We start from the raw sequence: 210,000 nt of genomic DNA, 5'->3' as shown, positions 1-210,000 counted from the left end.
TTTTGAATGTGGTGAGTGTGGAGGAGTCTCTAACGGTTTGGGGTAGTGAGTTCCATAGGGTGGGAGCAGCGATGGAGAAAGCCCTGTCCCCCCAGGATCTGAGTTTGGTCCGGATGTGGGGGGATAGGAGATTGGCAGCGGCAGAGCGGAGGGTGCAGGTGGGAGTGTGCCTGTGGAGGCTGGAAGACTAATTGTTGAAAGACTGGAGCGACTGGGCTTGTATACACTGGAATTTAAAAGGATGAGAGGAGATCTCATCGAAACATATAAGATTATTAAGGGGTTGGACACCTTAGAGGCAGGAAACATGTTCCCAATGTTGGGGAGTCCAGAACCAGGGGGTCACGGTTTAAGAATAAGGTGTAGGCCATTTAGAACTGAGATGAGGAAAAACTTTTTCAGTCAGAGAGTTGTGAATCTGTGAATTCTCTGCCTCAGAAGGCAGTGGAGGCCAATTCTCTGAATGCATTCAAGAGAGAGCTAGATAGAGCTCTTAAGGATAGCGGAGTCAGGGGGTATGGGAGAAGGCAGGAATGGGGTACTGATTGTGGATGATCAGCCATGATCACAGTGAATGGCGGTGCTGGCTCGAAGGGCCGAATGGCCTCCTCCTGCACCTATTGTCTATTGTCTATTGTCTATTGTCTAATTACCTGGAGACACAACAAACTGCAGACTAAATGTGCAGGAAGGAACAGCAGATGCTGGTTTATACTGAAGACGGACACAAAGTGCTGGAGTAACTCGGAGGGTCAGGCAGCATCTCTGGAGAAAAACTAAGATGGACATTTCGGGTCGGGACCCTTCTTCACGCCGATGCTGGTTTACAAGTGAAAGGCACAATGTGCTGAAGCAGCTCAGCGGGTCAAGCAGCATCTCTGGAGAACACGGTTAGAATTCAGTTGGCATTGGATGCCAAGGCATTGGGTATTTCTAAAGCAGAGATTGATAGATCATTGATTAGTAAGGACGTCAAAGGTTTTGGGGAGAAGGCAGGAGAATGGGGTCGAGAAGGAAAAACAGATCAATGGCGGAGTAGACTCGAGTCATAGAGTCATAGAGTCATAGAGTGATATATAGTGTAGAAATAGGTCCTTTGGCCCAACTTGCCCACACCGGCCAACAATGTCCCAACTACACTAGTCCCCACCTGGTATGGTCCATATCCCTCCAAACCTCTCCTATCAATGTACCTGTATGCCTGCACAGTATGGGAGCGTTCAGCTCATGCAGGGAAGATTGATCCTGTGCTAAACACAAGCTGTCGCTACATCAGTGGATGCGTGTAGCCAACCAAGACTGACAACATCTACCTACTCTCTGGCATTGCACCTCCTGGACTCAGAAGAACTGTAGCCAGTCAAAAAGAACGCCTCAGACAACCAGAGGATGAAATACACCCCCCTACATGACCACCCCTTTGCCACCTCAGCGTTTGAAATCACGCAGACGTTTCCTCTCTTCCGTCCATCCCCTGGACCGCAGTGCATCGTCCACAAGGCTCAAACTCTGGGAAGAGAGAGTGGAGAAATCTCCGGAAGACACTCACACGGCAATCGATCCCTCTGAGAAACTCCCACCAGGTTCCGACCAACCGTGGATAACCTGGCGCCGTCTCAACAGACTGCGGACAGGCACGGGGAGGGGCAGATCGAACGTGCTGAAGTGGGGGTACACTGAAGATGTGGCAGACTGCGAGTGGGGACGGGGCAGCATCTCAGGAGAGAAGAAATGGGTGACGTTTCGGGTCGAGACCCTTCCTCAGACTGATGTCAGGGGGGCGGGACAAAGGAAGGATATAGGTGGAGACAGGAAGATAGAGGGAGATCTGGGAAGGGGGAGGGGAAGAGAGGGACAGAGGAACTATCTAAAGTTGGAGAAGTCGATGTTCATACCACTGGGCTGCAAGCTGCCCAGGCGAAATATGAGGTGCTGTTCCTCCAATTTCCGGTGGGCCTCACTATGGCACTGGAGGAGGCCCAGGACAGAAAGGTCAGACTGGGAATGGGAGGGGGAGTTGAAGTGCTCAGCCACCAGGAGATCAGATTGGTTAACGCGGACCGAGCGGAGGTGTTGAGCGAAGCGATCTCCGAGCCTGCGTTTGGTTTCGCCGATGTAAATAAGTTGTCATCTAGAGCAGCGGATGCAATAGATGAGGTTGGAGGAGGTGCAGGTGAACCTCTGTCTCACCTGGAAAGACTGTTTGGGTCCTTGGATGGAGTTGAGGGGGGAGGTAAAGGGACAGGTGTTGCATCTCGTGCGGTTGCAGGGGAAAGTGCCCGGGGATGGGGGTGGTCATACCACAGCCTAGTAACCGGCAGTCGCCTTAAAATCGCCTAAGTGGGACAGGCCCTATAGATAAGTACATAAATAAGTAAGGCACAGAAACATGTGGAGCTAGTACAGACAAATGGGATTAGTGCAGATTGGCAAAAAAGACTGGCATGGATGTGTACATTTATCTAGATGAACAAATGACATCGTGCTTCAGTACTAAATAGCCAAAGACTGATGGTGAGACCTTGACTCAAATCAAGCGAAATATCTTAGTACAGTCAGACTGAAGAAGGTACCTGACCCAAAAGATTATTTATCCATGTTCTCCAGAGATAATAGACAATAAACAATAGGTGCAGGAGTAGGCCATTTGGCCCTCCGAGCCAGCACCACCATTCAATGTGATCATGGCTGATCATTCACAATCAGTACCCCGTTCCTGCCCTCTCCCCATACCCCCTGACTCCGCTATCATTAAGAGCTCTATCTAACTCTCTCTTGAAAGCATCCAGAGAATTGGCCTCCACTGCCTTCTGAGGCAGAGAATTCCACAGATTTACAACTCTCTGACTGAAAAAGGTTCCAGACTCCCCCAACATTGGGAACATGTTTCCTGCCTCTAGGGTGTCCAATCCATTAATAATCTTATATGTTTCAATAAGATCCCCTCTCGTCCTTCTAAATTCCAGTGTATACAAGCCCAGTCGCTCCAGTCTTTCAACGTACGAGAGTCCCACCATTCCGGGAATTAACCTAGTGAACTTAAACTGCACGCCCTCAATAGCAAGAACGTCCTTCCTCAAATTTGGAGACCAAAACTGCACACCGTACTCCAGGTGTGGTCTCACTCGGGCCCTGTACAACTGCAACCTCTTTGCTCCTATACTCAACTCCTCTTGTTATGAAGGCCATAACTTGTTATGATGGCTTTCTTCACTGCCTGCTGTACCTGCATGCTTCCTTTCAGTGACTGATGCATTAGGACACCCAGATCTCGTTGTACATCCCCATTTCCTAACTTGACACCATTCAGATAATAATCTGCCTTCCTGTTCTTACCACCAAAGTGGATAACCTCACATTTATCCAGCATTAAACTGCATCTGCCATGCATCCGCCCACTCACACAACCTGTCCAAGTCACCCTGCAACCTCATAGCATCTTCCTCACAGTTCACACTGCCACCCAGCTTTGTGTCATCTGCAAATTTGCTAATGTTACTTTTAATCCCTTCATCTAAGTCATTAATGTGTATTGTAATGTATGCTGTCTGACCTGCTACGTTACTCCTGCACTTTGTATCCTTTTTTTAAACTATTAATTACCCGCTGTTTAGCAGCGATCAGTTTTACCCTCAGTTTCATTTCTGGTCTGTTCCATTTTTCAATGGTGCATTGAAAATTAATTAATGCACCATTAATGGTGCATTAACTCCTCCTAATTGAGTATCACTCTGCAGTAAACAACCTTTTATTGTTCTTCACACCTCCAATGTGCATTTGTGCAAATCAACGCATGGCATTGCTCCGCAACATCAAGATTCATTGCCGCACTCCTGATAAATTCTCCATGGTACTGGCATAAAACAGAAATTGGAAGTCAAATTTGTCATAATTAACAAAACTCATTGGCTGATTTCGACAACAGCGTTATGCGAACCACATACTTGGTCGACTAAAATGATTTTGTCAAAACCATTAGTGTGAGCAAGAACCATCACAGCCTTGGTCTCCCCCAGTGTCAGAGTGAGGCCCAGCGCAAATCGGAGGAAGAGCATCTCATATTTCGCTTGGTGCAGCTTACACCCCAGCGGTATGAACATTGACTTCTCCAACTTCAGATAGTTCCTCTGTCCCTCTCTATCCCCTCCCCCTTCCCAGTTCTCCCACCAGTCTTCCTGTCTCCTACTACATCCTATCTTTGTCCCGCCCCTCCCCTGACATCAGCCTGAAAGAAGGGTCTTGACCCGAAACGTCACCCATTCCTTCTCTCCCCAGATGCTGCCTGACCCGCTGAGTTACTCCAGCGTTTTGTGTCCACCTTCGATTTAAACCAGCATCATCAGCATTTTTCTCCCTACAGAGCCATGCATTGATTCCTTTCGTAATCTCTGATTTACTTCATTGCAGTGTGAAGCTCTTGGGTGTCTTAAATATCCAAGAACATATTTCACAGGTAACGTCCAATTTCGGAAATCACCTGGATGCACTGTGAAAGGCGATCTCTCTTTGAAGATCCTCACGTTCTTCAACACCTACCTCCGTAAGCCTAACAAAAGTATGATTTTCTTACGGTTCTCATAATTCCTCCAATATTCTCTGTTCGCACCATTTACTAACTGCTATGTTTCTGCAGGTTTCTACCTACTAAAATGGCGCCGTGACCTACTACGGTTTTAGGGTCCAGTGGTCTATCTTGTTCCTCTAGTATCTTCGCACCTGCCCGTATCCCTCAAAACCTTTCCTATCCGTGTACCTGTTCAAATGTCTTTCAAATATCGTTTTCGTACCTGCCTTATCTCCCGCCTCTGGCAGCTTGTTCCATTTCTTCACCACCCTCTGTGTGAAAAAGATGCCCCTCGGGTTCCTATTCCACCAACCCCCTCGCAACTTAGACCTACGTCTGGTTATTGATTTCCTGCTCTTGGTAAGAGACTCTGTGCATTCACCCTATCTAGTCCCCTCATGGTTTCACGCGGGGAGATCATCCCTCAGCCTCTGCAAGGTCACTCCTCAGCTTCCTGTGCTCCAAGGAATGAAATCCTAGCCCTCCCAACCTTTCCCTATCGAGCATCAAATCCGAGCATCGTCCTCGTAAATCTTCTATCTTCTCTGCACTCTTTCCAGCTTTAACAGCATCCTTCCTGTAAAGGGCTGGCCAAAACCAAACACATACATTCAGCCTGAAGAAGGGTCTCAACCCGAAACGTCACCCATTCCTTCAATATCATATCATATCATATCATATATATACAGCGCGGAAACAGGCCTTTTCGGCCCACCAAGTCCGCGCCGCCCAGCGATCCCCGTACATTAACACTATCCTACACCCACTAGGGACAATTTTTTTTTTTTACATTTACCCAGTCAATTAACCTACATACTTGTACATCTTTGGAGTGTGGGAGGAAACCGAAGATCTCGGAGAAAACCCACGCAGGTCACGGGGAGAACGTACAAACTCCTTACAGTGCAGCACCCGTAGTCAGGGTCGAACCTGAGTCTCCGGCGCTGCATTCGCTGTAAAGCAGCAACTCTACCGCTACGCTACCGTACCATGCACAATACAATACAATACAATACAATACAATACAATACAATACAATAGTACAATACAATACAATACAATACAATACAGTACAATACAATACAATAGTACAATACAATACAACACAATACAATACAATACAATACAATACAATACAGTACAATAGTACAATACAATACAACACAATACAATATATCTTTATTGTCATTGTACAGGGGTACAATGAGATTGGGAATGCGCCTCCCATACGATGCAATAAATTAATTCGCTAATCAGTATTAATTTAAACAACCCAGTGAAACAAAATTAGAAACAGATTTAAAACAGAATAAAGTGCAAGTAGATCTGTGCCAGTTCACTGTGCGATGTGACCATCCGGCTCAGCAGGACCGGTTCATAGCAGCTATGGCCCTGGGGATGAAGCTGTTCCTGAGTCTGGAGGTGCGGGCGTAGAAGGCCTTGTATCGTCTGCCCGATGGTAGAAGTTCGAACAGACTGTTGCAGGGGTGTGAGGAGTCTTTGTGGATGCTGGTGGCTTTTCTGAGACATCTTGTGTTGTAGATGCCCTCCAAAGCTGGTAGCTGTGTTCCGATAGTTTTCTGAGCTCTAACCAGAGATGCTGCCTCTTCCGCTGAGCTCCTCCAGCATTTTGTGTCTACCTTCGGTTTAAACCAGCATCATCTGCAGTTCTTTCCTACACAATCCTCCAAATGTGACTAATGCTTTTCGATGTTCGAAAAGACAAGGGTATTAATGCAGGGCAATGAAATGGACAGTGCCAAAGGTAGACACAAAAATCTGGAGCAACTCAACGGGTCCAGGCAGCAACTCTGGAGAAAAGGAATAGGTGATGTTTCGGGTCGAGACCCTTCTTCAGCAGTAGAAGCAGAGATCGTTCAGAAGAGGTAACGCAAATGAACAATGCGTCAGTGCATGGAAAGATAGTGACAATTCAAACTGATTTCCCTTTAACTTGATGCACAGCATCCTGTGGAATTCTCTGCCTCAGAAGGCAGTGGAGGCCAATTCCCTGGATGTTTTCAAGAGAAAGCTAGATGGAGCTCTTAATGATAGCGGAGTCAGGGGGTATGGGGAGAAGGCAGGAACGGGGTACTGATTGTGGATGATCAGCCATGACCACATTGAATGGTGGTTTTCTAAATTTTGACAATGAGCATCAGAGAGCTTTGGTAAGAGTCGTCTATGGAGTTTCAGCCAGCAGTGGTAATGCAAAATTAGGAAATTAGAGAGTTATGTAGCAAAATGGATCAGAATGATTTTTTCTCGACCCGAAACGTCGCCCATTCCTTCTCTCCAGAGATGCTGCCCGTCCCACCGAGTATACTCCAGCATCTTGTATCTGTCTTCGGAATAATTATGGGGGTCTCTGGCCCATGACTGCCCAGAGTCGTGTAAGGAGACTTGGGCTGGCATTAATGACTTGGATGAAGGGATTAAAAGTACCATTAGCAAATTTGCAGATGACACAAAGCTGGGTGGCAGTGTAAACTGTGAGGAAGATGGCGGCACGGTAGTGCAGCGGTAGAGTTGCTGCTTTACAGCGAATGCAGCGCCGGAGACACAGGTTCGATCCTGACTACGGGTGCTGCACTGTAAGGAGTTTGTACGTTCTCCCCGTGACCTGCATGGGTTTTCTCCGAGATCTTCGGTTTCCTCCCACACTCCAAAGACGTACAGGTATGTAGGTTAATTGGCTGGGTAAATGTAAAAATTGTCCCTAGTGGGTGTAGGATAGTGTTAATGTACGGGGATCACTGGGCGGCACGGACTTAGAGGGCTGAAAAGGCCTGTTTCCGGCTGTAGATATATGATGATATGATGATGATGCTATGAGGTTGCAGGGTGACTTGGACAGGTTGTGTGAGTGGGCGGATGCATGGCAGATGCAGTTTAATGTGGATAAGTGTGAGGTTATCCACTTTGGTGGTAAGAATAAGAAGGCAGATTATTATCTGAATGGTGTCAAGTTAGGAAAAGGGGACATACAACGAGATGTGGGTGTCCTAGTGCATCAGTCACTGAAAGGAAGCATGCAGGTACAGCAGGCAGTGAAGAAAGCCAATGGAATGTTGGCCTTCATAACAAGAGGAGTTGAGTATAGGAGCAAAGAGGTCCTTCTGCAGTTGTTCAGGGCCCTAGTGAGACCGCACCTGGAGTACTGTGTGCAGTTTTGGTCTCCAAATTTGAGGAAGGATATTCTTGCTATTGAGGGCGTGCAGCGTAGGTTTACTAGGTTAATTCCCGGAATGGTGGGACTGTCATATGTTGAAAGACTGGAGCGACTAGGCCTGTATACACTGCTATTTAGAATGATGAGAGGAGATCTTATCGAAACGTATGATTATTAAGGGGTTGGACACGTTCGAGGCAGGAAACATGTTCCCAATGTTGGGGGAGTCTAGAACAAGGGGCCACAGTTTAAAAATAAGGGCTAGGCCATTTAGAACTGAGATGAGGAAAAACTTTTTCAGTCAGAGAGTTGTGAATCTGTGGAATTCTCTGCGTCAGAAGGCAGTGGAGGCCAATTCTCTGAATTCATTCAAGAGAGAGCTAGATAGAGCTCTTAAGGATAGCGGAGTCAGGGGGTATGGGGAGAAGGCAGGAACGGGGTACTGATTGAGAATGATCAGCCATGATCACATTGAATGGTGGTGCTGGCTCGAAGGGCCAAATGGCCTCCTCCTGCACCTATTGTCTATTGACCCAAAACGTCGCCCATTCCTTCTCTCCAGAGATGCTGCCTGTACTGCTGAGTACACTCCAGCATCTCGTGTCTGTCTTCGGAATAATTATGGGAGTCTCTGGCCCATGACTGCTCAGAGTCGTGTAAGGAGACTTGGGCTGGCGTCCATGTTCTGGGACCCATTGTTGGGAATGCATGGAGGGCCAGTGTCAATGAGGGGCAAGTCACACTGTGCACCAAACAACCCACCTCAATGTCCATTTCAATGTCTTCAATCACTCTCTGGGTCTCCATTGAAGACTTCACGCTACAGCTGAAAGTTAGTTGGTGCACTGACCAGAAAGTGACTGGGCCATCCAATATTACAACATTTAAAAGAGACACTTGGACAGGTGGGTGCATGAATAGGAAAGGTTTAGAGGGATATGGACCAAATGTGGGCAAAAGGGTCCAGCTTACTTACATGGGGCATCTTGGTCAGCTTGGGCCAAAGGATGTGTTCGATTTAGATTTAGTTAGAGCTAGATTTAGCTCTTCGGGCTAAAGGAATCAAGGGATATGGAGAAAAAGCAGGGACGGGGTACTGATTTTGGATGATCAGCCATGACCATATTGAATGGCGGTGCCGGCTCGAAGGGCCGAATGGCCTACTCCTGCACTTATTTTCTATGTTTATGTGTTTCTACGAAGGGCCTGTTTGCAAGCTGAATGACTCTATGACTCACATGTAGACTGGAACAAATCAACTTATCAGCAACTCAGTTGAGGACAAACTCATGGATAATATTAGTTGGGGGGGGGGGGGGTGGGAGGTGGGGGGGGGGGGGGGGGGGGGATGTGGTGGGGGGCGGTTCCAGATCAGTGCATTGGAGAATTGATGAGGAAACAATGAGTATCTACTTCCGATAAGGTAAGGTGTTGATTAGTAGACGTGCAGTTAAGGGGAAGAGTGATCGGAATTTAGAATTTGTTCTTTTAAGTTAGAATTGATATTGATTTAAATCCATCCGAAACCAGTGTCTAAAGTATAAACAAAACAAATTACGAAGCTTTCAGTTGACGAAGGTGAGAATCTATGCTATTAGCTGATATAGTTAATTAGAGATATTGATATTTTGTTGTAGATAGTTGAGATGGTTTCTTATGTTGGTGTTTTAGCTAATATAAAATGGATGCTTATTTTCAGTAGAAAGCAGTAAGATGGATGCTTGTGGCAGAAATGTTATCATTGGGATGGAATGTGTTTGTCCCTCTCGGAGTGATAGGGAGTAGACAGAGGAGTATAGGGGTTCCTTGTTCTTAAATTACTCCCTTGTCTGACTGTGTATTAAAACAGTTAAGAAGCAAGGTCGTGCATTGCTCGTGTCTAAGAGATAAAGAAAGTTTCTTTCTCAATAACAACTCCTTATATGGGTGCGTGTGAAAGTAGGAAATATTTGAATCCACTCTAGGTAAATTGATGCGTTTTTCCGAAACCATGTGACTTGGATTAATGGTTTGGTTTCTGAGCATGTGAAACTGTATTAATGGTCTTGTATTCTCTGTAACCGTGGGAATTGTATTAGATTTGTAATTGGTCATTGATTCCTTTACTTTCCCACCCCTATTTCCTTTCTGTAGTATTGGAGCAAAGAGGTCCTTCTGCAGTTGTACAGGGCCCTAGTGAGACCGCACTTGGAGTACTGTGTGCAGTTTTGGTCTCCAAATTTGAGGAAGGATATTCTTGCTATTAAGGGCGTGCAGCAAAGATTTACTAGGTTAATTCCCAGAATGGCGGGACTGTCATATGTTGAAAGACCGGAGCGACTAGGCTTGTATAGCCGAATGGGCTCCTCCTGCCCCTATTGTCTATTGTTTATTGTCTAACTTGAATTATCAAAGGTAGATCGAGAAATTTCAGTAAATGGTTTCCTGCCTCGAACGTGTCCAACCCCTTAATAATCTTATACGTTTCGATAAGATCTCCTCTCATCCTTCTAAATTCCAGTGTATACAAGTGTAGTCGCTCCAGTCTTTCAACATATGACAGTCCCGCCATTCCGGGAATTAACCTAGTAAACCTACGCTGCACGCCCTCAATAGCAAGAATATCCTTCCTCAAATTTGGAGACCAAAACTGCACACAGTACTCCAGGTGCGATCTCTCTAGGGCCCTGCAGAAAAAGACATTCTGGCCTTCCAGCACAGTGAGGAGGTGACTGGAGGAGACTCACTGTGATAGATGTTTCTTTTGTTTGGTGTTAGTTTATGGTTGTACGTGTTATTGCATTTTTAGTGATTATTCTTATTGGTCTTATTGTTGAACTGCGGGTAATTTTTCATTTCATTGCACATTTATGTGTATGTGACAAATAAATGACTATTGACTACTGTACAACTGTAGAAGGACCTCTTTGCTCCTATACTTAACTCCTCTTGTTATGAAGGCCAACATTCCATTGGCTTTCTTCACTGCCTGCTGTACCTGCATGCTTCCTTTCAGTGACTGATGCACTAGGACACCCACATCTCGTTGTATGTCCCCTTTTCCTAACTTGACACCATTCAGATAATAATCTGCCTTCTTATTCTTACCACCAAAGTGGATAACCTCACACTTATCCACATTAAACTGCATCTGCCATGCATCCGCCCAATCATACAACCTGTCCAAGTCACCCTGCAACCTCATAGCATCTTCCTCACAGTTTACACTGCCACCCAGCTTTGTATCATCTGCAAATTTGCTAATGGTACTTTTAATCCCTTCATCCAAGTCATTAATGCCAGCCCAAGTCTCCTTACACTACTCTGGGCAGTCATGGGCCAGAGGCCCCCATAATTATTCCGAAGACAGACACAAGATGCTGGAGTATACTCAGCGGGACGGGCAGCATCTCTGGAGAGAAGGAATGGGCGACGTTTTGGGTCGAGGCCCTTTCTTCAGAAACAATCATTCTGATCCATTTTGCTACATAACTCGCTAATTTCCTAATTAATCCGCACCGACCAGAGATCCCCCACACATTAACATTGTCACACACACACACACACACACACACACACACACACACACACACACACACACACACACACACACACACACACACATACACACACGAGGGACAAATTTACATTCACACATTTATGCCAAACCAATTAACCTACAAACCTGTACGTCTTTGGAGTGTGGGTTGAAACTGAAGCTCTCGGAGAAAACCCACGCAGGTCACGGGGAGAACGTATAAACTGCAAACCCATAGTCAGGGTCGAACTTGGGCCTTTGCTAAGGCAGTAGCTCTACCAGGTCACAAAAAGTGAAGCTGAACTGCATGTTGAACCCTATAAAATGCCCAGTTGAAAAAATGAATGTTATAGACAATAGACAATAGACAATAGGTGCAGGAGTAGGCCATTCAGCCCTTCGAGCCAGCACCGCCATTCAATGCGATCATGGCTGATCACTCTCAATCAGTACCCCGTTCCTGCCTTCTCCCCATACCCCCTCACTCCGCTATCCTTAAGAGCTCTACCCAGCTCTCTCTTGAAAGCATCCAACGAACTGGCCTCCACTGCCTTCTGAGGCAGAGAATTCCACACCTTCACCACCCTCTGACTGAAAAAGTTCTTCCTCATCTCCGTTCTAAATGGCCTACCCCTTATTCTTAAACTGTGGCCCCTTGTTCTGGACTCCCCCATCATTGGGAACATGTTATCTGCCTCTAATGTGTCCAATCCCCTAATTATCTTATATGTTTCAATAAGATCCCCCCTCATCCTTCTAAATTCCAGTGTATACAAGCCCAATCGCTCCAGCCTTTCAACATACGACAGCCCCGCCATTCCGGGAATTAACCTAGTGAACCTACGCTGCACGCCCTCCATAGCAAGAATATCCTTCCTCAAATTTGGAGACCAAAACTGCACACAGTACTCCAGGTGCGGTCTCACCAGGGCCCGGTACAACTGTAGAAGGACCTTTTTGCTCCTATACTCAACTCCTCTTGTTACGAAGGCCAACATTCCATTGGCTTTCTTCACTGCCTGCTGTACCTGCATGCTTCCTTTCATTGACTGATGCACTAGGACACCCAGATCTCGTTGAACTCCCCCTCCTCCTAACTTGACACCATTCAGATAATAATCTGCCTTTCTATTCTTACTTCCAAAGTGAATAACCTCACACTTATCTACATTAAACTGCATCTGCCATGTATCCGCCCACTCACACAACCTGTCCAAGTCACCCTGCAGCCTTATTGCATCTTCCTCACAATTCACACTACCCCCCAACTTAGTATCATCTGCAAATTTGCTAATGGTACTTTTAATCCCTTCGTCTAAGTCATTAATTGAGCTAGATTCTATTTCCCCCTTCACTGTCAATTTCTTTGCCCTCCGATATCTGAATCCTGATCTCTATCTTAAGGGCCTGTCCCACTTTGGCGATTTTAAGGCGAGTGCCGGTGACTAGGCTGTCGCCGACAGTTCGCCGGGGTGTCGCGGGCATGATCGTGAAGAGTCTTCCAACAATCGTAGTGGATCTCAGCGCGTCACTGAGAAATCAACCGGAGTGAAATGTCTCAGTGACAGCTGGCTTGTCGCCAGGTATCGTTGCTTATTGCGGGCGCTGTCGCATGCTGTCCCCAGGTTTGCTAGGTTCTCTTAGATTCATTTAGAAGCACGTAATATTAAATTAAGTAAAGTTATTTGAAGACACCATAAAATACTTGTGTTTAACCAATGTATTTACCGTCAGGACATTTGACAGGTGGATTGGAGGTAACAGTTTGACGGTCAGGTAAGCGTGGGAATTTCCGCGATGTTTATGGCCATCAGCGATTACATTTTAACAAAACCTGTACGTCTTTGGAGTGTGGGAGGAAACCAAAGATCTCGGAGAAAACCCACGCAGGTCACGGGGAGAACGTACAAACTCCGTACAGACGGCGCCCGTGGTCAGGATCGAACCTCGGTCTCTGCCGCTGTAAGGCAGCAACTCTACCGCTAGGCCCTTTTCTGATTGTAAAACTAAATCAAGGAATAAATTTAAGCTGTAAGTTAGATCTTGGAATAGGAATACTTTATTGTTACATGTGACCAAAGATACAAGAGGAGCAAGATGGACCACTCCGTCGAAATCGCCTATACTGAAGTGGTGTGCGCGATGGAGCCATTTTAGTAAGCAAAGCCCCGCCGCTCACTCTGCCTCTCGCAGTGTAATCAGTGTTATGGGGGAACAGTATGTGTGATGATACCATTAAAATGCAGAATATATCTCATCTATCAATTCACAGATTTTTGTTAGTTTTCTTTAAAAATATTTCTGCAAGTTTCTGCCGACTAAAATGGCGCCGTGACACACCACGGTTTTCAGGGTCGAGTGGTCTATCTTGCTCTGCTCGGTTATCTTTGACCGACTGGCCTGCCTCTGCTCCTATGACTTCTGAAGGTCTTATAGAGCTCTTAAAGATAGCGGAGTCAGGGGGTATGGGGAGAGGGCAGGAACGGGGTACTGATTGTGGATGATCAGCCATGATCACATTGAATGGCGGTGCTGGCTCGAAGGGCCGAATGGCCTACTCCTGCACCTACTGTCTATTGTCTATTGTCTATTGTCTGCTGTCTGCTGTCTGCTGTCTGCTGATTGCTGTCTGCTGTCTGCTGATTGCTGTCTGCTGTCTGCTGATTGCTGTCTGCTGTCTGCTGTCTGCTGTCTGCTGTCTGCTGATTGCTGTCTGCTGTCTGCTGATTGCCCGCTGTCTGCTGTCTGCTGATTGCTGTCTGCTGTCTGCTGATTGCTGTCTGCTGTCTGCTGATTGCTGTCTGCTGTCTGCTGTCTGCTGTCTGCTGTCTGCTGATTGCTGTCTGCTGTCTGCTGTCTGCTGATTGCTGTCTGCTGTCTGCTGATTGCCCGCTGTCTGCTGTCTGCTGTCTGCTGTCCGCTGTCTCCTGCCTGTTGCCTGTTGCCTGTTGTCTGTTGAACTTATGAAACTGGAACACCCGGAGGAAACGCACGCGGCCACCGGGGAGAACGTGCAAACTCCACACAGACAGCCGCCGAGGCCGGGATCGAACCTTTTTTCAAATGAGATGTGCCATCCTCTATAGTCTGCTCTGCGATAGTTTACTGTTGACAGCAGTATTCATTAACGCTCGTTGTGGAACACGTTACCTCAGCTGCCATTGGCTAGCGTAGTGCTTTGATGAAAGCCTTTGGCGAGTTCAGACGAACGTCAGGTGTACTTCCCTGCCCATTGTCTCAGTTACGTTTTGGAGCAACTCCAGGGGGCAAGTTAAACATGACTTCTCCTTTCCGAATGAATGCTAACAAGTGTCCCCTACCAAGTGTTCCACATGGCCAGCCTTCACATCGCTCAAAAACATTTCAAAGACATTTTGGCAACAGATGTGGTGATGCTTCCAGCTGTGTTCCCCTTAACGCTATTTTCAGTTCTGCTCCTTTGTCCTCAGGCATTTTCACGGATGCTGGAATGTTTTTTTCTGTGCCTTGTAAATTTAAATTAACCGAGATTAATCGAGACAGAAAGCTCAGCGGGTCAGGTAGCATCTCTGGAGAGAGGGAATGGGTGGCGTTTCGGGTCGAGACCCTTCTTCAATCCCTTCCTCCACTCTGAAGAAGGGTGTCGACCCGAAAGGTCGCCCATTCCTTCTCTCCAGAGACGCTGCCTGTCCCGCTGAGTTACTCCAGCTTTTTGTGTCCATCTTTGCTTTAAACCCGCATCTGCAGTTTTAGATTTAGATTAAGATTTAGAGATACAGCGTGGAAACAGGCCCTTCGGCCCACCGGGTCCGCGCCGCCCAGCGATCCCCGCACACCAACACTATCCTACGCACACGAGGGACAATTTTTACATTTACCCAGTCAATTAACCTACATACCTGTACGTCTTTGGAGTGTGGGAGGAAACCGAAAATCTCGGAGAAAACCCACGCAGGTCACGGGGAGAACGTACAAACTCCGTACAGATGGCGCCCGTTCCTTCTTACAGATTCCTTCATGTTTAACTCGTTTAAGTCATGTTAAACTCGCCCCCTGGAGTTGCTGAGACAATGGGCTGAGACAATGGGCAAGGAAATGTTCCTTCTTACAAATATTTGTATCGATTTGAGTAATGGCTAACCTTACACTGTGGGCCGCTTGATTGTAATCACGTACGGTCTTTCCGCTGACTAGATAGCGCACAACAAAAAAAAGCTTTTCATTGTACCTCGGTACATGTGACAATAAACTAAACTGAAACTGAAACTGAAACTGAAACACTATTACAGGGTGACAATAAACTAAACCAAACTTAACTAGTTTTGGGTGTTTTGAGTTAACTTATCGTGGTGATTATCTGCCCTACAACAGTGAAATGTTTATTGCAGTTCTGATCCATGTACACAGTCACCAACCCAATCTGGCTAGACACCAAGTGCTGGAGTAACTCAGCGGGTCAGGCAGCATCTGTGGAGAACATGGATAGGTGACGTTTCACAGAGTGCTGGAGTAACTCAGCAGGTCAGGCAGCATCTGTGGAGAACATGGATAGGTGATGTTTCACAGAGTGCTGGAGTAACTCAGCGGGTCAGGCAGCATCTGTGGAGAACATGGATAGGTGACGTTTCACAGAGTGCTGGAGTAACTCAGCGGGTCGGGCAGCATCTGTGGAGAACATAGATGGGTGAACATGTTTCAGGTCGGGACCCTTCTTCAGACTGGTGACGTTTCGGGTCGGGACCCTTATTCAGACTGATGTCTCCATTCGGACTAGTTCTAATTGAGTTTTCCCAATGGAGCTGAAAAATGTACTGTCAACATCTGCAGCATCTGGATTAGAGGGAGTTGAACTCGGAGACTCCGCTGTCTGCCCAGACCGTGAGTTCAAAAAGTCACTTCTTCAAACTGATGGCAGTGAAAAGAGCAGAATTAGGCCATTCGGCCCATCAGGCCTACTCTGGCATTCAATCATGGCTGATCTATCTCTCCCTCCTAACCCCATTATCCTGCCTTCTCCCCATAACCCCTGATGCCCGCACTAATCAGGAATTTATCTATCTCTGCCTTGAAAATATCCACTGACTTGGCCTCTACAGCCGTCTGTGGCAAAGAATTCCACAGATTCACCACCCTCTGACTAAAGAAATTCGTCCTCATCTCTTTCCGAAGGGAACGTCCTTTAATTCTGAGGCTGTGACCTCTGGTCCTGGACTCTCCCACTAGTGGAAACATCCTCTCCACACCCACTCTATCCAGGCCTTTCACCAAATCAATGTAAGTTACAAAACGATGTTGGGAATGTGCTGTAAATATGCTGTAGTTCTGGTCCCATCAAAGAGAGAAACAGAGTTAGTAAGCCGGTAAGATTTAAAAAAAATTAGGTATACCTTCACAAGAAAATAGGATCAGGAGTACGGTACTCAACCCCTCGAGGCTGCCCCACCATTCTGCCTCACTCCTCATCTCTGATTCGGCATCGGTTACCTATAGGCCTGAGGCCTACAACAGCCTGGGCTTACCTGGGCTCACAGGCAGACACAAAATGCTGGAGTAACTCAGCGGGTCAGGCAGCATCTCGGGAGAGAAGGAATGGGTTATGTTTCGGGTCGAGACCCTTCTTCAGACTGATGTCAGTGGAGAGAGATAGGATGTAGTTGGAGACAGGAAGACTAGTGGGAGAACTGGGAAGGGGGAGGGGATTGAGAGGGAAAGCAAGGGCTATCTGAAGTTGGAGAAGTCAATGTTCATACCGCTGGGGTGTAAGCTGCCCAAGCGAAATATGAGATGCTGTTCCTCCAATTTGCGGTGGGCCTCACTCTGACAATGGAGGAGGCCCAGGACAGAAAGGTCAGACTGGGAGTGGGAGGGGGTGTTGAAGTGCTCAGCCACCGGGAGATCAGGTTGGTTAAGGCGGACTGAGCGATGGTGTTGAGCGAAACGATCGCCGAGCCTGCGCTTGGTCTCGCCGATGTAAAGAATTTGACGTCTGGAACAGCGGATACAATAGATGAGGTTGGAGGAGGTGCAGGTGAACCTCTGCCTCACCTGGAAAGACTGTTTGGGTCCTTGGATGGACTTCTTTGGTGAAGGTTGGGCAAACAGATTATTTCCTCTGGAACATTGGAGGTGGAGGGGTGACCTGATAGAAGTATATACAATTAGAGAGGCATACATAAGGTGCAAAGTCAGAGTTTTCTTCCTATCATCATCATATCATATCATATATATACAGCCGGAAACAGGCCTTTTCGGCCCACCAAGTTCGTGCCGCCCAGCGATCCCCGCACATTAACACTGTGTTAACTGTGTTAACATTAATCCTGTGGTGGAAATCATTTGTAAGGGTCACTGAATTTATCTCATCGCCCTCTTCTTCTTGCGTTTGAGGCAGCAGACGTTATGAAGCTGCTTCTGCTGCTGCTGTCTCTGTTTGTTGTCGTTCGCCTGACTGAGGTCAGTTGACAGGAATCGTCATGGGGAGGTCGACAACATGAGCACCATTTCATCATCTAAGGTAGTAGATGTGTTTTGTTCTTCACAGAGAGAGACAGAGAGAGACAGAGAGAGAGAGAGAGAGAGAGAGAGAGAGAGAGAGAGAGAGAGAGAGAGAGAGAGAGAGAGACAGAGAGAGAGAGAGAGGGGGGCTTGGGGAGAGAGGGGAGGGAGTGTGTGTGAGAGAGATAGAGGTGAGAGAGGGGGTGTGAGGGAGAAGGTGAGAGAGAAGGTGAGAGAGAAGGTGAGAGAGAGAGTGAGAGAGAGAGAGAGAGAGAGTGGTGAGAGTGGGAGAGAGAGAGAGGGAGAGAGAGAGAGAGAGAGAGAGAGAGAGGGGGGTGGTGAGAGGGGGAGAGGGGGGAGAGCGAGGAGGAGAGGGGGAGAGAGAGAAAGAGAATGCGAAAGAGAGTGCTAATATCTCAGTCCAGTGAACATCCTCCTACATACAGTATGCCATCTCCCAATTGCAGACTTTAGGAGAGCTCCCCCTGCCCCCCCCCCCCCCTCCACTCCCCCCCCCCCCCCCCCCCCCTCCTCCCCCTCCCCCCACTCACTATCAACAACACCACAGTCACATCTGTGGAGTCATTTAAGTTCCTTGGAACCATCATCTCTAGGGACCTTAAATGGGGGGCCACCATCGACTCCACAGTCAAAAAGGCCCAACAGAGGATGTACTTCCTGCGACAGCTGAGGAAACACAATCTGCCACAGGCAATGATGGTCCAATTCTATACTGCCATCGTAGAGTCTGTCCTCACCTTCTCCATCATGGTTTATTTATATTGCACATTTCATACAGCAATGGCAATTCAAAGTGCTTTACACAGAGCAAAGAAAATACAGAACAAGGAGAAAAGGTAGGAAAATACAAATAATAAGAGTAATAAGGTAAATAAATAATAGTTATAAGTAAGATTAATAGAGTAATGGCAGAAGCCTCCTCGTGGCGATGCCCAGGAAAAGACGACACGATGCACTCTGTGACGCGTCGGGCGACTGATTCTGTCAACGTGTTGGACGACGACAGAAGCCGCCAACAGCGAGCTAACGCCGTCTGACACACGAGCGAACGATAGAGTAATAAAATCAGATACTACTGCTCTACACATGTACTGTATCTGAGATGCTTATCTAAGGAGCATCGAAGTGCTGATGTGTGGTGATACTTGCACTGAACTGTATACAAAGATAAATCTCACTGTGGATCGGTACACGTGACAAATAAAGTAACTCCCCATTTAGAAGTCAAGTCCAGTCAAGTTTATTAGTCACGTACACATACACGATGTGCAGTGAAATGAAAGTGGCAATGCCTGCGGATTGTGCACAAAAAAGAATTACAGTTACAGCATATAAATAAAGTTAATAAAGTTAATATAGAGAAGACAAAATGTAGTTCCTGGAGTTATAAAAGTTGACAGTCCTGATGGCCTGTGGGAAGAAACTCCGTCTCATCCTCTCCGTTTTCACAGCGTGACAGCGGAGGCGTTTGCCTGACCGTAACAGCTGGAACAGTCCGTTGCTGGGGTGGTAGGGGTCCCCCATAATGTTGCTGGCTCTGGATCTGCACCTCCTGATGTATAGGTCCTGCAGGGGGGTGAGTGTAGTTCCCATGGTGCGTTCAGCTGAACGCACTACTCTCTGCAGGGCCTTCCTGTCCTGGGCAGAGTTGTTCCCAAACCAAACTGTAATGTTGCCGGACAGGATGCTCTCTACAGCCCCAGAGTAGAAGCAATGAAGGATCCTCAGAGACACTCTGAATTTCCTCAGCTGTCTGAGGTGGTAAAGGCGCTGCCTTGCCTTACTCACCAGTGCGGCAATGTGTGTTGTCCATGTCAGATCCTCTGCGATGCGGACTCCCAAGTATTTAAAGCTGCTCACCCTATCCACAGTAATCCCATTTATCTCCAGTGGCGTGTACGTCCTTGAATGTTGAGCCCTTCTGAAGTCCACAATCAGCTCCTTAGTTTTAGTGACATTCAAGAGGAGGCTATTGTCCTGACACCAGAGTGCCAGATCAGCCACCTCCTCCCGGTAGGCCTTCTCATCGATGTCGGAGATCCGGCCCACCACCACAGTGTCGTCAGCAAACTTGATGATGGAGTTTGAGCTGAACCTGGCCCCACAGTCATGTGTGTACAGGGAGTACAGTAGGGGACTAGGAAAGGTGGAAAAATGGAGATGAGGAGAAACTTCACATAGAACGGAGATGAGGAAAAGCTTTTTCAGTCAGAGAGTTGTGAATCTGTGGAATTCTCTGCCTCAGAAGGCAGTGGAGGCCAATTCTCTGAATGCATTCAAGATAGAGCTAGATAGAGCTCTTAAGGATAGCGGAGTCAGGGGATATGGGGCGAGGGCAGGAACGGGGTACTGATTGAGAATGACCAGCCATGATCACATTGAATGATGGTGCTGGCTCGAAGGGCCGAATGGCCTCCACCTGCACCTATTGTCTATTGTCTATTGAGATGCAGTGAGAAGAATAACCAGTGGATTGTGTGCTGATTCCCCTGACTTGCATCATTAGAGTTTGCTTTGGGCACTTTGCTTTGGATGGAGTAGAGGGCACTTTACACCAAAACAAAAAAAATAAAGTGAGCATACATTTTCAAGACCTGAAGCCAACCTATTGCTGCAGATTACTTGGCAGATCACAGGGAATTTGCAGAGAAAGTGGAACAAAAAACAAGATTAACATTTCAGGCCACTGAATACACACCAAGTGCAATGGGTGCATCAATTCATAAATTCATTATAGGTGTTGGGGGGGGGGGGGGGGGGGTTATGGGGAGAAGGCAGAAGAATGGGGTTAGGAGGAAGAGATTGAATGGCGAGGAGGCTTGATGGGCCAAATGGCCTAATTCTACTCTCATCACTTATGAACATAAGTTATAGGAGCAGAATGAGGCCATTCGGCCCAGCAAGTCCATTCCGGTATTCAATCGAAACATAGAAGTTTATTAAGGGGTTGGACACGTTAGAGGCAGGAAACGTGTTCCCTATGTTGGGGGAGTCCAGAACCAGGGGCCACAGTTTAAGAATAAGGGGTAGGCCATTTAGAACGGAGACGAGGAAAAACTTTTTCAGTCAGAGAGTTGTAAATCTGTGGAATTCTCTGCCTCAGAAGGCAGTGGAGGCCAGTTCTCTGAATGCATTCAAGCCTAGCCGCTCCAGTCTTTCAACATAAGACAGTCCCGCCATCCCGCGAATTAACCTGGTGAACTCCCTCAATAGCAAGAATGTGCTTCCTCAAATTTGGAGACCAAAACTGCAGGTGCGGTCTCACCAGGGCCCTGTAGAGCCGAACAAACAAACAAACAAACAAACAAACGCGAGTTTTAGTATATAGATGGAGTTGGCGTATTGATGGAGGATGCATCTATCTGCCTGAATAGTCACTGGCTGAAGGAAAGGCAAGCTTGCTGGCAGTGGGCGGGCGTTGTCTCTTCTTCTGCCGCCGTTGATTCGCCCTGGACCGGTCAGCCCCGGGTGGAGAGTGGCTGGAGAGTGGCCGTCCGTCCCGCCCAGCCGGCTGGCGTGAAGTTTGTCTGCGCCTTCGCACCCTGTGGCCGGGTGCAACATGTTGTCGGAGCCCCTGCGAGCGCTCGGTGGATCCGCCGGCTAAAGGTCGCTGCATCTCCACGATGCCCTGGGTTTGCAAAAGGGATTCTCGCGTCGCTGGGGAAGGGACCTTCTGAAAGCAGGCGTTGCAAAGACACATTTTTGTTCGCAAGCAGAAGAGGAGAAGGGCAGGGAAAGTGGAGGAGGTGGTGGTGGAGGAGGAGGAGGAAGAGGAGGGAGGAGGAGGGAGGAGGAGGAGGAGGAGGAGGAGGAGGAGAGAGGGAGAAGATACCCACGTCTTTCAGCAAGGCGCGCTGTCCAAGGTGCTGAATCCGCGCCAGCGGCAGAAGAACTCATTCCAGGAGCTCGTCTCAACACAAAGAACGAGATGATCGAAGGCAAATGTCACCCGGTAGCAGCTTTGTGGGTCTACCTCTGGGGTGTAGCGGTGTTCATAAGGTAAGAACAAGTTACTTTGGAGAGCGGGTCTATGATAAGGTTCCCTGAAAGCCACCTGAACCCCCCCCCCCCGGAGATCGCTGATGTTTATCGGTATGCATGCATCCTTGTTGTGGAAGCTTTGTCTGAGAAAGAGAGGGAAAAAAAACAGATGCCAGCGTTTCAAGGCAGTGTGTTTCAGAGATGTGTCTCGGTCATGAACTTGCCACGGTCTTCATTAGCAAAAGCAATCGGCGCAATGTGACATTCTTGTTCCTCAAGCAATTAACGACGGCTCTCCCCCTATGTACCTGACTTATTTATTGTCATCCCCTCAGTTGCTCTTGCAATGTTTTCTTGTACTTATTTGTTGTATGGGGAGGCAGGCGGGGGGGTGGGGATCAACGATACAGCAACAGGGATGAGAGAAAGATCAATTCAAACATGCGCCCCGAACAGTAATTCGTTCGGGAATCTACTGGACTCAGTTGTTCTGAGCCACGGGTTCATGAAACACCTAGGCGCTCAGCAGTCGAGGCATTTACAATTGGGCTCGTTCTCTTGTCTGTTCACCCCGGCAGTGGGAACAGGAGGCAAAACATCAACCATCTTTCTAAAAGTAGCATTCTGCATTGATTCAAAGCATGTGTTGAACCATTGGTGTTCATGTCCAATCCCCCTGCATTGGTTCAACAGGGGGTTAGATTTGAAAATAAATTCACCCCCCACCCCCTCCTCCGTAAATTAACGAGCAGGAAATGCGATAGGGTCTAATAAACAAGCTTCTCGCTTTCATGTACAGTGTGGAGACGCCGCTTGCATGTGTCTGTCGATTCTTTTTTTAAACACAGTTGCAATAACTTGCCTTTCGCCGTGCACCAACTAGTGGCCGGTGAGTTATTTTTCACTCAGTGAAAAATGCCCTTGATTTCCACGATCAGTCTCATAGAAACATAGAAACATAGAAAATAGGTGCAGGAGTAGGCCATTCGGCCCTTCGAGCCTGCACCGCCATTCAATATGATCATGGCTGATCATCCAACTCAGTAACCTGTACCTGCCTTCTCTCCATACCCCCTGATCCCTTTAGCCACAAGGGCCACATCTAACTCCCTCTTAAATATAGCCAATGAACTGGCCTCAACTACCTTCTGTGGCAGAGAATTCCACAGACTCACCACTCTCTGTGTGAAGAAATGTTTTCTCGCCGTCACAGAGAAACCCTCTGACTTACACACCTCGTTGGGTTGCAAGTGCAAGATGATGATTAGCGGCCAGAGCAGATAGTGAGTTGGGTGTTGTGCCGAAGAGTTGCATCAATTAGCCGATGAAAAATGCATTTGGCATCAGTCTGGCTGTCGGAGTGTTGGTTCCGTGGGTCTGGAAGGATTGTAAATCTGAAATCGTCCCAACACCACGTCGTCGTTCCCCCCACCCCACCGAATGCTCTTTGTGAAACAGAAACCTGCGGGCAAAATAATCTTCCACCAAAAGCGTGTGCTCTTGCGTGATGAAGGGAGAAACGGTGGCAACTACAGTACTTTCATGTGCACGTTGTAAATGTTTACTGATATTGAGTCGTTCAAACATAAATGTCCCAACTTACTCAAGAAGATAAGGGAAACGATTTGTAGCGAAAATAGATTTTTAAAAAAAAATATATATATATATATATATATTGACCAACACAAAACGTGCAGGAACACACAGCGGGTCGGGCAGCATCTGTGGAGAGGAATGGACAGGCAAGTGCATATAGAAAGGTTAAACGTTTCAGTGAAAGAAAAGACCTTCAAAAGTGTCATTGACCGTGTTTTATGAAGATTGCCCCGGTGTTTTTTTTTGCTCGTCTGTCTTGTCTAAGCAGTTCGGTTATTTACATAGTAGTGTTGTGGCAGCGAACAGGATTTCATACATTTGCAATACATTTGAGACGAGCAGGGGTTCTTGCAGTCTGCGAGTATCGTCTCTTCTGTTATTGGAATTCCCCTTTGATGGTAGATTGTGAAATGCGTTGGCTGAACTGGCGGCTTCTTCATAACTAACACCACGCTACATGATTGTTGAACGCTTTAACCCGTGCAGTCCCATGGTACCAATCGTGCAAGTGGGTCACGATTATCGGGGCCTGGCTTAGTGATGTGGAACCAAATTAGTGAGCACCAAACATGTCATAAAATACCCTCTCTCTCCCTCTCCCCCTCTCCCCCTCTCCCCCCTCTCTCTCTCTCCCTCTCTCCCTCTCCCCCCTCTCTCCCCCCTCTCTCTCCCCCTCTCTTCCCCCCCCCCCTCTCTCTCTCTCTTGTCAATGGCAGACAATAAATTGAATCGTTTCAATGTCTCACATAAGCTATTCTGAGGAACGTTTGCTATCTTTATTGCTCGATGCAATGAATTTCATCCAGTGTGTTTAAAGCAGATGGAACAGCCATGTTTAAATATCAGACCTCTCAACGAAATGGGGTTTAGTACCAATCCTCCAGCCCATCTAATAGTGGACCTGAAGAGTTTATTCCCTGAAACTGGCTGGCTGGCTTGACCTTGCACTAAACATTACTAGACACGACATGCTGGAGTAACTCAGCGGGCCAGGCAGCATCTCTGGAGAGAAGGCGTGGGTGACGTTTCGGGTCGAGACCCTTCTTCAGACTGAAGAAGGGTCTCGACCCGAAACGTCACCCTTCCCTTCTCTCCCGAGATGCTGCCTGGCCCGCTGAGTTACTCCAGCACATCGTGTCTATCCACATGGATTGGACAGAGGGTTTAGAGGGTTGTGGGTCGAGCACAGGAAGGTGGGACTAGTGGAGATGGGGCATGTCGGCCAGCATGGGCTGTTTGCACCCTGCATGATTCTATGACTCTAAGATGGAGTCCCTGCTTCTTTGCACAACCTCTCCACATAGTTCTGTTTACTGCTCTGCCCAGTGACCTGCTGAGCGCTTTGACAGCTCAACATTGAAGAAAGCCTTCAGTGTGAAAGTGAGCAGGCTACAATTCCACACCTCTCCTCTCTTCGTAAACATTGAGAAGTCATGCATTGGGCATGTTTTGTGCAAACACTTCCAATGCACTTCAACCACAAGGACAAAATCCTGTCCTACTACACACCGGTCAGCCAAAACATTATGACCACTGACAGGCGAAGTGAATAACATTGATTATCTTGTTACAATGGCACCTGTCAAGGGGTGGGATATATTAGGCAGCAAGTGAACAGTCAGTTCTTGAGGTTGATGTGTTGGATGCTGGAGAAATGGGCAGGAGTAAAGACCTGAGCGACTTTGACAAGGGCCAAATTGTTATGGCCAGACAACTGGGTCAGAGCATCTCTGAAACGGCAAGGCTTGTGGGGTGCTCCCGGTCAGCAGTGGTGATTACCTACCGACAGTGGTCCGAGGAGGGACAAACCACAAACCGGCGACAGGCAGGGTGTTGGGCGCCCAAGGCTCATCGATGCGCGAGGGCAACGAAGGCTATCCCGTCTGGTCCGAACCGACAGAAGATCAACTGTGGCACACGTCACAGAAAATGTTAATGGTGGTCACGGGAGGAATGTGTCACAATACACAGTGCATCGCACCCTGCTGCGTATGGGGCTGCACACGGAGAACCAACAGCATACTAGGCAGGTGGTCATAATGTTTTGGCTCATCAGGTCATAATGTTTTGTCTGATCTTTGTAAGTATGGGGGGACTTTGTGCCTATGTGTCAAGAAAGTGATGCTACTTTGAAGTGGTCACAAATCATGCAATGAATAATGAACTGAAGTTCACCTGATGCATTAAAACTTAACACAAGCATAAGAACCTAATGGAAAAAATATTCTATTTCGCAACACAACCCTACATCACTTTGATGTTGACGTTTGGGCTTGGAAACAAAACAAAGACGTTGGATGGAACAGCTGACATGATTCTGTATTACAATTGGAGATAATGCACCACAGCCTTGCTTTGTGATGTGGACTAACATGTATCCACACAGCACTGCCACGGCAATCACACTAAAATCAAACCATTCCTCCAATTTGACGACATTGAAAAAATCATCCACGCATTCATCTCCTCCCGCCTAGACTACTGCAACTCCCTATACACTGGGATCAGCCAATCATCCCTGTCCCGCCTGCAATTGGTCCAAAACGCCACAGCGAGACTCCTGACGGGTACCCGTAAAAGGGACCACATCACCCCGTTTCTGGCCTCTCTCCACTGGCTCCCTGTACGGTACAGAATCAACTTCAAGCTCCTCCTATTCACATACAAAGCCCTAAACGTGCTTGCCCCCCCCCCTCCCAATATCAAAAATCTTCTAACCCACCACTCCATCTCCAGGTCCCTCAGGTCGGCCGACTTGGGGCTACTGACTATCCCGCAGTTAGGCTTAAGCTCAGGGGTGACCGCGCTTTTGCGGTTGCAGCTCCTAGACTGTGGAACAGCATCCCTCTCCCCATCAGAACTGCCCCCTCCATCGACTCCTTTAAGTCCAGGCTCAAAACCTACTTCTACTCCCTAGTGTTTGAGGCCCTCTGAGGGGGCGCTGTGAACTGTTTATGTATGTGCTGTTATGTTTGTGTGCCGTTGTATGTTCGTTTCTTAGTACCTGAACTGATGTGCAGCACTTTGGTCAACGTGGGTTGTTTTTAAATGTGCTATACAATTAAAATTGACTTGACTTGACTTGACTTGAAGGTACTCTGCTTGAATGTCAAACAGTACGACATCCTTTTGCTAGACTGCGGTTTGAGGAATGATGTTGATGAGTGACATAGTATAAGGATATCAAACAGCTAATAAAAATCAAAAAAACATATTTTAATGCCAGAGTTCTGAATGCGTAGTAAGGCACGGTGGCGCAGTGGTAGAGTTGCTGCCTTACAGCGAATGCAGCGCCGGAGACCCGGGTTCCATCCTGACTACGGGCGCTGTCCGTACGGAGTTTGTACTTTCTCCCCGTGACCTGCGTGGGTTTTCTCCGAGATCTTCGGTTTCCTCCCACACTCCAAAGACGTGCAGGTATGTAGGTTAATTGGCTGGGCAAATGCAAAAATTGTCCCTAGTGGGTGTAGGATAGTGTTAATATGTGGGGATCGCTGGTCGGTGCGGACCCGGTGGGCCGAAGGGCTTGTTTCAGCGCTGTATCTCTAAACTAAATTAAAACCTAAAATGCACATGTTGGTTCACACTGAAGACAGGCACAACATACTGGAGTGTCTCAGCGGGGCAGGCAGCTTCTCTGGAGTGAAGGAATGGGTGACGTTTCGGGCCGAGACCCTTTCTCGGTCTGAAGGAGGGTCTTGGACCCAATTGGCTTAAGCATTATCTGACCCCCAGTTTTAGATTCCTTATATCTACCCATTATTGGTCTGGTTTGGCTCAGCCACCAAGCACGACATCCGGAGGCTGCAACGGATCGTTCGCACAGCTGAGAAGGTTGTTGGCTGCAACCTTCCCCCCATTGACGAACTGTACACTGCAAGGGCCAGGAAGCGAGCGGGCAAGATCATCTCTGACCCCTCTCACCCTGGCCACAAACTCTTTGAAGCACTTCCCTCTGGAAGGTGACTCCGGACTGTCAAAGCAGCCACAGCCAGACATAAAAACAGCTTTTTTTCCCCACGAGTTATAGTTCTACTCAACACCAAAGTCTGTAGTCTCTTTTTTTGCTCTGGTTTATTTTCACCCACATGTTTAGACCGTAATGTTGTATCCTTATTGATTTGATGTGGTTATGCTTCATTTCTTAATTGTTAACTGTATGTTTGTGTTGTCATTTGTGAGCGGAGCACCAAGGCACATTCCTTGTATCTGCACATACTTGGCCAATAAACTTATTCATTCATTCATTCATTCATTCATTCATTCATTCATTCATTCATTCATATCAACCTTGATAATCCCTCTAAGAATGTATAATGTTGTAATCAGGTCACCTGTCATCAGCGTGAGCATTTGTGGTGAATGTATGTGCGCTTATACGGTATATGTTTGTGTGTTCATGTCATGCCTCTGTATTGCACGTGGATTTGCTTGGAAATAGTTCTTGTGATATTGGGGTGTGCAACTGATTGAAGCGCATGTCCTGCAGGTGTAGGTGGTCTGTTTGTGAGACCCTTATATGTATCTAGGTATTGTTATCTTTATGTGTGAAAAATGCGTGTGTGTGTGTGTGTGTGTGTACTTGTGTGTCTGTGTGTCCGTGTGTGTGTGTGTGTGTGCATGTGTGTGTGTGTGTGTGTGTGTGTGTGTGTGTGTGTGTGTGTGTGCGTGTGTGTGTGTGTGTGCGCGTGTGTGTGCGTGTGTATCCGTGTGTGCGTGTGTGTCCGTGTATGTGTGTGTGTGTGTGTGTGTGTGTGCGTGTGTGTGTGTGTGTGCGTGTGTGTGTGCGTGTGTGTGTGTGTGCGTGTGTGTGTGCGTGTGTGTGTGTGTGTGTGTGTGTGTGTGTGCGTGTGTGTGTGCGTGTGTGTGTGTGTGTGCGTGTGTGCCATTGCGTGCATGCATCTTTGCCTGCATGCACCACCACACCAACAATCCTACTGCCCACCCTGTCTCTTGTACAGTCATAGAGAGTGATACAGTGTGGAAACAGGCCCAACTTGCCCACACCGGCCAGCATGTCCCGGCTGCACTGGTCCCACCTGCCCGCTTTCGGCCCATATCCATACAAACCTGTCCTACAAAATCACAGTGCAAACTCCACTCAGGGGGCGTGCAAACTCCACACAGACAGCACCCTGCGGTCAGGATGGAACCCGGGTCTCTGGCGCCGTGACCTCTGCGCCGCCGAGCCATCAAAGTACTTTCTCAATTGATGGGCGGCACCTCCAAATGGAACAGCAATGCCTCGGCATCACTTTGTGACCCAGAGCAGGGTTCAAAGTCTCAGGAGCAGGACAGGAACACACCGTTTCCAGATCGAGAATCAAGCGTGTTGACGACATTCTACCGCTGCACCATAGAGAGCATCCTAACACATGGCATCCCTGTGTGGTATCTCAGCTGCACGGAGGCAGAGAGGAGAGCTCTTCAGCAGGTAGTCCATAGAGCTCAGAGGACAATCGGAACACAGCTACCAGCCTTGGAGGGCATCTACAACACACGATGCCTCAGAAAAGCCACCAGCATCCACAAAGACTCCTCACACCCCTGCAACAGTCTTTTCAAACTTCTACCATCGGGCAGACGATACAAGGCCTTCTACGCCCGCACCTCCAGGCTCAGGAACAGCTTCATCCCCAGGGCCATAGCTGCTATGAACCGGTCCTGCTGAGCCGGATGGTCACATCGCACAGTGATCCAGCACAGACCTACTTGCACTTTATTCTGTTTTAAAACTGTTCTTAATTGCCTTAATTGACAAACCAGATCAATTTTTTAAAATATTGTCTCCATTTATTGGATTTTTAAAAAAGTAAATGGGTTTGTCACAAAACTAAAATTTAAAACTAAAGTTAAAACTTGTGTTTAGGGTTGGATGTACAACTATACTCATGAACTCCCGGATCTATCCCCATAATCTTTATATTTGTGATTCTCTTTTTTCTTTGCTTTCTCTCTATTAGTTTATAGTCTTTTTTTTCAGTCTCTTTTCCTCTTTATTTTTTCTTTAAAAATTTAAAACTTGAAGCTATAGAGTAAGAACTCTATAACCAGTTTGTCGTTTATTATTATTTGTACATATGCTTTAAATTTCTTTTTAAAAAACTGTTCTAATTTGTTTCGTTGGGTTGTTTAAATTAATACTGACTAGTTAATTAATTTATTGCATCTTATGTGATGCGCATTCCCAATCTCGTTGTACCCCTGTACAATGACAATAAAGATATATTGTATTGTTGTTGTATTGTTGTCGACTGTGCTGGAGCAGAGAGCTCCAGCTGAAGAGGTCACTCTCCAGCTTGCCTTACAGCTGGACTCTGATGTGACCACATTAACCACCTCGGAGGCAGGCAGCAACAGCGTAACTTATGCTCTCTCCTGTGTTCAAGAAGAGCCTCGACACAAAATGCTGGAGGGAGTAACTCAGCGGGACAGGCAGCGTCTCTGGAGAGAAAGAATAGGCGACGTTTCGGGTCGAGGCCCTTCTTCAGACTGAAGAAGGGTCTCGACCCGAAACGTCACCCATTCCTTCTCTCCAGAGATGCTGCCTGTCCCGCTGAGTTACCCCAGCTTTCTTTTGTCTATTTTCGATTCTATCTTCGATTTAAACCAGCATCTGTGGTTCTTTCTGACACATTTTAAGAAGAGCCTTCACATGTTTAAAGACATCCCCCATCTCAGTTGTCAATTGAGGGGGGTGTTTGATTCATTGTAACTGGGTTTTGCATGCTGTGTAGGGGCCATATCTCAAAGTGGATACATGCCGGCCAATTAACTTCAATGATACCAAGAGGATAACGAGAGGATTTCAGTATAGGAGTAAAGAGGTACTTCTGCAGTTGTACAGGGCCCTGGTGAGACCACATCTGGAGTATTGTGTACAGTTTTGGTCTCCTAATTTGAGGAAGGACATCCTTGTAATTGAGGCAGTGCAGCGTAGGTTCACGAGATTAATCCCTGGGATGGCGGGACTGTCATATGAGGGAAGGTTGAAAAGACTGGGCTTGTACTCACTGGAGTTTAGAAGGATGAGAGGGGATCTTATAGAGACGTATAAAATTATAAAAGGACTGGACAAGCTAGATGCAGTAAAAATGTTCCCAATGTTGGGCGAGTCCAGAACCAGGGGCCACACAGTCTTAGAATAAAGGGGAGGCCGTTTAAAACTGAGGTGAGAAGGAACTTTTTCACCCAGAGAGTTGTGAATTTGTGGAATTCTCTGCCACAGAGGGCAGTGGAGGCCAAATCACTGGATGGATTTAAGCGAGAGATAGATAGAGCTCTAGGGGCTAGTGGAATCAAGGGATATGGGGAGAAGGCAGGCACGGGTTACTGATTGTGGATGATCAGCCATGATCACATTGAATGGCGGAGCTGGCTCGAAGGGCCCGAATGGCCTCCTCCTGCATCTATTTCCTATGTTTCTGTGATAGGAAATGGATACACAATGGGTCCAAAATGCAGATGGGACAGATGAACATGAACCATCATTACTGTTCACCTGGGAGGGCTGATTCTTCTTAAAATAGCATCCCTGCACAGAATTAGCAAACAGGCCCACTGGATTGACAGAGCAATGAGTAATTTCTGACAGCTGCACTGACAAATCCCTTTGAGCTGGAAGCTAAATGTTGTCAGCAGAGTCTTTTATTTTGTGAAAAGCAGGCCCAGGGAGAAGTGCATGTTGTGTGTGGCTCCTGGAGTGGCCATCTAACTCTCTTTTAAGTTCGTCCAGTGAATTGGCCTCCTCAGCCTTCTGTGGGCAGAGAATTCCACGAAGGGCAGTGGAGGCCAATTCGCTGGACGAATTTAAAAGAGGGTTGTGTACAAGCCCTCTTGGAATGAATGCGAGATGGCAATGCATTGCTCAATCTGACACCCACTGATGCAGTATGTTGACACAATAGACAATAGGTGCAGGAGGAGGCCATTCGACCCTTCGAGCAAGCACCGCCATTCAATGTGATCATGGCTGATCATTCTCAATCAGTACCCCGTTCCTGCCTTCTCCCCATACCCCCAGACTCCGCTATCCTTAAGAGCTCTATCTCGCTCTCTCTCTTGAATGCATTCAGAGAATCGGCCTCCACTGCCTTCTGAGGCAGTGAATTCCACAGATTCACAACTCTCTGACTGAAAAGGTTTTTCCTCATCTCAGTTCTAAATGGCCTACCCCTTATTCTTAAACTGTGGCCCCTGGTTCTGGACTCCCACGACATTGGGAACATGTTTCCTGCCTCTAACGTGTCCAACCCCTTAATAATCTTATATGTTTCAATAAGATCCCCTCTCATCCTTCTAAATTCCAGTGTATACAAGCCGAGCCGCTCCAGTCTTTCAACATACGACAGTCCCGCCATTCCGGGAATTAAGCTAGTAAACCTACGCTGCACGCCCTCAATAGCAAGAATATCCTTCCTCAAATTTGGAGACCAAAACTGCACGCAGTACTCCAGGTGCGGTCTCACTAGGGCCCTGTACAACTGCAGAAGGACCTCTTTGCTCCTATACTCAACTCCCCTTGTTATGAAGACACACTTCGCTGCCTTCTTCGAAGCAGAAGCCCCATAAATTTGAAGGAGGGACACGAATGGAAGTTGACTGCTGTCAAAGGAGACTAAAACTCGATTGATCACCAGCTGATATTTACCATTTGTCTTTCTTTTCCACTGTCCGAATCACTCATATTTAATTGTCTCTCGGCAGCAACAAGCAACTAGAACTCACTGGAGCTCTACCACGTCAGTAAGCAAGTACCATCGCCTGCCTGTAGTGATTGATGCTCCTGATGGTTTATTTCAAGGCAATATGTTCACGTACAGAGGAGAGAATTAGACCAGTCGGCCCATCAAGTCTACTCCGCCATTCAATCATGGCCGATCTATCTCTCCCTCTCAACCCCATTCTCCTGCCTTCCCCCCCTAAACCCCTGACACCCGTTCTAATCAAGAACCTGTCAATCTCTGCCTGAAAAATGCCCACTGACTTGGCCTCCACAGCCGTCTGTGGCAATGAATTCCACAGATTAACCGCCATCTGACTGAAGAAATTCTTCTTCATTTCCTTTTTTAAGGAACGTCCTTTTATTCTGAGTCCACCCAGCCAGCGGCCACGTGCTCCCTGCTCCACCAATGGCGGCCGCCCGGGCCGGAAGGGCGGGTTGCTATGTAACCTCCGTCAGGGCCTACACTGTCCGGGACTACAGCGGCCCCTGGGCTACAGTGTCCGGGCCTACAGTGTCCGGGCCTACAGCGTCCGGGCATACAGTGTCCGGGCCTAGAGTGTCCGGGCCTACATTGTCCGGGCCTACAGCGCCCGGGCCTACAGCGCCCGGGCCTACAGCTCCCGGGCCTACAGCGCCCGGGCCTACACTGTCCGGGCCTGCAGTGTCCGGGCATGCAGCGCCCGGGCCTACACTGTCCGGGCCTGCAGTGTCCGGGCATGCAGCGCCCGGGCCTACACTGTCCGGGCCTGCAATGTCCGGGCATGCAGCGCCCAGGCCTGCAGTGTTTGGGCCTACACTGCCGTCCGGGCCTAATATGGGACAACGGCGGTCCCGTACGGGGCAAACCAATTTCGCCCAAAATACGGGATGTCCCAGCTAATATGGGACACGGTTGGCAACCCTACTGGTGCAGGCCGTAGTTGGTTGATAGCATGTACTATCCCTCCTTTACCTATGGGTTCCATCCCGTGTCCCTGTAGCGCGAGGGCATGGGGGAAATGTTTAGGCCAAACAGGGTGTCCGTCGGAATGCTGCCAGGTGGATGTGAGAAGCAGCGCTCTATGTGCAATTGGGCTTTCTGGTCAGCGGTAGCATGTTGCTGGATGTCATAACGATCTGCCGGATTGGAGGTGAGGGGGGGGGGGGGGGGGCATAACGACAGTTGGGGGGGTATTGTGGAACGATAGATTGCTGGCGGTTGGCAGCAGCTTCAGAGACGGCATTGTCCCGAGAGACTGGATCTGGGCCACGTGTGTGAGCCTCACACTTGACCGACGCTACCCGGGAGGGGAGGAGAATGGCTTGTAAAAGGCCGGTGATCAAACGGGCCTGCTGAATGCGTTGCCCCGCACGCAGTAACGAGGCCGCGGTGCTGCCAGAGTGTGGATGACAAAGAGAAACGAGAGATATAAACATAGAAAACATAGACATAGAAAATAGGTGCAGGAGGAGGGCATTCGGCCCTTCAAGCCTGTACGCACCGCCATTCAATATGATCATGGCTGATCATCCAACTCAGTATCCTGTACCTGCCTTCTCTCCATACCCCCTGATCCCTTTAGCCACAAGGGCCACATCTAACTCCCTCTTAAATATAGCCAATGAACTGGCCTCAACTACCTTCTGTGGCAGAGAATTCCACAGACTCACCACTCTCTGTGTGAAAAAAAACGTTCTCATCTCGGTCCTAAAAGACTTCCCCCTTATCCTTAAACTGTGACCCCTTGTTCTGGACTTCCCCAACATCGGGAACAATCTTCCTGCATCTGGCCTGTCCAACCCCTTAAGAATTTTGTGAGTTTTGATAAGATCCCCCCTCAATCTTCTAAATTCCAGCGAGTACAAGCCGATATAGACGGCGATGTGGAGAGATAAAGAACAATGAGTGAAAGGAACGCAAGAAAGTGAGGATGACGAAGGACACAGGCCATTGTTAGCTGTTTGTTGGGTGAAAACGAGAAGCAGGTGGGACTTGGGATGGCGGAGGGATGGAGAGAGAGAGGGAATGCCGGGGCTACCTGAAGAGAGAGAAATTAATATACTACACCACTGGGCTGTAAGTTGCCCCAGCGAAATAGGAGAGAGGATGGTGAGGATGTAATCCTTAGCCGGGCACGGCTCGGTGCCGCAGCAGTAGAGTTACTGCCTTTACAGCGAATGTAGCGCCGGAGACCCGGGTTCCATCCCGTCTACGGGTGCTGTCTGTACGGAGTTTGATGAGGACTAATAGAATCTGTAAGGGAACGTACAGAATAATACCAAACCCTCGAAGGCCCTGCAGATGTGTACGAGTGAAAAGGCTGACACATTTGATATGCGCCCCTTAATGGAGTGAGACGGGAAAGATTATACCTCTTTGGTGACCCACACACTATCTTTGATCGGACCCTGCTGGCTTTACCTTGCACTAAACGTTATTCCCTTATTCTGTATCAATACACTGTAAATGTCTCCGTTGTAACCTTCGGCGACACGGTGGCGCAGCGGTAGAGTTGCTGCCTTACAGCGAATGCAGCGCCGGAGACCCGGGTTCCATCCTGACTACGGGTGCTGTCCGTATGGAGTTTGTACGTTCTCCCCGTGACCTGCGTGGGTTTTTCTCCGAGATCTTCGGTTTCCTCCCGCACTCCAAAGACGTGCAGGTGTGTAGGTTAATAGGCTGGGCAAATGTAAAAATTAGACAGTAGACAATAGACAATAGGTGCAGGAGTAGGCCATTCGGCCCTTCGAGCCAGCAACCGCCATTCAATGTGATCATGGCTGATCATTCTCAATCAGTACCCCATTCCTGCCTTCTCCCCATACCCCCTGACTCTGCTATCCTTAAGAGATCTATATAGCTCTCTCTTGAATGCAGCTCTATCTAGCTCTCTCTTGAATGCCAAGCTCTCTCTTAAAATTCTCCCGAGTGTGTTTAGGATAGTGTTAATGTGCGGGGATCGCTGGTCGGCGCGGACCCGGTGGGCCAAAGGGCCTGTTTCCGCGCTCTAAACTAAACTAAACTAAACTAAGATAGTGGTGGTGAGCCTGTGGTCTTTAGTCAGAGGGTGGTGAATCTGTGGAATTCATTGACCGCAGAATGTGGCGATCCTCACCTCTCTCCCATACACCAGCAGGCCATAACCATCAGCTGGGAGGTTGGCAGGTTTCTACACAGGGTCATGGATAGGCAGGGCATGTAGTGATATGGATCACATGCAGGCGGAGGAGAATAATTTAACTTGGCATCATTCTTTGTCACGGTCATTGTGGCCGATGCACACCGATGTTACTGTTCAATATCCCATGCCCTGGGGAGAACTGTGCCCTCAGTTTACAAATGAACATTCGCTGAAAGACAATAGACAATAGACAGTAGGTGCAGGAGGAGGCCATTCGGCCCTTCGAGCCAGCACTGCCATTCACTGGAATGAGGGGAATACAAATGAAAATCCAAGTGGTCTCCTAAATATTCTCCCACTTCATCAACATAACTGAGGGAATGCCTGGATATCTACACACTAAAACTCTCGTTTGTTTGTTTGTTTGTTCCTGACCCACAGCCAAAACGGTACATGATACCGCGACAATTTTAGGCCCACCTTACTCACCGTCGTCCCTTTGTTGCTAATGGGAGAAGTTTCAATAGACAATAGACAATAGGTGCAGGAGTAGGCCATTCGGCCCTTTGAGCCAGCACCGCCATTCAATGTGATCATGGCTGATCATTCTCAATCAGTACCCTGTTCCTGCCTTCTCCCCATACCCCCTGACTCTGCTATGATTAAGAGCTCTATCTAGCTCTCTCCTGACATTTTACTTTAGTTTAGTATAGATTAGTGATAGGGCGCGGAAACAGGCCCTTCGGCCCCACTGGGTCCGTGCCGACCAGCGATCCCCGCACACTAACACTATCCTACACACGCTGGGGACAAATGTACACGCAAACCAAGCCAATTAACCTACAAACCTATACGTCATAGGATTGTGGGAGGAAACCGATGATCTTGGAGAAAACCCACGCAGGTCAGGGGGAGAACGTACAAACTCCGTACAGACGGCGCCCATAGTCGGGATGGAACCCGGGTCTCCGGCGCTGCATTCGCTGTAAGGCAGCAACTCTACCGCTGCGCCACCCTTTACTCTAGGGCCTGTTTGGCACCATCTTCCACAATGGTATTGGATCTGTGTCCATCACTTTGAATAAGATCCCATCAACTGTGGGAAAACGAGTCAATTCAAGGCATTTGCCGCACGTGAACATAACACTTTATTTTCATGAAGAGCAGTTGGGTGGCAAGGCCGGGAGAATGAGCTTTTAAGCACCGCAGTACCAAGTCTTTATTTTTTGTGTGGTGAACTGGAATGAGGGGAATACAAATGAAAATCCAGGTGGTCTCCTAAATATTCTCCCACTTCATCAACATAACTGAGGGAATGACTGGATATCTATAGACTAAAACTCTCATTTGTTTGTCTGTTTGTTCCTGACGCACAGCCAAAACGGTACACGATAGCACGACAATTTTAGGCCCACCTTACTCACCATTGGTGCTAATGGAAGAAGTTTCAATAGACAATGGACAATAGGTGCGGGAGGAGGCCATTCAGCCCTTTGAGCCAGCACCACCATTCAATGTGATCATGGCTGATCATTCTCAATCAGTACCCCGTTCCTGCCTTCTCCCCATACCCCCTGACTCCGCTATCCTTAAGAGCTCTATCTCGCTCTCTCTTGAATGCATTCAGAGAATTGGCCTCCACTGCCTTCTGAGGCAGAGAATTCCACAGATTTACAACTCTCTGACTCATTGAAATCGCTGTTATATTTTTTGTTATTCACATTTTAAAGTTTAAATCTATCTCCTAGGGAGGGAGGGGGGAGGGGATGAGGGGGAGTGCAGGGAGGGGAGGAAGGAGGGGGAGGATAAGGGGGGTCAGGGGGGTGGAGTGTGGGGGAGGGGGAGGGGACAGGTGCAGGGAGGGGAGGAGGGGTGGTGGAGGGAGGGAGGTGGGGTGTGGGAGGGGGAGGGGACGGGGGATGAGGGTAGGGGGGAGTGGGTTGGGAGAGGGGAGGGGGTGGAGGGGGGAGGGGGGAGAGAGGGAGGGGAGGAGGGGAGTGGGGGAGAGGGAGGGGGGCAGGAGTGGAATGCATACCACCAGATTCATAACAAGAAGAGTTGAGTATCGGAGCAAAGAGGTCCTTCTGCAGTTGTACAGGGCCCTAGTGAGATCGCACCTGGAGTGCTGTGTGCAGTTGTACAGGGCCCTAGTGAGGCCGCACCTGGAGTACTGTGTGCAGTTTTGGTCTCCAAATTTGAGGAAGGATATTCTTGCTATTGAGGGCGTGCAGCGTAGGTTTACTAGGTTAATTCCCGGAATGGCGGGACTGTCGTATGTTGAAAGACTGGAGCGACTGGGCTTGTATACACTGGAATTCAGAAGGATGAGAGGGGATCTCATCAAAACATATAAGATTATTAAGGGGTTGGACACGTTAGAGGCAGAAAACATGTTCCCAATGTTGGGGGAGTCCAGTACCAGGGGCCGCAGTTTAAGAATAAGGGGTAGGCCATTTAGAAAGGAGATGAGGATCTGTCAGAGAGTTGTGAATCTGTGGAATTCTCTGCCTCAGAAGGCAGTGGAGGCCAATTCTCTGAATGCATTCAAGAGAGAGCGAGATAGTAAGAAACAAAGATCTTCGGTTTCCTCCCACACTCCAAAGTCATGCAGGTTTGTAGGTTAATTGGCTGGGCAAATGTTAAAATTGTCCCTAGTGGGTGTAGGATAGTGTTAGTGTGCGGGGATCGCTGGGCGGCGCGGACCCGATGGGCCGAAGGGCCTGTTTCTGCGCTGTATCTCTAAATCTGAAAACAAATCTAAATCTAACAAACCAAAATAGACCGCAATAACAATAATTTCTCCACTACAAATGTCTCACCAGTGCCAAAGGCTTCCAGCGTGTTCACTGTGGTGCCCCATTATTTGCACGCTGTATCGTTTAATCAATCATAAGCCCAAGGCTCTACAGGGGCGGCACAGTGGCGCAGCGGTAGAGTTGCTGCCCTACAGAGCCAGAGACCCGGGGGTTTGATCCTGACTACGGGTGGATTTTGTACCTTCGCCCAATGACCTCGTGGGTTTTCTCCGGGCGCTCCTCCCACACTCCAAAGACGTGCAGGTTGAAGGTTAATTGGCTTCTGTAAATTGTAGGTTATCCCTAGTGCGCAGGATAGTGCTAGTGTGTGGGGTGGCCATTGGTCGGAACAGACTTGGTCAGAATCAGAATCAGAATCGCCTTTATTTGTCATCCAACAAAACAAGTCTTTTGGACGAGATTCTGTCACCCACAGTCCAACAATAAGAGCAATAAAAACAAGCAATAACACACACACAATCACAAACCAACACCAAACAAAAAGAAAAAAGGAACATCCATCACAGTGAGTGTCCTCCAGTCCCCTCCTCACTGTGATGGAAGGCCAGGATGTCTTTTCTCTTCCCCTGCCGTCTTGTTGCCACGTTCCAGGCCAGGCCGGACGGTGAAAGGGCCGACCCAAGCCCCGCGATCCGGGGCGGGCGAACACGCTGCCGCTGCACCTCGGGGCGGTCGCAGCTTCCGACATTGAAGCCCCCGCCGGGCAGAGAAAATCCCGCAGCCTATTTCAGGCCGCGCCGGACGGTGAAAGGTCCGCGGCGGTCCGACCCAAGCCCCTCGATTCGGGGCGGACAAAGACGCTGCCGCTGCCGGAGCTCCAGATGTCGGCCCCCACCCAGGGGGCTGCGAGCTTCCAACGTCCACGCGGCCCGCGGCCGAAGAAGCCTCCGGAGCCTCCGAATGCGAGTCGCAGCCGCTCCCGCGGCGCCACCACAGCCTCCGAAGTCAGCCAGCTCCACAGATGGTAAGTCCGGTCCACGGGCTCTGCGAACCAGAACCCAGGTGGTCCCGGGTGGAGGCCGCCAGCTCCAGGTGTTTGGCCGATGGTAGGCCGCAGCGTGAACGGAGACACCACCCAGAAACAAAGGTCCCGTCTCCGTTCGGAAGAGACAGTTTTACAGTTTCCCCCCCCCCACCCACACACAGTACACAACCACAAAAAAACACTACAACACCTCTAAACACTACAATTAATACAAAAAGCACAACAAAAACACAAAAGACAAACGGACTGTGCGTGCCTCGGTGGGCCGAAGTGCCTGTTTCCGAGCTGTATCTCTAAAGTCTAAAGTGAATTATTATTGTGTTTTCTGTGTTTACTGTCTCAAAAGACAGTCAAACAACATTGAGTTACTTTCTCTTCCATTGCCTTATTTCCCAGTGTAACAGTTCAGTTTATTGTCACGTGTACCGACCGAGGTACACTGAAAAGCTTTTTGTTGCGTGGTACCCAGTCAGCAGAAAGACAATAGACGATGAGTTTAGAGATGCAGCGCGGAATCAGCCCCTTTCGGCCCACCGGGTCCGCGCCGACCAGCGATCCCCGCACATCAACACCATCCTACACCCACTAGGAACAATTTTTACATTTACTAAGCCAGTTGGAAAAACTTTTTCACTCAGAGAGTTGTGAAACTGTGGAATTCTCTGCCTCAGAAGGCAGTGGAGGCCAATTCTCAAATGCATTCAAGAGAGAGCTAGATAGAGCTCTTGATGATAGCGGAGTCAGGGGGTACGGGGAGAAGGCAGGAACGGGGTACTGATTGTGGATGATCAGCCATGATCATGGTGAATGGCGATGCTGGCTCGAAGGGCCGAATGGCCTACTCTTGCACCTACTTTCTATTGTCTATTGTCTAATTAACCTACGAACATGCACGTCTTTGGAGTGTGAGAGGAAAACGAAGATCTCGGAGAAAACCCACACAGGTCACGGGGAGACCGTACAAACTCCGTACAGACGGCGCCCGTAGCCGGGAAGGAACCTGGGTCTCCGGCGCTGCATTCGCTGTAAGGCGGCAACTCTACCGCTGTGCCACCATGGCCCCCCCTCCCCCCCCACTTGAGGATCTGGATCGTAGAATGATGGAAATGTTTCATCAAAGGTCTGTCAATGACCTTTCTGGAGGAGCAACGGGAGGTTTAGATCGCAGGACTCTTCCCGCGTTTAGGGAGTACAGGAGTGAAATCGAGAAGGGTCGGGGAGGAAGGGAGAGAACAAGATCTTAACGGTCGTTAAAGGGCCAAGGGCAGAGCCCTGGGTGTTTGATTGATTAAGTCCATCCACACTCTACGCTGCCACGTGAAGGCCACCAGGATAATCAAGGACCAGTCTCACCCCCGGTCGCTCCCCCCTCCCATCGGGCAAGAGCGAAGATACTAGAGGAGCAAGATGGACCACTCCATCCAAATCGCCTATACTGAAGTGTGGTACGCAAAGGAGCTGAAAATCGTCCGCCATTTTAGTAAGCAAAACCCCGCCGTTCGCTCTGCCTCTCGCAGTGTAATCAGTGTCATATGTTGAAAGACTGGAGCGACTAGGCTTGTATACACTGGAATTTAGAAGGATGAGAGGCGATCTTATCGAAACGTATAAGATTATTAAGGGGTTGGACACGTTAGAGGCAGGAAACATGTTCCCAATGTTGGGGGAGTCCAGAACAAGAGGCCACAGTTTAAGAATAAAGGGTAGGCCATTTAGAACGGAGATGAGGAAAAACTTTTTCAAACAGAGAGTTGTGAATCTGTGGAATTCTCTGCCTCAGAAGGCAGTGGAGGCCAATTCTCTGAATGCATTCAAGAGAGAGCTAGATAGAGCTCTTAAGGATAGCGGAGTCAGGGGGTATGGGGAGAAGGCAGGAACGGGGTACTGATTGAGAATGATCAGCCATGATCACATTGAATGGCGGTGCTGGCTCGAAGGGCCGAATGGCCTACTCCTGTTGTCTATGTCTATTGTCTATTGTGTTGTGGGGGAACAGTATGTGTGATGATACCATTAAAAATGCAGAATATATCTCATCTATCAATTCACAGATTTTTGTTATTTTTCTTTTAAAATGTTTCTGCAAGTTTCTGCCGATTAAAACGGTGCCGTGACCTACTACGGTTTTTAGGGTCGAGCGGTCTATCTTGCTCTAGATACGCTGGATGCTATCAAGAGAGAGTTAGATAGATTTGACTCCTTCTAAACTCCAGTGAATACAAGCCAAGTCTTTCCAATCTTTCCTCATATGACAGTCCCGCCATCCCAGGGATTGACCTCGTGAACCTACGAGGTTAATCTGCTGGAAACACACTGTTGGTCAGGCAGCATCTGTGGAAAGAGGAACAGAGCTAACATTTCAGGCTTGAGCAGGACAAACGGCCTTAGACCTGAAACATGAATGCTGATTTCCCTTCCACAGATGCTGCCTGACCTGTTGAGTGTTTCCAACTTTTATTCTGGTGTGGAATTAACAAGAGACAGCGCGACAATTTCCACCATTTATGACTAAACTTGCCACTAAATTCTGTCACTTTTCCTTCACTTTCTTGAGGTTAACGTTGCTTCTGACCACAAAGCACCCCATTTCCTGGCTCCACAATCCATAACACTTCCATCAGTATCTCACACCTGTTGCCTCTACACTTCTGGCCTTTGTCCAACCACCTGCCTCACCTGTACCCACCTGCCACCTGCCATGCTTTGTTCTGGGTCTCTTCCAGCTCACTTTCCCTACCCTTCCTCACCACAATCATTGTAAAGAAGGGTCCCGACCCAAAACATTATCTATCCGCGTTCTCCAGAGACGCTGCCCGGCCCTGCTGAGTTACTCCAGCATTTTGCGTCTTTCGTGGAAACAAGGAAGGGTCTCGACCCGAAACGTCACCCATTCCTTCTCTCCTGAGATGCTGCCTGACCCGCTGAGTTACTCCAGCATTTTGTGAAATAAATACCTTCGATTTATATCAGCATCTGCAGTTATTTTCTTACACAAGGAACTGCAGATGCTGGTTAATACCAAAGATAGGCACGAAGTGCTGGAGTAACTCAGCAGGTCAGTCAGCATCTCTGGGGGAAGAAAGGATGGGTGATGTCTGAGGTGATGCTGCCTCTCTTTGCAGCTTTACAGATGACACAAAGCTGGGTGGCAGTGTGAACTGTGAGGAAGATGCTACGAGGTTGCAGGGTGACTTGGACAGGTTGTGTGAGTGGGCGGATGCATGGCAGATGCAGTTTAATGTGGATAAGTGTGAGGTTATCCACTTTGGTGGTAAGAATAGGAAGGCAGAGTATTATCTGAATAGTGTCAAGTTAGGAACAGGGGACGTACAACGAGATCTGGGTGTCCTAGTGCATCAGTCACTGAAAGGAAGCATGCAGGTACAGCAGGCAGTGAAGAAAGCCAATGGAATGTTGGCCTTCATAACAAGAGGAATTGAGTATAAGAGCAAAGAGGTCCTTCTGCAGTTGTACAGGGCCCTAGTGAGACCGCACCTGGAGTACTGTGTGCAGTTTTGGTCTCCAAATTTGAGGAAGGATATTCTTGCTATTGAGGGTGTGCAGCATTGGTTCACTAGGTTAATTCCTGGAATGGCGGGACTATCATATGTTGAAAGACTGGAGCGACTAGGCTTGTATACACTGGAATTTAGAAGGATGAGAGGAGATCTTATCGAAACGTATAAGATTATTAAGGGGTTGGACACGTTAGAGGCAGGAAACATGTTCCCAATGTTGGGGGAGTCCAGAACAAATGGCCACAGTTTAAGAATAAGGCCATTTAGAACTGAGATGAGGAAAAACTTTTTCAGTCAGAGAGTTGTGAATCTGTGGAATTCTCTGCCTCAGAAGGCAGTGGAGGCCAATTCTCGGAATGCATTCAAGAGAGAGCTAGATAGAGCTCTTAAGGATAGCGGAGTCAGGGGTTATGGGGAGAAGGCAGGAACGGGGTACTGATTGAGACTGATCAGCCATGATCACTTTGAATGGTGATGCTGGCTCGAAGGGCCGAATGGCCTACTCCTGCACCTATTGCCTATTGTCTATTGCCTGACCTGCTGAGTTACTCCAGCACTTTGCTTCATGCTTTATTCCTAATTGTTTACTGTGTGTCCATGTTGTTACTTGTGAGCGGAGCACCAAGGCACATTCCTTGTATGTGCACATACTTGGCCATTTCACTTATTCAATTCAACCCAGCACTTTGTGTCTAGCCTTGTTACTCTTATTGTAAACCAGCATCTTAAGTTCCTTGTTTGTACCCTGTTTCCTATCTCGATGTCTTGTTAAGCCCCTGTCCCACGCAGGCAGTTGTTTAGGCGACTACAGGTAACTAGGCTGTCACCACACGGTTGCCGGGGTGTCGCCTGTACGGCCGTGAGTCGTCTCCAAAGAGTCGTAGTGTTTTTCTGGTCGCCGCTGGATTTTGAAATGTTTACAGATTTTCGGCGATAGTCGGTTTGACGCCAATGATCGTAGCTTGACGTCTCCTGACGGGGGCACTGTCGTAGGTTGTCGCCGGTGCTGACTTCAGCGAATTCCAAGTGTGGACTTGATCTGATCATCCATCAGTGTGATGTGTCCGTAAATCATATCATATCATATATATACAGCCGGAAACAGGCCTTTTCGGCCCTCCAAGTCCGTGCCGCCCAGTGATCCCCGTACATTAACACTATCCTACACCCACTAGGGACAATTTTTTTTACATTTACCCAGTCAATTAACCTACATACCTGTACGTCTTTGGAGTGTGGGAGGAAACCGAAGATCTCGGAGAAAACCCACGCAGGTCACGGGGAGAACGTACAAACTCCTTACAGTGCAGCACCCGTAGTCAGGATTGAACCTGAGTCTCCGGCGCTGCATTCGCTGTAAAGCAGCAACTCTACCGCTGCGCTACCGTACCGTATGATGATAGGTTTTGTACTATAAGAAAATAACTGCAGATGCTGGTACAAATCGAAGGTATTTATTTCACAAAATGCTGGAGTAACTCAGCAGGTCAGGCAGCATCTCAGGAGAGAAGGAATGGGTGACGTTTCGTGTCGAGACCCTTCTTCAGACTGATGTCAAGGGGGCGGGACAATGGAAGGATATAGGTGGAGACAGGAAGATAGAGGGAGAACTGGGAAGGGGGAGGGGGAGAGAGGGACAGAGGAACTATCTAAAGTTGGAGAAGTCGATGTTCATACCACTGGGCTGCAAGCTGCCCAGGCGAAATATGAGGTGTCGATGTCCGCCTTAACCAAACTGATCTCCCGGTGGCTGAGCACTTCAACTCCACCTCCCACTCCCAGTCTGACCTTTCTGTCATGGGCCTCCTCCAGTGCCATAGTGAGGCCCACCGGAAATTGGAGGAACAGCACCTCATATTTCACTTGGGCAGCTTGCAAACCAGTGGTATGAACATCGACTGCCTCAAAGTGTCCCTCAAAGACTTGGACATCAACCTCAGCACTTGGGAGTCTCTTGCTCTGGACCATCCAACCTGGCGTAGCAAGCTCACCACAGGAGCCCGTGCAGCAGAGAACAGACGCACTGCAGAGGCCCAGAGGAAACGCACCGCGCACAAGGCCCGGGCTACCTCCACTTCCACTGCAGCACCCATCCACTTGTGTCCTACGTGTGGGCGTGCCTTCCGGGCCCGGATTGGCCTCACCAGTCACTTCCGGACCCACAGTCACCAATCCTCCAACTGAAAGTGAAGTCATGGCCAGGGGCGTGGCTGTGTTCTGCAGCTGCGGCTCACCGGCAGTCTCTCCGTTTTTTTTTTGTGTTTTTTTGTCATTGTTGATGTTAAATGTACGTTTTATTTTATTTTTAATTCTGTGTATGTAGGGGGGTGGTGGGGGGGTTGGGGGAAACCTTTTTTTAAATCTCCTCCTCAACGGAGATGCGACCTTTACCGTGTCGTATCTCCGTTCGCGCTACGGCCTAACATCGTGGAGTCGGCGGCCTCCAGCTGGGATCGACCTCGAAGACTCCGGTCGCAGGGCCTGGACTTACCATCTCGGAGGCTTCGGCCGTGGGCCCTGCAGACCGCAACATCGGGAGCTCGCAGGTCCCTGGCTGGCGACCGGCCTTTGGGAGCTCCAGCCGCAGCAGCTTCGACCGCCCCGAAGCACGAGGCACGATCAACCCGCCCGCAGGCCCTTCATCACCCTGCATGGCCCGGCCGCGGCACTTTACATCGCCCGGTGGGGGCTCAGGACTCTCATCGCCCTGCGTGGCTCGGCCGCGGCATTTTCCATCGCCCGGTGGGGGCTCAGGACTTTCATCGGCCTGCTCGGCTCGACCCTGGGACTTTCCATCGCCCGGTGGGGGCTTCAAGGGGTTGGGAGCCTCGATCACCTCGTGGCGCCACGGGAGAAGAACGAGGAGGAGATAAGACTTTGCCTTCCATCACAGTGAGGGTATGCCTAGAGCAATCACTGTGATGGCTGTTTTGTGTAAAAAATTGTATCTGTGTGTCTTGTGTTCTTTAATGTCTACTGCCGGACCCTGACGTGAGAGGACGCTGGCGCTGTGTATTCGCCGCTTTTCCGTCAGGATAGTTTGTCTGTTTGTCTGTTTGTTTCTATGTTAATTGTATTTGTAAAGCGCTTTGTGCATGTGTTAAGGCGCTATATAAAATAAATATATTATTATTATTATTATTATCTTCCAACCCGAAGGACCAACAACAACAACACTGTCAAACCAATCCTTGAGTCTGTGGAATTCTCTGCCACTGAAGGTAGTTGAGGCCAGTTCATTGGCTATATTTAAGAGGGAGTTAGATGTGGCCCTTGTGGCTAAAGGGATCAGGGGGTATGGAGAGAAGGCAGGTACGGGATACTGAGCTGGATGATCAGCCATGATCATATTGAATGGCGGTGCAGGCTCAAAGGGCCGAATGGCCTACTCCTGCACCTATGTTTCTATGTTTCTATGACTTATAGAACCATCCAGACCAACAAAGGCTGTTTCCGCTACTCGCTGTACTTAAGAACCATCCCCGTTTGGAATAGTTTGCCACCGCGTGCAAAATCTTTTAAATTGTCACTTGCAAACACTAAATGTTAAATCTGCAACTGCGTGCGTGAGGGACTGCCCAACAATGGTGGTTGGTGCAGTATCAACAAGACGAGGATAGTAAGTGACGACCGTGGACTCCCAAGAGACAGCCTTCTTCCACCTCAAAAACATCGCCCGTCTCCGTCCGTCCGTCTCCGCCACAGCTGCAGAAACGCTCACCCACGCCTTCATCACCTCCCGTCTGGACTACTGCAACAGCCTCCTCTATGGTTCACCCTCAAAAATCATCAATAGACTCCAATACATCCAGAACTCCGCTGCCCGTCTACTCACCCACTCCCCGATCCGTGACCATATCACCCCCATCCTTTACAAGCTCCACTGGCTCCCCATCCCCCAGAGAATCCAGTACAAAATCCTCCTCATGACCTACAAAGCCCTCCATAACCTGGCCCCATCCTACCTGACTGACCTCCTCCACAGACACACTCCCACCCGCACCCTCCGCTCTGCTGCTGCCAACCTCCTGTCCCCCCCCATCCGGACCAAACTCAGATCCTGGGGGGACAGGGCTTTCTCCATCGCTGCTCCCACACTCTGGAACTCACTACCCCAAACCATCAGAGACTCCTCCTCACTCACCACATTCAAAACATCACTGAAGTCTCACCTGTTCAACACTGCCTTCAACCACTGACTGTCACCTCACCTTATTCATCCTTTTCTGTTCGTTTATTTATTTATTTTTATGTCTTATTTACCCTGTAAAGCGTCTTTGAGTGTCTAGAAAAGCGCTATACAAATGTAATGTATTATTATTATTATTATTATTAAAAACAATACCACAAACAACAGCGAGCTTGCAAATGTGCGCTGGAGGATTAAGTCCGTAAAAAAAGGTACAGATTAAGAATAAATGTGAGGAATGAATCAACCAGGCTCTTTAAAGTCTCTTAAAAGGGCATTAGAGTGAAAAACTGTGCCCCATCAATAACCGACACAGATCGAAATGTAAAAATTAAAATAAATCTTCCAATTGAGAATCCTGGAGCATTTCTATGAGATTGATGTGCACCGTGTCGGGCCCAGAAACAGGGAACCAAAAGTTACTGGGAAATGAAGTGTTACGAATGGAAAAGACTAGCTGTGGAATTCTCAGCCGCTCTAATAATATTATACACACGAGTAGACTGGAACCTGGAAATTGTTTTTGTCTACATCTAAATGGCGCTAAGAGAGCATCTCGAGTCATATTGCTCGTGAATCTCCAAAAGATCGACGTCGTCTTTTATTTAAACAAAAATAAATTTAATGAATTGTTGCTACCTATATAGTAAAACCCTCGTTTGTTTGTTTGTTTGTTCCTGAACTACAGCCAAAACGGTGCACGATAGCGCGACAATTTTAGGCCCACCTTACTCACCGTCGTCCCTTTGGTGCTAACGGAAGAAGTTTCATTGAAATCGGTGTTATATTTTTAAAGTTATTCGCATTTTAAAATTTAAATCTATCTCCTAGGGAAACAATAGACAATAGACAATAGGTGCAGGAGGAGGCTGGAGTAACTCAGCAGGTCAGGCAGCATCTTGGGAGAGAAGGAATGGGTGACGTTTCGGGTCGAGATCCTTCTTCAGACTTATATGACAATAGACAAAAGGTGCAGGAGGAGGCCATTCGGCCCTTCGAGCCAGCACCGCCATTCAATGTGATCATGGCTGGTCATTCTCAATCAGTACCCCATTCCTGCCTTCTCCCCATACCCCCTGACTCCGCTATCCTTCAGAGCTCTATCTAGCTCTCTCTTGAATGCATTCAGAGAATTGGCCTCCACTGCCTTCTGAGGCAGAGAATTCCACAGATTCACAACTGTAGAGAGGGAGAGAGCGAGGGAGGGGGGAGGGGGCAGTGATGGAGGGGGTAGGAGAGAGGATAAAGGGGGTTCAGGGGGGTGGAGTGGGTGGGGGGGGGGGGAGAGGGAGGGGGGGAGGAGAGGGTGCTGCACCAATGCAGGAGAGGTTTGGACCCACTTGGTCTTGTAATATATACAGTACAAAACTATACCAAACAAACCCACCACAACCATAATACAAAATCACCCAATTATCTAAACATATATTCTGAAATGTTTGGGGAAAAAAACTGCAGATGCTGGTTCAAATCGAAGGTAGACCCATTCCTTCTCTCCCGAGATGCTGCCTGACCCCGCTAGGTTACTCCGGCATTTTGTGTCTACCTTCTTAAACGTTACACTCTTAAACAACTATGTTACACTCCTTGTCCAGGATGCATTCCAACCCCTCCCCCCCCCCCCCCCCCCCCACCCCCCGAGACCCTTCTTCAGACTGACGTCAGGGGAGGGGGGGCGGGACAAAGATAGGATGCACTAGGAGACTTGTAAGACTGGTGGGAGATACGGTATGTGTTTAGCAGTTGTACACAGACAGTATACAAGAGTAGCCAGTTTGGCACCATTTTCGAGTCCCAGTTGTTGTAGGTGCAGGTTTGTTTGTTTGTTTTATAGTTATGTTTTTAAAAATATTAATTATTATTTATTTATTATTATTTTATTTTATATTCAAAATTCATTTATTCAATTACGGTACAAAACCAAACCGTGGCAACACACCTGCCACCACAAAATCACCAAATTATCTAAGACACTAAACTTTCATACATTCGGTATGCACGGTGGCGCAGCGGTAGAGTTGCTGCTTTACAGCGAATGCAGCGCCGGAGACTCAGGTTCGATCCTGACTACGGGTGCTGCACTGTAAGGAGTTTGTACGTTCTCCCCGTGACCTGCGTGGGTTTTCTCCGAGATCTTCGGTTTCCTCCCACACTCCAAAGACGTACAGGTATGTAGATTAATTGGCTGGGTAAATGTAAAAATTGTCCCTAGTGTGTGTAGGATAGTGTTAATGTGCGGGGATCGCTGGGCGGCGCGGACTTGGTGGGCCGAAAAGGCCTGTTTCCGCACTGTATATATATGATATGATATGATATGATTCTCCCCGCGGTGCCCAGCGGTCCCGGAAATCTTCCAGGGTGCCCGTGGGCAGCGCGTGGTCCCTCTCCAACGCCACCCGGGCACGGACGGACGTGACCCCGGAAAAGGGGCGGGCAGCCGGCTCGGGCAGAGCCCTCTTCCGCCTGGCGCCGTGACTCGCGGACGGCCATCTTGGCCAGGCCCAGGAGCAACCCAACCGGGACATCTTCGGCCTCCCACCCTCTCCCCCGAGATCAAGGTCTCCAGCGGTAATGCTCGCTCAATAATTCTGTTGCGTCTCTCTGTTTTGACGCATCAGAATAGATCCGGAACGTTGTTTGACTTTGCATTTTAGCAAGGTGCTAAAACACCTTGGCGCAGGTTCTGAAGTCTCGCCAAGGTCAAAGCAGGATAGTCGTGCTAGGTTTCCCTCCGTTACGCCACAGTGTCGCGTTCAATGACGCGCCACTATGCTGATCTTTACGTCTCAAATTCCCGCAGCTTCAGGCATTGGGCCTAGCAGCTGCGATCTGGCGGCCAGCTCTTGAAGCGCTCGTTGGACCGGCGTTTCTCAACCTTTTTGACTGCCAAAACCTGGCGACTCTCGTCCGCCATCTCGGTGTACTACCCCTGTACAGTTGTAATAAATCTGCTGAGGTGTAGCACACAGGGCAGTGGGGGCCAATTCACTGGATGGATTTAAAACTGAGTTGGATAGAGCTCTGGGGGCTAGTGGAATCAAGGGATATGGGGAGAAGGCAGGCACGGGTTACTGATTGTGGACGATCAGCCATGATCACAATGAATGGTGGTGCTGGCTCGAAGGGCCGAATGGCCTCCTCCTGCACCTATTTCCCATGTTTCTGTTTCTACGTTCCTATGTTTCTAACTGGTGTACGGTTGATTGATGACCAGCGTGGCCTCGGTGGGTCGAAGGCCCCGTTTCCGCAGCGTATCAATGAGCTGTAGTTCCTTGTGTCTCCCATTCGGAAGTCGTGAACAAGTTTTGATTATCCGTTTGGGCAGCAATTGCCAAATGTTTGTTAAAATTGGAAATGCAGTCAGGTGGGGATTGTTGCTGTGAATGGGTGGGCAGGGAGAGGGGGGTGAGGAGTTGGCAAGCGGAGCAGAGGACTTGGCGAAAGGGATGTGCAGGGATTTCATACGTTCATAAAGTCATTAGTCACAGGAGCAGGAGTGGCCCATTCGGCCCATCGAGCCTCCTCCAGCATGCAATCGTGGCTGATCCAGCCTTCCCTCTCAACCCTATTCTACCTGCCTTCTCCCCATAACCCTTGACACCTTTAAGGGCCTGTCCCACTTAGGCGATTTTAAGGCGACTGCCGGTGACTAGGCTGTCGCTGAACGTTTGCCGGGGTGTCGCGGGCGTGATCGTGAGGAGTCTTTAATGGATCGTAGCGGATCTCGGCGCGTTGCAGAAAAAAATGTGCCTGCTAGAAATGTCTGGCTGCCAGCTGGCTTGTGGCCAGGTATCGTTACTTATTGCGGGCGCTGTCTGTCGCACGCTGTCCCCAGGTTTGCCAGCTTGTCGCAGATGCATTTAGAAGCACGTAATATTAAATTAAGAAAAGGCATTTGAAGACACCAGAAGATAGTTTAGTTTAACCAATTTATTTACCGTCAGGACATTTGACGGGTAGATTGGAGGCGACAGTTTGACGGCCAGGTAAGCGTGGGAATTTTGCGATGTTTCCGAAGACGGTGTAATCTCTTAGCCAGGTGCTAGTTTCACAAAAAAAGTGACTTGTACCGAGCTGACTCGGCATTTGTCGTGGTCATTGTCGTGGTCATTGTCGTGGTCATTGTCGTGGTCATTGTCGTGGTCATTGTCGTGGTCATTGTGGTGGTCGTTGTCGCGGTCATTGTCGTGGTCATTGTCGCGGTCATTGTCGTGGTCATTGTCGTGGTCATTGTCACGGTCATTGTCGTGGTCATTGTCGTGGTCATTGTCGTGGTCATTGTCGTGGTCACTGTCGTGGTCATTGTCGTGGTCATTGTCGTGGTCATTGTCACGGTCATTGTCGTGGTCATTGTCGTGGTCATTGTCGTGGTCATTGTCGTGGTCATTGTGGTCATTGTCGTGGTCATTGTTGTGGTCACTGTGGTCATTGTGGTCATTGTCGTGGTCATTGTCATGGTCATTGTCGTGGTCATTGTCGGGGAGGGAGGGAGGGAGGGAGGGAGGGAGGGAGGGAGGGAGGGAGGGAGGGAGGGAGGGAGGGAGGGAGGGAGGGAGGGAGGGAGGGAGGGAGGGATAGGTGACGTTTCACAGAGTGCTGGAGTAACTCTGCGGGTCAGGCAGCATCTCTGGAGAACATGGATAGGTGACGCTTCGGGTCGAGACCCTTCTTCAGACTCAACGAGATTCTTTCGGGCACGGGATGGTGATGGTGAATCTGACTTACGGTTTCAGTTGAGTTTAGTTTGGAGATACAGCGCGGAAACAGGCCCTTCGGCCCACCGGGTCCGTGCCGACCAGCGATCCCCGCACACTAATACTATCCTACACACGCTAGGGACAATTTGTTATATTTACCAAGCCAATTAACCTACAAACCTGCACTTCTTTGGAGTGTGGGAGGAAACCGAAGATCTCGGAGAAAACCCACGCAGGTCACGGGGAGAACGTACAAACTCCGTACAGACAGCACCTGTAGTCGGGATGGAACCCGGGTCTCCGGCGCTGCATTCGCTGTAAGGCAGCAACTCTACCGCTGCGCCACCGGTCAGTTTATTGTCACGTGTACCGAGACGAGGTACAGTGAAAAGCTTTTTGTTGCGTGCTAACCAGACAGCGGAAAGACAGTGCATGATCACAGTCAATCCATTTACATTGTACAATTAAAGTAGGAATTGTTGCATTAGGAGTACAGATTGAAGTGTGTGGAGCGAATGTGTTGTGAGTTTGTGCATCGGCCTCTGTGGCCAGCACGCAAACAGTCGCCTGTGTCGGGGGCCATCTTGGAAGCAGGTTTACGTGAAATTTTACTTACGGAAGGATTAACGAAACGTAATCCTTGGGTAAATCAGGGAGTACTTACTGTGGAAGATCTGCCCCAATGGTTTTAACCACATTCTGGGTTTGTGTGTCTGCTTTCAGCTTGGTGGCGACCAAGGAGATGGAAGGTTCTAGAACCCATGCACCAACAATGTCTCCGTCTGATTTCCTGGACAAACTGATGGGAAAGACTTCAGGATATGATGCAAGGATCAGGCCCAACTTTAAAGGTAATTTACCACGTCTGTATATTAAACTCTCGTTTGTTTGTTTGTTTGTTCCTGAACTACAGCCAAAATGGTTCACGATAGCGCGACAATTTTAGCCCCACCTTACTCACCGTCGTCCCTTTGGTGCTAATGGAAGAAGTTTCATTGAAATCGGTGTTATATTTTTAAAGTTATTCACATTTTAAAGTTTAAATCTATCTCCTAGGGAGGGGGGGAGGTGGGAGGGAGGGAGGGAGGGAGGGGGATGGAGGGAGGGGGGAGAGGAGGGAGGATGAGTGGGGATAGAGTGGGGGGAGGAAGCGGGGAGGGGAGGGGAGGGGTGTGGGGGAGGGGGGAGGGCGAGGGAAGAGGAAGGGGGATGGATGGGAGGTGGAGGGAGGGGGGAGGAGAAGGAGGGAGGGGGGTAAGAGGGAGGGAGACGAGGGAGGGAGACGAGGGAGGGAGGGGAGGAGGGGGAAGAGGGGAGAGGGGAGGGGAGGGGAGTGCTGCACCAATGCAGGAGAGGTTTAGGCCCAACGGGTCCACTTGGTCGAGTTATGGTATAAAAACCGGAAATGCTGGAAATACTCAACAGGTCAGGGAACATGAGGGGAAGGGGTGGAGAGAGAAAGAGAAAGAGAGAGTCAATGTGTCAAAGTGCAGGATGGAACTGCAGATGCTGGTTTAAACCGAAGACAGACACAAAATGCTGGAGTAACTCAGCGGGACAATAGGTGCAGGAGGAGGCCATTCGGCCCTTCGAGCCAGCACCGCCATTCAATGTGATCACGGCTGATTATCCACAATCAGTACCCCATTCCTGCCTTCTCCCCATACCCCCTGACTCCGCTCTCTCTTGAATGCATTCAGAGAATTGGCCTCCACTGCCTTCTGAGGCAGAGAATTCCACAGATTCACAACTCTCTGACTGAAAAAGTTTTTCCTTATCTCAGTTCTAAATGGCCTACCTCTTATTCTTAAACTGTGGCCCCTGGACTCCCCCAACATTGGGAACATGTTTCCTGCCTCTAACGTGTCCAACCCCTTAATAATCTTATACGTTTCGATAAGATCTCCTCTCATCCTTCTAAATTCCAGTGTATACAAGCCTAGTCGCTCCAGTCTTTCAACATATGACAGTCCCGCCATTCCGGGAATTAACCTAGTAAACCTATGCTGCACGCCCTCAATAGCAAGAATATCCTTCCTCAAATTTGTAGACCAAAACTGCACACAGTACTCCAGGTGCGGTCTCACTAGGGCCCGGTACAACTGCAGAAGGACCTCTTTGCTCCTATACTCAACTCCTCTTGTTACGAAGTCCAACATTCCATTGGCTTTCTTCACTGCCTGCTGTACCTGCATGCTTCCTTTCAGTGACTGATGCACTAGGACACCCAGATCTCGTTGTACGTCCCCTGTTCCTAACTTGACACTATTCAGATAATACTCTGCCTTCCTATTCTTACCAACAAAGTGGATAACCTCACACTTATCCACATTAAACTGCATCGTCACCCATTCCCTCTCTCCTGAGATGCTGCCTGACCTGCTGAGTTACTCCAGCATTGTGTGATACCTTCGATTTGTACCAGCATCTGCTGTTATTTTCCTACACATGTTCAATGGTGATTTATTGTCACGTATGAAGTGCACAGTGAAATTCTCTTTACACAATCACACATGCACACCATGATTTGGCACCATTTAATGGATCGGTGAGGTTTTTGGGCCTTCTGAAGACTCTTTCGTTTCTAAGCCAGTATCTGCAGTTCGGTATATCTAACTCAAGTCAAACATTTGCAAGGTTACAACACCGGCATTTGTATTCATAAAACCTAATGCAATCCAACAGACCATTACTCTTATTGATCATCACAATAAAATGACCAGGCTCGGAATAAATTGCTTTATTTTGAACAGCGCGGCCCGTAGAGAATCAAGAAAATGACATTGGTTGTAAATTTTGAAAGGCTGCTTCTGCATTTGATGAAGGGTCGACACAAAATGCTGGACAATAGACAATAGGTGCAGGAGAAGGCCATTCGGCCCTTCGAGCCAGCACCGCCATTCAATGTGATCATGGCTGATCATTCTCAATCAGTACCCCGTTTCCTGCCCCCTGACTCCGCTATCCTTAAGAGCTCTATCTAGCTTTCTCTTGAATGCATTCAGAGAATTGGCCTCCACTGCTTTCTGAGGCAGAGAATTCCACAGATTCACAACTCTCTGACTGAAAAAGCTTTTCCTCTTCTCCGTTCTAAATGGCCTACCCCTTATTCTTAAACTGTGGCCCCTGGTTCTGGACTCCCCCAACATTGGGAACATGTTTCCTGCCTCTAACGTGTCCAACCCCTTAATAATCTTATACGTTTCGATAAGATGGAGTAAGTCAGTGGGACGGGCGGCATCTCTGGATTGAAGGAATGGGGGGGGGTGACGTTTTGGGTCGAGACCCTTCTTCAGGTTCGATCCTTCTCTCCAGAGATGCTGCCCGTCCCGCTGAGTTACTCCAGCATTTCGTGTCTATCTGCGGTTTAAACCAGCACCTGCAGTTCCTTCTGACACACTGTATTTAATGAATGCGGATTTACGGTTCGAGATGAGCACAATGGTAGGAGTAGGAAGTGTTCCACTTTAAAAGGATTACATTTATGGTTCAGTTGCACTGAGAATCAGAAAAGTAATCTGGTCAGCGCATTAAACTGCCAAGGCTGGATTAGTGGAGCTGTCCCAGTTTTATGTAGTGAGCAATCTGCAGGATATGTCTGTTGAACCCAAATCGGAAGGAAAAAAAACAAAAACATATATTTGATTCCCAGTTTGGTTTGTTGGGAGAGATTAAGCAGACATGCTTACATGGATAACATGTAACCAAGAGTCAAGAGTGTTATATTGTCAATTGTCCCAGATAGAACAATGAAATTCTTACTTGCAGTGGCACAACACTATAAACAAACATAGTACACTTGCTTTCTTTCTTTCGTATGTCAACTGCAACAATTAAATGTGGCAATTGGTGCTTTGATGCTTTGCTGCAACTTTTGTCAGCTCTGTAGAACTACCCTGGGTGGACGACGAGGATGTAAAGCAGCTTGCACCCCATAGTACACTGCAAACAATGGAGTAACTCAGCAGGTCAGGCAGCATCTCAGGAGAGAAGGAATGGGTGACGTTTCGGGTCGAGACCCTTCGGAACAGCACCTCGTATTTCGCCTGGGCAGCTTGCAGCCCAGCGGTATGAACATCGACTTCTCCAACTTTAAATAGTTCCTCTGTCCCTCTCTTCCCCTCCCCCTTCCCAGTTCTCCCTCTATCTTCCTGTCTCCACCTATATCCTTCCTTTGTCCCGCCCCCCTGACATCAGTCTGAAGAAGGGTCTCGACCCGAAACGCCACCCATTCCTTCTCTCCTGAGATGCTGCCTGACCTGCTGAGTTACTCCAGCATTTTGTGAATGAACACACACACACACACAGTCTGAAGAACGGTCTCGACCTGAAAGGTCACCCATTCCTTCTCTCCTGAGATGCTGCCTGACCTGCTGAGTTACTCCAGCATTTTGTGTCTACCTTCAATTTGAACCAGCTTCTGCAGTTATTGTCCAACTGTGTGAACAATAACATAAGAGAAAAAAAGTTCAGTGTGTGTATATATATATATTCCAGAGTGGAATAGATCGGGTAAACGGACAGTCTCTTGAGGACCAGAGGACATAGGTTTAAGCTGAAGGGGGAAAGATTTAATAGGAATCTGAGGGGTAATTTTTTCACACAAGGGGTGGTGGAACTAGCTGCCAGAGGAGGTAGTTGAGGCAGGGACTATCGCAACGTTTAAGAAGTATTTAGACTGGTACATGGATAGGATAGGTTTAGAGGGACATGGGCTCATCGCGGGCAAGCGGGACTAGTGTAGATGGGACATGTTGGTCAGTGTGGGCAAGTTGGGCTGAAGGGCCTGTTTCCACACTGTATCACTCTATGACAGTGGCAAGCACAGCTGCTTTTAAAGCTAAGTGCTGTACATTAACTTCTTGAGATAATGGGCCTTGTTAAAGACAAAATGAATTTCACACATTACATCGACACCTTGAGTATTGTTCATTAAAGCTTCAATGTGTAAACAAATGTAACTACGAACTTCAATTGGTGAAAGAAAATTCTGGCACCATTTGTGTTCACCTTCAGAGCAAAGTGATAAAAGTAATGGCCAAGGCAAAGTGGTGGGACTGCTGGCTAATTGATTGGTTCAGTTCCTGCACCATCTTTCAATTAGGTAGGCACGGTGGCGCAGCGGTAGAGTTGCTGCCTCGCAGCGCCTGAGACCCAGGTTCGATCCTGACCACGGGTGCTGTCTGTACGGAGTTTGTACGTTCTCCCCGTGACCTGCGTGGGTTTTCTACCTGTGATCCAGTTGTCTCCCACTGTCCAAAGACGTGCAGGTTTGTAGGTTAGGAAAAAAAACCTGCAGATGCTGGTTTAAATCGAAGGTAGACACAAAATGCTGGAGTAACTCAGCGGGTCAGGCAGCATCTCGGGAGAGAAGGAATGGGTGACGTTTTGGGCCGAAACGTCACCCATTCCTTCTCTCCAGAGATGCTGCCTGTTCCGCTGAGTTACTCCAGCATTTTGTGTCTACCTCAGGTTTGTAGGTTAGTTGGAAATTGTCCCGTGTGTGTGTGTGTGTGTGTGTGTGTGTGTGTGTGTGTGTGTGTGTGTGTGTGGGTTGTATGTGTGTGTGTGTGTGTGTGTGTGGGTTGTATGTGTGTGTGTGTGTGTGTGTGTGTGTGTGTGTGTGTGCTTGTGTGTGTATGTGTATGTGTGTGTGTGTGTGTGTGTGTGTGTGTGTGTGTGTGTGTGTGTGTGTGTATGTGTATGTGTGTGTATGTGTGTGTGTGTGTGTGTGTGTGTGTGTGTGTGTGTGTGTGTGTCTGTGTGTGCGTGTGCGTGTGCATGTGTGATTGTGTGTGTGTGTGTGTGTGTGTGTTCCCTCATTATACCCTCTTCCACAGCCAACAATGGACCATTGTGGGCTCCACCTTTCCTTCATCATCGGCGCTGGTTTAATTTGTTATTTTTATACCTTTCATTCATTTGTTCTTTGTACGTTTTCGTACCTCCAGCTTCCCTCTCCCCCGACTCTCAGTCTGAAGAAGGGTCTCGACCCGAAACATGACCAGTTCCTTTTCTCCAGAGATGCTGCCTGACCCGCTGAGTTACCCCAACATTTGGTGTCTATTTTCCAGTGTACCGCGCGTACTCAGTAGGCCGAAGGACCGGTTTCCTCGCAGTACCTCCAAACTAAATTAAGCTGGGGAACTGTTCCCAGTTCTGAAGCTCCAATTTATCGCAAGAAGTCATGTTACTTTGTTTTTTTTTAACATATATAAAAAGATGTTCTTTTGCGTTACTCATCCTAAGTAACACCTTCTGACAGGAAAGCACACTGCCAGATGGTGAATGCAGAAATGAAAGGATTAAAGGCGATATTCATCATGTGTAATCACTTCTAGTCTGCAATGGGGAGAAAGGAAAAAATAACAGAGAGAAACACAATCACATTTTTTTTTAAATTCACCGACACAAATTTAAGATGGAAATTTTATACAATACAATACAATACAATATATCTTTATTGTCATTGTACCCAGGGGTATAGATGTATCCTCCATTGTATTGGGTTCACTTCGTAGAATCTGTTTAAGTGACTGCTTTAATATCATTTTAGCTTATTAACTGAAGAAGGCTCTCGACCTGAAACGTCACCCATTCCACTTCTCCACAGATGCTGACAGTCCTGCGGAGTTACGCCAACGTTTTGTGTCTATCTTCAGTGTGAACCAGAAGAGGCATTTCCTTGCTACACGTTGACATGTAATAGTTAAGCCTTTAAATGAAAAGGAGTTCAGAGCTGAGCACACACAGGGTCATAGAAAATGGACACACAAACGTTGGGGTAACTCAGCGGGTCAGGCAGCATCTCTGGAGAACACGGATAGGTGACGTTTCACAGAGTGCTGGAGTAACTCAGCGGGTCAGGCAGCATCTCTGGAGAACATGGATAGGCTGGTGTTTCCGGTCAAGACCCTTCTTCAGATGTCAGAGCTGGATGAAAGGTCTTGGCACAAAAAGTCACCTATCCATGTTCGATCCCGACTACGGGCGCCGTCTGTACGGAGTTTGTACGTTCTCCCCGTGACCTGCGTGGGTTTTCTCCGAGACCTTCGGTTTCCTCCCACACTCCAAAGACGTGCAGGTTTGCAGGTGAATTGGCTTGGTGTATGTGTAAAATTGTGCAGGGTAGTGTTAAAGTGCGGGGATCGCTGGTCGGTGCGGACTCGGTGGGCCGAAGGGCCTGTTTCTCTAAAAGTAAAAAAATGAAATAACGACACGAAATTTTGCTAGAAAACATTAAAAAAATATATCAATTGAGGTTTGCAAATGGCACTGAATCTCAGTTTTATTTTGAGGGGGGGAACAGATCCTCCATTTTGTGTTTGCCCTGCTTAGAATTTCAGCTCGGCATTCCAAAGATGCGTTGTACCCTGGACCCTAATGAAACATCTTAAGAAGCAGATGGACACAAAATGCTGGAGTACCTCAGTGGGTCAGGCTGAGAAAAGTCTGAGGAAGGGTCTCGAATCTGTGGAATTCTCTGCCTCAGAGGGCAGTGGAGGCCAATTCTCTGAATGCATTCAAGAGAGAGGTAGATAGAGCTCTTAAGGATAGCGGAGTCAGGGGGTATGGGGAGAGGGCAGGAACGGGGTACTGATTGAGAATGATCAGCCATGATCACATTGAATGGTGGTGCTGGCTCGAAGGGCCGAATGGCCTCCTCCTGCACCTATTGTCTATTGTCTATTGACCCGAAACATCACCCATTCCTTCTATCCAGAGATGCTGCCTGACCCGCTGAGTTACTCCAGCATTTCTGTGTCTATCTTTGGTGTAAAGCAGCATTTGCAATTCCTTGTTAAAATGTTAACACATGTTAAAGAGCAGTTTCAGTGGTCCGTTACTTCACAGATTTTTCCCGACCTTAAAGCGCTGAAAATAAATGTGTGCAACACAAGGACGTCATGCGTGTTGTGTAGCAATGGTCTCCTGGCAACCAGGGAGAAGATATATTTTTTGGGGCAAGGCGTTTCATCGAAGCATAAAAATACCTAAGCCAGTAAAAGATCCGCCAAAAGTTTTCCTGCAGGCTTCTGGAAATATTTACCCCTTAATCAACATCTGTGTAAGCAAAGATAGACACAAAACGCTGGAGTAACTCAGCAGGTCAGGCAGCATCTCTGGATAGAAGGAATGGGTGACGTTTCGGGTCGAGACCCTTCTTCGGACTGATGTCAGGGGGGCGGGACAAAGGAAGGATATAGGAGGAGACGGGAAGATAGAGGGAGAACTGGGACGGAGGAGGGGAGGAGAGGGACAGAGGAACTATCTAAAGTGGGAGAAGTCGATGTTCATACCGCTGGGCTGCAAGCGGCCCAGGCGAAATATGAGGTGCTGTTCCTCGAATCTCCGGTGGGCCTCACTATGGCACTGGAGGAGGCCCATGACAGAAAGGTCAGACTGGGAGTGGGAAGGGGAGTTGAAGTGCTCAGCCACCGGGAGATCAGGTTGGTTAAGGCGGACTGAGAGGAGGTTTTGAGGTTTTTTCTGGTGCTGTGAGACACCAACAGCTGCGCTGCAGCACTCTGCCACCCAGTTTACGTGCTGCTAAGTGCAGTTCAAACTGGCAGCACGGTCGGGACAGATACTGCGGGCCGAAGGGCCTGGTCCTGTGCCTTGCTGAATCTGGAGAAGGGTCTCGACCCCAGATGCCACCCATTCCTTCTCTCCAGAGATGCTGCCTGTTACTCCAGCATTTTGTGTCTATCTTCGATTTAAACCAGCATCTGCAGTTCCTTCTGACACACCGTGCTGTTCTACGTTCCTTGGGCCATGACTAGGGTGGCCAACTGTCCCGTATTAGCCGGGACATCCTGTATTTTGGGCTAAATTGGTTCGTCCCGTACGGGACCGCCCATGTCCTGTATTAGGCCCGGGGGGGCGCTGTAACCCGGACACTGTAGGCCCAGACACTGTAGGCCCCGGTGCTGTAGGCCCCGACACTGTAGGCCTCGGTGCTGTAGGCCCCAACACTGTAGGCCCCGACACTGTAGGCCCCAACACTGTAGGCCCCAACACTGTAGGCCCCAACACTGTAGGCCCCAACACTGTAGACCCTGACACTGTAGGCCCGGACACTGTAGGTCCGGACACTGTAGGTCACAACACTGTAGGCCCCGACACTGTAGGCCCGGACACTGTAGGTCACAACACTGTAGGCCCCGACACTGTAGGCCCGGATACTGTAAGTCACAACACTGCAGGTCACAACACTGTAGGTCACAACACTGTAGGCCCCGACACTGTAGGTCACAACACTGTAGGCCCCGACACTGTAGGCCCCGACACTGTAGGTCACAACACTGTAGGTCACAACACTGCAGGTCACAACACTGTAGGCCACAACACTGTAGGTCACAACACTGTAGGTCACAACACTGCAGGTCACAACACTGTAGGCCCCGACACTGTAGGCCCCGACACTGTAGGCCCCGACACTGTAGGTCACAACACTGTAGGTCCCGACACTGTAGGTCACAACACTGTAGGCCCCGACACTGTAGGCCCCGACACTGTAGGTCACAACACTGTAGGCCCCGACACTGTAGGCCCGGACACTGTAGGCCCGGACACTGTAGGTCACAACACTGCAGGTCACAACACTGTAGGCCCGGACACTGTAGGCCCCAACACTGTAGGCCCCGACACTGTAGGTCACAACACTGTAGGCCACAACACTGTAGGCCCCGACACTGTAGGCCCGGACACTGTAGGTCACAACACTGCAGGTCACAACACTGTAGGCCACAACACTGTAGGTCACAACACTGTAGGTCACAACACTGCAGGTCACAACACTGTAGGCCCCGACACTGTAGGCCCCGACACTGTAGGCCCCGACACTGTAGGTCACAACACTGTAGGCCCCGACACTGTAGGTCACAACACTGTAGGCCCCGACACTGTAGGCCCGGACACTGTAGGCCCGGACACTGTAGGTCACAACACTGCAGGTCACAACACTGTAGGCCCGGACACTGTAGGCCCCAACACTGTAGGCCCCGACACTGTAGGTCACAACACTGTAGGCCACAACACTGTAGGCCCCGACACTGTAGGCCCGGACACTGTAGGTCACAACACTGCAGGTCACAACACTGTAGGTCACAACACTGTAGGTCACAACACTGTAGGCCCCGACACTGTAGACCCCGACACTGTAGGTCACAACATTGTAGGCCACAACACTGTAGGCCCCGACACTGTAGGCCCGGACACTGTAGGCCCGGACACTGTAGGCCCTGACATTGTAGGCCCGGACACTGTAGGCCCGAACACTGTAGGTCACAACACTGTAGGTCACGACACTGTAGGCCACGACACTGTAGGCCCGGACACTATAGGTCACAACACTGTAGGTCACAACACTGTAGGTCACGACACTGTAGGTTATGACACTGTAGGCCCGGACACTGTTGGCTCCGACACTGTAGGCCCCAATGCTGTAGGCCAGGATGCTGTAGGTCACAACACTGTAGGCCCCGACGCTGTAGGCTGTGACGCTGTAGGTCCCGGCGCTGTAGGTCCCGGCAGTTTAGGTCCCGACACTCTAGGTTTCTGACATTTTGAGCTCCAGACAGTGTAGGCCTGTGGGAGGTTGCGTAGCAACCCGCCTCCCGGCCCGGGCGACCGCCATTGGTGGAGCGGGAGCACGTGGCCGCTGGCTGGGTGAGGACCATGGGGCGCGGGGCGGTGACGTCACCTTGTCCCTTATTTGGGAGTGAGGAAGTTGGCAACCCCTAGCCAGGACAGCTGAGCAGGGGCAAGTCGGTCAGATAAAAACAGAGAGGGAAGAAAACAGCCTGGATTATAAGTCTCAGGGCCCATGCGCGATGAGGCGAGTGAACTAATTGAAGCTGATGTTTTGCTTTCAGTGTCAGTGCATGCTGGAGTCCACGTTTGTGCATCAATGCTTTTCTCATTCTCTTCACAGGCCCTCCTGTCAATGTCACCTGCAACATATTTATCAACAGCTTTGGCTCGATTGCAGAGACAACCATGGTGAGTCCAGATATTTATTTCTCCCTTTTCGCTGGAGGGCTCTTGTACGATGGTGGTTTTATGTACGAGAATTTATTGTTTCCACAGTTGCATTTGTGGTCATGGGTGGGGTTGCCAACTGTCCCGTATTAGCCAGGACATCCCGTATATTGGGCTAAATTTGTTTGTACCGTACGGGACCGCCTTTGTCCCTGAGTTAGGCCCAGGGGGCGTTGTAGGCCCGGACACTGTAGGCCTGGACACTGCAGGCCCGGACACTGCAGGCCCGGACACTGCAGGCCTGGACACTGCGGGCCCGGACAGTGTAGGTAAGGACAGTGTAGGCCGGAACACTGTAGGCCTTCACCCTCCATTAGCCTACACTGTCTGGGCCTACATCGGCCCCCGGACCTACAATGTCTGGGCCTACAGTGTCCGGGACTGCAGGCCCGGACACTGCAGGCCCGGATACTGTAGGCCCAGACACTGTAGGCCCAGACACTGTAGGCCCAGACACTGCAGGCCCGGACACTGCAGGCCCGGTCACTGCAGGCCCGGACAATGCAGGCCCGGACACTGAAGGCTCAGACAATGTAGGCCCGGGGGCCGATGTAGGCCCGGACTGTGTAGGTTAACGGAGGGTGTTCGGGGAGCCGGGCCAAGTGTGTTCGCCTAATGGAGGCTGCGTAGCAACCCGCCTCCCGGCCCGGGCGGCCACCATTGATGAAGCGGGAGCACGTGGCCGCTGGCTGGGTGGTGACGTCACCTTGTCCCTTATTTGGGAGTAAGAAAGTTGGCAACCCTAGTCATGGGGTTCATGTCTTTCTTCATACTTTTTAATTGAACATTCAGAGGAGACTAGTTTCAGTTACAGTTTTCAGTTTCAGTTTAGTTTATTGTCACGTGTACCGAGGTACAGTGAAAAGCTTTTGTTGAGTGCTAACCAGTCAGCAGAAACACAATACATGATTACAATCAATCCCTTTACAGTGGAGAGATATATGATATGGGAATAACGTTTGGTGCAACGTAAAGCCAGCAGAGTCCAATCAAGGATAGTCCGAGGGTCATCAAAGAGGTAGATAGTAGTTCAGCACAAGTTCAGAGAGGTTTGTCGGTTAATTGGCTTCGGTAAAATTGTACCTAATGGTGTAGGATAGTGCTAGTGGACAGGATGGTCGCTGGTCGGAGCAGGCTCGGTGGGCTGAAGGGCCTGTTTCCACGCAGTGTCACTAAAATCTAAAGTCTAAAGAAGGGAGTCGATGGGGTGAATGAGTCTTTTATCCAGGGTAGGGGAAATCAAGAACCAGCGGGCCTGGGTTTAAGGTAAGAGAGGCAAGACATAATAGGAACCTGAGTGGCAAGTTTTTCAGTAAGAGGTGGGTAAGAATAGACAGTATAGACAATAGACAATAGGTGCAGGAGGAGGCCATTCGGCCCTTCGAGCCAGCACCGCCATTCAATGTGATCATGGCTGATCATTCTCAATCAGTACCCCGTTCCTGCCTTCTCCCCATACCCCATGACTCCGCTATCCTTAAGAGCTCTATCCAGCTCTCTCTTGAATGCATTCAGAGAATTGGCCTCCACTGCCTTCTGAGGCAGAGAATTCCACAGATTCACAACTCTCTGACTGAAAAAGTTTTTCCTCATCTCAGTTCTAAATGGCCTACCCCTTATTCTTAAACTGTGGCCCCTTGTTCTGGACTCCCCCAACATTGGGAACATATTTCCTGCCTCTAACGTGTCCAACCCCTTAATAATCTTATACGTTTCGATAAGATCTCCTCTCATCCTTCTAAATTCCAGTGTATACAAGCCCAGTCGCTCCAGTCTTTCAACATATGACAGTCCCGCCATTCCGGGAATTAACCTAGTAAACCTACGCTGCACGCCCTCAATAGCAAGAATATCCTTCCTCAAATTTGGAGACCAATACTGCACACAGTACTCCAGGTGCGGTCTCACTAGGGCCCTGTACAACTGCAGAAGGACCTCTTTGCTCCTATACTCAACTCCTCTTGTTATGAAGGCCAACATTCCATTGGCTTTCTTCACTGCCTGCTCTACCTGCATGCTTCCTTTCAGTGACTGATGCACTAGGACACCCAGATCTCGTTGTATGTCCCCTGTTCCTAACTTGACACCATTCAGATAATACTCTGCCTTCTTATTCGTACCACCAAAGTGGATAACCTCACACTTATCCACTTTAAACTGCATCTGCCATGCATCCGCCCACTCACACAACCTGTCCAAGTAACCCTGCAACCTCATAGCATCTTCCTCACAGTTCACACTGCCACCCAGCTTTGTATCATCAGCAAATTTGCTAATGGTACTTTTAATCCCTTCATCCAAGTCATATGGAACGAGCTGCCAGAGGAGGTAGTTGAGGCAGGTACTAGAACAGTGTTTAAAAGACACTTGGACAGGTACATGGATTGGAAAGGTTCAGAGGGATAAGGCCTGAAAAGGAAGCAAATGGGACCAGCTTGGATTGTCTTTGTTGGCATGGACGAGTTGGGGCAAAGGCCTGGTTTCCATGATGCGTGATTTCATGGTTCTCTGTCGGTCAGAACTATTGTGTAGTGAAGGATACAGGAGAAGAATCAGGCCATTCGGCCCATCGAGTCTACTCCACCATTCAATCCTGGCTGATCTATCTCTCCCTCCCAACCCCATTCTCCCGCCTTCTCCCTGTAACCCCGGACACCCGGACCAATCATGAATCTGTCAATCTCCACTTTAAAAACACCCACTGGCTTGGCCTCCACAGCCGTTGGTGGCAACCAATTCCACAGATTCACCACCCTCTGACTAAAGACTTTCAGGGACAATGAATTCATGATTTGGGCGTATGGGGAAGAATATTTTTCTAGATATCTGCGACCAGTTGAGCGGCACGGTGGCGCAGCGGTAGAGTTGCTGCCTTACAGCGAATGCAGCGCCGGAGACTCAGGTTTGATCCCGACTACGGGCGCCGTCTGTACGGAGTTTGTACGTTCTCCCCGTGCCCTGCGTGGGTTTTCTCCGAGATCTTCAGTTTCCTCCCACACTCCAAATGTTATTCACTTCGCCTGTCAGCGGTCATAATGTTTTGGCTGATCAGTGTATATTGCTTTTCCTTCAAAGCGCAAGTGGGCCACTTTCTCTCTGTAAGATTACCGCTTTAATGCGTACCTGTGTCGTATAGAAGCAGCGTTTCAACAGCTCAGGGGGTTGCAGCTAATGTTTCAGTCCTCAGTGCAGTCGAAGCTGTCCTGAGTGATCAACTCAAGAGGTGGTTGTGATAAATCAGACCAGGGATTGCACAGTCTCTGAGCATCAAACGTGACCTTCCACTGCCAGCATTGTAACGGCGCGCGCAGAGAACCTAGTAAGCATCACGTGTGGCTGAATAACCTCAGGCCCTTAACGCAAGCTGGAAGCATTGCATCCAGTGCAGTGTAAGAAAATAACTGCAGATGCTGGTACAAATCGAAGGTATTTATTCGCAAAATGCTGGAGTAACTCAGCAGGTCAGGCAGCATCTCGGGAGAGAAGGAATTGGTGACGTTTCGGGTCGAGACCATTCTTCATCCAGTGCAGCTATTGAGAGCGTGCAGCGTAGGTTTACTAGGTTAATTCCCGGAATGGCGGAACTATCATATGTTGAAAGACTGGAGCGACTAGGCTTGTATACACTGGAATTTAGAAGGATGAGAGGACATCTTATCGAAACGTATAAGATTATTAAGGGGTTGGACACGTTAGAGGCAGGAAACATGTTCCCAATGTTGGGGGAGTCCAGAACAAGGGGCCACAGTTTAAGAATAAGGGGTAGGCCATTTAGAACTGAGATGAGGAAAAACTTTTTCAGTCAGAGAGTTGTGAATCTGTGGAATTCTCTGCCTCAGAAGGCAGTGGAGGCCAATTCTCTGAATGCATTCAAGAGAGAGCTAGATAGAGCTCTTAAGGATAGCGGAGTCAGGGGGTATGGGGAGAAGGCAGGAACAGGGTACTGATTGAGAATGATCAGCCATGATCACATTGAATGGCGGTGCTGGCTCGAAGGGCCAAATGGCCTCCTCCTGCACCTATTGTCTATTGCCTATTGATAAGCCCCCATTACACAGTGGTTGGCTCAGTAATTACTAAGGGGCCACGTCATCCTCACGAGGCATCCATGCCCTTCGCTCTCACCAGGATTAATGACTGACTGACTAACCTGTCACCACAAATTTGTGCTGTTGCCTTCAGATGAGTCATTCGGCGTGGGAAGCAGGCCCTTCTGCCCAACTCGTCCATGCTCACATTGACAAGACCCCCCACTCCCATCTCCTCCAATCCTATTTCCCTGCATTTGACCCGTATTCCCCTCGAACTTTCCTATCCATAAGACATAAACAAAGTGCTGGGGTAACTCAGCAGGTCAGGCAGCATCTGTGGAGAACATGGATAGGTGACGTTTCACAGAGTGCTGGAGTAACTCAGCGGGTCAGGCAGCATCTCTGGAGAACATGGATAGGTGACGTTTCACAGAGTGCTGGAGTAACTCAGCGGGTCAGGCAACATCTCTGGAGAACATGGATAGGTGACGTTTCACAGAGCAAAAATTACGTAAAATGGCTACCCCTGTTTTATTCTTAAACTGTGGCCCCTGGTTCTGGACTCCCCCAACATTGGGAACATATTTCCTGCCTCTAACGTGACCAACCCCTTAATAATCTTATACGTTTCGATAAGATCTCCTCTCATCCTTCCAAATTCCAGTGTATACAAGCCCAGTCGCTCCAGTCTTTCAACATACGACAGTCCCGCCATTCCGGGAATTAACCTAGTAAATCTACGCTGCACGCCCTCAATAGCAAGAATATTATTCCTCAAATTTGGAGACCAAAACTGCACACAGTACTCCAGGTGCAGTCTCACTAGGGCCCTGTACAACTGCAGAAGGACCTCTTTGCTCCTATACTCAACACCTCTTGTTATGAAGGCCAACATTCCATTGGCTTTATTCACTGCCTGCTGTACCTGCATGCTTCCTTTCAGTGACTGATGCACTAGGACACCCAGATCTCGTTGTACGTCCCCTGTTCCTAACTTGACACCATTCAGATAATACTCTGCCTTCGTATTCTTACCAACAAAGTGGATAACCTCGCATTTATCCACATTAAACTGCATCTGCCATGCATCCGCCCACTCATACAACCTGTCCAAGTCACCCTGCAACCTCATAGCATTTGATGTAAGAGCAATGCCATCTTATGTTGCTTCCTGGCAGTCATGATGCAGAATGATCGGAGACCCTACCCAAACCCATTTTTGCGCAAAAATTACGTAAAATGGCTACCCCCGTTGTTATCAGATGTGACCTGACAGGGTCGTAGCTTGTCGAGGGTGGAGGTCGGTTGACGTCGCTTGTCGTAGTCGCTGTCGTAGGTGGACGTCCTAGGTCTCAACGACCGGGTGCTAGGTTGCCGTAGCTTGTCGTAGACATTGTCGTAGGCATTGTCGTGGGGTTAAAAAAATCGAAGGTTTCTCCACGATCTGCTCCGACTTTGACAGTCGCTGGCAGCCTCCTTAAATGAGAAGCCCTTAAATGAGACTCAGCGAGTCAGGCAGCATTGCTGATGGGGATGGATAGGCAATGTTTCCGGTCAGGACCCATCGCCAGCTTCTGCAGTTTAGTTTAGTCTAGAGATACAGACGGGGCCCTTCGGCCCAAGGAGTCCATGCCGACCAGCGATCCACGCACACCATCACTATCCTACACACACTCTTGGGGCCATTTATACCAAGTTACCAATAACCTCCAAACCTGCACATCGTTTGGAGTGTGTCTCTGGCAACTCAGCAGAGAACTGAAAATTGACTCTGCAATTGTACCACTGTGTGGGAGAGTGTTGGTTTAGCCATAAGAAAATAAATGCAGCTGCTGGTACAAATCGAGGGTATTTATTTCACAAAATGCTGGAGTAACTCAGCAGGACAGGATCTCAGGAGAGAAGGAATGGGCGACGTTTCGGGTTGATACCCTTCTTCAGACTGAAGAAGGGTCTCGACCCGAAACGTCACCCATTCCTTCTCTCCTGAGATGCTGCCTGACCCGCTGAGTTACTCCGGCATTTTGTGAAATAAATACCTTTGGTTTAGTCATGTTCGGCAACCCAGTTCAAAGCATTTCCCAAAGTTAGATGTAAAAGATCTTTGTCCCAATTAAAGCAAAATGATTTTTCAACGTGTTCATTACGCTCATATGGGGAATGGGAAATTAGGTCACAGAATCATAAGGTATTTCCTGATTAACTGCAGGATATGGCAATGTCAATATTTAATGCTCACCCTGATTGCCTTGGTTTAGTTTTAGTTTTAGTTCAGTTCAGTTTAGTTTAGTTTAGAGATACATTGTGGAAACAGGCCCTTCGGCCCATTGAGTCCGCACTGACCAGCGATCACCCTGTGCACCAACACAATCTGGGAAAACTTGAGCATGTTACCTATCGTTTTAGTTTTCCATTTCTAATAACCTCATTGACTTCAAGCTGGAAAGGGTGCAGAGAATATTGACGAGGATGTGAATGAATGAATGAATGAATGAATGAATGAATGAATGAATGAATGAATGAATGAATAAGTTTATGAATTAATAAGTTTATTAAGAAGGGTCTCGACCCAAAACGTCACCCATTCCTTCTCTCCTGAGATGCTGCCTGAGCCGCTGAGTTACTCCAGCATTTTGTGAATAAATACCTTCGATTTGTACCAGCTTCTGCAGTTATTTTCTTATAATTTATTGGCCAAGTATGTGCACATACAAGGAATGTGCCTTGGTGCTCCGCTCACAAATGACAACACAAACATACAGATAACAATTAAGAATAAAGCATAAACACATCAAAACAATAAGGATACAACATTACAGTCTAAACATGTGGGTGAAAATAAACCAGAGCAAAAAAGAGACTACAGACTTTGGTTGTTGAGTAGAACTATCATTCGTGGAAAGAAAAGATGTTTTTATGTCTGGCTGTGGCTGCTTTGACAGTCCGGAGTCGCCTTCCAGAGGGAAGTGCTTCGAAGAGTTTGTGGCCAGGGTGAGAGGGGTCAGAGATGATCTTGCCCACTCACTTCCTGGCCCTTGCAGTGTACAGTTCGTCAATGGGGTGGAAGGTTGACAATGTCAATATTTAATGCTCACCCTGATTGCCTAGTTTTGGTTTTAGTTCAGTTTAGTTTAGTTTAGAGATACATTGTGGAAACAGGCCCTTCGGCCCTTCTCAGCTGTGCGAACGATCCATGGCAGCCTCCGGATGTCGTGCTTGGTGGCTGAGCCAAACCAGACCATGATGGAGAAGGTGAGGACGGACTCAATGATAGCAGTATAGAATTGGACCATCATTCCCTGTGGCAGATTGCCAGGACTTGAGAGCCTGAGCTAAAGGGAGAGGTTGAGCAGATTGGGACTCTGTTCCTTGGAGTGCAGGAGGACGAGGGGTTGATCTTGTAGAGGTAAACACAATCTACAAGAGGAACAGATCAGGTAAACACACAGAGTCTCTTGCCCAGAGTAGGGGAATCAAGAACCAGAGGACACAGGTTTAAGTTGAAGGGGCAAAGTTTGAATAGGAAAATGAGCTGCTGGAGGAGGTATTTGAGGCAGGTAGAATCGCAATGTTTAAGAAACATTTAGGCAGGTACATGGATAGGACAGGTTTAGAGGGATATGGGCCAAATGCAGACATGTGGGACTAGCAGGGAAATGGGAGCAGATGTAATAATGGCTATTGATAAAGGAACTGGATATCTGGAACTGGAACTGCAACTGGATAAAGTTAAGTGGAACATTTCGACAGGTACATGATCTACGGAAAATGAAACAATTAATGGTTAAGGTCAAAGATCATTTGTCAGAACTGGGAAAGAGAGAAAGCCAAAAAACTGCTGGAGTAACTGAGCGGGTCAGGCAGCATCTGTGGAGAACATGGATAGGTGACGTTTCACAGAGTGCTGGAGTAACTCAGCGGGTCAGGCAGCATCTGTGGAGAACATGGATAGGTGACGTTTCACAGAGTGCTGGAGTAACTCAGCGGGTCAGGCAGCATCTCTGGAGAACATAGATAGGTGACGTTTCACAGAGTGCTGGAGTAACTCAGCGGGTCAGGCAGCATCTCTGGAGAACATGGATAGGTGACATATCGGGTAAGGTCTCTTCTTCAGACAGGTCTGAGTTGATACCTGATGTACTGAGCTATCCTGCACTCTGTGTCTTCTTTTGTAAACCAACACCTGCAGTTCCTTGTTTCTACAAGACGGAAAGCAAGGCAGGTTTAGGGGGATATGGTGGGAATAGTGTAGATGGGGTATGTTGGCCGACGTAGGCAAGTTTGTCCATGGGGCCTGTTTCCACACTGTATGACTCTATATGACAATTTGCAGGACTGTAGATAAACACAAGGAGAATGTGGCAGTTAGCATAAGCACGACGGGCCAAATGGCTTCCTTCTCTGCTCTGATAATCTCTATTTCCCTTCTCAAATGATGAATCAATTAACAAAATGCTGGAGTAACTCAGCAGGTCAGTCATATGCTGCCTGACCTGCTGAGTTACTCCAGCATTTTGTAAATAAATACCTTCGATTTGTACCAGCATCTGCAGTTATTTTCTTATATAATCAATTAACAAATGTGTTTTTATAATGAAGTTGCCAATAGAAATATAGAAACATAGAAAATAGGTGCAGGAGGAGGCCATTTGGCCCTTCACCAGCACCGCCATTCACTGTGACCATGGCCGATCATCCACAATCAGTAACCTGTGCCTGCCTTCTCCCCATATCCCTTGATTCCGCTAGCCTCTATCTAACTCTCTTTTAAATCCATCCAGTGATTTGGCCTCCACTGCCCTCTGTAGCAGAGAATTCCACAAATTCATAACTCTCTGGGTGGAAACCAGGGTGGTTGATACACAGCATGGACCTGGTGGGCCTGTGGGCATGTTTCCGTGTTGTATCTTTGTATCTGTCGTTCTATAAACGCCACTTGCTATTGTTCGGAAGGAAAACTGCAGATGCCGGTTCAAATCGAAGGTGGACACAAAATGCTGGAGTAACTCAGCGGGTCAGGCAGCATCTCGGGAGAGAAGGAATGGGTGACCTTTTCGGGTCGAGACCCTTCTTCAGACTGATGAAGAACCTTGAGGAAAGGTCTCGACTCGAAACGTGGATGAGCTTGAGGCTCAGTTAGTCATGGGCAAGTATGATGTTGTAGGGATCACTGAGACATGGCTACAAGAAGACCAGGGCTGGGAACTGAATATTCAGGGGTACACAACGTGTAGAAAAGACAAACAGGTGGGCAGAGGGGGTGGGGTTGCTCTGCTGGTAAGGAATGATATTCATTCCCTTGCAAGGGGTGACATAGAATCAGGAGATGTTGAATCAGTATGGATAGAAATGAGGAATTGTAAGGGTAAAAAGACCCTGATGGGAGTTATCTATAGGCCCCCAAACAGTAGCCTCGACATAGGGTGCAAGTTGAATTAGGAGATAAAATTGGCGTGTCAAAAATGTAATGCTACGGTGGTTATGGGAGATTTCAACATGCAGGTAGACTGGGAAAATCAGGTTGGAAATGGACCCCAGGAAAGAGAGTTTGTAGAGTGCCTTCGAGATGGATTCTTAGAACAGCTTGTACTGGAGCCTACCAGGGAGAAGGCAATTCTGGATTTAGTGTTGTGTAATGATCCTGATCTGATAAGGGGACTAGAGGTAAAAGAGCCTTTAGGAGGCAGTGATCACAACATGATAAGTTTTACTCTGCAAATGGAAAGGCAGAAAGGAAAATCAGAAGTGTCAGTATTACAGTATAGCAAAGGGGATTACAGAGGCATGAGGCAGGAGCTGGCCAAAATTGACTGGAAGGAGGCCCTAGCAGGGAAGACGGTAGAACAGCAATGGCAGGTATTCCTGGGAATAATGCAGAAGTTGCAGGATCAATTTATCCCAAAGAGGCGGAAAGACTCTAAGGGGAGTAAGAGACACCTGTGGCTGACAAGGGAAGTCAAGGACAGCATAAAAATTAAGGAGAGGAAGTATAACATAGCAAAGAAGAGTGGGAAGACAGAGGATTGGGACTCTTTTAAAGAGCAACAAAAGTTAACTAAAAAGGCAATACGGGGAGAAAAGATGAGGTACGAGGGTAAACTAGCCAATAATATAAAGGAGGATAGCAAAAGTTTTTTTAGGTACGTGAAGAGGAAAAAAATAGTCAAGGCAAATGTGGGTCCCTTGAAGACAGAAGCAGGGGAATTTATTATGGGGAACAAAGAAATGGCAGACGAGTTAAACCGTTACTTTGGATCTGTCTTCACTGAGGAAGATACACACAATCTCCCAAATGTTCTAGGGGCCGGAGAACCTAGGGTGATGGAGGAACTGAAGGAAATCCACATTAGGCAGGAAATGGTTTTGGGTAGACTGATGGGACTGAAGGCTGATAAATGCCCAGGGCCTGTTGGTCTGCATCCCAGAGTACTTAAGGAGGTGGCTCTAGAAATATTGGAAGCATTGGAGATCATTTTTCAATGTTCTATAGATTCAGGATCAGTTCCTGTGGATTGGAGGATAGCAAATGTTATCCCACTTTTTAAGAAAGGAGGGAGAGAGAAAACGGGTAATTATAGACCAGTTAGTCTGACATCAGTGGTGGGGAAGATGCTGGAGTCAATTATAAAAGACAAAATTGCTGAGCATTTGGATAGCAGTAACAGGATCGTTCCGAGTCAGCATGGATTTACGAAGGGGAAATCATGCTTGACAAATCTACTGGAATTTTTTGAGGATGTAACTAGGAAAATTGACAGAGGAGAGTCAGTGGATGTGGTGTACCTCGACTTTCAGAAAGCTTTCGACAAGGTCCCACATAGGAGATTAGTGGGCAAAATTAGAGCACATGGTATTGGGGGTAGGGTACTGACATGGATAGAAAATTGGTTGACAGACAGAAAGCAAAGAGTGGGGATAAATGGGTCCCTTTCGGAATGGCAGGCAGTGACCAGTGGGGTACCGCAAGGTTCGGTGCTGGGACCCCAGCTATTTACGATATACATTAATGACTTAGACGAAGGGATTAAAAGTACCATTAGTAAATTTGCAGATGATACTAAGCTGGGGCGTAGTGTGAATTGTGAGGAAGATGCAATAAGGTTGCAGGGTGACTTGGACAGGTTGTGTGAGTGGGCGGATACATGGCAGATGCAGTTTAATGTAGATAAGTGTAAGGTTATTCACTTTGGAGGTAAGAATAGAAAGGCAGATTATTATCTGAATGGTGTCAAGTTAGGAAGAGGGGATGTTCAACGAGATCTGGGTGTCCTAGTGCATCTGTCATTGAAAGGAAGCATGCAGGTACAGCAGGCAGTGAAGAAAGCCAATGGAATGTTGGCCTTCATAACAAGAGGAGTTGAGTATAGGAGCAAAGAGGTCCTTCTACAGTTGTACCGGGCCCTGGTGAGACTGCACCTGGAGTACTGTGTGCAGTTTTGGTCTCCAAATTTGAGGAAGGATATTCTTGCTATTGAGGGCGTGCAGCGTAGGTTCACTAGGTTAATTCCCGGAATGGCGGGACTGTCGTATGTTGAAAGGCTGGAGCAATTAGGCTTGTATACACTGGAATTTAGAAGGATGAGGGGGGATCTTATTGAAACATATAAGATAATTAGGGGATTGGACACATTAGAGGCAGGAAACATGTTCCCAATGTTGGGGGAGTCCAGAACAAGGGGCCACAGTTTAAGAATAAGGGGTAGGCCATTTAGAACGGAGATGAGGAAGAACTTTTTCAGTCAGAGAGTGGTGAAGGTGTGGAATTCTCTGCCTCAGAAGGCAGTGGAGGCCAGTTCGTTGGATGCTTTCAAGAGAGAGCTGGATAGAGCTCTTAAGGATAGCGGAGTGAGGGGGTATGGGGAGAAGGCAGGAATGGGGTACTGATTGAGAGTGATCAGCCATGATCGCATTGAATGGCGGTGCTGGCTCGAAGGGCTGAATGGCCTACTCCTGCACCTATTGTCTATTGTCTATTGTCTATTGTCACCCATTCCTTCTCTCCAGAGATGCTGCCTGACCCGATGAGTTACTCCAGCATTTTTGTGCCTTCGTGTTATTGTTATTTCACATTAAAAAGAAAATTATGATTAATCCTTCTCTCAGAGGGGTGAGAATCTTTAGAATTCTCTTTCCTAGAGAACTGTGAGCTGGAATCATTGGACAAAGCATACATTGGCTTTTGGGCAGAAACAGGTGAGCAGTTGACTGGGCAGTGGTAGAGTTGCTGCCTGACAGTGAATGCAGCGCCGGAGACTCAGGTTCGATCCTGACTACGGGCGCCGTCTGTACGGAGTTTGTACGTTCTCCCCGTGACCTGCGTGGGTTTTCTCCGAGATCTTCGGTTTCCTCCCACACTCCAAAAGACGTAATTGACTGGGTAAATGTTTTTAAAAAATTGTCCCTAGTGTGTGTAGGATAGTGTTAATGTGCGGGGATCGCTGGGCGGCGCGGACTCGGTGGGCCGAAGGGCCTGTTTCCGCGCTGTATCTCTAAATCTAAAATCTAGAGTTGCTGCCTTGCAGAGCTTGCAGCACCAGAGACCGGAGGAAGAAGATTGGACTTTATTGCCTTCCATCACAGTGAGGAACGTGGGGAATCCGCTGTGGTGGATGTTCATGTTAACTTGTGTGTCTTGTTGCTTTTCTTTTGTATGGCTGTACCGTGATTTGAATTTCACTGTACCTTACTTGGCACATGTGACAATAAACTGACCATGACTACGGGCGCCGTCTGTACGGAGTTTGTACGTTCTCCCCGTGACCTGCGCGGGTTTTCTCCAAGATCTTCGGTTTCCACCCACACTCCAAAGATGCGCAGGTTTGTAGGTTAATTAGCTTGGTATGAATGTAAAATTGTCCCTAGTGTGTGTAGGATAGTTCTAGTGTGCGGGGATCTATATTCTGTGTGACGTTTATACAGTCTGAACACAAAAGAATGACTTGAAGATGGGACAAATAAAGTCTGCTGGAATTTGGTCGGTGCGTACTCGGTGGGCCGAAGGGCCTGCTTCCGTGCTGAATCTCTAAACTAGACGAAACTGAAACTGAAGTTGTGGAAACCGTGTGTGAAATTCAAGTTCAAAACACTTTATTTGACCCCGTGGGGCAATTTACAATTAGAGCGGATGTCAATGACCAGTTCACCAACAACCTGATTTAGTGGCAAAGTAGGCTTTATGAGCCACTCAGGCTTTCATTCCTGATGTTCTGATGAACAAAACAGGAACAAAGGTCTCGGATGAAATGGTGCACCAAAGTAATTAGCATCTGCAGTTATTTTCCTATACAAAATGCTGGAGTAACTCAGCAGGTCAGGCAACATCTAGGAGAGAAGGAATGGATGACGTTTCGGGTCCTGAAACATCACCCATTCCTTCTCTCCTGAGATGCTGCCTGACCTGCTGAGTTACACCAGCATTTTGTGAATAAATACCTTCGATTTGTACCAGCATCTGCAGTTATTTTCTTATACTATATTTTCCTATACAAATGTCAGAATGGTAGATTCAAGGTGAAAGGAAGCATTCATTTAGATTTAGAGACACAGGGCGGAAACAGGCCCTTTGGCCTACCGAGTCCGCGCCGACCAGCGATCCCCGCACACCAACACTATCCTACACCCACTGGATGCAATTTTACATTTATACCAAGACAATTTACCGTCAAACCTGCACTTCTTTGGAGTGTGGGAGGAGACCGACGATCTCAGAGAAAACCCACGTGGGTCACGGGGAAAACGTACAAACTCCCCACAGACAAGCACCCGTAGTCGGGACGGAACCCGGGTCTCCGGCGCTGCAAGCGCTGTACGGCAACAACTCTACCGCTGCGCCACCGAGTAATGTCAGAAAAGTGTAATGAAAGACAAAACACACTTCTCCAAGCAGCATTTGTGGAGAGAGAAACGGAATCAATGCTATGTGTTGTTCATCGTTATGTGTTGTGCTTGCCACATTCTGAACTGGATTCAATTTAAAGATCATTAACCTAAAATGTGAACTCAATTTCCATCTTCAAGGCTGCTAGTTGACCTGCTGAGTTTTTTCAGCATTATCTGAGGTTTTAAAAATAAATTTGGATGAAATGAAGATGTAGTTTAGTTTAATTTAGTTTAGGGACGTGGCGTTGAAACAGGCTCCTTGGCCCATTGAGTCCACGCTGACCTGTGATCACCCCGTACACTGGTTCTGTCCGACACACCGGGGACAATTTACTGAAGCCAATTGACTTGCAAACCAACGTGTCTTTGGAATGTGGGGGGAAACCGGAGAAACCCGGAGAAATAACCCCACGCAGTGACAGCGAGAACGTGCAAACTCCGTACAGACAGCACCCGTAGTCAGGGTCGAGCCTGGCGCTGTGAGCCAGCAGCTCTACCGCTGCACCAGCGGCACAGGCACTCCATGAATAGTCATAAGTGATAGGAGTAGAGTTAGGCCATTCGGCCCATCAACTCTACTCCGCCATTCAATCATGGCTGATCTATCTCTCCCTCCTAATCCTATTCTCTTGCCTCCTCCCCAAAACCCTTGACACCTGTAATATTCAATAGACAATAGACAATAGGTGCAGGAGGAGGCCATTCGGCCCTTCGAGCCAACACCGCCATTCATTGTGATCATGGCTGATCTTTCTCAATCAGTACCCCGTTCCTGCCTTCTCCCCATACCCCCTGACTCCGCTATCCTTAAGAGCTCTATCTAGCTCTCTCTTGAATGCATTCAGAGAATTGGCCTCCACTTCCTTCTGAGGCAGAGAATTCCACAGATTCACAACTCTCTGACTGAAAAAGTTTTTCCTCATCTCCGTTCTAAATGGTCTACCCCTTATTCTTAAACTGTGGCCCCTTGTTCTGGACTCCCCCAACATTGGGAACATGTTTCCTGCCTCTAACATGTCCAACCCCTTAATAATCTTATATGTTTCGATAAGATCTCCTCTCATAGAAACATAGAAACATAGAAAATAGGTGCAGGAGTAGGCCATTCGGCCCTTCGAGCCTGCACCGCCATTCAATATGATCATGGCTGATCATCCAGCTCAGTAACCTGTACATGCCTTCTCTCCATAACCCCCTGATCCTTTTAGCCACAAGGGCCACATCTAACTCCTTCTTAAATATAGCCAATGAACTGGCCTCACCTACCTTCTGTGGCAGAGAATTCCACAGACTCGCCACTCTCTGTGTGAAGAAATGTTTTCTCATCTCGGTCCTAAAAGACTTCCCCCTTATCCTTAAGCTGTGACCCGTGGTTCTGGACTTCCCCAACATCGGGAACAATCTTCCCGCATTTAGCCTCTCCAACCCCTTAAGAATTTTATATGTTTCAATAAGATCCCCTCATCCTTCTAAATTCCAGTGTTCAAGAACCTATCTATCTCTGCCTTAAAAACATCCACTGACTTGACCTCCACTGCCTTCTGTGGCAAAGAATTGCACAGATTCACCACCTTCTGACAAAAGAAATTTCTCCTCATCTTCTTCCTAAAAGAATGTCCTTAAATTCTGCGGCTGTGACCTCTAGTTCTGGACTCTCCCATGAATGGAAACATCCTCTCTGTCCAAGCCTTCCTATTCTGTTTGTTTCAAAGAGGTCCCCATGGTCTCGCATCCACCCATGCATGCATGCATGGGAGTTAAATGGCACTAAATCTCGCCTCCTAACGAAGGGGACTTGTTGCATTCACGCAACATGTCAGAGGTCAGCAGATTTGTGCGAACTGAATGAGACGCGTGTTTATTGAGCGACACATATTTTAGAGTTGATGCCTCACAGTGCCAAAGGTCCAGGTTCGATCTGACTGTGTGGAGTTTGTACGTTCTACCACCGACTGGGTGTTTCCTCCAGGTACCTCAGTAAGATTATTTAAGGGATTGGACACATTAGAGGCAGGAAACACGTTCCCAGACACGTTGGGGGTGTCAAGAACCACACTTTAATAATAAGGGGTAGGCCATTTAGAACTGAAATGAGGAAAAAAACTTTTTCAGTCAGAGAGTTGTGAATCTGTGGAATGATCTGCCTCAGAAGGCAGTGGAGGCCAATTCTCTGGATGCTTTCAAGAGAGAGCTAGATAGAGCTCTTAGGGATGGTGGAATCAGTGGGTATGGGGAGAAGGCAGGAACGGGGTACTGATTGTGAATGATCATCCATGATTACATTGAATGGCGGTGCTGGCTCGAAGGGCCGAATGGCCTCCTCCTGCACCTATTGTCTATTGTCTATTGTCTATTTCCTCCCGCATCCCAAAGACGCGTGGGTTTGTGGTTAATTGGCTACTATAAATTGTAAAAGTGGGATTACGTTTAACTAGAGTGTGTACAAGTGGTCGTTGGTTGGCATGGACTCGATGGGCAGAAGAGCCAGTTTTTCGTGCTGTAGTCACTGAACTAAACTAAACTTAATTAAACATTTGGCGCTAAATTGCATTAACTCTAATGCTTTAGTCTCTGTTGGCAGGCCTAGGTGATTATCCCAGTTCTTGGATAAAGAGGCAATATTTCATAATAATTATTCAAATTCTCTTTTCACCTGTTCACATTCCAGTGCTTCTAATTGCCTGATCTGCTTTACTGTAATATTCCAGGCTTATCTGCACTGTTGAATATTTTATGAGCTTTAATAAGTTTGAACTGTAATTTTTCTCTCCTGGAGCTCAAATCTTTCCTACTTGGCTCGGAGCCTTCATATTCGTTTCAGCCTCCGCAACGTTTTGCTTTACGGCGTTATCACCAAAAATCAGCACTGATCTTCGACAGAACTTCCGACCAACGCAATTTTCTTCCAACCGGGGCTCACGTTGTCCACCTCCCCGCGATGAGCCCTGTCAACGGCGGCACGGTGGCGCAGCGGTAGAGTTGCCGCCTTACAGTGAATGCAGCGCCGGAGACTCAGGTTTGATCCTGACTACGGGCGCCGTCTGTACGGAGTTTGTACGTTCTCCCCGTGACCTGCGTGGGTTTTCTCCGAGATCTTCGGTTTCCTCCCACACTCCAAAGACGTGCAGGTATGTAGGTTAATTGACTGGGTAAATGTAAAAATTGTCCCTAGTGTGTGTAGGATAGTGTTAGTGTGCGGGGATCGCTGGGCGGCGCGGACTCAGTGGGCTGAAGGGCCTGTTTCCGCGCTGTATCTCTAAATCTAAAATCTAAATCTAAATACAATTGATTGCAATCGATCCATTTGCACTGTGCTGACACATGATAAGGGATTAACGTTTAGTGCAAGGTAAAGCCAGCAAAGTCCGATCAAGGATAGTCCAAGGGTCACCAAAACTCCAGTTCATTTCTGATCTCCACCAGTGTAGAGTTTGTATGTTTACCTTGTGATCGTGTGCATTTCCACGAGAACTCTGATTTGGTGGACTCGGTGGTTCAAAGGGCCTTTTACCACCCTGTATCTCTAAACTAAACTAAACCAAACTACAAATCACGTATCAGATGGTGGTCTTGAAGTGACACCAAGTGACATCAGCCAAAACATTATGACCACTGACAGGCGGTCAGAATAACATTGATTATCTCGTTACAATGGCAATTGTCAAGGGGTGGGATATATTAGGCAGCAAGTGAACAGTCAGTTCTTGAAGTCGATGTGTTGGATGCAGGAGAAATGGGCAGGAGTAAAGACCTGAGCGACTTTGACAAGGGCCAAATTGTTATGGCCAGACGACTGGGTCAGAGCATCTCTGAAACGGCAAGGCTTGTGGGGTGCTCCCGGTCAGCAGTGGTGATTACCTACCGACAGTGGTCCGAGGAGGGACAAACCACAAACCGGCGACAGACAGGGTGTTGGGTGCCCAAGGCTCATCGATGCGCGAGGGCAACGAAGGCTATCCCGTCTGGTCCGAACCGACAGAAGGTCGACTGTGGCACAAGTCACAGAAAATGTTAATGGTGGTCACGGGAGGAATGTGTCACAATACACAGTGCATCGCACCCTGCTGCGTATGGGGCTGGATAGCCACAGACCGGTCAGTGTGCCCATGATGACCCCTGTCCACCGTCGAAAGCGCCTACATTGGGCACGCGAGCGTTGGAACTGGACCTTGGAGCAGTGGAAGAAGGTCGCCTGGTCCGATGAGTCCCGCTTTCTTTTAGATCACGTGGATGGCCGTGTGCATGTGCGCCGTTTACCTGGGGAAGTGATGGCACCAGGATGCACTGTGGGAAGACGACAAGCCGGTGGAGGGAGCGTGATGCTCTGGGCAATGTTCTGCTGGGAAACCCTGGGTCCGGCCATTCATGTGGACGTCAATTTGACACGTGGCACCTACCTAAACATCGTTGCAGACCAGGTACACCCCTTCATGGAAATGGTATTCCCTGATGGCAGTGGCCTCTTTCAGCCGGATAATGCGCCCTGCCACACTGCACACATTGTTCGGGAATGGTTTGAGGAACATGATGATGTGGTCACTGTGTTGCCCTGGCCTCCAAATTCTCCAGATCTCAATCCCATTGAGCATCTGTGGGATGTGCTGGATCGACAAGTCCGATCCACGGCGGCTCCACCTCGCAACTTACAGGACTTGAAGGATCTGCTGCGAATGTTTCGGTGCCAGATACCACAGGACACCTTCAGGGGTCTTGTACAGTCCATGCTGTTTGGCGCTGTTTTGGCTGCACACGGAGGACCAACAGCATATTAGGCAGGTTGAAAGACTGGAGCGACTAGGCTTGTATACACTTTAGCAGGATGAGAGGGGATCTTATCGAAACGTACAAGTTAGGAAAAGGGGACGTACAACGAGATCTGGGTGTCCTAGTGCATCGGTCACTGAAAGGAAGCATGCAGGTACGGCAGGCAGTGAAGAAAACCAATGGAATGTTACCCTTCATAACAAGAGGAGTTGAGTATAAGAGCAAAGAGGTCCTTCTGCAGTTGTACAGGGCCATACTGAGACCGCACCTGGAGTATTGTGTGCAGTTTTGGTCTCCAAATTTGAGGAAGGATATTCTTGCTATTGAGGGCGTGCAGCATAGGTTTACTAGATTAATTCCCGGAATGGCGAGACTGTCATATGTTGAAAGACTGGAGTGACTAGGCTTGTATACACTGGAATTTAGAAGGATGAGAGGGGATCTTATCGACATGTATAAGATTATTAAGGGGTTGGACACGTTAGAGGCAGGAAACATGTTCCCAATGTTGGGGGAGTCCAGAACAAGGGGCCACAGTTTAAGGATATGGGGTAGGCCATTTAGAACGGAGATGAGGAAAAACGTTTTCAGTCAGAGAGTTGTGAATCTGTGGAATTCTCTGCCTCAGAAGGCAGTGGAGGCCAATTCTCTGAATACATTCAAGAGAGAGCTGGATAGAGCTCTTAAGGATAGCGGAGTCAGGGGGTATGGGGAGAAGGCAGGAACGGGGTACTGATTGAGAATGATCAGCCATGATCACATTGAATGGTGGTGCTGGCTCGAAGGGCCGAATGGCCTCCTCCTGCACCTATTGTCTATTGTCTATTGTAGTTATAATGTTTTGGCTCATCAGTGTATGCAGAACATGTAACCAGAGCAGATTTCCTTCCCTTCAGGCAATTCCTGAACCAGATTGTTCCTTTCACGACAATTTGGTGGTTTTGTGCTTTTAATTCAACATCTATTTAATTATCTGACTATAAAAGTCACCAGATGCCTTTGTGAGATTCGAACTCATGTCTCTGGGTCAGTGGTCCAGATCACTGACAGTTAATCAGATAACTTAGCCACCGAGCTATCATCTTCCTTAATGACCTCCGCAGGCTGCCAAATACGGTGGGAAGTGTGCAAGCCTCATTCTGACGCTCAGAGAACGTGAGGTTGCGGCCAACTGCCTCGGGTAGGCTTTGGGCCTGCCTCAAATGTTTTCTTCAGAGTTCCAGCGTCAAGAGAACATGCAGGAAGACGTGTCCGTGTGCAGCACAAGAAATCATGGGCAGCACTGTGGTGCAGCGGTAGAGTTGCTGCTTTACAGCGAATGCAGCGCCGGAGACTCAGGTTCGATCCTGACTACAGGTGCTGCACTGTAAGGAGTTTGTACGTTCTCCCCGTGACCTGTGTGGGTTTTCTCCGAGATCTTTGGTTTCCTCCCACACGCCAAAGACGTACAGGTATGTAGGTTAATTGGCTGGGTAAATGTAAAAAATTGTCCCTAGTGGGTGTAGGATAGTGTTAATGTACGGGGATCGCTGGGCGGCACGGACTTGGTGGGCCGAAAAGGCCTGTTTCCGGCTGTATATATATGATGATATATGATGAGTTACTGCCTCGGAGCACCAGAGACCCGGGTTCAATCCTGACCACGGGTACTGCCGGCATGGAGTTTGCACGTTCTCCCTGTGACCGCACGGGTTTCTCCGGGCTCTCCGGTTTCCTCCCACGCTCCTGAAACTGAAAGGAAGCACGCAGGTACAGTCACTGAAAGGAAGCATGCAGGTACAGCAGGCAGTGAAGAAAGCCAATGGAATGTTGGCCTTCATAACAAGAGGAGTTAAGTAGAGGAGCAAACAGGTCCTTCTGCAGTTGTACAGGGCCCTAGTGAGACCGCACCTGGAGTACTGTGTGCAGTTTTGGTCTCCAAACTTGAGGAAGGATATTCTTGCTATTGAGGGCGTGCAGCGTAGGTTCACTAGGTTAATTCCCGGAATGGCGGGACTGTCATGTGTTGAAAGACTGGAGCGACTAGGCTTGTATACACTGGAATTTAGAAGGATGAGACGGGATCTTATCGAAATGTATAAGATTATTAAGGGGTTGGACACGTTAGAGGCAGGAAACATGTTCCCAATGTTGGGGGAGTCCAGAACCAGGGGCCACAGTTTAAGGATATGGGGTAGGCCATTTAGAACGGAGATGAGGAAAAACTTTTTCAATCAGAGAGTTGTGAATCTGTGGAATTCTCTGCCTCAGAAGGCAGTGGAGACCAATTCTCTGAATGCATTCAAGAGAGAGCTAGATAGAGCTCTTAAGGATATCGGAGTCAGGGGGTATGGGGAGAAGGCAGGAACGGGGTACTGATTGAGAATGATCAGCCATGATCACATTGAATGGCGGTGCTGGCTCGAAGGGCCGAATGGCCTCCTCCTGCACCTATTATCTATTGTCTATTGTCTATTGTGGTCATAATGTTTTGGCTCATCGGTGTATGCAGAACATGTAACCAGAGCAGATTTCCTTCCCTTCAGGCAATTCCTGAACCAGATTGTTCCTTTCACGACACTCTGGTGGTTTTGAGCTTTTAATTCAACATCTATTTAATTATCTGACTGTAAAGTAAAGTCACCAGATGCCTTTTGTGAGATTCGAACTCATGTCTCTGGGTCAGTGGTCCAGATCACTGACAGTTAATCAGATAACTTAGCCACCGAGCTATCATCTTCCTTAATGACCTCCACAGGCTGCCAAATGCGGTGGGAAGTGTGCAAGCCTCATTCTGACGCTGAGAGAACGTGAGGTTGCGGCCAACTGCCTCGGGTAGGCTTTGGGCCTGCCTCAAATGTTTTCTTCAGAGTTCCAGAGTCAAGAGAACATGCAGGAAGACGTGTCCTTGTGCAGCACAAGAAATCATGGGCAGCACTGTGGCGAAGCGGTAGAGTTACTGCCTCGGAGCACCAGAGACCCGGGTTCAATCCTGACCACGGGTACTGCCGGCATGGAGTTTGCACGTTCTCCCTGTGACCGCACGGGTTTCCCCGGGCTCTCCGGTTTCCTCCCACGCTCCTGAAACTGAAAGGAAGCACGCAGGTACAGTCACTGAAAGGAAGCCCGCAGGTACAGTCACTGAAAGGAAGCACGCAGGTACAGCAGGCAGTGAAGAAAGCCAACGAAATGTTGGCCTTCATAACAAGAGGAGTTGAGTATAGGGGCAAAGAGGTCCTTCTGCAGTTGTACAGGGCCCTAGTGAGACCGCACCTGGAGTACTGTGTGCAGTTTTGGTGTCCAAACTTGAGGAAGGATATTCTTGCTATTGAGGGCATGCAGCGTAGGTTTACTAGGTTAATTCCCGGAATGGCGGGACTGCCGTGTGTTGAAAGACTTGTGCGACTAGGCTTGTATACACTGGAATTTAGAAGGATGAGAGGGTCCACAGAAACCAGGGGCCACAGTTTAAGAATAAGGGGTAGGCCATTTAGAACTGAGATGAGGAAAAACTTTTTCAGTCCGAGTTGTGAATCTGTGGAATTCTCTGCCTCAGAAGGCAGTGGAGGCCAATTCTCTGAATGCATTCAAGAGAGAGCTAGATAGAGCTCTTAAGGATAGCGGAGTCAGGGGGTATGGGGAGAAGGTAGGAACGGGGTACTGATTGAGAATGATCAGCCGTGATCACATTGAATGGCGGTGCTGGCTCGAAGGGACAAATGGCCTCCTCTTGCACCTATTGTCTATTGTCTATTGTCTATTGGTAGATGAGATATATTCTGCAATTTTATGGTATCATCACACATACTGTTCCCCCACAACACTGATTACACTGCGAGAGGCAGAGCCAATGGCGGGTTTTGCTTACTAAAATGGTGTACCACACTCCTTTTGCGTGCTACACTTCAGTGTAGGCGATTTCAACTTAGTGGTCCATCTTGCTCCTCTAGTATCTTTGGTTCTAGGGGTGGAGGTGGAGGCAGATATGATAATGGCATTTAAGAGGCTTTTGGATAGGCACCTGGATATGCAGGGAGTGGGGGGGGATATGGATCAAGTAAAGGCCAAAGACAATCAGTTTATCCTGGCATCATATTCAGCATGGACATTGTGGGCCGAAGGGATTGTCCCGATGATTCATGTTCTATGTTTTACATGCTATGTTTTATGTTCCAGTGACCTGCGTTCGATCCTGACCTTAGATGCTTGTCAGTGTGGAGTTTGCACATCTTCCGCACATAAGACCACATCTGGAGTATTGTGTACAGTTTTGGTCTCCTAATTTGAGGAAGGACATCCTTGTAATTGAGGCAGTGCAGCGTAGGTTCACGAGATTGATCCCTGGGATGGCGGGACTGTCATATGAGGAAACATTGAAAAGACTAGGCTTGTATTCACTGGACTTTAGAAGGATGAGAGGAGATCTTATAGAGACATATAAAATTATAAAAGGACTCGCAGTAATCAGTGACTGTGTGGATATTTCCCAGACTCCACGTTTCCCGCCCCCCCCCCCCCCCCCCCCCCCCCATATCCCAAAGACTTGCTGGTATTTTAGCTTAGTTTAGTTTAGTTAAGTTCAGAGATACAGCACAGAAGCTGGCCCTTCAGCACACCACGCCCGCGCCGACCAGCGATCCCCATAGACTAACACTAACACTAACATTAACACACATAGAAAATAGAAAATATAGAAACATTGAAACTAGGTGCAGGAGGAGGCCATTCGGCCCTTCGAGCCAGCACCGCCATTCATTGTGATCATGGCTGATCGTCCACAATCAGTAACCCGTGCCTGCCTTCTCCCCATGTCCCTTGATTCCACTGGCCCCCCAAAGCTCTATCTAACTCTCTCTTAAATTCATCCAGTGATTTGGCCTCCACTGCACTGCAGAGAATTCCACAAATTCACAACTCTCTCGGTTAAAAAGTTCCTTTTCACCTCAGTTTTAAATGGCCTCCCCTTAATTCTAAGACTGTGGCCCCTGGTTCTGGACTCCCCCAACATTGGGAACATTTTTCCTGCATCCAGCTTGTCCAGTCCTTTTATAATTTTATATGTCTCTATAAGATCCCCTCTCCTCCTTCTAAAGTCCAGTGAATACAAGCCTAGTCTTTTCAATCTTTCTTCATATGACAGTCCCGCCATCCCAGGGATCAATCTCGTGAACCTAAGCTGCACTGCCTCAATTACAAAGATGTCCTTCCTCAAATTAGGGGACCAAAACTCTACACAATACTCCAGATGTGGTCTTACCAGGGCCCTATACAACTGCAGAAGAACCTCTTTACTCCTATACTGAAATCCTCTCGTTATGAAGGCCAACATGCCATTAGCTTTCTTCACTGCCTGCTGTACCTGCACGCCAACTTTCAGTGACTGGTGTACAAGGACACCCAGGTCTCGCTGCACTTCCCCCTTACCTAACCTGACACCATTGAGATAATTATCTGCCTCCTTGTTTTTGCCGTCAAAGTGGATAACCTCACATTTATCTATATTATACTGCATCTGCCACGCATCTGCCCACTCACTCAACCTGTCCAGGTCACCCTGCAACCTCCTAACATCCTCTTCGCAGTTCACACTGCCACACGAGAGACAGTTTACAATTTTTACCAGAGCCTATTGCACCTACAAACCTGCACGTCTTTGGAGTGTGGGAGGAAACCGGAGCACCGAGAGAAAACCTGCATGGTCACAGGAAGAACATACAAACTCCATACAGGCAGCACCTGTAGTCAGGATCGAACCCAGGCCTCTGGCGCTGTAAGGCAGCAACTCTACCGCTGCGCCCATAGTTCATGTGGTTACTGTGTGGATGGATTTATAGTGGAGCCAGTGTGAAGTCGCAGAACACACGAGAGAGAATAGGGTAGAGAGAAATGGATGGGGGAATGATACTGCTCAGAGGGTGCAGGTATTCCCATGAAGTCTTGCTTCCCCATATTCTTGCTTAGTTTGTATCTGGAGAAATTTAAGTGGTCAGCATTCAAACCACAAATATCAGTATCCTTTCACAACGTGGTAGTACAGAAGGTGTTCCATGACTGTCGTATGTTGAAAGACTGGAGCGACTAGGCTTGTATACACTGGAATTCAGAAGGATGAGAGGGGATCTTATTGAAACGTATAAGATTATTAAGGGGTTGGACACGTTAGAGGCAGGAAACATGTTCCCAATGTTGGGGGAGTCCAGAACAAGGGGCCACAATTTAAGAATAAGGGGTAGGCCATTTAGAACTGAGATTTTTCAGTCAGAGAGTTGTGAATCTGTGGAATTCTCTGCCTCAGAAGGCAGTGGAGGCCAATTCTCTGAATGCATTCAAGAGAGAGCTAGATAGAGCTCTTAAGGATAGCGGAGTCAGGGGGTATGGGGAGAAGACAGGAACGGGGGTACTGATTGAGAACGATCAGCCATGACCACATTGAATGGCGGTGCTGGCTCGAAGGGCGAATGGCCTCCTCCTGCACCTATTGTCTATTGTCTATTGTCGAATACACACTTAAGAATGCTGAAGCAGATTGACTCCTGAAGGTATCTTGAATAGATTTGAGAAACAGTGGCCCGCAGATGCAGGAACTGAGCGAAACACAAAGTGGCTGGAGGAACTCAACAGGACAAGCAGTTCATTGCCTGGTGAGTGAACAGACAGACAATGTTTCGGACAGATGAAGGGGCCCTGACCTGAAACGTCACCTGTCCAACCCCTCACCAATGCTGCCCGTCGAGATAGATCAGCCATGATTGAACAGGGGAGTAGACTTGGTGGGCCGAATGGCCTAATTCTTCTCCTATTATTTTAATAATAATAATAATATATTCCTTTATTTGTCCCACACCGGGGAAATTTACAGTGTTACAGCAGCAAAGTGGACAGCAAGAGATCATTCATTATAAATAAAAGTAAAGACAAGGATAAACTGTCATCATTTACTGTGTTATTCCTTTACTGTTACTGTTGACTGGTCTGCTGGAGCAGTGCTGGTTGTGCAGTCTCACAGCAGCGGGAAGGAAGGACCTCCTATATCTCTCCTTCACGCACTTGGGGTGAAGGAGTCTGTCACTGAAGGAGCTACTCAGTGCAGTGACAGTATCCTGCATGGGGTGGGAGTCGTTGTCCAGCAGCGATGTTAGCTTTGCCATCATCCTCCTCTCTCCCACCCCCTGCACTGAGTCGACGGGGGAACCAGGACAGAGCTAGCCTTCCTGACCAGCTTGTCGAGTCTCTTCCCCTCCGCCGCTGAGATGCTGCTGCTCCAGCAGACCACTCCATAGAAAATGGCGATGCCATTTGCATGTTATTTTTTAATTTTTTTTTAGATTTTAGATTTAGAGATACAGCGCGGAAACAGGCCCTTCGGCCCACCGGGTCCGCGTCGCCCAGCAATCCCCGCACACTAACACCATCCTACACACACTAGGACAATTTTTACATTTGCCCAGTCAATTAACCTACATACCTGCACGTCTTTGGAGTGTGGGAGGAAACCGAAGATCTCGGAGAAAACCCACGCAGGTCACGGGGAGAACGTACAAACTCCGTACAGACGGCGCCCGTAGTCAGGATGGAACCCCGGGTCTCCGGCGCGGCGTTCCCTGTAAGGCAGCAACTCTACCGCTGCGCCACCGTGCCGCTTGACTAAATCCGCCAACACTGTCAGCCTGGCCTCCAAGGCGGGTTTCCCAGATCGACGTGTCACAGGCTCTTGAGGGTTTGTCCCTGAGGTTCAAAGGTCCTCCGAGACTCTCACCGCCTTTGCGTTGTCCCCCCGCAGGATTACCGGCTGAACATCTTCCTGCGGCAGCAGTGGAACGACCCGCGCCTGGCGTACAGCGAGTATCCGGACGACTCGCTCGACCTGGACCCGTCCATGCTGGACTCCATCTGGAAGCCGGATTTGTTCTTTGCAAACGAGAAAGGGGCCAACTTCCATGAGGTGACGACGGACAACAAGTTGCTGCGAATCTTCAAGAACGGGATCGTCCTCTATTCGATAAGGTAGGCACATCGGTGTAAGAAAATAACTGCAGATGCTGTTAGTAAATCGAAGGTATTTATGTCACAAAATGCTGGAGTAATTCAGCAGGTCAGGCAGCCTCTCGGGAGAGAAGGAACGGGCGACGTTTCAGGTCGAGACCCTTCTTCAGACTGATGTCAGGGGGGCGGGACAAAGGAAGGAGACATATAGTATAAGAAAATATAAGAAAATAACTGCAGATGCTGGTACAAATCGAAGGTATTTATATCACAAAATGCTGGAGTAACTCAACAGGTCAGGCAGCATCTCAGGAGAGAAGGAATGGGTGACGTTTCGGGTCGAGACCCTTCTTCAGACTGATGTCAGGGGGGGCAGGACAAAGGAAGGATATAGGTGGAGACAGGAAGATAAAGGGAGAACTGGGAAGGGGGAGGGGAAGAGAGGGACAGAGGAGCTATCTAAAGTTGCAGAAGACAAACCTAAAGTTTAGTTCAGTTTAGTTTAGAGATACAGCGCAGAAACTGGCCCTTCGGCCCACTGAACCCGCATCGATCAGCGATCCCCACACATTAACGCACATTAGGGACAATTTACATGTGTACCAAGCCAATTGGAGAAGTCAATGTTCATACCGCTGGGCTGCAAGCTGCCCAGGCGAAATATGAGGTGCTGTTCCTCCAATTTCCAGTGGGCCTCACTACGGCAATGGAGGAGGCCCATGACAGAAAGGTCAGACTGGGAGTGGGAGGGGGAGTTGAAGTGCTCAGCCACCGGGAGATCAGGTTGGTTAAGGCGGACTGAGCGAAACGATTGCCGAGCCTGCGTTTGGTTTCGCCGATGTAAAGAAGTTGACATCTAGAGCTGCGGATTCAATAGATGAGGTTGGAGGAGGTGCAGGTGAACCTCTGTCTCACCTGGAAAGACTGTTTGGGTAGGAGGTAGGCACATCTGATCACTGAATGGCCCAAGTGCATAGGATACCAGCAATATGATGTTCTTACATCTGCCATCTCCACTGTATTTCTCAGGGCCGCTGATTGAAGTCCACAAGGGCCAATCCTAGCTATTACAAAATGCTGGAGTAACTCAGCAGGTCAGGCAGCATCTAGGAGAGAGGGAATGGGTGACGTTTCGGGTTGAGACCCTTCTTCAGAATCCTAGAGTTATTGGCCCTTTTAGACCAGCTAAAATAGAAAATAAATGCAGGAGGAGGCCATTTGGCCCCAAGCCAGCACCTCCATTCATTGTGATCATGGCTGATCATCCACAATCAGTAACCCGTGCCTGCCTTCTCCCCATATCCCTTGATTCCGCTAGCCCCCACAGCTCTATCTAACTCTCTTTTAAATTCATCCAGTGATTTGGCTTCCACTGTCCTCTGTGGCAGAGAATTCCACAAATTCACAACTCTCTGGGTGAAAAAGTTTTTTCTCCACTCAGTTTTAAATGGCCTCCCCTTTATTCTTGGACTGTGTGGCCCCTGGTTCTGGACTTCACCAACATTGGGAACATTTTTCCTGCATCGAGCTTGTCCAGTCCTTTTATAATTTTATATGTTTCTATAAGATCCCCTCTCATCCTTCTAAACTCCAGTGAATACAAGCCCAGTCTTTCCAATCCTTCCTCATATGGCAGTCCCGCCATCCCAGGGATTAACCCGGTGAACCTACGCTGCACTGCCTCAATAGCAGGGATGTCAAATTAGGAGACCAAAACTGCACACAATACTCCAGATGTGGTCTCACCAGGGCCTTATACAACTGCATAAGGACCTCTTTGCTCCTGTACTGAAATCCTCTCGTTATGAAGGCCAACATGCCATTAGCTTTCTTCACTGCCTGCTGTACCTGCACGCTTACTTTCAGTGACTGGTGTACAAGAACACCCAGGTCTCGATGCACTTCCCTTTTACCAAACCTGACACCATTGAGATAATAATCTGCGTCCTTATTTTTGCCGCCAAAGTGGATAACCTCACATTTGTCTACATTATACTGCATCTGCCACGCATCTGCCCACTCACTCCACCTGTCCAGGTCACCCTGCAACCTCCTAACATCCTCTTCACAGTTAGTGGTGCAGCAGGTAGAGTTGCTGCCTGACAGCGCCAGAAACCCTGGTTTGATGCTGACCTTGGGCACAGTGTGTGTGCAGAGTTTGAACATTCTCCCTGTGACAGCGTGGGTTTCCTCTGGGTGCCCTGATTTCCACCCACGCCCCAAAGACAAGTGGGTTTGTGGACTGTGCACGAAAGAACTGCAGATGCTGGTTTAAACCGAAGATGGTCACAAAATGCTGGAGTAACTCAGCGGGCCAGGCAGCATCTCTGGAGAGAAGGAATGGGTTGACGTCTCTGGTTGATAGACAATAGGCAATAGGTGCAGGAGTAGGCCATTCGGCCCTTTGAGCCAGCACCGCCATTCAATGCGATCATGGCTGATCATTCTCAATCAGTACCCCGTTCCTGCCTTCTCCCCATACCCCCTGACTCCGCTATCCTTAAGAGCTCTATCTAACTCTCTCTTGAATGCATTCAGAGAATTGGCCTCCACTGCCTTTTGAGGCAGAGAATTCTACAGATTCACAACTCTCTGACTGAAAAGGTTTTTCCTCATCTCCGTTCTAAATAGCCTGCCCCTTATTCTTAAACTGTGGCCCCTGGTTCTGGACTCCCCCAACATTGGGAACATGTTTCCTGCCTCTAACATGTCCAACCCCTTAATAATCTTATACGTTTCGATAAGATCCCCTCTCATCCTTCTAAATTCCAGTGTATACAAGCCTAGTCGCTCCAGTCCTTCAACATACGACAGTCCCGCCATTCCGGGAATTAACCTAGTAAACCTACGCTGCACTCAATAGCAAGAGACTTCGGACTGATGTCAGGGGAGAGGAAGATACCTAGATAAGGAAGTGTGAGGTGTAAAAGCAGGAAAAAGGGAATGGTTTATAGATTACTTGGCCCTTTGTAAATTGCTCTGCCTGTGCAGGGAGTGGATGAGAAAGTGGGATAACATAGGGCGAATGGGATTGGTGTGAATGGGTGATTGGCAGTCAGCATGGATTCGGTGGGCCGACGGGCCTGTTTCCAAACTCTAAATTTCCAAACTCTAAATTAAACAAAAGCTTTGCTATGCAAAGAAGAACCTGTAAATGGAAGGCAATATTTCCTCAATTTCTGCAATATTATTGTTGGGATTCAAAAGAATCTTATTAAAAGTAAATTTATCTTGAGCAAAATCAAATAGACACATTGGGCCTTCTGCACTCATTGTTCAGAATGCCTGACATTTCAATTTTGTTTCTTCCTGGTTAACTCTTCTTGTGGATTTGCATTGTACATTAGTTTACAACAATGGACCTTAGTTCTTGTTTCCCCTCTCCCCACCCCCCACCCCTCTAACTAGAGTCAGTAGTTCTAATGCTACCAAACTTTAGGCTAACAATGCTGTAAACCTATTTTCCAGCAACATTTACAACAGAACTAACTACAAAACGCAGAGCGGAGGATAGGTTTCTGGTGGGTTCCAGCTAAGGGTTGCCAACTATCTCACTCCCACATACGGGACAAGGTGACGTCACCGCCCCGCGCCTCACGTGGCCTCATCCAGCCAGCGGCCACGTGCTCCCACTCCATCAATGGCGGCCGCCCGGGCCGGGAAGCGTGTTGCTACGCAACCTACGTTAGGCGGTGCCCGGGCCTCCGGACTTCCACTGTCCGGGCCTACAGTGTCCGGGCCTACAGTGTCCGGGCCTACACTGTCCGGGCCTACACTGTCCGGGCCTACACTGTCCGGGCCTACACTGTCCGGGTCTACACTATCCGGGCCTACAGTGTCCGATCCTACAGTGTCCGGACCCACACTGTCCGGGCCTACACTGTCCGGGCCTACGGTGTCCGGGCCTACAGTGTCTGGGCCTACACTGTCTGGGCATACAGCATCCGGTCCTACATCGCACCCTGGGCCTAATACGGGACAAGGGCGGTTCCGTACGGGACAAATCAATTTAGCCCAATATACGGGATGAGTTGGCAACCCTAGTTCCAGCATCTCCAACCCGGTCCTCTTTGGGTGTTTGCTGCACCCCTTGGCAGGTATGGAAGGGGAGTCAGTCTAGTTCATCATCATCATCATCATATATATACAGCCGGAAACAGGCCTTTTCGGCCCTCCAAGTCCGTGCCGCCCAGCGATCCCCGCACATTAACACTATCCTACACCCACTAGGGACAATTTTTACATTTACCCAGTCAATTAACCTACATACCTGTACGTCTTTGGAGTGTGGGAGGAAACCGAAGATCTCGGAGAAAACCCACACAGGTCACGGGGAGAACGTACAAACTCCTTACAGTGCAGCACCCGTAGTCAGGATCGAACCTGAGTCTCCGGCGCTGCATTCGCTGTAAAGCAGCAACTCTACCGCTGCGCTACCGTGCCGCCCTGTGCCGTACCGTGGCGCTGTCTATTCCATCCAACTCTCAAGACTTCTGATTTACTCCACTTGTAGTCTGCTTCTGACACCCAGTTCCATTGGAGTTATTACATCCCAATTTCAGAAGTGGAAGTCATTGGAGATTTATTAGTTTAGAGAGACAGCACGGAAACAGGCCCTTCAGCCCACCGAGTCCGCACTGACCAGCGATCCCCGCACACCTACACTATCCTGCACACACCAAGGGAGCCTATGACCCATAAAATTTACATTTATACCAAGTCAATTAACGTACAAACCTGTACGTCTTTGGAGTGTGGGTGGAAACCAAAGATCTCAGCCAAAAACCCACGCTGTCATAGGGAGAACGTACAAACTCTGTACAGATAGCACCCGTAGTCAGGATCGAACTAGGGTCTCTGGCGCTGTGAGGCAGCAACTCTACCGGTGCGCCATTGGGCTGCCATCTTTACATGAGCCAAACTGACCCCTTCGACATTATCCAATAACTTTCTAGGCTCACTCCTCCTAGTCTCCATAACCTTTCAAATTCTAGGGGTATCTCCACCAAATCTTGCCCTTAATGGCCTTCCATCACGGTGAGGAAGTGACTGGAGGAGACTCACTGTGATGGATGTTTCTTTTTGTTTGTTTTGTGTTGGTTTGTGATTGTGTGTGTGTTATTGCTTATTTTTATTGCTCTTATTGTTGAACTGTGGGTGACAGAATTTCGTCCAAAAGACTTGTTTTTTTGGATGACAATAAAGGCTATTCTGATTCTGATCATTTCTGAACATAATTGTCCCACTATCTGTGGATATAATGTTCCTCCCTAACACTCATTTTCTATCTTTCTTAAAGGCTAGCTCTTTAAACAAGCGCTTGGCCTTTTGCTTTAGTCTCTCCGATGTTGTCCCTGATCAAATCTCTTTTTTTGATGTACCTGTGCAAGCCCACCACGCTTGACCATTCAATGATTCCTCACCTTCCACCCCATCAGCCATCGCATACAACTAATCATCCTCCAACACTTCCGCCACCTCCAACGGGACCCCACCACTGGCCACATCTTCCCATCTCCTCCCCTCTCTGCGTTTCGCAGAGACCGTTCCCTCCGTAACTCCCTGGTCCACTCGTCCCTTCCCACCCAAACCACCCCATCCCGGGCACTTTCCCCTGCAACCGTAGGAGATGCAACACCTATCCCTTTACCTTCCCCCTCGACTCCATCCAAGGACCCAAACAGTCTTTCCAGGTGAGACAGAGGTTCACCTGCACCTCCTCCAACCTCATCTATTGTATCCGCTGTTCCAGATGTCAACTTCCCTACATCGGCGAGACCAAACGCAGGCTTGGCGATCGTTTCGCTCAACATCTTCGCTCAGTCCACCTTAACCAATCTGATCTCCCGGTGGCTCAGCACTTCAACTCCCCCTCCAACTCCCAGTTTGACCTTTCTGTCCTGGGCCTCCTCCATTGTCAGAGTGAGGCCCAGCGTAAATTGGAGGAACAGCATCTCATATTTCGCTTGGGCAGCTTACACCCCAGCGGTATGAACATTAACTTCTCTAACTTCAGATAGTTCCTCTGTCCCTCTCTTTCCCCTCCCCCTTCCCAGTTCTCCCACTGCCATCCTGTCTCCACATATATCCTTTCTTTGTCCCAACCCCCCGACACCAGTCTGAAGAAGAGTCTCGACCCGAAACGTCACCCATTCCTTCTCTCCAGAGATGCTGCCTGACCCGCTGAGTTACTCCAGCATTTTGTGTCTACCTGTTGACCATTCAATGAGATCATGGCTGAGATCATCTTTGATTTCAGTACTATTTATCTCAGTGACCCATACTTCTTGATTCCCTGAATAACCAAAATGTCTCCGATCTGAGACAGGTATTAGAACAGCATATGGTCAGGTTTAAAGGGTGACACGGTGGCGCAGCGGTAGAGTTGCTGCCTTACAGTGCTTGCAGCGCCAATGACCCTAGTTCCATCACGACTACGGGTGCTGTCTGTACGGAGTTTGTACATTCTCCCCGTGACCGCGTGGGTTTTCTCCGAGATCTTCGATTTCCTCCAACACTCCAAAATTCGAACAGGTTTGCAGGTTAATTGGTGTAAATGTAAAATTGTCCCTAGTGTGTGCAGGGTAGTGTTAGTGCGCGGGGATCGCTGGTCGGTGCGGACTCGGTGAGCAGAAGGGCCTGTTTCCACGCTGTATCTCTGAACTAAACATGGAGAGGAAAGGCTTAGAGGGATATGGGCCAAGCATGAGCAAAGGACTAACTCCATTCATTCGTGATTCCCATTTTAGAGTCAGGAGCCCTCTGGTCAGGTCCGATACAGACACCACTCCCAACTACGTGCAGTCTTGCCCAGGGCTTCTGACAGGAATTTAATCAGTGGGTACAAAGTCTCTTCCTTATGACACTTCCCTTCTCCATTAGTCATCCTGTTTTTATCCACTACGGTTTTTAGAAACATAACATAGAAACATAGAAAATAGGTGCAGGAGGAGGCCATTCGGCCCTTCGAGCCAGCACCGCCATTCATTGTGATCATGGCTGATCATCCACGATCAGTACCCCGTGCCTATAGAATAGGCATTTGGGCCATGAGCTGTAGCCTGTAAGACCAAAAAGGAAGGTTCTGGAAGATGTGAGAGGGGTGGAATGGAGCGCTCTGTTGATTTTCTGCATTTGAGGCCTTATACTTCCTCTGTGATAAATATAAATAAATATAAATAAAATGCGATTGGAGAGAAGAAAGCACATTTGTTTTGAACATTTTTGTTTATGCTACAATACAGATAAGGAGAAAGAATTCAACCCCCCTTATCCCCTCCTCCCTCCCCTCCCCCTCACCCCTTCCCCTTTCCCCTCCCCCCTTTCCCCTCCCCCCTTTCCCCCTCCACTCCATCCCAAACCCTCCTTATCCCTACCTCCCTCCCTCCCTCTCTTCCCCCCCCTCCCTCCACCCCTCTCTCCCCCCTCCCCCTCCCTCCCTAGGAGATAGATTTAAACTTTAAAATGTGAATAACTTTAAAAGTATAACACGGATTTCAATTAAACATCTTCCGTTAGCACCAAAGGGACGACGGTGAGTAAGGTGGGCCTAAAATTGTCGCGCTATCGTGTACCGTTTTGGCTGTAGTTCAGGAACAAACAAACAAACAAACGCGAGTTTTATTATACAGATAACCTCACATTTATGTATATTGTGGGCGGGGTGCATTCCAGGCGAGCCCCAGGCTGCTGCAGGGCCTCAAGCTTTCGCCTTCCCTTGGCCGTGCATGCCGACGTCACTCTCCTCGCCCGTCCGCCTCCGTGCCCCGGGGGAGCGCCGCCCGCGGCCGACCTCGTAGGCCAGACCCCCGGTTGCCTCTCCTCTCCTCTCCCCCCCGGCCTCGCCCCCCCTCGCCCAACGCGCCCGTCCTCCTCACCAGCTCCCTCCTCCAGGTGGGTCTCTGGTCTTCGGGGGACCAATCGAGGCCGGCTCCGACCCCGTGGGCTCCCCCTGCAGGCCGCGGCCCTCCAGCGCCTGCAGGCGGGGGCCGCACTTGCAATGAGTTAGCAGGAAACGGCGTGAAGCACTGAGACGGTGGCTGGGACGCGACAAGTTGGTGTTCGGAGCTGTGAAATACTTTCGGCCAGTGCCTTGGTTTCGATACCCACGCGATCCAGCACCACAGGGTCAGACTGAATAAGCATTAGCTTCTTGCTCTGCACATCCCAATGACATGGAGCACAAACTATCTGACTAAAGTTGAGAGCTTAACCAAGCTGCAAATGTGACTTGGCAGGGACCATCTCAGACAGCTGAAGAAATTCAGTGTCTCTGAGGACCCTTCAGTGCTTCTACTCTGGGGCTGTAGAGAGCATCTTGTCCGGCAACATCACAATCTGGTTTGGGAACAGCTCTGCCCAGGACAGGAAGGCTCTGCGGAGAGTAGTGCGTTCGGCTGAACGCACCATGGGAACTACACTCGCCCCCCTGCAGGACCTATACATCAGGAGGTGCAGATCCAGAGCCAGCAACATTATGGGGGACCCCTACCACCCCAGCTACGGACTGTTCCAGCTGCTACGGTCAGGCAAACGCCTCCGCTGTCACGCTGTGGAAACGGAGTTTCTTCCCACAGGCCATCAGGACTGTTAACTCCCATATCACCAGGGACTAATTTAATTTAATGTATTAATTTATTTTGTGTGTTAAAAAAATAATTCTATTGTGTTTTGTAGTTTTAGCACAATCCGCAGGCATTGCCACTTTCATTTCACTGCACATCTTGTATGTGTACGTGACAAATAAACTTGACTTGAGTGGACTTGACTTGACTTCATATCATATCATATCATATATATACAGCCGGAAACAGGCCTTTTCGGCCCACCAAGTCCGTGCCGCCCAGCGATCCCCGCACATTAACACTATCCTACACACACTAGGGACAATTTTTACTTTTACCCAGCCAATTAACCTACATACCTGTACGTCTTTGGAGTGTGGGAGGAAACCGAAGATCTCGGAGAAAACCCACGCAGGTCACGGGGAGAACGTACAAACTCCTTACAGTGCAGCGCCCGTAGTCAGGATCGAACCTGAGTCTCCGGCGCTGCATTCGCTGTAAAGCAGCAACTCTACCGCTGCGCTACCGTGCCGCCTACAGAATTGACTTGACTACAGAATTCAGTTTTTCCATTCAGACAATAGACAATCGACAATAGGTGCAGGAGGAGGCCATTTTGGCCCTTCGAGCCAGCACCGCCATTCAATGTGATCATGGCTGATCATTCTCAATCAGTACCCCGTTCCTGCCCTCTCCCCATACCCCCTGACTCCGCTATCCTTAAGAGCTCTATCTAGCTCCCTTTTGAATGCATTCAGGGAATTGGCCTCCACTGCCTTCTGAGGCAGAGAATTCCACAGATTCACAACTCTCTGACTGAAAAAGTTTTTCCTCAACTCCGTTCTAAATGGCCTACCCCTTATTCTTAAACTGTGGCTCCTGGCTCTGGACTCCACCAACATTGGGAACATGTTTCCTGCCTCTAACGTGTCTAACCCCTTAATAATCTTATACGTTTCGATAAGATCCCCTCTCATCCTTCTAAATTCCAGTCTATACAAGCCTAGTTGCTCCAGTCTTTCAACATTTTGAAAGATGAGTCCCTTTATTCTGAGGCTGTGCCCTCTGGTCCTGGACTCTCCCACTAGCATGGAAGCATCAGGGGTGCGGAGAAAGGCAGTGGAAGCCAATTCCCTGGATGTATTCAAGAGAGAGTTAGATTTACATAGCTCTGAGGGCTAACGGAATCAAGGGATATGAGGGATAAGGCAGGAACGGGGTACTGATTGTGGATGATCAGCCATGATCATATGGAATGGCGGTGCTGGTTCGAAGGGCCAACGGCCTCCTCCTGCACCTATTGTCTATCTTTCCATGTTTCTAGCCTCTCCACACCCACTCCACATCTAGGTTGGGCCTGTTGGTACAGAAACACTGCATCTGTGAGATATCGATGAGGTTATCATAGGGATGTATCACTTCAGAGTACATACGTTCATAGCCACAGAGTGGCACAGAGAACAAACCCTGCTTCATTTGTTATTTGAACTGTGCCAGATCTGGAGCCCCTGGCGAGAGACTGCTGTAGATGTTTCTATTGAGCAGGGTAGGGGACATCCTCCGCAACAGGCCCTTCGACCCACCAGGCCCGTGCTGACCACTCATTCTATCCGACACACTGCAGGCAATTTACTGGAGCCGATTTACCGATGAACCTGCGCGTCTTTCAATGCGGGTGGGAACCGGAGCGCCCGGAGAAAGCCCACGCGGGTCACATGGGATAATCGGTGAACTTCGCACACACAGACAGTGCCCGAGGTCAGGATCGAACCGGGATCTCTGGCGCTGTACAGCCCCTGTCCCACTCAGGGTTTTTTTTAGGTGACTACAGGTGACTAGGCTGTCACCACACGGTTGCCGGGGTGTCACCTGTACGATTGTGAGTCGTCCCCAAAGAGTCGTAGCGTTTTTCTGGTCGCCGCTGGATTTTGAGATGTTTACAATTTTTCGGCGATAGTCGGTTTGACGCCAATGATCGTAGCTTGACGTCTCCTGACGGGGGCGCTGTCGTAGGTTGTCGCCGGTGCTGACTTCGGTGAATTCCATTGGCGACTGCCTTCGTCAACCGACAACAGGTACCGGCGTCAAAACCGGAGGCCAAAATGGCGTGAATTGTCTTCAGTTGTCGCCGACACGGTCGTAGCTTGTCGTGGCTTGTCACGGGTGGACGTAGGATGACTTCGGTTGTCGTAGGTTGTTGCCTGTGTGGTCGTAGGTTGTCGTAGGTGCGGTCGTAGGTGGACGTCCTACTCGCGATGATTGGGTCGCCGGCTGTCGGTAGCTTGCCCTAGCGTGACGTCGACCAGGTGGTAGGTTGTTGTAGTTTGTCGTAGACATTGTCGTGGGGGGGGGTCCAGTCGCCGGTTTTTCGGCGACCTGCTACGACTATGACAGTCGCCGGCAGTCGCCTGAAAAATCGCCTAAGTGGGACAGGCCCTTAAGAGGCGGTAGCTCTGCCTGCTGTACTGCCGAGCCTCCTACACAAGCCTTGCTCGTAACTGACTGGCACATCATGGGCATATTGGCAGACGTTTGGGAATAGGCTGAACTTGAAGAAGAACAAAGCAGAGGCAAAAAACAGACTGATTGCGATATTTTGAAAACATAGAAACATAGAAAATAGGTGCAGGAGTAGGCCATTCGGCCCTTCGAGCCTGCACCGCCATTCAATACGATCATGACTGATCATCCAACTCAATATCCTGTACCTGCCTTCTCTCCATACCCCCTGATCCCTTTAGCCACAAGGGCCACATCTAGCTCCCTCTTAACTATAGCCAATGAACTGGCCTCAACTACCTTCTGTGGCAGAGAATTCCACCGATTCACCACTCTCTGTGTGAAAAAAAACGTTCTCATCTCGGTCCTAAAAGACTTCCCCCTTGTCCTTAAACTGTGACCCCTTGTTCTGGACTTCCCCAACATCGGGAACAATCTTCCTGCATCTAGCCTGTCCAACCCCTTAAGAATTTTGTAAGTTTCTATAAGATCCCTCCTCAATCTTCTAAATTCCAGCGAGTACAAGCCGAGTCTATCCAGTCTTTCTTCATATGAAAGTCCTGCCATCCCAGGAATCAATCTGGTGAACCTTCTCTGTACTCCCTCTATGGCAAGAATGTCTTTCCTCAGATTAGGAGACCAGGTTGTCTAGGTTTCATTCAGTTCGGGAATCAACTCAAGAGAAGTAAGAGTTTTTGAATGTCATACGTCCCGGATCGGGACAATGAAATTCTTCCTGACATCAGCACAACAGATATGTGAACATAGCTGTAGAACCCATAATGAATGACCAAAAACAAATCCATACGACATACGTACGTACACGCACACACAGTTATGGGTGTTTCCGTAAATAAGGCAACCGACCTGTGACGTGTTTGGCCAAATTTGAAAGTTATTAAATCTTAATGAAACACCACAGCTTTAAAAACGGGCCGACCCATGGTCCTTTTCAGCTAATTTGCGATCGCAATCAACCAAAATTTGACCAAAATGTAACCGAAAGGGGCAATTTACATTTACACCGAGCCAATTAACCAACAGACCTGCACGTCTTTGGAGTGCGGGTGGAAACCGTAGATCCCGGAGAGAACCCACGCGGGTCACGGGGCGAACGTGCAAACTCCGCGCAGACAGCACCCGTGGTCGGGATGGAACCCGGGTCTCGGGCGCCGCGAGGCAGCAGCTCTGCCGCTGCGCCACCACGCCACCCTTCTCACCGTACCGCTTGACACCCTCGCGAACAGACACACAAAACAAACATGCTTAATAATCAAATGTTATTTTGCGGGGGTTAGGGGGGTTTCTAAAGCTGATGCAGGAAGAAAAATTCTTTGGCACCTTCCTTTTAACGGGCAACATTGAGATTTGCAAACTGGATTATAAACTTGAAATTGGGCAGCAAAGTCACAAGGGATTACTCTTTACACAAACACACACCCTGGAGGGAATATCCCAGGGGATATTTCTATTAATAGCACTGATTCAAAAGCCACACAGGCTGCTCCAGAAAGTGAAGTGTTTGTTTAAGCATGAGCACCATCAGATAACGTTTAAAAGCTCATACTATATTTAATTTACTAAGAAATCAACAACTGTTTGGCCACAAAGGAGTAAATGATATTGTAGCTGTTTTTTTAAAGCTGCATAATACCTAAAATTGACACAATACATAATTATGTTTGATATAATCAGGCGAGCTTTTGACGTATAAGACCCCAAGACATTGGTGCAGAATTAGGCCATTCAGCCCATCAAGTCTACTCCACTATTCCATCATGGCTGATCTATTTTCCCCTCGCAAACCCATGTTCCTGCCTTCTACCCTTAACATTTGACACCCTAAAAAGCTCCTGTCCCACGTAGGCGGTTGTTTAGGCAACTACAGGTCAAGTCAAGTCAAGTCAATTTATTTGTATAGCACATTTAAAAACAACCCACGTTGACCAAAGTGCTGCACATCTGACTAGGGAAAAAAAAGAAACGTACAGTGGCAGGCAGCCAAACACAACGGCGCGGCCATCTTGGACAAAATGTTAATTCAATCACCCACAGTCCAACAACAAAAGCATTAAATAAGCATCAAAATTACACCCCCAAAAAACCCCCAAAAACACAGTCCAACAATAAAAGCACTAAACAGGCACCCAAATTACCCAACCCCAAAAACCCCCAAAAACACAGTCCAACAATAAAAGCATTAAATAGGCATTCAAATCACACAACCCCAAAACCCCCAAAAACACAGTCCAACAATAAGAGCGCTAAACAGGCATTCAAATCACACAACCCCAAAAAAAAACCAAAAACACAGTCCAACAATAAAAGCATTAAATAGGCATTCAAATTACCCAACCCCAAAAACACACAAAAAAAAAGAAACATCCATCAAAGAAACATCCATCACAGTGAGTCTCCTCCTCCAGTCCTCTCTCTCCTCACTGTGATGGAAGGCCACAATGTCTTTCCCTTCTCCCGCTGTCCTCGCCCGCAGTCAGATTGTTGTGGTTGCAGGCCGCACCGGACGGTCCACAGCGGGCCAAGCCCAAGGCGCGTCGTGTCGCAGCCGCTCCCGCAGCCTCCGAAGACTGCCGGCTCCGCCGATGATAAGTCCGATCTGGGGCGGGCGAACACGCTGCTGCTGCCGCTGTTGCTGCACGTCGGGGCGGTCGTGGCTCCCGACATTGAAGCCCCCGCCCAGCAGAGAAATATCCCGCGGCCTATCTTAGGCCGCGCCGGACGGTGAAATGTCCGCGACCCAAGCCCCGCGATTCGGGGCGGGCGAACCCGCTGCCGCTGCCGGAGCTCCCGATGTCGGCATCCACGCGGCCCGAGCCTAAGGCGAGTCGCAGCCGCTCCCGCAGCCTCCGAAGACGGCCGGCTCCGGTGGTGGTAAGTCCGATCCGCGGGCTCTGCGAACCAGAGCCCTGGAGGCCGCCAGCTCCAGGAGTTGGGCCGATGGTAGGCTGCAGCAGGAACGGAGACAACACCCAGAAAACAAAGGTCGGGTCTCCGTTCGGAAGGGACACATATTTACAATGTTACAGTCTCCCCTTCCCCCCCCACATACACACATAGTACACAAACACAAAAACACCACATCACAACTACAATTAAGACCAAAAAAAACAACAAAAACACAAAGACAAATGGACCGCAGGTGAGCCGCAGCTGCTAGGGCAGTGCCGCCATTTTAAGGTGACTAGGCTGTCACCACACGGTTGCCGGGGTGTCACCTGTACGGCCGTGAGTCGTCTCCAAAGAGTCGTAGTGTTTTTCTGGTCGCCGCTGGATTTTGAAATGTTTACAAATTTTCGGCGATAGTGGGTTTGACGCCAATGATCGTAGCTTGACGTCTCCTGACGGGGGCGCTGTCGTAGGTTGTCGCCAGGTGACGTAGATTGTCGCCGGTGCTGACTTCGGTGAATTCCATTGGCGACTACCTACGTCAACCGGCGACAGGCACCGGCGTCAAAACCGGAGGCCAAAATGACGTGGATTGTCTTCAGTTGTCGCCGACAGGGTCGTAGCTTGTCGTAGCTTGTCGCGGGTGGACGTAGGTTGACTTCGGTTGTCGCCTGTGTGGTCGTAGGTTGTTGTACGTGCGGTCTTAGGTGGACGTCCTACTCGCGACGATTGGGTCGCCGGCTGTCGGTAGCTTGCCGTGGCTTGACGTCGACCAGGTGGTAGGTTGTTGTAGCTTGTCGTAGACATTGTCGTGGGGGGGGTCCAGTCGCTGGTTTTTCGGCGACCTGCTACGACCGTGACAGTCGCCGGCAGTCGCCTGAAAAAACGCCTCAGTGGGACAGGCCCCTAATTAATCAAGAATTTGGCAATCTATGCCTTAAAGATGCCCAGTGTCTTGACCTCCACAGCCGTCTGTGGCAATGAATTCCACAGAGTAACCATAATTTATTTTTCTACTACTAGAGTCAGATGGATCAGCCTATTCAAATACTGCTGCCAATATGCCCAGAAGCCAACAGCCAGGCTATGCCAACCAGGTACAAGGCATAGATGTCCCCCTAACCTCCCCTATCAATAAGCTAGAAGCCCCTTATCTGTGCACCAGGGCGGCCTGCTGACGCAGCGACAGAGTTGCTGCCTTACAGCGCCTGAGAACCGGGTTCAATCCTGACTACAGATGCTGTTCTTCGCGGAGTTTGTACGTTCTCCCCGTGACCGCGTGTTCCTATCTCCGGGCACTCCGGTTCCCTCCCACATTCCAACGACGTGCGGGTTTGTAGGTTAATCGGCTTTGATAACAATCGTAAATTGTCCCCTGGTGTGTAGGATAGTGCTAGTCTACGGGGGGGGGTCGCAGGCCGGCGATGACCCGGTGGGCCGAAGAGCCTGCTTCTGCGCTCTGTCCCGAACTTGAAACCAAACTAATCTGCCACACTTCCTGTTGATTTTTAGATTTAGAGATACAGCATGGAAACAGGCCCTTCGGCCCACCAGGTCCGCGCCGCCCAGCAATCCCCGCACACTAACACTATCCTACACCCACTAGGGACCATTTTTACATTCTTTGTTACCTATGCCCAGCCAATTAACCTACAAACCTGCACGTCTTTGAAGTGCGGGAGGAAGCCGAAGATCTCGGAGAAAACCCACGCGGGTCACGGGGAGAACGTACAAACTCCGTACAGACGGCGCCCAAACATTCGCTGTAAGGCAGCAACTCTACCGCTGCGCCACCGTGCCGCCCTGGAAGTGCAGGTTAACACTTGCCGACTCTGACGCAATGAATACATGCCCTCAGATGTCATCTGTCACCATGGCAACCCTCTCCACATCCTACAGATGGGGACATTTCCATAACAACAGGCTGAACTCGGAGAGCTCCAAGAATCCCAACCATTGTTCAAGATAAGGGGGAGAGAGGACGACATAGGAACAGGAATCATGGGAATCTATAGGACTCAGTTGGTGAGGCCAGATTTATACGGTCAAAAGGACATAAGTGATAGGAGCTGAATTAGGCCATTCGGCCCATCAAGTCCGCTCCGCCATTCCTGGGGTCATTCTTGTAAAACCTTCTCTGGACCCTCTCCAGGGCCAGCACGTCCTTCCTCAGATACGGGGCCCAAAATTGCTCACAATATTCCAAATGCGACTGTACCAGGGCCTTATAGAGCCTCAGCATCACATCCCTGTTTTTGTATACAAGCCCTCTTGGAATTAAATATTCGCATTGAGTTTGCTTTTTTTACTATCGATTTAACTTGCACTCCCAAGTCCCTTTGCACCTCCAATTTCTGGATTCTCTCCCCATTTAGAAAATAGTCGGCACCTTTATTCCTACTACCAAAATGCTCGACTCCACACTTTGCTACACTACATTCCATCTGCCACTTCTCTGCCCACTCTCCCAACCCGTCCTAGTCCTTCTGCAGAGTCCCTGCTTTCTCTACACTACCTGCCCTTCACCGACTTTCGTATCATCCGCAAACTTGGCCGCAAAGCCTTCAATCCCCTCGTCCAACTAATTAATATACAGTGGTGATCATAATATGCAGTGCTAGAGCTTACAGCACCAAAGACCCGGGTTTGATCCCAACTGCGGGTGCTGTCTGTGCGGATTTTGTACGTTGACCGAGTGCGTTTTCTACAGGTGCTCCACTTTCCTCCCACACTCCAGGAATCGGAGGTGCAAAGGGACTTGGGAGTGCAAGTCAAATCGATAGTAAAAAAAGCAAACTCAATGCTAACATTTCATTCCAAGCTTTGTTTTAAATGTCACCTGTTGATGCACTTGCACCTAATTAACTAACTGAATTAACTCACGCTAGACACGTGGCTTTGTAAGGAACTCCAGATCAATTATTTAAGTTATCCTGCGTGATTCAGTCTGTACTGAATGCTTGGTAATTATTCACCCATTAGTAATGGAGAGTTGGTCATTAAACTACTTCATTTCCTCTCGTCCCAAGTCCATCTTTCATGGGTATCAGACAGACCCTGTGGGGTGGCACGGTGGCACAGTGGTAGAGAAGCTGCCTTAAGGGTCTGTCCCAGTTACGCGATTTATAAGGCGACTGTCGGCAACTGTCAGAGTCGTAGCGGATCGCCAAAATTTTCATTCACCCTATGACAATGACCACGACAATGACCACGACAATGACCATGACAATGACCACGACAATGACCACGACAATGACCACGACAATGACCACGACAATGACCACGACAGTGACCACCACAATGACCACGATAATGATCACCACAATGACCACGACAATGACCATGACAATGACCACAATGACCACAACAATGACCACGACAATGACCGCGACAGTGACCACGACAATGACCATGACAATGACCACGACAATGACCTCGACAGTGACCATGATAATGACCACGACAATGACCACGACAATGACCACGACAATGACCACGACAACAACCACGACAATGACCATGACAATGATCACGACATTGACCGCGACAATGACCATGACAATGACCACGACAACGAACACGACAACGACCATGACAATGACCACGACAATGACCACGACAATGACCACGATAATGACCACGACAATGACCACGACAATGACCACGACAATGACCACGACAATGACCACGACAACAACCACGACAACAACCACGACAATGATCACGACATTGACCGCGACAATGACCACGACAATGATCACGACATTGACCGCGACAATGACCATGACAATGACCACGACAATGACCACGACAATGCCGACAATGACCACAATGACCACGACAATGACCACGACAATGACTACAACAATGACCACAATTACCACAATGACCGCGACAATGACCACGACAATGACCACGACAACGACCACGACAATGACCACGACAACGACCACGACAACGACCACGACAATGACCACGACAATGACCACGACAATGACCACGACAATGCCGACAATGACCACAATGACCACGACAATGACCATGACAATGACCACGACAATGACCGCGACAATGACCACGACAATGACCACGACAACGAACACGACAATGACCACGGCAATGACCACGACAATGACCACGACAATGACCAGGACAATGCCGAGTCAGGTCGGTACAAGTTACCTTTTTTGTGAAACTAGCACCTGGCTAAGAGATTACACCGTCTTCGGAAACATCGCAAAATTCCCACGCTTACCTGCCCGTCAAACTGTCGCCTCCAATCTACCCGTCAAATGTCCTGACGGTAAATATCTCGAAACTAAACTAAACAAGATTCCTACAGGAAAAGACAGTTGCCCTCTAAATTCACTTAAATTCCGTGGAAAAGCATATAATGCAAAGGTTAGAACAAATAGCCATTGATCCTCCTGCGTGGGACCAAGGAGGAATCTCTCCCGAACAGGGCACACGTCACCCATTCCTTCTCCCCAGAGATGCTGCCCGTCCCACTGAGTTACTCCGGCATTTTGTGTCCACCTACAAAATGGCGGCGCTGCCCTAGCAGCTGCGGCTTACCTGCGGTCCATTTGTCTTTGTGTTTTGTTGTTTTTTGTGTCTTAATTGTCGATGTGATGTGGTGTTTTTGTGTTTGTGTACTATGTGTGGGTGTGTGGGGGAGGGGGGGAACTGTAAAATTGTAAATATGTGTCCCTTCCGAACGGAGACCCGACCTTTGTTTTCTGGGTGTTGTCTCCGTTCCTGCTGCGGCCTACCATCGGCCCAACTCCTGGAGCTGGCGGCCTCCAGGGCTCTGGTTCGCAGAGCCCGCGGACCGGACTCACCATCAGCGGAGCCGACCGTCTTCGGAGGCTGCGGGAGCGGCTGCGACTCGCCTTAGGCTCGGGCCGTGTGGATGCCGACATCGGGAGCTCCGGCAGCGGCAGCGGCAGCGTGTTCGCCCGCCCCGGATCGCGGGGCTTGGGTCACGGACATTTCACCGTCTGGCGTGGCCTAAAATAGGCTGGGGGCTTCAATGTCGTGAGCCACGACCGCCCCGACGTGCAGCAACAGCGGCAGCGACAGCGTGTTCGCCCGCCCCGGATCGCGGGGCTTGGGTCGGCCCACTGCGGACCGTCCGGCGCGGCCTGCAACCACAACAACCTGACCGCGGGAGAAGATGGCAGGGGAAGGGAAAAGACATTGTGGCCGTCCATCACAGTGAGGAGAGGACTGGAGGAGACTCACTGTGATGGATGTTTCTTTGATGGATGTTTCTTTTTTTGTGTGTTTTTGGGGTTGGGTAATTTGCCTATTTTAATGCTTTTATTGTTGGATTGTGGGTGACTGAATTTCGTCCAATTTGGATGACAAATAAAGCTATCTTGAATCTTGAATCTTGAATCTTAAACCAGAATCTGAGGTATTCTCAGCGGGTCAGGCAGCATCTCAGGAGAGAAGGAATGGGCGACGTTTCGGGTCGAGACCCTTCTTCAGACTGATGTCAGGGGGGCGGGACAAAGGAAGGATATAGGTGGAGACAGGAAGATAGAGGGAGATCTGGGAAGGGGGAGGGGAAGGGGGAGGGGAAGAGAGGGACAGAGGAACTATCTAAAGTTGGAGAAGTCGATGTTCATACCACTGGGCTGCAAGCTGCCCAGGCGAAATATGAGGTGCTGTTCCTCCAATTTCCGGTGGGCCTCACTATGGCACTGGAGGAGGCCCATGACAGAAAGGTCGGACTGGGAATGGGAGGGGGAGTTGAAGTGCTCAGCCACCGGGAGATCAGGTTGGTTAACGCGGACCGAGCGCAGGTGTTGAGCGAAGCGATCGCCGAGCCTGCGTTTGGTTTCACCGATGTAAATAAGTTGACATCCGGAGCAGCGGATGCAATAGATGAGGTTGGAGGAGGTGCAGGTGAACCTCTGTCTCACCTGGAAAGACTGTCTCACCTGGAAAACCAGAATCTGAAGTTCCTTCCTACACGTACATTTCTTAGGTTTTGCTTTCTCCCATCAAACTGGGTGGTTGGCCAAAGTTGGTTCTTGCCGTGTGAAATCGCTGAACAAGCGTAATAATGCTGTCCGATCTTTCCTGATCTAATCTTTCAGATTGACCTTAATTCTTTCCTGTCCCATGGATCTGAAAAACTTCCCGATGGATGTCCAAACCTGCATAATGCAACTGGAGAGCTGTAAGTACCCTCTTCCATTCTCAGCAGTTACTTGAGTGTTCTTAATACTTGACCGGGCATGTTCACAATGGAATGTCCATGCAGCAAACCTTTTTGTTCACTCCATTTGCCAACTCGAATGTAATAGAGTCAAGAGACGTATTTGAAGCTTTTCAATGCGTGGCATGTCAAAATGGCTGAAGAGACTGAGACACGGCTGAAAGGTTGAGCACAGGCGCGGCGGTGGCGATGTTACCTCACGGCGCTAGGGACCCCGGTTCGATCCCGACTACAGGCGCTGTCTGTGTGGAGTTTGCACGTTCTCCTTGTGGCAGCGTGGGTTTTCCTGGGCCCTCGGTTTCTTCCCACACTCCAAAGACATGCAGGTTTTGTAGGTTAATTGGCTTCCGTGAAAATTGTGCATTGTTGCTGGTGTGTAGGATAATGTTAATGTGTGGGGATCATCTGGTCGACACGGACTCGGTGGGCCGAAGGGCCTGTTTCCGCACTGTATCGCTAAACTAAACTAAATGGCTCAAAAGATTTAGACATGGCTGAAACATTGAGAACTGGAGCGACACAGTACGGGTGTCAAGGTTTACGGGGAGAAGGCAGGAGAATGGGGTTAGGACGGTGTGATAGATCAGCCATGATTGAATGGCGGAATAGACCTGATGGGCCGAATGGTCTAATTCTACCACTTATGCCTTAGGACCTTATGGCATAATCAGGGGCCACAGTTTAAGAATAAGGGGTAGGCCATTTAGAACGGAGATTAGGAAAAACGTTTTCACTCAGAGGATTCACTCAGGGGAAGGCAGTGGAGGTCAATTCTCAGGATGCTTTCAAGAGAGAGCTAGATAGAGCTCTTAATGATAGCGGAGTCAGGGGGGTATGGGGAGAAGGCAGGAACGGGGTACTGATTGGGAATGATCAGCCATGATCACATTGAATGGCCGTGCTGGCTCAAAGGGCCGAATGGCCTCCTCCTGCACCTATTGTCTATTGTCTATTGTCTATAAGTGGGTAAGTGTGAGGTTATCCACTTTGGTAGTAAGAATAGGAAGGCAGATTATTATCTGAATGGTGTCAAGTTAGGAAAAGGGGACGTACAACGAGATCTGTGTGTCCTAGTGCATCAGTCACTGAAAGGAAGCATGCAGGTACAGCAGGCAGTGAAGAAAGCCAATGGAATGTTGGCCTTCATAACAAGAGGAGTTGAGTATAGGAGCAAAGAGGTCCTTCTGCAGTTGTTCAGGGCCCTGGTGAGGCCGCACCTGGAGTACTGTGTGCAGTTTTCGTCTCCAAATTTGAGGAAGGATATTCTTGCTATTGAGGGCGTGCAGCGTAGGTTCACTAGGTTAATTCCCGGAATGGCGGGACTGTCATATGTTGAACGACTGGAGCGATTAGGCTTGTATACGCTGGAATTTAGATGGATGTGAGGGGATCTTATCGAAACATATAAGGAGTTGGACACGTTAGGGGCAGGAAACATGTTCCCAATGTTGGGGGAGTCCAGAACCAGGGGGCACAGTTTAAGAATAAGGTGTAGTCCATTTAGAACGGAGATGAGGAAAAACTTTTGCAGAGTTGTAAATCTGTGGAATTCTCTGCCTCAGAAGGCAGTGGAGGACAATTCTCTGAATGCATTCAAGAGAGAGCTAGATAGAGCTCTTAAGCATAGTGGATTCAGGGGGTATGGGGAGAAGGCAGGAACGGGGTACTGATTGAGAATGATCAGCCATGATCAGATTGAATGGTGGTGCTGGCTCGAAAGGCCGAATGGCCTCCTCCTGCACCTATTGTCTATTGTCTACTGTCTATAATGGCGCAGTGGTGTAGTTGAGATCCAGGTTCGATCCTGACTACAGGTGCTTTCCGTAAGGAGTTTGTACGTTTGTACGTTCTCCCCGTAACCAAGTGGGTTTCTTCCAGGTGTTCTGTTCCCCTCTCACTTGCCAAAGGACTGGCAGTTTGTGGGTTAATTTGCTTCTGTTAAAATTATACCTAGTGTGTAAGAAGTTGGATATCATGGACCTAGTGAATGGGCGATCGATGGTCGGCAAAGTTACTCAAAAGACGTGCATGTTTGGAGGTTGCACGGACTCGATGGGCCGAAGCGCCTGTTTCCACGCTATTCCTCTAAACTCAACTAAGCTAAACGTGAATGTTTTTGCCCTTGTGCCCTTTTATTCTGAAGGGTTCTGTGCTCTTATGAAATTTGGTCGCAGGATTTGGCCAATATCGAATCTTTTATCATTTCACCTGTGTGTACATTTTGATCATGAGCACTAAGTGAAGTGGCAAACCTTACTCCATTGTTAAAACAAGACCAAAGATACTGTATGCTCAACAAATACGGGCTAGTCAGTTTAATTCAGAGATGGGACACCTCTTAGAAACATTCAGTTCTGTTCAGTTTCAGATTAGTTCATTGTGAACTAATTGTCTGGGTTCACTCCAAAGACGTACAGGTATGTAGGTTAATTGGCTGGGCAAATGTAAAAAATTGTCCCTAGTGTGTGTAGGATAGTGTTAGTGTGCGGGGATCGCTGGGCGGCGCGGACCCGGTGGGCCGAAGGGCCTGTTTCCGCGCTGTATCTCTAAATCTAAAAAAAAATGGTCACGTGTACCGAGGTACAGTGAAAAGCTTTCGTTGCGTGTTATCCAGTCAGCAAAAAGACAATACATGATTACAGTCGAGCCATTTACAGTGTGCACAGGTCAGCTCGGCAGGGTTCCTACTACTGTGCTGCGGACTACCAAACGCTCCGTTCTGGGATCAACTTGGCGGCTAAGGGGGACGGAGGGGGTGAGGGGAGGGGGGGGAGGGGAGGGTGGGGGAGGGGTGGGAGGGGGAGGGGGATGGGGAGAGGAGGGGGGGGAGGAGGGGGTGCTGCACCAATGCAGGAGAGGTTTGGGCCCAACGGGTCCACTTGGTCTAGTATATTACTAAAACTTTCATCTTGTATATATGTGGGTTTGTGGATATATTTGAATGTGGGTTTGTGTTTGATCCCGAAATACAGCCAAAGCGGTACACGATAGCGCAACAATTTTAGGCCCACCCTACTCACCATTCCCCAGCGGTCTCAATTGATCAAGTTTTGTTACATTTTTAAAACAATTAACTTAATAAACTTTAAATAAATGCGCTCCCACCCCCTCCCCCGCCGGGAGGACCGGCGCCCGTCCCAGCTTGCCCCACGCTTGACCTTCCTCCCATGGTGCAGCGCGGCGGCAGAGGGTCAAATAAGATGGCCGCCGTCGCCGTCGAGATGCCGCTGCAGGAGAGGTTTCCACCCAACAGGCCCACGGCTCGCTGTGGCCGCAGCGATGGCTTTGGAAAATGTCCGAAGAAGGGTCTCGACCCAAAACGTCACCCATTCCTTCCCTCCAGAAACGCTGCCTGTCCTGCTGAGCTACTCCAGCATTTTTGTGGTCTCCGCCCGGTGGAAACCCGGGCTGTCGCAGGGAGAACGTGCAAACTCCACACCGACAGCACCCGAGATATATAGACCAAACCCGGGTCTCTGGCGCCGTGAGGCTGTGGCTTTACCAGCTGTGCCACCTGCCTCCCGTAGTCGGGGGAGGGGCAGTGCTTTTTCCGATCTGTTCTTTGTGGTGAAATCCACAGTTTCAATATTATTTGTTGATCCAAAACTTGCCAAATATCGTGTGCTGCAAACATTCAAGATTCAAGATTCAAGATTCAAGATAGCTTTATTTGTCATCCAATATTGGACGAAATTCAGTCACCCACAGTCTAACAATAAAAACATTAAATAGGCATTAAAATTACACAACCCCAAAAACACACAAAAAAAGGAAACATCCATCAAGAAAACATCCATCACAGTGAGTCTCCTCCAGTCCTCTCCTCACTGTGATGGAAGGCCACAATGTCTTTCCCTTCTCCTGCCGTCTTCTCTTGCAGTCAGGCTGTTGTGGTTGCAGGCCGCGCCGGACGGTCCGCAGCGTCCCGAGCCTAAGTGCAGCAGGATACTGTGTGACTCCACTCGAGGTTGGCGTTTCAACAAGTCTCCACGTGGGGTGATAGAACATCCACTCTACCTCCCTCAACTGCCATGGGACTAACGGCAAGTGAGCAACTCCATCCTGGGGCAAGTTGGCCAGATGGAAATGCCTCAATTGATTGGGAAATGGTGCTGCCAGAGCCAAGGTGTCTCTGAACAAGTGGGGATAACATAGACAATAGACAATAGACAATAGGTGCAGGAGGAGGCCATTCGGCCCTTCGAGCCAGCACCTCGGGCGGCCACAGTGGCGCAGCGGTAGAGTCGCTGCCTTACAGCGAATGCAGCGCCGGAGACTCAGGTTCGATCCTGACTACGGGCGCCATCTGTACGGAGTTCGCACGTTCTCCCCGTGACCTGCGTGGGTTTTCTCCGAGATCTTCGGTTTCCTCCCACACTCCAAAGACGTGCAGGTTTGTAGGTTAATTGGCTGGGCAAATGTAAAAATTGTCCCTAGTGTGTGTAGAATAGTGTTAATGTGCGGGGATCGCTGGGCGGCGCGGACCCGGTGGGCCGAAGGGCCTGTTTCCGCGCTGTATCTCTAAAAAATAATCTAAAAAACCTCCATTCACTGTGATCATGGCTGATCATCCACAATCTGTACCCCGTTCCTGCCCTATCCCCCTGACTCCGCTATCTTTATCTAACTCTCTCTTGAAAGCATCCAGAGAATTGGCCTCCACTGCCTTCTGAGGCAGAGAATTCCACAGATTCACACCTCTCTGGGTGAAAAAGTTTTTCCTCATCTCGTTCTAAATAAGTAGTCATCTAGAGAAAAATGGGTTAATTTAAGGCAAGCCAATACGGCCAGTAATGACGAATCCTGTTTAACCAATCTGATTCAACCAATCTGACCCCTTATTCTTAAACTGTGGCCCCTGGTTCTGGACTCCCCCAACATCGGGAACATGTTTTCTGCCTCTAGCGTGTCCAATCCCTTAATAGTCTTTTTATGTTTCAATAAGATCCTCTCTCATCCTTCTAAATTCCGTTGTGTATAATCCCAGTCACTCCATTCTTTCAACGTACGACAGTCCGGCCATCCCGGGAATTAACTTGGTGAAGCATATAACTCCAACGATGCCACCTGCGAATGTGACAATAGACAATAGACAATAGGTGCAGGAGGAGGCCATTCGGCCCTTCGCGCCATTCAATGTGTAAGAAAATAACTGCGGATGCTGGTACAAATCGAAGGTATTTATTCACAAAATGCTGGAGTAACTCAGCAGGTCAGGCAGCATCTCAGGAGAGAAGGAATGGGCGACGTTTCGGGTCGAGACCCTTCTTCGATCATGGTTGATCAATCAATACCCCGTTCCTGCCTTATCCCCTGGATCCCCTGACTCCGCTATCCTTAAGAGCTCTATCTAGCTCTCTCTTGAATGCATTCAGAGAATTGGCCTCCACCGCCTTCTGAGGCAGAGAATTCCACATTGAACCACAAACTATCGAACGCCTACTGAAATGGCCTCAACTGGAAAACCCACGCTGAGCCATCTACAGTGAAGATGCCGAGAAGTGCATTCAGCTCTGGCTGAATGATATCTAAGCTTGTGACGTTGGACTGGGTAAGATGAAGCAGGGGTATCGATGGCCTGGGGCCACGAGCAGACACGATGAAGCTTGAAGTTTAATGTGGAGAAATGAGAGGTGATGCATTTGTTGGAATAACAAGGAGAAGGATATCTCAAGAGAAGTGTTTCAAAAGGGTAGCAGGCCTGGGTACACCTGGGGACATATCGGTGCACGTTATTCGAAGTGACTGGGCAGTTGGAAACGCGGTGACTAAGGTGAATACAACGCTGAGCTTTGTGTTTACCTTAGAGGCATTGAGGATAAAAGCAGGGTCATCAGGCAGCAACTTTATATAACACTGGTCTCACATGGGGCATTGCGTTCAATTCCTGCCATCTCATTCTGGGAAGCATGTGAAACTGTAAGAGCTTGTTTACAAAATAATGTACACAAAATTATCGGCACGGTGGCGCAGCGGTAAAGTTGCTGCCTTACAGCGAATGCAGCGCCAGAGACCCGGGTTCAATCCCGACTACGGGCGCCGTCTGTACGGAGTTTGTACGTTCTCCCCGTGACCTGCGTGGGTTTTCTCGGAGATCTTCAGTTTCCTCCCACACTCCAAAGACGTCCAGGTTTGTAGGTTAATTGGCTTGGTGTATGTTTAAATTGTACCTGGCGCGTGCAGGATAGTTTTAATGCGCTGGGATCGCTGGTCGGTGTGGACTCGGTGGGCCGAAGAGCCTGTTTCCGCGTTCTATCTCTTCTAAATGGGTGGCACGGTGGCGCAGCTTGTAGACCTGATGCCTTACAGCGTCAGACACCAGGGTTTGATCCTGACCTCGGGCACTGTCCGTGTAGGGTTGCCTACGGTCCCGTATTAGCCGGGACATCCCGTATTTTGGGCTAAATTGGTTTTTCCCGTACGGGACCGCCTTTGTCCCATATTAGGCCCAGTGGGGCGCTGTAGGCCCGGACACTGTAGGTCTGGACATTGTAGGTCCGGACACTGTAGGCCCAGACAGTGCAGGTCCAGACAGTGTAGGCCCAGACAGTGTAGGTCCAGACAGTGTAGGCCCAGACAGTGTAGGTCCGGACAGTGTAGGCCCGGATAGTGTAGGTCCACACAGAGTAGGCCTGGATAATATAGGTCTGGACAGTGAAGGCCTGGACAGTGTAGGCCCGAACACTGTAGGTCCGGACAGTGTAGGTCTGGACAGTGTAGGCTCGGACAGTGTAGGCCCGGACAATGTAGGCCCGGATAGTGTAGGTCCAGACGGTGTAGGCCCAGATAGTGTAGGTCCATACAGTGTAGGCCCGGATAATGTAGGTCTGGACAGTGAAGGCCTGGACACTGTAGGTCCGAACAGTGTAGGTCCGGATAGTGTAGGTCCAGACAGTGTAGGCCCGGACAATGTAGGCCCGGACAGTGTATGTCCAGACAGTGTAGGCCCGGACAGTGTAGGCCCGGACAGTGTAGGTCCAGACAGTGTAGGCCCGGATAGTGTTGGTCCGGACAGTGTAGGTCCGGACAGTGTAGGCCCGGATAGTGTAGGTCCAGATAGTGTAGGTCCACACAGTGTAGGTCCGGACAGTGTAGGCCCGGATAGTGTAGGTTCAGACAGTGTATGCCCAGACAGTGTAGGCCCGGACAGTGTAGGCCCGGATAGTGTAGGTCCGGACAGTGTAGGCCCGGACAGTGTAGGCCCGGATAGTGTAGGTCCGGACAGTGTAGGCCTGGATAGTGTAGGCCTGGACAGTGTAGGTCCGGATAGTGTAGGCCCGGACAGTGTAGGTCCGGACAGTGTAGGTCCGGACAGTGTAGGCCCGGATAGTGTAGGTCCAGACAGTGTAGGTCCGGACAGTGTAAGCCCGGATAGTGTAGGTTCAGACAGTGTATGCCCAGACAGTGTAGGCCCGGACAGTGTAGGCCCGGATAGTGTAGGTCCGGACAGTGTAGGCCCGGATAGTGTAGGCACTGTCAAAGATTGCATAGATTGCACAAACAAAGACTGCGTAGCAACCCGGGCGGCCGCCATTGGTGGAGCGGGAGCACGTGGCCGCTGGCTGGGTGAGGTCACGTGGGACGTGGGGCGTGGGACGGTGACGTCACCCTTTGTCCCTTATTTGGGAGTTAGAAAGTTGGCAACCCTAGTTCAAGAGTCTGATTACAGCGGGGAAGAATAAGTTCTTGAATCTGGTGGTTACGTGCTTTAAGCTTTGTATCTTCTGCCCGAAGGGAGAGATGAGAAGAGAGAATAAACAAGAGACAGCATGGTGGCACAGCGAGTGGAGTTGCTGCCTTACAGCGGCAGAGATCTGGGTTCAATTCTAACTGCGGGAGCTGTCTGTATGGAGTTTATATGCTCCCCCCGTGACCTGCGTGGGTTTTCTCCGAGATATTCAGTTTCCTCCCGCACTCCAAAGACGTACAGGTTTGTAGGTTAATTGGCTTGGTGTAGATGTAAATTGTTTCTAATGTGCGTTAATGTGTGGGGATCGCTGATCGGTGCGGGTTTAGTGGGCCGAAGGGCCAGTTTCAGCGCTGTATCTCTAAACTGAACTGAACTAAACTTTAGGTTTGTCTTCTCCAACTTTAGATAGTTCCTCTGTCCCTCTCTATTCCCTCCCCCTTCCCAGTTCTCCCACTAGTCTTCCTGTCTCCGACTACATCCTATCTTTGTCCCACCCCCTCCCCTGACATCAGTCGGAAGAAGGGTCTCGACCCGAAACGTCACCCATTCCTTCTCTCCTCAGGCAGCATCTCGGGAGAGAAAGAATGGGTGACGTTTCGGGTCGAGACCCTTCTTCAGACTGATGTCAGGGGAGGGGGTGGGACAAAGATAGGATGTAGTCAGAGACAGGAAGACTAGTGGGAGAACTGGGAAGGGGGAGGGAATAGAGAGGGACCTATCTCTGAAGTTAGAGAAGTCAATGTTCATACCGCTGGGGTGTAAGCTGCCCAAGTGTCTATATAACCCAACTTCTGGAGAGTGGCTTTACAACGACCAGTACCAGCTCTCAGTCTGTTGAGGCGTTTCCATTCAGCCCAGCTTGATTCGGCACAGGAGGAAGTTCTTCTTTGGCACTTACGGGCATGGACGTCATTGATGGGAGATTGGCTCGTCTCTCTTCCCATAATGCAAATCTAGTACCGTCAGCTTTTCAGCAAAACAAAACTAAAGCCCCCTAAGTTCCTCGTCCCAAACAACACAGTTTGTAGTCCAAAGATTAGATGGTGTTTGTTGTGTTCAAGAGCCAGATGGTTGTCGGGAAGAAGCTGCCCCTGAATCTGGAGGTCACAGTTTTCAGCAAAGGTACTAGAGGAGCAAGATGGGCCACTCCGTCGAAATCGCCTATACTGAAGTGTAGTGCGCAAAGGAGCGTGACGTCCACCATTTTAGTAAGCAAAACCCACCGTTCGCTCTGCCTCTCGCAGTGTGATCAGTGTTGTGGGGGAACAGTATGTGTGATGACACCATTAAAATGCAGAATATATCGCGTCTATCAACTCACAGATTTTTGTTATTTTTCTTTTTAAATGTTTCTGCAGTTTCTGCCGACTAAAATGGCGCCATGACATAACTACAAGAGGAGTTGAGTACAGGAGCAAAGAGGTCCTTCTGCAGTTGTACAGGGCCCTAGTGAGACCGCACCTGGAGTACTGTGTGTAGTTTTGGTCTCCAAATTTGAGGAAGGATATTCTTGCTATTGAGGCGTGCAGCGTAGGTTTACTAGGTTAATTCCCGGAATGGCGGGACTGTCATATGTTGAAAGACTGGAGCGACTAGGCTTGTATACGCTGGAATTTAGAAGGATGAGAGGAGATCTTATCGAAACGTATCAGATTATTAAGGGGTTGGACACGTTAGAGGCAGGAAACATGTTCCCAATGTTGGGGGAGTCCAGAACCAGGGGCCACAGTTTAAGAATAAGGGGTAGGCCATTTAGAACTGAGATGAGGAAAAACTTTTTCAGTCAGAGAGTTGTGAATCTGTGGAATTCTCTGCCTCAGAAGGCAGTGGAGGCCAATTCTCTGAATGCATTCAAGAGAGAGCTAGATAGAGCTCTTAAGGATAGCGGAGTCAGGGGGTATGGGGAGAAGGCAGGAACGGGGTACTGATTGAGAATGATCACCCATGATCACATTGAATGGCGGTGCTGGCTCGAAGGGCCGAATGGCCTCCTCCTGCACCTATTGTCTATTGTATATTGTCTATTGTTTATTGTCTACTACGGTTTTTAGGGTCGAGTGGTCTATCTTGCTCCTCTAGTATCTTTGGTTTTCAGACTCCTGTTCCTTCTTCCCGACGACAGGAATTGAAATGAGAGTGTGGGTCTCTGATGATGCTGCTGGCTGCCATTTTGAGGCAGCGCCCCTCTGTGTTGTGTTGTTGGAAGGAGCACATGTGTGCACATCCTCACAGCTGGGATGAATAATTCATCAACCTTTCCTTGGCTGCACTTTTCATCGTTGTATCTTCCAACTGTAAGGGAACTTGCTGGCAGCTCTCCCCGGGCACAATAACCAAATCGTGCACTTCAGAGACCATTGCTTATCGGCTGGGACTGTTCCTAGCCCCAACCCATCTGAGAGTCTGTTACAAACTAGGCTCGGGAGAAATGTTGTCCTTTGTGACCTTGGCCACTCCGTTCTTGTAAAGCAAAACCCGAAAAGCCGTGCTGTTAGTAGCTGAAAAATAATAATATACTAGACCAAGTGGGCCCAAACCTCTCCTGCATTGGTGCAGCACCCCCTCCTCCCCCCACTCCCCCCCCTCCCCCTCCCTCCCCTCCCCCTCCCCCTCCTCCCTCCCTCCCCTCCCCCTCTTCCCTCCCCTCCTCCTCCCCCTCCCCCTCCTCCCTCCCTCCCCTCCTCCCCCTCCCCTCCCCTCCTCACCCCCTCCCCCTCCCCTCCTCACCCCCTCCCCCTCCCCCCTCTCCCCCTCCTCCCTCCCCTACCCCCTACCCCCCCTCCCTCCCCTCCCCATCCCCTCCCCCTCCCCCCTCTCCCTCCTCCTCCCTCCCCCTCCCCTCCCCCTCCCCTCCCTCCCCCCTCCCCTCCCTCCCCCCCTCTCCCCCTCTCCCCCTCTACCCTCCCTCCCCTCCCTGCTCCATCCCCCCCTCCCCTTCCCCGTTCCCCTCCCCACTTCCCCTTCCCCCCTCTCCATCCCCCTCAACCCACCTTATCCTCTCCCCTCCCTCCCCCCCTCCCGCCACCCCTCTCCCTCCCCTCCTCCCTCCCCCTCCCCTCACTCCTCCCCCTCCTCTCTTCCCTCCTCCCTCCCCTCCCCCTCCCCCCTCCCCCTCTCCCCTCCCCCTCTCCCCTCCCCGTCTCCCCCCCTCCCCTCCCCTCTCCCCTCCCTCCCCTCACCTCCCCCAACCCCCTCTCCCCCTCACCTCCCCTCCCCTTCCCCCGTTCCCCTCCCCTCTTCCCCTCCCCCTCTACATCCCCCTCTACCCCCCTTATCCTCTCCCCTCCCTCCCTCCCCCACCCCCGCCACCCCTCTCACTCCCTCCCTCCCTCCCTCCTCCCTCCCTAGGAGATAGATTTAAACTTTAAAATGTGATTAACTTTAAAGATATAACACCGATTTCAATGAAACTTCTTCCGTTAACACCAAAGGGACGACGGTGAGTAAGGTGGGCCTAAAATTGTTGCGCTATCTTGTACCGTTTTGGCTGTAGTTCAGGAACAAACAAACAAACAAACGAGAGTTTTAGGACATAGATGATGCTAGGCAGATCTAGCCTTTGTTTAAAAGCCTTTTTTTTGTGTGGTTGATGTATGGAAATCTAGCCTGAGTTTGTCATCAACTACAAGGGTGAAAAGGATGATGTTAAAAAGTCGTAGGGCATGGAAACAGGCCCTTCAGCCCAACTCTTTCACGCTGACCATTATGCCGCGTCCAAGAGCTAGTTCCATTTATCACTTTAACACATCTAAACACTTTAACTCCCCCTCCCATTTCCACACTGACCTTTCTGTCCTGGGCGACACGGTAGAGTTGCTGCCTTACAGCGAATGCAGCGCCGGAGACTCAGGTTCGATCCCGACTACGGGCGCCGTCTGTACGGAGTTTGTACGTTCTCCCCGTGACCTGTGTGGGTTTTCTCCGAGATCTTCGGTTTCCTCCCACACTCCAAAGACGTACAGGTATGTAGGTTAATTGACTGGGTAAAATGTAAAAATTGTCCCTAGTGTGAGTAGGATAGTGTTAATGTGCGGGGATCGCTGGGCGGCGCGGACTCGGTGGGCCGAAGGGCCTGTTTCCGCACTGTATCTCTAAAATTTAAAAAAATCTAAAAAAAATAATCTCATATTGGAGGAACAGCACCTCATATTTCACTTGTGCAGCTTACAGCCCAACGGTATGAACATTGACTTCTCCAACTTCCAGTAACCCTTGTTTTTCCCTCTCTCTCCATCCCTCCACCCATCCTAGTTCTCCGACCAATATGACTGACCCCTGATTAAATTTTACATTGTCTGCCTCGTTTCCACCTTCCCCTGGGTAACAATGATCTATTCTACATTTTCCATGGTCTGCATCCCCTTTGATCTCTCATTTTCCACACCTAACTCTTACCTGTCTCTCATTTCCCTCTCCTCATTTTCCTCTCACTCTGAAGGAGGCTCTCAACGTGAAACGTCACCCATCCCTTCTCTCCAGAAATGCTGCCTGTCCCGCTGAGTTACTTCAGCATTTTGTGTCTCTCATCCATTTCTCCATGTTTACTCATATCCTTCTAAACCTTTCCTATCCGAGTACCAGTCCAAGTATCTTTTAAATGCTGCTGTCGTACCTGTCTCAACGACCTCCTCTGGCAGCTCCTTCCATATACCCACCACCCTCTGAGTGAAAAGATTGCTCCTCAAGTTCCTATTAAATCTTTCCCCTCTCACCTTAAGCCTATGTCCTCTGGTCCGTGATTCCCCTACCCTGGGTAAATGACCCTGTGTATTCATCCTATCCATCCTCATCGTGAATCTATACACCTCTGTGATATCTCCCATCTGTCCTTTGAGCCTTGCCAACCTTTCCCTGGAGCTCAGGCCCTCAAGTCTTGGCAATATTCTCGTATGTCTCCTCTGCACTCCCTCCAGCTTATCTATATCCTCCCAACGGCCGTGTGAACGGAACTAAACACAATACTCCAAATGTGGCCTCATCAATGCCTTGTAGAGCAGCAAAATAATGTCCCAACCTCTGTACTCAATACCCTGACTTATGAAGGTCAATGAATCCCATAAGCCTTCTTTGCTACCATGTTCCCAAAACATGTCCCCAAAACATGTTCCCAAACATGTTCCCAATGTTGGGGGAGCCCAGAACCAGAGGCCACAGTTTAAGAATAAGGGGTAGGCCATTTAGAACGGAGATGAGGAGAAACATTTTCAGTCAGAGAGTTGTAAATCCTGGAGTACTGTGTGCAGTTTTGGTCTCCAAATTTGATGAAGGATATTCTTGCTATTGAGGGCGTGCAGCGCAGGTTTACTAGGTTAATTCCCGGAATGGCGGGACTGTCATATGTTGAAAGACTGGAGCGACTAGGCTTGTGTACACTAGAATTTAGAAGGATGAGAGGGGATCTTATCGAAACGTATAAGATTATTAAGGAGTTGGACAAGTTAGAGGCAGGAAACATGTTCCCAATGTTGGGGGAGTCCAGAACCAGGGGGCCACATTTTAAGTATAAGGGGTAGGCCATTTAGAACTGAGATGAGGAAAACCTTTTTCAGTCAGAGAGTTGTAAATCTGTGGAATTCTCTGCCTCAGAGGGCAGTGGAGGCCAATTCTCTGAATGCTTTCAAGAGAGAACTAGATAGAGCTCTTAAGGATAGCGGAGTCAGGGGGTATGGGGAGAAGGCAGGAACGGGGTACTGATTGTGGATGATCAGCCATGATCACATTGAATGGTGGTGTTGGCTCAAAGGGCCGAATGGCCTACTCCTGCACCTATTGTCTATTGTCTGTTGTCTACCTGATCCACCTGCGATACCAGTTTCAGGGAACTGTGTACCTGGTCTCCTGGACCTCACTGCTCTACAACATTCCAGGGCCCTGCCATTCACTGTGAAGTTCCTGCCCTCATTCTCAATAACGCAACACCTTTGCACTTATTTGCGTTATCGGCAGGGTGGTGCAGCGGTAGAGTCGCTGCCTTGCAGCGCCAGAAACCTGGCTGCGGGCGCTGCCTGTACGGAGTTTGTACGTTCTCCCCATGACCGCGTGGGTTTTCTCCGCGATCTTCGGTTTCCTCCCGCACTCCAAGACGTGCAGGTTGTAGGTGAATTGGCTTGGTCACATTGTACATTGTCCCTAGTGTGTGTAGGACAGTGTTAGTGTGCAGGGATCGCTGGTCGGTGCGGACTCGGTGGGCCGAAGGGCATGTTTCTGCACTGTGTCTCCAAACTAAACTAAACTGAACTAGAACCCCACTTACCCAGCTGATCAAGATCTTACTGTAGTTTTTGCTAAACAACTTCAATATCAACAAACTGAACATTAACTTATCAACGGTATGAACATTGACTTCTCCAACTTTAGATAGTTCCTCTGTCCCTCTCTTTCCACTCCCCCTTCCCAGTTCTCCCTCTATCTTCCTGTCTTCTACCACATCCTATCTCTGTCCCGCCACCTCCCCTGACATCAGTCTGAAGAAGGGTCTCGACCCAAAACGTCACCCATTCCTTCTCTCCCGAGATGCTGCCTGACCTGCTGAGTTACTCCAGCATTTTGTGTCTGCCTTCGATTTGAACCAAGATGTGATGGGCAGAAGGTGGTATTTCTGTGCCACAGGTCTCTGTGACTTTAAAAGAGGCAGTCTTGTACTGAATGTTATTCATGACCCTGCCCTGGCGAGATTTCTTTATTCGGTATTGATGGCTGGAAGTATTTCACTGTAGGAATTTGATTCTTCTGACGTTCCATCAAACAAATGTGCTGGTCGGAATGTGACTTGCTTTGAGAAAATTCATTTTGGCTTTGAAAGCCCCGATGGAGATGTCTCACCTAAACAAAATAAACCTCTGCTTGTTTATTGCTCAGATCCAGGATGCTTGATGCTTCCTTTGTGCTCTGAGAGGCTGGGGATTGCAAATAGTCAAAGGAATGGAGACATGCCCCCAAGCTATTAGAAAGGCAGGAAATGTGTAGGAAGGAACCGCAGATAATAGACAATAGACAATAGACAATAGACAATAGGTGCAGGAGGAGGCCATTCAGCCTTCGAGCCAGCACTGCCATTCAATGTGATCATGGCTGATCATTCTCAATCAGTACCCCGTTCCTGCCTTCTCCACTTCGGCCCACCGGGTCCACGCCGCCCAGCGATCCCCGCACATTAACACTATCCTACACACACTAGGACAATTTTTACATTTACCCAGTCCAATTAACCTACATACCTGTACGTCTTTGGAGTGTGGGAGGAAACCGAAGATCTCGAGAAAACCCACGCAGGTCACGGGGAGAACGTTCAAACTCCGTACAGACGGCGCCCGTAGTCAGGATCGAACCTGAGTCTCCGGCGCTGCGTTCGCTGTAAGGCAGCAACTCTACCGCTGCGCTACCGTGCCGACCTAGGTGCAGGAGGAGGCCATTCGGCCCTTCGAGCCAGCACCGCCATTCAATGTGATCATGGCTGATTATTCTCAATCAGTACCCCTTGCAGAGTTGAGAGACATACAGCGCGGAAACGGGCCCCTCGGTCCGCCGGGTCCACGCCGTCCAGCGATCCCCGCACATTAACACTATCGAACGTGCTGAAGATGCGGCAGACTGCGAGTGGGGACGGGACCTCCAGACTATGGAACATCTCCTGAGCTGTGACGTCGCTGCACGACACACGCACTGTGAAGGATCTTGCCGAGGCCAACCATGTGGCCACTGAAATTTGCTCGCTATTGGCAACAGCTGTGTGATGACACGAATAAAGAACACTATCCACACACACTAGGGCAATTCTTTTACATTTACCAAGCCAATTTACCTACATGTGTCACATACACCGATCAGCCAAAACATTATGACCTGACGAGCCAAAACATTATGCCCACCTGCCTAATATGCTGTTGGTCCTCCGTGTGCAGCCCCATACGCAGCAGGGTGCGATGCACTGTGTATTGTGACACATTCCTCCGTGACCACCATTAACATTTTCTGTGACTTGTGCCACAGTCGACCTTCTGTCGGTTCGGGATAGCCTTCGTTGCCCTCGCGCATCGATGAGCCTTGGGCGCCCAACACCCTGTCTGTCGCCGGTTTGTGGTTTGTCCCTCCTCGGGACCACTGTCGGTAGGTACTCACCACTGCTGACCCGGGAGCACCCCACAAGTCTTGCCATTTCAGGAGATGCTCTGACCCAGTCGTCTGGCCATGACAATTTGGCCCTTGTCAAAGTCGGTCAGGTTTTTACTCCTGCCCATTTCTCCTGCATCCGACACATCAACTTCAAGAACTGACTGTTCACTTGCTGCCTAATATATCCCACCCCTAGACAGGTGCCATTGCAACAAGATGATCAATGTTATTCAATTCGCCTGTCAGTGGTCATAATGTTTTGGCTGATCGGTGTACCTGCACGTCTTTGGAGTGTGGGAGGAAACCGAAGATCTCGGAGCAAACCCATGCAGGTCACGGGGAGAACGTACAAACTCCGTTACGGACAGCGCCTGTAGTCGGGATGGAACCCGGGTCTCCGGCGCTGCATTCGCTGTAAGGCAGCAACTCTACCGCTGCGCCACCGTGCCTCACTAATACATCAGAAGGGCAGGAAATACTGCTTCTAAATGTTAGGTGTCTGGGGAGGTGGGGGAAGGCATTTGCAGCAGCATATTTCCCAATCAGCCTGCAATAGTACAGAGAGCCATACTGCATGCATTTTACGTGTGTCTGCCTCAAAGACTATTTCTTGGGATGACACACTGGCACAGCTTGTGGAGCTGCTGCTTCTCAGGGTCAGTGAGCAGGGGTTCAATCCTGACCTCGGTTGCTGTCTGTGCGGAGTTTGCACGTTCACCTTGTGACCGCATGGTTTTCTCTTTTAAAAATCTTTTTTTTAAATGACAAATACTTTATTCCAAAAACAAAAACAAACACACAGAGTGGCAACGCAATCAAATCAAAGGCTGCCTGTATCGGCAGTTTACAAACAAAACAATTAGCAGATTAAAATCCCGCCAACTTTGTCAATAATACACTCGACCCCCCCCCCCCCGCGGCGACCAGCGATCACGGAAGGCCTCCAGAGTACCCGTGGGCACCGCGTGGTCCCTCTCCAGGGACACACGCAGGCACGGACGTAGGCCCGGAAGATCTCTGTGTGGCCGTCGACTACCCGCTGCCTGGCCCCGCGAACGGCCATCTTGGGCAGGCCCAGGAGCAGACCGACAGGGAGACCCTCTCCTCCTCCCTCCCGTCTCTCTCCCCCCCCCCCCCCACCCCCCCCCCTCTGTACCGGGTGCCCAAATATCAGGAGCGTGGGCCTAAAATGGAGCCAAAACCTGAGGAGCAGCCCCTTCACTTACTCGAACAGCGGCTGCATCCGCTCACACTGTAAGTACACGTGGTACACGGTCTCTCTTTCATCCGGGTGCTCCGGTTTCCCCCCACATCCCAAAGACGTGCGGGTTTGCAGCTCAATTGCCGCTGTGAAATGCAGAAAGTGAGTGCAGGGAGTTGATGGGAAAGTCGGATCATTATGAAATGTGAATGGACAGGACAGAACACCACAGGAGATCCTTCTTCCCTGTGGCTATCAAACTGTATCCTCCTCCTCCTCCTCCTCCTCCTGTCGTTGGGTAGACTGAGACTGACTCCTCCACCCCCCCCCATCCCCGATCAGTCCTCGACCGAAGCCTCACCCATTCCTTCTCTCCAGAGATGCTGCCTGTCCATGATGCTGAGTTACTCCAGCATTTTGTGTCTATCTGGTTCATTTTCAACCGGCATCTGCAGTTCTTTCCTATACATTTTCATTCTGTTGCTTCCGGGCACACTCCATTTTCCTCCCATATCACCAAAGATGTGCATGCTGATAAATTAACTGCTCACTCTAATTTGACCCTATTTTGATCATCGGTCAAAAGTCAATTGTGTTTAATTGGCATATGTACCAACAAGGTTACACTAAAATTCTTACTGGTGGCAGCTTACCAGGCCCATAAATGCATTAATAACCCCCAAAAATATATAGTAATTAAAAATACAATAAATCCCCAGCATTATTGATTTATTGTGTTTTTTTATTACTATATATTTATCCTGTAGAATTATCTATATGCTAAAAAACTCTTGTTTGTTTGTTAGTTTGTTCCTGAACTACAGCCAAAACGGTCCACGATAGTGCAACAATTCTAGGCCCACCTTGCTCACCGTCGTCCCTCTGGTGCTAATGGAAGAAGTTTCATTGAAATCGGTGTTATATTTTTTAAGTTATTCACATTTTAAAGTTTAAATCTATCTCTCGGGGAGGGTGGGAGGGGGGGGGACGGAGGGGGGGAGGAGGGAGGATAAGGGGGGTTGAGGGGGATGGAGTGGGGGGAGCGAAGGGGGGAGGGGAAGGGGGGAGGGGAGGGGGAAGGGAGAGGGGCTGGAGGGAGGGCGAGGGAGGGGGAGGAGTGACGGAGGGACGGTGGGGGAGGGGAGGGGAGGGGGGCTGGAGGGAGGGGGAGGGGACGAGAGGGATGGGGGGGAGAGGGGAGGGGAGGAGGGGGGAGAGAGGGGAATGGAGGGGGGAAGGAGAGGATGCTGCACCAATGCAGGAGACGTTTGGGCCCAACGGGTCCACTTGGTCTAGTGAATTACTAAATGGGACAGCACAGTGGTGCATTGGTAGAGTTGCTACCTAACAATGCCAGAGACCCAGATTCGATCCTGACCTTGGGTGCTATGTGTGCGGAGTTTGCACATTCTCCCTATGGCCATGTAGGTTTTCTCCAGGTGCTCCATTTTCTTCCCAGATTCCAAAGACGTGTCGGTTGCTGGGTTAATCCTTTTCCTTTTCTCCAGAGATGCTGCCTGACCCGCTGAGTTTCGTTTAGTTCAGTTTGAAGTCTTTAGTTTGAAAATATGCTGTGAAAGAATTAGTCAATTTAATTATAATGATTAATTAAAATTAATGGTATTAGTATAATTGGTGAACAAAAATTGCCAATTCTTTCAATGTGAAGAGTCTGTTTTTATTCACTAATGACTAGATTGCTGCTCCGGTCTCTAACTTTAGAAATACAGCTCAGACAGACACCCTCAGGACCAATTTACATCTTGTACAATTAACATGTTTATGTCAAATCCAAACACAGTTTCTCAGCATCCTCTATGATGATACAGTGCTTATCATAGCCATGACTGTCAGCTTACTCAAGCAAAGGCCTTGCATCTTACTTTGCATCTAGGGTTGCCAACTGTCCCGTATTAGCCGGGACATACAGCAATTTGGGCTAAATTGCTTTGTCCCGTACCGGACCGCCCTTGTCCCGTATTAGACCCGGACGGCGCTGTAGGCCCGGACACTGTAGGCCCGGACACTGTAGGCTCGGATACGGTAGGCCCGGACACTGTAGGCCCGGACACTGTAGGTCCGGACACTGTAGGCTCGGACACTGTAGGCCCGGACACTGTAGGCCTGGACACTGTAGGCCCGGACACTGTAGGCCCGGACACTGTAGGCCCGGACACTGTAGGTCCGGACACTGTAGGCTCGGACACTGTAGGCCCGGACACTGTAGGCCTGGACACTGTAGGCCCGGACACTGTAGGCCCGGACACTGTAGGCCCGGACACTGTAGGCTCGGATACGGGTAGGCCTGGACACTGTAGGCCCGGATACTGTAGGCCCGGACACTGTAGGCCCGGACACTGTAGGCTCGGATACGGGTAGGCCTGGACACTGTAGGCCCGGATACTGTAGGCCCGGACACTGTAGGCCCGGACACTGTAGGCCCGGACACTGTCGGCTCGGATACGGTAGGCCCGGACACTGTAAGCCCGGATACTGTAGGCCCGGACACTGTAGGCTCGGATACGGTAGGCCCGGACACTGTAGGCCCGGACATTGTAGGCCCAGACTCTGTAGGCCCGGACACTGTAGGACCGGACACCGTAGGCCACTGTAGGACTGGACACTGTAGCCGGGGGCCGCTGTAGTCCCAGACAGTGTAGGCCCGGGCGCCGCCTAACGGAGGTTGCATAGCAACCCGCCTCCCGGCCCTGGCGGCCGCCATTGGTGGAGCGGGAGCATGTAGCCGCTGGCTGGGTGAGGTCACGTGGGGCGCGGGGGCGGTGACGTCACCCTTTGTCCCTTAGTTGGGAGTGAGGAAGTTGGCAACCCTATTTGGACCTGACATCTGGAATTGTTATAAAACCAAAAAGTGCTGGAAGTAATGAACAGGCCAGGCAGCATGTGAATGCATGGGACTTCAAATCCCCTTGATTTTATAAATGCACGTGGACAGGTCCTCAGTATTACCGGGTGGATAGGAACCTCCTTCATCCTTACTCTCACCACATTATCCGGTCGAGACGTCCACTCTAGCTTGCTCACATCTTTGCACACACCACGCGCCAGGCAGCACATGGAGCGGTCAGTACAGTGTTAATCTTTCAGGTCAAAGGCCTTTCATCCAATATTCAACATCTGCAGCAATGTGCAGTCAATGGGCGTGACATCACCCCTGCTGCAATTAGGTCAACGGAGGACGTAGGAATAGTCATCACCTACCTACAGAGTGGTATCGTCATTGATTGATTGATTGATTGATTGATTGATTGATTGATTGATTGATTGATTGATTGATTGATTGATTGATTGATTGATTGATTGATTGATTGATTGATTGATTGATTGATTGATTGATTCATTGATTCCTTGATTGATTGTTCGATTGATTGATTGATTGATTGATTGATTGATCGGTCGATTGATTGGTCGATCGATTGATCGATTGATTGACGATTGATCGATTCATTGATTGATTGATTGATCGATCGATCGATCGATCGATTGATGGATTGATGGATTGATGGGTTGATGGATTGATGGATTGATGGATTGATGGATCGAAGGATTGATTGATTGATTGATTGATTGATTGATTGATTGATTGATTGATTGATTGATTGATTGATTGATTGATTGATTGATTGATTGATTGATTGATTGATTGATTGAGCATGGAAACATTTGACCCACCGAATCCCTGCTGAGCAATGATCACCCATTCGCGCTAGCTCTATGTTGTCCCGCTTTCACATTCGCTCCCGACACACCGAGGGCAGTTTTACAGAAGGCTAATTGATCTAAAATCCCGCCCCATCTTTGGGATGTGCATGTTGATAAATCAATTGTCCACTCTATTCTTACCCTGGTATAGTTTAGATCATAGGTCAAAAGTCAAAAGTGTTTAATTGGCATATGTACCCACAACATTACACTTAAATTCTTACTTGCGGCAGCTTAGCAGGCCCATAAATGCATTAATACCCCCAAAAAATATATAGTAATTAAAAATACAATAAATCCCCAGCATTATTGTTAGTGATTTATTGTATTTTTTATTACTATATATTTTGTGGAGCTCACAGTCCCTTGGGAGGATGCTGTGCAAGAAGCCTTTGAAAGAAAGAAACTGCACTACACAGACCTTGCAGCGGAGGCAGAACAGCGGGGCTGGACAGCAAAGATCTGCCCGGTAGAAGTTGGATGTCGAGGATTTGTGGCAACATCTACCGTAAGACTGATGAAGGACCTGGGGATCAGCGGACAAGCCCTACGCCAGGCTACCAAGGAAACATCACAGGTGGCAGAGCGGAGTAGCCAGTGGCTCTGGCTGAAGAGGAAAGACCCAATCTGGTCTCCCAAATAAGCCGGCTGGGCAGATGTAGAGGGGGTGTGGTTCTGGGACGCCAGAATGCACTGCTGGGCCTACTGGAGACGTCCAGGGCCCAATCAGCGAAACGTCAATGAAAGTAGGTGCCCACTTGATAACCCCAATGACGTGTCTGCCTAGCCTTTCTCAACATCGGAGGTGCATAGGTGAGTGCATAAGCCTCCCATCACCACCGGTTGACATTTGGCACTTTGGATTTCTAACATCTTGTCCTGTGTATTTGGAAACCCTGTAGAATTATCTATATGCTAAAACTCTCGTTGGTTCGTTTGTTTGTTCCTGAACTACAGCCAAAATGGTACACGATAGCGCGACAATTTTAGGCCCACCTTACTCACCGTCATCCCTTTGGTGCTAATGGAAGAAGTTTAATTGAAATCAGTGTTATATTTTTTAAGTTATTCACATTTTTAATTTCCTAGGGAGATTTAAATTTCCTAGGGAGATTTAAAAGTTTATCTCCTAGGGAGAGAGGGAGGGAGGGAGGGAGGGATGGGGTTAAAGGGAGAGGGGGAGGGTGGGAGGTGGGAGGCGGGACATGGGAGGAAAGCGGAACACCCGGAGGAAACCCGGAGGATTAAGGGAGAACGTTCAGAATCAATAGAGACAGCACCTTCAGGTCAGGATCAAACCCAGGTCTCTGGTGCTGAGAGGTGGTGCCTACACCACTGTGCCATTCAGTGCTGCCATTAATGGAATGGTTTCGTTGAATTACCGCATCAGTGGATGCATGAAGCCTACCAAGACTGACAACATCTACCTACTCTCTGGCATTGCACCTCCTGGACTCAGAAGAGCTGTAGCCAGTCACAAAGAACGCCTCAGACAATCAGAGGATGAAAGACACCCCCTACATAACCACCTTTTGCTACCTCAGCGTTTGAAATCACGCAGACGTTTCCTCTCTTCCGTCCATCCCCTGGACCGCAGTGCATCGTCCACAAGGCTCAAACTCTGGGAAGAGAGACTGGAGAAATCTCCGGAAGACACTCACATGGCAATCGATCCCTCTGAGAAACTCCCACCAGGTTCCGACCAACCTGGGATAACCTGGCGCCGTCTCAACAGACTGAGGACAGGCGCGGGGAGGGGCAGATCGAACGTGCTGAAGTGGGGGTACACTGAAGATGCGGCAGACTGCGAGTGGGGACGGGGCCTCCAGACTATGGGACATCTCCTGAGCTGTGACGTGTTGCACGACACACGCACTGTGAAGGATCTTGCAGACGCCAACCACGTGGCACTGACATTCGCTCGCTATTGGCAAACAGCTGTGTGATGACACGAATCTATATACTAAAACTCTCGTTTGTTTGTTTATTTGTTCCTGAACTACAGCCAAAACGGTACACGATAGCACGACAATTTTAGGCCCACCTTACTCACCGTCGTCCCTTTGGTGCTAATGGAAGAAGTTTCATTGAAATCGGTGTTATATTTTTTAAGTTATTCACATTTTAAAGTTTAAATCTATCTCCGAGGGAGGGAGGGGGAGGGGGGAGGAAGAGGAGGGGGGAGGAGGGAGGATAAGGGGGGTTGAGGGCGATGGAGTGGGGGAGGGAGGGAGGGGAAGGGGGGAGGGGAAGGAGGAGGGGGAGGGGAGGGGAGGAGGGGAGGAGGAAGGGAGGGTGAGGGGGATGGGGGGCATGAGAGGGGAGGGGGAGGGGGGGGGGGAGAGAGGAGGGTGTTGCACCAATGCAGGAGAGGTTTGGGCCCGACGGGTCCACTTGGTTTAGTAAATAAATAAATTGAATGCTCCAAAGAAACACAAACGTAGCGATAAATAGAAAGTTATTAAAAACGCCCTGTAATATTATTGAGTACTTTAGGAATGCAGGAAGTATGGAATATTTTGTTCACCGATTCGACGATGTGACGATGCGCCATGACAGTATATCTGCTCATCACTAACATTTTGCATCTTTGCTCCTTCAGTCGGCTACACCATGAACGATCTGATCTTCGAATGGCAAGAAAATGGACCGGTGCAGACGGCCGAAGGTCTCACCTTGCCACAGTTTCTCCTTAAAGAAGAGAAAGATTTACGATACTGCACCAAGTATTACAATACAGGTAAGGGCTTTAAGGTCAGAAGGTCAGAAGTGATTGGAGCAGAATTAGGCCATTCGGCCCATCGGGTCTGCTCCGCCCTTCAATCATGGCTGATCTATCTCTCCCTCCTAACCCCATTCTCCTGCCTTCTCCCCATAACCCCTGACAACCTCACTAATCAAGAATCTATGTATCTCTGCCTCAAAAATATCCATTGACGGCCTCCACCGCCTTCTGTGGAATGAATTCCACAGATTCACCACCCTCTGACTAAAGAAATTCCTCCTCATCTCCTTCCTAAAGGAACGTCCTTTAATTTTCAGGCTATGACTTACTGTCCCAGACTCTCCCACTAGTGGAAACATCCTCCACACCCACTCCATGCGAGCCTTTCACTATTCGGGAGGTTTCAAAGAGGCCTTATATTTTAGTAATTCTATAGTAATGTTATATAATTCCATCAAGTCTCAACACAACCTCCGCCAGTCGAGGGAATCCAAGTCTAGCCAAGCTCTCCCTGTAGTGGGAAACCCTCTCATCAGGCACCAGTCTGGGCGGCACGGTGGCGCAGCGGTAGAGTTGCTACCTTACAGCGAATGCGGAGATTGTACGTTCTCCCCGTGACCTGCGTGGGTTTTCTCCAATATATCCCCGGTTTCCTCCCACACTCCAAAGACGTACAGGCTTGTAGGTTAATTGGCTTGATATCAGTGTAAGCTGTCCCTAGTGTGTGCGTAGGATAGTATTAGTGTGCGGGGATCGCTGGTCGGTGTGGACCCGGTGGGCCGAAGGGCCTGTTTCCGCGCTGTATCCCTAAACTAAACTGAACAAAACCTCCTCTGCAAAGCCTCCTCACCCCTCCTGTCATGGGGTGAGCAGAAATGCACAGTCATCCAAATGTGATCCAACCAAAGTCTTATACATCAGCAAAAGATAGCTTTTGGCAAAAACATCGTTCAAATCAGCCACTCCTGTTACTAATGCTCACTCCCCCAAAATATTTTGATGTTGTGGGTCACCTATGCAGGTCGATGCTCTGGCCCATAGATTTTCATTTGGCAAGTCTATTTATAGAATTAAACAACAACAGAACCAGGGGCCAAAGTCCAAGAATAAAGTGGAGGCCGTTTAAAACTGAGGTGAGAAAAAACGTTTTCACCCAGAGAGTTGGAAATTTGTGGAATTTTCTGCCACAGAGGGCAGTGGAGGCCAAATCACTGGATGGATTGCAAAGAGAGTTAGAGAGAGCTCTAGGGGCTAGTGAAATAAAGGGGTATGGGGAGAAGGCAGGCACGGGTTACTGATTGTGGATGATCAGCCATGATCACAATGAATGGCGGTGCTGGTTCTTCTGTTCTAAATGAAGTACAAACAGGAAGAGGAGTTTAGTTTAGTTAAGTTAAGTTAAGTTAAGTTAAGTTAAGTTAAGTTTAGTTTAGTTTAGTTTAGTTTAGTTTAGTTTAGTTTAGTTTAGTTTAGAGATCATAAGTGATAGGAGCAGAATTAGGCCATTTGACCCATCAAGTCTACTCTGCCATGCAATCACGGCTGATCTTGATATGTTAAAATGTAAAGTGATGAGGGTGTGCAGGACACGTAAACCAGGATCGGCAAAGTATTCTAATCCTGGCGAAACCGTACAGGAAGTCACTGAAGACAAAAATGATACAAAGCAACCTGAAGTGGGATAAGCAGTCACATTATACTGCAAACAAAGCCATGGAGATGCTCAACTTCATCCAGAGAAACTTCCACCATTGATCCAAAACTGTTAAAAGAGAATGTACCAAACAGTAGTCCAACCGCACTTGGAGTATGCTTCCACTGCTCGGAAACCAGGGGCCAAGAAAAATAAAGATGTTCTTCAAAATGTTCACCGAAGAGCAGCCCGGTTTGTGTACGGAGACTTCGGACGACCATCCAGTGTAACCAAAATGCTCACCGACTTAAACTGGGACTCCCTTGAAACCTTTGGTTTCGTTCGCACAGCCGAGAAGGTTGTTGGCTGCAACCTTCCCCCCATTGATGAACTGTACACTGCAAGGGCCAGGAAGCGAGCGGGCAAGATCATCTCTGACCCCTCTCACCCTGGCCACAAACTCTTCGAAGCACTTCCCTCTGGAAGGCAACTCCGGACTGTCAAAGCAGCCACAGCCAGATATCAAAACAGCTTTTATCCGCGAGTGATGTTTAGACTGTAATGTTGTATCCACATTGTTTTGATGTGGTTATGCTTTATTCTTAATTGTTAACTGTATGTTTGTGTTGTTACTTGTGAGCGGAGCACCAAGGCACATTCCTTGAATGTGCACATACTTGGCCAATAAACTTATTCATTCATTCACTCATTCACTCATTTATTCATTCACTCATTCATTCATTCATTCATTCACTCATTCATTCATTCATTCATTCATTCATTCATTCATTCATTCATTTATTCATTCATTCATTCATTCATTCATTCATTCATTCATTCATTCATTCATTTCTTTCATTCATTCATTCATTCATTCATTCAAACCAGACGTCCGATGCTCAGATGGACCATCCTTCACAAGATCATCAACAAGGACATCGACTTCCACGCCAACTTGCACGTCAAAGAGCAAACAACAAGTTCCAGAAGAAGCCACAACAGGCAACATGTAGTTCAACAACGCACATCTACTCCTTACATCCAGTCTTTTTTACCTGAAGCAATTTCCCTCTGGAATCCTCTGTTGACATTGCCCACCTATGCAACCTTCAAGACCTTCATCCAGGCCCGCTAGACCAGACCACTGTCGCCAACTTCCAGTGTAGTCCCTGGCGGACTCTTCGGAGGTGATGACAACAAGACAAGATACAAGATCTATCTCTCCCTCCCAACTCCATTCTCCTGCCTCCTACCATAACCGTTGACAGCCGTACTAATACAGTGCGGAAACAGGCCTTTCGCCGACCAGTGATCATAGAAACATAGAAGACATAGAAAACAGGTGCGGGAAGAGGCCATTCGGCCCGTCGAGCCAGCACCGCCATTCATTGTGATCATGGCTGATCAATTACAAGGACGTCCTTCCTCAAATTAGGAGACCAAAACTGTAAACAATACTCCAGATGTGGTCTTAGCAGGGCCCCATACAACTGCAGAAGGACCTCCTTGCTCCTATACTTAAATCCTCTCGTTATGAAGGCCAACATTCCATTAGCTTTCTTCACTGCCTGCTGTACCTGCACGCTTACATTCAGTGACTGGTGCACAAGGACACCCAGGTCTCGCTGCACCTCCCCCTTACCTAACCTGACACCATTGAGATAATAATCTGCGTCCTTCTTTTTGCCGCCAAAGTGGATAACCTCACATTTATCTATATTATACTGCATCTACCATGCATCTGCCCACCCACTCAACCGGTCCAGGTCACCCTGCAACCTCCGAACATCCTCTTCGCAGATTCATATTTCATTTTAACTGCCATCACCCCGTACACTAGCACTATCCTACAAACTAGGGACAATTTTACAATTACTGATTTACGGAAGCCAATTAGGCGACAAACCTGTACGTCTTTGGAGTGCAGAGGGAAACCGGAGCACCCGGACGAAGCCCAGGTGCCTGGGAGAATGTACAAACTCCGTGCAGACAGCAGCCGAGGTCAGGATCGAACCTGGGTCTCTGGAGCTGTCAGGCAGCAGCTCGACCGCTGCGCCACCCTGCCTCCTGAGTGCAGTTCCCCAGAGCGTTTGGAGCGTGTTTATTTGCTGAACGGAGAGCTGGAGAAAACTGCTGTATGTCATTTAAAAGGCCCTGTCCTGCACCTTAAAAGATCAAGGGAAACATCTTACTGCTAGCGTGCTCCGCTCAAATCAAGTTCACGGATACACACACTTTAAATCAGTAAACATGCACTCCGTTAATTCCTCGGTGGGTTCGAATGTATGGAGAATAATTTCAAGTGTGCACCATTACAGGCAGCAAGTACCAGCAATAACCTTGTGTACTGCGAGGTGCTGAATAATGCATGAGACTGTCACCAATAAATCCAGCATTTCACATTTCATTTTAACTGCCAGTAGACCAAGCCTCCATGGCATTGCAGTGCCCATTGTGGGTTGTTTAAGAAGCTCATTAGTAAAATATACACGGTCTCCATCAAGAAAACATTGACAATGAAAACTGTCTCTTTTTCAGCCAGTCTCCGTCTGCTGATTTTCAGTTCAGTTTAGAGATACAGCGCGGAAACAGGCCCTTCGGCCCACCGGGTCCGTGCCGACCAGCGATCCCCGCACACTAACACTATCCTACACACACTGGGGATGATTTTTTTACGTTTACCAAGCCAATTAACCCGACAAACCTGCACGTCTTTGGAGTGTGGGAGGAAACCGAAGATCTCGGAGAAAACCCACGCAGGTCACGGGGAGAAGGTACAAACTCCGTACAGACGGCGCCCGTGGTCGGGATGGAACCCGGGTCTCCGGCGCTGCATTCGCTGTAAGGCAGCAACTCTACCGCTGCGCCACCGTGCAGAGCTTTCTTTGGACAGATCAGATAGCAACAAGTAAAAAGAATAATTTTCTCATCGTAGAATTTTTTTCTCTCTTTTCATTTTTCTCCCGTGAACCTGGCTCATGATGTTCGTGGTAGTGGTGCATAGTAACAAGGACACAGAGTGCTGGAGTAACTCAGCGGGACAGGCAGCGTCTCTGGAGAGAAGGAATGGGCGACGTTTCGGGTTGAGACCCTTCTTCTTCGGGTCTGAAGAAGGATCTCGACCCGAAACGTCACCCATTCCACCTCTCAAGAGATGCTGCCTGTCCCGCTGAGTTACTCCAGCTTTTTGTGTCTATCTTCGGTTTAAACCGGCATCTGCAGTTCCTTCCTACGCAAGGGTTAGTTTAGTTTAGTTTAGAGATGCAGCGCAGAAACAGGCCCTTCGGCCCACCGGGTCTGCGCCGACCAGCGATCCCCGCACATTAACACCATCCTACAAGCACTAGGGTCAATTTGCAATTATACCAAGCCAATGAACTTGCAAACCTGCACGTCTTTGGAGTGTGGGAGGAAACCGAAGATCTCGGAGAAAACCCACGCAGGTCACGGGGAGAACGTACAAACTCCGTAAAGACAGCACCCGTAGTCGGGTTCGAAACCCTGTTCTCTGGCGCTGTAAGACAGCAACTCTACCGCTGCACCACCGTGCCACATGTTACTCGAAATTAGAGAAATTAATATTCATACCGCTGGGGTGTAAGCTGCCCAGGCGAAATATGAGGTGCTGTTCCTCCAATTTGTGTGTGGCCTTAACTCTGACAGTAGAGGAGGCCCAGGACAGAAAGGTCAGCATGGGAGTGGGAGGGGGAGTTAAAATGTTTGGCAACAGGGAGATCACATAGGCTAAGGCGGACTAACGCTTACATTCCCTCTCTCTCCATCCCTTCCCCACCCTAGTCATCCTGCTAGTTTTACTGTTCCTATCCCCTCATTATCACCTCCTCCAAAGCCAACAATGGACCATTGTGGGCTCTTTGGCTGTTGGTGCCGGCTTTGATTTGTTCTGTGCCTTTTCATACCTCAGATTCAGCCCTCTCCCCTGATGCTCAATCTGAAGAAGGGTCTTGACCCGAAACGTCACCTATCCATGTTCTCCAGAGATGCTGCCTGACCCGCTGAGTTACTCCAGCACTCTGTGAAACGTCACCTATCCATGTTCTCCAGAGATGCTGCCTGACCCGCTGAGTTACTCCAGCACTCTGTGAAACGTCACCTATCCATGTTCCCCACAGATGCTGCCTGACCCGCTGAGTTACTCCAGCACTCTGTGAAACGTCTCCTATCCGTGTTCTCCAAAGATGCTGCCTGACCCGCTGAGTTACTCCAGCACTTTGTGTCTATCTTTGGTGTAAACCATCATCTGCAGTTCCTTCTTACATAATCTTTCTCGCATCAGTCTGATAAAAAATTAAAATATTTCATCAGTGTACTATGATGGTGTTTTTGTTTTTTTGAAAATTTTGCACTAATGGCTAGTTTTTTGCAATATCTTTTCAATGTTCAATGATCCTTTATTATCACTTCTACCAAGGAACAGTGAAATTATTATTTTTTGCATCTAGTTCAGTAACATAAGCACAATCCTCGATTAAGTACAAAGTATATAGAAAGAGCTTACCGAGACCGATAACGAGTTGCCAGGTTTTGACGCTATTTTCAAAGTCCTCGCTGCTAATGCATTTTTTTGGGGATATATAATTTACATTACTGTGTATTCCGTATATACCTTTAATGTTGATGCAAGCGAGCTTTCCATTGTTACCTGTACCTCAACATATTTATATGACAATAAACTCGACCTGCCTTAACCTGAACTGTAAACGTAGTCTGGGCAATTGTTTCGCTGAACGCCTTCACTCACTCCGCCTGGACCTACCTGATCTCCTGGTGGCTGAGCACTTTAACTCCCCTTCCCATTCCCACACCGACCTCTCTGTCCTGGGCCTCCTCCACTGTCAAAGTGAGGCCCAGCGCAAATTGGAGGAACAGCACCTCGTATTTCACTGGCAACTTCCAGCCCAGTGGTATGAATATTGATGTCTCAACCTTCAAGTTACCTACCCTTCCATCCCCCCTCTCTCTCCATCTCTCCCCCACCCAAGTCGTACCAGCTTTAAAGTCGCCGTGTTGGGTCTAATGCATTGTCTGTACTCATTCTCATCTAACACCCAGCACCCAGCTACCCAACAATGGCCTGTTTCCTTTATCATCATTGCCTTTTGCATGTCTTTCGTTCTTTTGTTCTATGTCTCCCTGCTTCGTCTATATCTCTTGTTCCCCTTTCCCCCTGACTCTCGGTCAGGAGAAGGCTCTCAACCCAAAACGTCACCCGTCACCTGTTCCTTTTCTCCAGAGATGCAGCGTGACCCGCTGAGTTACTCCAGCTTTCTGTGTCGATCTTCGGTTTAAACCAGCATCTGCAGTTCCTTCTCACACATTTCGCCCCCCTACCATAACTCTGATACCATCTAATTACATCTTGGTACAGTCGCACGTGGACTGGTTCAAAGGAAAATAGTCTGGTCTGCCCCAACAGCTGCTGACGACCTTCTACCGCTGCACCATAGAGAGCATCCTAACACATGGCATCCCTGTGTGGTATCTCAGCTGCATGGAGGCAGAGAGGAGAGCTCTTCAGCGGGTAGTCCATAGAGCTCAGAGGACCATCGGAACACAGCTACCAGCCTTGGAGGGCATCTACAACACACGATGCCTCAGAAAAGCCACCAGCATCCACAAAGACTCCTCACACCCCTGCAACAGTCTGTTCGAACTTCTACCATCGGGCAGACGATACAAGGCCTTCTACGCCCGCACCTCCAGACTCAGGAACAGCTTCATCCCCAGGGCCATAGCTGCTATGAACCGGTCCTGCTGAGCCGGATGGTCACATCGCACAGTGAACCGGCACAGATCTACTTGCACTTTATTCTGTTTTAAAACTGTTTCTAATTTGTTTCATTGGGTTGTTTACATTTATACTGATTAGCTAATTAATTTATTGCATCGTATGGGAGGCGCATTCCCAATCTCGTTGTGCCCCTGTACAATGACAATAAAGATATATTGTATTGTATTGTATTGTATTGTATTGTATTGTGTTGTGTTGTGTTGTATTGTATTGTATTGTATTGTGTTGTGTTGTGTTGTATTGTGTTGTGTTGTGTTGTGTTGTGTTGTGTTGTGTTGTGTTGTATTGTGTTGTGTTGTGTTGTGTTGTGTTGTATTGTGTTGTGTTGTGTTGTGTTGTGTTGTATTGTGTTGTGTTGTGTTGTGTTGTGTTGTGTTGTGTTGTGTTGTGTTGTGTTGTATTGTGTTGTGTTGTGTTGTGTTGTGTTGTGTTGTGTTGTGTTGTGTTGTATTGTATTGTATTGTATTGTATTGTATTGTATTGTATTGTATTGTGTTGTGTTGTGTTGTGTTGTGTTGTGTTGTGTTGTATTGTGTTGTGTTGTGTTGTGTTGTGTTGTGTTGTGTTGTATTGTGTTGTGTTGTGTTGTGTTGTATTGTGTTGTGTTGTGTTGTGTTGTGTTGTGTTGTGTTGTGTTGTGTTGTATTGTGTTGTGTTGTGTTGTGTTGTGTTGTGTTGTGTTGTGTTGTATTGTGTTGTGTTGTGTTGTGTTGTATTGTGTTGTGTTGTGTTGTGTTGTGTTGTGTTGTGTTGTGTTGTATTGTGTTGTGTTGTGTTGTGTTGTATTGTATCACCGTCGAAGGGATCTGCAGGAGTTGCTGCCTCACAAAGACAGGCAGCATGATCAGAGTCCCACACCACCATAGCCACGCTCACAATCCACCCCTGCCATTGGGGAGAAGGTCCATGAGCCTGAAAACTGCAACGTCCAGGTTCAGGAGCAGTTTCTTCCCAGCAAGTATCAATCTATCAAACACGACATGCTCCAAATAAACTCCGAATTACAAAACTGCCTTGATCGCACCCAGGGTTTCCGAGGACATTTTCATTGTCTTTGCTGTTTGGTGTTTGTTTGATTTGATATATTGAACTTCCTTTTGTTGTTTACTATGGTGTCCACTGAGTACGATGTGTACCCATAGAAACAGTTAGACAGGTGCCTGGATAGGACAGGTTTGGAGGGATACAGTCCAAACGCTGGCAGGTGGGTCTTGGTTAACCAAGCCGATAAACGTACAAACCTGCGTATCTTTGGAATGTGGGGGGGATGAAGCGGGAAAGATTTTATAGGAGTCTGGGGGGGTTACCTTTTCACACCAAGGGTGGTGGGTGTATGGAACGAGCTGCCAGAGGAGGTAGTTGAGGCAGGTACTATCGCAATGATTAAGAGACAGTGTCACAGGTTCACGGATAAGACAGGTTTGGACAGGTTTGGAGAGGCATGGGCCAAATTCGGGCAGGTGGGACAAGTGTAGCTGAGACATGTTGGCCGGTGTGGGCAAGTTGGGCTGAAGGGCCTGTTTCCACACTATGACTCTATGACTTTATACACCGATCAGCCAAAACATTATGACCCGATGAGCCAAAACATTATGCCCACCTGCCTAATATGCTGTTGGTCCTCCGTGTGCAGCCCCATACGCAGCAGGGTGCGATGCACTGTGTATTGTGACACATTCCTCCCGTGACCACCATTAACATTTTCTGTGACTTGTGCCACAGTCGACCTTCTGTCGGTTCGGACCAGACGGGATAGCCTTCGTTGCCCTCGCGCATCGATGAGCCTTGGGCGCCAAACACCCTGTCGCCGTTTTGTGGTTTGTCCCTCCTCGGACCACTGTCGGTAGGTACTCACCACTGCTGACCGGGAGCACCCCACAAGCCTTGCCGTTTCAGAGATGCTCTGACCCAGTCGTCTGGCCATAACAATTTGGCCCTTGTCAAAGTCGCTCAGGTCTTTACTCCTGCCCATTTCTCCTGCATCCAACACATCAACTTCAAGAACTGACTGTTCACTTGCTGTCTAATATATCCCACCCCTTGACAGGTGCCATTGTAACAAGATAATCAATGTTATTCACTTCGCCTGTCAGTGGTCATAATGTTTTGGCTGATCTGTTATGCTGCTGTAAGTAAGAATGTAATTGTTCTATTTTAGGACAAAAGACAATAAAACACTTGACTCTCACTCTCTGCTTTAACCTGCCAACTTACTTCAAACAGTTGAACGACCACACACACGAGGTCTAACACGCACCATCTTTTTTTTTGTTGTGTCCCTCGTTTAACTCTTGCAGGAAAATTCACGTGTATTGAAGTGCGATTCCACCTGGAGAGACAGATGGGTTATTATCTGATTCAGATGTACATTCCCAGTCTTCTGATTGTGATCCTCTCTTGGGTGTCGTTTTGGATCAACATGGATGCTGCCCCTGCAAGAGTGGCATTGGGCATAACAACAGTGTTAACCATGACCACACAGAGCTCTGGATCACGAGCTTCACTCCCAAAGGTAGGAGACTGTGATACCTTCACAACTAGTGACAAACCGCAAAGAATACAATATCTATCTATCTATCTATCTATCTATCTATCTATCTATCTATCTATCTATCTATCTATCTATCTATCTATCTATCTATCTATCTATCTCTCTCTCTCTCTCTCTCTCCCTCTCTCCCTATCTCCCTCTCTCCCTCTCTCCCTCTCTCCCTCTCTCCCTATCTCTCTATCTCTTTATCTCTTTATCTCTTTATCTCTATATCTCTTTATCTCTATCTCTCTATCTCTCTATCTCTCTATCTCTCTATCTCTCTATCTCTCTATCTCTCTATCTCTCTATCTCTCTATCTCTCTATCTCTCTATCTCCATCTCTCTATCTCTTTATCTCTCTATCTCTCTATCTCTCTATCTCTCTATCTCTCTATCTCTCTATCTCTCTATCTCTCTATCTCTCTATCTCTCTATCTCTCTATCTCTCTATCTCCATCTCTCTATCTCTTTATCTCTCTATCTCTCTATCTCTCTATCTCTTTATCTCTCTATCTCTCTATCTCCATCTCTATCTCTTTATCTCTCTATCTCTTTATCTCTCTATCTCTTTATCTCTCTATCTCGCTATCTCTCTATCTCTCTATCTCTCTATCTCTCTATCTCTCTACCTCTCTATCTCTCTATCTCCATCTCTCTATCTCTTTATCTCTCTATCTCTTTATCTCTCTATCTCTCTATCTCTCTATCTCTCTATCTCTCTATCCCTATCTATCTCTATCTCTATCTCTCTATCTCTCTATCTCTCTATCTCTCTATCTCTCTATCTCTATCTCTATCTCTCTATCTATCTCTCTATCTCTATCTCTATCTCTCTATCTCTCTATCTCTCTATCTCTCTATCTCTCTATCTCTCTATCTCTCTATTTCTATCTCTATCTCTCTATCTCTCTATCTCTCTATCTCTCTACCTCTCTATCTCTCTATCTCTCTATCTCTCTATCTCTCTATCTCTCTATCTCTCTATCTCTCTATCTCTCTATCTCTCTATCTCTCTATCTCTCTATCTCTCTATCTCTCTATCTCTCTATCTCTATCTCTCTATCTCTCTATCTCTCTATCTCTATCTCTATCTCTATATTTCTTTATCTCTCTCTCTATCTCTCTATCTCTTTATCTCTCTATCTCTCTATCTCTATCTCTCTATCTCTCTATCTCTCTATCTCTTTATCACTTTGTCTCTTTATCTCTATATCTTCATATCTCTATATCTCTATATCTCTATATCTCTTTAACTCTTTATCTCTTTATCTCTTCATCTCCCTGTCTCTCTATCTCTCTATCTCTCTATCAGTCTACCTCTCTATCTCTCTATCTCTCTATCTATATTGCATTGCTTAATTGCACTTTCCATGAGTGAGCTGTTTTTCAACAATTCTTTTCATTGATCAGCACCGAGTTATTTTCGCTCCATTTGAAGAGAGAATTCGCCATTGTACTGTTCATTGAAGGATAGGCAACGCTCCTCTCTCACCTTAAAGCCTCGTCCTCCAGTCTCTCACATTTCCACCCTGGAAATTATCGGTCTAATTTTCCATACTTCCCCTCAGCCTCGAGTGCACCAGAGCAAACATCCAGGGGTGGTAATTAGAAGATAAGGGGGGGGGGGGGGGGTGATTTAAAATGGGGGTGCGGAGGGATTTCTTCTTGCAGAGGGTGATGTGAATGTCTGGAAATCTCAGTCCTGGAGAATTGGACCATCAGACCATAAGACAGGAGCAGAATTAGGCCTTGTCTGCTGTGCCATTCCATCATGGCCGATCTATTTCCCTCTCAAACCCATTCTCCTGCTCTTTCCCCGTAACCCACGACGCCACGACTAATCCTTCCAATCTCTCCTTTAAAAATACCCAATGAGTTGGCCTCCACAGCCATTTGTGGGAATGAATTCCACAGATTCACCACCCCCTTCTCATCTCCATCCTAAAAGGTACGTCCTTTTATTCTGTGGCTGTGCCCTTTGGTTCCAGTCTCTCCCACCACTGGAAACATCCTCTCCACATTCACTCGATCCAGTTTAGAGATACAGCGCGGAAACAGGCCCTTCGGCCCACCGGGTCCGCGCCAACCAGCGTTCCCCGCACATTAACACCATCCTACACCCACCAGGGACATTTTTTACATTTGCCCAGCCAATTAATCTACAAACCTGTACATCTTTGGAGTGTGGGAGGAAACCGAAGATCTCGGAGAAAACCCACGCAGGTCACGGGGAGAACGTACAAACTCCGCACAGACAGCGCCCGTAGTCGGGATGGAACCCGGGTCTCCGGCGCTGCATTCGCTGTAAGGCAGCAACTCTACCGCTGCGCCACCGTGACCACTCTAGCCGTTTCATTATTTGGTAGATTTCAATGAGATCCCCCCTCATCTTTCTGAGCTTCTGTAAGTACAGGCCCAGAACCGTCAAATGCTTTTCATTTATTAAATTGTACAGACAAACATAGGACACTTACCATTCTAGTTTCTTGCAAAGAGCTAGTTGCCTGGAACGCAATTAGGTGCAAGGGGTGATGGTGTTGGCATTTAAGATGCTTTTAAAAAAGCATCTGTATGTGCAGGGACTGGAAGGCCATGAAACACATGCAGGCATAAGACATCAGTTGAAGTTGACATCATGTTGGGCACAGACATTGTGGGTCAAAGGGCCTGTTCTGTTCCACACCGATTAGCCAAAACATTATGACCACTGACAGGCGAAGTGAACAACATTGATCATCTCGTTACAATGGCACCTGTCAAGGGGTGGGATATATTAGGCAGCAAGTGAACAGTCAGTTCTTGAAGTTGATGTGTTGGATGCAGGAGAAATGGGCAGGAGTAAAGACCTGAGCGACTTTGACAAGGGGCCAAATTGTTATGGCCAGACGACTGGGTCAGAGCATCTCTGAAACGGCAAGGCTTGTGGGATGCTCCTGGTCAGCAGTGGTGAGTACCTACCGACAGTGGTCCGAGGAGGGACAAACCACAAACCGGCGACAGACAGGGTGTTGGGCGCCCAAGGCTCATCGATGCGCGAGGGCAACGAAGGCTATCCCGTCTGGTCCGAACCGACAGAAGGTCGACTGTGGCACAAGTCACAGAAAATGTTAATGGTGGTCACGGGAGGAATGTGTCACAATACACAGTGCATCGCACCCTGCTGCGTATGGGGCTGCACATGGTGGACCAACAGCATATTAGGCAGGTGGTCATAATGTTTTGGCTCGTCAGGTCATAATGTTTTGGTAGATAGGTGTACGTTCTATGTTTTAGCAATTACGTAGTATAAAAAATTTGCTTCAATAACTTGTTCCGAATGCTCTCTCAAACTTCTCTCAGAAGGCTGTGGAGGTGAAGTCGATGGATGTTTTTAAGGCAGAGATAGATAGATTCTTGATTGGTACGGGTGTCAGGGGTGATAGGGGAGAAGGCAGGAGAATGGGGTGAGGAGGGAGAGATAGATCAGCCATGATTGAATGGCGGGGTAGACTTGAAGGGCCGAATGGCCTAATTCTGCTCCTATCACTTATGATCCTGATTTCAATATGTAATAACCCTTGGGGATTACGGGATTGACAATTGGGTCTGATCTCGTGATATAGACAATAGACAATAGACAATAGACAATAGGTGCAGGAGGAGGCCATTCGGCCCTTCGAGCCAGCACCGCCATTCAATGTAATCATGGCTGATCATTCTCAATCAGTACCCCGTTCCTGCCTTCTACCCATACCCCTGACTCCACTATCCTTAAGAGCTCTATCAAGCTCTCTCTTGAATGCATTCAGAGAATTGGCCTCCACTGCCTTCTGAGGCAGAGAATTCCACAGATTTACAACTCTCTGACTGAAAAAGTTTTTCCTCATCTCCGTTCTAAATGGCCTACCCTTTACTCTTAAACTGTGGCCCCTTGTTCTGGACTCCTCTAACATTGGGAACATGTTTCCTGCCTCTAACGTGTCCAACCCCTTAATAATAGATCTAAATCTAAATTAACCTTTCAACACAAACAGGGGTCTCTGGGGTCTATTGTGCTTCGACTGGATTTTTAACGGAGAGCTTGTCTTTGATTTTTTTTCTCCACCGTAGCCCTGTTGTTGCTCCTTTCATGAATTATAATTGCATAAATAGTTTATTTTTGAACGTGACGTTAGATAGTTCCAGAGATAAATGGATTTTTTTGTGTGTCTGGTGTCGTAGGGTCAAAAAAATCAATCCACGTTCATTAGACATCCTGACAATATCCCACACACGTAATTATTTCTCGACTAATTTGCGTGGAGTATTCATTTCTGAACACGAATGGTGAGATAGTGAGGAAGGAATCACTAGTAGAGCTCCAAAAAGACAAAGGGTATGTACGTACATCGAGCACTTAAGTGCTTCAGATAGTGTGGAAAGTAATCAAATAGTTTAGTTTAGTTTAGTTTCGAGATACAGCATGGAAATAGCCCCTTCTGCTCATTGAGTCCGCGCCGACCAGCGATCACAGGGTACACTTGTTCCATCCGAAACACTCAGGGCAATTTACAGAAACCAATTAACCTACAAAACTGCACGCCTTTGAAGTCCTTCTGCAGTTGTACAGGGCCCTGGTGAGACCACATCTGGAGTATTGTGTGCAGTTTTGGTCTCCTAATTTGAGGAAGGATGTCCTTCCTATTGAGGCAGTGCAGCGTAGGTTCAACAGGTTAATCCCTGGGATGGAGGGACTGTCATATGAGGAAAGATTGGAAAGACTGGGCTTATATTCACTGGAGGTTAGAACGATGAGAGGGGATTTTATAGAATTGTATAAAACTATAAAAGGACTGGACAAGCTAGATGCAGGAAAAATGTTCCCAATGTTGGGGGAGTCCAGAACCAGGGGCCACACAGTCTAAAAATAAAGGGGAGGCCATTTAAAACTGAGGTGAGAAGAAACCTTTTCACCCAGAGAGTTGTGAATTTGTGGAATTCTCTGCCACAGAGGACAGTGGAGGTCAATTCACTGGATGAATTTAAAAGAGAGTTAGATAGAGCTCTAGGGGCTAGTGGAATCAAGGGATATGGGGAGAAGGCAGGCACGGGTTACTGATTGTGGATGATCAGCCATGATCACAATGAATGGCGGTGCTGGCTCGAAGGGCCAAATGGCCTCCTCCTGCACCTATTTTCTATGTTTCTATTAAATCAGAGCGCCCGGAGAAAGACGGAGTGGTCACAGAGAAAAGGTACAAACTCCATACAGACAGCACCCGTAGTCAGGCTCGAACCCGGGCCTCTGGCGCTGCGTGGCAACAATTCTGCTGCTGCACCACTGTCCCACACACAGGGTTGTCCAATGCCAATTTGAAGAAAGCGTTGAGGAAAACTGTAGAAGACACATAGTGCTGGAGTAACTCAGCGGGTCAGGCAGCATCTCTGGAGAACATGGATAGGTGACGTTTCACAGAGTGCTGGAGTAACTCAACGGGTCAGGCAGCATCCCTGGAGAACATGGATCGGTGACGTTTCACAGAATGAATGAATGAATGAATGAATGAATGAATAAGTTTATTGGCCAAGTATGTGCATATACAAGGAATGTGCCTTGGTGCCCCGCTCACAAATGACAACACAAACATACAGTTAACAATTAAGAATAAAGCATAACCACATCAAAACAATAAGGATACAACATTACAGTCTAAACATGTGGGTGAAAATAAACCAGAGCAAAAAAGAGACTTTGGTTATTGAGTAGAACTACCACTCATGGGAAAAAAGCTGGGGTGCTGGAGTAACTCAGCGGGTCAGGCAGCATCTCTGGAGAACATGGATAGGTGATGTTTTGGGTCGTGACCCTTCTTCAGACTGTACGGGGTGGGGGGGGGAGAAAGAAGACTGGAAGGAGGAGGAGCAGGACAAGGTTGAGACAGATGAGGAGGACGAAGGTGCTTGGGAAACTGTAAGGCCTAAAGGTGAATATATCACCTGAACCCATGATCGGTAAGATTTTAGAGTCCATTATTATAAAGATTTGAGGTTATGGAGTTTATTTGGAAGTTCATGGTAAAATAGGCCATGGTTTTGTGAAGGGGAGGTCTTGCCTGACGAATCTGTTGGAATTCTTTAAGGAAGTAAATAGCAGGACTGACAAAGGAGAGTCAGTAGATGTTGTATACCTAGATTTTCAGAAAGCCTTTGATAAGGTGCCACACATGAGCATTGTAATGAAGATGAGAGCCCATGGTATCAAAGGGCAGATACTAGCATGGATAGCAGGTTGGCCGAATGGCAGAAGGCAACGTGTGGCAATTAAGGAGGCCTTTTCTGGTTGTCTAGCGGAGTTCCGCAGGGCTCAGTGCTGGGGCCACTCCCCTTCACGTTGTATGTTAATGATTTGGACGAGGGGATTGAAGGCTTTGTGGCCTAGTTGGCGGTTGATACGAAAATAGGTGGAGAGGCAGATAGTGTAGAGAAAGAGGGACTCTGCAGAAGGACTTGGACAGGTTGGGAGAGCAGGCAGGGAAGTGGCAGATGGAATATAGTGGAGCAAAATGTGGAGTCATGCGTTTTGGAAGTAGGAATAAAGGCGTAGACTATTTTTCCCAAATGGGGAGCTAATTCAGAAATCAGAGTTGCAAAGGGACTTGGGAGTGCTGGTGCAGTTAATTTGCAAGTCCAACCGGTAGTAAGGAAGGCAAATGCAATGTCAGCATTTATTTTAGAGAGGACTAGAATACAAAAACAGGGATGCAATGCTGAGGCTCGAGAAGGTGCCCCGGTTCTGAGGAAGGATGGACTGGCGCTGGTGAGAGTCTGGAGAAGGTTTACGAGAAGAATCCCAGGAATGGGTGAGTTAACATATGATGAGCGTTTGACAGCACTGGGCCTGTACTCGCTGGAGTTTGGAAGGGTGATGGGGGACCTCATTGAAACATCAAATAGTGAAAGGCTTGGAGAGAGTGGATGTGGAGAGTCTAGGATGTTTCCACTAGTGGGAGAGTCTGGGACCAGAGGTACATACAAAATGCTGGAGTAACTCAGTGGGAAAGACCAGACCTGAGGTCTTTCTTTAGTCAGAGTGTGGTGAATCTGTGAAATTCATTGCCACAGGTGGCTGTGGAGGCCAAGTCAATGGATATTTTTAAGGCAAAGATAGACAGATTCTCGATTAGTGCGGGTGTCAGGGGTTATGGGAAGAAGGCAGGAGAATGGAGGTAGGAGGAAAAGATAGATCAGCCATGATTGAATGGCGGAGTAGACTTGAATTGTCTCATTCTGCTCCTATCACTGATGAACTTATGAACTATTTGATAGGCCGATTGGACGGACAAAGGCCAGAGATGAACATGGAGGAGGTGTGAGACAAAAGGCTTAAAGGGTTGTGAATTGTGAAGCTAGAGGAAGGAATGCAGGTTGAATTGAGAGGGCGAGGGGAGAAATAGATGTGTCTATGTGGAGAACAAGGGGCGGGGGGGTGGGGAAAAGGCAGGGGTTACATCGGGGAAGATGGGAATGGCAGATGGTTAAGAAGTTATCTAAAATTGGAGAATTCAATGATAACTATACTTTTGTTCAAAGCCTTTGCTTCAAGGATCAGGAATTGGAAAGGAGAGAAGAACTCTGAGATGTTGCAATCAACAGAGAGTTGGTATTCAGCTAAATTTCAATAGAATTCTTTCCAGAGTCTTAAGAGGGGTCTCGACCCGAAACGTCGCCCATTCCTTTACGGATATTGTAGGGTGGCACAGTGGCGTAGCGGTAGAGTCGCTGCCTTGCGGCACCAAAGATCCGAGTTCAATCCTGACCACGGGTGCTGTCTGTGCGGAGTTTGTACGTTCTCCCTGTGACCGGGTGGGTTTTCTCCGGGTGCTCCGATTTCCTCCCACACTCCAGAGACGTGCAGGGCGTGTAGGGTTAATTGGCTTCTGGAAATTGCCCGTGTCGTGTCGTGCGGAACCAGTGTGCGGGGATCGTTGGTCAGCGCGGACTCGGTGCGTTTCCACACCGTATCTCCAAAACCAAACTGATGGGTTTTTTCACAGCGTATAACTCGGTGGAGTTTCATTCTCAGCGTGCTAGTCAAATCAAGTCAAGTCAATTTTATTTGTACAGCACATTTAAACACAACCTACGTTGACCAAAGTGCTGTACATCAGTGCAGGTACTAAGAACGAACATACAATGGCACACAAACATAACAGCACATACATAAACAGTTCACAGCGCCCCCTCAGAGGGCCTCAAACGCCAGGGAGTAGAAGTAGGTTTTGAGCCTGGACTTAAAGGAGTCGATGGAGGGGGCAGTTCTGATGGGGAGAGGGATGCTGTTCCACAGTCTAGGAGCTGCAACCGCAAAAGCGCGGTCACCCCTGAGCTTAAGCCTAGACCGCGGGATAGTGAGTAGCCCCAAGTCGGCCGACCTGAGGGACCTGGAGATAGAGTGGTGGGTTAGAAGATTTTTGATATGGGGGGGGGGGGGGAGCCCATTTGGGGGTTTGTATGCAAAGAGGATAAATAGGATGCCAGCACGCATGCCAGGCACTAACGTTCCCTCTCGCTCCCTGCAGGTGTCCTATGTGAAGGCGATTGATATCTGGATGGCTGTTTGCCTGCTGTTTGTGTTCTCGGCCCTTCTGGAATACGCTGCTGTTAATTTTGTGTCAAGACAACACAAGGAGCTCCTGCGGCTTCAGAGACGGAAGCGGAGGGTGAGTGACTGTCCTTTCTCTCTCACTCGAGTGTGTATAAGAAACCTTTTCAATTCTCTCGCGCAACACAGTCTCATTCTCCCAGCGCCCGTGCCAAACAACTGCAGGAGATATAAACGGATGATCCCAGGGATGAGTGGGTTAACATACGATGAGCGTTTGACAGCACTGGGCCTGTGCTCGCTGGAGTTTAGAAGTTTGAGGGGGGGAGCCTCATTGAAACTTATGAATAGTGAATAATGAAAGGCCTGGATGGAGTGGATGTGGAGAGGATGTTTCCACTGGTGGAAGAGTCCAGGAACAGAGGCCACAGCCTCAGGATTAAAGGGCGCTCTTTTAGAAAGGAGGTGAGGAGGAACTTCTTCAGTCAGAGGGTAGTTAATCTGTGGAACTCATTGGCTGTGGAGGCCAAATCAGTGGATATTTTTAAGGTAGAGACAGACAAATTCTTGATTAGAACGGGTGTCAAGGGTTACAGGGAGAAGGCAGGAAAATGGGATTAGGAGGCAGAGATAGATCAGCCATGATTGAATGGAGGAGTAGACTCGATGGGCCGAATGGACTAATTCTACTCCTATAACTAGTGAGCTTGTGAACACATTGCAACTTGTTGGTCCTCAGCCCCATAAGATTTTAGCTCTGCCTTTCCTGGTGCAATTTTTAATTGCCATCTATTCCCGAGAGTCCCTTTTCCAAAGTTAGACACAAAATGCTGGAGTAACTCAGCGGATCAGGCAGCAACTCTGAAGAATGGGAATAGGTTCACGTTTCGAGTCGGAACCCTTCTTCAGAGTGAAAGATAGGAAAGGCCAGAACATAATAGGGCTGGCCACAGATGAACAGATGGCATGTTGGCCTTCATGACAAGAGGAGTTGAGTATAGGAGCAAAGAGGTCCTTCTGCAGTTGTACAGGGCCCTAGTGAGACCGCACCTGGAGTACTGTGTGCAGTTTTGGTCTCCAAATTTGAGGAAGGACATTCTTACTATTGAGGGAGTGCAGCGTAGGTTCACAGAGGTTAATTCCCAGAATGGCGGGACTGTCGTATGTTGAAAGACTGGAGCGACTGGGCTTGTATACACTGGAATTTAGAAGGATGAGAGGGGATCTTATTGAAACATATAAGATTATTAAGGGGTTGGACAGACTAGAGGCAGGAAACATGTTCCCGATGTTGGGGGAATCACAGAACCAGGGGCCACAGTTTAAGAATAAGGGGGAGGCCATTTAGAACGGAGATGAGGAAAAACTTTTTCACTCAGAGAGTTGTAAATCTGTGGAATTCTATGCCTCAGAAGGCAGTGGAGGCCAGTTCTCTGAATGCAGTGGAGGCCAGTTCTCTGAATGCATTCAAGAGAGAGCTAGATAGAGCTGTTAAGGATAGCGGAGTCAGGGGGTATGGGGAGAAGGCAGGAACGGGGTACTGATTGTGGATGATCAGCCATGATCACGGTGAATGGCGGTGCTGGCTCGAAGGGCCGAAGGGCCGAATGGCCTCCTCCTGCACCTATTGTCTGTTGTCTATTGTCTATAACTTGGGACGGGTGGAGTCCATAATGGCCCATTGTTGGCTGGGGAAGATGTGCCAACAAGAGGGACACAAGGATGCAAACAGTAGTAGGACGACTGGGGTGGGGGGGAAGGGACAGGGAGAGGGGGAGGGGGGGAGTGGAGAGTGGAAAGAATGCAGGAGTTACGGGAAGTTAGACAAACTCAACCTTCATACGGCTGGGAATGTGCTGTTCCTCCAACTTGCAGTGGGCCTCACTCTGACAGTGGAGGAGGCCCAGGACAGCGAGGCCGGTGTGGGAAATACCCCTTCCAGTATCCGCTCGCAATGTGCGTTACACTGTGGCAATGGGCAGAGGCAACGCAGGAGGTGGCACCTTGCGAGCGTCGGTGGAAGGTCTCGTGGTTAAGGGCCCGTAACCGTACCGCCTTTTGCCGCGGCCTCTCGCGTGCCACGTCTCCGCTTCACGATTGCGGCCGGCCAATAGACAATCGACAATAGACAATAGGTGCAGGAGGAGGCCATTCGGCCCTTTGAGCCAGCACCACCATTCAATTTGATCATGGCTGATCATTCTCAATCAGTACCCCGTTCCTGCCTTCTCCCCATACCCCCTGACTCCGCTATCCTTAAGAGCTCTATCTAGCTCTCTCTTGAATGCATTCAAAGAATTGGCCTCCACTGCCTTCTGAGGCAAAGAATTCCACAGATTCACAACTCTCTGACTGAAAAAGTTTTTCCTCATCTCAGTTCTAAATGGCCTACCCCTTATTCTTAAACTGTGGCCCCAGGTTCTGGACGCCCCCAACATTGGGAACATGTTTCCTGCCTCTAACGTGTCCAACCCCTTAATAATCTTATACGTTTCGATAAGATCTCCTCTCATCCTTCTAAATTCCAGTGTATACAAGCCTAGTCGCTCCAGTCTTTCAACATACGACAGTCCCGCCATTCCGGGAATTAACCTAGTAAACCTATGCTGCACGCCCTCAATAACAAGAATATCCTTCCTCAAATTAGTAGACCAAAACTGCACACAGTATTCCAGGTGCGGTCTCACTGGGGCCCTGTACAACTGCAGAAGGACCTCTTTGCTCCTATACTCAACTCCTCTTGTTATGAAGGCCAACATTCCATTGGCTTTCTTCACTGCCTGCTGTACCTGCATGCTTCCTTTCAGTGACTGATGCACAAGGACACCCAGATCTCATTGTACGAATCCAGTCGGAATCCTCGGAGGCGAGACGCGTTGCGCTAACCTTAACAAATGACTTTTCTGTTTCTCTCGTACGCTGGTCCCTTTTGGCCCGAAAGAACGGTGAAGGGGTGATTGGTGGAAGTGGAAACGTAGGCTCGGTGCGGCGTAGCAATGGGTCGAGAGACAGCGAGCCCGTGTACGGCACCTTGGCTCAAGTCTACAGCCCAAATTTCAGGGTAAAAAAATAACAAGCAGCTGTCCTGTTTGTCCCGTGGTTAAGAAGTCATAACTGAAGTGGCAACATCCTTTCGTTCAACCCCCCCCACCTGTCTGTACCAGTAGAGGCACCGACTGTCACCCTTTGTAGTCTGTTTGCTATTCATTTGTGGTAAAAGTAAAATGTGGTTCGTATTGCCAAGGTACCTCTCTCGTTGAAATAATACCAATTTAGTTCTCTGTTTTTAGTCATCACAGCCCCCCACACCCCCTCCCCGCTAACTCCCAACTCCCCCTAAAACAACAAGCTCCGACAACTTACACCTACCGCCTCCTGACCGAACCAGACGTGAACACGTCTCTTTGCAGAGTAACATAGAAACGTAGAAAAACATCGAGAAATAGGTGCAGGAGTAGGCCATTCGGCCCTTCGAACCAGCAGAGACGCCATTCAATATATGATCGTGGCTGATCATCCAAAATCAGTACCCCCTTCCTGCTTTTTTTCCCCATATCCCCTTGATCCCGTTAGCCCCAAGAGCCAAATCTAACTTTCTCTTGAAAACAGTCGGCACGGTGGCGCAGCGGTAGAGTTGCTGCCTTACAGCGAACGCAACGCCGGAGACTCAGGTTCGATCCTGACTACGGGCGCCGTCTGTACGGAGTTTGTACGTTCTCCCCGTGACCTGCGTGGATTTTCTCCGAGATCTTCGGTTTCCTCCCACACTCCAAAGACGTGCAGGTTTGTAGGTTAATTGACTGGGTAAATGTTAAAAAAAAATAAAAATTGTCCCTAGTGTGTGTAGGATAGTGTTAGTGTGCGGGGATCGCTGGGCGGCGCGGACTCGGTGGGCCGAAGGGCCTGTTTCCGCCCTGTATCTCTAAATCTAAATCTAAATCTAAATCTAAAACATCCAGTGAATTGACCTCCACTGCCTTCTGTGGCAGAGAATTCCACAGATTCACAACTCTCTGCGCGGGAAAGGTTTTCCCTTGTCTCAGTCCGAAATGGCCGACTGCACAATACTGAACTGCAATGGAAGTTAAGACCCAACCTCGATGGGGACGGAGAGGAGGGGGACTGACAACAGTGGAGGCAACGTTTGATATTTCCATGTTCGATGTATCCTGGCGGTTCAGATGTAATTTTTAGTTTTTAAGACAAAGGCAATCAAAAAAAATTGAAGCTTACTCTGCTCTTTGGAACAAAGGATTGTGTTTTCTGGTAGACAAGCAGGGGATGGAGTCTGCAAGAGGCGCAATGAAAAAATGTATTTCAATACCGTCGTTCAAGACATGTATCATCCTAAGTATTTGTCAGCCAGTAAAGTAGTTTTGCGTTCTCAACACTGTAATACTTTTGGAAATACGGATCTCAATCTGCGTTCAGAAAGCCCATTTACAACGATCTTACAATAACCGGAAGATCGACGTGTAGACAATAGACAATAGGTGCAGGAGGAGGCCATTCGGCCCTTCGAGCCAGCACCACCATTCAATGTGATCATGGCTGATCATTCTCAATCAGTACCCCGTTCCTGCCTCCCCCCCCCCCATACCCCCTGACTCCGCTATCCTTAAGAGCTCTATCTACCTCTCTAGGAAGGAACTGCAGATGCTGGTTTACACCGAAGATAGACACAAAATGCTGGAGCAACTCAGCGGGTCAGGCAGCATCTCTGGATGTCAGGGAACTTACTTAAACAAAAACACTGCCGAAACCAGACCAAGCTTGTGAGGTTTTATTAACGTGATATCGGTGATGTTTCGGGTCGAGACGGGTCTGAAGAAGGGTGATCTCGACCCGAAACGTCACCCATTCCTTTTCTCCGGAGATGCTGCCTGATCCGCTGAGTTACTCCAGCATTTTGTGCCTATCTCTGCTACAAGTGGTTCAGCGATATCTTATACACCTAAGAACATACAAGTCTACGTGACTAAAGTCTTGCTTTGGTTTGCAATCTATATACTAAAACTCTTGTTTGTTTGTTTGTTTGTTTGTTTGTTCCTGAACTACAGCCAAAACGGTACACGATAGCTCAACAACTTTAGGCCCACCTTACTCACCGTCGTCCCTCTGGTGCTAATGGAAGAAGTTTCATTGAAATCGGTGTAATATTTTTAAAGCTATTCACATTTTAAAGTTTAAATCTATCTCCGAGGGCGTGAGGGGGAGGGAGGGAGGGAAGGGGTGGAGGGAGGGGGGGTGGGAGGGAGGGGGGGGGGTGGGAGGGAGGGGGCGAGGGAGGTGGGAGGGAAGGGGGGGGAGGTGGGAGGATAAGGGAGGTTGAGGGGTGGAGTGGGGGGAGGGGAAGGGGAGGGGAGGGGAGGGGAGGGGAGGGGGTGGGGGGGTGGAGGGAGGGGAGGGGAGGGGAGGGGAGGGGGGGAGGAGGGAGGGAGTGGGGGAGGGGGGAGGGGGAGGGGAGGGGGAGGGGGGTAGGGGAGAAGGGGGGGGAGGAGAGAGTGCTGCACCAGTACAGGTTTTGGCCCAATGGGTCAACTTGGTCTCGTAGACTACAAAAGTAAGTAAAACAAGAGAGGCGTGCTCACCTGTAGCCTGCTATTTCCTTTAGTTTAGTGGTATAATACACAGGGGATGGTTATCTGCAGTTGCTGATAAGGATACTCAAGAATTTACAAGCAAGTACAATGGAGAAATGACAAACGAGTACCAAGTTTTGACTCTTAATTGGCCAAACATGAATCATCAATAAACTCCAATACATCCAGAACTCCGCTGCCCGTCTACTCACCCACTCCCCGATCCGTGACCATATCACCCCCGTCCTCTACAAGCTCCACTGGCTCCCCATCCCCCAGAGAATCCAGTACAAAATCCTCCTCATGAGCTACAAAGCCCTCCATAACCTGGCCCCATCCTACCTGACTGACCTCCTCCACAGGCACACTCCCACCTGCATCCTCCGCTCTGCTGCTGCCAATCTCCTATCCCCCCCCATCCGGACCAAACTCAGATCCTGGGGGGACAGGGCTTTCTCCATCGCTGCTCCCACCCTCTGGAACTCACTACCTCAGACCATCAGAAACTCCTCCTCACTCACCTCATTCAAAACATCACTGAAGTCTCACCTGTTCAGCACTGCCTTCAACCACTGACCGTCACCTCACCTTATTTTTCCTTTTCTGTTCGTTTACTTATTTATTTATTTTTTTCTATGTTTTAGTAATCCCTGTAAAGCGTCTTTGAGTTTTTAGAAAAGCGCTATACAAATGTAATGCATTATTATTATTATTATTATCCTTCCACACTGGTAAAAAAAAGCAATAGGTGACGTTTTGGGTTCTTCTTTTTCATGCGCGTGGCTTGCACAGCCTAAAGTTGTAGGCTGAGGGTCGACGGCCAGGCCAGGCCAGGGCAGGGCAGCATCAGTTGCTGGGCGGATGGCCTTGATGCCACCAGGGAAAAGCCTCAGTGAGCAGTCATTCACAATGTGTGGGATGGTCTGGTCTGGATCTCCGCAGTCACAAGCAGGGCCGTCTGTCGGTCTGTCATCCCCCACGTGTGCAGGTGATGGGCTGTTCTTGCATGGAGGGTGAGGATCCTGTTCAGGGTTGGCCATTGCTTGCAATGGCGGTCAAATCCCGGTGGTCTCACTGTGGGGTCTGTGATGACCTCTCCGTTGTTGGTGTTGGCATCTTTCCAGGCTCTGCACCACTCAGTCTTGGGGTCAAAGTCTTCCAGGGATTTGGCTGAAGAGCAGAAGGGTTTGCGGGACTTCAGGCGCATGTTGGGCAGATTGCTCAAGTCAGCATGGATGGGAAAGTCAGGGTTAGCCTCGATGGTGGGAGATTGCAACAGTCACGCGGTCCACGCTGTTTCGACTAATGCAATCAACCCGATGTGCACAATCTAATAAAAATCATCAGTCTGAAGAAGGGTCTCGACCCGAAACGTCACCCATTCCCTCTCTCCAAGATGCTGCCTGCCCTGCTGAGTTACTCCAGCATTTTGTGATACCTTCGATTTGTTCCAGCATCTGCAGTTATTTTCCTGCACAATCTAATAGATGTTTTGGGTCGTAACCTTCTTTGGACTGTGAAAAAGGGTTTCCACCCGAAACGTCACCTACTCTTTTTCTCCAGAGATGCTGCCTGACCCGCTGAGTTTCTCCAGCTTTTGTGTCTACCAGGAGATGTATTTTGGTTTTGGTGAGGAATAGCCAGCCAGGTGTCCTGGAATAACTGCACCTACTCCTTGTCAGAGGCAAGCAGTGGGATTTTATATCTATCTGAGTAGCAGAAGACTGAATTAGGGACTTGGAGGATGCTGGTACTGTATTCCCAAAGTGTTCATTGGTAAACCGAATCGGTAGTAAAGAATGCAAATGCATTGCGAGCATTTACACTCACAGTCACAGTTATACTTTATTAGCCAAGTATGTTTTGCAACATACGAGGAGCTTCATTTGCCGTACAGTCATAACAATAAAAAGGACACCAATATACATGTTAACATGAACATCCACCACAGTGACTCCTCTACATTCCTCACTGTGATGGCAGGCTAAACAAAGTTCGATCTCTCCCTTCTTTGTCCTCCAGCGGGCGGGGGCCTTGAACCTTCCGTTGACGGGACGATCTTGACTCCCGTAGCCGGTGGCGAGCCTTCCTCGTCGGGGCGATCAAGCTCCTGCATCGGGGGGGGGGGGGGGGGGGGGATCACAGCTCCCCCACGCCGGGCGATCTACCCCAGGTCGTGGCTTGTCGAACCTCGTGCAGCTCCCGGTGGCTGAGCACTTCAACTCCCCCTCCCGCTCACAGTCTGACCTTTCTGTCCTGGGTCTCCTCCATTGTCATCGTGAGGCCCACCGCAAATTGGAGGAAGAGCATCTCATATTTCGCTTGGGCGGCTTGCAGCCCAGCGGTATGAACATTGACTTCTCCAACTTCAGATAGTTCCTCTGTCTCTCTCTTTCCCCTCCCCCTTCCCAGTTCTCCCACTGTCTTCCTGTCTCCAACTACATCTGATCTTTGTCCCGCCCCCTCCCCTGACATCAGTCTGAAGAAGGGTCTCGACCCGAAACGTCACCCATTCCTTCTCTCCAGAGATGCTGCCTGACCTGCTGAGTTACTCCAGCATTTTGTGATATCTTCGAGGTGCAGTGAAATGTTTTTTGTCGCGTGCTCTCCAGCTAGTGGAAGCATGGTTGCAGCCGAGCCGTCCACAGTGTACGGGTACAGGGTAAAGGGAATAATGTCTAGCGTGAGATAACGTTCAATTACAGTTTAGTTTATTGTCACGTGTATTGACAAATTGTTCTGGCCAGACGACTGGGTCAGAGCATCTCTGAAACGGCAAGGCTTGTGGGGTGCTCCCGGTCAGCAGTGGTGAGAACCTACCGACAGTGGTCCGAGGAGGGACAAACCACAAACTGGCGACAGACAGGGTGTTGGGCGCCCAAGGCTCATCGATGCGCGAGGGCAACAAAGGCTATCGAGGATGTCTTTTGGGATATGGCCATCCTCCATGCGGTGGACATGGCCCAGCCACTGCAGCCTGCGCTGCCTGAGTAAAGTGTACATACTCAGAAGGCCAGCGCCAGACAGAATCTCGGCGTTGGACACTCTGTCTTGCCAGGATATACCCAGGATACAGCAGATGCTTCCAAGGTGGAAAGTGTTGAGTCTTCTCTCCAGTCTGGCATATGTAGTCCATGTCTCACTGCCGTACAGCAGCGTGCTGTTGGCACAGACGTTGTCGACTGCTATCTTTGTCTTCACTGTCAGTTTTGGGTTGGTCCACACTCGAGTTGTGAGGGGAGCGAGAGTTGTAGCTGCCTTCCCGATCCTCTTGTCAATCTCTGTGTCCAAGGAGAGGTCGGTGATGGTGGAGCCGAGGTACATGAACTGATGGACGGCATCGAGTTCGTAGTCATCAATGGTGATGACAGGCAGTGCCTCTGTATCCTGCTCCAGGACGTTCGTCTTCGTCAGGCCGATGGTCAGCCCAAAGTCCTTGCAGACAGAGGAGATTAGTTTAATAAGGCATCACATTCAGCACGGACAATATGGGCCGAAGGACCTGGACCCCTTACAAACACGCACGGTGATTTCTTGGATGCATGCTCTTTAGCGGATAGTCCATAGAGCTCAGAGGACCATCGGAACACAGCTACCAGCCTTGGAGGGCATCTACAACACACGATGCCTCAGAAAAGCCACCAGCATCCACAAAGACTCTTCACACCCCTGCAACAGTCTGTTCGAACTTCTACCATCTGGCAGACGATACAAGGCCTTCTACGCCCGCACCTCCAGACTCAGGAACAGCTTCATCCCCAGGGCCATAGCTGCTATGAACCGGTCCTGCTGAGCCGGATGGTCACATCGCACAGTGAACCGGCACAGATCTACTTGCACTTTATTCTGTTTTAAAACTGTTCTAATTTGTTTCATTGGGTTGTTTAAATTAATACTGACTAGCTAATTAATTTATTGCATCGTATGGGAGGCGCATTCCCAATCTCGTTGTACCCCTGTGCAATGACAATAAAGATGTATTGTATTGTATTGTATGTCTTTCTGAAACCTGCCAATGTCTGGACCAGGAACAATGTAAATGAGAGAAAGGGAAATAAAAATGAAGGAAATAAAAATAGCATTTGTGATCATCCCAGTCTTGAAATTGAAACCCTAATTATTTCAGTATCAATGCCTCATGAATCTATATATTAAAACTCTTGTTTGTTTGTTTGTTTGTTTGTTCCTGAACTACAGCCAAAACGGTACACGATAGCATGACAATTTTAGGCCCACCTTACTCACCGTCCGTCCCTTTGGTGCTAATGGAAGAAGTTTCATTGAAATCGATGTTAGATTTCTAAGGTTATTCACATTTTAATGTTTCAATCTATCTCCTAGGGAGGGAGGGGGGAGGGAGGGGAGGAAGGGAGGGAAGGGGGGAGGGGAAGGGGGGACGGGAGGGGGAGGGAGGGGGTGGAGGGAGAGGGGACGGGAAAAGGGAGGGGGGGAGGGGGAGGGGGAGGGAAGAATGAGCAGGGAAGGGTGGAGGAGGGGTGAAAGGGGATGGGGAGTGAGTGGGGTGGGGGGGAGGGATGGGGAAGGGGTGAAGGGGATGGGGGAGTGAGTGGGGGAGGGGAGGAGGGACGGGGGAGGAGAGGGGGAGACGGGAGGGGGAGTGGGGAGGAGAGGGTGCTGAACCAATGCAGGAGAGGTTTGGGCCCAACTGGTCCACTCGGTCTAGTAAATGTATATTTATTGAAGTTTGTTGCTTAAAATAAAAATAATGATGAAGGGAATGAAAAGTGTACCAAAAGGTAAATAACACGTAGGGTTTGGGTAATAGCACAAGAGTGATGGTAAACTGCAGGAGGGTGGATTTTAATGCTGAGATACATAATGAGATACTTACGATCAACAGTTACAAGAGGTTAGCTGGATTTACATGGATAGTGTTAAGAAATTTGGTGATATTATCACTGTGTGGGCTGACATTTCAAGTCTTTTTGTGATATAAAGTGCCATTTGTAATATATTTAAAAATACTTAAGAAACCCATTCAGTTGGATTTTGATTGTTAAAAACAAGCGATTCGGACACTAGTTTAAAATGTGTTCTACTTAACTGTGAGCGGCACGGGTGGCGCAGCAGTAGAGTTGCTGCTTTACAGCGAATGCAGCGCCGGAGACTCAGGTTCGATCCTGACTACGGGCGCCGTCTGCACGGAGTTTGTACGTTCTCCTCGTGACCTGCATGGGTTTTCTCCGAGATCTTCGGTTTCCTCCCACACTCCAAAGACGTACAGGTATGTAGGTTAATTGACTGGGTAAATGTAAAAATTGTCCCTAGTGTGTGTAGGATAGTGTTAGTGTGCGGGGATCGCTGGGTGGTGCGGACTCGGTGGGCCGAAGGGCCTGTTTCCGCGCTGTATCTCTAAATCTAAAATCTGAAGGAAAGTTATCAAGGCGTTGGAAGTGGATTGAGATGATTAATTTTTCACAAGCCTGATTGACACATCCTGCAAGAATTATTCATTGTTTTCTAGAGACTGTGCCAACAATAAATGGTATTGCTACTGCTACGGGCGTTACCCTGTAGCCTAGAATAGCACATCTATACACTAAAACTCTCATTTGTTTGTTTGTTTGTTCCTGAACTACAGCCAAAACGGTACACGATAGCGTGACAATTTTAGGCCCACCTTACTCACCGTCGTCCCTTTGGTGCTAATGGAAGACGTTCCATTGAATTCGGTGTTATATTTTTAAAGTTAATCACATTTTAAAATTTTAATCTATCTCCTAGGGAGGGAGGGGGGAGGAAGGAAAGGATGGGGGGGGAGGGAGGGAGTGGTGGGGGAGGGAGGATGAGGGGGGTTGAGGGGGATGGAGTGGAGGGGAGGAGGGAGGGTAAGGGGGGGTTGAGGGGGATGGAGTGGGGGGCAGGGGAAGGGGGAGGGGGAGGGGTGGAGGGAGAGGGAGAGGGGAGGGTGAGGTGGGGGAGGGGGAGAGGAGTGAGGGAGGAGTGGAGGAGGGGGAGGGGGAGGGGGAGAGGGGGTGCTGCACCAATGCAGGAGAGGTTTGGGCCCAACGGGTCCACTTGGTCTAGTATTAATAAAACTTTCCGAATCAATTTATCTCCAGGATCTTTACCTTTGCAAATCAAAGCAGTCTTAACTGGCTGCTGCACATGTTGTGAACAGATGGCAGATTTTTTCAACTCTCGGTGCAAACAACTGACTATATATTTGACTTGCGATATTTTTCTTCTATTTATATTAGCCCTGGGCAATCTGCTTTAACATTTTTTGCTGACTGACTGTCTGGAACATGTTTTTGTTTACAGTATCCTCATGTGTACTGCAGAGATGAGATTCAAATAGTTCATCAAATGGATGTCCGCTGATCTCACTCACCGATCAGCCCCAGAATGGTACTGCACCAGTCAATAAGATCATTACTCGCCTGATGTTTCTAGATGTCAACTTCTCTACATCGGCGAAACCAAACGCAGGCTCGGCGATCGTTTCGCTCAACACCTTCGCTCAGTCCGGCTTAACCAACCTGATCTCCAGGTGGATGAGCACTTCAACTCCCCCTCCCACTCCCAGTCTGACCTTTCTGTCATGGGCCTCCTCCAGTGCCATAGTGAGGCCCACCGGAAATTGGAGGAACAGCACCTCATATTTCGCTTGGCAGCTTGCAGCCCAGCGGTATGAACATTGACTTCTCCAACTTTAGATAGTTCCTCTGTCCCTCTCTTTCCCTCCCCCTTCCCAGATCTCCCACTATCTTCCTGTTTCCACCTATATCCTTCCTTTGTCCCGCCCCCCTGACATCAGTCTGAAGAAGGGTCTCGACCCGAAACTTCACCCATTGCGGGTGTGATTTATCATATATCATATATATCATATCATATATATACAGCCGGAAACAGGCCTTTTCGGCCCTCCAAGTCCGTGCCGCCCAGCGATCCCCGCACATTAACGCTATCCTACACCCACTAGGGACAATTTTTACATTTACCCAGCCAATTAACCTACATACCTGTACGTCTTTGGAGTGTGGGAGGAAACCGAAGATCTCGGAGAAAACCCACGCAGGTCACGGGGAGAACGTACAAACTCCTTACAGTGCAGCACCCGTAGTCAGGATAGAACCTGCGTCTCCGGCGCTTGCATTCGCTGTAAAGCAGCAACTACCGCTGCGCTACCGTGCCGCCCTAGCGAGTTCTAATGCTATTCTTTTGCAGGGGCAGCACGGTGGCACAGCGGTACAGTTGCTGCCTCACAGTGCCAGAGATCCGGGTTCGATCACGACCACGGGTGCGGTCTGTACGGAGTTTGTACGTTCTCCCCATGACCTGCGTGGGTTTCCTCTGAGATTTTCGGGTTTTAGGGAAGGGGAAGGTAAGGGGAAGGTAAGAGGGAGGGGGAGGGAGAGAGGGGGGGGAGGGAAGGGGAGGGGAAGGGTACGGGGAAGAGGGGGAGAAGGGGAAAGGGGAGGGGGATGGGAGAGGGGAGACAGGAGAGTGAGGGGAGTGTGGAGGGAGGCGGAGGGGAGGGGAGGGGGGAAGAGGGGAGTGTGGAGGGAGGCGGGGGGCAAGGTGGGAGGGAGTGGGGGGACGGGGAGGGGAGAAGAGGGTGGGGGAGGGGGAGGGTGGAGGGGAGGGGGAGGAGAGGGTGCTGAACCATTGCAGGAGAGATTGGCACCGATGGGTCCATTTGGTCTAGTAGTTCTTGGGCCTACGGGGATTAAGGGACAAGGGGGGGAAAAGCAGGAACGGGGTACTGATTGTGGATGATCAGCCATGATCACATTGAATGGCGGTGCTGGCTCGAAGGGCTGAATGGCCTCCTCCTGCACCTATTTTCTCTGCTTTTATGCTTTTGGAGAAAAGCGGAGGTATAATGTCTCTGGCCCAGAGCTCCTTCTCATTATCTTCACAGCTAGTTTAGCTTAGAGCTGCAGCATGAAAACAGGCCCAGCAGCCCACTGGGCCCATGCCGACCATTGATTACCCATTCACCACCAGTTCTGTGTCATTACACTTTCCCTGCACGCACGCGAGAAGCTATTTATTTATTTATCTATTTATTTATTTATTTGTTTATTTGTCTGATTGGTTATTTATTTATTTATGTATTCATTGGTGTCACGGCACGGTGGCGCAGCGGTAGAGTTGCTGCTTTACAGCGAATGCAGCGCCGGAGACTCAGGTTCGATCCTGACTACGGGTGCTGCACTGTAAGGAGTTTGAACGTTCTCCCCCGTGACCTGCGTGGGTTTTCTCCGAGATCTTCGGTTTCCTCCCACACTCCAAAGACGTACAGGTATGTAGGTTAATTGGCTGGGTAAATGTAAAAATTGTCCCTAGTGGGTGTAGGATAGTGTTAATGTACGGGGATCGCTGGGCGGCACGGACTTGGAGGGCCGAAAAGGCCTGTTTCCGGCTGTATATATATGATATGATATGATATGATCACACAGCTGTTTGCCGATAGCGAGTAGATTTCAGTGCCACGTGGTTGCCCTCTGCAAGATCCTTCACAGTGCGTGTGTCATGCAGCACGTCACAGCTCAGGACATGTCCCATAGTCTGGAGGCCCCGTCCCCACTCGCAGTCTGCCGCATCTTCAGTGTACCCCCACTTCAGCACGTTCGATCTGCTCCTCCCCGCGCCTGTCCGCAGTCTGTTGAGACGGCGCCAGGTTATCCACGGTTGGTCGGAACCTGGTGGGAGTTTCTCAGAGGGATCGATTGCCGTGCGAGTGCCTTCCGGAGATTTCTCCAGTCTCTCTTCCCAGAGTTTGAACCTTGTGGACGATGCACTGCGGTCCAGGGGATGGATGGAAGAGAGGAAACGTCTGCGTGATTTCAAACGCTGAGGCAGCAAAGGGTGGTCTTGTAGGGGGGGTGTCTTTCATCCTCTGGTTGTCTGAGGCGTTCTTTTTGACTGGCTACAGTTCTTCTGAGTCCAGGAGGTGCAATGCCAGAGAGTAGGTAGATGTTGTCAGTCTTGATAGGCTACACGCATCCACTGATGCAGCGACAGCTTGTGTTTAGCACAGGATCAATCTTCCCTGCATGAGCTGAGCGCTCCCACAGTCCGCAGGCATACTCAGCAGTGGAGAAGTAGAGAGACAGAGCTGTTGATCGAATGGTTTTAGCATTTGCTCCCCATTGTGAGGTACTCGGCTTGCTAAGACGAGCATTTCTGGAACTGACTTTTCCTTTAAGCTTGGTGATATGTGCTTTGTAGGTCAGAGATCGATCAAGAGTCACGCCGAGATAGTCACACCGAGACTGTCACAGTGCGTGATTTCAAACGCTGAGGTAGCAAAGGGTGGTCGCGTAGGGGGTGTCTTTCATAGGGTGGTCGTGTAGGGCGTATCAGTCATAGCAGCAATTTACAGAGGCCTATAAAGCTACAAACTCACATGTCTTTGGTAGTTGTAAATCTGTGGAACTCTCTGCCTCAGAAGGCAGTGGAGGCCAATTCTCTGGATGCTTCAGAGAGAGAGTTAGATAGAGCTCTTAAGGATAGCGGAGTCAGGGGGTATGGGGAGAAGGCAGGAAACGGGGGTACTGATTGAGAATGATCAGCCATGATCACGGTGAATGGCGCTGCTGGCGCGAAGGGCCGAATGGCCTCCTCCTGCACCTGTTGTCTATTGTCTATTGATGTCGCAGGGCACGGAGAAACCCATGCGGTCGCAGGGAGAACCCCCATGCGGACAGTACCCGAGGGCAGAATCGAACCGGGGTCTCTGGTGCTGTGAGACCAGCTGCACCATTGAGCTGCCCCTTGCGCCACCGAGCCTTCGGAAAGATGGCTTTCACACACATCTTCCCCTTGCTCAGTTTGTATTGCGACCCTGGATTAACTTTCAAGGCATTGACCCATTTAAAGAGCTAAACGCTGCTCATTGATCATCTTGGACTCGGTTTTGCAATGGAAACAAAATCAATGAAGTTTAAGTGTAGCTAACCGCCCATGACAGACGTGGTCGGGGGTTCGACCATCAGAATGCATCCTGCTGTCAATCTCATTGCAGTGTTCAATGTTCCTAAACCAGTCTGCCTCTTGCAGTTAGGAAAAACAAGCTCTCAGCTTGTAAGTAGCGACTGCAAACACCATATGTTGGCATTTTCATGTTCGGGTTACTACCTATCTCCGTCTCCAAACTGAATCCACTTCCATTAAGAGGCGTGCACAATAATTTGCAACTCCCATAATTAAATAACAGTTTCCTGATCCATGGACTCAGTGAAGTTATTCAATACTGGACCAAGTGGACCCGTTGGGCCCAAACCTCTCCTGCATTGGTGCAGCACCCTCTCCTCCCCTCCTCCCCCTCCCTTTCCCCCTCAACCCCCCGTTATCCTCCCTCCTCCCCCTCCCTCCCTCCCTCCCTCCCCCTAAAGATTTAAACTTTAAAATGTGATTAACTTAAAAAACATAACAGCAATTTCAATGAAACTCCTTCCATTCTCACCAAAGGGACGACGGTGAGTAAGGTGGGCCTAAAATTGCCGCGCTATCGTGTACCGTTTTGGCTGTAGTTCAGGAACAAACAAACAAACAAACGAGAGTTTTAGTATATGGATGGGCAGTGCGGTGGCGCGGCGGTAGAGTTGCTGCCTTACAGCGCCAGAGACCTGGGTTTGATTCTGACCATCTATGTCTATGCACAGTTGGGTTTTCTCCGGGTGCTCCTGTTTCCTCTCACATTCCGAAAATATGCAGGTTTGTAGGTTAATTGTCCTCTGTAAATTGCCCCTCGTGTGCAGGATGTGAAAGTGGGGTAACAGAGAGCCAGTGTGCCGGTGACTGGCGGTCGTCGTGGACTCGGTGGGCCAAAGGACCTGTTTCTACGCTGAATTTCTAAAACAAAAACTAATGCAGGGTTAATTCACAAGACACCACCGGGTCCGCACTGCCCAGCGATCCCCGCACATTAACATGATCTTACACCCACTAGGGACAATTTTTACATTTACCAAGCCAATTAACCTAAAAACCTGCACGTCTTGGGAGTGTGGGAGGACACCGAAGATCTCGGAGGAAACCCACGCAGGTCACGGGGAGAACGTACAAACTCCGCTCAGACGGCACCCGTAGACGGGATGGAACCCGGGTCTCCAGCGCTGCATTTGCTGTAAGGCAGCAATTCTACCACTGTGACCTGCAGATGTAGATAACTGATTTGCGGAGTTATAGGGAAATATCTGGACCGGAAAAATTTGGACGAGATCCATCTTCAGAATGATTGTCGTTGGGGGGGGGGGGGGGGGGGGGAGAAAGCTGGAAAAGAGATGGGGGTGGGAGAAAGCCTGGCAAGTGATGTGGGCAAGATGGGTGGACAAAGGCTTGAGATGAAAAGGAGACAATTGGGTGTCAGATAAGGAGAGAAGAGGTGTGAAATGTGAAGCCAGAGGAGAGGATGTAAGTAGAAAGAGATATCGGGAAGAGGAAAACTGAGGGGGAGAGGAGTGGAGGGGAGCGGAGGAGGGGGTAACATGGGTCTCCTTTGGAACAATTGGAGAATGCATGAAGGACAATGAAAGGCATGGATGGAGTGGATATGGAGAGGATGTTTCCACTGGTGGAGGAGCCTAGGACCAGAGGGCACAGCCTCAGAATTAAAGGGCGCTCTTCTAGGAGGAGGAACGTCTTGAGTCAGAGGGTGGTTAATCTGTGGAACTCACTGCCACAGAGGGCTGTGGAGGCCACGTCAGTGGATATTTTTAAGGGCGAGATAGGCAAATTCTTAATTAGAACGGGTGTCAAGGGTTGTGGGGAGAAGGTAGGAAAATGGGAGGCAGAGATCAGCCATGATTGAACGGCGGGGTAGACTCGATGGGCCGAATGGCCTAATTCTACTCCGATAACTTGTGAACTAACTTGTGAAGGGTTGGACAAGCTATCTCTGTGGCAATCCATTGCTTTTATCATTGTAATGGGAGGTATATTCAACAGCACATGCACCCTACTGTTTTAGAGTCCTTTTTCCATTATATCCCCAGGCAAAATACCTGCATGAAAATCCACCAGAATCTTATCTTTGGACAGTAAAAGACCAAGGAAAATTGCATTCTTTCTGAGCTAGCTGTTCGTTTCAACTAAATGTTCTGATTTTTTTAACACAGCTTAATTAATCCTATGCTAACATTTTATCTTGTGCAGTGGAATGAATCTTTGGTTTACTTTAGGTATCACAAAATGCTGGAGTAACTCAGCGGGTCAGGCAGCATCTCAGGAGAGAGGGAATGGGTAACGTTTTGGGTCGAGACCCTTCTGCAGACTGATGTCAGGGGAGGGGGCGGGACAAAGATAGGATGTCATCGGAGACAGGAAGACTAGTGGGAGAACTGGGAAGGGGGAGAAGATGGAGAGGAGAAGCGAGGGCAACCTGAAGTTAGAGAAGTCAATGTTCATACCGCTGAGGTGTAAGCTGCCCAAGCGAAATATGAGGTGCTGTTCCTCCAATTTGCAGTGGGCGTTGTTGTACTTCGTGGTCCGGTACCTGTTGTACCTTTAGTGACTCTGGAAGGACCACGAGTACACGTGTATTAAAGGTTACATTGCTGGAGCTCAACTCCAGGCTGTTTATTCCGTGGCCACCTGCATCCAGAGTGACCGCCTAATCACACCCATCACTTATATACACAGCCATACAAAGTAGTTCTTGGATACACAAAGTAGTCCCAGCAATATCACAACATCCCCCTTGTCTTATATATTACAACATCCCCCTTGTCTTATATAAAATTGTTTTCTTTACCATTCGAGGGCTAAAATATATTTAAACAAAACCAAAACACCATTGCTTTTTGCAAACAAAACCAATAACACAACTAAACACAATTAAACACAATTGCTTTTTTACGCCATTCATGGTGGTCACTCCTCTGTGGAATTTCACTCATCTCCGGGTGGTCACTCATCTCCGGGTGGTCACTCCACAGATATATACATTTATACAAAAACATCAAATATAATACATTAAGCTTTCACTACACATATCACTACACAGGTCATTAAACACAAAACACTCATTTTGTTCCATATCTTCCCCTCAAGAAGACGTGCTGTGTAGATCAAACGTAGTGTAGGCTCTAGATGATCCACCACCATGATTTGCCTGCCACTGCTGGCCTCCCACTGCTGGGCTGGCACTGCTGGGCTCCCACTGCTGGGTTGGCACAGCTGGGCTCCCACTGCTGGGCTGGCACTGCTGGACTCCCACTGCTGGGCTCGCACTGCTGGGTTGGCACTGCTGGGCTCTCACTGCTGGGTTGGCACTGCTGGGCTGGCACTGCTGGGCTGGCACTGCTGGGCTGTCACTGCTGGGCTGGCACTGCTGGGCTGGCACTGCTGGGCTGTCACTGCTGGGTTGGCACTGCTGGGCTGGCACTGCTGGGCTGGCACTGCTGGGCTGTCACTGCTGGGTTGGCACTGCTGGGCTGGCACTGCTGGGTTGGCACTGCTGGGCTCCCACTGCTGGGCTCCCACTGCTGGGCTCCCACTGCTGGGCTGGCACTGCTGGGCTGGCACTGCTGGGCTCTCACTGCTGGGCTGGCACTGCTGTAATCGCGGTGCGCTGGCCCCGCCCACAAGTGCTCCCCGGCAGCTGCCGTTCAACTTTTCGAACGCGCTGCCGCTGGCCCCGCCCACAGGTGCTCCCGAACGCGCTGCCGCTGCCTCGGGCCCAGGGCCGTCCCGACTCTACGGTCGACACGCCTGGGTAAGTAGGCAGTGCCTCGGCCTTACCGGCCGCCGCACCTCCGTGGGTGGTCAGTCCCTCCGGTCGCCGACCCCCTCCAGTCGCCGCACACCTCCGTGGGTGTCGGTCTCCTCCAGGGCTCTCCCGGTCGCCGCACATCTCCGTGGGTGTCAGCCTCCCCCGGTCGCCGCACACCTCCGTGGGTGTCGGTCTTACCGGTCGCCGCACACCTCCGTGGGTGTCGGTCTTTCCGGTCGCCGCACACCTCCGTGGGTGTCGGTCTTCCCCGGTCTTTCCGGTCGCCGCACACCTCCGTGGGTGTCGGTCTTCCCCGGTCTTTCCGGTCGCCGCACACCTCCGTGGGTGTCGGTCTTCCCCGGTCTTTCCGGTCGCCGCACACCTCCGTGGGTGTCGGTCTTCCCCGGTCACCGCACATCTCCGTGTGTGTCGGGTCTCCCGGTCTCTCCCCCACGAAGCAGTCGCAGGCTTCTAATCTCGGGCCTACACAGGTGCTGGGGCGCGACGTGGGCCTACACGCACCTCCCCCAGTAGCCTGCAGCGTCACGTCGGCAACGCGGCGGTGCCGACTACTGAGCAGGTAACTATACCAACTCACACTGGCCCTGTCGGGATGTACTCCAAACGTCCCGTACCGAGCTGGAAACTTTTCTTTTGTTTTGTTTCCCTTCAGGGCTTTTTTCTTCTTCTTTTTTTTTTCTTTTTAACCTTTTCTGCTCGGGCATGCTTCATTCCCTCCCTAGGCGAAACACCAAGCCGCTGCCACCATGTTGTACTTCGTGGTCCGGTACCTGTTGTACCTTTAGTGACTCTGGAAGGACCACAAGTACACGTGTATAAAAGGTTACATTGCTGGAGCTCAACTCCAGGCTGTTTATTCCATGGCCACCTGCATCCAGAGTGACCGCCTAATCACACCCATCCTTTATATACACAGCCATACAAAGTAGTTCTTGGATACACAAAGTAGTCCCAGCAATATCACAACAGGCCTCACTCTGACAATGGAGGAGGCCCAGGACACAAAGGTCAGACTGGGAGTGGGAGGGGGAGTTGAAGTGCTAAGCCACCGGGAGATCAGTTTGGTTAAGGCGGACTGAGCGAAGGTGTTGATCGAAACGATCGCCGAGCCTGCGTTTGGGCTCGCCGATGTATTTTATCACAGACCCAGGGTACAGATAAAAGACATTACATAGAATAAATTGCATACGAAACCGCAATAAATGACTTACATACATGATTTAAAATCGAGAATTAAAAAAAAATCAGTGTCCTACAACTATACATTACGGTGGCACGGTGGCACAGCGATAGAGTTGCTGCCTTACAGCGAATGCAGCGCCGGAGACTCAGGTTCCATCCTGACTACGGGCGCCGTCTGTACGGAGTTTGTACGTTCTCCCCATGACCTCCGTGGGTTTTCTCCGAGATCTTCGGTTTCCTCCCACACTCCAAAGACGTGCAGGTATGTAGGTTAATTGGCTGGGCAAATGTAAAAATTGTCCCTAGTGGGTGTAGGATAGTGTTAATGTGCGGGGATCGCTGATCGGCGCGGACCCGGTGGGCCGAAGGGCCTGTTTCTGCGCAGTATCTCTAAAAAATCTAAATCTATACCAATGTCTCCACAGCTGGGATTGGTAGGGTGTCGTGCTAAACATTATGTTTGATGAGGCCAAGATGATTTCATTTTCAGAGTCATTAATCCGGCAAATTAATTTATACATAAGATTTCTTGAGACAGATGGTAAAGTATTGACTCCTGCAGACACAAACATTTCACTTGCACTTCACTATCTAGGTCTCATAAGTGATATTCTCACAGCATCATTATTAGCTACTTGAAGTCTCTGTAAGGTAGACACAAAGACTATACATGATTACAATTAAGGGCGGCACAGTGGCGCAGCGGTAGAGTTGCCGCCTTACAGCGCTTACAGCGCCTGAGACCCGGGTTCGATCCCGACTACGGGCGCTGTCTGTACGGAGTTTGTACGTTCTCCCCGTGACCGCGTGGGTTTTCTCCGGGATCTTCGGTTTCCTCCCACACTCCAAAGACACACAGGTTTGCAGGTTAATTGGCTTTGTTATAAATTGGTGTGAATGTAAAATTGGCCCTAGTGTGTGCAGGATAATGTTAATGTGCGGGGATCGCTGGTCGGTGCGGGCTCAGTGGGCCGAAGGACCTGTTTCTGCGCTGTATCTCTAAACTAAAACTAAACTGAACTAAAAATCCAGAGTGACTAACATTTATCGCAAGATGAAGTCCAGTAAACTCCAATCAAAGATAGTCCGAGGAAGACAGTAGCTCAGGACTGCCCTCTAGTTGCTGGTGGTCCCTAGATTAAAGGTGTTAAGCCCCTGTCCCACTGAGGTGATTGTTTAGACGACTACAGGTGACTAGGCTGTCACCACACGGTTGCCGGGGTGTCGCCTGTACGGTCGTGAGTCGTCTCCAAACAGTCGCGGCGTTTTTCTGGTCGCCGCTGGATTTTGAAATGTTTCAACATTTTCGGCGACTGTTGGTTTGACGCCAATGATCGTAGCTTGACGTCTCCTGACGGGGGCACTGTCGTAGGTTGTCGCCAGGTGACGTAGGTTGTCACCGGTGCTGACTTCGGTGAATTCCATTGGCGACTGCCTACGCCAACCGGCGCCAGGTACCGGCGTCAAAACCCGGAGGCCAAAATGACGTGAATTGTCTTCAGTTGTCGCCGACACGGTCGTAGCTTGTCGTAGCTTGTCGCGGGTGGACGTAGGATGACTTCGGTTGTCGCCTGTGTGGCCGTAGGTTGTCGTAGGTGCGGTCGTAAGTGGACGTCCTGCTCGCGACGATTGGGTCGCCGGTTGTCGGTAGCTTGCCGAGGCTTGACGCGACCAGGTGGTAGGTTGTTGTAGCTTGTCGTGGACATTGTCGTAGGGGGGGGGTCCAGTCGCCGGTTTTCCAGCGACCTGTTACGACTATGACAGTCGCCGGCAGTCGCCTAAAAAATCGCCTCAGTGGGACAGGCCCCTTACTCTTGAATATATTCATTCCCAGGGGCATTGGGGCTGAGAGGTACAAAGATGCACTACCACGACTGAGTGTAAAGTAGTGAGATTCTGGTTACCCTGGAAGAGTGATCACATTGATAAAAGATGGTGAACACAATGGGTGAACTCTATTCGTACAGACCTGGTTGATCGTAATTCTTGCTTTCTACTTGTCTATTTCCCTCATTTTACTTGCCTTATTCTGTTGCCTGCTATGGTGATTTTGGCCAAGAGAGTCTGGAGAGGTTTGCAGGGGTCCCCGTCACGATTTATTCCGAGCAGCTCCGTCACAGAGGACTCTGTGATCTACGGACTGTTCCCAGGGACAGTAGCATTCAGAGACTGACATCGAGTGCTGCTGGAAGGTCATCAGCTCGGTGAAAGACGCTCTTTGGTCTGCCCGAGCTTTGTTGACCTCCCAGCGGAGCGAGCTGTCCGTTGGGGAATGTTGCTGACTGGGCCCGCTGCAGACTGCAGGAGTACGTGCTGAGGGACGCACTGAAGCTCAGTGCAGCCAACGCCAAGGCTCTGTGGGGGAGGACCACAGTCTAGGGGCCTTCCGCTGCTGGACACAGGGGGGCAGGGTGTGGTGGAGAGAGACGCCCCTCCAAATAAGGAATACTGTGGAAATGTCTGTAAATTTGGAAGTGAATGCCTGTATCGAATGTGTAACCTCCGGAAATGTCGGATGGGGTTGTTAAAAAAGAAGATGTTTTGTTAATATTTATTAGTTGAATAAAGTATTTTTTGATTAAAAAAATTTTTTTTTAAAAGGAAAGGTTTAGAGGGACACGAGACCAATTGGACCCGTTGGGCCCAAACCTCTCCTGCATTGGTGCAGCACCCTGTCCTCTCCCCTCGCTCCCCAACACCCCCTCCCTTCTCCCCCACTCCTCCCTTCCCCCCTCCCTCCCTCCTCCCCTCCCCCTCCCCTCCTTCTAAACTTTAAAATGTGAATAACTTTAAAAATATAACACCGATTTCAATAAAACTACTTGCATTGTCACTAAAGTGATGACGGTGAGTAAGGTGGGCCTAAAATTGTCGCGTTATCGTGTACCGTTTTGGCTGAAGTTCAGTCACAAACAAGATAACAAACGAGAGTTTTAGTATATAGATGGGCCTAATGTGGGCGTGGGATTAGTTTGGACTAGACGGGCGTGGACCTGTTGGGTCCAAACCTCTCCTGCGGGCCCGGCAACCCTCCCCCAACTGACGGCCCATGGACCTGTTGCCGGAGTCTCCCTCCGGGGCCGTGGGCGGGCGAGGGGGAAAGGAAAGGGGAGAGGGAGCCACTCACCCCGGCCCCGGGCGGCCAGAGCAAGCCTCGGACCCGTCGAGTGGAAACCTCTCCTGCAGCGGCAGCTCGGCGGCGACGGCCATCTTGTTTGACCTTCTGCCGCCACGCTGCATCATGGGAGGAAGGTCAGGCGCGGGGCAAGCCAGGACGGGCGCCGGTCCTCCCTGCGGGGGTGGGGGAGGGGGAGCGCATTTATTGAAGTTTATTAAGTTAATTGTTTTTAAAATGTAACAAAACTTGATCAATCGAGCCCGCAGGGAAATGGTGAGTAGGGTGGGCCTAATATTGTTGCGCTATCATGTGCCGTTTTGGCATTATTTCGGGAACAAATATACCCACAAACACACAAATATACAAGATGAGAGTTTTACTAATATATAGATAGACTGGGCATCTTGGTTGGCCTGCACAAGTTGGGGCGAAGTAGAAATGTAGAGCTAAAACGTTATCGGTTACCATGAAATATTGTGTTGGTACGGAAATCAATGTGTTTATTCATGTCATAGAGTCAGAGTCAAACAGCAGGGATACAAGCAGCTTTGGTAGAATGTCTCCACATTGCCATCCAGTGGTATAAGCACCATGTTGCAATGTCCCCATGTCTGAAAGTATGCGTGATTATATCCTAGATGGACACAAAAAGATGGAGTAACTCAGCGGGTCAGACAGCATCTCTGGAGAAAAGGAATAGGTCACGTTTCGGGTCGAGACCCTTCGTCAGACAATTCCTAATTGTATTTGAATAGCCTGGTCTCAACAAGTATCAGTTTCAATGAAAGTGGTCCCGATCCCACTGTTTTGCACTCTTCCACGATCTCGCAACATTAAATATGGTGTATTAACAGTAAACTTTAATATGGAGCAAACAGGTCCTTCTGCAGTTGTACAGGGCCCTAGTGAGACCACACCTGGAGTACTGTGTGCAGTTTTGGTCTCCAAATTTGAGGAAGGATATTCTTGCTATTGATGGCGTGCAGCGTAGGTTCCCCAGGTTAATTCCCGGAATGGGAAGAGAGTTTCAGTCAGAGAGTTGTAAATCTGTGGAATTCTCTGCCTCAGAAGGCAGTGGAGGCCAATTCTCTGAATGCATTCAAGAGAGAGCTAGATAGAGCTCTTAAGGATAGCGGAGTCAGGGAGTATGGGGAGAAGGCAGGAACGGGGCACTGATTGAGAATGATCAGCCATGATCACATTGAATGGTGGTGCTGGCTCAAAGGGCCCAATGGCCTCCTCCTGCACCTATTGTCTATTGACCAGCCATCACACAGACACCAGTTCTACAGGACAAACCAGGGACAATTTAGAGAAGCCAATTAACCCACAAAGTCTTTGGAATTACTCGCAAATAGTCAGGCAGAAACAGAGTCTATTGTCTATTGTCTATTGTTTAAGGAACCCAAGATCATTTAAAAAGAGCATGAACTGTTCAAAAAAATCCATCAATAATTGTAATTGTCATTTGAACCCTGCTTTTGGGACAACTGTAGTCAATGACAGGAAAGGTACCTTAGAATTGCACCTGATTTGAGGAACAAAACATGAGATTTTGATCCAATAGAATCCATGTGCATTTCCCCTGCGTTGGTTATTCTGTACTTGTCCCTTTGTTTCAGTGTCTCAGTGCCAATACCAGCTCATTTTAAATGCTGTATCGTCCTTGTGTTATCTGCCTGATTTTGCATGGGGCACTTGGATTTGTGTGATGTGCAGGTACCTACCGATTTCCATGCCAAAAATCCTTTCAAACCGAAAGGGCTTTTGCGTTTAATGTGGGTCACTGAGCTGTAAGCAGCAACACTGTAGAACTGGGGAACAGTTCTGACAAGCACTTGATGTGACAAACCGTTAAAGTCAAAACATGTCTCTCATTTTATTAGAAATAATGTTGATTGTCCGCCTGATGTGTCATCGGTTTATCGTTCAACCCAGCGATCCCCGCACACTAATACTATCCTACACACACTAGGGACAATTTTTACATTTGCCCAGTCAATTAACCTACACACCTGTACGTCTTTGGAGTGTGGGAGGAAACCGAAGATCTCGGAGAAAACCCATGCAAGTCACGGGGAGAACGTACAAACTCCGTACAGACGGTGCCCGTAGTCGGGATCGAACCTGAGTCTCCGGCGTTGCATTCGCTGTAAGGCAGCAACTCTACCGCTGCGCCACCGTGCCGCTTGAATGTGCGGACTGAATCATTTCTGAAGGACCTGGTTGAAATTGAAGTGCGGGCTTATAATAATGCCACCTATGAGATTCTTGTCTGCTATTTTAATGGGCCTGTTCACACCAAGGTGTTAAAACAGCACGGTATTCATAGGGATGTGGCAGTGTGTTGATTAATATAACGCACGGCAGAATTTCAACTCCCACATCATTGCTACCACCTTACTCTATTTATATCTTTTGCTTTCCGTTCCTAAAGCAAAGCTTTTCTTTATTTTTGCAAAATATTTTTATTCAGAACAGGTTTAAACGCTACTGCCTCACAGCACCAGAGACCCGGGTTCCATCCTGATTACGGGTGCTGTCTGTACGGAGTTTGTACGTTCTTCCCGTGACCCAGTTCCTTCCTTCTCCCCATACCCCCTGACTCCGCTATCCTTAAGAGCTCTGTCTAACTCTCTCTTGAAAGCATCCAGAGAACTGGCCTCCACAGCCTTCTGAGGCTGAGAATTCCACAGATTCACAACGTGCAGATGTACATTTTAAATAAATTAACATATAAATTATACTTTACAAGCATTAACACAGGACAAAATCATCTGCCGGTTTTACTATTTTTAAAACGGAGCAATACTATTTTTAAAGCGGTATTTTAAAAGTGGAGATTGATAGATTCTTGATTAGCAAGAGTGTCCAGGATTATGAGGAGAAGACAGGAGAAAGGGGCAGAGAGGGGGAGATAGATCAGCCATGATTGAATGGCGGAGTGGACTCGATGGGCCGAATGGCCTAATTCTGCTCCTATGTCTTGTGGACACATGAACCTTTGATAGACTGATAAATAAACAATCTGAAGGAATTATAAAGATATTTAGCTTGGTTTAGTTTAGTTTAGAGATACAGCGCAGAAACAGGCCATTTCGACCCACCGAGCCCGCAACGACCAGCGATCCCTGCACATTAACGCTATCCTACACGCACTGGGGACAATTTACACTTGCACCAAGCAAATTTACCTAGAAACCTGCACGTCTTTGGGGTGTGGGAGGAAACCGAGGATATGAACCTTTGATAGACTGATGAATAAACAATCTGTCTACGGTGGCGCAGCAGTAGAGTTGCTGCCTTCCAGCGAATGCAGCGCAGGAGATGTGTTAGATCCTGACTACGGGCGCCGTCTGTACGGAGTTTGTACGTTCTCCCTGTGACCTGCGTGGGTTTTCTCCGAGATCTTCGGTTTCCTCCCACACTCCAAAGACGTACAGGTATGTAGGTTAATTGACTGGGTAAATGTAAAAATTGTCCCTAGTGTGTGTAGGGTGGTGTTAGTGTGTGGGGATCGCTGGGCGGCGCGGACTCGGTGGGCCCAAGGGCCTCTAAATCAAAATCTAAAATCTAAACCTCGGAGAAAACCCACGCGGGTCACGGGGAGAGAACGTACAAACTCCGTACGGACAGCGCCCGCAGTCGGGATGGAACCTGGGTCTCCGGCGCTGCAAGGGCCGTGAGGCAGCAAGTCCACCGCTGCGCCACCATGCCGCACTGCTGAGGCAGTTCCCCCGTATATTTCCGTACTTCGGGCCGGGCGTGAAGCGTGGACGGGATTCCAAGAGTGTTGTTTCTAACGCGCTTGTACCCGCGGCCTCGTGCGGTCATCATTAACCCCTCTGCTACCTTCGCAGGACAACGAGGTGAGGGAAAGCCGCTTCAGCTTCACCGCCTATGGAGTGGGTCCGTGCCTCCAATCGAAAGATGGAGTCTCTCCGAAGGGCGCCATTAGCTCGCTGCCGCCCGCGCCGAGAGGCCATGACGACATGAGGAAGCTCTTCATCGACAGGGCCAAGAAGATCGACACGGTGGCACGGGCCGGTTTCCCCTTAGCCTTTTTAATCTTCAACATTTTGTACTGGATCATCTACAAAATTGTCAGGCACGAGGACTTCCACCAGCAGCAATAGACCCCAGGCCTCGACGGGACGCGATCAGAAGCAGACGGGAGCTGCAGCGTGAAAATCCATCAGGCACAGGGAGTTCATCTTTAACACGTTGGACAATGGTATTGGAAGAAACTATGCAAATCTAAAGAGGAATCCTAAATGAGTAAGAATAGTTCATCCAGAGCTTCATGCATTTTCACATCACACGGAGCACTTGAGGAAGGGATTATTTACCTCAGGTGAACAACACTGGCAAGGGAAAACACCGGCTGGAATAATGACTCAATTATTTAACAGCTCCGTCCTATTTTCTGTTTTTTATCTGATTGCTTCCAGTTTGGAGATAGCAATGATAAGACAACAAAATGACCGCGGGACAGGTAAGAGAGGACCATTCTGGGAGAGGAGGCCCCTGAGAGAGAGATTGCAGCTCACTGCACATCTTTGTGTTGGCCCGCTCTTTAACCTGACTCAAGACAAAGGGTGGTAACCTAGCGGACGAGTTCACCAGGCCAAGTACACCCCCCCGTGTGAACGTTCTCTGCATCCATTGTCAGATGCTGTGAAGGTCCCTCACCCCCCCCCCTACCAAGTCAGTGTAGGTTCACTGATTCCGGGCAGGAAGGTGAAAAGCAACGGAGTGGAATTGAGCAACCTTCAGGAGTTTGAAACAATAAAGAGGACATCTCGCTGAGGTGTGTAGGATCGACAGAGGGATTGACAAGGGCGACACAGTTAAGCTGCTTCCCTTCCTCTCAGGGGTCACGGGGAGAAGGCTGGAGATTGGTGTTAGGAGGGAGAGATAGATCAGCCATGATTGAATGGCGGGGTAGACTGGATGGGCCGAATGGCCTAACTCTGCTCCCGACACTTAGGGCCTTATGGCATCTCGAAAATCCAGCACAAGGAACAAGGTCTCGGAATAAGGAATCAGCCGTGTAAGATTGAGATGTAGAGAAGGTTGTGAGTCTTCACAATTCCCAAAGGTGGGGGAAGCTGTTCTTACAGAATACAGAATACAGAACTTTATTTGTCATTTGGTACCGAGGTACCGAACGAAATTACGTTACCAGCAGTCACACAAAAAAAAAGAACACAAGACACATGACCCCAACACAAACACCCATCACAGTGACTCCAAACACCCCCTCACTGTGATGGAGGCAACAAAACTTCCACTCTCTTCCCCACGCCCAAGTCCCCGCGGCCGAGCCGCACCGGGCGCTGAAACATCCCGCGGCCGAGCCGGGCGATGGAAGGGCCCGCGGCCGTACCGTGCGCAGCTAAGTCCCACGGCCGAGCCGCGCCGGGCGATGGAAGGCCCCGCGGCCGAGCCGCACCAGCGATGTAAAGTCCCGCGGCCGAGCCGCACCAGCGATGTAAAGTCCCGCGGCCGAGCCGCGCTGGGCGATGTTAGGTCCCGCGGCCGAGCCGCGCCGGGCGATTGGAAGGCCCCACAGCCGAGCCGCGCCGGGCGATGGAAGGCCCAGCGGCCGAGCCGCACCAGTGATGTAAAGTCCCGCGGCCGAGCCGCGCCGGGCGATGGAAGGCCCCGCGGGCGATGGAAGGCCCCGCGTTTAGCGCAAACGGAGATACGACTCGGAAAGGGTCGCATCTCCGTTGAGGAAGAGATTTTTTAAAAGGTTTCCCCCACCCCCCCACCACCCCCCCACATATACACAGCTAAAGATAGGCTATTTCATACATCTAACACTAACAAATAGACAAAGAAAGAAGAAAGACAAACAGACTGCCGGCCGGCGAGCCACAGCTGCAGGGCAGCGCCGCCACTTACTTTTTTTCACGTCCAGGATTGGGTGCAATGGATTTGGGGATCAGGCGGGAAAGGTGTCCTGAGATGAGGAATCAGCCGTGTTGTTATCAAGTAAGTGCTGGAGTAATTCTGCGGACCTCCAGAGAACACGGATAGGTGACGTTTCAGGTCGGGACCCTTCCTCAAGCTATCAAAGGATAGAACAGGTTAATTCCCGGGATGGCAGGACTGTCGTGTGTTGAAAGAATGGAGCCAACTGGACCTGTATTACACTGGAATTTAGACGGATGAGAGGGGATCTTATTGAAACATATAAGATTATTAAGGGATTGGACACGCTGGAGGCAGGAAACATGTTCCCAATGTTGGGGGAGTCCAGAACCAGGGGGCCACTGTTTAAGAATAAGGGGTAGGCCATTTAGAACGGAGATGAGGAAGAACTTTTTCACCCAGAGAGTTGTGAATCTGTGGAATTCTCTGCCTCAGAAGGCAGTGGAGTCCAATTCTCTGGATGCTTTCAAGAGAGAGCTAGATAGAGCTCTTAAGGATAGCGGAGTCAGAGGATATGGGGAGAAGGCAGGAACGGGGTACTGATTATGGATGATCAGCCATGATCACGGTGAATGGCGGTGCTGGTTCGAAGGGCCGAATGGCCTACTCCTGCACCCATTGTCTATTGTCTATAATTGTCTCAAAAAGGTGGCTGGGGCAATAGGTAGGATGTAGATTCCTTGTGTTCTTCTATTTTTAATCTTTGACAGCATTGAATTCCATCCAGGAACTAAGAAACTAAGGAACCTTCTCTTTTGATTCCTGTAACTATCCCTATAGCGTAAAGTTTGGCCTAGGAAATCGCTTTAGGATTTCCCTCCCCCAGTTTCAGTAAATTATCAGTGAATGCCTAATTTCAGAATGAAGATTAGTTTAGTTTAGTTTAGTTTATTGTCACGTGTATTGAGGTACAGTGAAAAGCTTCAGTTGCGTGCTAACCAGTCCGCGGAAATACAATACATGGTTACAATTGAACCGTTTGCAGTGTACAGATACATGATAAGGGGGATAACGTTTAGTGCAAGATAAGAAGGCCAGTAAAGTCCGATTAAAGATAGTCCGAGGGTCTCCAGTGTGGTAGATAGTAGCTCAGGACCGTTCCCTAGTTGGTGGTAGGACGGTTCAGTTGCCTGATAACGGCTAGGAAGAAACTGTCCCTGAATCTGGAAGTGTGCATTTTCACACTTCTGCACCTCTTGCCTGATGGGAGAGGGGAGGAGAGGGAGTGGCCGGGGGTGAGGCTGGTCCTTGATTATGCTGCTGGCCTTGCCGAGGCAGCGTGAGGTGTAGATGGAGTCAATGGAAGGGAGATTGGTTTGTGTGATGGTCTGGGGTGGGTCTGCGATTCTTTCCAATTTCTTGCGGCCTTGCGATGGAGCTGTTCCCAAACCGTGCTGTGACGCATCCCGATAAAATTCATCTGCAGAAGATAGTGAGAATTAGAAGGCTACCAGATTAAATCGACCCCTCAGGAGAAGCAGTTGAACAACAATGACAGGATAGGTTTCAGTCACTTTCACGGCATGAGGCATCCAAGTGCCCGTGGAGTTTCCTTGTCCTTGAATTAGGAAAGCTACGACACGTGGAGATAAAATAAGTAGCAGGAATAGAATGGCCTAGAGCCTGGCTTTGAGGAGAATATAGAGATAGGGGTTGCCAACTATCTCACTCCCAAATATGGGACAAGGTGTCATCACCGCCCCCCGCCCCACGTGACCTCACCCAGCCAGTGGCCACGTGCTCCCGCTCCACCAATGACGGCCGCCCATGCTGGGAGGCGGGTTGCCACGCAACCTCTGTTAGGCAGCGCCCGGGCCTACAGGCCTACACTGTCCGCACCTACACTGTCCGGAAGGTAGGCACAGATTTTAACCAGCATCTGCAGCTGTTTTTCCTACTACGCTGTCCGGACCTACACTGTCCGGGCCTACGGCGTCCGGGCCTACAGCGCGCCCCGGGCCTAAAACGGGGCAAGGGCTGTCCTGTACGGGACAAGCCAATTTAGCCCAAAATACAGGATGTCCCGGCTAATACGGGACAGTTGGCAACCCTACATAGAGAGGTGGTGGAAGGAAGAACTGAGGGAGTTGAAGAGATCCAGTTTTAAAGACTTGAAATATTGTCCGAAGAGAGATTTCCTTTTTCACTCTGACATTTACAGTATGGGAGCAGGACCGGCATTTATTCCCCATCCCAGATTGCCCTGGGAAGATGGCGACTGAAGCTCTGCCGGCCTTATAGAAGTGAAGGAACTCCCGTAGTCCGGATGGGAGGGGAATACCCATGGACTGAGAACGAACATCATGAGAGGAGTAGATCGGGTAGATGAGAATCATGGAAGGAATCATGAGAGGAATAGATCGGGTAGATGCACAGAGTCTCTTGCCCAGAGTAGGCAAATCAAGGGCAAGAGGTTTAAGATGAAGGGGAAAAGATATCATAGGAATCTGAGAGGTAACCTTTTCTCACAAAAGGTGGTGTTGGTATGGAACAAGCTGCCGGATGAGGTAGTTGAGACAATAGACAATAGGTGCAGGAGTAGGCCGTTCGGCCCTTCGAGCCAGCACCGCCATTCAATGTGATCATGGCTGATCATCCACAATCAGTACCCCGTTCCTGCCTTCTCCCCATACCCCCCTGACTCCGCTATCTCTAAGAGCTCTATCGAACTCTCTTGAAAGCATACAGAGAATTAGCTTCCACTGCCTTCTGAGGCAGAGAATTCCACAGATTTACAACTCTCTGAGGCAGGGACTATCCAGCCATTTAAGAAGCAGTTAGACAGCTACATGGGTAGGACAGGTTTGGAGGAATACGGGCCAAACGCGGGCAGGTGGGACTAGTGTAACTGGGACATGTTGGCCGGTGTGGGTAAGTTGGGCCTGTTTCCACACCGTATCACTCTATGACTCTACAACAGTGAAATGTTTTCAAGTCGGGATGGTGTGTGACGTGAAAGGTTTAGGTTTATTATTGTCACGTGTACTGAGTTACAGTGAAGAGATCTGTTTTGCGAGCTGTGCAATCGGACCAGATTAGGTGTGGGAAGGAACTGTAGAAGCTGGTTTATATCGAAAATAGACACAGCATGCGAGAGTAACTCAGCATCTCTGGAGAATACTATCCCTAAATACAATTAAGTCAAACTTCATTTCAATGGCTAGAACAAAGGGAAGACACAGAGTGCAGAATATAGTTCTCAGCTTTGTAGCGCATCAGTTCCGCAGACAAAGTCCAATGTCCGCAATGGGGTAGAGGGGAATCGGACAGTGCCCTAACTTATGGAAGGGCCGTTCAGAAGCCTGATAACAGAGGGGAAGAAGCTGTTACTGAGGCTGGTGGTGCGCACTTTCAAGCTTCGGTACCTTCTGCTGGAGCTAAGGGTGGTTGTATTCCCATTCACCATTGATTTGAGTACGAGAGATACAGGGTTTGAAGCTGCTGTTGGAGAGTACACCGATCAGCCAAAACATTATGACCACTGACAGGCGAAGTGAATAACATTGATTATCTTGTTACAATGGCACCTGCCAAGGGGTGGGATATATTAGGCAGCAAGTGAACAGTCAGTTCTTGAAGTTGATGTGTCGGATGCAGGAGAAATGGACAGGAGTAAAGACCTGAGCGACTTTGACAAGGGCCAAATTGTTATGGCCAGACGACTGGGTCAGAGCATCTCTGAAACGGCAAGGCTTGTGGGGTGCTCCCGGTCAGCAGTGGTGAGTACCTACCGACAGTGGTCCGAGGAGGGACAAACCACAAACCGGCGACAGACAGGGTGTTGGGCGCCCAAGGCTCATCGATGCGCGAGGGCAACGAAGGCTATCCCGTCTGGTCCGAACCGACAGAAGGTCGACTGTGGCACAAGTCACAGAAAATGTTAATGGTGGTCACGGGAGGAATGTGTCACAATACACAGTGCATCGCACCCTGCTGCGTATGGGGCTGCACACGGAGGACCAACAGCATATTAGGCAGGTGGTCGTAATGTTTTGGCTGATTGGTGCAGATGTGACTGACGTCAAGAGGGTGAGGATAGATTCGCTGAACATATTTTCTTGAATGTCACGTTAAGAAAATGCATCTAGTTTTTGGGGTGGGTGGTGTTGTGTGTGAGGAGGTTGGTCGGGGAAAGTACTCCCTGCGGTGTGAAAATGCTGGAAGGACTCCGATGGCGGCTGATGGCGCAAGACAGTGTTTCAGCCTCTCCATTGCAAGCACCAGCGCACACGTCGTAGAGCGTAGCTGCTTCAACCACAGCGACGAGGCTTGCTTTTGTGCAGGGTGTACAATTATCGTTCCCATAAACCCTTCGCAAAGCGAAAATGCGGTCATTTGGTCGGAATGCATTTTATACACCTGATCACGCGGCCGGAGGCGAGCTCACGAAGGCCGCCGCCGTTGCCCAGCGTTTGGAGTCGAAGCATCGTTAGTCGGGGAGCGTCTGCACTGCACGCCGTAAACCCTGCGATACATCCCGTGACCCCAACAGCTCACTCCGCACCATCTGCGGCCCGGATTAAAAACAGGCAATGAAACGAGGTGACGCCAGACTGTTCCCCCGTTCCCCAACGCTTCCACTCAGCGAAGACGGGGCTGCGATCTACAAACACACGCAAAACACACACACACCCGGCTCCTCCGCCCAGGCCCAAGCCGCCATCTCTCCAGCCGAGGAGGCCAAAAGCCGCTGCTACTTCTGGAGAAAACCGCCGGGGCCTAAACTGCGGCAGGTCTTATCACAATCACCGCCGATGCCTTGCCGGCTTCGCTGACCGGCGCTTGGCGGCCTCGCGGCAACTGATACGGACCCTTGACACGCGACGGGGTGTGAACTGCCCGATGCTCAAGAGTGGACCATATCACGGAAAGCTGGAAACGACGGCTATTTTGGCTCGAGCTCGGACTTCTCACAGTCACATCTCCAAACAAAAAGTGCTCGCGTTACAAGTTCAGAGCGTAACCAGAGGCATCTAACATCTGGCAGGGGTTTTCATAGGGTGGGCAAGCCCAGTGTAACCCTCTCCAATTTTCACAGTGGGCGCGGGGAGATATATTCCAATCACATGTCCTTTATAGACTCATAGAGTGACACAGTGTGGAAACAGGCCCTTCGGCCCAACTTGCCCACACCGGCCAACATTGCCCCAGCTACACTAGTCCCAGCTGCCCGCGCGCGTTTGTTCCATATACATCCAAACCTGTCCTATCCATGTACCTGTCTAACTGTTTCTTAAACGTTGGGATAGTCCCAGCCTCAACTACCTCCTCAGACAGCTTGCCCCATACACCCACCACCCTTGGTGAGGCAAAATTTACCACTCAGATTCCTATTAAATCTTTTCCCGTTCACCTTAAACCTATGTCCTCTGGTCTTCGATTCACCTACTCTGGGCAAGAGACTCTGTGCATCTACCTAATCTCTTCCTCTTATGATTTTGTACACCTCTATAAGATCACCCCTCATCCTCCTGCGCTCCATGGAATAGAGACCCAGCCTGCTTAAACTCCCCCTATAGCTCACACCCTCCAGTCCCGGCAGCATCCTCGTTAATCTACTCTGTACACTTTCCAGCTTGACGACATCTTTCCTCTAACATGGTGCCCAGAACTGAACTCAATACCCTAAATGCGGTCTCACCAATGTCTTATACAACTGCAACATGACCTCCCGACATCAAAACTCAATACTCTGACTGATGAAGGCCAATGTGCCAAAAATGTGTCTCTTTTACAATGTAAATAGACTGGCAGCGGTTTATTGTGACTATGGATGACCTCGTAAAATGGATGATGTTGGCTCATTCCAAGCTGCCCGTTCAATGCAAAATGCCACTCTCTGGAGAATTAAAGAGAAAGCTTTTCTTTTCACTGCCTTCAAATTCAGCAGGCTTTAAGATGGAGCTGCAGGATTTGAGTTGACATTTCTCCCTATGGCCTCTGTCCACAGATGGGCCTCCAGTTGCCTGTGCTCTCGGGAGTTAAAAGTAAGTCTGTTTTGAAGTCAAATGTTTATTGGTGGATCGGTGTGCACAGTGTGAGTCTTGCACACACACGCGGACACTTTCTACTGTCGTTAAACTGCCCTCTACTTATCTGTACGCTCGTAAGTGGAAAACAAGCCTGGTTTTAAACCAAGCCTTAGAACTGTCTATTGGTGAGTCAGTGAATCTTGCACACACACGCACACACACGCACGCACACACACACACACACACACGCACGCACACACACACGCACGCACGCACGCACACACACACACACGCAGGCACACGCACACACACACACACACACGCACGCACACACGCACACACGCAGGTACTTTTTACTGTTAAGGGAACAATACGTGTACCGATGAACCGATGATTTTATAACCTTCTTAAATTTACAAGCAAAAACTAAGGACCGATTTTCTTCATATTAAATTCCACTGCCTCGAGTTCTCTCTTAAGGAGAGGACAGGATTTCTAAAACTCCTCCCTAGATTTCCCTCCGGAAGTTGCATGTGAACGATTTTAGTTTTGGCTGTCAGTCCTGCCTGAATGGAAACTTTTTAAAAACAGGTGTGTGCTCGACAGATGTGCCTGTCACTGCCGCCTCTCGCACTGGCGCAGGTAAACTCTGCCCGCACATCTGCGCTACCGTCCCGCGCTGCCAGCGAGCCGCACGTGGGCTGAGTGGATGCGCAGAACCGAGTGAAAAGCACGTGCATCAAAACCGTGCGTTCATCATTTTAACAAGGGCAAGAGAACGTAGGTGGGAACAACACATAGCTCTGATTGAGCTATCACTAATAGGGCCTAGATGGGCTGTACCGTGTCCTGTCACCCTCTGATATTTATATGGATGGATGGATGAACGAATGAACGACTTTATGGTCACACGTGACAAGGCACAGTGAAATTCTTTGCTTGCACACCCAAGGTATGCAAATAGTTCCCACATAAAGGGCGCAGACAAAGGTACAAAGTATCCCACACTAAGTCCTCCTTCGTTCTCCCCCCTCCCCCTCTCTCCCAGTTGTTCCCCCACATCGAGTCTCCCTTTGTTCTCCCTTCAACCCCCCCCCCCCCACCCACAACTCACTCCTCCCCCCCCCCCCCCCCACAACCTGTCCACGTTTGTTCTTCCTCTCCCGGCCCACCCCCTTCTCCCCCACACCCTGTCCACCTTTGTTCTTACTCTGCCCCACCCCCCCTCTCCCCCAACCCCCCCTCCTCCCCTCATGGCGCCCCGCCCCCCCCCCACGCCAGGGCCTCCTGCGTTTAAAAAAACCCACAAATCTCGGTTAAACGTGCAACTACAGGAGTTTCGACAAAGTTTTCACTCAGCACCGTTTCACAGGGTCATTCTCAGATTGCCATATTACCCAATAACGATTTATCCACTGGGAATTTGAAGTTTAAATCATTTTGCGACTGTTTTTTTCTAACAATACAGTCGCCAGACAAGCATCCGCCATCTTGTAAGATTTTGTACGGAACTGCATGGATTAGGTCATTAGGTCGTAAGTCATAGGAGCACAATTAGGCCATTCGGCCCATCGAGTCTACTCCGCCATTCAATCATGGCTGGTCTACCTCTCCCTCCTAACCCCATTCTTCTGCCTTCCCGTAACCTCTGACACCTGTACCGATTTGAATGGCCACCAGTCATCAGTATATCCCCTTTCCCAATTCTGGCCACAAGTCCCCCCCCAATCCCATCGCCCCGAAAAATAATCCACTGACAAGTGCTTACATCAAAGGCATCTGATTTTCTAACACACAGGTTTAAGAGCTCTTAAAAGTGCCGGAAACAAAAACAGACTCCAGATTCCAAGGTAGGATAGTGGAGTTTAAGATGCTTTTGGAGATGCAAAAGTGGAACTTAAGAAACTTTTCAACAGGCACATGGATGTGCAGAGAATGGAGGGATATGGATCATGTCCAGGCATATAAGAGTTGGTCTTGGCATTGTGTTCAGTACAGACATGATGGGCCGAAGGGCCTGTTCTTGTGCTGTACTGTTCTTTGTCCTTGTCTATGACTATAACTACTGTATGTCTTTGTGTATCTCTACGTCTATGTCAATGACTATGTCTGTGTCTAGCAGAATCAGAATCAGAATTCAGAATTCAGAATCAGAATCAGAATTCAGAATCAGAATCAGAATCAGAATTCAGAATCAGAATCAGAATCAGAATTACCTTTATTTGTCATCCAAAAAACAAGTCTTTTGGACGAGATTTCGTCACCCACAGTCCAACAATAAGAGCAATAAAATAAGCAAATTACACACAATCACAAACCAACACAAAACACACAAAAAAAAGAAACATCCATCACAGTGAGTCCCCTCCTCACGGTGATGGACGGCCAGAGTGTCATTCCTCTTCCCCTGCCGTCTTCTCCCGTGGTCAGGCTGTTGAAGTTGCCACGTTCCAGGCCGCACCGGATGGTGAAAGGTCTACAGCGGGCCGACCCAAGGCTCACGATCCGGGGTGGGCGAAGACGCTCTACGTCTATGTCAATAACTATGTCTATGACTGTAACTATGTCTATGTCAATGACTATGTCTTTGTCTATCTCTATGACTATGTCTATGTCTATGTCTCTGTCTATTTCTCTGTCTATTTCTCTGACTATGTCTTTGAATATGTTTATGACGAATGTCATAGACATTGTCTCGGTCCATGTCTAAGACAACAACATGCGGAGAACGATAGGTTTATGTTCAGGGGGTTGCTGTTCAACAGAATCACGGGTTGGAAGGTCCACCAAGTGAGATGTTCATCTTCAAACACCCTCACTAAACCGTGTGCAAAAGCCTCGGCTCTTGGTGACCGGCATCTCCCGTACAACCACTCCGTTGTGTGGAGCGTTGGTGTTGAGTGGCGCTGGAGGCCGAGACTCTTGCATGCATTGAAGAAAGCCAATGGAATGTTGGTCTTCATAACAAGAGGAGTTGAGTATAGGAGCAAAGAGGTCCTTCTGCAGTTGTACAGGGCCCTAGTGAGACCGCACCTGGAGTACTGTGTGCAGTTTTGGTCTCCAAATTTGAGGAAGGATATTCTTGCTATTGAGGGCGTGCAGCGTAGGTTTACTAGGTTAATTCCCGGAATGGCGGGACTGTCATATGTTGAAAGACTGGAGCGACTAGGCTTGTATACACTGGAATTTAGAAGGATGAGAGGAGATCTTATCGAAACGTATCGGATTATTAAGGGGTTGGACACGTTAGAGGCAGGAAACATGTTCCCAATGTTGGGGGAGTCCAGAACAAGGGGCCACAGTTTAAGAATAAGGGGTAGGCCATTTAGAACTGAGATGAGGAGAAACTATTTCAGTCACAGTGCTGTGAATCTGTGGAATTCTCTGCCTCAGAAGGCAGTGGAGGCCAATTCTCTGAATGCATTCAAGAGAGAGCTAGATAGAGCTCTTAAGGATAGTGGAGTCAGGGGGTATGGGGAGAAGGCAGGAACGGGGTACTGATTGAGAATGATCAGCCATGATCACATTGAATGGTGGTGCTGGCTCGAAGGGCCGAATGGCCTCCTCCTGCACCTATTGTCTATTGTCTATTGTCATTTCACACCACCAGTCTAGGATACAGTGTGTGAATAAAGTTGTCAGCCCTCCAGGGTACAAATGTAAGGGTGGCACAGCGGTAGAGTTGCTGCCTCACAGCGCCAGAGACCTAGGTTCATTCCTGACTAAGGGTGCCACAAAATGCTGGAGTAACTCAGCAGGTCAGGCAGCATCTCTGGAGGGAAGGAATGGGTGGCGTTTCGGTTCGAAGAGTCTGAAGAAGGGTCTCGACCCGAAACGTCACCCATTCCTTCTTTCCAGAGATCCTGACTGACCCGCTGAGTTACTCCAGCATTTTAGATTTATATTTAGATTTAGAGATACAGCGCAGAAACAGGCCCTTCGGCCCACCGGGTCCGTGCCGCCCAGCGATCCCCGCACACTAACACTATCCTACACACACTAGGGACAATTTTTAAAAACTTTTGCCCAGCCAATTAACCTACATACCTGTACGTCTTTGGAGTTGTTTGTGATACCTTCGATTTGTACCAACATCTGCAGTTATTTGCCTACACTGACCGTGGGCTCTGTCTGTACGGAGATCCTATGTTCTCCCGGTGATAGCGTGTGTTTTTCTCCGGGTGCTTCGGTTTCTTCTCACACTCCAAAGACGTACATGTTTGTAGGTTAATTGGCTTTGATAAAATTGTAAATTGTCCCCAGTGTGTGTAGGATAGTGCTCGTGTTAGGGGAGATCTCTGGTCGGCACGGACTCGGATGGCCGAAGGGCCTGTTTCCGTGCTGTATCTCTGACAGAATGGAGTTTACAGCACAAAACTGCCCCGACCTGCTCGCAAGTCAAGAGTCAAGTGTGCTTGTCAGATGTGCCGATAATGGGACAAGGAAATGCTCACTGTCTGCGTGGAGTTTGCACGTTCTCCCTGTAACCCAGTGGGCTTTCTCCAGGTGTTTGGGTTTCCTCCCACACTCCAAAGGCCTGCAGGGTTTTGTTTCGGTTAATTGGCTTCTGGAAACTGTCCCCATTTTGTACGACAGAACTAGTGTGCAGGTGATCGCTGGTGGCCATGGACTCGGTAGGCCGATGGGCCCGTTTCCACGCTGCATCTCTAAACTAAAACTAGGCCGGGCACTTGTTTCAGGAGTCCGATGTTGGACATGGAAACAATCCAACCATTTGATCACAGACTGCTCCAGTGGTGGTCCCGTGGAGATGGTGGCGATGGGCACGCCTAACCTACCAATGCCTCCGGAGAGTTTTTGTGGAGACAATGCTTGCGGTACACCGCCGTTGTTACAGGTGGCCCGGGTTTCAGAAGCCTGCAGGAGTGCAGGGTGTACTGCTTCCTGATCCACCATGTCTCAGCTTTGAGGGTTTCGACCCTCAAACACTTTTTCACTCCGTCAGATGTAGACTCGGCTTGTACTCGCTGGAATTTAGAAGATTGAGGGGGGATCTTTTAGAAACTTACAAAATTCTTAGGGGGTTGGACAGGCTAGATGCAGGAAGATTGTTCCCGATGTTGGGGAAGTCCAGAACAAGGGGTCACAGTTTAAGGATAAGGGGGAAGTCTTTTAGGACCGAGATGAGAACGTTTTCTTTCACACAGAGAGTGGTGAATCTGTGGAATTATCTGCCACAGAAGGTAGTTGAGGCCAGTTCATTGGCTATATTTAAGAGGGAGTTAGATGTGGCCCTTGTGGCTAAAGGAATCAGGGGGTATGGAGAGAAGGCAGGTAGAGGATACCGAGTTGGATGATCAGCCATCATCACATTGAATGGCGGTGCTGGCTCGAAGGGCCGAATGGCCTACTCCTGCACCTATTTTCTATGTTTCTATGTTTCTAGACCACTTGTTCCAATGCAGCTGAACACGTGAAGTTCGTTATCACAATGTACAACAAGGACCCAAACGATGAGAAAATTACATCTACATTTTGTGAAAAGTACCAATAGAAATTGCCACCCACAAGCTATACAATTTCTGGGATGGTGAGAACTGCCGCTGTATTAGTTCAAACATGACTTAATATTCTCAGTTTGGTTTTTTTAAATGCAGATCTATTAAGTATTTCCGATGAGGTGTTATTTTAGCCTGTACTTTGTATGTGAAAGACCTTTTTGGGACCACAGTTTTGGAGTGATTTCTCATATTTCAGCCAAACACAAATAAAAATATTTCCTCACCTATCTATAATTATATCAGATTCGTAAATAGAAGTAATATTGCATGAAATATATTATAAGTGAATTTTACTGTGCTTGTCCTATTTTGAATAATATGCAAGCTGTGTCAGTGATCAGTGTGAAAATTACAGTGTATATGTATTTGTAGATATCTTGCTGAATCATTTATGCAAATAAACATTTTTTTTTAGAATCCAATGCTTCATTTGTGTTACTAACCAAACGACTGAATGCAGGAGGAGCAAGGAGCCACAGATTGGCTGGTTTGCCAAGAAAAAGACACCAAGTATTGAGGTGCATAAAACCATGATACAATACAATATCTTTATTGTCATTGTACAAGTCCAACGAGATTTACCGCTGTGGTAAAAGCCAGCTTCTTCCAGCTTCATACCGTAGCTAAAATCAAACCATTCCTCCAATTTGACGACATTGAAAAAAATCATCCACGCATTCATCTCCTCCCGCCTAGACTACGGCAACTCCCTATACACTGGGATCAGCCAATCATCCCTGTCCCGCCTGCAATTGGTCCAAAACGCCGCAGCGAGACTCCTGACGGGTACCCGTAAAAGGGACCACATCACCCCGATTCTGGCCTCTCTCCACTGGCTCCCAGTACAGTACAGAATCAACTTCAAGCTCCTCCTATTCACACACAAAGCCCTAAACGGGCTCCCCCCCCCCCATATCAAAAATCATCTAACCCACCACTCCATCTCCAGGTCCCTCAGGTCGGCCGACTTGGAGCTACTGACTATCCCGCGGTCTAGGCTTAAGCTCAGGGGTGACCGCGCTTTTGCGGTGGCAGCTCCTAGACTGTGGAACAGTATCCCTCTTCCCGGGTGGCCGGTAGAATTGCTGCCTTACAGCGAATGCAGCGCCGGAGACTCAGGTTCGACCCTGACTACGGGCGCCGTCTGTACGGAGTTTGTACGTTCTCCCCGTGACCTGCGTGGGTTTTCTCCGAGATCTTCGGTTTCCTCCCACACTCCAAAGACGTACAGGTATGTAAATTAGTTGGCTGGGCAAATGTAAAAATTGTCCCTAGTGTGTGTAGGATAGTGTCAGTGTGCGGGGATCGCTGGGGGAGGGGATAGAGAGGGAAAGCAGGGAATATCTGAAGTTAGAGAAGTCAATGTTCATACCGCTGGGTCCCTCCTTCCCCTCTCTATCCCCTCCCCCTTCCCAGTTCTCCCACCAGTCTTCCTGTTTCCGACTACATCCTATTTTTGTCCCGCCCCCTCCCCTGACATCAGCCTGAAGAAGGGTCTCGACCCGAAACGTCACCCATTCCTTCTCTCCCGAGATGCTGCCTGACCCGCTGAGTTACTCCAGCATTTTGTGCCGACCTTCGATATAAACCAGCATCTCCTTTTTTTTTCTCCGACACACTTTTCCTAGACAACATTTTGAATTGAGCCTCTTCAGTCTGAAATGCTTGTGTCCATTTCCCTCCACAGATGCTGCCTGGCCCGTTGGGCTCCTCTACCACTTGGCTTCCAGATCATGATTCGAGCATCTGCCCTCCCTTGTGCCTCCGATGAAGGACACCGATCAGCCAAAACATTATAACCACTGACAGGCGAAGTGAACAACATTGATTATCTTGTTACAATGGCACCTGTCAAGGGGTGGGATATATTAGGCAGCAAGTGAACAGTCAGTTCTTGAAGTTGATGTGTTGGATGCAGGAGAAATGGGCAGGAGTAATGACCTGAGCGACTTTGACAAGGGCCAAATTGTTCTGGCCAGACGACTGGGTCAGAACATTTCTGAAACGGCAAGGCTTGTGGGGTGCTCCCGGTCAGCAGTGGTGAGTACCTACCGACAGTGGTCCGAGGAGGGACAAACCACAAACCGGCGACAGACAGGGTGTTGGGTGCCCAAGGCTCATCGATGCGCGAGGGCAACGAAGGCTATCCCATCTGGTCCGAACCGACAGAAGGTCGACTGTGGCACAAGTCACAGAAAATTTTAATGGTGGTCACGGGAGGAATGTGTCACAATACACAGTGCATCGCACCCTGCTGCGTATGGGGCTGCACACGGAGAACCAACAGCATACTAGGCAGGTGGTCATAATGTTTTGGCTCATCAAGTCATAATCGTTTGGCTGAGGCAATAGATTTATCATGGTATTTAGACATACCACAGCAGTGTTCAAATAATCATTGTGGGTCATAAGGCCTGGAAACTAATCTGAGGGCAACAAAACTGATCAGGGAACAGGTACTTTTATTGTGCCCATTTCATAGAAAATGGGAATATGGGACCGCCCTTGTCCCGTATTAGGCCTCGGAGGGCACTGTAGGCCCGGACGCTGTAGGCCCGGATGCTGTAGGCCCAGACACTGTAGGCCCGGACACTGTAGGCCCGGATGCTGTAGGCCCAGACACTGTAGGCCCGGACACTGTAGTCACGGACACTGTAGGCCCGGACACTGTAGGCCCGGACACTATAGGCCCGGACGCTGTAGGCCCGGACGCTGTTGGCCCGGACACTCTAGGTCCGGACTCTGTAGGCCCGGACACTGTAGGCCCAAACACTGCAGGCCCGGACACTGTAGGCCCGGACACTGTAGGCCCGAACGCTGTAGGCCCGGACACTATAGGACGGGAAACTGTAGACCTGGACACTGTAGGCCTGGACACAGTATGCATGGCCATTGTAGGCATCGACACTATAGGCCCGGACACTATAGGCCTGAACACTGTAGGCCCGGACACTGTAGGCCCGGAGCTGTAGGCCCGGACACAGTAGGCCCATACACTGTAGGCCCGGATGCTGTAGGCTCGGATGCTGTTGTCACGGACACTCTAGGTCCGGACTCTGTAGGCCCGGACACTGTAGGCCCAAACACTGTAGGCCCGGACACTGTAGGCCCGGACACTGTAGGCCCGGACACTATAGGACGGGAAACTGTAGACCTGGACACTGTAGGCCTGGACACGGTATGCCTGGCCATTGTAGGCACGGACACTATACGCCCGGACACTATAGGCCCGGACACTGTAGGCCCGGACGCTGTAGGCCCGGACACTGTAGGCCCGTACACTGTAGGCCCGGACGCTGTAGGCTCGAATGCTGTAGTCACGGACACTGTAGGCCCAGACATTGTAGGCCCGGACACTATAGGACGGGAAACTGTAGGCCTGGACACTGTAGGCTCAGACACTGTAGGCCCGGCACTGAAGGCCCGGACACTGCAGGCCCGGACGCTATACGCCCGGACACTGTAGGCCTGGACACTGTAGGCCGGGACGTTCTAGGCCCGGACGCTGTTGGCCTGGACACTGTAGGCTCAGACACTGTAGGCCCGGACACTGAAGGCCCGGACACTGCAGGCCCGGACGCTGTAGGCCCGGACACTGTAGGCCCAGACATTGTAGGCCCGGACACTATAGGACGGGAAACTGTAGGCCTGGACACTGTAGGCTCAGACACTGTAGGCCCGGACACTGAAGGCCCGGACACTGCAGGCCCGGACACTGCAGGCCCGGACGCTGTAGGCCCGGACACTGTAGGCCTGGACACTTTAGGCCGGGACGCTCTAGGCCGGGACGCTCTAGGCCGGGACGCTCTAGGCCCGGACGCTGTTGGCCCGGACACTCTAGGCCCGGACTCTGTAGGCCCGGACACTATAAGACGGGAAACTGTAGGCCTAGACCCTGTAGGCCTGGACACGGTATGCCTGGACACTGTAGGCCCAGACACTGTAGGCCCGGACACTGTAGGCCTGGACACTGTATGCCTGGACACTGTATGCCTGGACACTGTATGCCTGGACACTGTATGCCTGGACACTATAGGCACGGACACTGTAGGCCTGGACACTGTAGGCCTGGACACTGTAGGCCCGGACGCTGTAGGCCCGGACACTGTAGGCCCGGACACTGTAGGCCCGGATGCTGTAGGCTCGGATGCTGTAGTCACGGACACTGTAGGCCCAGACATTGTAGGCCCGGACACTATAGGACGGGAAACTGTAGGCCTGGACACTGGAGGCTCAGACACTGTACGCCCGGACACTGAAGGCCCAGACACTGAAGGCCCAGACACTGCAGGCCCGGACGCTGTAGGCCCGGACACTGTAGGCCTGGACACTCTAGGCCCGGACGCTCTAGGCCCGGATGCTGTTGGCCCGGACACTCTAGGCCCGGACTCTGTAGGCCCGGACACTATAAGACGGGAAACTGTAGGCCTGGAAGCTGTATGCCTGGACACTGTATGCCTGGACACTATAGGCACGGACACTGTAGGCCTGGACACTGTAGGCCTGGACACTGTAGGCCTGGATACTGTATGCCTGGACACTGTATGCCTGGACACTGTATGCCTGGACACTGTAGGCCCAGACACTGTAGGCCTGGACACTGTAGGCCCGGGCACTGTAGGCCCGAACGCTGTAGGCCCGGACACTATAGGACGGGAAACTGTAGAGCTGGACACTGTAGGCCTGGACACGGTATGCCTGGACATTGTAGGCACGGACACTATAGGACCGGACACTATAGGCCTGAACACTGTAGGCCTGGACACTGTAGGCCCGGACACTGTAGGCCCGGACACTGTAGGCCCGGACATTGTAGGCCCGGATGCTGTAGGCTCGGATGCTGTAGTCATGGACCCTGTAGGCCCAGACATTGTAGGCCCAGACACTATAGGACGGGAAACTGTAGGCCTGCACACTGTAGGCTCAGACACTGTAGACCCGGACACTGAAGGCCCGGACACTGCAGGCCCGGACACTGCAGGCCCGGACACTGTAGGCCCGGACACTGTAGGCCAGCACACTGTAGGTCCGGACACTGTAGGCCCAGACACTGTAGGCCCGGACACTGTATGCCTGGACACTGTAGGACCGGACACTGTAGGCCTGGACACTGTAGGCCCGGACACTGTATGCCTGGACACTGTATGCCTGGACACTGTAGGACCGGACACTGTAGGCCTGGACACTGTAGGCCTGGACACTGTAGGCCTGGACAGTGTAGGCCTGGACACTGTAGGCCTGGACACTGTAGGCCTGGACAGTGTAGGCCTGGACACTGTAGGCCTGGACACTGTATCCCTGGACAGTGTAGGCCTGGACACTGTAGGACCGGACACTGTAGGCCCGGACACTGTATGCCTGGACACTGTAGGACCGGACACTGTAGGCCTGGACACTGTAGGCCTGGACACTGTAGGCCTGGACAGTGTAGGCCTGGACACTGTAGGCCTGGACACTGTATCCCTGGACACTGCAACACTGCAACACTGGTAGCAACCCGCCTCACGGCCCAGGCGGCCGCCATTGGTGGTGCGGGAGCATGTGGCCGCTGGCTGGATGAGGTCACGCGGGGCGCGGGGCGGCGACATCACCCTTCGTCCCTTGGAGTGAGGAAGTTGGCAACCCTAAATGGGAGTGATTGTCTAAATAGCAGGGAACATAAGGTGAAAGATAACTCCGGGGAAAGACAGAGATGAAAAGGAAGAGACACTTCCAACGCCATCTGTAGTGTGAGCGTCAAACAGACAATTTCAGCTTAAAATGTGAAATGGAGTTAACAGCGAAATTTGCAGTCATATATTCTAGAGTCTACAAAAACAAATTGATCTCCTCACGCCTGCAATCAGTGCATGGAAAAGGCTGAGTTGGCGAACCAAACACAACAATGTTTGAATAGATGTTCCCAAACAAAGGCTCGGGTGAGCTGAGCAAAACAACAGGGCCCTGGTGAGGCCACCCCTGGAGTACTGTGTGCAGTTATGGTCTACTAATTTGAGGAAAGACGTCCTTGCTATTGAGGCAGTGCAGCGCAGGTTCACCAGGTTAATCCCCGGGATGGCGGGACTGTCATATGAGGAAAGATTTGAAAGAGCTAGCTAGAGCTCTTAAGGATAGCGGATTCAGGGGGTATGGGGAGAAGGCAGGAACGGGTTACTGATTGAGAATGATCACAGTGAATGGCAGTGCTGGCTCGAAGGGCCGAATGGCCTACTCCTGCACCTATTGTCTATTGTCTATTGACTGGGCTTGTATTCACTGGAATTTAGAAGGATGAGAGGGGATCTTTTCGAGACGTATAAAATTATAAAAGGACTGGACAAGGTAGATGCAGGAAAAATGTTCCCAACATTGGGGGGAGTCCAGAACCAGGGGACACAGTCTTAGAATAAAGGGGAGGCCATTTAAAACTGAGGTGAGAAAAAAACTTTTTCACCCAGAGAGTTGTGAATTTGTGGAATTCTCTGCCACAGAGGGCAGTGGAGGCCAAATCACTGGATGGATTTAAGAGAGAGTTAGATAGAGCTCTAGGGGCTAGCGGAATCAAGGGATATGGGGAGGAGGCAGGCACAGGTTACTGATTGGGGATGATCAGCCATGATCACAATGAATGGCGGTGCTGGCTCGAAGGGCCGAATGGCCTCTTCCTGCACCTATGTTCTATGTTTCTAAAACAGCAATAGTTGGGCAGACCACCCATGACCCCTGCTGCAAGTAGCGCAGAAACATTGCAGACAAGGGGTTTATGATGGGCTTGGTTAGGGAGCAGTGGTGCTGTCTGCTCTGATAAGAAATGCCATTAAGATGGATGTTCTCTGTTCTTGGTTCTTGGTCCTCCAAAATATTCCAAATGGAATTTAAACTGGAGGTGGCGGAGCATGGACTTAAGCAAGAAGGGCTTCTTGGAGAAGAAGAGCTGCCTTAAATTTAGTTGTGTCTGGTTGAGTAACTACAGTAGGGCGAAGACTATTCCATGCTTTAATTGTGCGAGGGAAGAATTAATTGCTACACACATCTGTCTTTGTAGCTGGTATCTCAAATTGAATCGAATGCCCTCATCCACTGATAGGTTTGGGTTTAGTGTAGACGTGGTAATCTATGTCGAGCTGACCATTTAACATTTTGTAAAATTGGGCGCCCTTTCGGGGAGAGAGCCACAGATTTAGATTTAGATTTAGAGATACAGCGCGCATCAGGCCCTTCGGCCCACCAGGTCCGCACCGCCCAGCGATCCCCGCACATTAACACTATCCTACACACACTAGGGACAATTTTGACATTTACCCAGTCAATTAACCTACAAACCTGTATGTCTTTGGAGTGTGGGAGCAAACCGAAGATCTCGGAGAAAAACAACGCAGGTCACGGGGAGAACGTACAAACTCCGTGCAGACGGCACCCGTAGTCAGGATCGAACCTGAGTCTCCGGCGCTGCCTTCGCAGTAAGGCAGCAACTCTACTGCTGCGCCACCGTGCCGCCCTCCGCAGAGACCGTTCCCTCCGCAACTCCCTGGTCAACTCGTCTCTTCCCACCCAAACCACCCCCTCCCCAGGTACCTTCCCTTGCAACCGCAGAGGATGCAACACCTGGCCCTACACCTCCTCCCTCGACTCTGTCCGGGGACCCCGACAGTACTTTCAGGTGAGGCAGAGGTTCCCTTGCACCTCCTCCAACCTCATCTACTGTGTCCGTTGTTCAAGTTGTGGACTCTCATGCATCGGCGAGACCAAACGCAGACTGGGCGATCGTCTCACGGAACACCTTCGCTCAGCCCGCCTGAACCAACCTGATCTCCCGGTTGCTGGACACTTTAATGCTCCTCCCCATTCCCACACTGACCTTTCTGTCCTCGGTCTCCTCCATTGTCAGAGTGAGGCTAAACGCAAATTGGAGGAACATCATCTCATATTTTGCTTGGGCAGCTTACAGCCCAGTGGTGTGAATATTGATTTCTCTCCCTTCAGGTAGCCCCAGCATTCCCTCTCTCTCTATCCCTCCCCCACCCAAGTCGCACCAGCTTCTCATTTTCACCCGACAAACAGCCAACAATGGCCTGTTTCCTTTATCATCGTTACGTTATTGCATTATCTTTCATTCATTGTTCTTTATCTCTCCACATCACCGTCTATAATCTCTCGTTTCCCTTATCCCTAACCAGTCTGAAGAAGGGCCTCGACCCGAAACGTCACCCATTCCTTCTCTCCCGAGATGCTGCCTGACCTGCTGAGTTACTCCAGCTTTTTGTGTCTATCTTCAGTTACTTGAAGAGAGGTCGAGAGCAGGAGGAATCCTTTTAACTAATACCCTGTAATCAAAGCGGCCTTGGTCATAGTTTTAACCAAAGGCATTCTCATTTTCGAGCATGATTGTGACAAAATGGAACAAGCATTGGCTTTGTTTAACTTTATTTTAGCTTGGGATTATTTCCTTCCACTCTTTTTCCAGATTGCTTAATGCCTTTTGATTAATTGAATAATCTTCTCATCAACTAATGGAGCAAATGGATTTACCTGCTGATTGAACAAGGTTTACTGTAAATTCTGTTCTGCACCTGGACCAATTCCTTTCTGAACCTAAAGCAATAGACAATAGACAATAGACAATAGGTGCAGGAGTAGGCCATTCAGCCCTTCGAGCCAGCACCGCCATTCAATGCGATCATGGCTGATCACTCTCAATCAGTACCCCGTTCCTGCCTTCTCCCCATATCCCCTCACTCCGCTATCCTTAAGAGCTCTATCCATCTCTCTCTTGAAAGCATCCAACGAACTGGCCTCCACTGCCTTCTGAGGCAGAGAATTCCACAACTTCACCACCCTCTGACTGAAAAAGTTCTTCCTCATCTCCGTTCTAAATGGCCTACCCCTTATTCTTAAACTGTGGCCCCTTGTTCTGGACTCCCCCAACATTGGGAACATGTTATCTGCCTCTAATGTGTCCAATCCCCTAATTATCTTATATGTTTCAATAAGATCCCCCCTCATCCTTCTAAATTCCAGTGTATACAAGCCCAATCGCTCCAGCCTTTCAACATACGACAGTCCCGCCATTCCGGGAATTAACCTAGTGAACCTACGCTGCACGCCCTCCATAGGGATGTGATACATTGCACACAATCTGAAAGTTATTATTCAAGTTTGGAAAATATTCCTGAAATCTGTGCAGAAATTCAATCACTCAATTCAGTCCTCCCCTGGGCAACATGGTGGCACAGCAGTAGAGTTGCTGCCTTTCAGCCATGATTGGCCCTGGTTCAATCCTAATCACGGGTGCTGTCTGCACGGAGTTTGCACGTTCTCCCCGTGACTGTGTGAACTTCCTCCCCCACTCAAAGGACGTACGGGTTTGTAGGTCTTTTGGCTTCGGTAAAGATTGTAAATTGTGAAAGATCGTGCTAGCGTGCGGGGATCGCTGATCGGTGTGGACTCGGTGGGCTGAAGGGCCTGTTTCCACGATGTATCGTTAAACTAAACTAAACTAGACGATCCAATGGGAAGCTGAAAATTGATTGTGAAATGCAAACCAGCAGTGCATTGTTGAAGAAACCACTGTTGAGGTGGTTTGCTATGAGGGCAGTCACAGGAACAAAAAGGCAAGGTGTTGAATAAATATTTATCATCTGCATTGACCGAATAAAGTCATGGAAGCGAAAGAGTTAAGGGAAATGTATAACCATACCATACCATACACATACAGCCGGAAACAGGCCTTTTCGGCCCACCAAGTCCGTGCCGCCCAGCGATCCCTGTACATTAACACTATCCTACACCCACTAGGGACAATTTTTACATTTACCCAGCCAATTAACCTACATACCTGTACGTCTTTGGAGTGTGGGAGGAAACCGAAGATCTCGGAGAAAACCCACGCAGGTCACGGGGAGAACGTACAAACTCCTTACAGTGCAGCACCCGTAGTCAGGATCGAACCTGAGTCTCCGGCGCTGCATTCGCTGTAAAGCAGCAACTCTACCGCTGCGCTACCGTGCCGCCTGCATTTAACGATGCATTTGAACATACCCACATTACAAAACAGGAGTTGCCAGTGGTCCTAATGGATATTTTTAAGGCAGAGATAGATAGATTCTTGATTAGTACGGGTGTCAGGGGTGATGGGGAGAAGGCAGGTGAATAGGGTTAGGAGGGAAAGATAGATCAGCCATGATTGAATGGCGGAGTAGACTTGATGGGCCGAATGGCCTAATTCTGCTCTTATCACTTATGGCCGTATGACCTTGAAACATATTAATATAAGACAATAACTGCAGATAGATGCTGGTACAAATCGAAGGTATTTATTCACAAAGTGCTGGAGTAACTCAGCAGGTCAGGCAGCATCTCAGGAGAGAAGGAATGGGTGACGTTTCGGGTCGAGACCCTTCTTCAGACTTCAGTCTCGACCCGAAACGTCACCCATTCCTTCTCTCCTGAGATGCTGCCTGACCACTTGAAACATATTAAAGTAAATGAATTGCCTAATCAAGTGTACCGGTGGGGCACTCGGGAATAAATTGCAGAGATCTTGAAAGAGATCATCTATATACTACAACTCTCGTTTGTTTGTTTGTTTGTTCCTGAACTACAGCTAAAAAAACGGTACACGATAGCGCGACAATTTTAGCCCCACCTTACTCACCGCCGTCCCATTGGTGCTAACGGAAGAAGTTTCATTGACATCGGTGTTATATTTTTAAAGTTATTCACATTTTAAAGTTTAAATCTATCTCCTAGGGAGGGAGGGGGAGGGAGGGAGGGGGAGGGAGGGAGGAGGGAGGGAGGGGGGAGGGAGGGAGGGGGGAGGAGGGAGGATAAGGGGGGTTGAGGGGGATGGAATGGGGGGAGGGAGGGGAAGGGGAGGGGAGGGGGAGGGGGTGTGGAGGGAAGGGGAGGGGGAGGGGAGGGGGGATGGGGAGGGGAACGGGGGAGGAGGGAGGGAGGGGGAGGTGGGGAGGAGAGAGGGGGAGGGTGTGTGAAGGGGAGGGGAGGGGAGGGGGGTAGGGGGAAGGGTGGAGGGGGAAGGCGGACGGGATGGGGAGGGGGGGAGGGGGAGGGGGAAGGAGGGGGGGGGAGGGGAGGGGGAGTGGGGAGGGGGAGGGGGAGGGGGAGGGAGGGAGGAGAAGGTGCTGCACCAATGCAGGAGAGTTTGGGCCCAACGGGTCCACTTGATCTAGTTGTATACCTGAGGTAATGGAAGTCTTGAAGATGGCTAATATTGTATCTTTATTTAAGAAGGGATGTAAGGACAGGCCAATGTGCTGTGGGCTGACGAGCCCAACATCAGCAGTGGTACAGTTTCTGAGAGACAGTATCTGTCGTCATTTGGAAAGGCAAAGAGTGATTAGGTTAAATTTGGGCCTGATATCTGAGCAAGGATGTGCTGGCTCTGGAGAAGGTCGGGAGTAGGTTTACAAGAATTATCCCAGGAATGAGTGGGTTAACGTACGATGAGCGTTTGTCGGCATTGGGCCTGTACTCGCTGGAGTTTAGAAGAATGAGGGTGGACCTCATTGAAACATACAGAATAATGAAAGGCTTAGATAGAGTGGATGTGGAGAGGATGTTTCCACTGGTGGGAGAGTCTAGGACCAGAGGTCACAGCCTCAGAATTACAGGGCGCTCTTTTAGAAAGGAGGTGAGGAGGAACTTCTTTAGTCAGAGGGTAGTTAATCTGTGGAGCTCATTGCCACAGAAGGCTGTGGAGGCCAAGTCAGAGGATATTTTTAAGGCCGAGATAGACAAATTCTTGATTTGTGACAGGTGTCAAGGGTTATGGGGAGAAGGCAGGAGAATGGGATTAGGAGGCAGAGATAGATCAGCCATGATGGAAGGGCGGGCTAGATTTGATGGGCCGAGTGGCCTAATTCTCCTCCTGTAGCTTGTGAACATGTGAACATAATCAGCATGGGTCTGTGCTCAGAAATGTGGTGCCTTATCAACCTGGTTGTGTACTTTGAAGAAGTGACAAAGTGAGGTGACGTGGGCAGGGTGGACAATATCTACATGGAATTTAGCAAGGCCTTAAACAAGTTCCAGCAGGGTAAAAACTACTCCGGAAAGTTCCACCGCGAGGAATCCAGGGTTTCAGAGACGGACTCAGAGAGTGGTAGTGGAGTGAAAATCCAAAGAGGTATTTTAAGTAGGTGAAGGGAGAAATGAGAGGGAACAGGAATCAAAGCAGTTATCTCAGTTAACTCTTGTCATGGGAGATGGGCAAAGGTCATCAATTAACATTTCTCCTCTGTTTTTACTGCGGAGAAAGAAATGAGGACCAGAGGAATTAGGGCAGTCAATGGAAGTGTCTTGCAGTCAGTATTTGGTTGAGGAGGTGCTGAACTTCCCCCCCAAAAAAAAAAATTGTCCCTAGTTGGTATAGGATAGTGTTAACGTGTGGGGATCGCTGGTCGGTGCGGACCCAGTGGGCCGAAAGGGCCTGTTTCCGCGCTGAATCTCTAAACTAAAAAAAAAGCGCGTATGACTGTAGATATATCTCCTGGGCCTGATCAGATATGGCCGGGGATACATGGGGAACGAAAGAAGAAGTCGCAGGTTGGCTTGACTGACGTTTAGAAACATAGAAACATAGAAAATAGGTGCAGGAGTAGGCCATTCGGCCCTTCGAGCCTGCACCGCCATTCAATATGATCATGACTGATCATCCAACTCAGTACCCTGTACCTGCCTTCTCTCCATACCCCATGATCCCTTTAGCCACAAGGGCCACATCTAATTCCCTCTTAAATATAGCCAATGAACTGGCCTCAACTACCTTCTGTGGCAGAGAATTCCACAGATTCACCTCTCTCTGTGTGAAAAAAAACGTTCTCATCTCGGTCCTAAAAGACTTCCCCCTTATCCTTAAACTGTGACCCCTGGTTCTGGACTTCCCCAACATCGGGAACAATCTTCCCGCATCTAGCCTCTCCAACCCCTTAAGAATTTTATATGTTTCTATAAGATCTCCCCTCAGTCTCCCGGGCCTGGTCAGATATGGCCGAGGATACGGGGGGAACGAAAGAAGAAGTCGCAGGTTGGCTTGGCTGAGGTTTATGAGCCATCATTGTATACGAGCGAGGTGCCATATGACTGGAGGGTGGCTAATGTTGTGCCTCCATTTAAGGAGAAGCCTGCAAGGAAAAGCCTGGGAACTTTAGTCCAGTGGGCCTAACATCTGCGGTCAGAAAGTCACCAGGGAAGATTCTGAGAAATAAGATACACGTGCATTTGGATGGACAATGGCTGACGAGTCTCATGAATCGAATTGAGTCCTTTGAAGATGGGACCAAAAAATGTTTAATGAGGGCTGAACTGTGGACGTTGTCCTGATTTCCGCAAGGCCTTTGACAACGTTCTGCATGGTCTGCTGCACTGCCAGTTGAGATGGCAGGGGATCCGAGGAGGCCGAGCAAACTGGAGCGAAAATTGGATTCATGGAGGGAATGGTAAAGGCCCTGTCCCAGTTCGGCGATTGTTTAGGCGACTGCAGGCGACCCGACTGTCGCCACACGATCGCCGGGGTGTCGCGGGCACGGTCGTGTGTCGTCTCCAAAGAGTCGTAGCGTTTTTCTGGTCGTCGCTGGGTTTCGTGAAGGCTTGAAATTTTTCGGCGACTGTTGGTTTGACGCCAATGAGCGTAGCTTGACGTCTCCTGACGTGGGCGCTGTCGTAGGTTGCCGCCATGTTGTCGCCAGGTGACGTAGGTTGTCGCCATGTTGTCGCCAGGTGACGTAGGTTGTCGCTGGTGGTGACTTCAGCGAATTCCAAGTGTGGACTTGATCTGATCACCCATCAGTATAATGTGTCCATAAATGATGTTAGGTTTCGTATGCTTTTGCACTTGTATTCTGTTTAAAATTTTAATTTTAAAGTTTGAAGCTTCAAGTTTATTGAAATTTATTGGTTTATTACAATATTTTTGTATGCACTGTTGTATGTTCTTTTCAACCTTTAAAAAAAAAAAATTGTTTGTATATCAATAAAGGAAATACTTGACATTTTGACGGAAAATTGATGTATGAGGTTATTGTATTTCTCTTGTCATAAAGGCCAACATGCCATTAGCTTTCTTCACTGCCTGTCAATCTATCTGAGATGTTATAGTCTCGTTTTAAAGTACCTGGAAGGACATATAAATGGCACTGGAGAAAGCTGTTTCCTTCTCTTCCTTGGACTCATAGATTCTCACACACATAAGCAACCTCTGGCTGACCCTATTCCTAGGCAGCCCTTGGGACTGAAGACGGACATCTGAAACAGGACCATCTGGCCCACTCTGTCATTCAGCAAGATCACGGTTGGGCAATCGCAGTGAAATTCTCCAGCACTATCCCCAAATCCATTGATCCCCTACGTATCCAGAATCTATTCATCTCCCTTTGAATGACTTCACATTCCTTTAGCCAGTTTGTTCAGATTTCAACCCTGGGCAGCAAAGTGGCACAGCTGTGTAGGAAGGTGCAGGTGCTGATTTAAACCAAAGATACTAGAGGGGCAAGATAGACCATTCGACCCTAAAAAACCGTAGTAGGTCACGGCGCCATTTTAGTAGGCAGAAACTTGCAGAAACATTTAAAAAGAAAAATAACAAAACTCTGTGAATTGGTAGATGAGATATATTCTGCATTTTAATGGTATGATCACACATACTGTTCCCCCACAACACTGATTACACTGCGAGAGGCAGAGCCAACGGCGGGGTTTGCTTACTAAAATGGCTCCTCTGCGCACCACACTTCAGTATAGGCGATTTCAATGGAGTGGTCCATCTTGCTCCTCTAGTATCTTTGGTTTAAACTGAAGATAGACTCAACCATCTGGAGGAACTCAGCGGGTTAGAAGCATCTCTGGAGAAAAGGATCGCTGGGTGACATTTTGGGTCAAGTCCCTTCCTCGGACTGAGAGTCAGGGGAAAGGGAAATGAGAGATACAGACGCTGATGTAGAGAGATATAGAACAAATGAGTGAAAGATATGCAAATAGGTGACGATAATAAAGGAAACAAGCCATGGTTAGCTGTTTGTTAGGTGAGAACAAGTACAATGAGACTTAACAAGATGACTTTGAAGCTGGTACGACTTGGGTGGGGGAGGGATGGAGAGAGGGGGGATGTAGTGGGTACAATGAGATTTGGGTGTCCTAGTGCATCAGTCACTGAAAGAAGCATGCAGGTACAGCAGGCAGTGAAGAAAACCAATGGAATGTTGGCTTTCATAACAAGAGGAGTTGAGTATAGGAGCAAAGAGGTCCTTCTGCAGTTGTACCGGGCCCTGGTGAGACCGCACCTGGAGTACTGTATGCAGTTTTGGTCTCCAAATTTGAGGAAGGATATTCTTGCTATTGAGGGCGTGCAGCGTAGGTTTACTAGGTTAATTCCCGGAATGGCGGGACTGTCATATGTTGAAAGACTGGAGCGACTAGACTTGTATACACTGGAATTTAGAAGGATGAAAGGAGAACTTATCGAAACGTATAAGATTATTAAGGGGTTGGACACGTTAGAGGCAGGAAACATGTTCCCAATGTTGGGGGAGTCCAGAACAAGGGGCCACAGTTTAAGAATAAGGGGTAGGCCATTTAGAACTGAGATGAGGAAAAACTTTTTCAGTCAGAGAGTTGTGAATCTGTGGAATTCTCTGCCTCAGAAGGCAGTGGAGGCCAATTCTCTGAATGCATTCAAGAGAGAGCTAGATAGAGCTCTTAAGGATAGCGGAGTCAGGGGGTATGGGTAGAGGGCAGGAACGGGGTACTGATTGTGGATGATCAGCCATGATCACATTGAATGGTGGTGCTGGCTCGAAGGGCCGAATGGCCTACTCCTGCACCTGTTGTCTATTAACAATCGACAATAGGTGCGGGAGCAGGCCATTCGGCCCTTCTAATGTCTATTAAATGGTCAATGTTAGTGCCAAGATGCATCTGAAGAAGGGTCTCGACCCTAGACGTCACCTGTTCCTGTTCTCCAGAGATGCTTGTCTGACCCGCTGAGTTCCTCCAGCATTAGTTGGGAAGCCAGGCTGAGTAGGGTTTAAAATATTAGCCTAGATAAGGTTTGCAATCTAATTCCATTAGCCTAAACAGATTTAATCTCACAGTCGTATATATGTGGACTCACAAGTTATTTCTTCCAGGGGCTAATGTATTTCATGTACTCGTAGTTTTTCTTTGTTCAAGGGGGCAGTTCTGAAGCCTGAAACTGAAGGCCGATGTTTCCCTTGGTGATGTTTCGCTGACCGCATCGGTGGCATGGGCCCCCCAGTTTGCCTGCAGGTCCTCTCCTTGATTCTTCTGGTTGCCTTTGGGCTCTACAGCATTTTGAAAGGAGCTTTCCTGGCTGCGTTCAGCTGGTGGTACATCGTGGGAGCATCGTGCATGGTGGCCGCAGCCTTTGCCTCCTTCCGCATCTACGAAGTTTGCTCGCTCATACCACCGACGGAGACCACCTTGGGACTCCCATCCCTGAACTCAGCACCCTAGCCAGCTCACATTTCTCTCTTTGGGCAGCTTACAACCCAGCGGTACGATAATTATTTCCTCTAGAAAATGTTCTCTGGACGAAAGAATCGGTCGACTGGGCTTGTATTCACTGGAATCCAAAAGGATGAGAGGGGATCTTGTGGAAACACATACAATTCTTAAGGGATTGGACAAGGCTAGATGCAGGAAAAATGTTCCCGATGTTGGGGGACTCCAGAACCAGGGGGGTCACAGTTTCAGAAGGGCGGCACGGTGGCGCAGCGGTAGAGTTACTGCCTGACAGCGAATGCAGCGCCGGAGACACGGGTTCGATCCTGACTACGGGCGCCGTCTGTACGGAGTTTGTACGTTCTCCCCGTGACCTGCGTGGGTTTTCTCCGAGATCTTCGGTTTTCTCCCACACTCCAAAGACGTACAGGTATGTAGGTTAATTGACTGGGTAAATGTAAAAATTGCCCTGATGTGTGTAGGATAGTGTTAATGTGCGGGGATCGCTGGGCGGCGCGGACTCGGTGGGCCGAAGGGCCTGTTTCTGCGCTGTATCTCTAAATCTAAAATCTAAATCTAAAAGAATAAGGGGTCGGCCATATAGGACTGAGATGAGGAAAAGCTTTTTCACCCAGAGTGTTGTGAATCTGTGAAATCCTCTGCCACAGAAGACAGTGGAGGCCAATTCACTGGATGTTTTCAAGAGAGAGTTAGATTTAGCTCTTAGGGCTAACGGAATCAAGGGAAATGGGGAAAAAGCAGGAACGGGGTAATGATTTTGGATGATCAGCCATGATCATATTGAACGGCGGTGCTGGCTCGAATGGCTGAACGATAATAGACAATAGGAGCAGGAGGAGGCCATTCGGCCCTTCGAGCCAGCACTGCCATTCAATGTGATCATGGCTGATCATTCTCATTCATTACCCCGTTCCTGCTTTTTCCCCATACCCCTTTATTCCGTTAGCCCTAAGAGCTAAATCTAACTCTCTCTTGAAAACATCCAGTGAATACGCAACCATATGCAGCGTGGCCATCGGAAATACACATGGTATTCTGCTAAGGCCCTAACTATTCCATCCATTTAGCTTCATAGACCAGCACGGTCCCAAATGTACTTCGGTCATGAAAGCAACTTGTGTCGGATATCACAGATCACTCCAGGGACCACACAGGTTTGTAGGTTACTCGGCTTGGTCCAAATATGAAAATTGTCCCCAGTGTGTGTGGAGGGTTAGTGTTCGTGTGCGGGGATCGCTGGTTGCTGCGGGCCTTTCACCGTCCGGCGCGGCCTGGAACGT

General features: G+C 49.1%; 1 protein-coding gene across 3 annotated transcripts; it reads left to right on the top strand.

Moving 5' to 3' along the window:
• The first annotated feature begins 21,572 nt into the window (after window positions 1-21,572).
• Window positions 21,573-183,282, top strand: LOC144611932 (glycine receptor subunit alpha-3-like). Of its 3 annotated transcripts, XM_078431275.1 has the most exons (10): window positions 21,573-21,747; window positions 52,080-52,207; window positions 62,293-62,360; window positions 88,833-89,056; window positions 109,113-109,195; window positions 132,560-132,697; window positions 142,425-142,639; window positions 151,198-151,338; window positions 154,162-154,281; window positions 178,671-183,282. In XM_078431275.1, exons 1-10 carry the CDS (start codon window positions 21,677-21,679, stop codon window positions 178,944-178,946), a joined length of 1,464 nt encoding a protein of 487 aa, XP_078287401.1. In that variant the 5' UTR covers window positions 21,573-21,676; the 3' UTR covers window positions 178,947-183,282. The 3 variants fall into 3 exon arrangements, with proteins under 3 accessions (XP_078287401.1, XP_078287410.1, XP_078287419.1); XM_078431284.1 differs by lacking the exon at window positions 154,162-154,281; XM_078431293.1 differs by lacking the exons at window positions 21,573-21,747; window positions 52,080-52,207; window positions 62,293-62,360 and adding an exon at window positions 87,610-87,693.
• The last annotated feature ends 26,718 nt before the right edge of the window (window positions 183,283-210,000 follow it).

The sequence above is a fragment of the Rhinoraja longicauda genome, chromosome 3 (genome assembly GCF_053455715.1).
Source record: "Rhinoraja longicauda isolate Sanriku21f chromosome 3, sRhiLon1.1, whole genome shotgun sequence".
Lineage (NCBI taxonomy): Eukaryota > Metazoa > Chordata > Chondrichthyes > Rajiformes > Arhynchobatidae > Rhinoraja > Rhinoraja longicauda.
Note: the sequence above shows the minus strand (reverse complement) of the source record. Positions and strands in the feature narration are given on the sequence as shown.

Excerpts from the sequence above, each read along its gene's own strand:
- LOC144611932 (XM_078431275.1), top strand. The coding sequence starts at position 21,677 with ATGATCGAAGGCAAATGTCACCCGGTAGCAGCTTTGTGGGTCTACCTC. Across the intron at positions 52,208-62,292 it reads GATCAGGCCCAACTTTAAAG|GCCCTCCTGTCAATGTCACC; the intron begins GTAATTTACCAC and ends TTCTCTTCACAG. Across the intron at positions 62,361-88,832 it reads CGATTGCAGAGACAACCATG|GATTACCGGCTGAACATCTT; the intron begins GTGAGTCCAGAT and ends GTCCCCCCGCAG.